The sequence below is a fragment of the Spermophilus citellus genome (genome assembly GCF_964194105.1).
Source record: "Spermophilus citellus genome assembly, chromosome: 11".
Taxonomy (NCBI): Eukaryota; Metazoa; Chordata; class Mammalia; order Rodentia; family Sciuridae; genus Spermophilus; species Spermophilus citellus.
The window spans coordinates 128572094-128859857 of record NC_138192.1 but is presented as its reverse complement, the minus strand read 5'-3'; the positions used below and the strand labels follow the sequence as shown (position 1 = coordinate 128859857).

At 47.4% G+C, this 287764-nt stretch overlaps 4 protein-coding genes and 1 pseudogene across 11 annotated transcripts; 3 read left to right on the top strand and 2 right to left on the bottom strand.

Annotated features, from left to right (window-relative positions):
* Positions 1–6392: 6392 nt before the first annotated feature.
* NMUR1 (neuromedin U receptor 1) lies at positions 6393–10646 on the top strand (the record flags this gene model as incomplete). Its single annotated transcript, XM_081260637.1, has 3 exons — positions 6393–6403; positions 7308–8181; positions 10285–10646. Exons 1-3 carry the CDS (start codon positions 6401–6403, stop codon positions 10644–10646), a joined length of 1239 nt encoding a protein of 412 aa, XP_081116763.1. The 5' UTR covers positions 6393–6400.
* Positions 10647–56019: 45373 nt separating this feature from the next.
* Positions 56020–66005, top strand: NCL (nucleolin). The gene is made up of 14 exons (XM_081260765.1): positions 56020–56261; positions 57434–57547; positions 58835–59333; positions 59498–59695; positions 59782–59868; positions 60067–60208; positions 61024–61148; positions 61869–61992; positions 62914–63071; positions 63488–63611; positions 64053–64186; positions 64694–64820; positions 65188–65411; positions 65526–66005. The coding sequence occupies exons 1-14, from the start codon at positions 56244–56246 to the stop codon at positions 65600–65602; spliced, it is 2151 nt and encodes a 716-aa protein (XP_081116891.1). The 5' UTR covers positions 56020–56243; the 3' UTR covers positions 65603–66005.
* A 19568-nt stretch (positions 66006–85573) lies between these two features.
* LOC308630499 (large ribosomal subunit protein uL23-like) lies at positions 85574–86053 on the top strand (annotated as a pseudogene). The gene has a single exon. The product of its transcript is annotated as a large ribosomal subunit protein uL23-like (transcript).
* Positions 86054–126343: 40290 nt separating this feature from the next.
* On the bottom strand, positions 126344–130770 carry B3GNT7 (UDP-GlcNAc:betaGal beta-1,3-N-acetylglucosaminyltransferase 7). Its single transcript, XM_081261064.1, has 2 exons — positions 130427–130770; positions 126344–128626 (listed from the first exon to the last, which is right to left on the bottom strand). The coding sequence occupies exons 1-2, from the start codon at positions 130435–130437 to the stop codon at positions 127432–127434; spliced, it is 1206 nt and encodes a 401-aa protein (XP_081117190.1). The 5' UTR covers positions 130438–130770; the 3' UTR covers positions 126344–127431.
* Positions 130771–141229: 10459 nt separating this feature from the next.
* ARMC9 (armadillo repeat containing 9) lies at positions 141230–280537 on the bottom strand. 7 transcript variants are annotated; one of them, XM_081260759.1, is made up of 25 exons: positions 280041–280061; positions 276092–276177; positions 274545–274670; positions 269437–269607; positions 267833–267988; positions 260886–260978; positions 259326–259350; positions 253387–253544; positions 248472–248570; positions 236280–236314; positions 234401–234512; positions 231994–232086; positions 227121–227211; positions 225772–225895; positions 221693–221856; positions 220479–220555; positions 217822–217896; positions 208719–208809; positions 204810–204865; positions 179637–179741; positions 168927–169042; positions 164432–164568; positions 159127–159256; positions 151251–151423; positions 141234–142762 (listed from the first exon to the last, which is right to left on the bottom strand). In XM_081260759.1, exons 2-25 carry the CDS (start codon positions 276140–276142, stop codon positions 142455–142457), a joined length of 2766 nt encoding a protein of 921 aa, XP_081116885.1. In that variant the 5' UTR covers positions 276143–276177; positions 280041–280061; the 3' UTR covers positions 141234–142454. The 7 variants fall into 7 exon arrangements, with proteins under 7 accessions (XP_081116888.1, XP_081116885.1, XP_081116884.1 ...); XM_081260758.1 differs by lacking the exon at positions 280041–280061 and adding an exon at positions 280418–280537 and having other exon boundaries at positions 141235–142762; XM_081260760.1 differs by lacking the exon at positions 280041–280061 and adding an exon at positions 280418–280535 and having other exon boundaries at positions 141236–142762; positions 159127–159253.
* Positions 280538–287764: the final 7227 nt, after the last annotated feature.

Below are 287764 nucleotides of genomic sequence, written 5' to 3'. Positions count from 1 at the left end.
TGATCTCTTGACCAGTGACGGACTCTGGAGAGGTCTTAGCCAGCGGCAGGTCAGCAGCCTCTACCCGTATAACCGCCACAGGAAGGAGGAACACTGACGACTGACCTCTCCTTTGAAACGAAAACAAAAAGAATGGCCTCTCCTCTCCCCAGCCTGGTCTCCCTCCCAGAGATGCCCACTGTCCACTCCAGACTCTGGCTCCCAAAGAGGTGGCAGCAGCCCTGTCCATGCACACCAAGCAGAAGCCCATGCCAGGCCTGGTGGCTACAGGACCAGCCTCCACCCGTCCTCCTCTCACCATCCCTGTGGGGGACACATATGTCCCCTCGTACAGACGAGGGAGCTGAGCCCAAGAAGGGAAGGGTCGCAGCCTGTCCACCCCAGTCCTTGCTCTGGCTCCGCCTCGCGGCTTGCTGCAGAGGGCTGGCCTGCTCAGGGCCTGGAGTGGGTGGAGAGGCTGGGTCCTGCTGGGGTCCTGCTGGGGTCCCGCAGGCCCTGCGAGGTTGGATCCTTCCTTGATGCTGGGCTCTCCGTGGGCCTGAGAGCCTTTGCCTTATCAAGACCTGGTAGGAGCAGCCCGTGGTTTCTTCCTTGTTTACGGCATCTCCACATAAACACACTTGAGAGCCTTCTGAGAATGTGCATGGCCAGAAGGCAGGATCCCAGGGGACCCCCGCTGCCCCCCCTCCGTGGAGGGACGATGAGGGTGGCCACCACCACCATTCTGTAGGAGCCTGGGCTGCTCTGTCCCTTCCTGCCCCTGCTGTTTCCCTCCACACCCCTTCCTCCCAGGGCCAAAGAGGGAGACCTCCGGATTATTTTTTTCCTGGTGGCTTGGAATAAAAGACTCAAAATCTCTTTGCTCAGTGAACATGCCAAGCTCCTGAGACATGCACCTATTCTCACTTACCATGATGTAACTGAAGCCAGATTTAAAGTTAGGTAGTCAGTGTAGTTAGGTAAATCGGGTCTAATACCGAGTGAAATCTAAAATGGAGGCCAAGCTGAGAATGACTCAGGGAAAACACAGGACAATGGAATGTTAATGAAGTCCCGAAAAGGCCCTAGGCCAAAGTCCATCCCAAAGAAATGATAATGAAGTCCTTCCTGCCCAGATTACTTCTTTGGCCCACCTGTGTCCCAACCCCTCTCACCTACATTCCATCACCAAAACTATAAGAAGGGGAAACAACCGCACTAACGCGGATTCCACCTCTTGGGTCCCCTTCTTCCTCCGGGAGAAGTCTTTTCTGCTGTCCTTTAATAAACTTCTAATTTCTACTCTGACCTTGCCTCGGCGTGCTTCTTTGGTGTTATTCTTCAACATTGGGGAAGCAAGGACTCGTCACCGGTCAACAGCGGTATCATAACTGCATGCTAAGTGCCACTTGGACGCACTCATTCAATACTCAGCAAAATGTCACCTACATTTCTCAGATGAGGAAACCGTAGGACTCTAGGCAGCACACCTCCTATGAAGGGAATTAACACTTCTGTCAGGGGTTGTGGCTCAGTGGTAGAACGCTGGCCTAGCACTGTGAGGCCCTGGGTTCTTTCCTCAGCACCACATTAAAAACTAATAATAATAGATGAATGAAATGAAGGTGTTGTGACCAACTACCAAATAACAACAACAAAAACACCACTTCTGTCTCAATCCCAGCGATGCTGGAGGTTGAGGAAGGAGGATGGCAAGTTTGAGGCCAGCCTGGGCAACTTAGCAAACGCATCTTAAAATAAAAAATCAAAGGGATGGGATGGCTGGGCCTGGTGGTGCACGCCTGTAATCCCAGTGGCTTGGAAGGCTCAGGAGATCCTGTCTCTAACTAAAATACAAAAGAGGGCTGGGGTGTGGCTCAGTGGGAGTTCTTGCCTAGCATGTGCCAGGCCCTGTGTTCCATCCCCGGCACTGGGACAACAGCAAACCTGTCCTGGAAACTCGTCTTAGAGCCTCTTAAAACTACAAGTTGATGCCCTGGGAAGACACCAAGCTCTAGTTAGGTCACTCTTGGAATTTTACCAAAAGCTCCTAAGCATTGACTACCAACACCGACATCCTGAGGAAAGGCACCCAGAAGGCCTGACTTGTCGCCCAGCGTAGCTGCCCTTGGTCCAGAGGATAAAAGGCTTGCTCATGGAAGATAGTAGACTGGCCCAGGGAAGGTGCCAGGCCAGCCCATGAAGGTTAGGCAGCTCTGGGGGAGTTAGGAGCAGTTCTTGGAGAAAACTCAGGCAGACGTAATGAGGGAAAGGCAACACGGGTTTCAGCAGGAAAACTAGGCCAGCACGTCCTCAATGCCCTGCTCCTGGAGCCACTGGGGTCACAAGCGTGTGCACGGCACCCAGCGGCACTTTTTGTTTTTAAGGTAGTTTTTTGGAATTGGACCTTTAGGAAGTGGGGACCATGGTCAGAGCCAAGCAGCAGAAGGCAGCGGCCTCTTCGCTCAGATGACTACGTAAGTTTGAAACTAGAACGTGTTTAGATTCCAGTTCCCAGTGTGGTTCCCACACAGGCGTGTGAAATTGGCCCTGCCGAGTCTTGAAATCTGGACTCCCTCACCTTCTTCACAGATGCATATTCTCCTGGACATCGCCAGAGCATTGGTGTGACATGGTTTTGTCCACTTTGTGAGCCTGCTGATTCAAGCTTCCTGCCTACACTGAGTCCTGTGTGCCCAGGGCACACGTTAGCCATCCCTGCTCCCTCTGAGGCCTGTGCCTTGATCAGCTCTTGAGTCCCTGAGGAGCAGGGACATCTATGGTTGTTTGGCTGCTTGTCTCCCAGGGGCTACGGATGACCCATAGGGCAGGGCATCTAGCCTCTTCCACTCGAGAAGGCCAGATGGCCCCAGGCTCACCCCACCCCATGCAGCAAGGGCACAGAGACAGGACCGACTCTCTTTATGTTATGCCAGGACAAAAGTTAAAAGAGAAAAAAAAAAAAAACAGTAAGCAAACTGCTGTGGACAACAAGATCCTGATCCCTGGCCCCGATCAGGTGGACTAAGCTGTTGTGAACCTCCATTCTTAACTATGAGACTCCAGGATTCCTGGGGAGAGGCCAAGAGAGACTCTCATAATGCAAGGGATGTGGCTTGTTGGTTGGGAAGGCTGGGTGGACACAGGGCGGCCTCCATTGCCCTGGATGAGCAGGTGCCAAGAGCACCCATGGGTACCCAGTAAGCGCTGGTCCTAGTCACGGGATGGCATGAGGCCACACAGGCTCAGGACTGGAGAGACCCAGGCCTTTTCTGGCCAGCACACTCTGAGCCCTGAACACACCAAGTGAGGTGAGAGCCCAGTGTCCAGGAAGAGGAGGTACAGGATCCCCGCACCCCAGGGCCCTGCCTTGGGCCTGAAGGTCCTCTGGGGTAGCTGGGGGACAGGCCTCATGGCCCTTGGTGGCTTAGTCCTAGTGCCCTTCTCCCCTGGAAGAAGGGGAAAGGCAGAGGGGACAGCCTCTGGAGATGTCCTAGCTGTTGGCTGTGAGGTCCCAGCCCGGCTGCAGGGCGGCCAGGCTCCCCACAGGTCTGGGTTTCCTTCTTTCCAGGTGGCTCAGCTTTCTAGCCCTGGCTGCTGGGGACTTTGCCCTTTCAGACTCTGCAGAGCACAGCTCCCATGCAGCCTCGACTCTGGCAGCTTCCTGGGGTCTTCTGGAGATTTCTGAGCCGCCCCCCATTTCCCGAGATGTCTGCTCTGAACATGCCTAAACCCACATCATCTCACTTACGGGCGTCCCTGAGAGACCTGTGCTGGTTTTGCTGCTTTATCGACTAGGAAGGTGGGCCTGGAGCATGGGGAAGGGACTTGTCTAAGGTCACATAGCCAGCTTGGTGGCAGAACAAAGCTTCTCCCGGAGGCCTGTGGACCCAAAGCTTATAATTGTCACTTTGCCACCTTCCTTTGCCCCTTCTCTTCCTTGGAGTGAGTGGGGGCTCAGGGATCATGGATGTCCACGTGCTAGCCATGTGGCTCATGGGAGTGCAACCTGCCCCCGAGTTGGGGACCCCACCATCTGAGGGCTTAGACCTTCCCATTCCCTCTTGGCCATGGCCTGCCCCAGGGCCAGAGGGAACAGTCTGACCAGGGAGGTGGCCAGATGAGCCCTGTGAGTCTGCCCTGCTCCTGAGAGTTTGCCACAGGAAGCCCTATGATGAGGGGCTGGACTGTCCCCGCTACCCAGACTGCAGGTCAGCCCCTACCTCCTCTCCAGTCCTCAGTGTCCCCAAGCTCATCTCATTTTCCTTCCCTCATCTCCACAGTCAGGAAAATAGGTGGGGGAACAGTGGGTGTGCCAGGCCAGCCCGAGCTGAGGGGGTAGGTTATGTTTGGCAGCTGCTCCTGGGGGGCCCAGGAAGTCAGCAGACACGGGAGCCCTGTGTTTGCCCAGCCCTGCGCTCTCCCCAGGGCTTCTCAGCAGCACCCAGAGGTTCCAGCTGTGCATTCTTGGCTTATTTGCTGTTGTATGCAGCGGAGTCCTTGGCACCCTGGTCTAGACTGATGCCACCAGCCAAGCTCAGGAGATGAAGGTATACCCAGAAAACCAGGGGGAGCCACCTCAGGCAGGGCAGGGAGGCAGCCGGATGTCACTAGTTCTAAAGGGTCACTCTGCATGACCATCTTGAACTCAGGCCCAGGCCAGGTCACCCAGGAATTGGGCTATTACCCTGATGGTCACTGACCCTCACCGTTTAGGGGCTTTAGCCTGAGGTGGCCTTTGACCGCTGTCAATGCGGTGTGAATGCTGCCAGCCCTGGGCACTGGCAGAGCCCTCGGCCCCTGCGACGCAGGCATGGGTCCTGCCCATTCCTTTCCAGGGCTCTGATCACTTCCTGAGGGCCCACAGGGATTTCAGCTGTTCAGAATGTGCGTGTGTTCTGGTGATGGGGCGGGATGGAGAGTGCTCCGCCCCTGTGTCCTTGTCACAGGGGGCTGCGTTTGGGTGTCCTGCCCCAGGTGGCCTCTCTGTCTTGGTGGCAGCCTCTCTCTTAAAGGTCTGATCCTGTTCATCTGGCGTGGAGCAGTCAACTCCCGGGGGACCCCAGAGCCCTGTCTCCCAGGATCCTGGGGACCATGTGCTCCTGTGCTTCCCACAACCTCCCCGTGCCAGGGCTGTTTATGTGTGGAGTTCCTGGGAAGGCAGTCCTGGTGGGGGCTCCTCGGGCTCAAACTCCCAGTCCCCAAGCCCAGACAGTGACTCATGGGACTGAAGGGGACTGAAGGGCTGGAAGGAAGAAGGAGGAGCCTCCAGTCGCTGTTAAACAGTGACAGTCCTACTCCACAGTTCTCGACTGGGGGCCACGGGCCGGACCCAGTTCTCCATCTTTACAGTCAGCCTCTCAGACCCCCTGACGGTAGTGATAGCCATGGTCAGCCACTGCGCAGGCCAACAGAGGCACACAGCCCAAAGCAGCCTCTCTGTGTCCTTGGGCTTTGTCCTTGATCCCTCCCAGAGCTGCTCAAGGTGTGATTTGGGGGCACTGACTGTAGAGGCTGTTGGTCACAATGAGGGTTTCTGGGCCTCACTTGGACAGAGGAAAGGTATCAGGTCTGGGAGGAGGTGGGAGCCAGCACTTGGGTTTGTGCCATCCATCCTTCCTGGGGTCCCTCTTGCCCCCAGGGGCAGTTTCTGATGAAATCACTTCCAGCTAGGGGGCTGATGGCACAGTGAGGTGGGCTGGTGGGCAGCCCTGGCGGGGGTTTACCTGTGCTCAGGGGAGCAGAAGGGGGCTGGGGTGCAGCATTATTGTCTCTTCCCTAGATTCCCCCATCCCAGTGATATGGCCCCCACAATAGGGCCATGGGGCAAAGGTCATGAGAGGGTAAGGAGCAAGGGTTTGGGGTTGAGGAGAGAAGTACCAGGAGGCAGGTGGGGAGTGACTCTCTGTGTGCCTTTTGGGGAGTGGCTCTGGGTCTGAGGGAGACTGGGGGCTTCTGTGCAGTCTTGGGAAGGTCCAGCACGCCAGCCGGTGGACTGCAATGTGGGGCTGGGGGTGGCCGGGAGACGTGGAGCCCAGGGGTGAGCCTCTTTGGAGCACCTTGACTTGGAGGCTGGTGGAGGCATCCTGGGGGTGTGTCTGAAAGGTGGGGCAGGAGATGGGACACGGTGACAAGGGGCTGGAGGTTGGCTTCCTCTCTCTGAGGCTGTCTTCTCATCTGTAAAACCGGCTGCCGCGAGGGGTCCGGGAGGAAAAGCTGCTCCTGGAAGCCGGGTCTCCCCACCGCTGTGGTCTGGTTGGGCGCGGGGTCCGAGGTGAGCGCGGTCTGGGTGCAGCGTCCCCGCGGGCTCCGGGGCGGTCCTGCTCCCTGGCGCCATTCCAGCCGCGACGGGCGGGGCGGCGGGGCGGCCGCTGTCGGTCTGTCTGTCCGCAGGCTCCCAGGGGTGCCAGCAGCCAGCGGAATGGTAAGTGACCGCGGCGGGAGGGATCGGCCCCGAGGGCGCCGCCTGGGTCATTTCTGCCCTTTTTGAGCCACCGACGCCCCCGGGCTGCGGGCTGCGCTGGTCGACCCTTCCTGGTGGCAGGGGACGTCTCTTGCCCAGCACCCGCCCCGTCGGGCTGGGACGAGGGCGCACCGGAGCAGGGGTAGCGGGGACCCTGGGAGTGGCAGTGCCAAAGGTGTCAGAGACTTAGGCTTTGAAGGGTTCAGGTGATAGAGAATAACCAACCAAATTTCGGATCAGGCATTGTCGTTTTTTAGCGTTTTCACTCTCTCCCTTGATCCCCACACTGATTGGGTCCCCACAGCCAGATGGGTGGTCACCATGCCCCTCAGTAGCCAGCCAGGGCCTGTGTCAGAACTTTCCATGGATTAAACTCCTGGATCCTCCTAAAAAAGAGGACCTCGGTTCAATTTCAGGCTTATGACTTCTCTCCCAGAAGTCACAAGCCTGGAATTGGGTTTGAATAGGGGCAGACCTCGTGATACTGAGCACTGAGCCTTGTGCCACTTTACAGAGGCACAAACTGAGTGCCTCTCCTAAAGTCCCCAGCTTCAGAGGGAGACACCCACTACCCACTGGAGGCTACCCATGGCAAAGCCTGGGCTCGGGAGGACCTGTCATTTATTCAGAGGTTTCAAGGAGATCAAGATATTTAAAATCAAATGGCCCTGCTTTATTGTTTTAAGGATGCACGTTTTTATGTCTCTGAAATTGTAATGCACTTTAAAGGGATGGGAGAGGTCCCCCCCTTCCCTCCCTACATAAAAAATGGTCATCTTAGCGGGCACCTTTGGTTTGATGAGTTGGGACAGAGCCAGGATTCCCTAACTGACTTTTCTGGATATCTCTTCCCTCTATTCTACAGACTCCTCTCTGCCTCAATTGCTCCATTTTCCCTGGAGACCTGTCCCTAGGGGAAGCAAGGAGCCCCTCACCCTGCAATGGCAGTGAGGCCACGGGGCACTTTGACCCTGAGGACTTGAACCTGACAGACGAGGCACTGAGACTCAAGTACCTGGGGCCGCAGCAGTCAGAGCTGTTTGCGCCTATCTGTGCCACATACCTGCTGATCTTTGTGGTGGGCACCGTGGGCAACGGGCTGACCTGCCTGGTCATCCTGCGCCACAAGGCCATGCGCACGCCCACTAATTTCTACCTCTTTAGCCTAGCAGTATCAGACCTGCTGACGCTGCTGGTGGGGCTGCCCCTGGAGCTCTATGAGATGTGGCACAATTACCCCTTCCTGCTGGGCGTTGGTGGCTGCTACTTCCGCACGCTGCTGTTCGAGACAGTCTGCCTGGCCTCCGTGCTCAACGTCACCACTCTGAGCGTGGAGCGCTACATAGCCGTAGTGCATCCATTCCAGGCCAGGACTGTGGTGACACGGGCCAATGTGCGCCGCAGGCTCGGGGCCATCTGGGGCCTCGCCTTGCTCTGCTCTCTGCCCAACACCAGCTTGCATGGCCTCCAGCAGCTGCATGTGCCCTGCCGGGGCCCAGTGCCAGACTCAGCTGTGTGTATGGTGGTCCGCCCCCGGGCCCTGTACAACCTGGTGGTGCAGGCCACTGCATTGCTCTTCTTCTGCCTACCCATGGCCACCATCAGCGTGCTCTACCTGCTCGTGGGGCTGCGGCTGCAACAGGAGGCCAAGGGCGGGGGCATCAGAGTGGCCAGGGATGGTGACACCCCCAGAGTCCCACTGCAGAATAGAGGCCGGAGACAAGTGACGAAGATGCTGTGTAAGTGTTGCTGCTGGGATGGGGGACTGAGCCAGGCTCTGGGTATGACATGGGGATCAGGGGCCTGGTGAAGGAGCGGAATGCCCCGCTCTCTGGAGCCAAGTGGGTGGTTTGGAGGACGTCGCCTACCCTGTTAGTGTGTGTGTCCACCTTAACAGATACAGGGACTCTTTTAGACTGTTAGAAATTTATACCAGAGATAAATGTTAATGGCTTACAGTTAGGATTGACTACATAATCCGTGAGGCTCAATACAAAACAAATACTCAGAATCTCCAAAAATTATTAAGAATGTCAGGTCAGCAGCAATAGAGCATTAAGCCAAGACCAGGGCCCTTCTAAGCTTGGGACCCTAGCCTTGTGCAAATGTAAAGGTGACACACACACCAATCTAGCCCTGGTGCCAGAAAATTGTGTGGCTGGGCTTCAGGAGGACAGAAACAGGTCTCTGAACCCTCCAGGACTCTCATCTTTGCTCTTGAATATTCTTGGCCCTGTTCTGTCCTGTAGCAGCTGTCAGCATAGCCACTGCCCAGTCCCCTCTTCTGGGGAGCTGCCCTCTTCCCTTCATAGCTATTGAAAATTCTGATTGGTAAGCTTAGGTCATGGTTTACCTCCTGGGCCAGAGGGGAGGATGCTGGAATTTACAGTCCCCTGAGGAACCACACAGAGGGATCTGGGGGAACAAGTTCCCCAAAAGAGGGGCAGGAGGGCTGGAGATGCAAGATGGGGATTTCCTGCAAGCTGTCTGTGTTTCTTGGGAGCCATGGGAAAGGCCATTTGTATTCAAGAGGCTCTTCAGGAGATGTGTTTATGTGCAGACCAGAGGAATCAGGGCAGAAGTGACCATTGTGGCAGACCAGGGCACTCCACTCTGGACTTTACTGTGACCAAGACCTGGCTGCACCCAGCTCAGCACCCTCAGCAGGGCCTGAGTCAAGTGGGGAGGGGGTGTCAAGGGCAGAACAAACCTGCTAAGACCTTAGTCAGGGCCAGCTGACTGGGGTGAGCCCTATCCCCAGAACAAGACCCACCCACTCCCCTTGCCGTTCAGGAACAGTGTCCCAGAGTCTGGGGTCACTTGTGTGGCCCTGCGATGGGACTGGCCAAGCATTGTGCTGGCCTCCCACCTCTGCATCACGAAGCCTGCACTACCAACCACTTCCCCTGCCTGTGTGCCCCCTACTATTGTCACCCCTCTCTCCCTAAACATGTGTGGAGCCTGCAGTGGGCTCAGCCAGGGCCCTCTCACCCCTGGGAAGGTGGTCTATTTGCTTGCAGGCCTGGGACCCACTGACCTTCTCCCCTTCCTCACTCCATCCACCTCCCAAGGAACTGCTGTGTACCTGGCTGTGTGCTGTGACATGCTCTGTTTGACATTTGGGATTAGAGGAACACCTTGCTAGGGTGTGATGGGGAGGCACAGCAGCAGAGGACAGTGAGCTGGAGAAGAGAGCGCACAAACCAAGGCCACCCAGTGGCCCAGACCTCAGGAAGGACACAGAGGGTTAATCCCTGGGGCAAGGAGGAGTCAGAAGGGGTGGGGTCCTGGCTAGTCCATCCTGCCACTGCTGGGGAGGGACCCCGAAGCAGGGGGCCTCTCCAGGAGGGGGGTTAGCGTAGCAGGTCTTCAGCTGAGCCAAGGGGGCTGGGGGCAGAAGCTGGGAAGGCTGGGTCAGGGCAGGTGGGGGTCTCTGTGGTCTCATGACCTTGTTGCCTGATCCATTCTCCTGCCTTTCTGTCCTTTAATGTCAGCAAGCATGGCCTCAGAGAAGGCCTGGCTCACAGTCTGTCACACTAGGGGTTCAGCAGTCCTTGCTGGGAGTCCCCCAGTTCCAAATTCCATGGGACAGGGTCTGTTGGGCCAGTTGGGCTCAGGTGTCCACAGCTAGTTCAGTGGACATGGCCAGAAGAAAAGACCATGACCCACTCAGTCAGAGGGGAAAGGGTCTCTCCAAGGGACATGGTCAGGATAGGGCATTTCCAGAAGCTCCTGGGAGGGTGCAGTGCTGGGTGGCCTGTGGGGTAGGAGGAGGCGAGATGGAAGGCAGGGGAAGGCAGTCAGAGCCCCCAGCACCCAGCCTGCCCTCTCTGTCTCCACAGATGTGCTGGTCCTGGTATTTGGCATCTGCTGGGCCCCGTTCCATGCTGACCGCCTCATGTGGAGCTTGGTGTCCCACTGGACAGAGGGTCTGCTCCTGGCCTTCCAGTGCGTCCACCTCCTCTCTGGCGTCTTCTTCTACCTTGGTTCAGCTGTGAACCCTGTGCTCTACAGCCTCATGTCCACCCGTTTCCAGGAGACTTTCCGGGAAGCCCTGGGCCTCGGCACCCACTGCTGCCGCCCGCTCCCCCACCACAGCTCGCACAGCCTCAGCAGGCTGACCGTGGGCAGCTCCCTGTATACTGTAGGCGCCCATGGAAGCAGGGCCCAGGCCCTGGCTGACAACGATGGCCAAGAGGGATAGCAGGAAACTAAATGGAGAAGCAGCCTCATCCTGAGGGCCACATGCCATCAGGGGGAGCCTCACCTGCGATCCTCTGCCAGGACCTCCTCATGACCAGTCCCTGACTTACCCTAGACCCTCTGACCAGCACCTTAGCAACTCCTGTCCCTGACCACGTATTTGAGATTTGAGGGAAACAAACACTGGTCCCTGAGTATTGAGGACACACACTGTGCCAGGGGACAGGCATGCGCTTCGTCTCTCCAGACCCTCAGCCCCAGCTAAAAGCCCTGCAGAACCGACTCAGGTAGCTGGGGGAGGGAGGCCAGTGGGTCCTCCCTTTGAGGTCCTTCCCCTGCAGCCGGTTGTCCTTCCATTTCTTTCTGCAGGTTCGGGCCTGCACCTGGGATGCTCCTCCCACCTAGACTTTCCCTGGCCTCCATTCCGCTCCGGGATGGGTGCCTGGTGGAGATGATGGCGGCAGAGGTTTCCAGGGACCCAGGGTCCTGGTTCTAATCTTAGCCCTGCTGCCACCACTTTGCCTCTTGCATTAGGCAACCCCACCCCCACCCCCCGCATTCTAAGCTTTGGTTCCTTGTTTGAAAAACCAAAGGTACCCTGACATTCCCCAGTGTCACACTTTGGCACTAGCTGCGGTTTTCTGTGTGTGTGCGTCACTGCTTTTAAATTTATTTTTTGAATATACTTTTCGTTGTAGATGAACACACAGTATGTTCATTTCTTTTTCTGTGGTGCAGAGGGTCAAACCCAGTGCTTCACACACATGCAAAGGCAAATGCTTTACCATTGAGCTACAGCCCCAGCCCGTATCAGATGCCCTCAGATTAGCAGGGGAGAAATTACTCTCTACATCCTTATCACCTTCGAACCCTGCTTCCTCCCTGACCTGCCCAGGGCAGGTTCTTCACTTGTCCTAGAGCAGGTGCTGCAAGCGTGTGAGCACTGTTCCCTCTGCCTGCCGCCCTCCCCACCTCCAGGTAGGCTGGCCTGGGTACCGCGAGGGAGCAGAGCACTGGACCTGCAGGCTTAAGGATCTCAGTGGCAAGAGGCATGGGCCAGTTAGGGGCTGGGAGTCACTCTTCATGGACAGCCCTTCTGGACTAAATGACAGAGGAACAGGGATGAGTAGCCATGAAATTCTATCACATCCCGAATCCCTGGGACCTACCCAGTGCTTAGTCAAGACTCAATTAATGAATGAAACTTGTCCTGATGCAAATCCATCAGTCTTTTCCTCCTGAGAAGAGGCCTGGCATCCATGAACGGGAGGTGCAGGGAGACCTGGGGTCTGTCCATCTAGGTTGACTTGCAGACAACCTGCTGGCTGGAGCCCTGGTGGAGGAGATGGTACAGGGTTGCAGGTAACATTGTTTTCTCAATCATATAAACTATAAATGCCTGTTGTAGATATTTAGGAAGTACAAATAAGCAAACATGAAAACTAATTTAAAAAAATTAGAAACCTCAGCAGGGGCTGCAGGGAGAGAGGAAGCAGGAGCCGCTTAACGGTGCAGTTTCTGTTTCACAGATGAAAAGTTTCTGCACAACAACACAAATATACTGAATAATGCTTAACCGTCCTCTTTGGTTAAGATGCAAACTCTACATGTATTTTATAATTAAAAAAAAAAAAAAAGGATTGTCTAAAGGAAGAGGGAAAATTTAAAAGCCACCATCACGGAGGTCTGTTGAGGCGACCCTGTCTACATTTTGGTGTTTCTCAGAAGCATGTTTTATGGGCGGCACCCACCATCCACACACACACACACACACACACACACACACACACACACACACCTGCCTGCCTCCTCCCCAGCGGGCGTTCTAACCAAACTCAAGGGCCTTGGCCAGCCCTGGGTGAGTCTCCTGTGTCCTGCACAAGCCATAGGGGGCCCTTGGGTGGGGAGGAGGAGGAAGGGGAGCCGGCAACTGAAGGCCCGTGAGGGACTCTGCAGAGACAGGAGCACCCAAGGTCCCTTTGACACAGTTGCCAGGAGACCTTGTCGTGCACCCTGAAGTTATTCCCGAAGATCAACTCTGGACTCCAGGGGGCCTTTCTTTAGGAGCACAGGTCACCATGGCCACTGAGAGAGGCCTCTGGCAGCTGGTCTCCGTGGTAACCAGTGGCCTATGACATATGGAACTTGTCCACCAACATGCTTTGGAGACACGGGTTCACACCTAAGGGCGCCCTTCTCATTTGCCTCCGCCTCCCTCAGTCTGCCCAGCGCTTCTCGGGTTTCATGGAGAGTGGGAAGAGCAGCTCCAAGCTCAGCCCTTGAAGAGGATAGAAATGGAGGTCAGCAAGGCCTGGCTGAGGTGCCCCCTCCTGCCTGACACGTGCCTGGTGACAGCCTGGAAGAGCAGCCCCTGCAGGAGTTGCTGCTGACTCTTCTGCACTGGTCAAGGGGGGGCTGGGTCCCAGAGTCACACTGAGGCCAGAGTCCCCCACTCTCTTGAAAGTATCTGGATGCTCTGGGGCTCAGTTGCTGCCCCTCCTAACAGGTCACACATCCCTCTTCCTCCAGAGTTTGGGCCCATCTGTCCCATCCTGCCATTACCCTGGGACTTTGATGTCCTTGTCCATGTCCCCTGCTGCTCTGGGAACCACAGCCTGAGTGTTGCTGCTGTCTTAGCCTGCTGCCCCCAAGACAGAATTGTGTGTGTGTGTGTGTTTTCCCTTTGTTGGTACTGGGGATTGAGCCCAGAGTCTCATGCATGTGAGGCAAGTGCTGTACCACTGATGTACACCCCCACCTTCCTCCCTTTTTAAAAAAATATTTTTAGTTGGACACAATAGCTTTATTTAATTAATTTATTTATTTTTATGTGATATTGAGGATCGAACTCAGGGCCTCACATGGGCTAGGCCAGTGCTTTACTGCTGAGCCACAATTGCAGCCCTATCCCAGCTCCCCCTTTTAAAAAATATTTGAGACAGGGTCTCAGCTGAGTTGCAGAGGCTGGCCTTGAACTTGCCACCCTGCCTCAGTCTCCCAAGTTGCAGGGTTTAACAGGTGTGCACCACTGTACCTGCTAATGGATTAATCAGATTTTCTTTGCCCTAAATTTCCCTTGTAGGGAGGACCTGCCTTGTTTTTTACTGTGTGTGTGTGTGTGTGTGTGTGTGTGTGTGTGTGTCTCTCCTAGCATTTGATCTCCCTTCCTATCATATCAGGGGTCCCTCATTGAATAACTGGGATACCAGACCCAGCTTCCTCCTACGGAAGCTGAAAGACCACTTGACACTCTGTCACCCCTGAGGGTGCATGAAGAACTCAGCTGGCTGGGATGACTTGATGTGGGACTTGTATCTTAAGCCAATGACACCAAGACACACAACAGCAGGAAGAGGCTTGACTAGGAGCAGCAGTGCTGACAGCCCCATCCTGCCTGGCCTCTCTTGGGTTCTGACTTTTATCTCAGCCAGGTTCTCTAGCCTTCTTCTTGCTACCAAGAGGTTTTTTTTTTTTTTTTTTTTTTTTAATAACACATTTTCATCTTTTTGGGTTGGCCACAGTCATTTTGCAATCAAGAATCTTAACAGACTCATCTGTTCACTGGTATGAAAGTTACAGTTTGTTCTACCAGTGATTATCTTTGCACATTTCTGAGATGAGCAGATATTATCACTGCTTTTTTTTTTTTTTTTTTTTGTGTGTGTGTGTGTGTGTGTGCCGGGGTTGAACCCAGGGGTGCGTAACCATTGAGCAACACCCCAGATCTTTCTTATTTTTTTATTTTGAGACAGTGTCTCACAAGTAGCTGAGGCTAGCCTCAAACTTTGTGATCCTTGTACCTCAGCCTCCTGAGACTGGATTACAAGTGTGCAACACCAGCCCCAGCTATTTTTTTTAAACCCCAACTACATTCTGTGATGCTTATTGTTTTTTGTTTGTTTTCTTTCAGTGCTGGGGATAAACCCAGGGCATTCTGCATACTAGGTAAACATGCTAAAACTGAGCTACACTCCCAGCCCTCCCTGTTTTTAAATATAGGAAAAATATTTTAAAAATTAAAAATGACGACAGATTTTAGGAATTTGATCTTAGATACATACTTATATCTTTTCTGACAGTCTAAACCTTTTAGCACAAGAAAAGAACCTCATATGCTTCTACAGACAAAGCAGTAGAGTTAGAGCTGGTGAGTCAGAGTGGCCTTAGGCCAAAGTCAGACTGGACAGAAAGGTATCTACATTTCTAAAAAAAAATGCACACAAATAAAACAGGACTGCTGCGGCTGGGGTTGTGGCTCAGTGGCAGAGTGCTTGCCTAGCACATGTGAGGCACTGGGTTCAATCCTCAGCACCACATAAAAATGAATATATAAAATGAAGGTGAAAAGACCCCCAGACCCTCAAATCCCCCGTCCAAAAGAACTAGCGTCACACTGGCTGCAAAAGCAAGAGGCAAGTTTATTAATACACAGGCGCCTGCGGGTGCACAGCAAAACCTCAGCCGAAGCTTTGGTGAACTGGCACACCGGGCTTTGGGGTACAGATCTTTTATAGGGAAAAAGGAGTTGTTTTCCACCTAGCACAATAACAGGTGTTTTTGAATCCAGCATACACGTCACTTAAAGGGTAAACTTGTTTTTCACTATGATAAACTTGTTTTTCACTATAGGTTCCCGAAAAACTCATTAATCTCATAGGTTTACATTTTGTTTCCTCCCTGTTCCCGCTTATGATCCCAGTTTGCTCAAGCATGTCCTGTGATGTGGGCAGGGTGCCCTTTCTAACAGGTCATGTGGTGAGCTCACCTGTTTACTGCATACTTTCTACTTTTCATAATCAAGCCTTAGGTTATGGGGCTGGGGTCTTTCAAAGGTATTGTGTGCATCTACAACTAAATATATTTTTTTAAAAGGGGGGGGGGGGCTGCTGGGTGTGCTGGTGCATGCTTGCAATCCCAGCAACTCTGGAGACTGAGGAAGGAGGATAGCAAGTTCAAAGCCAGCCTCAGCAACTTAGTGAGGCCCTGGGCAACTTGGCAAGACTCTATCTCAAAATAAAACATATCTAAAAAAGGGGGGTAGGGTGTATGCTAGGGATGTGGCTCAGTGGTTAAGGACCCTTGGGTTCAATCCCTGGTACCAAAAAGAAAAAAAAGAAAAGAAAAAAAACCCAAGGCTAACATTGATAGTCATCCATTCCCTTGAGTGTCCAAGTTATAAAGTTACAAGGTTTAATCTGAGGATGGTAGTGGCTCTTTAAGGTAAGTGTCCCTTTCGTGTGGCTTCATTTAAGGCAATAACCCAACCTCATGCTGATTCTTGCTTCTGCAGACAAAGGCTAGGGAAAGTTGGGGGCTGGGCAGGAGGGGAGGCTGAGGCCCAGTGGTGACCGTAGGGATCAAGGTAATACCTGGTAGGTTAAGAGTACTGGCTCAGAAAAGGTGGTATGGCTGGGGTTACAATGGAGGGCCTGAAGCTGCAGTATATTTCCTGCAACATATGCAAGAGTGCCTCGGATCTTTGAATCTAACATGTAAGCCCCTTGTTGACTCAGTATGTGGGCGTCACTCAGATAACACCTGTTGAGCGGCAGGCCAGGCAGCATACAGGGATGGGAGATCTGACAGCTGGAACTTGGTAAAGAAGAGGGGCACGTGCCCCAGGAGAGGGAGGGCTTCCAGGAGGCGATGATGCTCAAGACTCAGCAGGTCTTGGGACAAGGGTCCTACTGTGGCTTTGGCCAGAGTAGTGTGGGGTATGTTTAATGTCAGTTCCACCCAATCTGAATCTGGGGGAAGAAAAGGAGAGACTCTGAGGGGAAGGACACTCTCAGGAGGCAGACTAGACACTGGACAGACAAGCAAAGCCAGGTGCATCCAGATTCATTACCGGCATCCTCTGGACTACTTTGGCTACCATTTCTGGAGCTTGGATTTGGAACCTTCTCTCAGGTTTCCCTGTATCTCACCTCCATTCAATGTGCACAGGCAGATTTCATGTTCAATTTCAGAAATTTGAAAAAAAAGAAAAATACAAAAAAAAAAGTAATTTCCCAACACCCAAATGAACAACTGTTAACATTTTGGCAATCTGATTCTTATAATTTTCTACATATTATCCCTCACCTCCCCATTTAATAGATGGTTTTGGATCATTTGCATTAAAAAACAACACTGCCTAAAACCATCAGATAGAAGGCTGAAAGTTATAACAGATGGATCAGGCTGACAACAACCAAGTTGTCTGATTAATTTAACCACTACCAAAAGTAGGACAAGCAGATGTGAAGAGAAAATTGTACAGCACCAACCATGTCTTCCTGGGGGAAAAAAAATGAACTTGTATGGGGTGACGACCCACATCTCGTTGGGGGGGGGGTTCTTCTTCCTGCTGAGGAAGGCATAAGCCACCTGAGAAATTAAAGTCTAGAATAATTAGTGAAGAAAAAAGACAAAGAGTCAGAAATGTATTTTCAAAAGCAGAGCCCTGATAGGTTTAGTCCACAGGGAGCTGGAGCTAGACAAAAGAAGATGCCTCCGTGGTTTATTAAAGGCAGGGAAAGGTTTCAAGTGTGGGGTCTTGCTTCCAGATGTCTAGCACTCAGCAGGTTGATTGGCATCTTGGCAGGTCACACTCATCTCAGAGGGGCTGTGTGGCTACAGCAGGGCACCGGTCTCTGGTGCTATGTGGGACCTTTGGCAGACCTTGAATAGGGCTCACGGGAGTCAGGGCAGTCAGCCAGAGGAAATGTCCTTTGATTATTTCCAGACACCAGATTCTCCTATTCAATAGGCTACGGTGCATGGCGGCCCCCATGCAGCCCAGGCATGGCTCACGACAAACCTGTATCTAATGAAGCCTCCAGATCTAACTACCAGTTTACAAGAACTCTAAGGATAAAGGAAAATGTTAAAGACACTTCAAGGTATCGGCCACATCCAGAATAAGGACAAAATTCTATGTGATAAATCACCCCATTTCAACAATAACTGGCATTTTAAAAGGGGGTTCTCTATTATACATTTTTGAACGTTTAAGAGAAATATCAATCAAATCCAATGAGTGGACACTTACAAATCTGAATTTAAACAAACCAACAATAAAAAGACGTTTTGAGTGGGAGTGGGGCACTGTGGCATATGCTTGTAATCCCAGCTATCTGGGAGGCTGAGATAGGAGGATCACAATTTCAAAGCCAGTCTCAGCAAAAACTGAGGAACTAAGCAACTCAGTGAAACCCTGTCTCTAAATAAAATACAAAATAGTACTGGGGATGTGGCTCAGTGGTTGAGTTTCCCTGAGTTCAATTTCAGGTATGAAGAAAAAAAAAAGTTTTGAAGTCAGGTACAGTGCACACACAAGCCCAGCTACTTGGGAAGCTGAGGCAGGAGGATTGCAAGTTCAAGGCCAGCCTGGGCAACCTGGCAGATGAGTCTAAAAAAAAAAGGCCTGGGATGTAGCTCAGTGTTCCCACACCACAGAAAAACAAAAACACTTAAGCCAAGGGGAAAAAAAAGAAGAGAAAAAGAAAAAATGGAGGAAGCGAAGGAAAGGGAAAAAGCAGATAGGGGATAGATGAAAAAAGAAAAGGGGTTCATTATACATTTTTACTATGGATTTTGGAAATATCTATAATAATATTTTTTTAAAGTATGTGATAGATTCATGTGTCCCTCCATGTTAGGATGGCCTTAGGCCTGAGCCTAAGCAACTCCATTTTAAAAACTCCACTTTGAAACCTGCAGTCTCACCAGGCCACCCACAGAGCCCACCAGTGTGGCCACAAACAAGTTATTTCCCCTCGCCCTGATCAACAGAGGGAAGCCCCTGGCAGGTTGTCCTCACCCGACAAGAGGGAAAGGTGAGAAGATCAGGGTGGAGACCACCAGACCAGATGTTTCTGACCCCAGAGTAAATGATGTCACTGAGAAATGCAGTGGTAGCTGATAAGGATCGAAAGAGGGGTAAAACAAAACAAAACAAAACAAAAACAACCTCAAAATTTAGTGTAAATGATAGAGCAAATGAACAGGGACTCAGCCAGCCGAAACAGGGATGCACTCCAGCTGGAGAGCCTGATGAGGACCTGACATCCCATCACTTGTTTCCTGAGCCTCTGCATGATCCTCATGGCTCTCAAACTCTACCGCCTCGTCTGGACCTTGGTGACAGCTGCAACTCCTCCCTATGACCCTCTCTTCAATGGTCGTCCACTCCACACCAGGAAAAGCCTGCCTTGGTTCCGGATCTGGTCACCACAGTCAGAGTGAGTGTGCATCTGCTGGACATAAAGCCTAAGGCTTAAGACCTTTGAACTTAGCATGCAGAGGGAATGTTGTTATTAGCCTGTCATGATTCAGTGTGTTTTGCAGTGCTCAGAATTAACCTAGAATTGTTTGCTGTGAATTAATTAATCTAGAATTGTTTGCTGTGAATTGATTATGTCTATTGCAGTGCCTAGCATTAAGGATTGTCGTTTTCTTAATTAGGAAACTATAGAGTGAAACTGTATTGAGCAATTTGAGTGAATAAAGCATTGAAAGGGGCAGAAGCACGTGGACACTCTTTTTTTTGCCCCTTGACTGTGTACGTCGCAATTTTTGCTCCCTCCAACACTCCATCAGCCAGAAAACTTCTCTAGTTTAGATACCTATAAGTGGAATTCCTATGGTAAGAAATGAGAGTTTTTTAATCTTCACAGGAAATTGCCAAGTTTCTCTCCAGATGATGTAACTACTTTCCCTACTGTCACTCCTTTCTCTACTGTCCCAAAACACTTTGTTGTTTGATGTTTTGTCAATCTGATGTTTTCAAAAAATGTTTTAAGTTGTATTTCACTGATGGCTCTTCCTCTATTAGCTACTTAAATTTCTTCTGAAAATTGCTTTTCACATCTTTTGCTCATTTTGATGTCATCAATTTTTGTTATGTTGAAAAACCAGCCTCTACCTCAGAGCAAAGCCTGTCCAAGGAAGGGACATGACCTTTGTCCTTGGAGAGACCCACAGAGCACCCCTAGGCACATTCCCACCCTGCTGAGTTGTATATCTACAAATAACAGGAGAGATCTGCTGCGCCAGGTGTCCCTGACTCAGTCAGGCTAGGTGGGGACCTAGAGGAATCCCCTAGCACCCACCAATCAGCATGAGACAGGGAAATACCTGGGATGCCAGATGACCCTCCCAGTAGTTTATGGTGGTTGTTGGGAAACCATGTAGTTCAGCACGAACACCCCTCTTGGCTTAAACCAATCAGTTCAAATGAATCCCCCTCTTGTAGTAACCAATCACCCCTACCCAACTTGTTCCCGCCAGTGAATGTGCTAATCATGTTTTAGAGTTGTTATTTGATTTTCCCGCGGTGTGTGATGATTTGCTAAGAGATGCTATGATGTATGGGGGGGGGGGTCCCTGCCTTCTCCAAAGAATGTATAAAACTGCTGCAAACCCTGGGCTCAGGTCTCTGAGCGTCATCAGTTGCTGTGTGCACACGAGGACGAGCTAGCTCGGGGGCTGCTTACATAGATCTTGGTCTCTGGTGGTCTTTTGGGGGTCCAAATTTCGAGCATAACAATGTTACAAATATTTCTTTCCAATTTGTTCCTATTTTAAATGTTTAGAGACTCTTGCAGCATCTGGAAGTTTTAAATTGTAGTCAAATCTGCCATCATTTTTGGATTTTGGCCCATGAGAGTTCTTGTTAATCCTTTTTTTTAGAGAGAGAGAGAAAGAATTTTTAATATTTATTTTTTAGTTCTCGGCGGACACAACATCTTTGTTTGTATGTGGTGCTGAGGATCGAACCCGGGCCGCACGCATACCAGGCGAGCGCACTACCGCTTGAGCCACATCCCCAGCCCCCTTGTTACTCCTTGATACATACCTCTTGGAGACACAGGCGTGGGAACTGGCGAACTTAATTTTTTGCTCAAGGATGCTGGGTATGAAACACAGCTACAAGTATGATATGCAAGTGCTCTCCCAGTGAAGTATATCCCCAGCCCAGAACACTAATTAAATTTTGTCCTCAAATGTTTATTTTACATTTTCCCAGATAAGCTTTATCAAATTAAAGAATTTCCCTATTAAAATAGTAGTTTTTCTTCCTTTAGTCTGTTAGTTCTATTGACATAGTTCCTCACCTTGAAATATCCTTGCATCCCAGGGACAAATCCTATGTGGTTGTTTTATTTTTCCTGTACTGCTGCTTGATTCAACTTGCTCAGTTTGCTAATATTTTATTTGAACCTTACATCTTTGTTTATAAGTAAAATGGGCTTTTCTTTTTCTTTTTTTTTTTTTTTTTTTTTGACTTGTCCTTGTTTTAAAACATTTGGGCTAGTCTTGAAGGGTAGGTAGAAGTGGTGAGTACCAAATTTTAATTAGGTAGGCAAATTCTTATTCTCCTTAACAATTTGGGTCTTCCTGAAACTTGGATCAGGACAGGCCCCCTTATTATTCTTTTCCACCCCCCCCCACCAAAAAAAAAATCCCTTCCCCAAATGCCTTCTTCGAGGTTCCAATGTGGGATAACTCCTGGGATTTTTTTTTCTTTTGGTATCAGGGATTGAACTCAGGGCCACTCAACCACTGAACCACATCCCCAGCTCTATTTTGTATTTTATTTAGAGACAGGGTCTCACTCAGTTGCTAAAGCAGCTCGCTGTTGCTGAGGCTGACTTTGAACTCTGGATCCTCTTGTCTAAGCCCCCAGAGTCGCTGGGATTACAGGCGGGCAATTCCTGGTGTTATGCTGGAATTCGCGACCCCCAAAAGACCACCAGAGACCAAGATCCATGTAAACAGCAAAGAGGTGTTTATTGCGAGCTAACACGATCCTCCGCGCACACAGGGACACCTGGAGCAGCACATCTCTCCTGTTATTTGTAGATAAACCACTTAGCAGGGTGGGAATGTGCCTAGGAGTGCTCTGTGGGTCTTTCCAAGGACAAAGGTCACGTCCCTTCCTTGGACAGGCTTTGCTCTGAGATAGAGGCTGGTTTTTCACTGGGATTTTGACACAGTGCCCAGCGTTGTTGTGAAAGCACGTTAAGGATGCTCTAAAAGAAACTAAGAGAGGGCATAAAGCGGTTGGGGATGTAAACCAAAGGCCTTGCACCAGGAGTCTGTTTCCTTACAAGTCAACTGACTTTACTAACATCAAGGCTGCTTTGAGAAAACAAAATGCATGAGAAAGGCACCAGTACAAGGCCTGGCACAAAGCTACAGCCGATACCACCGACTGCTGCCATGGCAACCTGGGACGCGCGGAGGCGGGGAGCGCGGCTCCGGGACAGAGGCGGTCACCCCATTCCTCCCGCAGCCTGGGTGACGCCCGGCCAGAAATGGCGGCGCGGACACGTGGCCCGGTGGGCGGGAGGGCGGCCCATCGGATTAACGGACCTACGCAGCTCCCCCGCCTCCCGGGAGCCCGCAGCGAGCTGCTCTGACAGTCACTGTTTCCTTTCCTGTGGCCCGTGGGCAAGGGAGCGTGAGGCCGCCAGACAGCTCGCTAGTGCCCAGACTTGGCCAAGGCTGCGTCCCCACTTCCGCCAACCTGGCGCGACACCTGTGCCCCACAGAGACCCAGCAAACGGAAGCTCCAGGCGTCCAAAGCCGAGCAGGACCCGCTCGCAGTGCGGCCCAGCTCGAGGCCCCGCCCCCGGGCTCACGCACTGCCGCGGCTGTGGATGGGTCCGGTGGGCGCGGGCTCTGGTTGGCTGAGGCGTAGTCACGAGGGTGCTGCCACCTCCCGGCTTCTCTTTCTCCGGGGCCCGCGCCGTTGCCTGTCCGCAGGTGCGCGCTCTGACCGTGTGCTCCAGCTGCAGGCTCCAAGGCCTGTCAGTGTCGTGCTGCCTGCCTAGGTCGCGCGGCTGGGCCGCAGGGGCGCACCCCCGGGCCTTGCCTTCATTAGTGGTGGCCGTCAACGAGGCGAATCAGCTAGGGACTGGACCGTGCGGGGCGAGGCTGAAGACTCCTTAACTGTGTTCCGAATTCGGTTGACCCTAGTGGGTTTTGCCCCAGTGTACTCCGAGTTCAGGTTGGGGAAGTGGAGGTACTTGAATTGTAGGTGCTTTTTTGTTCCTGTATATAGTTTGGCTCTGTGTGCCTCCATTTGGGTAGCTGGCAGTGGAATTAAGTTTTTAAAATGTCAGTTTTGTGAAAACACACGTTGAGAGGGAAAAAGAAGTATTTCTACAGGGTTTCCTTTCTTACCTCAAGATTCATCATTTCTAGATTGTGGTCAGTAGAGAAGATGTCTTGGGATACCTGGCCTAAAACATACCTAAAGTTGTCTTGTTTTCCTATATATTTTGGTGTTTGCAATATGATACCGCGGTTTATTGGTGCGGAGTCCTGCTTCACCACATGTTGAAGCACACCGAGGCAAGCATATGAAGCAGGATTTATTTAAAATGGGGTAACAGACTTCTGCGAGGGAGAAGGGGGCCATAGCTGGTATCATGACCTTAAGAAGCAAGGTGTTCTGCCCTTTTTATGTGTCCTAGGCTTCCTTTGTTCTCCTGCTTTCCCCCCTAATCTTTCTCCTTCCTGCATGTGTGACTAGGCCCAGGAATGCTCATAGGCCAGAAGGTGGGAAATAGGTAGGCTGAAGGGGAAAGGGCAGGATGGAGTAGACAAGGACACAGTAACCCTGTAGGGAGGGGAAATTCCTGGGACAGGTTACCTTGGCAACAGGTTGGAGCAAGGGTAGGTTCTTGATAAGATCCCTCAGGGGACAGTCTCCAACTTCCCAGACTCACTCAAAACTCACCTCTTAGATCCAACCTGACTCGATTTACCTATCTACACTGACTGCCTTTCTAATTCTGGCTTCACAGATGTGAGTAAAACATTCCAAAATGAAAATGGAAAGTTAGAATGAGGCCTTAAATGAGTTTATTACAAAGGCAAACTTACGATTGCGTAATGCATTCCACTGTCATATATAAAACAAAAACAAAAACTTACTATTGCAAATACTGTTGCTGAAAACTTGGTCCTTGTCCCCAATCCAATAAAAAGGACACAGTTTTGAGAAAAAAGAAAAAGAATGTTTATTGCTTGGCTAGCAAAGGAGAAACACAGGGGACTCCTGTCCTAAAGTCTGATTCTGCCCATCCCCAGGAACAGGGGGCTTTTATAGAGGTGATTCAGGAAAAATGAGATTAGGGCGATCAAGAAGGAGAAGGTTAGGGAAAAGAAGATTGGGAAAAAGAGAAAAAACATGTAAGTTTCAAAGCCAAAAGGGATATATAGTCAAAGTATCACGTGAACTCCTGTTAAACAGTACTAAAGGCAAAGCATGCAAGGCATGGCAGTTTGAAGGCTCTGTAATATACCTTTAAGCTGGAGAAAAGTCAAGGTGAACTGAAAACTAATGGGTCTTTCCCCAAAAGGAGACTGAAAATGGGAAGATAAGAACTGTGGGAGTAGAGATAAGATAATTACTTGTGCAGCCTTGAGCATGGTAACAATGACAGCAATCAAAATCCAGGCTAAAGCAGTTCAGTCGTATTGTTTAATCTCAAAAATGGTGTTCTGGACATTTTCCAACTAGCTTTACAAATCATACTAAATACCAGAGTCTGAGATCATCCTGATAACTCACCACTCTCAGAAAAGATGTAAAAATTCCTGACAAACATTAGCAAGTTAAATATCCATGTTATATAAAGAGTAATAATAAATTATGACTGATATGGTTTGTTGTGGAATTACAAATGATATTGTTACCGCTGTTGACCGGTGAGTCCTTGCTTCCCCAATGTTGAAGAATAACACCAGAGAAGCACGCCAAGGCAAGGTCAGAGTGGAAATTAGAAGTTTATTAAAGAACAGCAGGAAAGACTTCTCCCAGAGGAAGAAGGGGACCCAAGAGGTGGGATCCGTTGAAGTGCGGTTGTTTCCCCTTTTATAGTTCTTTCAGTGACGGAATGTGGGTGGGAAGGGCCCGAGGGGTGGGACACAGGTGGGCCAAAGAAGTAATCTGGGTAGGAAGGACTTCTGAGTCAGCACCTTCAAGTTTGCTGGGGGCTGTTCATTAACACTTCTTTGGGATGGGCTTTGGCCTTGGGCTTTTCTGGGACTTCATTAACATTCCAAGAGTTGTTCAACTTTTCCCGGAATTCATTCTCAGCATGGCCTCCATTTTAGATCTCACTTGATATTAGACCCGATTTACCTAACTACACTGACTACCTAACTTTAAATCTGGCTTCAATACCGCTTTCTTCATTCACATGTTGAAGCATAACATTAGAGAAGCATGCCAAGGCAAGCATATAAAGCAGAGTTTATTTAAAAAGGGGTAACATAGACTTTCTCCTGGCGGGGGGTGGGGGGGGAGAAGGGGGCCATAGCTGGTATCCTGGTATCCCAAGAAGCAAGCCATTCAGCCCTTTTTAATTTGTCCCAGGCTTCCTTTGTTCTCCTGCTCTCTTCCCCTTATCTTCCGCCTTCCAGTGTACTTGACTAGGCCCTGGAGATGCTTGGTGAGATGGCCAAAAGGTGGGAATCAGGTGGGCAGAAGGGGAAGGGGGAAGGGCCAGAGCTTTTGATAGGGTGGGGGAAGGACTCCGAGGCTTTGCAGTCTATTAGCGGCAATCTCGAGCTTCCCAGACTCACCAAAATTGGCCTCCTGGATCTGACCTGACTTGATTTAGCTATCTATACCAACTGCCTGTTTAATTCTGGCTTCTCAAAGATGTTTTATGTTCGAAAAGTGATATTGGTTGTCTGGAAATACTGGTTAAAAGAAAGTCTTGATTCTTAAAATTGCTTCATTAAAATTGGTTTTTGTGCCTCCCAAACACTTTTTTCCATATTTATTCTTTTGGCAAATAGTTTAAGTTCTAGTATGTTACACTTCTGATTAGAGCCTCTGCCGTGGTATTTGAATGTAAATAGCTTTAAATTGAATCCCAAAGGAATTGAGGTGGATGAGTGGGCACATAGCTAATGAATATTGAAAGCTTCTTATGTGGGGTCCTGTGGTAGGGCTTTATGTATTACCTCACTTCATCCTCACGGTGGCGATATTAGGTAGGCATCATTAGCTCCATTTTATAGACAGAAAAGTAGATTTAGGCATTAGCTAACTTACTCAGTTTCCCAACTAATAAATGATGGAGCCAGGAACATATATGGATCTGCTGAATCCAAAGCCCCTACTCCTTCCTGTTCATTTCTCAGGTTTTCCTCCAAGCAATTATTTCTGAGCCGCAGGTAGCATTTATTGTCTACTTTGAGCAGCTAGTTGAACAATAGACACTTTCTTCAACCCTCTTCTGTCTGGTAGTGTTTTTTTTTTTTATTGGTTGTTCACAACATTACAAAGCTCTTGACATATCATATTTCATACATTAGATTCAAGTGGGTTATGAACTCCCAATTTTTACCCCAAATGCAGATTGCAGAATCACGTCGGTTACACACCCACAATTTTACATAATGCCCTATTAGTAACTGTTGTATTCTGATACCTTTCCTATCCTCTACTATCCCCCCTCCCCTTCCCTCACATCTTCTCTCTCTACCCCATCTACTGTAATTCATTTCCCTCCTTGTTTATTTTCCCATTCCCCTCACAACCTCTTATATGTAATTTTGTATAGCAATGAGGGTCTCCCTTCATTTCCATGCAATTTCCCTTTTCTCTCCCTTTCCCTCCCATCTCATGTCTCTGTTTAATGTTAATCTTTTCTTCCTGCTCTTCCTCCCTGCTCTGTTCATAGTTGCTCTCATTATATCAAAGAAGACATTTGGTATTTGTTTTTTAGGGATTGGCTAGCTTCACTAAGCATAATCTGCTCTAGTGCCATCCATTTCACTGCAAATTCCATGATTTTGTCATTTTTTAGTGCTGCGTAATACTCCATGGTGTATAAATGCCACATTTTTTTTATCCATTCATCTATTGAAGGGCATCTGGGTTGGTTCCACTGGTAGTGGTTTTAATTCATCAGAAGTGAAAGTAGGGCTGGGCATGGTTGCTCTTATGCTCTGGAGGCTGAGGCTGGATGATCACAAATTCAAAGCTAGCCTCAACAACTGAGCAAGATCCTATCTCAAAAAGGGCTCAGTGGTTGAATGCTCCTGGGTTCAAAAAAATCATACATATCTTTTGATTTTAATTTAAAACATATATGTTAATTTGCTAATTGTTTCATGTGGTACCAAGGGTTTATATTTGACTGGGTTCATTGTTGGAGTAGCTTAACTTCCCTGCATGGAGTACACCCATAGAGCATCTTTTGCAATTTCAAATTTGTTTCTTTAAAGGAAAGCAGACTGGGCTGGGAATGGAGCTCAGTGATAGCTTGCCTAGCATGTTCAAGGCCCTGGGTTCAATCCTGTATTACACAAAGGAAAAAAAAAGTAAAAATCATAGTTTTAACACTCTAGTAAAGCAGGTTGAAGATAGAGTCCTACATTTTTACTATATTCCCATTCTTTTATGATTTCTCACCCATACCTAATTTGACTACTTTTTAAACTTCAACTTTATTTCATAGACTTGATAATTTATTACACTCATTTTATTCGTTTATATGTGAAAGGAAAGTGAGAAAGCAGGAGACAGGAGATGGGCGTGCAAGACTCTTATGTGGATCTCTGCCTGGTCTGTCTTTCATTTCTCGCTTACCCGTCTCACGGTCCTTGTTTTCCCTTCAATAGTCATACACAGGTTTTTGAATAATGCAACTAATTCTTACAAGAACATGGTTCAGCACATGGGAACAAAAGCTCAGGCATACTTGGGAGTACCAGAGTGGCCCACTAGCTGCTCAGAGTTGGCATTTTTAAGACCTGTTTGGAATTGAGACTGCTGTTTAATCAAGCTGTTTGGTTAAGTTGACCATATTTAAGAGGGCATTACTAAACTATGATGTCCTTAATAATGCGTTGCATTCATTTCCTACCTACTGGAACCCAAACAAACTCTTGGTGAATGTACCTCTTGTTTTGGAACCCCAGACTGTTAGCTTGGAGAAAAGCAGAAGCAGTGAGAGCCTAGTTTCCTAAAGCTGATCTGCATGTGATATCATTTTAAATGGTTAACACTCATAATTCTGGATCATTCCTCTTTAAAATGTGGTGCCTAAAATGGTTTACTTTGGTACAGCAGATAGTAGAAATATCACAGTTATATTGGCTTTTAGGGTAACTATATCCTAATGTTGGTTCACTGAAATTATTTAACTCAAATGCTAGTCTCTTACAGTGCCTTCCCTGGGCCCACATTCCCATGCCAAGTGACTGGTCCCTGTTTGCTTACAAATTTTCATAATCAGTAATAATGAATCTCACAGTATTGTAAGTTATTTGCTTCCTCCTGTGATGCGGGAGAGTGCTGTATGTATTCCAGGTGTCAGTCTGCTTGTACTGCATAACAAAATGCCATAGATTGGGTGGCTGAATGAACGAATTTCTTTTCTCACAATCCTGGAAGCTGGAAGTTTGGTATTGGCAGGTGTGGCTTTTACTCAGGCCTCTTGTATTTTTATATGGTTATCTCTCAGTCATCTTGTATTTTTATATGGTTATCTCTCGGTCATATTGGCCTTATCATTTTTTTCCCTCTCTCTTTCTTACTGTCTTATGAGGCATGGTGGCATGTACCTATAATCCCAGCAGCTTGGGAGGCTGAAGCAGGAGTATGGCATGTTCAAGGCCAGCCTCAGCAACTAAGTAAGGCCCTAAGCAACTTAGTAAAAGCCTGTCTCAAAATTTAAAAAAGAGCTGGGGATGTGACTCAGTATGTTAAGTGTGCCTGGGTTCAATCTCTAGTAACAACAATAACAACAGAAAAAATGTGTTTCCAAATGTAGTCACCTTCTGAAGAATGGTGGTTAGGACTTCAACATAGAAATTGGGAGGGGGGACAAAATTGAGCCTGTAATACCAGTGGTGACTTCCCTCCCGGTTGACTTTGATCCTCATCAACACTGGCAATAGATAACACAGCTTCTCTGTCAGCCCCTACTTCTTCATTTTCTTCTTTTGTATATGATGAGACTTCATTCCACATTCTGCTAAAATTTTCATCTTTGATCATTAGTTTTGTCACACCATCCCCAGTTATTACCTGTGGGATGAACCGTGAGATCCCCTGCATGGGGCCTCTCCTTAGGCATAATGCCAGTATGAAAAGAGTTGGAGCCATCTAAACAGCAAATGACTTTTCTTTACTTGTTCCTTTCTACAGGCATACCAGGTCACTCTGGTGCTGGGAGCCCTTATACTACCTGTTGAATAATTCATCCTAAAGAGGTGAACGTGCATGTGGGCATGTGTCCCGCCCAGATCTGGCATGTACTGACTGTGTGATTTGCTTGTCACTTCCTGGGCACAGGGGAGATGTGCTTTCACTGTTGCTGTTTCTCCTCCAAGTTGTCATCCCTCAGAAGAGCAACAGGAAGGATACTACTGCTGCAAGAAAGAAAGTGGTGGGGGAAAGTGTCTGGTTCCCACTTTTGCGGAGGAATAAATATCACCAAGCAGGAAGTACCAAGTGGACAAAGGACAGGAGGAGCGTCAAGCTTAAGGACCCTGAGAACCATAAGCACAGTGAAGGTAAGAACTGTGGGTTGGGTTGGGGTTGTGGCTCAGCGATAGAGCACTTGCCTCACATCAACAAGGCCCTGGATTTGATCCTCAGCAACACATAAAAATAAATAAATAAAAACAAAGGTATTGTGTCCAACTACAACTAAAAAAAAAAAAAAAAAAAAAAAAAAAAAAAAAGAACTGTGAGTTGGACCAGCACAGGGAAGGTATGTCCTCTTCCATGTGGCTAGTGACTCCATGTCATTCCATTGTTTGTGGGGGAATCTGTGAAAATATGGTCCTTCTGAATGTTGCCTGCCAAGCCTGGCTGATTATTTCAGCTGTGTTTTCTTTTTTTTTTTTAATGTTTATTTTTCAGTTGGCGGACACAACACCGAGGTGAGCGCGCTACCGCTTGAGCCACATCCCCAGCCCCCTCAGCTGTGTTTTCTTGATGGGGAATTTCAGTGGACATTGGACCTCTGCTAACCACAACCCAAATCATACATGATTCTTTGTTCATAGAAGTCAGGAAAGTAAATCATCCCACCAAACTAATTCTCATCTTTTTTTTTTTCCTAATGGGATCTATGTAACTGTGTGTGTGTGTGTGTGTGTGTATAGTGGTGCTGGTGATTGAACCCAGGACCTTGTGCATGTTAGGCAAGCACTCTACCAGCTGAGCTATATCCCCAGCCCTACATCTATGTAACATTTTAAATGGTATTGCTTCCAAAGCAGTAGTTCTAGCTTGCTGTGGTGCACACCTGTAGTGTCAGCTACTTAGGAGGCTGAGGCAGGAGGATCACACATTTGAGGCCAGCCTGGGCAACTTTGTGAGACCCTGTCTTATAATGAAATAATGGGATCAGTGGTAGAGGGCTTGCCTAGCATGCAACAGGCACGGGGTTCAATCCCCAGTATATATAAAAAAATACAATAATTCTTACCATTGTTATTTATTAAAATGTGACAGCAGCTGGGTGTGGTGGCTCATGCCTATGATCCCAGCAGGAGGCTGAGGAGGGAGGTCATGAGTTCAAAGCCAGCATCAGCAATCACATGCACTAAGCAACTCAGTGAGACCCAATCTCTAAAAAAAATACAAAATAGGGCTGGGGCTGTGGCTCAGTGGTCAAGTGCCCTCAAGTTCAATCCCTGATATCTGCCCTCCCCAAAAAGCAGCAGCAATACATTTAAAATTATTTCAAAGTAAAAAGTTATAATGGAAGTGAATTTTTTTGTTGTTGTTGTTAGTTTTGTTATAGAGACAGATTTATGAGGTAATTTCTCTAAAAGAAGTTTGTTATTCTCTTTCTTTCTTTTCTTTCCTTTTTTTTCCCTCCCATTTCTGGGGTTTGAACCCTGGAGTTCTTTACCACTGAGCTACATCTCCAGCCCTTTTCGCTTTTTATTTTGAGACAAGGTCTCAAGAGCTACCGGGATTACAGGCCTGAGCCACTGCATCTGGCTACTATTTTTGTTGTTGTTTTTTGTTTTGCGGTACCAGGGATTGACCCCTGGGCCTCATGCATGCCAGACAAATGCTCCACTGCTGAGCCACAGCCCTAGCTCCTCTTTGCTGTATTTTAAAGCACTGAAGACACAGAGAGAACATTGTGTTGACTAAACCTGCCTCCCTTAGCCCAGTCAAGGAACAATGGGATTGCTATTGAAGCCTGGCATTATGGTATGCTACAAAGCCTTTAATGGACGTTCTTTTAGTGTCATTCTTTGAACTATTTGAATTCTATTTTTTACAAACCTTTTTATGTGATGGCTGAACCACCTGTAACTTTCAAACTGTTGGAAACTTGAATTTCAACAAAACTGCTACTGAACTAAAAACAGGTCTCAGTGAACTTTTTGCTAAAAATGATCTTGCAATTGTTGATGTCAGAGTTGGCTCCCCCAGGTAAGTGCCAGTAGATTAAGAATGTTCTTAAGAGTTTATCAGGGCTGGGGACATAGCTCAGTAGGTAGAGTGCTTGCCTTGCAGGCACAAGGCCCTGGGTTCAATCCTCAGCATCACAAAAAAAAAAAAAAAAAAAAAAAAGAGAGAGAGATGCTGAGCATGGTGGCACATGCCTGTAATCCCAGTAGTTTGGGAGGCTGAGACAGGAGGATCGTGAGTTCAAAGCCAGCCTCAGCAAGAAGCAAGGTGTTAAACAAATCAGTGAGACTCTGTCTCTAAATAAAATATAAACAATAAGACTGGGAATGTGTCTCAGTGGTCACATGCCCCTGAGTTCAATCCCTGGTACTCCTCCACCAACAAAAAAGGTTTATTAGCCCCAAACATACATTGGAGAAAAGATTCAAAAAATGGTGCTAGGAAAACTGGAAATCCATACGTACTAAAATTAAATTAAATTAGACCCTGTCTCTCACCCTGCACAAAACTCAAAGGGGATCAAGGACCTAGGCATTAGACCAGAGAACCTGCACCTACTCACCTACTAGAAGAAAAATTAGTCCAAAATCTCCATCCTGTTGGCTTAGGAACCAAATTCCTCAACAAGACTCCTAAAGCACAAGAAGTAAATTAAGAATCAGACTGAAAAGCTACTTTAGACAGCAAAGAAAACAAGAACATGAAGATAAAACCTACAGAATGGGAGAAAATCTTTGCCACCTGCACCTCAGAGCATTAATCTCCAGGAAATATAAAGAACTCAAAAAAATGTAACACACACACACACAAAAAAAAACCCAAATAACCTAATCAATAAATGGGCAAAGGAACTGAACAGACACTTCACAGAAGAAGAAATATACCTGATAGGGGCTGGGGATGTGGCTCAAGCGGTAGCGCGCTCGCCTTGCATGCGTGCGGCCCGGGTTCGATCCTCAGCACCACATACCAACAAAGATGTTGTGTCTGCCGAGTACTAAAAAATAAATATTAAAAAAATTCTCTCTCTCTCTCTCTCTCTTACTCTCTCTCCTCTCTCACTCTCTCTTTAAAAAAAAAAAGAAATATAGCTGATAAAATATATGAAAAAATATTCAACATCACTAGCAATTAGAGAAATGCAAATTAAAATTACAGAGATTTTATCTTACTCTAGTCAGAATGGCAGTTATCAAGAGTACAGATAACAATAAATGTTGATGAGAATGTGGGAAAAAATGTACACTCACACATTGCTGGTGGGATTGCAAATTGGTACAACCACTCTGGAAAGCAGTATGGAGATTTCTCAGAAAACTTGGAATGGAACCACCATTTGATCTAGTTATCCTACTCCTTGGCATATACCCAAAGGACTTAAAATCAGCACACTACAGTGATGCAGCCCCATCAATGTTTATAGCAGCTCAATTCATAATAATTAAGCTATGGAACCAATCGAGGTGCCCTCAATAGATAAATGGATAAAGAAAATGTGGATTATTGGCTATAAAGAAGAATGAAATTATGGCATTTGCCAATAAATGGATGGACCTAGAGACTATCATGCTAAGTGAAATGAGCCAAACCCCCAAAACCAAAGGCTGAATGTTCTCTCTGTTATGCAGATGCTGATTCACAATAGGGGGGAGTGAAGGTTCACCAGATTGGACAGGGTGTGTCAGGGGGAGGGAGGGAGGATGGGAATGGGAAAGACAGGCAAATGAATTGAAAGAACTTTCCTGTGTTCCTATATGAATAGGCAACCAGTATAACTCCATATCACGTACAACCATAAGAATGGGAAGTTATACTCCGTGTATGTGTGATATGTCCAAATACATTCTACTGTCATGTATAACTAAAAAGAACAAAATTTTTAAAAAGTGTGATATTTCACTGGGGTTAGTAGACTCCTTTCATGTCAGATCCTTTTTATCTGGTCTTGACTCTTGGGTGAGGTTTTATCTCAGTCTCTCGCAGAATACCCTTCATTGTTCAATAAATCCATTATATTGAACTTTGTGTCCTCATTTTCCCAACCAAACTATTAAAATATCTTCAAGAACTTCCAAGTCTCTGCAAACATATTTTCTTTCTTTTTTTTGGGGGGGGGAATTGACAAAGTCTCTCAGCATGAATTGAAAGAGGCATTTGGGATGCTTTTTGAATCAGATTAGCCAGCAGGGATGGCATGCATGTAAGGTCGCTTGCACCTTATACTGATTTTGTGTGTGTGTGTGTGGTGTTGGGGATGGAACCCAGGGGTTTGGGCATACAAGGCAAGCACTCTACCAACTGAGCTATACCCCCAGCCCTGCACCTTATACCGAATAAGAATTTAGACCTGTTATAATGGAATTTCATTATGTTCTCACAAATCACTTATGCCTGATTTTAGAGAAGGAAAGAATAATTACCCAGCATTCTACCAGTAGGCATTAAAAAAAAAAAAAAGGAGGCAGGTTAAGGGAACAGCCGGAAACTTCTAGGAAAGTGTAGAGTTTCCTAGAGAAAAACATACTTACTCTTCATACAGGATTGAAGACTGGAAGAATTCCTTCACAGATGACTTCAGTTCTCATTCTCTGGGGCTGACTTCAATACAATCACTGAGGTGGTGGCTGTTTGGACAGGAGTCAAAGCAGAACACAGGGTTGAATGTAGGGTGATGTAACCACTAATGAAGTAAACCACTGTTGGATATTTAGGTTCTGCTAGAGTAAAAGGGTAAATATGGTGAAACCAGAAAGGATAGAGTAGGAGCCCTGTGATGGGATTATCCAGTGGAGAATGAGTATCAGGATGGTAAGTTTATTCAGGCTACATATATTGGAATATTTGTATTTTTCAAATAATCTATATCTGGTATATTCTGATAAGTACCATTTCTAGAAAATAATCCTTTAAAAAGCATAGATGGAACTATGTGTTAACCTAGAAAACTATGATAACTGTAGGAAAATAAATCTGAAAGGATACATTCCGAATTTTTATCAGTGTTCACCCCGAGGAGATTAGAGGGTACTTGACCATGATTGCAATCTCTGAAAAACAATGAAACAGAAATCCCTGCCAAAAGCATACAATTTCTCTTAACTTTATTTAATTAAATTCTAATTAAATATTTAGAATCATTCCTTTACATGAAGAATTATTGCAAAGGGGAGATTGGAGAAGCCAGGGAACCCATGGCCATGTGAAATAAGCACGGTTACCTGTTGTCAGGCTGGAGTGGGGCATGTCATCTTCAGGAACCTTACTTGACAGATTCTTACTTCAGACTTTGCACCAAAATAAATTATAGGACCAGATGTGGTGTGTGGTGCACACCTATAACCCCAGCTACTCTGGAGGCTGAGGCAGGAGAATCAAAAGTTCAAGGCCAGCTTCAGCAACTTAGTGAGACTCTATCTGAAAATAAAATAAAAATAAAAATGTCTGGGGATATAACTCAGTGGTAGAGTGCCTCTGGGATCAATCCCCAGTACAAAAAAAAAAAAAAAAACAAAAACAAACAAACCCAAACAACAGTTAAAAATTGCAGGTCATTTAAAATGTAAATCCATAAAGAACTAGAGGAAGACTTGGAAGATGTTTTAGTTTTGTTTTTAATGGCCTGCAGGAGAGGGAAGCCTCTCTAAGTGTGACACCAACCCTGGAAGTCCAAAAAGAAAAGGGAGACAAGATTGACTGCAGAAATATAAGATACATGTGGAAATGAAAAATGTTCATAAGCAAAATCAAAAGAGAAGTGACAAACCAGGAAAAATATATGTAATTCATAACAAGACTGAGGCCTACTTTCACTAACATATGAAATGCACCTCATAAGTCAATAAGGAAAAGATGAGTGATCCAGTAGAAATGTACGCAAAATGTGAATAGAAGGTTCACAGAGCCGGGCATGGGGGCACAAGCCTATAATCCCAGTGGCTCAGGAGGCTGAGGCAGTTCAAAGCCAGCTTCAGCAACAGCAAGGCACTGAGCAACTCAGTGAGACCCTGTTTCCAAATAATATACAAAATAGGGCTGGGGATGTGGCTCAGTGGTCCAGTGCTCCCGAGTTCAATTCCCCAGAACCAAAGAAGAAAAAAAAAAAAAAAAAGAAGATTCACAGAGAAAGATTTTTTTTTAAAGCATAGAAAGATTTATCCTCATACATTAAAAAAGAATTGTAAAACAAAACTGCAACTGCACTGTTACAGTTTTTTACCTATTAAGTTGTCAGAGATTCAAGAGTTTGTAGTAGAGAAGAGGGTATGGAGAAACACATGCACATGCTTTGGGTGGTTGTGAAACTGGTGAAATCTGCAGAGTTTAGCTATTTAGCTGGGTCTATGATGGATTGATTAATCATTGCAAATACTATTTATCCTGTTCCACTTCCAAGAATAGGTAGCCTCAGACAAGTGTGAAATAATGTATTACAAAGCTATTGGATGCAAAATTAGAATTAACCTGAATGTCTATCAGTGGGAGACTGGCAGAGATTTTCTGGAATATACATAAGATACTGTACTGTGTTGCTGTAGAAAGAAAGGAACCAGGATTCTGTGCACTGATGGGAAACAATTTCCAGTACACATTATTAAGTGAAAAAAAAAAGGCAAAGTATAGAACTATATAGAGCATACTGCCTTTTATGTACAAAAAAAAAAAACAACAACAACAACAACAACAAACAATGGAAGGCTGGGCACAGTGGCACATGCCTGTAAACCCCATAGCTTAGGAGGCTAAGGCAGGAGGATCACAAGTTCAAGACCAGCCTGGGCAACTTAGTGAGACCCCGTTTCAAAAAGTAAAAAGGGGGTTTAAAAAATAAGAAAAAAGAAATAAAGAAAAACAAACTAATGGAAAAATAAAATAAAAAGGAATGAGGTTGTAGCTCAGGGGTAGAGTGCTTTCCTAGCATGAATAAGGCCCTGCATTCAATCCCCAGCACCAAACATACACACAAAAGTGTAAACAACCCAAAATGTTTATCAGTTGATAGATTGATAAATAAAATGAGATGTCCATGCATGTCTAACAGGTCTGGAGTGAGTCAGTCTACAGAGATAGTAAGCATGGTAGTGGTTGCCTATGGCTTGCAGCTGGATTGAGTTGGAGGAGGAGTTGATTGCTGAGGGTACTTGGGGAATGGCAGTTGTTCAAAATTAGATTGTAGTGATGGTTTAACAATTTTGTGGACACACTAGATACCATTGTAACCAAGAAAAAAGAGTATATGTAGTTGGGCATAGTAGTTTATGCCTGTAGTCCCAGCAACTCAGAGGCTGAGTAGGAGGATCCCAAGTTCAAGGGCAGCCTCAGCAATTTAGCAAGGTCTCAAAATAAAAAAATAAAAAAGGCTAGGAATGTGGCTCAGTGGATAAGTGCCCTGGATTCAATCCCTGGTACCAAAATATAAAATAAAACAACAGCAGCAGCAACAACAACAACAATAAAAAGAGATTTTTAAAGAGAAAGATAACGCAAATGTGGCAGAAACTTAATAATTGATGAATCTGGGTGAAGGGTACAACAAAGTTCTCATACTCTTCTGGCAACTCATTTAAGTTTGAAATGATGTCAAAATGTAAAGAAAAAGAAATAATCCCTTTAGTGTGGGTAGAATATAATCAAAAACAGTTATAGCTATACAATTTCAGTCAAATATAAAAGAAAAAAATACTTTTTTGCTCTTATATGTATAGAATGTTACCTTTGAGGCTAGAAATCTGGGTGGCTTATGGTAGAAATAGAAGGGAGAGCGCACTATATCCTTGTTACCTTTTAAATTTTGAATCTTGTTCAAAAAACAAATAAGTGGGGTGGACATGGTGATGCCTGCCTGTATTTCCAGCTTTTGGGGAGGCTAAGTCAGGAAGATGGCTTGAGCTCAGGCCTCTGAGGCCAGCCCAAGTAACTTAGGGAGACCCTGCCTTGATAATAAATAAATAAATAATATAATATAATATAATATAAATGACAAATGAATGAAAGTTCTTGGCCGTAAATATTGACTTTTTTGTCTTCTTTACCCACCCCCACCAAAAGTGCAGAGTTGCTTTTGTTGAATTCAAGTCACAATCTGATGCAGAGACAGCCTTGTATGAGAAGCGGTTGCACACATTGATGGGCTTGCCATTGTCCTGGACCATATTAGAAGGAAAACTGAAGCCCAAGAAAATAGGGCTGGAAAGGACAGTGCCTGAAGAGGTAAGGGGTGCTCGTGCTCTGCAGATGGAGTTACCAGAGCTGTTGGCTGGGGGTCCCAGCTGGTGCAAGGTTAGGGGCGCTTGGCTGCAATTTTGCCTGTGTTGAGCATATAAATCATCCTTGCTATTGAGCAAAGCTGGTGTTTTCCTGGCTACTGCAACATCTGCAGAGGAGATGACACTTGGAGGTGCATCTGGTTGCTTTCCCTTTGTGAGTAACTTCTTGGATTCTGTTTGAACAAGCTCCTATCCCTGTGATTTTATAATGAGATTTAATTCTCTTTAGAGAGTTATTCTCTGCAAGTGGTGTTTTTGTCAAGTTTAAACTAATGATCTCCAAGCCAATGTCCCCAATCTGCCTAAGTCAGTTTGATAAGTAGATATGTTTGTTGGTTTACGTAGTTAAAAAAAAAAAAAAAAGATTTGGGGCTGGGGATGTGGTTCAAGTGATAGTGTGCTCGCCTAGATGCGTGAGGCACTGGGTTCAATTCTCAGCACCACATAAAAATTAAATAAAGATATTGTGTCCACCTACAACTAAAAAATAAATTTTCTTTTAAAAAAAGATTTAATTTGTTATGAACATTAAAAATTTTTTTTTCACATAAAAGCCTGGTTTTTCCAGTTTTGCCAGGGTGGTGGCAGATATTTGTTACACCAGCTACTTAGGAGACTGAGGCAGGATATTGCAAGTTTGAGGTCAACTTCAGCAATTTTCTGGACTCTGTCTTAAGAAAACAAGAAGGGCTGGGGTGTAGCTCAGTGGTAGCGCGCCCCTGGGTTCAGTCCTCAGCACCACAAAGCAACAGTCCAGCCAGCCTGGATCTCCAGCTTCATTGCCTTCACAGAAAGTCTGGCAGCAGCCGGCTGTGCTCCTCTGGTTGGTCAGCAGGAACGGGGACAGCCACTTCCTTTCAGGGAAGCTTGCTGATAACCACCACTGCTAGCCTCCTCAACTACACTAAAGGCCCGAATAGCACATTTGGACTTTAAAAAACAGTTAATGCTGTTTTTGTACAAGTCGTACTCTTTCCCCTGTAGTAAAGATGACATTTAAATATTATGCTTCGTCTCTTTCAAAAGCAAAAAAAACAGAAGATAGGAAAAGAAAGCCACACTTTTCAAGAAAAATGGGAGAGAGAGCTTATTTCTCTGTAGAGGTGAAGAATGTGCCTATGTGTTTAATATGCAAAGTCTGTGTCTAAAGGCTATATATAACCTGTGATCCCTTTAGGAGACAAACCTTAGTGAGAACCATGGTGGATATACTAAAAAGATGCCTAATAAAAAGCTTAATAAACTGAAAAAATAACACTGAAATTTCAACAAGATTTTCTTTTGAATGTAAATAAAATAAGTGATGCAGCTATGAAATATAGTTATATATTAAGTTAAAAAATTGTCCAGGTATCAAAACCCTGTATGGCCAGGCATGGTGGCACATGCCTATAATCCCAGCAGCTCAGGAGGTTGAGGCAGGAGTATCATGAGTTCAAAGCCAGCCTCAGCAATTTAGCAAGGCCTTAAGCAACTCAATGAGAACCCTGTCTTTACATAAAATATCGAAAAAAAAAAAAAGGGTTGGGGATGTGGCTCAGTGGTTAAGCCACCCTGGGTTCAGTCCCTGGTACCAACAACAAACAAACAAAAAATAACACTGTGTGGATGGGGAGTTTATAAAGGAATGTCTTTTGAGTACGGCAGAAATTAGATGTCCATGAACAGACATAAGCATTTGCAAATACAAGACTAACTGGTAAAGTATTGCTCAGCCTGTCAGTGACACGGCTGAGAACTTTCCAGAATAAGGGAAATCATTTGTGCCTTTCTCTGTCACCACTCACAATAGGTAGGTAATGCCCCTCAGTTTGGTGTGTTCATTCATGGTATTGATGAAACTTTTGATGTGACTGAAGAGCTTCTGGATATGGTACGTGCAGCCCACCTTTACTCAATATTAATCATGTGAATGAAGAGCTGCGGCCGGAAGCTATTGAATTACAGTGTAATATGACACTGAAAACCAAATATGACCATGTTGGAATCCCAGAATTCTATAAATACTCTGGGATAGCTTACCCTGAACATGAAAACCATGTGCACGATTCTGTCCATGTTTGGAAGTACTTATGTTTGTGAGCAACTATTTTCTGCTATGAAACTAAATATTGCTCCCCGTTAAAGGATCCAAAGGTGAATTCTGTGCTGAGTGTTTCTACGCAAGTTTCACAGCCTGACATCGACAACTTTGGGCATAAGAAAGTCAGTTTCACATTTGAAATCTGAGGTGTAATAAATTATGAAATTTGGAATAGTTATTTGTTTTTGGATTACATTTTTTCAGAATCCTATTGAGAGTACCATCTCTGGCATCATGTGTTTGTTACACCTGATCCATGTAAAATAAAGTTTGGTTGTACTTCTGGCAGGTTTTCACCCATTGCATTTCTGGCCCTTAGTGTCATTCAGGTTTAAATCCTCTGCCCTGAGAGAAGCCACATTTTTCTGAAAGGCACCTGTGAGCTTGGGATGTGAACCCAGGAGTCAGCTGGAGGACAGTGTTTAGTTGCTTAGCACAACCATGGCCCCAAGAACAATAGACCAGCCGTGGACAGGCCAGCTAACCCCCTGCTGGCCAGGGCTGCGGTGCATCGCCAGTACTGGTCTCTCAGAGGCAGAGAGAGAGAGTACCATTCGGGTACTTCATTGTGTATTTGCACATTTCTTTGACATTGTCAACATTGTTGGCCAGCTTAGTCATTTGGGGCTGGCCCAGGAGCGTCTGCCTCTGACAGGCAATCTTGGCGTCCAGGGACAGCCCCAGGGAATGCAGAACGGTGTCATGTGTGTAAGAGCATAAGAGCATGCTTCCATGGAGAAGCCCGTGGCTGCTAGGATGGTCTTGAAGAGGTCTGCGGCCCAAAGGTGTTGGTCCACTGTGACATTGTGCCATGACTCCTGATATTGCAGAAACTGATTCTTAAAAAATTAGTCTGATTTCAAAAGTCATAAATATTTATTGTACAATATTCTAAAATTAAATACTTATTTTAGAATATTCGGAAATTAGGAGGGAAACCTGTATGGTTTTTTTAAACCCGTAATCTTAATAAGCAGAGATGACTCCTCTGAGTGTTTAGGGACGTCTTCTTTCTCTCAGTTCCTCCGCATCATTTTTACATGGGTGGATGGGCTGCCTGCCTCCTTGCTCCCCACTAAGCAGTGAGCCCAACCCCTGTCAGTCCTTGGGTTCTAGTCACATTCACTTGATTCTGTCACATGGGCACTGATGAGCTTACTTAGCAGGGAGAGCTCCCTGGCACCACATAAGCCATGGCTGGGGTTGATTTCCAGGGGTGGGCTTCCTCTTCCTTTCTGCCAGGCTCTGAGAAGGCTGGAGCAATACCTGGCTGGCTGGGGAGGGCGAGGCAGATCACGTCTCTGCTGGTCCTTGGAGACCTCCCAGCAGGGTCCTGGGCCCACTAATGAGGGTCAAGAAGCAGAGCTTGAGCAGCCCAGTAGAGCAAGGAGGAGGGTGGAGGGGCCTCAAGACAAGAAGGTTGCTGGGCACTGGTGGCCTTGCAGAATACGACACCCACAGACCTGAGGCAGGTCCCTTCTTTAATGTGAGAGCCTTGATGCCACACACAGGTAGCAAGGTGCAGGGGAGCCCAGGCCTGCTTGTCACAGGCCTGTGGAGAGGGTGCTCAGGACTGGGGAAGGTGCAGGTACCAGGCTGTCCTCTTCCAGGGAAAAGGCTCCAGAACTACCATGAAGATGGCAGGGTTGTCTGGGGTGTGACAGGCAGGGATTGAGGGAGGAGAGACTGGCCAAATAAGGGGGCCTGCAAAAGGTGGGGTCACTGGGGTTGAGCCTTTCAGCTTGGGTGGGCAAGGGCCAGGCCTGAGCTCTGCTTTCAGCCCTGTTCACACCTGAGTCCAGAGAGGGCCTCACTGAGCTTGTGCCAGCTGGCTGTAATCCTTCCCTGCCCAGCTGCGTCCTTTATGATCTCTCTCTGGTGTTTGTTAAAGGCTGGGGCCCCTGACTCAGGGTCTTCCTTCTACCCTTACTCCTGGGACCTCAGCCTCCCAGGTGGACACTGGACCTTGTTTTTCCCTTCTGCACATGGCCATCTCTTGTCCTGGTGTGGATGCAGGCAGTGTGTAGATGTTCCTGCCACTGGAAGGCAGCTGGGGCAGGGTCTACCAGGGGAGGTGGGGGTTAGACGGGACAGGAGGAGAATGCCAGTTGAGGGAGTGGGGGGCTCTGAAGTGAACAGAAAGCCCCCACCATGGAGGCACCTGTGCACCTGGCTGAGGGTGGGGTGTGCTCCTCCTTGGCCCCTGCAGTTCCTGCCACTGTTACCACTGAACCAGGAACCAATTTTACACAAGATCTGAGGCCCTGAGAAATGGTGAGCATCTGAGCCCAGGCCAATGGCAGGGAGGCCAGGTTCCCCCAGAGCCCATGTTCCCCAGTGTGCAAGAGGAGGGCCGCTGGCTGGAAACTTGTCAGAAACACTCTCCCTACCTGTTGCTTTAATCAGTGCTCAAAGCCAAGGACAGAAGGGACTATGTCATAGTTTATGATTTCTGAGGGCAGCAGAACTCTTGGTAGGAGACATCTAGACTATCAATTAAATGAAAAGACAAAACCTAGAAATCTAGGCAGAAAAACATCCCCTGTCTTATGGAAGATCTGTTATATGTTCATACATCATTAATCCCCACAGAAAATTCTACAAGGTAGATCTTAGTCTCCACATCTTACAGACCAGAAAAGCCTGAGCCTCAGAGAGGCTAAGCAACCTCCTGAGGTCACAAAGCTAGGAAGCCACAGTACCAGACAGCTCTTTCCCTATGCTTGTGTCGTAGACATAATCCAGCAGCCTCTGCCCACCACCTTCTGCCACCCACAATGCCACCACTCTAAGGTCTCAAGCTCCATGTCCAGGCCGCAAGCACACAAAACAGCATCACAGAAAGACTGGGACATGCTCACTGTCTTTGGTTCCTACTCTGTCATAAACAGGCCTGGAGTGGGTACAGCCTGGGACACTGTACTTTGGAGGTAGTCTCCCCACGCACATCAGGGTCAGAGGGTCTCCAAGTAGCTGGATCCACAGTGGATACCTGTGAAGCTGAAGTCTACTAAGGACACAGCACTGACCTCTGAGGGGCCTTGGAGGAGGGCTGCACTGGAGGAGACCCAGCATCTTCCCACAGCAGCCCTGAGTCCACCTGCTCCTGCTGGACCACACTCCACAGGGCTAGCTGCAGGGACTCTGCCTCTAGGTTGGGCTTCCCAAGAGCACAGGCTGTCTCTCCTTTTCTCCTTTGGACCCAAGCCCTCTGCTCCCCTGACTCCTCCCAGCTCAGGTCCCCACAGCTGGGTGAAGCTGCTGGGCCCAGTCTTGACAATGCTTTGTGTGCCCCTCAGAGTAACCTCCCACGCTTCTAGACTTCTAGCTCTTCCTCTGAACAACAGAAGTAGTTCCCAGCGGTCCCGTGGATATTGCCATAGTGGGAAGCATAGAAAGTACAGCCAGTGCGGCCAGGCCTCAGACCTCGGTGTCCTGCCCTGTCCTAGCTGCCCTACCTGCCCGCTCTCCGTGGGGAACTGCTGCCCAAAGTCCAGAAGTCTGTCTGCTGACCAAGAGAGGGGTCCCTGCCCACCCCTCCACTGCAGCCCATGCCAACAGCCTACCGGCCCTGCCCCAGGCCTCATGTTGAGTCTCCCTTTCCCCATGGAAGGTCTTGTCCTCCCATGTGGGGGCACCATCTGGCCATGTAGGGCCTTCCTCCTTCCCACGTGGAGTCTCCCTCCTCTGCATGTGGGGTCCCCTTCTTTCCAGGCTTCCCTGCAGCAGGAGAACTGCTGCAGTATGATCAGGAAGGCTCAGGAAGGCTGAGCCCAGGCAGCCAAAGGAAGGGCCCAGTGTGTTTCTCAAAAGTAACAGTGATGCCATCACCCAAGGCAGGATGAGTCCTGCTCCCAGGACTGGGACCTAATGCAAAATAAAGACGCAGCGCTTCTGTTCAGTCTTGGAAAGACTGAGATTTCAAAGTGGCAACAGCTGAGCATTCAACTAAGCCCAGGGCCGTGTTATGTGCAGGTGTCAAGCCCTCTGGGACTCCTCGGTGCTGTCACCTGCTGGCCACCACTGGCCACTGCACCTTCAGAGAAGACCATGACTAGACTGGAAAACAGCTTGGTGGTGGCTAGCCTTTTCTTTCACAGAAGGAAAGCATACCCTGGGGGACGTTCTGCCAGAGATCACAGTGACCACAGAAACCCCGTGTCAGTGGCAGCACTCAACTGTCACACTTAACTGCTCCGTGCTGTACAGCCCAAAAGAGAGGTAGACGGCGACACCCACTGCAGATAAGGAAATTAATTCATGATTTGAGTTTTTTTGTGCAGTGGCTGTGGGGTGGCCTCTTGCGGTTCTCTAGGTCCTCCCTGGATCATCTCTGGGTGCCTGCCTCTCTTTCCACCCCAACGCTGACCCCTGAGGAGTCAGACAGGTGGCCCAGGGACATACTGACCTCATAGTGACTGTACCTTACTTGGCCACAAGGGTCCAAGGACTGTGGTCCAGGGACTGTGGAGGGAACTCATTTTTGGCTTGAGGCTTCTGGGATGGATGTCTTCCAGCTCTCCCTGAACTCTAAGATGTGTGACATGTCTGAGCCCCAGCAAGAGACATTTGCCATTGTGATGGAAGCTGGCCTGAGATGAAGCTGACATGAAGAAGTGGGGAAAGAAAACAGCTAACGATGACGGCTGTGAACTGCTGGCCTGAGCCAGGCCTGACAGGTTGGACTTTGCAATGCTGTGAGCTTGACTTCCTTGGCCATTTGAGTCACTGTGAGCAGTGTGCTAACAGAAACTCCCCAGCTGAGACCAGGACTGAGATTGCAAATTGACATTCTTTCTTGCACATCACCTGTTGCTTGTAAGATTAAATACTGTCTGGGAAGCCTTGTGCAGTGGCGCATGCCTGTAATCCCATCAACTCAGGAGGCTGCGGCAGGAGGATCACAAGTTCGAGGCCAGCCTGGGCAACTTAGTGAGATCCTGTCACAAAATAGAAAATAAAAGGACTAGAGTGTGGATCAGTGGTAGAGCACCCTGGGTTCTCAATCCCCAGTTCCAAAAAAAAAAAAGAAAAGAAAGTAAGTCTGGGAAGACAAATGGAGAAACTGAGGCAGAAAATAAAGCGTGGACTTGACTTGGATTGGGAGAAGCTCCAGGCAAAATGGCGAAGTGGGCAAGGTTTGTCTTCACTCCTGTCCCCACAGGGGGGTCCTTTCCCCACTGGTTAGGCCTGCCTGCCCTGGTTCAGATCTCTCTCCTGCCACCACCTTGCACATTCAGTGCAGCTTCTGTGTGGACCAGCAGTCTAAACCAAGATGGTAAAGGTGTTGACCAGACACTGGGCTTGGAACACCATGCCTGCGGAGGCCCCAGCCCCTGCACACGGCATGCCCTGTGTGCTTCAGCTTTTTTCTGTGTTCCATGGGTCACTTGGCTGCCTGGGCTTCTCAGCTCCACTGTGGGACCCCAGCCCAGCCCTGGGGAGGAGCCTAAAGGAAGCTCTGGGGCCTGACTGGGAGCGGCTGACCACTGATGCACTAGAGAAGCCTTAACAGGGTTGTCAGATGGTTTCAACCAAAATTCCAACCACAATTGATAGACTTATTCACCAAATTGTCCTCTTCCCCCTCCCCCAAAACAAAAAACACCAACAATAATAATTCCAATAAGTTTAAAATGTTTAAATTACGTAAGTAATAAATGAATACACTCGAATCCTACATTTGAGTAGAAAAAGAATCTCCCCTTTCCCACCCTACCCCCCCCCCCTTTTTTTTTTTCAGTACTGGGAGTTAAACCCAGGGCCTCAAGGTTGCTAGACAAACACTCTTATGTTGATCTACATTCCCATCTATTTTATTTTTTATTTTGAGACAGGGTCTTGCTAAATTGTCCAGGCTGGCTTTGAACTTGTGATCTTCCTACCTCAGCCTCCTGAGTAGCTGGGATTACAGGTATGTGCCACCACACCCTACTCTGAACTTCTTATTTGTTCCAATTGTGTGTGCGTGTGTACCTTGTTGGACTTTCCTTATGCAGGGTTATATATCAGTCTACAGATATAGATTTACCTCCTTCTTTTCTCAGTCTGAATGTCTTTTATTTCTTTTTTTTTTTTTTTTTTGTCTAATTGCCCTCGATATACCACTGATAAAATTTGAGCAGAAATGGTGAGAGTAGACATCTTTGTCTTATTCCTGATCTTAAGGAGAAGGCTTTCCATCTTTCACCAGTGAGTAGAAGGTTGATTGTAACTATTTTGTAGATACCCTTTTATCATATTGAGGAAGTACCCTTATTTCCTTTTGTCCAGCATTTTTTAATCATGAAAGGATGTCAAGTTTTGTGAAATGCTTTTTCTGCATTTATTGTGATGATGATGTGGCTTTGTTTTAGAAGTAGTTACCTGTGCTGGGAAAGGGAATAGGAAGCAGGAAAATGGGAGGGAGGGTTATAAGAGAGACATTTTATTGTCTTTCATTTTATATTTTTCGGTTTCTTGAGTATTTCTTTTTTTAATAATTTCCTTTTTTAATGTTTATTTTTAAAAATTTTTATGTGGTGTTGAGGATTGAACCCAACGCCCTGTGCCAGGCGAGCGCGCTATTGCTTGAGCCACATATCCCCAGCCCTTCTTGAGTATTTCTTATTAAAAAAATTAAACTACCTTTTACAATTGCAATAAAATACACATAACATAAAATGCATCATCGTAATCATTCTAAGCATACAGTTCAGTAATTTAAAGTATATTTATATCATTGTACAACTAATCACCAGAACTTTTTCATCCTGCAAAACTGAAATGCTTTGCCCATTGAACAACTCCCACCTCCTGCCCCCAGCCTTGGGCCACACAGATCCACTCTGTTTCTAGGAGGTTGGCTATGCTAGATATCTATAAGTGAAATCAAACACTATTTTCTTTTCTTTTTAGGTTCTTGGGATCAAACCCAGGGGTACTTACCACCTAGCCACATCCCCACCCGTTTTTAATTTTTGAGACAGGGTCTTGCTATATTGCTTAGGGCCTAAGTTGCTGAGGCTGGCTTTGAACTTGCAATCCTCCTGCCTCAGCCTCCTGGGAGGTTGGGATTGCAAGAGTGCACCACCTCGCCCAGCTACAGTATTTTCTTTTTGTGGCTGGCTTGTTTCACTTAGCATAATGTCCTCAAGGTTCATCCATTTGTAGCATGTGTCAGCTTTCCTTTCTTCTTAAAACTGAATACTTGGCCAGGCGAAGTGGCACAACACCTGTAATCCCAGTGGCTCAGGAGGCTGAGGCAGGAGGATTGCAAGATCAAGGTAGCTTCAGCAATTTAGCAAAGCCCTAAGTAACTCAGCAAGCCTCTGTCTCTAAAAACATATACAAAAACAACAACAACAAAGGGCTGGGGATGTGGCTCAGTGGTCAAGCACCCCTGGGTTCAATCCCTGTTGCAAAAACCAAACCAAACAAAAACAAAAACTGAATACTTTCCACTGCATGTAGATACCACATTTTGTTTATCCCTTCATTAATTGATGAATGTCTGGGTTGCCTCCACCTTCTGGCTAATGTGAATAATGCTGTGATGAACGTGAGTGTGCAAATAACTATTTGAGATCCTACTTTCAATTCTTCTGATAGATACCTAGAAATGGAGTTGCTGGATCACATGATGACTCTCTTTGAATTCCTTTGGGGAACTGCCACACTGTTTTCTACAGCAAATGCAGCATTTGACTGTGTGTGTGTGTGTGTGTGTGTGTGTGTGAGAGAGAGAGAGAGAGAGAGAGAGAGAGAGAGAGAGAGAGAGACTGGGAATTGACTCCAGGGCCTTGTTGCATGCTAGCCAAGCACTCTACCTCTGTGCTATACCCCCAGTCCTTTTCATTTGAGATGGTCTTACTAAGTTGCCCAGGTTGGCCTTGACATTATGACCCTGCTGCTTCAGCCTCCCAAATTGCTGGGATTACCAGTGTGAGCCACCATACTCAGTGTCAATGTAATAATTTTTTAATATTTATTTTTTAGTTTTAGGGGCCACAAGTCTTTATTTTATTTTTATGTGGTGCTGAGGATCAAACCCAGTGCCTCATGCATGCTAGGTGAGCACTCTACCACTGAGCCACAACCCCAGCCCCTCAATGTAATAATTTAATATTTAAAAAAAATCAAAATGAATTCAAGAAAGTCTATGATGAACAAAACATCAAATTTTAAATAAGTACAAGACCAATGACACTATTGTACTGAACCAAGTATAGCCTAAGGCAAGTGAAATATTAGGAATACTGATGCTGTGTTCATTTAAAATTCTGTTTTTTTTTGTTCATCATGGATTTTTTTTTTCACATTATAAAAAAATATTGCACTGGCCTGGCAAGGCAGCATGCCTATTATCCCAATGACTCAGGAGGCTGAGCTAAGAGGATGGAAAGTTCAAGGGCAGCCTTAGCAACTTAGCAAGACCCTCAGCAATTTAGTAAGACTCTGTCTCTAAACAAAAAGTGAAAAAGACTGGGATGTAGTTCAGTGGCTAAGCACCCCAGGGTCATTCCTCAGTACAAAAAAAAAATTGCACTGGCTGGGTGCAGTGGCACCTAGGAGAGGTCAGCCTAGGCAATGTAGGGAGAGTTTGTCTCTAAATCAGTAAATAAAAATATTGCACTGAATTATTATTATTTATTTATTTATTTTGAGATTAAATTCTTGTTAAGTTGCAAGGCTGAACTCGAACTTGGGGTCTTCCTGCCTTAGCCTCCCAAGAACCTGGGGTTATAGGCATTTGCCACCACACTCAGTTGCACTGAAATATCTGATGATTGAGTTTTTGGGGGATGATTGAGTTTAAGAGTTTCACCTTGCCCAGATCCCCTCTCCACAGTGGGGAACGTTTATCACTGATGAGCAAAGGCACCTGAACTTTATCCTGCTCACTATGAAATGTCATCAAAATCTATGGACTAGAGTAATATGTTTGCATCTGTCAGAAAACCTGATGTTGCTACAGTGTGGTAGAGCATGGTAAGTGGGTGCTCTACCACACTGTAATCTTACCATGGGGTATGACTGGTGTCAGGGAGACCAGTTCAAGGCATTAACCTTGGCAGGAAATTGTGATGGCCTGAAGTAAGAGAGGAGCAGTGGACACAGAAGGGGACCAACTCCAAAGATACCCATAGCCCTTGCCCTCTCCTGGCTGAGAGAGAAACAGAGACCAGACATGCTATAGCCTGAATGTTAGTGTCCTCCTGCGATACAGTGTTGAAACCTAATCTCCAAGGCAATAGTGCTCAGTTTTGGGGCCATCAGGTGATTAGACAGGGAGGGCTTTTCCCTTGTGAGTGGGATCAGCACCCTTTATGAGAGGCTTGAGGGAGCCTGTTCACTTCTTCTGTCACATGAGGATGCATGTAACAAGAGGCACCATCTAGGAGAAGGAGCCCTCAAGGACACCAAATCTGCCAATGATTGATCTTGGCCTTCCTAGGCTCGAGAACTGTGAGCAATAAATTCCTGTTATTTCTAAATTACCTGGTCTAGGGTACTTTTTAAAATTTATATATTTTTAGTTGTAGATGGACAGATACCTTTATTTTATTTATTTGTATGTGGTGCTGAGGATCAACCCAGTGCCTTACATGTGCTAGGCGAACGCTCTACCACTGAGCCACAGCCCCAGGCCTAGGGTACTGGAGAGATGTATGTAACTATATATAGTTATAGCAGCCCAGGTGCAATAAGACATCCCAGCTCTCCACCATGCGGCCTGCGCAATGGTTTCATTAATGAGGTTCTAGGCATAAAGTTAGCTAGATGAGATCGAAATAAAACACACAGACTCAGTTACCTTATTTCTATTGCCAGGTCCGAGAAGGCTCACCTCTCTGGTTCCCACCTCTAGCCGCCCAGCAGGGCAGCAAGGATTACTCAGGGCTAGCAGGAGAGAGAGAGAGTGAACACGCTTGGGAATAGCCTTTTATTGGGGAACAAGAGATTCAGGGGAGAATTCCATCCAATGAAGGTTGAGGGGGGACTGCATTCCAAGGTCAGGGTCAGTGATTGGGCCCCCGGGGTCAGTGGTCAGGCACACCCCCACACGGATGGGCTCTCTCATCAGGAAAGGGCCAGGAAAGTTCCGACACAGCCAGAGCGCCTCAGACCCTTAACGGGAGCCACCCAATCACGTGTCAGAATGGCTTCCCACACAGCTCGCAGCCAGGAAAGCTAGTAACTGTCTCACTGGGGCCCATAAAGGGCAGTTTGGGGTGGAAGAAGATTTGGCAAGCTGCTGAGTGAGCTAGAAGCCCAGGCAGAAAGGAGCTACTAGAGAGAGCACGACTTGGGTGCCCTCAGATGGAGGTGGAGTCACCAAGGAGGATCTGCAGCAGGCAGGAATATATAAAAATATTGCTGAGACCAGAGAGAATGGGGATATCCAGGAGAAAATGCCCAAGGAGGAGAGAGGAAGAAGGCAGTCAAAGAGGAAGGAGGCCAGAAAAGAGAAGTCCCAAAGATGATGTAGTTAGAAGAAACCACTGAGGGTCAAGAAAGATAAGGTCTACGAAGCATTATTCTGACTATCGAGGAAGAGAGTGTTTGGGGTTCCTCCAGCTACCACTTGGAATGAATGCTGGGGAGATGGAAACAGGAGCCAATCAGGAGTTCCTGGAAGACCATCTGGGCTAGTAGAAAGGATGCTACCAGGGCAAGTGGTGGCTGGAGAGCTGCCCCACTAGCTAGTAGATGAAGGCTTTCAGGTTGCCTCAGGAGACAAAGGCTGTCTTCTTTTGACTCTGGCCTCTGAGCCCTGGAGAGCAGGTGTTTTTTTTTTTTTTTCTTTTAATTTTTAATAGTTGTAGATGGACAGAATGTCTTTATTTTTTCATGTGGTGCTAAGGATCCAACTCAATGCCTCACACATGCTAGGCAAGCTCTTTGCCACTGAGCCTCAGCCCTGGAGCGCAGGTTTTCTCCTGCAAGGGAAGGAGAAAAAGTGCCTGGTAGGGGAGGAGAGACTTAGCATGCCCCATGGGTACCTGGCTGAAAGAGCTGGACAACATTTGAAGGGATCAGGGAACCTAAAAATCAGAAGCAGCCTGGGCTGGTTAATGGGAACTCAACTCTACTGTTCTTCACCACAGACACCGGGCTGTGTGCTCAGGGGGAACTGGAGCTCTGGGGCTGTGAACTCATCACAAGGCCAGCTGGAGTGCCCACTGCTGCCCCTTTGTCTGCCTATACTTGAGGGGGCTCACACTGTAGGCTTTGTTAGCTGGATGCTGGCTGGGTTTGGGCAGTTGGAAACTTGGCGCTTGGGAGACACAGGGTACAGCCCTGACCTCCTGACCCTGTGTTAGGTAGCTACTTGGCCCCTCATTATGGCTCTACCTTGAGGGATAGCGTGGGGAGAGCAGGCGCCAGCAGCTTCCTACTCTGCAATTTTATCACTTATATGAATTTTCTTTGCCAGTTGGAGCCTGAGGCATCTTGTTCCTCCAGCCCTGGATCTGGGCATTGTGGTTCATCCTTTGAAGCCCTCCAGACTTCCTCTGGTTGGCCACCAGGCCCCAACACACTGGGAAGTCCAGAGTGGGCAACTGGGTCTCAGGGTCTAGAAGGGCCTGTGGATGCCCCAAGTGGGCACTTCACTGTACGGATAGGTACAGTGGGTAGTGGGGATGGCCAGCAAGGCCTGGTATCAGGGCCACGCAGGCAATGGGCAGAGTCAGGGCAGGTTCATACAGGTCTGAAAAGGTTACTATTGGTTACTCAGAGCTGTGCCCAGGGGCTTCAGGGTTGGTGTCAGAGACTGGTCTAACTCCCAAGAATTAAGAGTCATGCCCCTAGAGGATGTGGAAAGTTATACCTTTCCCCCTACCAGGTTCCTCCTCTGCAAAAACTAAGGTGTTGTCTCCCAGCCTTGGAGCTGGGGGGGGGGGGGCAGCAGATAATCCCAGATGGCAGGGGCAGGTGGGATCACTCTAGATTGGAACTGCCACCAAAAACTCCAACCAAAAGTTGTGCTTGGGAGAACACTGATCAAAACGTAAAAGGTCATGGTTTTTTTTTTTAATATTTATTTTTTATTTGTACACAATACATTTATTTTGTTTATTTTTATGTGGTGTTGAGGATCGAACCCAGGGCCTCACACACGCTATGCGAGTGCTCTACCACTGAGCCACAACCCCAGCCCCCAAACATCATGCTTTTTGACCCAGCACCATTTAAGCATTCTACAAATGTGATTTGTATACATGTAAAACAAAGTATGTAAAAGGGTTAGAGTAGTCTGTACTAATAGCCAAATGTAGGAAACAATTCAACACATCCAGCGAGGCAGCTGGTTAAATAAAGTGATCCTTCCACATAAGGAGGATGCTGTAGCTTTTAAAAAGAAGGAGCAGCTCTACTTATACTAATGTGGGATGGGTTACAAAATGTAACTAATTTAAAAAGAAGGGAGAGTTCAGAACAGTACATCAAGTACAACATTTATATTAAAATAATAAATATAGTTATTGGTAAATGCATAGTCTGAAGGTGGAAGACACACAAGAGACTGCTTCTGGCACTGTCTGACTAGGAGCTATGGACAGGAGGGAGACTTATTTACTGTCCATCTTTTTTAATCTTTTCAAAATTAAGAGCAACACTTGGAAACAAACCAACCACCTTAGTTCCCCCCACACCCCCATGCTATCTTATCAGTTACAGCTTGGGATGGGGACAGTGCTCAGACCCTGGCAGCAAGGGAGTCAAGCTGAAGTGGCTTTCCTTAAGTTTCTGGGCATTTGAGCAGCCCAAAGATGGTTTCCTTTCCAGGATCTCAGCTCTTGGAGTCAGAGTCTTAAAGGATGTGGGTGTGATCGTCTTTGCCTTACTTAGGCATAGAGAAACAGGAGTTACTACCTTTACTTAAAAGATGAGAGTCTGAGAACTGGGGATATAGCTCAGTTGGTAGAGTGTGTGCCTTGCATGTGGAAGGCCCTGGGTTCAATCCTCAGCACCACCAAAAACAAACAACAAAAGGAAAATCTGAGGCCCAAGATCATGTGGAAGAAGGTAGTATTTCACATATGCTCACTCATTTTAGGCCAGGCAGGTTTCCATTTACAATTTTCACTCCTCCAAGGACCCAGGCATTAACAGGTTCAAAGCAGTCAGCTGTGCTGAGGTAGTTCTTTCTTCTGCTGCTCACTTACCAATTCAATCCTTTGGAGTTTAAGACTGTGTCCATTCCTTCTCTCATGCCTCTGCCCACTAAACTCCTATCCAGCCTTCCTTCCCTTTCCCTGGGAAGAAAGACAAGAGACCAGCAGAGCAGACCAGAATTTCCTTAATTATCATATGTGCACCCCATTCACTGGCCAAGCCGAGCACCTATGCACAGGCAGAGCCAGACAAGAATCCTGCTCTCCAGAACCTCTGTGCAATGTCCACCTTTACCCTTATTTTACAATTGATCTGGGACAGGGGGACCCCTCATTCAAGAAAACTTCCTCACTTAAGCTTATCTCAATTCTTCTCTTTCCAACCCTCCTTCTTTCCCATAGGCTATAATAGTCATCTTCCCTCCTGAGCTTATTATATGCTCTTAAAAAATGGATTAAAATAAATAAATTGTTCTAATTAGTATAAGATATACTCCATGTTTGTGTAAATATGTCAAAATATACCCTACTGTCATATGTATCTAAAAAGAATAAAAATTTAAAAATTGTGGAATATAAAAAAGGCACCAACTTAAAAAGAAAAAAGAAATCGTGTTATGAAAGAAACAAAACAGAGTAAGATGGTATATGCCTGTAATCCGAGCAACTCAGGAGGCTGATGCAGAATCTCAAGTTCAAAGCCAGCCTGGGCACCACACAAGACCCTGTCTTAAAATAAAAATGTAAAAAGGGCTTGGAGTATGGATTAGTGATAGAGAGCTCTAGTTCAAACCCCAGTACCAGCAAAAGCAAAAAACAAAAAACGTGCAATATTTCACTTAACACTCATCACACCCTGAGAGCCAGGTACTACTATCACCCCCATATTATAGATAAGAAAACTAGTCCAACAGAGCAGTTTCTCAGTTGGTTTTTTATGTTTATTTCTTTTTAAATCTTATGTGGTATATTTGTAACCGACTTTTCTTTTTTTTCTTGGTACCAGGGATTGAACTCAGGGGCATTCAACCACTGAGACACATTCCCAGCCCTATTTGGTATTTTATTTAGAGACAGGGTCTCACTGAGTTGCTTAGTGCCTTGCTGTTGCTGAGGCTGGATTTGAACTCGTATGCTCCTATCTCAGCCTCCCAAGCTGCTGGGGTTACAGGCATGTACCACTGTGTCTGGCTGACTTTTCAATTCATGTTTGCTGAGATCTGTTGTGTGTCCAGTACTGTATCAGTTGCTGTGATAACAGAGGTAAACAAAAGAATGTCATAAGGGCAGGACTCTTCATGAAAGGAAACTGATCTAGAAATTTTATTATTCTTTTGTTTCTATCAGGGTTGTTATCTATGTCCTATCTCTTCCACTTGTTAGCTGTGTGACTCTGGACAAGTTAATTTACCTTTTGATGCCCTGGTTTCTGTAAAACTGTGAAAACATTTTCAGGTTATTTAGAATCATAATTAATTTGTAAATTCATGATTTCCTTAAAAATTTTCTTGTAGTTGTAGATGGATAGCATGCCTTTATTTTATTTATTTTTATGTGATGCTAAGGATTGAACCCAGTGCCTCACTTGTGCTAGGCAAGCACTCTGCCATTGAGCTACAGCCCCAGCCCCAAAGAGCTGGGATAAAGCCTGGCACTTGGAGCATTATGTAAGTATTAGGCATTGCTATCTTGATGCCCCAGACTCCAAAGCAACATGACTTGACTCCAGGATGTACCAGCTCTCCCTGCTGCTTCTGCCTACTTCACTCATGCATTTAGCAAGCAATTTTCAGCATTACTGTGTGCAAGGCAATGCTTGAGCCATCAGGAATATAGCAAAGAACAGTGTTTTCATGATGGGGGAGGGGTAAACAGCAAAGAAAGTATATGAGTAAGTGGTAAGTACCTAAGGGGATTCAATTTCAATGTGATAGTCTCCAGGCAGCACATTTCATTGAGGGCTGGGGAAGGCCCCTTAGGAGGTGATGTACCCTGAGATCTGAATGACAAGCAGTACTGTACTGTAGAATTAATCCCTGACACTTCACCATGCCCACTGCTCACCATTCCTGCTCTTTCCAACAGTGCCTAAGCCTGACGGTTTTATTCCACATTTTGACTTATGCCATTCTCTGTCCCCGGCCACCTCCCCACCCCTGAAATAGCCCCCTGGCCCCTATTCCACAGAGCTCAAAGTGTGAACTTCCTCAGGAGGCTCTCTACAGACCACAGGATAGGGTGTGGAATCACGGAACGGATCCCAGTGTCCTGCCCTGATCAGAGAGCCAGTGGGTAGCTGTGGGTTTCCTATAGTCTCGGGAGTGTGCTGGTAAAAACTGCAAAATAATTTGATTGCTCTTCACAATTCCCTTGGGCCCTTGTTAAAATACAAAATCAAGGAACCCAACACAGTCCTCTTGAATGAAGATCTCCAGAGATTTTTGTTTTCGATGTTGGGGATTGAACCCGAAGTCTCCTGCATGCTAGGTAAGCGCTTATCAGGGGCCTACCCCCAGTACTCCAGCGGGGATTTTTAACCAACACCTCCGGAGCTGCAGGTATCCTGGCTCGGTGGGGGCAGATAGGAATCAGATGCCCCGGAAATAACCTAGCTATGGAAGGACGTGCTCTGGATTGCTGTTTCCCACAAGGCAACTTATCTGTGTACCTGGCAAAAGCATAACTCAAAAGACTGTTCCCTTTGGCTCTACTGACTTAATGACTTGGCAGCCACCGCATTTTAACGGGTGCATTACTACCAAGTAACTAAGAAGGAACTTGTGAGTGGCCAAAGGCCCAACTTTGTGGTCAGCCTGCCCCGTCCCTCTTCTCGGCCCACCTGCTCTGTCACCTCCATGAAGTCCCGTTGGAGCTTGCCCCCCATACAGTGGTATGAAACGGGCTGCTTGTGCACTGCTCATGAACAGACACTACTGCCTTTATTACCAGCTATCAGGACGCAGCTTCGGGCGCGTGGCCCGGGAGGGAATCACCTGCAGCTAGGGGATGTTTCAGGCCCCCAGCTCATCCGCGCTCATCCCGAAAGGCCAGAGAACTCCGCGGGTCCTGAACTTCTGGCGCTTTGGGGCTCATCAGCAGGAACACAGAGCGAACCCTTTTCTCCAGGGCCGCCTGGAGGCCCGGCGTGAAGCGCAGGCTGGGGCCGTGCGCGGCGCCTCCGCGAACTCCAAGGCCGACCGAGTCTATAGGACCTAGCAGGGTCCAGGAATAGGAGACCGCGCGATTACGTCGCCCCCGCGCTCTGGGCCCAGCCGGCGCCAAAAAACTCCAGTTAGAGGGCGCAGGCGCCGCGAGAGCAGGCAGCGCAGAAACGTTCGGGAACCCGCGCGTCCGCCGGCCAATCAGCGCCGGCCTTGCACAAAGCGAGTTCCGCCCACAGAGCACTACCTCCAAGCTTCTCCCCCTCCCTGACAGCCTCGGCCCGCCCCCTCCGCCCGCGCCCCGCCCCGCGCTGTCCTGGGTTAGAGGCTCGCGATTGGGTCACAGGACGGGAGCGAACAGTGGTTGGTCGAGGCGGAGTCACGGGGGCGCCGTCGTCGCCTTTCCAGAGGCGATTACTGGGCAGGCTCAGTCTTTCGCCTCAGTCTCTAGCTGTAGCTGGCAGCTAGGGGTACGCGCTCCGGCATCTTCTGTACCCGAGGGCCGCCATCGACGTTGCTTCAGTTCCTCTAGGTTTATCTGCGCCACTCGCCCGCCACACACTCCGCCGTCATAACCCGCCATCATGGTGAAGCTCGCAAAGGTAAGAGGCCTGGTGCCCGAGCAGCTACATCTAGCGGCCTGCTTTCCGAAGGACGCGCGCGCGCGGCGCCGCGGGGAGGAGGGCCTGCGCGCAGTCCCGGGCGCGTTCGAGGGCGCCATGCTGCGGGAAGTCTCGCGCGACTGGTCGGAGGTCTCGCGGCTTTTGGCTAGCGGTTGGCGAAGTGAAGACCTTAGGCAGGTGCCAGAGGCCGCTGACGGGCGGCGGAACGCCTCGGCGGGGTGTGGGGAGGGGGCGCTGCGTCTCGGCGCGTGGGGATGAGGCCGAACTCCTGCGACCCGAGCGAGCTGGGCCCCGCCTCCTGGCGCACGTGTCCCGGCTCGCGGCCCGCCACGTGGGCCACTACGCGTGGGGCTCCGAGTCTTCCGAGGGGCCGGGGCCCTGGGGCGGGCAACAGCAGGATTGGCCTCGGTGGGAGGCTCGGCGGCCTGCGGACCTCTCTGCCTGGGCCCGGCGGGCCGGCACGTGGTGGGCACCAGGAGGCGCTGGGCTGCGCACATGGTGGCGTGGCGGATGCACCCACGTGGTCCCGATAGGTCTGGGATCGGAAGTTTATGAGAAGAACCAAGTTCGGTTAAAGGGAGATTTGTAATATCCCAAGGTGCCTTTAAGATCTTCACACTGAATTCAGGCCAGAGCTGCCGACAGGCTGTGCATAACTAGTTGGCTTTTTAAAACAACAGGGCCTAACTGAGATAAAGGGAGGAAATACTAATTAAGGTTGCCTTTTTACCTATTTATGATGGTTTTATTTAGTTTGGTTTTCTGTTTGCAAACCTGATAGAAAAAGTGCACTGCGAGCAGTGCTGCTAGTATTAATGTTCACTGTGAACTTATGCTGCATAGAAAACGGAATCTAAGAAAGGAGATGGTTGAATTACTGTGGAGAAACATGATAAAATAGGAATGGCTCGAAGCACAGCGGGTGGCGCAGGCCTGTAATGCCAGCGACTGGGGAGGCCCAGGGCAGGATGATTGCAAGTTTGAGGCTAACCTCAGCAACCTAGCAAGCCCCTGTCTTAAAAAAACACAGAAGGGCGGGGGTTATAGCTTCGAAAGTAGAGCTCCTCTGGATTCAATCCCCAATACCAGAAAAAAAAGTATAGCTTGAAATGTGGATGGAAATCTAATATTTTAATTGTGGCCATTTCTAGGCCGGTAAAAATCAAGGTGACCCTAAGAAAATGGCTCCTCCCCCAAAGGAGGTAGAAGAAGATAGTGAAGATGAAGAATCTTCAGATGAAGAAGATGACAGCAGTGGAGAAGAGGTAATTTTATCAACTCAGTACAGAACTGCATAAAGTTAAAGTCCAATGCAGTGGCACACACTTGTAATCCCACCTACCCAGGAGACTGAGAGCAGGAGGATCCTGAGCTAGAGGCCAACCTGGGCAACTTAGGTCCTGTCCCAAAAAATACTGTGTAAAATTGGAGAGTTAAAGCAGGTGGTGGTGGATATCTGAAGGTATTGGCAAAAAGAAGATTCTGTGGAGCTAAAAGCTCTTCATTGGCATATTGTCATTTGGATATGTATTTGAATGTGAATTTGAGACAGTGTCTGGGAGGGGCTTCTTTTTCTTAAGTCCACTCTTCAGCGTTTTGTGTGGTGTGGTATGTTAAATCATTACATCTTTCCAGTTTTAATGTATTGTCTTGGCATCACATGCTAAAATGAAGGAAAAGCTCTTGTTCTGTAAGTGGCCAACCTGAATGTTATATTCATGTATATATTCATGAACTTTTCCAGATTCCTAAACTTCAAGCAAGAATAATTGGTCTTTATCCCATTATGTATAAACTTTGAAGCAATCACTAAGTATCTGGATTGAGGGCAACGATCTTCCTTAAGATATAGCTTAATAGTTGGCTCTCTTCAGCTCTTCTGCCAGTTTGCTCACTGTAAAGACAACTGACCTACACAGTTGAGCTTCCATTTTTTAAAATATTTTTCACTGTAGATGGACACAATACTTTATTGTATTATTTTTATGTGGTGCTGAGGATTGAACCCAGGGCCTCACACATGTTTTTTTTGGGAGTATGGTAAAATTATCTGCTAAAACTAACAAAAAGCATCTTGTAAGACTTGTGCTATAATTTACAAGGGTTGTAAAGTTTGTTATTTTTTATTTCGGGCCTTAAGAATTAAACTTTTTATTAATTAAGCTCTATATTACTATCACCCACTCTGGGAGCCCCAAATGATTAAATTAATGGGTGTAATGTTTTGAATGATTAAGTGTATTTAGCCATAATCCTTAAACACTCACTGTGGTTTAGATTAACCTTTATAAGTGATAAGTTTTGAGATTTCAGAAGCATAAGATGCAGGAATTAGACATTTGGTTCAAAAATATTCTAAGTGTTATTCTTTATTCTTGAGTATTTTACTTGGCATTGAAAACTCTGGCATCACAGACATAAGACACATAATCTGACTAAAGATTAACATGGGTATAGTCTTGAACCACAGGCAATGCCAAGATCTAACAATTTTTAAGACCGTGGCTGTTTTGAATGTGTGGAAATATTTAGTGTTTTTATTTATTCTTAAGGTTGTCGTCCCTCAGAAAAAAGGCAAGAAGGCGGCTACCACAGCACCAGTAAAGAAGGTGGTGGTTTCCCTGACAAAAAAGGCAGTTGCCTCACCTGCCAAGAAAGCAGCTGTCACCTCAGGCAAAAAGGCAGCAGCCATTCCAGCCAAGAAGACAGTTAAACCAGCCAAAGCAGTTGCAGCATCTGGCAAGAAGGGAGCCACTCCTTGCAAAGCATTGGCAGCAGCCCCTGGTAAGAAGGGAGCTGTTGCCCCAGCCAAGGGGGCAAAAAATGGCAAGAATGCCAAGAAGGAAGACAGTGATGATGAGGAGGAGGGTGACAGTGAGGAGGATGAAGACGATGAGGAGGATGAAGATGACGAGGAAGAGGATGAATTTGAACCAGAAGTCATGAAAGCAGCAGCAGCTGCTGCCTCAGAGGACGAGGATGATGAGGATGACGAGGAGGAGGAGGATGATGATGAAGAGGATGAGGAGGAGGATGATGAGGAGGAAGATGGTGAGCTGTTTTTGTAATTTCTGGGGCTCTGTTGCAAGATACCTTGATGGATCTTAATTAAGCATGGTGGCAAGGTTGCATTTCCTTTTCTTAGCTTTTCCAGACTCATGTTGGTTTGGGGAGGTTTCCAGAGTTTCAGACGTGGTGGCTGGCTTCTCTTTCAGACTCTGAAGAAGAAGAACCTATGGAGATCACACCAGCCAAAGGAAAGAAAGCTGCTCCAAAAGCCGAACCAGTGAAACACAAGGGCATGGCTGAGGAGGACGAGGATGAGGATGAGGAGGATGAAGATGATGAGGATGAGGACGAGGAGGATGAAGATGATGATGAAGAGGATGAGGAGGAGGAGGAGGAGGAAGAAGGTAATCAAATTAGGTTCTGAAGTATATTGACCTGAGCTGTGTTTAAAGAAAGTACTTAAGTAAGTATATGTGGCATGTTGTTCCAGAGCCTGTCAAAGAAGCACCCGGAAAACGAAAGAAGGAAATGGCCAAACAGAAGGCAGCCCCTGAAGCAAAGAAACAGAAAGTAGAAGGTAATCGACCAAATGAGGAGGGAGGCGGGTGAGATAAAGTAGTAATAGCACAAATGATGAACTATAAAGGGACTTAATTCTGAAACACCTGATGTTAGCTTGCAGTATACTGATGTGCTATATGTAGAAGTTTTTGTGCTGGAACTTGATTTGTACCGGGCTTTGTAGTCTAATAATAAGAGTTCACTTTCTGTATAGGCACAGAACCAACTACATCTTTTAATCTCTTCGTTGGAAACCTGAATTCTAACAAATCTGCCCTTGAACTAAAAATTGGTATCAGTGAACTTTTTGCGAAAAATGATCTGGCTGCTGTGGATGTCAGAATTGGAACAACTAGGTAAATGCCACACTGTTAACATGCGAATCTGCAAGTGCTTTTTCCCAGTTACCCTAGCCTGGCATCCAAAAATATCTTACAGATTATACATTAATGAACTGAACCATTAGATTATCAAATTACAGAACCCCCAATTTTGAAACCTACATAATTGACATAATAATAAGTAATCTACATAATAATAAGTCAAATTCTTTTTAAAATTTTTGAAATTAATTTATTTATTGTAGTTCTAGGGATTGAGCTTAGGATAATGTACCACTGCACTATATCTCCAATTCTTTATTTTTAAAATTTTTTTGGTACTGAGTATTGAACCCAGGGGTGTTCAACCACTGAACCACATCCACATCCCTTTTTTATGTTTTGTTTAGAGACAGGGTCTCACTGAGTTGCTGAGGCTGGCTTTGAACTTGTGATGCTCCTTTCTCAGCCTCCCAAGCCACTGGGATTACAGGCATGCACCACCACGCCCAGCTATAAAATAATTTTTAAGAATAGATTTGGAAATATGTTTATAATCTTGGAAATGCCTAAACTGTTAGACCTCCAAACTAAGTGTTTTAACAGGTGCTTTGTCAGCTATTACTATGTTATAACAAATAAGTGTGACCCACAGGAAGACATGAAAGGTGAATTGCATATTAAATATTGGTATTTAGATCTTGTTCTTCAGCTGAAATTTGCAGAGCCATAACTTTGTTAACACTGTAGGTGCTTTATCTATAATGTTGCTGGTATTCATATGTGTACAGTTTGTCTTTTTTTTAATTTTTTGCTCTCATCACTTGTAATTTTATTGTTTGCTTTAAAAGGAAGTTTGGCTATGTGGATTTTGAATCTGCTGAAGATCTGGAAAAAGCCTTGGAACTCACTGGTTTAAAACTTTTTGGCAATGAAATTAAACTAGAGAAACCCAAAGGAAAAGACAGTAAGAAAGGTATGTAAAGCGTTGGAGATTATATTATCCAAATGTGTCTAGGAAGTCAAATGTAGATTGAGGAGATAAGACTTTCAGGTTTTTGTGTGTTTTTTTTTTTTTCAAACCTTTTCTTGTAAATTCTTCCTAATATGAGAATTAAATGTGTTGATTGTTGACAGCAGTGTATGTGGAACTACCTTTGTTGTTAAGCATTCTTGACTTAGGCAAACATGAACAGTGTTACTCAGAAAAGAATTATATGCAGAGTGAACTTGTGATGTCTGAAATACTTGGGACCCAGAAGTATTTTGGAATGGGGAAGGGGTTGTGTTCTGGGTGGGTGGAATCTGAGTCTTAAACACAAGATTAACTTTATAAAGGGCCTTTCTTAAATTATAATAGGTTCCTATTAATTTTCTTTATATCCTTTGCTTTTTCCTTATAGATTGGACATGTTATAGATTGTGTGTTCATAAATCTTAGTTTAAGGAGTGAGCATCTACCCTAGATTTAGTATTCTAAATATTTTAGTATAGATAGTTGTCAGCTGTGACAGCATGGAGGTATTTGTACTTTGCCACAGATGTACATCCATACTTAGAACAGTACATTTTACAATGTCATCTAAGTTTGTTGTATGCAGTTGTGCTGTTAGTGTTATTTTTGTTTTGTTTTTTTTCTCCTCTGGTCTGTCAGGTCATACCATGGTTCATTTTTATGGTTTCTTTTTAAATGTAGATCGAGATGCAAGAACACTTTTGGCCAAAAACCTCCCCTACAAAGTCACTCAGGATGAATTAAAAGAAGTGTTTGAAGATGCCATGGAGATCAGATTAGTCAGCAAGGATGGGAAGAGTAAAGGGTATGTTTTGTGTCTCTTAGAATGTTAAAAGTTTTGTGTTTTTATTAAGACATTTCAGCTGGGTGCAGTGGTGCACACCTGCAATAATAGCAACTCAGGAGGCTGAGGCAGGAGGATCATGAGTTCAAAGCCAACCTCAGCAATTTAGCGAGGTCCTGAGCAACTCAGCAAGACCCTATCTCTAAATAAAATATAAAAAAGGGCTGGGGATGTGGCTTAGTGGCTAAGCTTCCCTGTGTTCAATCTCCAGTACCAAAAAGAAGACACTTCCTTGCTTAATGACACAAATCATAGTCCAGTTTTGTAGGTGTGTGATCTTGAGCAAGCTTAACCTATAAATGTGGCTCAGTTTCCTGCTTGTAAAATAGGAATAACATACTTAATTTGTAACAGTTTTCAAAGATGAGATAATGTACATATGAAGGAGTAAGAAGTGCTCCTACCTTATAATTCTGTATTAAGAGCAGTCTTGCCACATAATGATAGTCCAGATTAAGACATGCATCACTTCCATCAACATTGGTATGGTCCTGAGCATTGAGGTCCTCAAGAGCATGTGGGCTGCATGTGACAGTGGTCCTATGTACATCAGCATCAGCTGAAATTTTGTGTATGCTTTCATATTTGCACAATAATCACCTTAATGTGTTTTTTTTTAGTTGTAGATGGACACAATACCTTTGTTTTTAATATTTGTTTTTTAGCTTTAGGTGGACACAATATCTTTATTTTTTTATGTGGTGGTGAGAATCAAACCCAGTGCCTCACGCATGCTAGGCAGGTGCTTTACCACAGAGCCATAACCCTAACCTTTAATGTATTTCCTAGTGTGTAACTTGATATTACTGCTCAGAACTGAAGGAAAGTCTGTTGTTGAGGGCAAAACATGTTAATGTTCTCCCCATTCAATAATCCTTGCAGGATTGCTTATATTGAATTTAAGACAGAAGCTGATGCAGAGAAAACCTTTGAAGAAAAGCAGGGAACAGAAATTGATGGTCGATCTGTATCCCTCTACTACACTGGAGAGAAAGGTCAAAATCAAGACTACAGAGGTGGAAAGAATAACACTTGGAGTGGTAAGAATTTATGGGTTTATTATAGAATTGAGGGTGGAAAATCATTTGTATCTTCTAATAAATTTATAATTATTGTATAATCAAGGAGGGTGAAGATCCAGCAAATTACATTAAACTACTGAGCTCTCTGAAATATTTTTCTATTGAGAAATGGTAGGCCAGTCTAGCTTCTTTTGTTAGATATTTTTTGTGTTTTAAATAACTTCAGCCTGTATATTATGAAAATATCACTGTTTTATGAAGATGTGAAATATTGAAGAATGTACTAGAGGACTGGGGTTGTAGCTCAGTGAAAGAGCGCTTGCCTAGCATGTGTGACATTGTTAAGTGTTGGTCCTCAGGAACTGGATGCTATTTTACCTGTAATTGTAGCTGGGAACCACTTTCATTTTTAAGAATGACATCTCTATTTGCAGGTGAATCAAAAACTCTGGTTTTAAGCAACCTTTCTTACAATGCGACAGAAGAAACTCTTCAGGAAGTATTTGAGAAGGCAACTTTTATCAAAGTGCCCCAGAACCAAAATGGCAAATCTAAAGGGTAAAATAATGTCTTTATGTTAGGCTTGAGGCTTGGGGCCTGGGGGTGTAGCTCGGGTTATAGCATTTGTCTAGAACACATGAGTCCCTGAATTTGGTCCCCAGCACTACAAAGGAAGTAAGTATGTTGGTTGTCAGGAGTGAGCTGTAAGTTTGTCTTCAGATCTAAAATAAAGGTGGTTGGGGCTATAGCTCAGTGGTAAATGGTAGAGCGCTTGCCTAGCAAGCATGAGGCTCTGGGTTCGATCCTCAGCACCACATAAAAATAAACAAGATAAAATAAAGGTAAGCCATCTTGTCAGCAGAGGAGTGTAATGGTTTTAGCTGCACAAATGAGTGTTAAATGAAGTGCCTGCTTGAGGTAAAAGGCCTGGGGCATTGTCTGATAGTAAAAAAAACCATGTGTTTTCTAACTTGCTAAGTATTGGCTGTCCATCCTCAGGTATGCATTTATAGAGTTTGCTTCGTTTGAAGATGCAAAAGAAGCTTTAAATTCCTGTAATAAAAGGGAAATTGAGGGGAGAGCAATCAGGCTGGAGTTGCAAGGACCCAGGGGATCACCTAATGCAAGAAGCCGTAAGTCCCATTGGCATGGTGGTATGGCTAGGGAATGGTATCTTCCTTGGTGCTCTGCATGAACTTAATGCCATTTTTTACTTTTTCTATGAATCTTCATATGATCCTATTTTTCTTTTATCACTGAGTGATAGCTGGATATGATGACTGATTACCTGAGAAATAATTGATGAAAATATCAAGAAAATTCCTCTAGATAGTCAAGTTCTGATCCAGCTATGTCAACTCAGAACAACAAATTTGCCTTTGGTTGACTGATTCCTCTACCTGGTGGGCAGTACACACTTGTTCAGTTTGCTTTTGTTTTCTTTGAGACCTGAGGCAGAAACTTGACTGTAGGTTATACAAAATAAACTTTATGGCTGTTGATAGGAGCCTTAAATTAAGCATTAGTTGGCCAAGTTGCTTTTAACTGCTTTTGTACTAAAGCATACTGGACGTTGCACAAAGTTACTGTCATATGAATGTGACTTAAAATAGAATACACAATTTATTTTTCTTTCACAGAGCCATCAAAAACTCTGTTTGTCAAAGGCCTGTCAGAAGATACCACCGAAGAAACCTTAAAAGAATCATTTGACGGTTCTGTTCGTGCAAGGATAGTCACTGACCGGGAAACTGGATCCTCCAAAGGGTAAGGCATGAGAAATGGGCAGCATTGCTTCTGTTCATATTGATGTCCTGGGTGGAGAATTTGGTTCTGATGTATCTTCTCATTGAGCTCCTTTCTGTCAACTGGTGGCAGTTTATGGATTCGCACGAGAAGAAGAGACATTTCACAGAACAGCATTACTTTACCTTCTGTTTCTACTGAGGTGTGTATTTGGTTGTTCTGTGAGACAGACATTTTAGGATTTAAACTGGCAAATTAGGATTTTCTGCAGGGATGATCTGTCAGATCTTTTCTCACAAAACAAGGCTACTTTCTGTGGGGTGACATGTGGAAATAACTTATTAGTATGTATTTCCTTTATAATGGGTGATTTCATTTGGTGTTTTAGGTTTGGTTTTGTAGACTTCAACAGTGAAGAAGATGCCAAAGCTGCCAAAGAGGCCATGGAAGATGGTGAAATTGATGGAAACAAAGTTACCTTGGACTGGGCCAAGCCTAAAGGGGAAGGTGGCTTTGGGGGTCGTGGTGGAGGCAGAGGAGGCTTTGGAGGCCGAGGTGGTGGCCGAGGAGGCAGAGGTGGATTCGGCGGCAGAGGCCGGGGAGGCTTTGGAGGTAAAAATTGGTCCTCCACATAGCACACAGACTGCTGAGCCTGTGCTATGTTCAGTTTCTGGTCACTTTGGGCATTTTTGCACCATCCTTTCATGATGTTTTGCATTCCTGCAGGGCGAGGAGGCTTCCGAGGAGGCAGAGGGGGAGGAGGAGACCACAAGCCACAAGGAAAGAAGACAAAGTTTGAATAGTTTCTTCTGTCCCTGTTTTTCCCTCTTCCATTTGAAAGAAAGGACTCTGGGGTTTTTAACTCTGTTACCTGTTCAATGACAGAGCCTTCTGAGGACATTCCAAGACGGTATACAGTCCCGTGGTCTACTCGGAAATCCGTATAGATGACATTTCAAAGGAGATACCCTGTTGGTTTTGACTGGATGTTCATATAAACTTTTTAAAGAGATGAGTGATAGAGCTAACCCTTATCTGTAAGTTTTGAATTTATATTGTTTCATCCCATGTACAAAACTGTTTTTTTCCTACAAATAGTTTTTGTTTTGTTTTGTTTTGTTTGCGTTGGGGGGTGTAAAGGAAAGCAGAATGTTTTATGATTTTTGCTTCAGTGACTTTAGGACAAATTAAAAGTCCTAAACTCTGGTGCCAGACTTATACTTACTAAAATCATATTTCTTGTGAAATGTCACTGAAGAGCCTAGCAACAAAGGCTCTGTATTGCTCAGAACCACCATACCTGATATTGAATGATCAGTATATTACTTTCAAGTATCACAGCTGCAGACATGGGTGAGGTAGCCAGTTTCTGCAGCCCTGTGTGCTGACGTGAAGTTTATTCCAAGACTGGTGGCTTCTTCAATTGTAGCAGACTGGAGTATCATGTCCTGAGTAAGTTCTTTGGAAAGAGGCATAAGAGTACATTCATTGGTCAGATCTCCTAGGATGAGCAGTTGAGAGCATCAGTTCTGGATTTGGCAGTAACTGATGAGTGAGCCAGTAGAAACTGAGGGTGGAACAAACACTGCCAACATCATACACTAAAAAAACTCTCATTCTGGCATTATGCACATTGCTCAGGCACTGTTTTAAGTAAGCACTTACTGCCTCCTCCTGTTTGCTTCTCTCCCCAGCTGAAAGACAGGGTCTTGCTATGTTGCCTAGGTTGGCCACAGACTTAACGATTTTCCTGCCTCGGCCTTCTGACTACCTGGGGTTACATGTGTTCACCACTACACCCCAAACCATTTCTGCTTTTAGTTGAAGTCAAAAGCCATGCCAGGTCAAGGGATGGTGAGCATTGTGACAGATTTAATACAAACCAAGGCAGCCACGTCCAAAAACCTGATCAGCCCATTAAAATACCAACTCAATGAAATGGGACATTGTGGGGAATGTTACAATTCAGAAGGCAACCTGAATAATACAAATGACTGGTTGGGGTTTTGCCTTGAAATTGATTTTTTTTTCCCCACTGTTGGGATAAGGAAATGTTTATCACCCACCACTTGTTAGTCTTGTTCCAGTTCTTGCAAGGTGACTATATCAAGGAAGGTGGTGTGCAGCTGTGTGAACTTAACTAACTCCAGTGGCAATGCATAAGTCTGACCAAAGTGCCTTTTTAGAAAATACCCCATAAGTTAGGCATGCAAGGCAGACATTCTGCCAACTAAGTCATATCCCCAGCTCCAGAGAAATATTTGTAAAACTGGCTTGTGAGTGGGGTTTTGGTGGATTCCTTTGCTATGGAGAAGGGAAGGCTTGAATTTAATCTTGGTAGTAGCCCAGTTGTCCAGAGAACCATAGCTTCCATTGTGATGGCTTGCCTTTTAAGGATTTTACATGTCTGAACTACTGTGGTTGCTACTAACAACTCAGTTGCTGGCTGCAGTTTATGTTGGGTTTATATCAGACCCTAAGACAGAGACATAGGCAGGAATCTTCTATGTACTATTTATCCCATTCCATAAGTAAGAGACAGAAATTGTCCCATCAGTTGTGCTACTTCACTGTGGGATGAGGATAGAGGATGATTATCCTGCAAGGCCAAAAAAAAGGGGTTTGCAGTTAGGGATCAGAGTCCTGTAATCTGGCCCCTTGGGTATCTGTCTGGTTTTCAATTTGGTGGGGTTTGCTGCCATTTTAGAAAAGCTGTCAGTTCCCTTCAGCAAATGGTTGTCACCACTTTTGTCAGCTTCCAGCAGGTGGCAGTGCAAGTCCAAGGAAGCTCCTGGGAAGTGTTCAGAGGTAATATGGGAGACCATCTATTTGACTTTAGCCTAGAGGATATCTTAACTCCAAAATAGTACTCTGATCCTCCTGCTCTCCCTAGTTGGACCTTGCTCTATCCTCCATCAGTGTGGCTTTTGTTATTCCCTCTTCATTTTGTGCTAAAGGTGCCAGTGACTAGAGACTGCCAAATCCAACAGTACATCTTGTCCCCTAAGCATCTGACCTACATCATCCTTCCTAAAATGCCTCAGACCTTAAAAGTAATGCAAACACTAGTCGGGTAGCTCTGTAACAGGGCCAAGTGAGGAGGATGGCAAAGAACAAATCCCCAAGAATTAGAACCTTTTTCCTTTCTCATCTTTCCTTCAAACCCAAGAAGCTTTTCCAGTTAGTTAAATCCCAGCCTATTTGAAATCAGGGGGTCACTAAGTTTCTGACTGCCTGGGACTTCTGATTTGCCTGCCTTGGTCTCCCAAGTAGCTGAGATTACAGGTGTATTCCACTGCATCCAGTTGAATTAGCCTTTTAATAGGTGAGCCAATGGCTATTCCCCACAGTCTAGCAATGCAGTACAGAGGAATGAAATGCCACAAGGGCCGCTCATTGCTGATCCCTCAATGTGGACCTACTATACTCTGCTGTCCAGTTGGAGGGATTTGATGGACACCAAGCTTCTCACTTAAGGGAACTGACTATACCTTAGAAGAAAGAACCACAACCCAGGTTTAAAGATTAAGGGCAAAGTGGGCTTGCCCTAGCAATCGTAAAACAACCCTCCACCTCCAACCCTGTGATAAAATTGCCTGTTGACGACAGGAAGACAAGTCGAGTTAAATAAAAATGTGTGTCTAGTGTTTTTTTTTTTTTTTTTTTTAAAGAGAGAGTGACAGAGGAGAGAGAGAATTTTTAATATTTTTTTTTTAGTTCTCGGCGGACACAACATCTTTGTTGGTATGTGGTGCTGAGGATCGAACCCGGGCTGCGCGCATGACAGGCGAGTGCACTACTGCTTGAGCCACAGCCCCTTGTGTGTCTAGTTTTTAGTCATAACTAAGTAGGAAAATGAAACAAGGTCAAGCGTTGAAATTTGCACACAAGGACTGACAAGTGGCTCATGCCTGTAATCCCAGTTTACTAGGGAGGTTAGAGCAAGAGAATCGCAAGTTTGTGGGCATCTTGGCAAGACCTTGTTCCAAAAAGAGGGACCCCTGGAGATGCAGTTCAGTGGTAGAGCATCTCTGCATTCAATCCCTGGCACTACAAGAAGAAAATTAATAGTTATAAATAATATAAAGGAATTTTCAGGAAAAAGTCTGACAAGGGATTTCTAGAGATGCGGGAATTAAAAACCAAATAAATTCTAAAGCTGTGAAGTAAAATAATTTAAAAATTTACTAGAAGGGTATAGAATCAGTGAACTAGAAGATGGATCAACAGCTTGTCAAAACTGAAATTCAAAGAGATTGGGGGAAAAAAGTGAACTGAGTCTCAATGACAAGTTGTGTAGTTGAGTCTAATGAAGGTGAAAGCAGGAAACTTTTTGCACAGCAATGGCTAAGGAATTTATCAATTTGACAAACTACCTGCAGATACAAGAAAAAAACCCACACCTCAGCACAACTGAATTGTTCAAAACCAAAATTAAGCCAGGCACAGTGTCACAGACCTGTAATCCAAGAGGCTCTGGAGGCTGACTGAGGCAGGAGAATAGGGTTCAAAGCCAGCCTTAGCAAAAGTGAGGCACTAAGCAACTCAGCAAGACCTTATCTATCTCTAAATAAAATACCATATAGGACTGGAGATGATCTTTCCAGTCTCCAAAGTCACAATGTGATTGCATGCATGCATGTAGACAAATAGCAGTAACGATATAGATGAATTTTAAGAATGCTGGTCAATTAGACCTCAGCTGAAGAAGACACATTCTTTTCAATTGCACATGGAACAGTCACCAAGTACGGGCCACAGAAAACCTCAAGGAAATTCAGCTCTGAAAAGATGCCCTGTAGTGCTGCAGGGCTTGGTTCCTTACACTCCTATTCCTCACCCTGTTTGCTCTCATTAAGGAACAAGTCAGGAAGCCAGGCCTTTTAAAGATACTGGAAAGGCCCCTGTGGGACCAGAGGTGGTGATTCCTTCATGTTGAAGGTGTGTACTGGCTTAATTAGGCACAAAGAAAAATCTCAGGTGAAAGTACTCTCTTGGATGCAGGAAAGAAAAATTCATGGTGAAGGCGTTACAGAATTGTTTCAAGATGAGGCCACTAAGAAACTTTGTTAGTCGGTTCCTTGCTACTGAGCCAGGATTCGAAGTTGAGTCACCATGCATATAACTAAGTCAGTTCTTAATAAATTACCAGTTATGTTTTGTTGCCTTTTACTCAGAATACCAACACCAACAAATTCTGAGGAATAGAAGTAAGGATGGGCTATGAAATTAAAAAACAAAACAACAACAACAAAAAAAACCCAGCCAGATCTGGTAGGTGGTGCATGTCTGAGGCCTTAGAGGCTGAGGCAGGAAGATTGGAAAAGTTCAAAGCCAGCCTCAGCAACATAGCAAGGCCCTAAGCAATTCATTGAGACTCTGACTCTAAATAAAATACAAAATAAAGCTGGGGATGTGGCTCAGTGCCCCTGAGCTCAAACCCTGATTTTCCCCTCTCCCCAACCAAAAAAGAGTGTGTTGGGGACATGGCTCAGTGGTTGAGCACCTCTGGGTTCAATCCCCAGTACCTTCTCTCTTCTGGAGGACCTCCTTGGATCCTTACCGGTGACATTTTGATGCATTTAGAAGCAGTTTTCAGATGTATATTTAATGTATAAATATTTAGGGATTTTTTTTATGTATCATTGTTACTGGGGATTGAATAACAATCTGGGTGCTTTACCACCAAGTCACAATCCTAGCCCTTTGTATTTTTTGAGATAGGGTCTGGATAAGTTGCTGAGTATGGCCTCTAGGATTACAGGTGTGTGCCACCCTGCCCAGCTAACTCTTAGACTTTTTTTTTTTAAATCTTTATCCAAAGACTTTTTTTTTTTTTTTTTTAAAGAGAGAGTGAGAGAGGAGAGAGAGAGAATTTTTTTAATATTTATTTTTTAGTTCTCTGCGGACACAACATCTTTGTTGGTATGTGGTGCTGAGGATAGACCCCGGGCCGCGCGCATGCCAGGCGAGCGCGCTACCGCTTGAGCCACATCCCCAGCCCTTAGATTCTTGATGTACATCACAGAAAAGAATTTCAGGGACTCCCAGAGATTTATTTAGGAAAGCAAGGAATACTCACTTCAAGGGACAGAGTGTGGGCTATCTCAAGAGTGAGATGCACTTTCGGGATCTTGGACTTTTTTTTTTTTTTTTTTTTAGAGGAATTTTTTTTTTTAGTTTTCGGCAGACACAACATCTTTGTTTGTATGTGGTGCTGAGGATTGAACCCGGGTTGCACGCATGCCAGGCGAACGCACTACCGCTTGAGCCACATCCCCAGCCCCAGAACTTGGACTTCTTTATTTTTGTGATACTTGGGATTGAACCCAAGGTTGCTTTACCATTGAGTTACATTGCTATCACTTTTCATTTTTGTTTTGAGACAGAATCTTGATAAGTTGCCCAAGCTGGCCTCAAACTTGTGATCCTCCTCTCTCCACCTTCCAAGTTGCTGGGAATTCGGCACCACCATGTCAGGCTTTGGCTCTCATTTTACTTTGTTTTTAACATTGAAAGGTCTTTACTACCTACTAGCCTCATGCAGGGCCCTCTTAGGGTTTCTCCAGCTCATTTTAGGAACTAGCCTAGCTCTCTCCTTCCCAGGCATCAATGTGCTCCTGAGGTGGCAGAGGGACCTTGGGGACAGAAGAGGCAGGAGAGGGGCTGCACAAGCAGCGGTAGCTGGTGCCAGAACTGAAGAGGATGAAGATGAGCAACCACACATGTTCACATTCTGCCACAAGAACTTGCAGCCACCTTCTGAGATGTGGACTTAAAGTGCTCCAACATGGCTTCCAGGTCCTCTGTCTTGGTGGAGATGGTTCGAGTCTTCCCCACAAACCAGGATCTCTGCTCCACATTCTGGGTCGTAAATTTCTTGACTTCTTTCACCTCACTCTGTAGTTCCACACTTAGTCGTTCCCCATCTTCTGCCTCCACTGGCCACCTCCGTGTCTCAGCAGCCAAGGCCTGTGGGTAACAGAACTTTCCTGGTCAGCTTCCTCCTGGGGAGCCCTCCCTTCACTTCCTGCTTCTAGTCTTTACTTTTAAAGGAAACTTTATGAACACAAAGTTCACTAGCATAATGTATATGGAGAGATGTCGAATTTTAGAGCATAGGATGGGTCATAGTGATTTGGTTCTTTTCAGGATTGTTAGAATGATGCTATGTAGATTATAGTATTTGGTTTGTTTCTGTATTACTGGGAATTGAATTTTGCAACTCACATGCTATGGAAGTGCTCTGCCACTGAGCTGTATCCCCAGCCCAATGGATAGCATTTGAAATGTACACACATCATGGGTCTCTTTTTTTATTCTTTGTTCTTTTTTTTTTTTTATTATTGGTTGTTCAAAACATTACAAAGCTCTTGACATATCATATTTCATACATTTGATTCAAGTGGGTTATGAACTCCCATTTTTACCCCGTATATAGATTGCAGAATCACATCGGTTACACATCCACGTTTTTACATATTGCCATACTAGTGACTGTTGTATTCTGCTACCTTTCCTATCCTCTACTATCCCCCCCTCCCCTCCCTTTCCATCTTCTCTCTCTACCCCATCTACTATAATTCATTTCTCTCCCTTGTTTTTTTTTTCCCTTTCCCCTCACATCCTCTTATATGTAATTTTGTATAACAATGAGGGTCTTCTTCCATTTCCATGCAATTTCCCTCCTCTCTCCCTTTCCCTCCCACCTCTCCTCCCTGTTTAATGTTAAAAAAAACAGGTTTTTTTTAAATAATTATTTTTTAGTTTTATTTTATTTTTATATGGGGATGAGAATCGAACCCATTGCCTCACGCATGCTAGGTGAGCGAGCTACCACTTGAGCCACATCTCCAGCCCTCATAGGTCTCTAATGATATTTTCCCCTTGGCTTTATTTAATCCAAAAATATATTGTGAGCCAGGTGTGGTAGCACATGCCTGTAATCCCAGCGACTCAGAGGGCTGAGTCAGGAGGATCACAAGTTCGAGGCCAGCCTGGATAACTTGGTGAGACCCTATCTCAAAATGAAAAATAAGAAAGGACTGGGGGGTGTTAGTGGTAGAGTACCCCTGGGTTCAATCCCTAGTGCCAAATTTTAAAAAATATATATCTTGTGAAGGCTGGCAATGTATTTAGGAATTAATTATATTCACAGTACTCTCTAAGATTTGTGGGTCTTTTAAAAATTCAGTCCTGGAGGCATGAGGAGTAAAAATAGGATGTTCATTGTACTTCTTAGCTTTAAAGTTGGAGGTTTCTTTTTCTTTCCCTAACAGTCTCATTTCTACCAATTCTTATTCCTTCTGTCCAAACCCAAAAATAAAAATCATGAGAAATTAGATAATATTTCAAAATGAAAATGGAAAGCATTTTGAGGCACAGGTGAAGTTATCCTTAGAAATGTATAACTTAAAATGTTTGAGGAAAAAAAAATAATGATTTAAGTTACCAGTTTAAGGAGGTAAAAGAAAGAAATTTGCTCAAAATAAGTAGAATAAGGGAATAATAAAGGGATGAAAATTGATATTAAGCAAGGCAAGGGACTGGGGTTGTGTTGTGGCTCAGTGGTAAAGCACACGACTAGTGTGTTTGAGGCACTGGGTTCAATCCTCAATACCACATATGAATAAGTAAAAAATAAAGGTATGGTGTCCACCTACAATTAAAAATATTTATATTTTTAAAAAGTCAAGGCAAAAGTTGGTTCATTGAAAGAACTACAAGGAGGGCTGGGGGTGTAGCTCTATGGTAGAGCACCTGCCTAGCATGCATGAGGCCCTGGGTTTAATTCCCAGTATTAAACAAATAAAAAAGGACTACAAAGATTAATATAATAGATCATTCCTTAGCAAGATTGAAGTAGAAGTAACTATTTTAGAAATAAAAGATGCCACAGATGTTAAATATGAGATATCATGAACAACTTTATGTATGGTACGGGGGATTGAACTCAGTGGTGCTCTACCACTGAAGTACACCTCCAATTCTATTTTGAGACACAGTCTCACTATGTTGCCCAGGCTGGCTTGAACTTGTGATTCTCCTGCTTCAACCTGCTAAGGTGCTGGGATTGCAGGTATGTGCTATCATGCCTGGCCATTAACAAACTTAATAACTTACCTGAAATGAGCAACTTAAAACTGACACAAGAAGAAATGAGTGGGGTGTGGTAGCACACTCCTGTAATCCCAGCAGTTCACAAGGCTGAGGCAGGAGGATCATGAGACTAAAGCCAACCTCAGCTGTGAAATCGTGTCTCTAAATAAAATACAAAAAAGGGTTGGGATGTGGATCAGTATTTAAGTGCCCCTGGGTTCAATCCCTAGTACAAAACAAACAAAACCCCCAAATCATCAAAATAGAAGAAATGGAAAATCTGAGTAACACTGCATATACTGATGAAATTCCCAACTGAATGGCATTCATGGTTTAATTCATACTTTAAAACCTGGGGATAGATAGCTCAGTGGTCCAGCACTTGCTAGCATGTATAAGGCCCTGGGTTAGATCCCTGGTACCCCCCTCAAAAAAAAAAAAAAAAAAAAAAAAAAAAAACAAAAAAAAAAACACAAAGACAACTCTGGAGCCAGAGGCTTTATGAGTGAATTCTATCGAATGTTTAAGTAAGAAATAATAACAATCTTACAAAAACTATTTCAGAAAATAGAGGAGAGAACACATTCCAATTGGTTTTATGAGCGTTGATTCCAAAATATGATAAGGACAAGAAAAAAGGACCAATGTTCCTCACGAATATAAACAAAAATACCTTTAAAATATTAGTAAACTAAGTGGGCATGGTGAAGCACACCTGTAGTCCCAACCGTTTGGGAAGCCAAGGTAGGAGGATTGCAAGTTCAAAGTCAGCCTCAGCAACTTTTGAGGCCTTGTCTCAAAAAATAAAAAGGGCTGGAGATGTGACTCTCAGTTAAGTGCTCCTGGGTTCAATCCTCCATACAAAAAAGAAAGAAATTGGGAGACAGTTTCAGCAATTTATTTATTAGCAAGACCTGAGATAGGTGGGCTCTTGGGAAGAGTGAAAAGGAGCCTCTTGGTAAATGGAGACCTGGATCTACAAGCAAGTCATGTTTGTTCCATTAGATGAATGAAACCTCCTTGTATGCTTGTAACAGATCAACTAGAACAAAAACAATTCAAATGTCACCAGATTCAAAGACTTAACACAACGTACCCACTAATGATTTATGGCTATACTGTTTTTTTAAAATATTTATTCTTAAGTTTTAGGTGGACACAATATCTTTATTTTACATTTATGTGGTGCTGAGGATCGAACCCAGTGCCTCGTGCATACTAGGCGAGCACTCTACCACTGAGCCATAACCCCAGCCCCAAGACTGTTTGACCAAAGAGAAACATTCTGAACCTCAAATATAGAATGATTGTCATGGGACTTGGTTTTCAAAGAAGTTTGCCTAAGGACCTGCACATTTCTTCTCAGGACTATCACAGATATTGACAGTTGAACTCTGTGGTTCTTTTCATTTCTCCCAGAGGCAAGGACTTTGGCTGTGTGAACCTTTGCCATCCTTAAGCAAATCTATGCTTGTGTCTTGCTTTTCACATATCCTAGGGTTATTTTCAATGGCAAAAGTCAAGAACCTACCTGGCTAAGTTGAGGTCTCATTCTCATTCTCTGGCAGGACCCCCTTGGATCCCTGTCTGCTGTCAAGACCCTATCTCAAGGGAAAAAAAAAAGTCTAAAATATTAGCAAACTAGGTTGGGGATGTAGTTCAGTGGAAGAGCCCTTGTCTAGCGTGTAGGAGGCCATGGGTTCCATCCCTGACCTTGGGGGGAAAAACAACTGAATCTAGAAGTATATAAGAATGATAACTCATCATGACTAAGTGAAGTGTATCTGAATTCAAGGTTGGTTAACATTCGATAGAATTCACTCATAAATCAATGTATTTCTATGCACTGTAGAATCAAGGAGAAAAATAATAGTTATTCAAAGTAGAAAAATTCATCAATGTCCAACAATCAACATCATAAGAGCATATGCCTGTAATCTCTTTTCAAATGTCTACATCCTTTGTGGTATGCAAGGGCTACTCCCAAAGCAAGAATTCCTCTATGGCGTTGACACATGCAAAGTGAAGAGCAAGGATGTGTCCATCTGAGGGTAGCTGCACACTCCAGGGCACCGCCAGGCAGCAGCTTTCTCTCCTTTTCACAAGCTGCTTTGCAATGTTAATGTCCCTGTCCTAGAACATTCCACATTACTAGGCAAGAAACTGCTTCCCATGTTTTCTTCTGATCCAGTCTAAAAAGTAGCTCAATAATTTCCATGCATGTGCCCTTGTCCTCTCTTCTGACTCCCTCACAAGGGAGGAAGTTTTTGTCTGGCACTCTGATCAGCACTTCAGAGGATGCTTCAACAAAAGCTCATTATGAACTAGCAAACAAAGTGTTCCAGGTTTTTTAAATTGAGTGTTCCTTACACAAAACAATGCATCTTTAAATGTATTTTTATGAGGAATCCTCTCAGTTTTTCTGGTTTCATCTTTTTATTGAGAGAATTCTTAAGCACAAAAACACTGGCTTTTGTGTCCTGTCATGTCATTACTAAAAGCCAGAACTGTATAGGGCAAGGTCTTCATCACACTTCTCTTTCTTCAGTTTGTACTCTTGTATCTAAGATTTCTTTCTGTGACTGTGATGGCCTTTCCACCCAGTCCCCAGCTCTTCAATCAAATGTGAATCTAGTGGTGAAATGATGAGATGAAAGTCCATAGTCAATTACTTGAATAGAGGACATTATCCTAGATAACTGGAAGTCCTGAGTCAATCCGTAGAAAGATCTCATGAGCAGAGTGAACATTCCCTGAGGAAGAAATATCGCCCATGAACTTCAGCTCCTGCAGAGTTCCAGCCTGCCTGCATGGATTCTGGACATACCAATCATCATCATCATGTAAGCCCATATCTTGCAAAAAATGTCAGATACAGTTGAGGCACCAGGGCTCAATGGTAGAGCATTTGCCTGGCAAGCACAAGGTCCTAGATTCAATCCCCAGAGCTTCCAAAAAATTAAAAATTATCTACACACACACACACACACACACACACACACACACACACAGATGTTATCCTCAGTATTCATGGATTTCATATTTGCAAATTCACCTACTTGCAAAATTTATTTTGTAATCCAAAATTAATATTCATGGCACTTTCATGGTCATTCGTGGGCATGCAGAGTAGCAAAAAAAATTCAGTCTGATAAAGGTGACTATCATCTTTTTCCAGCTCTTATCCTAGAAGTTAGTGTCCTTTTTAGCTCTAATTCCTCATTGTTTGCATTATTATTTTTGTTGTTGATTCCGCTGCTTAATATAGCCCCACATGTCATGCTGGAGAGCATTTGGTTTCCTGTAACATGTACTTTGGAGAAGATTGTGTATTAGAGAAGCTTTGCTCAGGCATGAGATTTTTTGCTGTTGGCCACAAGTTCAAGGTTACTGAATCAATCATATATACTAAGTAAGGTGAGTTTAAACAGAATCACACATAAAACAATGTTAGGTATCAATCAGTTGATGAAAATCTTTTGTCTGAAGGCTCATGGGAACCCAACCCTGTGCTTGCTTAGGAACATTGCTTCTGTATTGGCCAATTCAGTGTTTCCAATGATTTTATAGATCATGACCAGCTCCATAGGTAAGGGGCATTGACTGTATCTGCCACTGGTTGTGTTTCTCTGCTTGAACCCAGATTGATTCCGTGACAAAATCACAGACTGCTTGTATACTGGGGTTTGTTATCTATGTTTATATTTGAATGAAAGTTAAGGATTAGTGAAAAATAGTGTAGCTAAGTTTATGGATCCCCTGAATTCTCTCTATGGACCCCTTGGGCCCTTGTGGACCCTGTCTGATGAGCAGGTAGCGTAGGGTAGAGGCAGCAGTGATCCCACAAGCTCTCACGATGCTTGAGGGCTCTGCAGGCTGGAGAACAAGGAGGCCCAAGTGCCCTGAGCATTCTGCTGCCAGCCCCATCAGTAGGATGGCATGTGGCTATTCCTCAAGCTGAAGTTGTCCCCCAGCCTGATCCATGCAAAAAACAACAGTTCCCAACAGGCATCGTGGAGGGGTTGTCTGCAAGGGCTGAAGTGAGGATGCCCAGCAGCTCCGAGGTCCCTCCCTCTCCCTGTACTAAACTTAGAAGATACAACTCAGGTAACCAGGTGAGGGGTTAATTTTGAGTGTCACCTGACTGGATTGGGGTGCCTAGAGAAGTGGTAAATCATTACTTCTAGGTGTGCCTGTGAGGGAATTTCCAGAGAGGATTGACCTAAGCGTCCAGAAATTGTGTGGGGAAGATCTGCCCTCCACATGGGCAGCACCAGCCAGTTGGCTGGCAACCTGGATGAGACAGTAAATGGAAGAGGCAGAAACATTCTCTGGCTCTTCCTTCTGGAAAGGTGAGTTCTGCTGCCCTTGGACATCAGACTCCCGGTTCTTCAGCCTTTGACTCTGGGGCTTGCACCAGCAGGCCCCTCTTGGGCCTTCAGCCTTGGACCGGGGACTTCATCATCAGCCTCTCTCATCCTCAGTCTTCCAGGTGGCCATGGTGGAACTTTTCAGTCTCTGCGTTGGTGTGAGCCAATCCAACAAATCCCCTCATATATTTTATACATTCTCTTGGTTACATTTCTCTGAAGAACCGTGACAAATATACCGGGGGCTAGGTAATTCTATAATCATTTATTATTCTACCTATGATTTTAACCCCTCTTCCTGTCTGCAAAAACTCACTTTTTTGTTTTTTTTCAGCACTGGGGAATGAACCCAGGGCTTTGCACATGCTCAGTAAGCATCTTACCACTAAGCTACATCTCTAGCTTCCTACTCTTTTTAATGTTTTTGCCAAACTTAAAATTGAACCCAGGGGTGCTCTACCATTGAGCTACGTTCTCAGCCATTCTTATTCTTTATTTCATAACAGGTCTCTCTCAGTTGCCTGAGCTGGCTCAAACCTGCAGTCCTCTGGACTCAGCCTCCTGAGTAACTGGGATTATAGGCATGCACCACAGCACCTGGCTACATTTTTTTAATGAAACAAAGAAACACCCTAATTTATTAGATCTGGGATGACCCTCTGGCAGTACACTCAGCCCACCAAACCATCCCAGAGAATGAAATTGGTTTGCTTGGCCAAGTCCATCTCAAAGGTGAGCTGACAATCCCGACGTACTTTCTTGGCCTTTCCACCACACCGGCAGCCTTCACCTCAAGGTCCTGGGGCAGGAGGACTTCCTGGGCTGGGCCTTGACATTTCCTGTCTGGGGTCACATTTTACTTCAACTGCTGTTCCCTTCCATTGGCCCTACAATCCCCTCCTCTTAACATAGGTCTTTTTGTCCTGTTTTGTGGATGAGAACCGAGCTTCACAGGGCAGCTAACTGGCACAATGTTGGTTCCTGGCTGAGATGACCTCAGTTCCTCGCAGATTTCAACTTAACCAGACCCTCTGGCCTCAGTATCTTCCCTGCTTTTCATTTGGCCCTACATTAGGCCTGGGCTTGTATGGTTCTGTCCCCAGGTGATCTTCCCCCCATCTCTGTCAAAGAGGCTAGGGATTTGCATGTCTCTTAGAATCCATGGTTCCCACTTCAGGCTCCCCCTGGGGAAATGCTGCTACCTTACTGGGACCCCGTTCTTCCCTCTGCGGAGGATCCCATTCACACACTCCCGACCAACCACATCAGACAGACAGAAACCTTTAGATGGAATTTCTCCCACAAGGTGGACATGTCTTCAGACAGCTCCTCTATGATTTGATCTTCTTCTCGGAGCCTCTTGGGTACCTTGCTAGGATCTTGGCTCCTGCCCAGGAGCCCGTGGAAATCTCAGGTGGCTCTGGGTGTACTCCCCATCCTTCATCCTGGCACCTGCAGTGTTAAAAGCTTTGAGAGTCTGCAAGCTCTGGACCTTCCACAGACTCAGACACATAGGATCTTGCAAGCAATGTCAAGGGCTTGTGGGAGCCCTGAGTCTTCCATCTCATCCCTGGTATCAAGCATCAGGCAAGGTAAGAGGCAAAAGGTGAAGAATCCAGTTGTACTGTTATAAATGCCCTCAGACCACAGGAACTGCAAGTCTAGGGGCAGGGCCTGGCCTTGGCAATCATACAGCATGTTGAAGAATTTGTTAGCCCACAGGGAGGAGAACTAGGGGTGGGTCCTGCTCCCACCTTGGAGTTAGTCGGACTGTGAAGCAAGGAGCACAACACCGCAGGCTACCAAGGCTGTCTACTCAGACAGCGCCCACAAAAGTGCCCTCATGTTAGACACCATCTACATGTTCAGGGTCCCACCTGAATGCACACTTGGGATTCCCCACAGCCCCCCTTAAGTTTGATAATTTGCTAAAATGAGTTGTGTTTCTCACTACTATACTCATGGTCACATTTATTACCAGGAAAGAATACAAATCAGAACCAAAGAAAGAGACACACAGGGGAGGGTCAGGGCGAGTCCCCTTGGAATCATGGATGGCCACAATATGTGACAACACAGAGCATTGCCAAACTGAAGCTTACCTGAGCGGTGACTTCTTCTTGGAGTGTCATTGTGTGGGCATGATTGATGCACTGTCCAACCCCGCCCTGCCTCTGGCTGATCTGTCATTTCATGGCCCACAGGGCCAACCCATGAGTCATCTTGTTAGGGTAACTGTCAGGAAGGGTCCTAAAGGCTCTTGTCACTTGGGGGATTCAAGGACTTCCTCTAGGTTAGCTCCCAGGAGCCAGGACAAAGGGACTGTTTTAGTCAGCTTTTTTTTTTTTTTTCACTGCTTTGACTAAAAGATCTGACCAAAACAATTTTAGAGGAAGAAAAGTTTATCTGGGGGCTACAGTTTCAGAGGTCTGTCCACAGAAGGCCAGCTCCATTCCTCAGGGCTCCAGGTGAGGCAGAACATCATGGCAGAAGAGTGTGGTAGAGGGAAGCAGCACATGATGATCAGAAAGCAGAGACTTCACTCACCAGATACGAGTATATACACCCCGGAGCCGCCACCTCCAGCCATCCCACCTGCCTTCAGTTCCCACTCAGTTAATCCCTATTAGGGGATCGATTCCATTCACTGATTGGGTTAAGGCGCTCTAACCTAATCATTTCTTCTCTGAACCTTCTTGCATTGTCTCATATGTGAGCTTTTGGGGGACACCTCACATCCAAACCATATTAGGGACAAAAGCCAGATCTCTCTGGGGAGGCAGAATCCCTGAATACACAGCCCCTGACCTCAGGCAATTTTGACCCCATATTCTGCTCTGGTAAGTACCCCCATGAGTATCCCCCAGCCTGAGAACTGACAATGAGCAAAAAGGCTGGGCTGGGGGCTGAATGAGGGTCCTGACTCAGGGTGGGCAGGAAGTCACTTATACTGTCTTCTCATGCACCCCCAGGCACAACCCAGCAGCCCCCACTGATTTGTCAGGCAGTAGCAGCGTGGATAAATCCAGACTTCTGACTGGTCACTTGCAAAAAAATCCAGATGAACTGGCCTGTAAGCCCAGTCACTTGGGAGGAGGCTAAGGCGGAGGCTCACAAGTTCCAGGCCAGCCTGGGCAACTGAACCAAACCCTGTCTCAACAAAATAAAGTAAAATGAAGGGCTGGAGGTGTGGCTCAGGAGGAGACCACTTGCGTAGTGTGTGTGGAGGCCCTGGGTTCCATCCCCTGAACTGAAAAAGGAAGGAAGGAAGGAAGGATCTTAGACTCCCTTGCCCGCTCTGCCATCTCCTGCCCTTGGGCGCCCCCTTCTGGGAATAACATGGAAGTGGCTCACCTGAACTGCTTGATGTGGGGCAACAGATGTGGACCACAGAAGACAGTGGTCCCTAGGGTCTGGGGAAGGGTGGCTCTGAGACTCAGGAGGATGGAAGGTGGGCCTTCTATTTTAAATGGGCTATGCTCTTCCACAAGGCCTTCCAGGTCCTCTGTGAATCAAAGCATGAGGTTGTCTAATGAGAAGAAGGGAAATGTCAGATTAAAGGTTTGAGAAGATGAGAAAAGGTCTCAAAAGTGTGGAAATAGACCCAAGTGCACATATACACTCAGTATGTAATAAACTTGGCACTTTAAATTTCTTTTAATTTTTATTAATTTATTTATTAGTTATATTTGGCACTTTAACTTGACAAATAAGCCAATAAAAAATGGAACTGAAAGAACTGAAGCAGGATCATTATGCCACAGTGTCTTTGTCCATTTTGTATTGCTATAACCAAATGTCCGTAGCTGGGCACTTTATAGAGAACAGAGGTTTGTTTTTTTTCTTACAACTCTGGTGGGTTCAAAGTCCAAACAGCATGCCACTGGCATCCAGTAAAGGTCCCCAAACTGTGTCACAATAAGAAGCAGCAGAAAGAGGAATGGCTGAATTCAAGAAAAGGCCACACACACAGGGAACCTTACCTTATTTAAATATCAACCTGCTCTTGCAAAAACTGTCCTGTGAGAATGACGTCTCTTCTGAGGGTGATGCCCTAGGACCTAATCACGTCTCACTAGGCCCCATGGCTTAAGGATCTACCTCCTTGCATTTACAGTGCCATTACAGTGGGTACCAAGCTCTGGTTCCAAACTTTGGAGGACACAAACTGTATTCAAACTGCAGCACCTGGTTACCAACTTGTCTGAGTTCCCGAAGTGGGTTTACTACTTTCAGATGGGCAGCAGATTCAACAGGAGCCTCGCCTCATAGCCAGCCAACCCCAAAGGCCTACAACACTCCTGGGGTGGATGCAGTCTCAACTGCACACGTCCTACCACCATGGAAAAACAGCTGGCTGAGTTTTACACTCGGGGGCTGAGATGCTGGGCTACAGGGTTAGGGACATCCTGTCTCTAAGTGGGGACAGAGTCTCAGCTGTTCCAGCCAGCTCCCCCTGGTCTCAAAATGTCACATCCCCAGCACATTCCACAGCTGGTGAGTCCAAGGCCACCAGAGGACTGTCCTGTGCTAAGCTTTCTCAGAACAGGAAATATGAATGACACGGACATATGAAAAGCTGTTCCTTCCTGAGAGAAATGTGAACTAAAATACCTCCGAGTGCCTGCTAGCTTGGTGAAGATCGCTGAGATTGCCCACGCCCTGTGGGCGAGTGGTTGGGGACTGGAGCCCCCCATGTGTTGCTGTAGGACATGGAGCCTGGGGCAAGTGTCCATGGACTGCAGGGTCACAATAACTATCCTGGGCTAAGTTATGTCCCCACAAAATTCATACATTGGGAGCTGGGGTTGTGACACAGTCGTAGAGCGCTTGCCTAGCATGCATGAGGCGCTGGGTTCGATCCTCAGCACCACATTAAAAAAATTAAAATGTATCGAGTCCACTTATAACTAAAAACAAATATTAAAAAATTCATATATTGAAGTGCTAAGCCCCAGTGGCTTGGAATGTTAGAATGTGGATAAATCTGGAGATAGGTCTTTTGTGTGTGTGTGGTGCTGAGGATTAGTGCCGGGGGACCTGGAGCTGAGGAAGTGCTCTGCCATGGAGCTAACCCCCAGCTGGTTAAAGGGTCTTGAAAGAGATGATGAGATTAAAAAAGTGTCTTTATAAGAAGGGGAAATTGGACCCAGACATGTACAGAGAGATCCTGTGAAGACCCTGGGAGAAGACAGCCCTGGGTAAGCCAAAGAGAGAGCCCTCAGAGAAACAAACCTGTGGGCACCTTGACCTTGGACTTCCAGCTTTCAGACTATGAGGAAACAAAATTTGTTGCTTAAGCAGCAATCTGTATGGTGCTTTGTTGTGGCAACCTGATCACACTAATACACTGTCAGAAGTCAAATTGAAGCCGCCGGGCAAGGTGGTGCATGCCTGTAATCCCAGGAACTCAGGAGCCTGAGACAGGAGAATTGATGTTCAAAGCCAGCCTCAGCAACTTAGCAAGACCTTGTTTCCTAAATAAAAAATAAGAAGGGCTGGGATGTAGCTCAATGGTGAAGCACCCCTGGGTTGGGGCTGGGGTTGGGGCTCAGTGGTAGAGCACTTGTCTAGCATGTGCAAGGCCCTGGGTTTGATCCTCAGCACCCCATAAAAATAAATAAAATAAAGGTATTGTGTCCAACTACGACTAAAAAATAAGTTTAAAAAAAAAGAACCCCTGGGTTAACTTTCCAGTCCAAAAACAAAAATAAATAAATAAATTTAAGTTGATCTGGATATTTTATTTACCTCTAGGAATTTATTCTTCAGAGAGAGTGGTGTGTAATCAGGAGGGTGCACAGGGATAAGCAGCATTGTTTGAAACAGCCAGGGTTCAACAAGGAAACCAGAAGCCACTCGAGGTATTTTGAGTAGAAACAGATTTAATACAGGGAATTAGGAACCTGATGAAGTGGGAAGGGCTGGGAGAGGAGAGATCAGGAGGGCCTGAGGAGGAAGAAGATTGCCAGTGATCACAGTTACTAGCTGGACCAAAGCAGATGACCTCCAGGAGGACACCGGGAGCTACTTGGAGCTGTCACCAAGGATCTCAGCTACAGGCTTGTGTAGTGGGACAACAAAAGCCAAGGACAGATGCCAGAAATGCTGTTCTTTTTCAGCGCTAGGGACCGAATCAGGCTCTCTCACTGAGCACATCCCTAGCCAGTGTTCTCAGCCTCCGAGTCGCTGGGATTATAGGAGTGCACCTCCACACCTGGCTGTTTCTTTTCCCTCCCTCCCTGCCTTGTTTCCCTCTCTCTTCATAACGGGTTGAACCCAGGGGTACTTTACCACTGAGTAACATCCCCAGCCCTTTTTTATTTTGAGAGTGGGTCTCCCTAAATTGCTTAGGGCCTTGCTAAACTGCTGAGGCAGGCTTTGAACTTGCAATCCTCCTACCTCAGCCTCCCGAGCTGCTGGGATTACAGGCATGGGCCATGGTGCCTGGCTCTTTCTTTCTTTTAAATTTATTTTTACATATATACAGAATTTATTTATTTCTGGGCATATTTCATCCTGCTTGAGGGCCAGCAATGATTTCTGCTGCTCCACCCACAGCTGCTGCTGGAGAGCTCTGGCTTTTATTTCTTTCAGCTTCTAAAACTGGCGGAAGCGCCCTCGTGGGCAGAAGTCAGCCTGTATCATACTGGAAAGGGATTCTGGAAATACAGGAGAGAAAGAAAAGGGGCTGGGAATAATGTTATGTGAACAAGGATTGACCCCCTACTGTCCGTCAACAGGGCTGGTTAAATGCCTCATGGGTCATTTACAGGTAGATGGCCAGACAGCCACAAATGGAATGTGGCAGCTGCACAGGTACCGTGGCCGCATGACCCTTCAGATTCAGTTTTAAGTGAACAGGCAAAGTGCGGTGAGCCTAGTATGCTTCACTTTGTGTCAAATGTAAAACAATGGTTTGAGAATGTGATTCAGTGATAGAGTGCTGGCCGAGGATGCTCAAGGCCCTGGGTGAAACTCCTGGAGTGCATGTGCACACACACACACACACACACACACACACACACATGTATATGGAGGAATTATAGTCTACACGCTTGCACACGTGCACGTTATCCTTTCCTTTGTGCAGTCCTGGGGACTGCCAGGAAGCTCTCTAGCTACATCCCCAGCCCTGGATCAGCCTTTAGAGCATTCACAAAGACAGGCAGCAGCTGATGGGCATGAAGTGGCTGGCCAGGGAGGAGAGGAAGGGGAACTTCCCTTCGTGTATTCTCTTTGGTAAGGTTGAAGGATGGACGTGTGCACATTAAAAAATAAGTAAAATTGGGCCTTTTCACCAAGATGGCGCCAAGAGCTAAGAAGGAAGCTCCTGCCCCTCCCAAAGCTGAAGCCAAAGCAAAAGCTTTAAGGCCAAGAAGCCAGTGTTGAAGTGTCCAGAGTCCTAAAAAGAAGAAGATCCGCACGTCACCTACCTTCTGGTGACCCAAGCGGGGTGGCTCGGGAGACAGCCCCAATGTCCTCGGAAGAGCGCCCCCAGGAGAACAGGCCTGACCACTATGCCATCATCAGAGTCCCTCTGCCCACTGAGTCGGCCGTAAGAGGGTTGAAGACGACGACACACTTGTGTTCACTGTGGATGTCCAGGTCAACAACCCCAGATCAGACAAGCTGTCCAGAAGCTCTGTGACACTGATGTGGCCAAGGTTAGCAACCTGGTCAGTCTGATGGAGAGAGGAAGGCATATGTTCGACTGTCTCTTGATTACGATGCTTTGACGTTGCCAACAGAATTGGGATCATCTCAACAGAGTCCAGTGTGTAATTCTAAATAGACTTTCTTTTTTCAACATCTTAAAAAAAAAAAGTAAAATTGGGGCTGGGATTGTGGCTCAGCCTAGCACGTGTGAGGCCCTGGGGTCGATCCTCAGCACCACATACAAATAAATAAATAAAATAAAGGTATATAAAGAAAGTAAAATTGTTAAAAAGTTAATGACCTAAAAGAGGCAGAGAGGGAGTCAGAGGCAGGCAGAGGGTCTCGGCCTCTGGGGGCCCTGCCTTGGCCAGACCCCAGGAATTCACGATGGCTTTGTTGTTGTTGTTCAGTGACCTTTCACAGTGCTGGTGGCCAAAGGGGTGGCCCATGGAATCTGAGGAAAGGTCACAAGGACAGAGCCCCAGTGGAGGGGACAAAGCGGTTCCTGTAACATCGGATGCCAGTGTTTGCCCCACACCATGGAGCACTGTGGAAGCCGAGAGCCAGGCTGGGCTGCGGTCTCCGGAGGCCTTGGGTTTTCCTGCGCCCTCTGGAATGCCGTGAAGGACAAGTCCCCCTTTCACATCTCTGGAAAGGCCGTGAGGGGTTGGGGGGACCCGGGGCAGCCGCTCCAGGCCAGGCTGCAGGGTGCTGAGGCCCAGGGTCCCCTGTCCACCCCTACCCGGCTGCAGCCCAGACAGTCCTTAGGAGTTGGCCCTCTGTGCCGGTTGCTTCTTGGTTTTCTTATTTATTTATTTTTGTGGCGCTGGGGATGGAACCCAGGGCCTCACACCTGCTACGCTACCACTGAGCTAAGCCCAGCCCTTGCTTTTCCACTTCACAGCATACCTGGAACTTGTTTTGCCCTCCTGGAACACAACAGCTGTCTGGCAGCCCCTGCCCTCTGGGAAACCGGGCTCCTCCCAGTTTGGGTTTAGGACTGGCTGCTCTTACTGTCCAGTCCTTCAGCGCACATCCTTTAGTACCTCGCACCCTGGGGTGTTGATTCAGCTTTCACACTTGGAATTTCTGAGTGACGGTCTGCTCTGTGTTGAGCTGTCATCTGGTCAAGGATCAGGACTCAGGGGAGCAGGAGCCTCGCTGGGCTCAGCTCGAGGACGCAGGGGCTCATCAGAAGAAGGCCCTGACCCCACAGGCTCAAGGGGCCCTCCCTTACCTCCCTCACTCCAGTTGCTCTTCTTCTCTCTCCTCCCCAGGGACCCCCGGCCCCACGTCACCTCTTTGGCCCATGGACTTTTGCAGCCCAAAAGGTTGAAGGGTGAGCATAGTTCTACCTCGTGTCCTTCACAGCTCCCTCTATTGCTTTATGTAGAGAACACTGACACATTCGTCTGCAGTTCCTATGTCTTTGTGGCTTTATTGTTATTTTTATTTATGTTTTGCCCTTAAATTTGTCTGGATTTTATTTGGTTACATGCTATTTTATTATTTTCCAAATAATCATGATAATCTTGGGACCATTTATTGAATGAGCTTATCCACTAGTTGCAATTTTGCTTTCTGATTTATAACAATCGTGGTGATCCCAGGGTTGATTTCTGAGCTATTAAGCACCATTAATCTGAGCATGCGTAGAGGTTTCACTTGACGGTAACGAACCTTCTGTAGTAGATCATTTGCAATGGATTTTTAATCTGGTAAGGCTAGCTTTCCCCTTTTCAAATATTCTGCCTTGAATATTATTTTATTTTTTATTTTTTTTTTTTAAGAGAGAGTGAGAGAGGAGAGAGAGTGAGAGAGAGAATTTTTTTTAATATTTATCTTTTACTTCTCACCGGACACAACATCTTTGTTGGTATGTGGTGCTGAGGATCGAACCCGGGCTGCACGCATGCCAGGCGAGCGCGCTACCGCTTGAGCCACATCCCCAGCCCTTGAATATTATTTTAGATGGCTTTTAAAAGGGCTTTGTCAGACTAGGCACAGAACTACCATATGACCACTCCTAAAGAATTATCCTAAAGAATTAAAGTCATCATACTAGAGAGATCCGGGCACACCCATGCTTACAGCAGCACCATTCACCACAGTCAAACTATGGAACTAGCCTAGGTGTTCATCAACCAATAAACGGGGGAAGAAAATGAGGTGTACATACACAACTGAGTATTATTCAGTCATAAAGAAGAATGAAAATATGCTATCTGCAGGGAGATGGATGGAACTTGAGGGCATTATGTTTAGTGAAATAAGCCAAACTCAGAAAGTCAAGGGTCATATGTTTTCTCTTGTATGTGAAAGCTAGAGAGGAAAAGGGGGGGGGGTTGGAGGTGGGAATCTCTTGAAAATCAAAGGGAAAACAGCAGAGTAGAGGAAGGGGGCAAAGGAAGAAGGACAGGGTCGGTGCTGAGGAGTGAAACACAAAATTATGTTCTGAGCATGTATACGAAGTAACAATGAAGCCCTATTTTTTTTAATTTTAAAAATTTGTTCTTTTTTTTAAAACTGAAGTGTTGGAGAGGCACACTGTCTCTCTCCTTCTTTTTTTTTTTTTAGTATTTATTTTTTAGTTTTAGGTGGACACAATATCTTCATTTTTACATTTACATGGTGCTGAGGATTGAACCCAGTGCCCCGTGCATACTAGGCAAGCACTCTACCACTGAGCCACAACCCTAGCCCCCAAATTTGCTCTTTTTAATTACACATGACTGTAGAATGTGGAGTTACATGGTCATGTATTTGTACATGAACACGGGAAAGTCACGTCAGTTCATTCTAATGTCCTTCCCATTCCCAACTTCCCTTCATTTTTCTTTGTCTAGTCTCCCTACCTGCCCCACTGTTGCAGAGTCAGCATCCACATATCAGAGAGAACATTCGGCCTTTGGTGTTTGGAGATTGGCTTATTTCACTTAGCATGACAGTCTCCAATTCCATCCATTTACTGGCAAGTGCCATAATTTCATTCTTCTTCATGTATGAATAATATTCCATGGGAAGTCTCCTATATAACTATAATGCACAAAGGAATGATCTTTAAAAAACAGGGCTTTGTCAAATTATTGAAAAAGGAAGTAAAACTTTATTGAACTTAATTCTTATTTAAATATTGTGTTTTCTTCAATGGGTATATTTATATTGTCAAACCTGGTAGACTAAAGGAAATAAATTAGTCGTCTTGAGGCAAAAAAAAAAGGGGAAGTAAAAAATAATTTTGAATGGACTTGTGGTAAAAGCTAAACATTATTATTTGAACCTCCATCCTGAAACATGTTCAAATGTTTTATTTTAAGCCAGTAATCCCAGTGGCTCAGGAGGCTAAAACATGAGGACCATGAGTTCAAAGCCAGCCTCAGCAGAAGCAAAGCACTAAGCACCTCAGTGAGACCCTGTCTCCAAATAAAATACAAAATAGGGCTGGGGATGTGGCTCAGTGGTGGAGTGCCCCGAGTTCAATCCCCATTAGTCTCCCCCAAAATGTTTTATTTCACTAAGAAAACATTTCATGTTTCTTTATGAACCTCTTATTGTATTATTAAAATTATTTCTAATAAATTTTTTGGGGGTACCAGGGACTAAACTGAGGGGAGCTCAACCATTGGGCCACATCCCGAGTCCTTTTTAAAAAAAATATTTTATTTAGAGACAGGGTCTCATTGAGTTGCTTAGGGCCTCACTAAATTGCCAAGGCTGGCTTTGAACTCATGATCCTCCTGCCTCAGCCTCTTGAGCCACTGGGATTACAGGTGTGTGCCACTGTACCTGGGCTCTAATATTTTTTTTTGTTTGTTTTTACTTTAAAAATTTTTTTTCAGTTGGTACTTGTGATTGAACTCAGGGACACCCTTCTACTGAACCACATCCCCATTTGAGACAGGGCCTCGCTAAGTTGCTGAGGCTGGCTTTGAACTTGAGGCCTGCCCGGCTTATTTCTAATTTTTATACTTGTATTTCCTCATGCCAGCAAAAAAAAAATCAGAAGTCAAAAATTTAAAAACCATACTGAAAAATAAAAACCCATATCATTTATAATAGCATAAAAATTATTTAATCCTTAGGGGATAAATTTGATAAAAGAGGGACTAGGATTGTAGCTCAGTGTTAGAGTACTTAGTTAGCATGCATGTGGCCCAGAGTTCAATCCCCAGCACCAAAAAATAAATAATTTACAACAGATTTGCAAAACCTGTACACCAAAAAAAATTTAAATTGCTGAAAGATATTAAATGGATATACATACATACATTTATACATACACACACAAACACACACACACGTTTATATGCTGTACATAGATAGATCAGATGAATCGCTATTAAGATGTTAATTCTTAGAGCCAGGCAAAGTGGTACACACCTGTAATCCCAGCGACTCAGGAGGCTGAGACAGGAGGATTGCAAGTTCAAGGCCAGCCTCAGCAACTCAGCAAAACCCTGTCTCAAAATAGGAAGGAAGGAAGGGAGGGAGGGAGGGAGGGAGGAAGGAAGGAAGGAAGGAAGGAAGGAAGGAAGGAAGGAAGGAAGGAAGGAAGGAAGAAAGACTGGGAATGTAGCTCAGTGGTAAAGTGCCCTGGGTTCAATTCCCAATACCAAAAAAAAAAAAAAAAAAGCCAATTCTCCCCAAAACTGGTCTGTGACATATTGTTTGGTTCTATCCAGGCTTCCTGGCTCTTTGTTATGACCTTAGTGGCTGGAACCAGGTTGGTGCCCCGGGTCCCAGCAGCAGGCCTCAGAAGGTGATACCTTCCCTGGATCTGCCCTCCTACCACCTGCTGCTTTCCCTCCCCAAAGCAGGTTGTGGAAACTGCAATTTCTCTTGGCAGGCAGGTCACAGAAACTCTGGTCTTAAGTTGTCTGCCCATTCTGTCTAGCAGATGTAAGACCCCCATTTCAGAAGGGGTCCGCCAATGCGCTCTGTCTAGGAAGGAGTGTGATGGATCTCACCAGGCCGGCCATGTGGGTTCCCCACCCGTCTGTTGGCCTCCGTCAGACCCTTTTTGTCCAGTCACATCTTGATGTGGTTATATCATGCTGATGCAATGAAGTCTCATAAATACCCCAAAGGGCAGGGCTTGGAAGCTTCTGGATGGCGAAACACATGCAGGTTCCTGGGGAATGGTGCACCTGGAGAAGGCATGGACACCCTGCAGCCGGGACCCCGACCCTCGCCCTCTGCAATTTCTTCATCTCTCTTTCTAATATCCTTTCTGTTTATTTATTTATTTATTTTTTTGGTTCTGGAGATTGAACCCAAGGTGCTTTACCACTGAGCCACATTCCCACTCCTTTTTATTTTTTATTTTGAGATAGGGTTTTGCCAATAGCTTAGGGCTCACTAAATTGTTGAGGCTGGCCTTGAACTTGCCATCCTCCTGCCTTAGCCTTCCGAGTCTCTGGGATTACAGGTGTGCACCACACCTGTCTTCTAATATCCTCGGTTTTATAAGCCAACAAATGTAATGGGTACCCTGATGATAGCCAGTTAGTTAGAAGCAAGGTTAAGATAGCCTGGGGCCTGTGACAGGCATCTGAACTATGGGAGTGGGGGACAGTTTTGGGGACCAAGCCCCCAACCTGTGGGACCTAACACTGCAGGTCGAGTGTCAGAACTAAGTCACATTGTCTGAGGACACAGGGGTGTTCCCTGCTTGCTTGCCCTTGGAGAGAAACCCGTGTCTCACGGGGACACAGAGATCTATGGCGCTGGCTGTTCCAATCCAAATGAAAATCCTAGCAGGACTGTTTTTGTCTTTGTTTTTTTAAACTGGCAAGATGACCCTAACATTTATTTGGAAATGCAGTTCTTCACAGCTTGGTTGGAGTATAATTGACATACAACAAATTCCACACGATCAGAGTATACAGTTGCAGAAGTTTCCCACCCACCCCGGAAGCTGTCACCACAGTGGAGAGTCCATCACCCTCAGTGTCCTGAGCCCCTCCACAATCTGAACTATGGGAGTGGGGGACAGTCTGGGGGGCCTTCTTTGGTCCCTTCCCTTCTTCCTCCCTGGTTCCCACTGATGGCCTTCTATCACTATGAAGCAGTGTTTTTCTAGAATTTTACATAAATGGAACATATATTCACTCCTAGTGTTTTTTGTTGTTTGATGGGGTCTTCCCACCTGCATGAGCTACTTTCTTAATAACATAAAACAAAACATTTCTCTCTTCCTGCATGGGGTCCTGTGTTCGGCTTCTTTGCTAGGCTGTCCTAAATTTGAAACACTTTAATTGATTTAGTTTTTGGTTCATAACCGACCGTGCCATCTGTACCTCTATCCCTTCCTTTCACCAATTATACTTCTTGTGTCTGCTGTGTCAGTTCAGGTCACCTTGTATCTTGACCTCCCCAACTTCCAGACCTGGACTGGGCCTGATCGTGGGGTGTGATTCCAGACTGTGTTTGAACCCAGGGGCACTCTTCTGAGCTACATCCCCAGCCCATTTAAAGAAAAAGCATAATGCCCTTGTCAGACCTAAAGATTTAAATTAATTTTTTTGGTATGATGGAGTGAACCCAGGGGCACTTAACCACTGAACCACATCGCCAGCCCTTTTAAAAAATACCTTATATTTTTTTGTGGGGGGGGGGTTCTCACTGAGTTGCTTAGAGCCTCACTACGTTGCTGAGGCTGGCTTTGAACTCAAGATCCTCCTGCCTCAGCCTCCTGAGCCGCTGGGATTGCAGGGGTATACTACTGCACCCAGATAAACTAAATTTTTAATAAGTTTAATCAAATATTCAGTATTTAGATTTCCCTGATTATCTAATTTCTTTCCTTTCCCCCCACATCTGCATTCAAATCTCTCTCTCTCTCTCTCTCTCTCTCTCTCTCCCCTCCTCCCTCCCTCTCTCTCTCTCTTTCTCTCCCTCTCTCTCTAACGTTCCCCTGTGTGTGTGTGTGTGTGTGTGCGCGCGCGCTGGGGATGTCAGATCTCTTTTACTTTGTGAGTTCTTCCTTCCCTCTCCGTTCTTGTGGCTGGTGGTTGAAGAAGCGGGAGCTCTTTCTGCAGAACCCTGGCATTCTCCTCAGCCGTCTCCATCCCTGTGATGTTTACCCCCCTCCTCTGTCCCTGTGCTGAACACATTGAGTCCCTTTGTTTGTGGCAAGTACGCCCCAGAGGGGAGGCCTTGACTCAGGGTGCTGGGGCCCAGGCTCTGCAGGAAAGGCCCTGGAGGGTGAGGGAGCGGGTGGGGCAGAGGGAGACAGGCAGCTTCCCACCTGGGCTCTTGGCTGAGAAGGCTCTTCAGAATGCTCTTGGGGACAGGAAGGGACAAGGCTTCATAATGGGCTCTATGACCTGTCCTTGGATTTGGGTGACCCAGGGGTGGGAGCCTGTGTCAGCAACAATGGACACAGGTCCAGGCCGCAGGAACCTCAGCAGTGACATCCCACCACACCCCGCCACCCCAGGCACCACGCGGAGCAGCCCTGGTCCGTGGCCTCTCTCGCGCACTGAGGTCGGCGGTGGGTTGGCTGTTGCTGCCCAGGCTTAGAAGTATCAGATTCCCTGTCAGCTTTTCTGTAATCGCTTCAGCAGCCCTTGAAGGTGACAGTTTAGAGCCACTGTTTCAGGAGGAGTCAGGGACACTAACGATGTTCTAACTCCACTGTTCTTTCTGAACTCTTTTTTTTTTTTTTTGTATTGGGGATTGAAGCTAAGGGCAGTTTACTATCGAGTCCTTTTTATTTTATTTTTCAATCAAAAATCCACCATGCGGGGGCTGGGGATGTGGCTCAAGCGGTAGCGCGCTCGCCTGGCATGCGTGCGGCCCGGGTTCGATCCTCAGCACCACATACCAACAAAGATGTTGTGTCCGCCGAGAACTAAAAAAAAATAAATATTAAAAAAATTCTCTCTTTCTCTCTCTTTCTCTCTCTCTCTCTCTCTTTTAAAAAAAAAAAAAATCCACCATGCGGCCAGCGAGATGGTTTCATTAATGAGGTTCTAGGCATAAAGTTAGCTAGATGAGATCGAAATAAAACACACAGACAGTACCTTATTTCTATTGCTAGGTCCCAGACGGCTCACCTCTCTGGTTCCCACCTCTAGCCGCCCAGCAGGGCAGCGAGGATTACTCAGGGCTAGCAGGAGAGAGAGAGAGAGAACACGCCTGGGAGTAGCCTTTTATTGGGGAACAAGAGATTCAGGGGAGAATTCCATCCAACGAAGGTTGAGGGGGGACTGCATTCCAAGGTCAGGGTCAGTGATTGGGCCCCTGGGGTCAGTGGTCAGGCACACCCCCACACGGATGGGCTCTCTCATCAGGAAAGGGTCGGGAAAGCTTGGACAGAGCCAAAGCGCCTCAGGCCCTAACCGGGAGTGGCCCGGTCACGTGTCAGGATGGCTCCCCACACAAAAAACTTTCTTTTTTTGGTACCAGGGATTAAATCCAGGGGCACTTAACCATCGAGCCACATCCCTAGCTCTTTTTATTTCTCCTAAATTGCTTAGGGCCTTACTAAATTGCTGAGGCTGGCTTTGAATTTGCAATCCTCCTGCCTCAGTCTCCTGAGCCACTGAGATTACAGGCATATGCCACCACACCTGGCTCCTTTTTATTTTTTTTAGTGTGAGATAGGATCTTATTGTTTCTGAGGGTCTTGCTAAGTGGTTGAGGCTGGCCTCAAACTTGAGATCCTCCTGCCTCAGCCTCTTAAATTGCTGAGATTATAGGCAATGTGCCAGTCACCTCACCTGATCTGTTCTTATTAGCTAGAAGAAAAGAACTTTCTCTCCTACTCTCTTTGGTCATGCTGAGGCACAGTTTATACAGAAAAGTGAGAATAAATCTTGGTTCTTTGACTTATTTTCCAATTAAAATAAGACTTTTTTGAGACAATGTTTTGTTAAGTTGTGAGACTGGCCTCAAACTTATGATCCTCTTGCCACAGCCTCCCAAGTAGCTGGGATTACAGGAGAATACCACTATGTCTGGCCTGAAATGCTATTTATTTAATTTCTTTTTTGTTGTGCTAGCTTCTATCTTGCTTCTCAATGTTTGGTTCAGCATCACTGGAGATTTTGTTAAAAAATTCAGACCCGGGCTGGGGATGTGGCTCAAGCGGTAGCGCGCTCGCCTGGCATGCGTGCGGCCCGGGTTCGATCCTCAGCACCACATACCAACAAGGATGTTGTGTCCGCTGAGAACTAAAAAATAAATATTAAAAAAAATTCTCTCTCTCTCTCTCTCTCTCTCTCTCTCTCTCTCTCTCTCACTCACTCTCTCTTTAAAAAAAAAATTCAGACCCTCAAATCTATCTCAGGCTTGCTGAATCAGGGTCTGTGTTGATCATAATTCCCAGGTGATGTACGTATACCCATTAATGTTTGAAAGGACTATAGAATACTGTGTCTTACATAAATCATTCCCCAAGTAACTTGAATCAGTACTGAGTTACTGAGTGCTGGATTCAATCAATGACGTGTCACGTGTTGCTGGAGGTGGGTCGACTGCTACCCCTGCCAGTCTACTTTATTGTTTATATGCTTCAGCTCTCCATATTCTGAGCAGCATTTCATGACATAAATATTTTCCAGTTTGCCTTTTTTTTTCCTTTTCACTTTTTCTTCTTCTTGTGGTACTGGGGCATGAATCCAGGGCACTTACCACTGAACTACGTCCCGATCCATTTTATTTTTTATTTTGAGATAGGGTCTCATTAAGTGTGCCATTGCACCTATAGAATTTTCTTTTTTAAGGCTGAATAATATTCCATTGTATGTATATGCCACATTTTGTTTATTTATTCATTGGTTGATGGACACTTGGGTTGCTTCCACCTTTTGGATATTATGCATAATGCTGCTGTGAACACTGTTATCTGTCTGGGTCCCTGCTTTCCAGTCTTTTGGGTGGCTAGGTGCAGTGGCACATGACCGTAATCCCAGCTACTCAGGTGGCTAGGCAGGAGGATCACAAGTTTGAGACTAGCCTGGGCAACTGTTAGTTAGCTTTTCCTCACTATACAGAACAGCTTAGAGGGGGAAGAGTTTACTTGGGGCTCACAGTTGAGAAGTCTTGGTCCATGATTGGCCGTCTCCCTTGCTTTGAGCCCGAGTGAGGCGGAACGTCATGGTGGAAGGGCATGGAGGAGGGGAGCTGCTCAGCTCATGACAGAAAATGAAGAGCCAGGGACAAGATACATAATCCCCAGTGGCATGTCCCTAGTGACCTACCTTCTCTCTCCATGTTCTGCCTTGCCCACAGTTGCCACCCTCAGATCTATTCAAATTATCAATCCACAAAATTGATTAACGCACTGATCAGGTTTCAGCTCTCACAACCTAATCAGCTCACCTCTGAGCGTTCCTGCATTATCCCACACAGAGATTCAGGAGACACCTCCAACCATGACAGCGACTGAGTGAGCACCTGTCCCCAGCTTTGTGTGGCTTAGTGGTGGAGCACTGGCCCGGCACACTGGAGGCCCTGGGTTCAGCCCTTCACCTTGCAGACATAAGAGCACATCAAATCCTGTTGGACAGGAGTTCTCTGGAGGTTGGCACTGATTTCCGTAGCAGCTGCACATTTTACATCCCTACCAGCAACGCACAGGCTTCCCATTTCTTACCAACACTTGTCATTTTCCTTTTTCTGGTAATGGTTTCCCGATGAGTGAAAAGTGGTATCTCCTTGTGGTTTTGATTTGCATTTCCCTCGTGACTAGCGATGTTGAAGTCTGCATGTGCCTATTGGCCACGTGTTTATCCTTTTTGGAGAAATGTCCACTGAAGTCCTTTTGCATATAGAACTATATTTTAAATGTGCTACTAAATCAGATTCTCTAATATTTCCTTAGGATTTTTGCATTTAGTGGGCTCAGCTATCTGCTACTGAATCCCTGACCCACACAAACTGTGAGATAGATAACTATTATTTTATTTTTATTTATTTATTTGATTATTTATTTAGGTACCAGGGATTGAACCCTGGAGCACTTAATCACAAAGCTACATCCCCAGCCCTTCTAATTTTTGTTTTTTTTAATTCTGAGATAGGATTTCACAAACAGAGGATTTCATTCTCCTTACTGTGGACATTGGTTCAAGCCAACCTGATTAAGAGTCCCCCTACCTTGATTTTCTCCAGAAATATCAGAAAAGACACTTTCCCCCCACTTTGAGGTTGTGAGCTATAAAGTCATAAATCTGAAGCTTCCCGGAACCACCTTCCCCCACCTGGAAACAGCTTGCTGGAGAATCCAGTCACCTCGAGAAGAGCAGAGCCCACAGATGAAGAAAATCATGACCCAGTCATGCCTGAAGCCTTAGACATTTCAGTGACACTCATTTAAAGTTCTTTTTGGCTGGAGCTAGTTTGGAGTTGGGTTTCTGTTAGGAACCAGTGACTGCAACCTGAGTGGAAGAAAGTTTTGTGGTGAAATTGAAAGAACCATATTTCTCCAGGGACCCAAGCAACCCAATGTGGAATCCACTCCCCAGATAACATGATTCGAGATGGGGAGAGGCATCGCAGGGGCCAACAAACAGAGGCTGGGGAGAGGTGGGCAGCAGGCCGGAGTGGGGGTGTCCACGATCTCTGTAAGAGGTGGGGTAGACTCTCCCTCGTGCATTCTCTGCCCCCAGGCCAGCAGTGCCGGTACAGGGTGAGCCCAGCATATAGCAGGTATCCCAGGGAGCCTCTGGACCACAGCTGGTCAGCAATGCCCGTGGGAACACAAGTGCCTTAGGTGGGCCAGAGGCCCTCAGCAGCTTTGTGGACACAGGCAGAGGGGAGCAGAGGTCATTTGTGTGCAAAGTCAACGACAGTAATGAGAGGACACTGATAGAAGCCCAGCCGAGAAAGGAACCACCCAGACAGGTTCTGGGAGCGTCCCAGGGAAGCCTGGATCTGCCCCACAGGGGACTGTTGATCAGTTGGATTTAGAGACAAATGGGAAATCAGGTACCTGGGAGCCACAGGGCCAGAGCTCTGGGAGGTTGTGGCAGTAGCAGTGAGTGGGAGTCAGGGACAGTTTAGCTGTGCCCACTTTGGGGTCAGGCTTATACTGGGTGCAGAGCTCTGGGTTCCGTCCCCAGCACCCTTCTGCCAATTCGAGGGCCATCATCCTTTCCACAGAAGCTGGATTCAGTTGTTTCTTGGGCGTTTGAAAGAATTTACTCTCCAAATGGTCCCCAGAGTCTGCAAAGGTGATTTTTTGATGATTCTTTTCAATTCTTCCTCACTTAGGGGAGGATATAGGTTTTTGTGGGAAGCCATTCTGACACGTGATTGGGTGACTCCTGTTAAGGGCCTGAGGCGCTTTGGCTCTATCGAAGCTTTCCCGACCCTTTCCTGATGAGAGAGCCCATCCGTGTGGGGGTGTGCCTGACCACTGACCCCGGAGACCCAATCACTGACCCTGACCTTGGAGTGAAGCCCCCCCTCAACCTTCATTGGATGGAATTCTCCCCTGAATCTCTTGTTCCCCAATAAAAGGCTACTCCCCGGCGTGTTCACTCTCTCTCTCCTGCTAGCCCTGAGTAATCCTTGCTGCCCTGCTGGGCGGCTAGAGGTGGGAACCAGAGAGGTGAGCCGTCTCGGACCTAGCAATATAAATAAGGTACTGTCTGTGTGTTTTATTTTGATCTCTTCTAACTAACTTTATGCCTAGAACCTCATTAATGAAACCACTGCGCAGGCCACGTGGTAGAATTGGTGCCCACGAGGGGGGCATTCTAGATTAGTTAGACTGAGTGGGAGCGCGCTATAAAGATAAGGAAAAAAATAAAGATAAAGGAAGATAAGGAATAAAAATAAAGATAAAGGAAGAGGTGACAATTGGGTCACAAAAGTACCTGGAGATATTGAAGGAAAGAGACATTAAATTACTTAAAATGGGAAATTCAACTTCTACGGATAAGGAAATGTATCTGACTATTTTAGACAGTATAATTAATCAGAAAGGAAAACAAATAAAGAAAACTCAGTTATTACAATTCTTAAAGATTGTAGGTGAATATTGTCCTTGGTTTTGCGACCAAGAGTCTCCAAATTTACTTACTTGGGAGAAATTAGGAAGGAAGTTACAGAGAGTCTGTCTTTCTAATGAACTACCTGGAGGCATAGAAAATATACAGAAAACTTGGACAGCTCTAGAAATTTGTCTTTTTGAATATATGGGCCGGAGTTCGAGGCCCCCTGAAGAACTTTTAAGAGGCATTCAAAGAGCTGTTAAGTCTATTCAAATGGAAAATCAGCCTGAGGCTAAGTTAATTCCCTTTCCCTTAAGCCATTTAAAAACAAAGGCACTAGGGGCCAAGCCAAAGGTTAGAAATGTGAACTTAAACTTGCAGCCCCATGAGGAGGATTCAGATGGCTCAGATCAGCCCGCCTTCTCGCCGCCATCATCTCCTCCTAGCGGGAGCCGAGCAACAATATGGGGAATTCCAAGGGAGGTCGCACAGTGTGACGTCACTGGCGCCGACCAGGACAGTCCGCGATTTTTACCGGGACAGGGACAGAGATCACAGACAATTTTCTTAGGACCTTCAAAGACAGTTGAATTAAATCCTGAAACGGGGCCGGAACAAATCCCTACTGGGATTTTCGGGCCACTTCCTGATAATACTGTAGGTTTGATTTTGGGACGTAATGAATTAAAGGGAGCCATTGGGGTAATACCTGGTGTGATAGATTCAGAATTTAAAGGACAATTATATGTTACTGTAAAATCCAATTATGCCCTAAGGCTCACCCCAAAGGATATTTTTGCTCAATTAATATTATTGCCTTGTGTCTCAGAAAGGCACCTGCCGGTAGATTCAGTTTCTAAACCACCGGACAGAGTATACTGGTCACAGTTAGTATGGCAAGAACGCCCTTTATTGAAACTTAGAATTAATAATAAAAATTTCCTAGGTATAATAGACACAAGGGCTAATATCTCGGTATTGTCCAGTAGGTTTTGGCCTAGGAACTGGCCTTTACATGTAGCACCAGCTAACCTAGAGGGAATAAGACAAATTTCACAGCCTGCTCAAAGTGCCAACTATCTCTGTTGGGAAGATTCCAATGGGAACAGTGGAGTATTTAAGCCTTATGTGTTAGAGTCTTTACCAGCTAACCTATGGGGAAAAGATATTTTAGCCAAAATGGGATTGTTATTAGTTACCCCAAACTCTATAAGGTCAGTTGAGGAAGTTAATCAGAGGTATTTTCCTGGAGATGATAAGGAGACCCTTCAGGAAGAGTATCTGTTTACAAGCCAGTCTCCACGACAAAGATTAGTAAATGCTCCAAACCAAAATTTTTACTAGGGGCCCTGAGTACTTCCCTGATCCCTAAGACAGCTGAAAAAATCACGTGGCTCACAGAGGAGCCTATATGGATTTCTCAGTGGCCCAACTCAGGGGAAAAGCTTAAAATAATTCATAGATTAGTTGAGGAACAACTTCAGGCTGGTCATATTGAACCAACGCTTAGTCCTTGGAACACACCTATTTTTGTTATTAAGAAAAAGTCAGGAAATTGGAGATTACTACAGGATTTAAGGGCGATAAATCATGCAATTCAGCCTATGAGATCATTACAGCCAGGACTTCCCTCCCCCACAGCCATTCCTTTAGATTATAGCTTGATGGTAATAGATTTAAAAGACTGTTTTTTCTCTATAAGGTTACATCCTGAAGATTGTGAAAGATTTGCTTTCACTGTCCCAGCAATTAATTTTAAGGAATCTGTTAAAAGATATTGCTGGAAGGTACTTCCTCAGGGAATGCGTAATAGTCCTACACTGTGCCAAAAATATGTTTACCAGGCGATAAATCCCATTAGAAATAGTTTTCCTGATGCATATATTATTCATTTTATGGATGATATATTATTGGCTCATGCTAATCCAGAAGTACTTTCAGAAATTTTTACTCAGTTAGAGACTTCGCTTACAGCAATGGGTTTATGTATAGCTCCTCAAAAAATTCAAAAAGTGTCTCCTTTTCAATATCTAGGTCAGATAATTCAAGGACATACAGTCCATCCTCAAAATCTTCAGATAAGAGTTAAAGAGTTACGTACCCTTAATGATTTTCAAAAACTATTAGGAGATATTAATTGGCTAAGGCCATCCTTAAAACTAACTACTTCTGAGTTAAGTCCTTTATTTCAGATATTACAAGGAAATCCTTCTCCAACCTCTCCACGTCAGCTAACCTTGGAAGCTAAGACAGCCTTAAGAAAAGTTGAAATTGCAATTAAAAATGCACAGCTTACTAGAATAGATCCTAAAGAAATAGTGTATTTATTAATATTTCCAACTGAGCATACCCCAACAGGAGCCATATGGCAAAGATTAGGAGTTATTGAGTGGATTTATCTATCCCACTCCCCTCAAAAAACATTAATTCCTTTTCATGATTCTATAGCTCAATTAGTAATTAAAGGTAGAATTAGGATATTACAGTTAATTGGATCTGAGCCTGATATTATAATTATTCCATTTTCTGTTCAACAGACCAATTGGCTTTTCCAAACTTCTAGCTCATGGCAGATAGCTTTTGCAGATTTTCCTGGGCGGATAGATAGCCATTATCCTCGTGATAAGACTGTACAATTTGCATCATTAACGTCACTTATTTTTCCAAAAATTGTACGTTCTTATCCAATAGAGGAAGCTTTATCGGTGTTCACGGATGCTTCCAACTCCGGTAAGGCAGGTTTCTTCAGCCGTGTTCACACAGAGGTAATACAAACTTCTTATACTTCTGCCCAAAGAGCAGAGCTTCAAGCTCTGATTTGTGCCTTAGATTACTTTTCAAATGAGCCTATTAATATCTATTCTGACAGCTTATATGCAGTCGGAGTTACCAAAAATACTGAAACTTCAATTATTGGGTTTACTTCATCACAGAAGTTATTTGAATTATTTCATAATTTACAAAAGACAGTACTAATGCGAAAGTACCCATGTTTCATAGGACACATCCGTGCCCATACTAATCTTCCTGGACCTCTAATTTCAGGTAATGACAAAATTGATAAGTTTAGTAGCTTTTTGTCAACAGATGTCTTTGTATGACTGTGCCCTAGCTTCCCATTCCTTACATCATCAAAATGCTTCTAGCTTACGTAAAAAATTTAGTATTACCAGAGAACAAGCTCGTCAGATTGTAAGCCAATGCCCTAAGTGTGTTATCCACACTCCATCTCTGCCATCAGGGGTAAATCCCCGTGGATTAAAACCAAATCAGATATGGCAAATGGATGTAACTCATATTCCTCAATTTGGTAAGCAATGTTATGTGCATGTCATAGTGGACACTTATTCTAGATTTATTTTTGCCACAGCACGTACTAAGGAAAATACTCAGCATGTAATTTCTCATTGCTTAGCAGCTTTTTCCGTTTTAGGGTGCCCTGTGCAGATTAAAACAGATAATGCTCCAGCTTATGTAAGCTCTTCTTTTCAACAATTTTGCCAAGAGTTTAAAATTAATCATAAAACAGGAATTCCTTATAACCCCCAAGGTCAAGCCATTGTGGAACGAGCTAATTTATCTATTAAGCTTCAATTACAAAAATTAAAAGGGGGGAATAGGATTGTGACTCCCCAAAATAGCCTTAATCATGCCTTGTTTGTTTTAAATTTTTTAAACTGTGACACAGAAGGTCACACTGCTGCTGAGAGGCAAATGTCTCCCTCAGTCACAGGCCCCTTAGGCAGAGTTCTGTGGAAAGATTTACAGACTGGTCAGTGGAAGGGTCCGGACCCGGTAATAATGTGGGGAAAAGGCCATGCTTGTATCTTCCCAGAAGGTGCTTTCCGTCCTATTTGGGTGCCTGAACGTGTTATCAGACATGGAGGAGATAGAACCCAGATTCAAGCAACTGAGGATTGACCCGGAGGAGCCACTACCCAGAAGGAGGAGATATCAGAAAAAGATGAAGAAAGACCAAATTGAACCAGCCGAAAAGCTGATTTCGTGGAAAGATGTGAAGAAGCTAACAACCCAGGCTTCCCAAATACTTCGACGCCTAGGAAAGAACAGGATCCCAGTCTTTTTTTTTTTTTTTTTAAAGAGAGAGTGAGAGAGAGAGAAAGAGAGAGAGAGAAAGAGAGAGGGAGAATTTTTTAATATTTATTTTTTAGTTATCGGCGGGCACAACATCTTTGTTTGTATGTGGTGCTGAGGATCGAACCCGGGTCGCACGCATGCCAGGCGAGCGCGCTACCGCTTGAGCCACATCCCCAGCCCCAGGATCCCAGTCTTGATGGTAGCAACAGTAATTGCCCTACTGGGCTGTCAGGTAAAGGGGAATCAAGTAGACACTTACTGGACATATTTCCCAGATCCACCCCTGGTACACCCAGCTGTGTGGACTGGAGAATCTATTCCAGTATTTACTAATGACTCATTCATGATGGGAGGATTTACAGATACTCATATTACTCCCAATCATGTGACTAGATTTAATTATTCTGGCTACAGTGCCCAATTACCTTTGTGTTGGTCACATGATAAACATGCTGGCTGTCTGAAAGTATCATTCGAAGAAAAGACAGCGATCGGTAAACCTAGACTGACAAATAATTCTATTTATGGGGACTTAAAACCTAATACTAGATCAGTAATTAAGATGGGACTTTCCCATAACAGGCCAGTCATTTCTGCAAAACCTCCACCGATACCCCACTGTCCAAATAGTTCTACAATTGAGATTGGCACCTTTCCTAGATGGATGGATTGTGTAAATACCTTTCCTGTACAACATAAGGTGTCTAAAGATAGTGGGTATATTTTAGACTGGTCTCCAAAAATTGATAAGAGACAATTACGAAGAAATTCTGCTATGACACCTGCAGGATTTGTTAGTAATATTTTGACTTATAGTGAAGGAGGTGTTCAAAAAGATATTTGGCATTTAATTGCTGCCTCAGAATTTTTACATTTTACAGATAAACCTTTACCAAAATTTGTTGGCAAGAACTGTAAAGAAGGATCTTGCTATGGCTTAAGAGCTTGTGTCCAATCTCCTTATGTTTTAATTATTGGAAATATAAAAGTTAAATGGATAGATGACAGATATTGATAAAAGGATTGAAACTAAATTAAATGCCTTAGAGGCGACTGTTATAGACATAGGTAATGAACTTTCAGCCTTAAAATTTAAGGAAAGGCTTAAATGCCATGCTAATTATAAGTATGTATGTGTTACAGCTGCCAAGTACAATGCTTCTCTCTGGGATTGGGAGAAGGTTAAAAACCATTTATTAGGTATTTGGCAAAATAGTAATAATAGCTTGGATATTCTGGAACTTCATCACCATATCCAAGACATTCAAAATAATAGAGCTGATTTTTCAGATCCTTCTTCTTTGGCTAACCAAATATTGAAGGAGTTAAATGGATTCAACCCTGGAAATATTCTTAAACACTCCGCTTGGTACATTATTGGATTATTCTCTTTGCTGTTAATTCTCTTTTGTATTGTAACTATAGGATGGCGATTCTTCCAATCAAGAGTCCAGGAACTCCAGAGAGTGAACCGCCGCCTCATTGCTAAGAAAAGAAAGGGGGGATATGTGGGAAGCCATTCTGACACGTGATTGGGTGACTCCCGTTAAGGGCCTGAGGCGCTCTGGCTGTGTCGGAGCTTTCCTGACCCTTTCCTGATGAGAGAGCCCATCCGTGTGGGGGTGTGCCTGACCACTGACCCCGGGGACCCAATCACTGACCCTGACCTTGGAGTGCAGCCCCCCCTCAACCTTCATTGGACGGAATTCTCCCCTGAATCTCTTGTTCCCCAAATAAAAGGCTACTCCCCAGCGTGTTCACTCTCTCTCCTGCTAGCCCTAAGTAATCCTTGCTGCCCTGCTGGGCGGCTAGAGGTGGGAACCAGAGAGGTGAGCCATCTCGGACCTAGCAATAGAAATAAGGTAACTGGTTTGTGTGTTTTATTTCGATCTCTTCTAACTAACTTTATGCCTAGAACCTCATTAATGAAACCACTGCGCAGGCTGCATGGTAGAGGTTTTCTTTTCTTTTTTGAGACCATTCCTCTTGTTTATTAATTTGAATCAAGACTATCAATAAGATTGATAAGATTTATTCACATATTCATGTTAGAGTTGTGATTTCATCGATGTTAACATCAACTTGCTAATTATATGGTCTTTCCTCTTACTAAATTTGGTATAGGTCTAGCTATTGCAATGATTTTTTGTTGTTGTTGTTTTTTTTAAAGAATCAACTTTTGGCTCAGGTCAGTGGTGCACTCCTGCAATCCCAGCTCCTTGGGAGGCTAAGACAGGAGGATGGCAAGTTCAAAGCCAGCCTGGGCAACGTAGCCAGAAGACCCTCTCCAAAAATAAAATGGAAAGGGCTGTGGGTATAACTCAGTGGAAGAGCACCTGCCTGTCATGCACAAGGTCCTGGGTTTGATCCCCAGCATTGCACAAACATAAATAAACTTTATTAGAGAATAATCAAGTTTTAGGTTTATTAATCAATTCTGCTTTAAATTTTATTAAATTTGACTTTCACTATATTTCCTTCTTCCAGCTTTGCTTTAGTCTGTTTTAAAGTTCTTTTCCTGAAATATTGCATTGGAGCTTTAGTTACTTATTTGTATTATTTTCTTACAATATGACTGCATTTAAAGTTGTGAAATATCACAACATTAGCTTCAGGGCTGAGGTCTAAGTTGGGACACCTCTTGAAGTCATAGTGACGCAAATTGGCATTCTCCCCCTAAATATAATTATGTGGTATTCCTGATTTCAAAACAATCAGCCTTTATAGTTTTTATTTTATCTTTCACTCACAGTAATTTAAGAAAGAGGCTCAGGTTGACATTGTTCTTGATTTTCTTCTGTGGGTGATTTTTTGGTTCACTGTTTCATGAATATAGAATTTGAACTTTCCATTTTCTATCTTGGGGGACTTGGCGTTTTCTTTGTTTCCACAAACCTTGTGGATTTCATGTGCAAAAAGAAGGTACAACACCTGGTGGCCCAGAGCGCCACACAAGTCTTTGATTCAGTCTTGCTCATGGTGATATTTGGTCCTCTTTCAATTTTTTAAAAATTATTTATTTTTTTTATTGTGGTGCTGGGGATTGAACCCATGGCCTTGTGCATGTGAGGTAAGCACTCTACCAACTGAGTTATATCCCCATTTATTTATTTTTTTTAAATATTGGAGATCAGACCCAGGCACATTCTGCCTCTATCTGTCTGTCTATCTACCTACCTACCTACCTACCTATCTATCTCTATTATTTTTGCAGTACTGGAGATCAAACCCGGGGTGTTCTACCACTGAGTGATATCCCCAGCCTTTTTATTTTGAGACAGAGTCTTGCTACTAACTTGCTGAGCCTGGCCTGGAACTTGCAATCCTCCTGCCTCGGTCTCCTGGGTCACTGGGATTGCAGGCATGTACCATCTTAATGGTTTAATTTTTGGGGATTGGGGGGGGCTTAATCTATTTTTTAATGACACATAAAAATTGTGCATATTTACGGGGCACAGTGTGATAACTGGGTGTGTAAATATGTCACCAAACTCAGATTCTTGGACCCAGGGTTGTAGAAAGGGATAATGGGCCTGGAAAGAATGGAGGAGCAGGCAAGGCTTTATTATGGCTTTATCATCTGCTCGGCCAGAGAGAGCCAGCACTTGGGAACACAGATCCCAGGCTGGTTCAGGTGAAGGACAAGGGAATAGCTCTTTTGGCACCTGCAGGTAGGTAGGAGGTCGATCTCTTGACATGGTCACATGTGGAGCAGACTCCAGTCATACCTGCGTGCTTCATCCTGCTTCTACATTGACACATGTGCCATCACCATCCTGGGTCTCCAGCCTTGAAGCCTAATGCACTCTAACTCCTGATTTCCTAGTACAGCTATGGACCCCACAAGACTGAGAGCAACCTGGCAGCCCTTAGCCCTAAGGGGACCTGTCTTTCTTGGGAGTCTCTGACCATGTTATTTCCCTTCTGAGTTTCCACTCCCTAATCTTAATCTTCACCACCAACCAGTGGTGAAGATCCATCTTCATAGAGGCTTCAAGCTGGGTAGGGGCATAGGCCCTCCATATTGAAAGAGGTAGAAACCCTGGGGGCTGGATCTGGGGGTCCTGAGTTCCACATCAGTTGATGGGATAGGGTGAAATTTCCATGCCAGCACAGATTGAGATGTGCCTTCTGTAATTTGGAAGAGACAAACTTAACAAGGAGGTTGGATCAGCATGGACCAAATACCATAAGTCAGAAGCTGTGTTGAGAGCCAAAGCAGAAGGTCTACCACGCGGCCTGCGCAGTGGTTTCATTAATGAGGTTCTGGCATTCAGTTAGTTAGAAGAGATCAAAATAAAACACACAGACAGTACCTTATTTTAATGCTAGGTCCGAGACGGCTCGGTCTCCCTGTTTCCCTGCCTCCAGCCGCTCAGCAGGGCAGCGAGGATTACTCTGGGCTAGCAGGAGAGAGAGAGAGCGAACACGCCGGGGATCAGCCTTTTATTTGGGGGAAACAAGAGATTCAGGGGAGAATTCCATCCAATGAAGGTTGAGGGGGGGCTGTACTCCAAGGTCAGGGTCAGTGATTGGGTCTCCAGGGTCAGTGGTTACGCACACCCCCACACGGATGGGCTCTCTCATCAGGAAAGGGTCGGGATAACTCCGACACAGCCAGAGTGCCTCAGGCCCTTAACGGGAGTCACCCAATCACGTGTCAGAATGGCTCCCCACATATTCCCCCTTTTTATTCTTAACAATGAGGCGGCGGTTCACTCTCTGGAGTCCCCGGATTCTTGATTGGAGGACTCGCCATCCTATAGTTACAATACAAAAGAGAATTAACAGCAAAGAGAATAATCCAATAATGTACCAAGCGGAGTGTTTAAGAATATTTCCAGGGTTGAATCCATTTAACTCCTTTAATATTTGATTAGCCAAAGAAGAAGGATCTGAAAAATCAGCTTTATTATTTTGAATGTCTTGGATATGGTGATGAAGTTCCAGAATATCCAAGCTATTATTACTATTTTGCCAAATACCTAATAAATGGGTTTTAACCTTCTCCCAATCCCAGAGAGAAGCATTGTACTTGGCAGCTGTAACACATACATACTTATAATTAGCATGGCATTTAAGCCTTTCCTTAAATTTTAAGGCTGAAAGTTCATTACCAATGCTAATAACAGTCGCCTCTAAGGCGTTTAATTTAGTCTCAATCCTTTCATCAATATTTACTTGATTACGCAGAGCCTTGGAAGTATTTTGAGCTAAATTATTAAGAAATTTTGCATGCTGAATATTCTGAGACAATGTCAGAGATGCAGAGACGGTTGAGGCAATAAATGAGACCAGTGCTAAGACACCAACAATTATGACTCCAATAGCACGTTTAGGTCTTGTTAGCTGGGCATGAATTTGCTGTAAAACTTGTAAACCAGCATCAGCATACCATGGCTCTGAAATATTAGCAGGTAATAAAACAAAAGAGGGCTGATGAAGTATCAGCACTCCTTTTCCTCCATTATACCTAGAAATACAATTGGTTAGGTTGCACTTATTACAAGTAACAAAATATCTATCATCTATCCATCTAACTTTTACATTTCCAATAATTAAAACATAAGGAGATTGGACACAGGCTCTTAGGCCATAGCAAGATCCCTCTTTACAGTTCTTGCCAACAAATTTTGGTAAAGGTTTATCTGTAAAATGTAAATATTCTGAGGCAGCAATTAAACGCCAAATATCTCTTTGAATGCCTCCTTCACTATAAGTCAAAATATTACTAACAAATCCTGTAGGTGTCATAGCAGAATTTCTTCGTAATAGTCTCTTATCAATTTTTGGAGACCAATCTAAAATATACCCACTAGCTTTAGACACCTTATGTTGTACAGGAAAGGTATTTACACAATCCATCCATTTTGGAAAGGTGCCAATTTTAATTGTAGAACTATTTGGACAGTGGGGTACCGGTGGAGGTTTTGCAGAAATGACTGGCTTGTTATGGGAAAGTCCCATCTTAATTATTGATCTAGTATTAGGTTTTAAGTCTCCATAAATAGAATTATTTGTCAGTCTAGGTTTACCAATCGCTGTCTTTTCTTCGAATGATACTTTCAGACAGCCAGCATGTTTATCATGTGACCAACATAAAGGTAATTGGGCACTGTAGCCAGAATAATTAAATCTAGTCACATGATTGGGAGTAATATGAGTATCTGTAAATCCTCCCATCATGAATGAGTCATTAGTAAATACTGGAATAGATTCTCCAGTCCACACAGCTGGGTGTACCAGGGGTGGATCTGGGAAATAAGTCCAATAAGTGTCTATTTGATTCCCTTTTACCTGACAGCCCAGTAGGGCAATTACTGTCGCTACCATCAAGACTGGTGTCCTGTTCTTTCCTAGGCGTCGAAGTATTTGGGAAGCCTGGGTTGTCAATTTCTTCACATCTTTCCATGAAATCAGCTTCTCAGCTGGTTCAATCTGGTCTTTCTTCATCTTTTTCCGGTATCTCCTCCTTCTGGGTTGTGGCTCCTCCGTGTCTATCCTCAGTCGCTTGAGTCTGGGTTCTATTTCCTCCATGTCTGATGGCACGTTCAGGCACCCAGATGGGACGGAAAGCACCTTCTGGAAAAACACAAGCATGCCCTCGGCCCCATGATATTACCGGATCTGGGCCCTTCCACTGACCAGTCTGTAAATCTTTCCACAGAACTCTGCCTAAAGGGCCTGTCACCGAGGGAGACATTTGCCTCTCAGCAGCAGTGTGACCTTCTGTGTCACAGTTTAAAAAATTTAAAACAAATAAGGCATGATTAAGGCTATTTTGGGGAGTCATTATCTTATTCCCCCTTTTTAATTTTTGTAATTGAAGTTTAATAGATAAATGAGCTCGTTCTACAATGGCTTGACCTTGGGGGTTATAAGGAATTTCTGTTTTATGATTAATTTGAAACTCTTGGCAAAATTGTTGAAAAGCAGAGCTTACATAAGCTGGAGCATTATCTGTTTTAATCTGCATAGGACACCCTAAAACGGAAAAAGCTGCTAAGCAATGAGAAATTACATGTTGAGTATTTTCCTTAGTACGTGCTGTGGCAAAAATAAATCTAGAATAAGTGTCCACTATGACATGCACATAACATTGCTTACCAAATTGAGGAATATGAGTTACATCCATTTGCCATATTTGATTTGGTTTTAAACCATGGGGATTTACCCCTGATGGCAGAGATGGAGTGTAAATAACACATTTAGGGCATTGGCTTACAATCTGACGAGCCTGTTCTCTGGTAATACTAAATTTTTTACGTAAGCTAGAAGCATTTTGATGATGCAAGGAATGGGAAGCTAGGGCACAGTCATATGAAGACATCTGTTGACAAAAAGCTACTAATTTATCAATATTATCATTACCTGCAACCAAAGGTCCAGGGAGGCTAGAATGTGCTCGGATATGTCCAATAAAATATGGGTACTTTCTCATTAGCACTGTCTTTTGTAAATTATGAAATAATTCAAATAACTCCTGTGATGAAGTAAACCCAATAACTGAGGTTTCAATATTTTTGGTAACTCTGACTGCATATAAGCTGTCAGAATAGATATTAATAGGCTCATTTGAAAAATAATCTAAGGCCAAAATCAGGGCTTGAAGTTCTGCCCTTTGAGCTGAAGTATAAGAAGTTTGTATTACCTCTGTATGAACACGGCTGAAGAAACTTGCCTTACCAGAGCTGGAACCATCTGTGAACACCGATAAAGCTCCCTCTATTGGATGGGAAAGTACAATCTTTGGAAAAATAAGTGATGTTAATGATGCAAATTGTACAATCTTATCACGAGGATAATGGCTATCTATCTGGCCAGGGAAATCTGCAAAAGCTATCTGCCATGAAGTAGAAGTTTGAAAAAGCCAATTAGTCTGTTGAACAGAAAATGGAATAATTATGATATCAGGCTCAGATCCAATTAATTGTAAAATCCTAGTTCTACCCTTAATCACTAATTGAGCTGTAGAATCATGAAAAAGTGTTAATGTCTTTTGAGGGGAATGAGATAAGTAAATCCATTCAATAACTCCTAATTTTTGCCATATGGCTCCTGTTGGGGTATGTTCAGTTGGAAATATTAATAAATATATTATTTCTTTAGGATCTATTCTAGTAAGCTGTGCATTTTTAATTGCAATTTCCACTTTCCTTAAGGCTGCTTTGGCCTCCAAAGTTAGTTGACGTGGAGAGGTTGGAGAAGGATTTCCTTGTAATATCTGAAATAAAGGACTTAACTCAGAAGTAGTTAACTTTAAGGATGGTCTTAGCCAGTTAATATCTCCTAATAGTTTTTGAAAATCATTAAGGGTACGTAACTCCTTAACTCTTATCTGAAGATTTTGAGGACGGATTGTACTCCCTTGAATTATCTGACCTAGATATTGAAAAGGAGATACCTTTTGAATTTTTTGAGGAGCTACACTTAAACCCATAATTGTAAGTGAGGTCTCTAACTGAGTAAAAATTTCTGAAAGTACTTCTGAATTAGCATGGGCCAATAATATATCATCCATAAAATGAATAATGTATGCATCAGGGAAGCTATTTCTAATGGGATCTATTGCCTGATCAACATATTTTTGACACAGGGTAGGGCTATTACGCATTCCCTGAGGAAGGACTTTCCAGCAGTATCTTTTAACAGGTTCCTTAAAATTAACTGCTGGGACAGTGAAAGCAAATTTTTCACAATCTTCAGGATGTAACCTTATAGAGAAAAAACAGTCTTTTAAATCTATTACCATCAAGCTATAATCTAAAGGAATGGCTGTGGGGGAGGGAAGTCCTGGCTGTAATGATCCCATAGGCTGAATTATCTGGTTTATTGCTCTTAAATCTTGCAGTAATCTCCAATTTCCTGACTTTTTCTTAATAACAAAAATAGGTGTATTCCAAGGGCTAAGTGTTGGTTCAATATGACCAGCTTGAAGTTGTTCCTCAACTAATCTATGAATTATTTTAAGCTTTTCCCCTGAGATGGGCCACTGAGAAATCCAAATAGGCTCTTCTGTGAGCCACGTAATTTTTTCAGCTGTTTTAAGGATCGGGGAAGTACTCAGTGCCCCTAATAAAAATTTTGTCCTGAAGTATTTACTAATCCTTGCCGTGGAGACTGGCTTGTAAACAGATATTCTTCCTGAAAGGTATCCCTATCATCTCCAGGAAAATACCTCTGATTAATTTCTTCAACTGACCTTATAGAATTTGGGGTGACTAGTAGTAGTCCCATTTTGGCTAGTATATCTCTTCCCCATAGATTAGCTGGTAAAGACTCTAACACATAAGGCTTAAATATTCCACTGTTCCCATCAGAATCTTCCCAACGGAGATAGTTGGCACTTTGAGCAGGCTGTGAAATTTTTCCTATTCCTTCTAGATTAGCTGAGGCTGTATGTAGAGGCCATTGTTTGGGCCAAAACCGGCTGGACAACACGGAGCTATCAGCCCCTGTGTCAATTATTCCTAGGAAATTTTTATTATTAATTCTAAGTTTTAATAAAGGGCGTTCTTGTCGCACTAACTGGGACCAATATACTCTGTCCGGCGGTTTAGAAACTGAATCTGCCGGCAGGTGCCTTTCTGAGACACAAGGCAATAATATTAATTGAGCAAAAATATCCTTTGGGGTGAGTCTTAGGGCATAATTGGATCTTACAGTAACATATAATTGCCCTCTAAATTCTGAATCTACCACACCAGGTATTACTTCAATAGCTCCCTTTAAATTATTACGCCCCAAAATTAAACCTACAGTATTTTCAGGAAGCGGCCCGAAAATCCCAGTAGGGATTTGTGTTGGTCCCGTTTCAGGATCTAATTCAACTGTCTCTGAAGGTCCTAAGAAAACTGTCTGTGATTTATGTCTCTGCTCTGGTAAAAATCGCGGACTGTCCTGGTTGGCGCCGTTAGTGACGTCACACTGTGTGATGTCTTCCCATATTGTTTCTGGGCCCGGGGAGGGGCCGAACGGAAGTTTTTTGTCCCCTCGCTAGGAGGAAATACTTGTGGCGAGAAGGCGGGCTCATCCGCGCCACCCGAATCAACCATGTGGCGCCGAGTCCTGCAATATCTATTATCGCCAGTAGATGGAGCCCTAAACCTAAATTTGCGTTGGCGACATTCGTAGGCGAAATGACCGGGTTTTCCGCAAACGTAACACTTGCTGCGGGACTTCTGAACTGAATTTTGTGGCCCCAAAGTTTCCTTTAATACTGTTGCTAAGGTTATCGTTTGCAACTGAGTGGAATCTAAGTCAGAACACAAGCGAATATACTCAGAAATTGTTCCTTTCTTACGATGGGGGCGGAGAACATCTTGGCAAATTTTGTTTGCGTTCTCAAAAGCCAATTGTCTAACAATAAATTCGCTAGCTCCTGGGTCTCCGATGGACCTGTTTGCAGCCTGATATAGTCGGGCTACGAAATCTGAATAAGTCTCATTGGCACCTTGTCTGATTTTGGTAAGAACTAAATTGGACTGGTCCTTGGGGACAATTTGCCTCCAGGCACGTTTTGCACAATCAGTTATTTGATTGTACACTACAAAATCATAATTTAACTGTCTTTCTAAATCAGCAAAATCTTCAGTCCCTAAAAACATCGCTACTGGCGTTTCTATGCCCTGTCTTCTGTTTCTTTCTGCCTGTTCATTACAAAAATCAGTCCAGTAAGTTTTCCAAAGTAAGTAATTTCCCCCGCTCAAACAAGATCTGGCTAAAAAAACCCAGTCACTAGGAGGAAGGGGTTGTGAGCAGATATTTTCTATCAGACTTTGAACAAAAGGCGAATTTGGGCCGTACGTTTCACATGTATTTTTTAATTCCTTGATAGTTTTAAATGGAATTACAGCATGAATTTTAACTCTCTGATTTTGCTCATCAGTTTGCTCAAAAACTGGAAAGAGGTGAAAACCAGTAGTATCCTCCCCCATTTCTTGAGCCTTCTTAATACCTTGCTGAACTGGGGTAAGAAAAGTCATCTTTAATTTAGCACACCTGTTAAATTTGGTTCTTCTAGCAGGTATCGGCTGAATTTTTAGGGCTTGGGCAGGTGGTGCTAAATGCAATCTATTAAAATTTCTCTCTAAGTCCTGAGTTTCTATGTCTAATTCTTCTTCCTCAGACTGCGAGCTGCTATCAGACTCTGTACTATCGCCATTTGGAATTTGGGTTTCTAACTCACGTGGCTGAGAAGAAACCTGAGCCCCGCTAGGAGTTTCCTTTGTATTTTCCTCTCCAGGAAGATTGGTTACCACTTCTGGAGGGCTCTCCAAGATTAGAGATGCTTCTTCTTTATCATGCTGTTCTGTATAATCTGTCTGCGGGCTAGCTTGCACATTTCTAACCTTTGTTTTAGCTCCTAGCGCTTTTGTTTTAAAACGGCTCAAAGGAAAGGAAATTAATTTAGCCTCAGGCTGATTTTCCATTTGAATAGACCTAATGGCTCTTTGAATACCTCTCAGAAGCTCTTCTGGTGGCCACGGACTCTGGTCTATGTATTCAAAGAGACAAATTTCTAGGGCCGTCCAAGTTTTCTGTATATTCTCTATGCCTCCAGGTATTTCAGTAGAAAGACAAACTCTCTGTAACTTTCTTCCTAATTTCTCCCAAGTAAGTAAATTTGGAGACTCTTGGTCACAAAACCAAGGACAATATTCACTTACAATCTTTAAGAATTGCAATAACTGAGTTTTCTTTATCTGTTTTCCTTTCTGATTAATTATACTGTCTAAAATAGTTAGATACATTTCCTTATCCGAAGAAGTAGAATTTCCCATTTTAAGTAAATTAACGTCTCTTTCCTTCAATATTTCCTGGTACTTTTGTGACTCAAATGTCATTTTTTCCTTTCTCTTATTTCTTATTTTCTTTATTCTCTTTATTACTTTTGTGACCCAAATGTCACTTCTTCCTTTCTCTTATTTCTTTATCTTCCTTATTTCCTCTTTATTTCTTTATTTCTATTTCCTTATCTTCCTTTCTCTTTATTTCTTTCCCTTAATCTTTTTAGCGCGCGCTCCCACTCAATCTAACTAATTCAGAATGCCCCACGTTGGGCGCCAATTCTACCACGCGGCCTGCGCAGTGGTTTCATTAATGAGGTTCTGGCATTCAGTTAGTTAGAAGAGATCAAAATAAAACACACAGACAGTACCTTATTTTAATGCTAGGTCCGAGACGGCTCGGTCTCCCTGTTTCCCTGCCTCCAGCCGCTCAGCAGGGCAGCGAGGATTACTCTGGGCTAGCAGGAGAGAGAGAGAGCGAACACGCCGGGGATCAGCCTTTTATTTGGGGGAAACAAGAGATTCAGGGGAGAATTCCATCCAATGAAGGTTGAGGGGGGGCTGTACTCCAAGGTCAGGGTCAGTGATTGGGTCTCCAGGGTCAGTGGTTACGCACACCCCCACACGGATGGGCTCTCTCATCAGGAAAGGGTCGGGATAACTCCGACACAGCCAGAGTGCCTCAGGCCCTTAACGGGAGTCACCCAATCACGTGTCAGAATGGCTCCCCACAAGAAGGGGCCCCAGCACACTTCCAGCTGATTGGCTCACTGTGGCCCCAGCAAACTTCCAGCTGCCAGCTGATTGGCTCCTCTGAGGTGATGCTCATTGGGCAGTTTCCCCCGCCCTTTCAGACCATGGAGCTGCTCATTGGGGGACTCTTTTGGCTCCGCCCACACGACCCAGCCAATCGGCCTCAAGAGTGGGAGGAGTGGGGGTTGAGAGGCTCCGCAGAAGCTGGTGGTCCACCGTGTGTTCTAGAAATAAAGTTGGTTTCTGCTTGACAAGTGGCTCCTGAATTGTGCCCAGCCAGGCTGTGGCAAGCTGCCCTCCAAGGAAGACACGGTTCTGCTTGTACTGGGGCTGTGGGGGCATCAGCAGCTTAGGATATGAGAGCAGGGAGGCCGTAGGGAGTAAGGGGGCCACAGAGACATCACAAATCTTACTTCCTTAATCCTGAGTCTGAACACACAAGGGCAAGTTCCTTTGTTTCAGTAGAAGTCATCGCTCTTAAAGAGATACCTGGGGTCTCCTATGGGCTATTAGGTCTATTCAGCTGGACATTTTTGTTCTTCCTGGATGGGCTCCTAAGAAACAGGCTTAATTCTAAGGAAAGGTAACTAACTGGAAATGCCTAATAATCTGATTGTGGGAAATGGGGGGACGGGGTGGGTGTTACTTGGCAACATGTGGCAGGGCCCCACCAGTGGGTTGTACCTACTTGCGATGGGCATAATTTCCCATCTTCTGGCTAGAAAGCAGTCTGGCTCTGGTGCTACTCATGGAACTCGTGTTTTCTGGACTTCTTTGGCAGGGGGTCACTCTGGTAAGGGACTGGTAAGTTCTGTGTCTCTAAACTGAACAAAGGAGATAAGGTTCAGAGGCCTCCCTCCACTAGGAGTCTGGATATCGATACAGACCTGGAGGGGCTATGGGTCTCCTTCTGGGTGGTACTGCTAGGAGGGGATCATCTTAGATGTCAGTCTTAGTCTCTGAGTGATGTGGGCAGAGCACACTTGGCCAATGGCCTTTTAGCTCTGTCTCTTCATAGATAGTCATGAGAGCTAGGACACATGGGATCTTTCCCACATTGGATCAATAAATATTAATCGAATGTAGTTTTTTCGTGGTTATGACTTCCTGCTGGTGTTCCAGGCTGGGTACGTAGCTCCCAGTTCAACCTCCTTCCTACTGTTGAGGTCAGTCACGTTTCCTCAGAGGTCAAGTTCAAGGCCTGGTGAGGAGCATCATGGATGCTTTAGTTTTCTCCACTAGCTGTGAGGACAGAGTAGATGGTTTCCATGCTGAGAAAGAACTCAGTTTCCTATCGGCCACGTCAAGGGTCTCCGAGGCATCTCCAGAATCATCTGAAAGCCTGCTGTCCACAGGGAGTTTCCTGGTGCCTCTTCAGTGTTGCTGGTTTGATTGGGGACTCTGGGCCTGGGTTTGGGGGCAGGGGGCTGCCTGCCTATTGATCCTCTGTGGAGATTTGGGGCATGCCATTTACACGTCCTTCCTTCCATCAGTGAGCATGCTGGTCGGGCCCCCGGGTGGTCTCTGAGGTGGGGACTTAGCTAGGGCAGCCCAGAGCTGAATCTCCTTGGCCCCATCTGGGTTATTACGTACCTGCCATCATTTTCTGACTTGATTGCTCTGAGGGTTTTCCACTGTACCTGTCATGCCCTCGGGAGGGGCAGAGGGCTGGCCCTCTGGCATTTATTAGCCCCAATGCCTTTCAAGACCCCAGAGAGAGGGGAAATGACTTCTGAAAGGAGGGAAAGTAGAACTGAGCCAGGCGGGATGGTCACAGATTCTTCACAGAAAACAGAATAGATTCCCAGCAGAGAGACAGAAGAGGCCCAAAGAGGGCCAGGGTTAAAATAAGCTGCTGCTGCTGCTGCTGGTAGTTGGGTGGGGCACAGGTGAGGAGGTGGCTGCAATAAGGAAGCCCGACTCCAGGGGGAGCCCCAGGGCCGTGATACCCCGGCCTCCCTGGACAGGGAGAGTCACTGGGAGGAAGAGTAGGGCCTCTGATGAGAAGAAAACAAAGTAAAAAGGGCAGCTGACCAGCCAGAAAGAGGAAGGAGTGGGGACCTGCCCTCAGCCTGCAGTCTGGGGATTACAGCTTCTAGCTGCACTGACAGCCTGGAACACCCAGGTCGGCTGTTAGGGTTTTTAATCCAGTGACTAATTCCCCTGGGGACTCTAGCCCCTGGGCATTTGGTTCTGTCACCTGGGGACTCTTACTGGCATGGGAACAGGGAGGTTGGAATTTTCCCCATGAGATTCTAATGCCAGGGACCTTCATGAACTGGGATTTGGAGTGTTTCTCTGGGAACTTTAACTTCAGGGCACTTTGGGGATTCTAACCCTGAGAAATTAGTGGGAAAGAGGACGTTGTCCAGGCAAGAGACTCCAACTTGCCCAGCCTGCTTCCCAGCCATCCAGGGTATCCAGGTGACAGGAGGGGCTCAGTCAGAGGTTCCATTTTTACCTCCTGGATTGAAAAGAAAGGAAAAAAGAGAAAAGGGAGAGACTGAGGGCAAAAATGAGGGGAAAGAAGAGACAGGGGGCTCCTGTGGGGTGTTGGAAACCTGGGTCTCCGCCAGTCCCCAGAGTGATGTCAGTCAGTGCCCACCAGTCTTGGGTCGGCACAGCCAGGATCTTCTTGTAGCTGCCAGTGGATGAATTGAGATTATGTCCTGTTGGTCAGAAAGGAGAAAAGGACAGAGGCCCAGGACTGGAGGGACAAGTCAGGCAGGATGCATGGCCAATGGGACAGACAGTCTCAGAGAGACACAGGGGTCAGGGTGGGGCTGGCGCTCACAGCTGATGTGGTCTTCGGCAAAGGGCCTCTGGCAGCTGCTTAGCCATCAGCAGAGGGTGTTGGTTCAGCATCCCAGGTCCCACCCCTATGTGTCCCGTCTTTGTGACTCCCTGTATGGCACCACAAACGCGTTACCGAACTTGTTACCAAACTTGCAGAAAGGGAGAGTGGGCCTGGAAAGAATAGGGGCACAGGCGAGTCTTCATGAAGCACTTCTGCTTGGCCGGAGGGAGCCAGCACTTGGGGACAAAGGCCCCAGGCTGGCTCAGGTGAAGGACAAGGGGAATAGCTCTTCTGGCACCTGCGGGTAAGCAGGAGCTCAGTGGCTTTCCATGGTCCCACGTGGAGTGGACTCCAGTCATGCCACGTGCTTCAGCCTGTGAGGTGTGCCTCATCGCCGTCTCGGGTCTCCATTTAGGCCTGGGCCCCTCCCTAATCTTTACTAACTGCTACTCTAGTCTCAAGTTCTATAAAATCAACTTTTCAATCTTCTACATGAGTGAGGTTGAAGTAGCACCTCCTTTCTCCACAGAAAAGCCCTCTTCACCATGGCTGATTTTAGGACTGTCAGCAAAAGAATCTCTATAAAAGAGTCCAAATGTAGATAAACTTCCTATTTTCGTGTTGCCCTGTTTATTTGGCTACTGGCGGAGAAGATACCAGCACTCCAGGTGCTGAACACCTCTTACTAGTTTTTCACAAACATGTATCCAGTATAGTAGTTTGTAGAAATGTGCAAACAAGGCCTCTGGCCTTGAGCTGGGCTTCACAGAGATGTCTACATTTTTAAGATAAGTTACAAATGGGCTCCATGGTAACAGCTGGCAGGGGGAGGAAAGAGAGGGGAGAAGCAGCTCTCCCCTTCTCAGGTGTTGTCCTTGAAGGGTTAACTTGCCCAGAACTGTGAAGGAAAAAGCTGCTTTTATGTGAACTTCTGCAGACTGTGGACTTCTGAGCCCCTCCCCTTACACGCTGGGTATAAAACTCTGAAACTCCCTGAACTCAGGGTTCAGGGGATTAATTGATTACAGCAAAAGCTGTGCCCTCTGAACCTGGCTGCAGCCAAATAAAACTGTCTCCTGCTGTCTTCGGTGGCGCCCTGCCTCGTTTGTCCCTACAACAAAGTCACACAGTGTCTATTGACTCTGTGCCTGGCTTATTTCACCCAACACAATCTCCTTTAGGATTTCACTCCTTTTATGGTTGAATAATACTTTGTATATATATGCTTCATCTTTTAAAATCATGTTTGGGTCCTTGATCTTTGTTTAATAAGTTAAATGTACTCTAGGTTGATTAAATGGTATTAAAGAGAGAGTGAGAGAGGAGAGAGAGAGAAAGAGAGAGAGAGGGAGAGAGAGAGAATTTTTAATATTTATTTATTTTTTTTTAGTTCTTGGCGGACACAACATCTTTGTTGGTATGTGGTGCTGAGGATGGAACCCGGGCCGCACGCATGCCAGGCGAGCGCGCTACCGCTTGAGCCACATCCCCAGCCCCAAAATGGTATTATTAAGACTCATTGCATTTGTGCTTCTGGCTACATCTTGGGTCTTTTTTTTTTTTTTTTTTTGGTACCAGGGATTGGATCCAGGGGTGCTCTACCCATGGAGTCACATCCCCAGCCCTTTTTATTTTTTATTTTGAGACAGAGTCTCACTAAGCGTGATCCTCCTGCCCTAGCCCCCTGAGTTACTGTGATTGCAGGTGCAGGCCCAGCTGTCTCAGCTGCTGGTCTTTCACCAGCAGCTGACTCCGGTTAACTGCAGGCAGCAGTAGAGGTCAGATGTTCCCAGACTTGCCTCAAAGTCACCAGGCCACATGCAAGGTGTTCCATGTGGTGGCAATGTGCACCTTACAGCCAGGTGAACCGAGTCCAGTCTCAACCCATCCTCGACCAGCCACGCAGCTCTGTGAATAGAGTGGCTGGTTTATGATTCTGTGCTGGATCAGCTGCTGGACCAGGCCAGCCCTGAAGACAGTGCTCCTTGGGATTTCACTCATGTGAGCCAACAAATCCCCCGAAGGTTTCAACCTGTTTGAGTTGAACTTCATGCCACTTGAACAACAGATATCTGAGACAAACTAAGAAAAAATTGATGATTGTATCATTTGTCTGTGAGATTGGACGCCAGACATCGACACAGCACATGAATCCCTTGTGAGGCCTCAGCTGGGCCTAGCAAGGCCTGTGAGGATGGTCCTGCTGTGTGGTTTCTGACACCTCAAGAGCCGTGCTCAAGTCCTTGGCCTGTCAAACCTGCAGTCCTTCTCCCTGAAAGAGGAGGCCCCAAAGGGGGCCTGAGGACCTCAAAACTTCCTCACTCCCTCCAAGGCAACCAGGCCTGTGCGCATCTCAGCACACTCCACCTCTTAGACGCCCATGGTGGATGAAGTCTTCCTTACCCAGGCATTACAAGTCCAGAGGCTCTTCCTGCTCAGTCGTGGTGTGGAGCTCTGGTACTGAGGCATTTAACCAACCTTCCTTCCTTCCTCCCTCCCTCCCTCCCTTCCTTCCTTCCTTCGATTGAACCCAGGGGCACTCGATCACTGAACCTCATCCCCAACCCTTTTTAATATTTTATTTAGAGACAGGGCCTCACTGAGTTGCTTAGGGCCTCACTAAGTTGCTGAAGCTGGCTTTGAACTCATGATCCTCCTGCCTCAGCCTCCTGAGCTGCTGGGCTCACAGGCGTGCAACTCGCACCCGGCTACAATGTTCTTATAACACGAATGACTTGGGGTACAGTAATGACAGTTCTAATACCAGTTTCAGATTTCACCCAACCAGCTCAAAATGGACCCCCAGCACTAAAGTCCCGATGTTCCCCAGGTGGTCAGTTGGGGGCGCTCCCTGACCTCTTCTGGGATTGCATCTGCAAAACCCTGAGGTGACCGGGTGGGGGGCACTCCTGCCCTCGGCCTGGGGCCCCGAGCACTGAGGGGTTGGCGGGCTGCCGGGTCCCTGCCCCCTGTCCCAGAGGCGCAGGCCAGCCGGTAGGTCCCAGGGAGACGTCTGCTCGGGGGCGCACGGTGCAAACCGCGACCCCACCTCCTCCGCAGACCCTGGGATCCAGCGGATGGCCACCTCATACACTCGCGGGCCCCCCGCAAGTCCTCGACCGCCAAGCGCCATTGTCCCCAGCACTGCCCTAGGGGGCCGCGGGCGCCCAGAACCCGGGCCAGGAAGGAATTCCGGGCATTCCTGTTGGGTTGGGCGGCACCGGGGAAGCGGGTGCTCGGTGATAGACCACCTGCCGCTGGGGTGGGGGGCTCGCAGATCCCCACCCGCTGCCCGCGCCAGGCCCCTGGGGAGCGCCCCTCTGAGTTGCTGCCTGCGCCCTGTGGAGACTTCATGGTTTGGCTCACCTTGAGGGCCTATAGTGAGTGCCTCTCACTATAGATCGGAGATTCTCCATTTCTGGTGTGTCTGTGTTCATTTTAATATAAAGGCAAGCTTGGAAGATAATTTTTAGCTACTCTGGAGGCTGAGGCAGAAGGCTCACCAGTTGGAGACCAGCCGTAGCAATTTAGCAAGCCCTTAGCAACTCAGCGAGACCCCATCTCAAAATGAAAAATAGGGCTGGGGATGTGGTTCTGCGGTAAAGCACCGCTGGGTTCTATTCCCAGCAACGCCCAAATAAATAAAGATCATTTTCAGGGTACATTCATGTCCTGTGCAGACACAGAAATGAGAATGTGTCAGGAGATTTATGTCACTCCTAGCAGGGGCTGAAGAAGATGTCAAAGAGCACACGTTTCTACTGGAAGAAAAGAACTGAATGGCCAACGGAGGCAACCGGTTTTCCACAGGAGGGAGAGAAGTGACTGAAGCTCTCCCAGAGGAGAGGCGCTGGCAGGCCATCAGCACCTGCTACTTAAAAGCAACAGCGACCACGGGGCTGCTTCAGACCATGCCCAGTGCCTCACTGAAATAAAAGGTTTGCTTCAGAAAATTTCAAATAATTATCTGGAAAAACAGTGCCACCCCATACAGTGCTAATACTGCTGAGTTTCCCCAAACCCCCATTTTTTTTAAACGTCTTTATTTTATTTTTATTTGGTGCTGAGGATCAAACCCAGCGCACCACGCATGCCAGGCGAGTACACAACTGCTTGAGTCACATCCCCAGCCCCCTCAAACCCCAAATTTTCAATCATACATCAAACATAACATTTCACTACATCTTGGACATTTGGGCAAAACCAGCAAATCCATGTTTACTATTAAGTTACTGGTAAGGGAAAAAAGGAGGAAAACGGAAGCCCTGCGGAGACGTTAGAGAAGGGGTCAGGAGTGAGGGGCACAGGGTTCCAGGCATGACCTGTCACACAGTAACTGTGGGATCCTTCTCTGGAGGGCCTCCGTTTCTTCCTTTGAAGGCAGATTCCAGAAGCTTCCCCCTGCTCCCCAGCTTAGGTGGGGAGGAACAGGCTTTCTTTGTTAAGGGGAGGATTCTTTGAGTGGTCTCCTTTAGTTATGCAAATGTGGCCAAGTAGGCACCCCAGCCCTGGGGGAAGAGCGGAATTGGACTTTTTGGGGCCTGACAAAGGCTGGCCCTCTTCGAGGCCCCTTGGAATGCAGAGCTGGTGGAGGGGAAAAGGGGGGCCTTTCGCCGGATGAAGCCCTGGGCCTTTGGTGAGAAATAGCCTTACCCCTCCCAGTTCCACCAGGCCCTGCTCTCCCCAATCAGGTTGGGGGCTGATGTACTGTCACCAAAGACCTCAGAAGTTGCTTCAGTAGGACAGAGGGAACCTGAGTGTTTGTGGGCTTTACCTACAAGGCTGCAGCTGACCAGGAGCCACAGGACCCAGTACCCCAAACATAGTGCTGCTTTTTGGAGAAGGATGACTGAGCTGGTAGGGGTGACAGAGAAGGACACTTTGCGTCTGAAACATGGGCTGCCCTGCAGCCTAGGCAGCCCAGGCCCAGCCTGAGAAGCCACAGGACTGTGCAGGCCCTGTGTCCGACAGCGCCACAGTGTGGAGTGAGGGGGGACAGCTGGAAGGGCCTGCCCAGACTCTCCGAGGAAGCCCTTTGGACTAAGCAAGTCCCTGAAGTTCTCACACAATTCGGGATGAGTGGGCTCCAAGAGGGTGACTGGATGTTCTGCCAACAAGGACATGTGAGGGAGTGAAATCATCAAAGAGGAAAAATCTTAATATGAACACATTTGTACCCTGAAGTCACGTAAGTCTTCTCGATTATTCATGTAAATGCTGCCCACAGGGTAAGGCGAATCAAATGTGCTCCCTAAGGTGGCCATTGTTTTCCTTATTGTCAGTGTTGGGGCCCAGAAAATGACACCCCAAAGGCTGCCTTGGTGGCATGCTGAGTGCTTTGAACTAAAGCAGACTGAAGGCCTGGGGGAGCAGTCTGTCCCCTCTGCTCCCCTGAACGTCTTCAGACACCAGAATTACTCTCCATGAAGGCCAGTCAGGGGAAGCAGAGCCCCCTCTTCCAAAGCAAGCCATAAAAATTCTCTCCATTGTCCCAGGAAGACCCTCATTCCAGAGGGTCTTGCCTGTTCCTGAGGTCCTCTGCCCTTCTGCTATGCTAATGCCGGCTCCCCGGCTCCCCACTTGCCTGAGGGAAGGAACGCCACACAGAGAGGCCAGGAATCTGGGCAGACAGGCCTTGCTGGGTTTCTCCCTGTATTTTACAATTAGGGGGGATCATTACATCACAACAGCCGGCCTGCCTGGTCTTGGGGTCCTAATTTCTGAAGGTTACTGTGTCACACAGGACTTTGATTTGTTACACTTTTCTCTTGTCAACCTGTCTTTGTTATAGGGGTGTCAGATTCAGCATCTAGGACCCCACAACAGAAGCAAGACAGTAAATGCCTGAATCTTCCAGAATGACCTGTGTTTGTTTCCCAAAATGATCAGCAGTGGACCTCACAAAGGTCAGCGTTGTCTTCAGAGACAGTCAGGACCGAGGAGGCTGGGACTCAGGTCACTCTCCCAGGGTCAGCTGGGCAGAGTGGCCAGATCAGGAGCAGGCGGAGGGCCGGACCAGCTGGGATGGCATCTGGGCTGGGTGTCCTCCAAGACTGGCTCCAGGTGGCTGTGCCTGGCCATTCTCCTTCCAGGTCCCAGCCCCTGCTTTGTGGAGCTCCTCCCTGCTAGGGGGGAGAGGAGCCAGGGGACAGTGGGGGAGGTTTGGGGCCATGTGCCCATCCTGACCTGTATGTCCTGCCAAGCCAAACAGGCCTGAGGCTGGCTCCCTCACCACGCCCTGGGTGGGGGACTGGGGGTGAGGATGCATTTCTACGGCTCCTTTGCTTTGCTTGGGAAACTGTGATGGCGCCCAGTACCTGCAGAGAGTCCCCTAACTTTCACCAACCCCTCCCCCACACCGTTCCCAGTAGCGGTTCCTGCTCATGTCCTAAGGTTTTGCACTTCTGGGCTCTGGTCCAGAAGCCTGGACTGGACTGTCCCTCCATGACAGACAGAAATCCACACCTCCTTCAAGACAGGTGCACTGCCAGCCCAGGGCGGTGCCCGCTCTCACCCCCCAGCCCACCCCAGGCAGGTCCTCTGCCCTTCTGCTATGCTGATGCAGGACTCCCCATGGCCTGCCAGGAAGAGTATGGTGAGGCCCCACATCTGGCCAGGCAGAGGCTGAGGACAGCCAGAGCACTGAGTGGCCATGAGGTGGCCTCAGCATCATTAGGATCCACGGGAAAAAGGCTGCCCCACCTAGAGCTTCCAATCAATGGGGCTCAGTCAGGGTCATGCAGAATGAGCCCAGGAGACAGCTGCAGAGGCCCCAAGCCTGTTGGTCTCTTCGGTTCCTGAAGATAGCCCTACCCCCAGGTACCTCGGCCCTCTGCTCTCAAGGTCAAGTCTAGACACCTTCCTGCATCTGAGAGGCCAGAGAATGTGCCCTGCCTGCCTCCCCAGCACCAGAGCTATCCGCCTGCCTCCCTTTGCCCTTTGATTAAGTGGGCCCCTCAGCTGCCCACAGGCCTGCACACTGCCCCCTGGGCCTCTGGGTAGTATGGCCCTTCCACCCTCTCTGCTGCCCTCCCCCTGACTGAACTATTAACTCAGGGCTTCCTGCTCCTGTGGAGCAGGGCTGGGCTTCTCAAAAGGGCCCTGCACTTGGTTTAATGATCTGCTGTCGCAATAATTCTTGATAACTTTTTTGCTGTGAAATAATGTAGCTGAAGCTGGGCGTGGTGGCGCACACCTGTAATCACAGTGAGTCTGGAGACTGAGACAAGAGGGAACAAGAGCAAGTCAGAGGCCAGCCTCAGCAATTTAGCAAGGCCAGAAGCAATTTAGTGAGCCCCGGTCTCAAAATTTAAAAACGGAGTGGGTGTGGAGCTCAGTGGTAAAGTGCCACAGGTTCAATCACGAACAAAAAGTAGGTGGTTGATGGGAAAACAGTCGAAGGGATATGGGAAGACCTGTGTAGTAGAGGGAGGAATAGCAGCACCCTGTGCTCTCTTCCTTCCCAGGGGCTTGGATATGGATGACTGGGCCCACAGTGGGCATCCCTCTGGCCCCTATGGGGTGCTCCCGAGCTGGCCCAGGCAGGGAGCCGCCAGCTTGCTCTCTGCTGGGGTCCTGGTGGGCCTCTCCTGGGTAGCTGCCCTCCCTCCCTGAAGGCAGCAGTTCAGGCCAAAGAACGTGCACAGGGCAGTCACCCCAACTCTAGCCCTGAACCACACTGAACCGGGTTCAGTGCTTCCAGGTGACAGGAAGAGAGGCTACTGGTTTTGGTAGACACCCGCCCAATCTCAGCCACTGAAATTCTGGTCTCAGGCTCACCCCTGGGCCAGCGCTTCAGCTGTTCACCCTGATGCCTGAAACAGCTGGGGGCCACAGCTCACAGGGGTCTCGCCTGCTGACCGCCACACCCCCACTTTAATCCCAGTGGGCACCTTCCTCCAGGGCTCTTCTGGGCGTCCTTGTGCACCCACCAGCCAAGGCCAATAAGGAACTAGCTATCTCAGAAACCTCTGGCAACCTTGGTCCCAGAAAGGCTCTCAGACGGAGCTGGCAACAGATTTCACACCAGAAAAAAAAAACAGTCCCGTTTTATTGAGAAAATAGACAATCCCCCATCTTAACCAGGTGACCCCACCCTGAGGCAGGGGTGCAACCTTTCGCTATCCACCCCCACGGCCTGGTCCATCCTTTCACAGGGCACATGCTGGTCTGCTCAGGCCCTGAAAGAGCAGGGTGTGGTGGGGAGGTATCTGGAGAGGGCTGTGAGGGGGGGGGGGTGCTCAGCTGGGGGTAAAAGTGGCTGAGGGAGCAGACAGGAGAGGGAGAAGGGTCCATCACCTCCTGAGGCCGGAGCCTTCTTCCTCCAAATTCTTCATAAATAAAACTTCACAGTAATCAAGGACTGTCCATTTCCAGGGCCAAATCAGCTAGTTTCTGGCCAGGGAACCAGCCTCAATGGGGCTGCCAGAGGGACCAGAGCTCGGGCTAGGGTCAGACAGCACCGGGACTTGGGGGCCAGGAGCGCTGTGCTTCTGCCCTGCGTCAGGGTTGGGTGGGCTGCAACCCACGCCGAGGTCTGGAGGAGCGCTGAGGTAGACAGAGTGGCTGGTCACACTCCTGGCCGTGAGAGGACGCAGCCAGGAGCAAAGGCCCCTGGAGCAGAGGCACAGGCTCCAGGCAGCCCTGGGCCGTGCTAGAGCCTTCTGGGGCTCTTGTCCTAGAAGACACCAAGTTGTGGACTGTGGGACACCTGTGAGCCTGCACAGGGCTGAGCTTCTCCTGCAAGGCCATCTGGCCCTGGGGAGACCAAGGCAATTCACAGAGAGATTCTCTGTGAAGGCAAGGGGCAGCCGCAGACCAACCGGGGCTAGGCCCAGCCCAGACACCCGAGCACAGGATTCCCTCAGAGGCCACCAGGGCCTCTCACAGGCCAGACTAGGAGGGTCCCAGCTCCTTGGATCACTTCCAGACTGGGAAGCTCCAGCGTTCCTGGGCCTTGCTTTCTGGGAACTTCTGGGATCCCTCTCTGGTACCTGCACCTAGGGGCACAGAATGCCCAAACCCTTCACCTCCAGCAGGGAATCAAAGGCCATGCCCGGGCACTGCAGTTCCAGCCCCAGCACTCTGGGGACTGAGCACATGCCCTAGTGGCCTGCAGCGTTAGAGCACCTGGAGCTTCCGGGAGCAGGTGAGGTTGCCATGCACCAGCCCCCACATGGCCAGCAGCTCTGCAGGCAGCAGCTTGTGTACCACCAGCATGGAGCGGAAAAAGCAGGGTTCCTTGTTCATGCGGCTGCTGCGGTTCTGGGAGATGCCGAAGGTCTTGAAGCCCTTGTGGGCTGTGGGCTGCACGCCCAGCACCTCCAGGCACATGCCCAGGAAGACGTCATCAATGGGGTAGAGTTCCAGGGTGTCACAGGCGTGGTGCAGGCGGCGGGCCAGCCTGCCGGCCATGAGGAAGCCCCCACCACCAGCATAGGGCGGGTAGCTGGCCTTGCTGTACAGGATGGGGGGGATGTAGTACTTGTTGTCCTTCCTGCGGATGGGCCGCGCGCGCTGCAGGACGTCACCCACAAACAGGTTTTCCTGTGGCTGCCGGTCAGCCAGAAACTCAAGCAGGTTGGTGGGGTTCACGAAGACGTCATCGTCACCCTTGAAGATGAAGGGGATGTTGGGGCAGTAGATGTCCAGCCACTTGAGGAAGTGGATCTCCTTGAGGGTGAGGTTGAAGAAGCTGTCAAGGAAGTCCCACTGCAGGATGTCTCGGTAGAGACGGTCCTCGTAGGCCAGCAGCTGCTGGTAGTGGGTCCGCTCCTCCTGTTTGGAGGCCGTGCCCAGCAGGAAGAGGGTGCGCACAGCGCCTCGGCCCCTGCCAGCAGACTCCCACTCGCGGCCCCAGGTCTGGCGGATGGCCTCGCGGCGGTCATGCTGGGTAATGACGGACTTGACGACCACCAGCAGGTAGACGTCACCGCCACACTTCTCGGGGTGGTTCATCAGCATCGGGAAGTACCGGCAGTGACGATAGAACAGGAACTGCCGGAAGTGTGGCTCCAGGCCCTGGAACCAGGGCTGATGGGTCAGGTTGACGTTGGCCGAGCAGTTAGTGGTGGTCACGTCCCAGGTTTGGGGCCCCTGGGAGGCCGTAGGGGTGGGGTCCACCACATCCTTGGGGCTCTTCCAAAAGCTCTTAGGGTTCACCAGGTTTCCACTCAGCTTCTGGGCCTTTGGTGACCCCAGCGTGGGGGGAGGAGGCTCCTGCAGAAACTGACCAGGAGTCAGACTGCGCTGGAATACCGTGACAGCCACGAGGAGAGCCAGGGCCAGGCACGCGCTCCTGTAGAGGGTTCTCTTCCTGGGGGGAGGGAAGGAGGAGAGCTGAGCTTCTATTCTCCTGGCAGCCCCAGTGGGTTCCAGGCCAAAAGTCAGGGAATAGTCCTGCTTCCTCTCCCAAGCTTACCACCCTACCCAAGGAGCACTGGGGGTTCCCACCTTGACCTCCAAGGTACATGTGGGTTCACTTAACCTCTCCAAGCCACACTTCTACTTCCCTCAAGTGGGACAGAACACAGGAAAGGAGGGCTTGGCACGGGGTGAGTGAAGTGCTGCCATCTTCCTGGAGGACCACCTGGTGAGATGACAGGTAAGAGGCCCTGTCCCCCTGCCCAGGAGCTTTCATTTCCTGGTGTAGCCCCAGGAGCAACAGAAGCATGGTTTTCTGACTCTGAGCCAGGGTCACTGGGAGGGGCAGAGATGGCACCCTCTCTGCAGCCTGGGAGCCCAATCACACTGTGGGGCGCACTGGAGAGTTGCTATTGCTACTGAACCAACAGAAAAGGACAGCTCTTAGCCAGGCACAGAAGCACACGCCTGACACCCCAGCAGCTCAGGAGGCTGAGGCAGAAGGATCTTGAGCTCAAAGCCAGCCTCAGCAACATAGGGAGCCCCTAAGCAACTCAATGAATCCCAGTCTCTAAATAAAATGTTAAAAAGGGCTGGGGATATGGCTTGGTGGTTAAGCACCCCGGGTTCAATTCATGGTACCAAAGAAAAAAAGAACAACCCTATGGTTGACAAGAGGCCTGAAAGCAGCATGACCCATACCCCTTACCCCTACCTTTACATCATGGGGAGCGATGAGGTCCCCAGCTCTTCTCCTGGGAGGGGAAAACATTCAGAGCCAGGAACCTCACCACACCCATTTCTGGAGCCAAAATCACAGCTCTTCACCAGCAGCCACCCACTCTTTAGGGCTTGGGCCCTGCTCCCCAGTACCCACAGTGCAGCACACAGATGCCAGGAGGTCTGCCCACTCTTCCCTGTGGCACATGGAAGCTAAGGGCTTGGGGATAGGTAGGTTGGCAGGGTGGCCTTCCAGGGCTGGCCCAGCAGGGAGATGGCGCTGACCTTCTCAGCAGGAAGTGCAGGGAGAGACAAGGAGCCAGTGGAGGTGCCCAGGGTGTCCTCAGGGCCAGGGGGTTAAGGCTGAACCCCATAGGGCGAGTTTTCCCCATGGAGCCCCACGGTTTCCTGGACACCAGGTTGGTGGAAAACAGGGTCACCTCAAAGTTCGGGGGCAGGGTGATGAGACCCGAGGCCTGCCCCTCCCCGCGAGGGGCGCCGAGCACCCGGGATCCAGGGGTCTTCCAGCCCTGTGGGCTCCGGAGAAGCCCCGTACTCGGGACCGGAGTCCGGAGCGGGAGGTCAGCACCTGGGCCGCCTTGCAGGCGCGCTCCACCTGCGCCAGCCGCTGCGCTGATGAGAGAAGCTCGGGAGGGGCAGGAGCAGGGGTCGCGGCGGGCGGCCGGGGCTGTGGCCGGGAGGAGGCCGCAGCACGGGGCGGGGGGCGCGGGCGCGGGCGGCCCGCGGCGGTCTGCGAGCCGGCAGGCGTGGGGACGGGGCTTGGGGGCGGCTGCCGGGCGGCGGGACTGGGGATGTGGCTCGGTGGGATATGGTTGGGGATATGGCTCGCCCCGCGCCCCCCGCCCCCCACCTGCCGTTCGGGCGCCGCGCACAGCCGGGCATCTCCTGCCACCGCCGCGCGCCCGTCGGGGAAACTGAGTCCCGCCCGGGCAGCCGGCGGGCATCGCCAGCCGTCGGCGCCGCGGGGGGACGGCGAGCCCTGGCCCCCGCGCCCTGCCAGGGCCCCACTCACCACAGAGACATGGCGGCCCGGGCCGGGGCGGCGGAGCGGGGCGCGCGGGTCGCAGCTCCGGGCGCAGCGGCTGGGGACTGCGGACGGGCGGGCGAGGACGGGCCGCGCCCCCACCGCCGCTTTCGTCTTCCGGGCGGCGGGAGGAGGGGCCGGGGCGGCGGCCCAGGTGCGTTAACCCCTTCGGGCCTCGGGCGCAGGGAGGGCGACCCGCTCCCCGAGGCGCGCCGGGCGGAGAGCGGACCTCGGAGCCCGCGAGGGTCACCTCCGCCGCGGTGCACGACTCCTCCGCGGGGCTCCCGGGGTCGCCTCTCCAGGACACGTGGGAAACCGGGACACCCGCCCACCTCCACGCCCACGGGCCGCCCCTGGCCGCGGCGCCTCCCTGCGGCCCCATTCAGACTCGCCCTGGGGGCGGGGGCGGGGGCCCGCCGGGGTGACCGTCCTCTCCCGGCTCCCCTCGGGGCCCAGCAGTCCAGCCCCGGGCCTGGGCCTGCGAGGAAAGAGGGCCCGGGGCTGGGAGCAGAGCCCCCTGGCTAACCTGGAGAGGAGGCCGCCCCCGCCCAGGCCCAGCTCCTTCTCCACTCCCACCCCCCACCACCAAGAGAAGGCCTGTTTGCCTGGGCCCAGTTTCTTTTCTTTCCATCCTAACAAATATTTCACGTAAAATCCTTTTTGTCCCCAAGTCTTTATTAATTTGCTTGTGTGCCAGGACCACCTCCTCTTGGGGAGTGGGCATCTTGGCTCAGGCCCAGGCTCTGGGGTGATGTCCCATCCAGTTGACTTGGAGAATCCTTTTCAGGAAAGCCTGGCCTGCCGTTGGCCAGATGTGCGTTCGGTCTTGTTCCTTGATGGGTTCCTAGAGCTGAGCATGTAGTAAAATTTCAAAGTGCTCATAGAATTGAAATGGAGGAATTCAGGTGTCCCCTCAATGCCGATGACATTCATTCAGTGGTCACAATATGGCATGAATAGCTCACTTCCTTTAGGGGCTACCTGTACCTTATAGAAAATAAATGGAGGTGCAAAGAGGACAAAGTCAGGTAAGTGAGGTCCCATGGTTAGTAGCCAGGAGGCCTCCTGGTTGCGAGGCTGTCCCTTCTCCCAGAGATAGCAATGACAGGAAGCTACCTTCCTGCCCAGAGGCACACAGGGAGGGCAGAGTGCCCTAACTGGGTGAAGAGTCTCTTCAACCCTTTCCTTAAGGCTCAAGAGCTTCTTGGAAGGGGAATAAAAATTTAAGGTACAAAGGAATTTCCAGGGTGTGGTAAGCTCTCATCAGGGAATGAGAAAGCCTTCCAGGCAGAATCCAGAGGAGGACACTGGATGACAGGTTCTGAAGCCCCAGACGAGGAGGAAAACCTGGCCTGCAGCTGCGGGTCCCCTGGCCTGGCTGCCTGCCACTGAGAGCTACCCACGGCTCCCGGTCCCTGCAGCCCCTGTCCCCTTCACCACGGCTTTGCCCTGGCTACCCATCCCCACTTTGTTTCGCTGTCTAGGCTTTGGGAGTCTCCCTGTTTGCCTTGCAGTGTGTGGCCTTGCAGAAGGGGGAGGCCCTGCTGAGAATGGCCTACCTGGCCGCTCACCCCAGTGCTATGGGATCTTCTCAGGTGCCAGGGGAAGGGTGGACACAGCTGTTCCTGGGAAGGGGTTGTGAGCTCAGGTTTGGGGACTAGAGCAGGGTTGGGGTCAGGGACCTATACTTCCTGTCTGTCTGTAGGGACAGGTGACTTATCCCCTTGAGACCTCAATTTCCTGCCAGTGCAGTTGTGTGAGATGACGCATGGGAAGCGTGCAGGCCAGTGTCCCCTACATGATGAACATCACAACACACAGCTGCTGGTAACAATTTTATCATTGATGCTTGGCTCACCCCACAATGCCCCAGAACCACAAGGGCTCAAGGAGGTGGTAACCAGGGGAGCTGCCCGAAGTCCGCAGGGTGTTCACCAGTGCAGTCTGGTCAGTTGAGACAGTTTGTTACATGGGATTATGTGTTCTGTGCATAGGTCAAACACAGATTGGGGAAATGAATGGCAATTAGGTACATGGGTTGCTGAGGGTGGGGTGGGTGGGATGTGTGGGAGCCTGGCTCCTTGGGTTTTCGTGGACCCATCCCTATCCAGAAGCACAGCAAGTCCCCCACCCCTCCACTCCTGGGCTCACCCAGTCTGGCTCATACCACCTATCCGGCCCTGAGGGCCGTCAGATTTCTGTGGACTGTCTCAAGATAGCAGGTGGTCAAGCAAGGTCAGTCTGCAGATAGAATCTCCCCTGCCCCATATGCCCTGGGTGAAGGAAGAGGCTGGGGAGATAAAGCTGATCCCAGGAGGCAGTGGGTCGGGGGTCAGCAGAGGGAATCAGGTAGGAAATAGCAGGAATTCAAGCCCCAGGGTCACTCTGTGCCCTTTAGCTTGCTGCCCTGAGGTTAATTCAGTGAACTGGGGTGTGGAAGGACCCTGAGAAGTATCCCTTCCCTTCCTCCCCTCCCCCATTACCTCTCTGTCTCTAAAATTAAAAAAAAAATTAGTTGTAGATGGACAGCTTGCCTTTATTTTATTTGTTTATTTTATGTGGTGCTGAGGATCAGACACAGTGCCTCACACATGCAGGGCGAGCGAGAGCTCTGCCACAGAGCTACAGCCCAGCCCTCTCTCTTTTCTCCCTGCCTTTATTGTGGGACTGGTGATTGAACCCAGGAATGTTCTGCCTCTGAGCTACCTTCCCCTGGCCTTTACTACATTTAATTTTGAGACAAAGTCTTGCTTAGTTGCCCAGGCTGGCCTCAAATTCAGGATTTTCAGACATCGACCTCCAGAGCAGCTTTACCTCCCAGAGGGGGCCGTGCGCCCTGCTGCCCATTCCCCCTCTCCACGCCCTCCCCGCACTTGCTGGGAATCTAGACCCTAAGAGACCACAGCAGAAACAGTGCCCTGCAGGAGTGGGGAGACATCGCCTGCCAGGGCTCAATGAGTAGTGGGACCAAGTGGGGATCTTGGGCCACAGGGAACCCAAAAGCAGAATCTGAGGAGCCCTAGGCCCCTTGGAGAGAGGTCAACAGCTGGTGCTAGGAGCTCGGGTGGCCACTGGGTAGAGAGCTCTGCCTGCTGTGTTGGCTTCACTGCGACAGCGTGAAGTTCTTCCACGTGTGGATTTACTTCAGTATTCGAAAGACCCTGAGCAGAAATGGACCCTCCAGGCAGCCACCGCCATCTACACTCACAGTGGAGGGTCTGCGGACAAGCACCAGTGACAAGAAATTGCTGTTCTTAGGTGGGTGCAGTGGCACACACCTGTAATCCCAGTGTCGCGAGCGAGCTGTGTCATTAACGTAGACCAAACACATTTGTGTCTTTCCAAAATGTCAGAATTTATTGAATAGCACTAAATTCACAGGCTACTCATGGGTGACCCAGCTGTCACCGGCAGGACAATCACAGGTTCTTTTATTCCATCTTAAATTCTAAGGTCTCTAACACCCAGGTCACGCGTCATGCTGCACACTATACATAGCGCACAGAAAGGTTAGGAGAGGGCAAGGCAGCACCGGGGCGCAGGAGGCTGGGCGGAGAGCCCCGGCAGGGAGCCGGTGTGGACGCAGAGTCACTGTAGGTGGGCAGTGCTTCCAGCTTCCAGCCAGAAGAACTTGTTCAGGGCACAGAGGGGTCAAAGTACGGGAATTATTCTAGGCAAAGATCCTGATTGATGGTAATTTAATGGTTCAGTTTGGAGTGAGCTTGAGAGGTCAGCTTGGAGTGGGACTTCCATGATTGTCAGGTGCAGGAGAAACTGAGGATAGAGATTCAGAGGTCCATTGCTGTGGCTATTTTCCTAGGGAAGGCTAATGATGAGTGACCAGGTGACTGGGTCAGGGTGCTGCTGTGTTCAGTCTTGGGGTGCCCCTAATTTTATGGGCCTCAAGTAACAGGGTTGTTTCATTCAGTGGTCAGGTGTGTTCCATAGACTCGTGGGCCTGGTTTTCCTAATATGAGTTTGATGTGCCCGTGCCGCTGTGTGCTTCTGATTAAGCTGATAAGGTCATGGGTTTTCATTCTTTATGTTTTAATTTTGAGGCAGGGTCTTACTAAGTTGTCCAGGCTGACCTTGAACTTCTAATACGCCTACCTCAGCCTCCTGAGTTCCTCAGATTGCAGGTGTGTGCCACTGTGCCTGGCTGTCCCGGGTGGTCATTCTTATTAGCATGATTGATTGATTTATCAGCTTGTACCTTCTGGTTTTGACAGGCAGATGGTTTTGACAAAGTACCGCCTCAGTACTTCAACTCAGCATGAATCAGCTCACAGCAAACTATGGAGCGACAAAGATTTAGGACAGTTTGAAAACGGCTGTTCCATACATGGAAGAGTAACTCAGAGCTGGGCACAGCCTGCTTTCCACATCTAGCAACTTGGGAGACTGAGGCGGGAGGAACACAAGTTTGAGGCTGGCCTCAGTTACTTAGCAAGACCCTGTCTCAAAATAAAAAATAAAAAGCATTGGGGGTATGGCTCAGAGGTAAAATAACCCTGCGTTCAATTCCCAGTACACACACACACACACACACACACGCACACACACACACTGCTGTTCTTCAGCGGAAAGAGTGTCGCTAGAGATGTGTGCCTGGAAAGAAGTACTGCAAGTCCCTCTGCCGTGCTGGGCGAGCTCAGCAGCCTTCTGGAGCAGTGCCCTTGGCCTAGAACTTTCTCAGGTTGGGCTTGGCACCCCCCCCATCATGACCTGGCCATGTCATGCGGCTTAGCTGGTCATTGTCGGTGGGTCCTGGAATCTGCCCTGAGATGCTTTTCCAAAAAGGACCAAGAAGGAGGTTCCCCGGGCTGGGGCAGTGGTAGGACGTCTGCTTGATGCTCCCTGCTAGGAAATGGGGGCTGAGCCTTGATTTCCTTCCTGATGAGGAAGGGCAGCCCGGGGGGGCCTGGGGGACCCTAAGGTTTCTCAGTCAAAGGGGCACCACCCAAACGGCACTGGAGGAGCACACACAGGCAGACGGAGTCCACCCCCACCCCCCACTCCCCCACCATTGGTGTCCCCAGACACTAGCTGTCCTTGCAGGGGTCGGGATCTGATGGATTCAGGGCTGAGGGAAACAGGGGTAGAGGTGGAAAGAGGGGTACGTTTTTCTGGGAGTGGGTCCTCCCTTTAAGGAGGTGAGGGTGCTCCCAGTGGGATCCAGGGCTTGCCGCTGACGCTGGCTGGGGAGACGGTAGCTTCCTAGTTGCCCTGGGGCCATGCACCGTGTCCAGGCAGGTTCAGGCTTGCTGGCTTGGAGTCCTCTTGGTCGCTTGGAGCAAGGCCAGCAGAAAGTCTGGGGGAGAGGGAGACAGAGAGGGAAGGGCCTGGAGGAAACGAGGCCAGAGAGAGTGAGGAGCCAGCCTGTGGCGGGGTGGTGGGCAGGCGAGGAGGAGGCAGAGGTGGGTTAGGAGCCTGAGAAGAGCGGTGGAGGGCAGCGCGGGCTCTGTGCAGGATCTCAGAGAGCCAAGGGGTAGACCCAGGCTTGTGGCTCAGCAGGGGTGGCCTGGACTCCTCTGGCTGCCAGTGACAACAACTCAGCTCAAAGTAGCTTCAGCAAGGGGCTGGGGATGTGGCTCAAGCGGTAGCGCGCTCGCCTGGCATGCGTGCGGCCCGGGTTCGATCCTCAGCACCACATACCAACAAAGATGTTGTGTCCGCCGAGAACTAAAAAAAAAATAAATAAATATTTAAAAAAAAAAAGTAGCTTCAGCAAAAGAAATGTGAGCTCGGGTGACAGAAAGCACCCCCAAGGGCGGCCCTCCTGTGGGACCCTCCCGACTTTCCATGAGGAGGGACAAGGCAGGTTTTGAGGTGCCTCCAACTTGGGGGCCCCAGGGAAAGAGGTTTTTGCTCTTCCCCCCTCTGTAGGCAAGATCTTAGGGAAGGACTCTCCATGTCTCCCTTCTGCCATGTGCCCCTTCCTGGGCCAAGGCGGCTGTGCTGGGGAGACAGTAGCTTCCCAGTTGCCCCGGGGGCCATGCCCCGCGTGCAGGCAGGTTTGGGCTTGCTGTCCTGAGTCCTCTTGGAGGGCATCAAGTAAGGGGGAGGCTGGGCAGAGAGGCCAGAGTTCAGGGAGGCCCAGGACCGGGGCGGGAGGCCTCTGGGGCAGGAGGGCCAAGGAGCACACGGGGAGGATCGGCACTGGCCCCCGCGTCTGGGTGAACCCCAGCCTCCTGTTGGGAGGGGTGTTAGTGGGAACACATCTACACACACTCAGGGACACGCACACACAGGCATCGGCACTTGCAGAGACACAACTACTCCTATACACACAGGTCCAGACACCCACACGGAGTCTGCACATGCAGAGAGACACACACAGCACTCACGAGCATGCACACGTACACCCCTGAGATGCACACTCACCCAGTAAGACACACACACACACACACACACACACACACGCCTCTCCCAGGCAGGAGGGCCCTCCCTCACCACCTCATCTGCTGACACTGAAACCCTGCCTGGCCAGCCCCTGCTGACCCCTGAGCAGCCTCTTTTGACCCCCAGGGCCCCGGGTCTTCAGGACTCTGGGCCTTGCCCACAGCCTTCGCGGCCTGCGTCTGCCCGCCGCGGCTCCGGCACCTGGTCTTCTCCCCTTCACCAGTACCTGGCTTCCCGCTGCCCAGATGCTCTCCTTTCAAGCCCCACCTCCAATGTCCCCTCCCTTGGGCTGGGTGCCCCCTGCCTGGCCCGTATCCCCCTGCACCCCTCCTCCACCTGGCGGTCCACAGTGGGACAGGAGATCAGGCTCCTGTTGTCCCGGTGGGCCGCACCACCAGGGGGCGGGTGGGTGAAGAGCCAGGGTGCCCTGCCTGCGGGGTCTCCTGCAGTCCCCGTGGCCACAGTCAGCAGATGACGGGGTGTGCCCAGCCCAGGGAGCCCTGGGCGGCCCAGACAGCTCTGCAGGGCCTGCCCCACCCGTCCAGGCTCACACTGACACATATTCACTTGAGGGGGCAGTGGGCCCCTCGTCCTGGGCAGCTGCGCCCAGGCTGCACCCTCCCCTCCCGGACACCAGTGACTCACATCTCCACCCGCCAGGCAGCCAGCGTGGACACACAGCCGCCTTTCAGCCCCTCGGCCTCAAACACTAGTGCAGTCTTCCCTCCGGGGCGCCTCCTCTCCCAGCAAGCTGCCCCCTCCCGGGCTGTGCTCGGCCCACACTGAGGCCCCGCCAGGCCCCTTCCTCCTGGAGCACAGGCCTCCCTGTCTCTCGTCACCCGGCTCCGGTCCAAGCCAGCCCTGAATGGCTGTCTTTTCACGACCAGAGCTGGCCAGGTGCATTCTGGGCAGCCCCGTTCCCACTGCTCCCGGATGGACATCTTCGGCCCCCGGCTGCCCAGAGCGGGAGTCCACTGAGGGCTGGGTGGAGACATGGCGGGACTCGGAGGTGCCCAGAAGTCCTTCCCAGCCTCCAGAGGCTCGGCACGCTGAGCCGCCCTCCACACACACGCTCCATCTGCTTCCCCAGCCTCGAGGATTGTTCCCACTGTAGAGAGGAGAACACTGAGGCCAGGGGAGGTGGGCCAGCTGGTGAGTGGGGGAGCCTGGACCTGGTCCTGGGCGAGCTGGTCGACGACCCCACCCTGCACCATGACGGGGGGTGGCTGAGACAGCACCAGGCCACCGAGAAGGGGCCACTGCGGGCACCTGGCGGTGGGAACCCTGACCCGGACCTCCTCCTTCTTGCGTAACCAATCTGTCCGAGGGCCTCTGGGTGGCTCCTTGCCAGTCTTAGTGTCTCCACCCCCTGCCCCCGTGGTGTGCTTGGTCCACAGTACAGGCCAGCTGGGGCTCTTCCCTGGGGACTCTGAAGTGGATTTGGTCTCTGGCCATCGCACTTCTGGGGACTAGGCCACAGGTAATCCACTCCGACTGTGTATGCGGGTTCTGAAGAGCCCATCAGAGGACAGAGGTGGGCACAGCGCTGGGATCCCGTGACAGGCTCTGCTGTGGCCAACTAATGCCCCTTCCTCAAAGATGTCCACGCCATCCTTGGGTCTGGTAAATGCGTTAGGTAGCAGAGTAGAGGGCCTTTCAGATGAAATTAAGGTCATAGACCTTGAAGCGGATTATTTGGGGGCCTGTGTTAGTCAACTTTTCTACACTATGACAAAATGCCTGAGGAAAACCACATTTTTTTTGATGGCACTGGGGATCGAACCCCGAGGTGCTGTACAGCACATTCCTAACCCTCTTACATTTTTTAATTTTAAAAAACAGGTTCTTGCTAAATTACCCAGGTTGGCCTCCAACTTGTGATCCTCCTGCCTCAGCCTCCTGAGGAGCTGGGATTACAGGTGTGTGCCACTGTGCCTGGCTTGAGAAAAACAACTTGAAGGAGGAAAAATTATTTTGGCTCCCAGTTTCAGAGGTTTCAGTTCATAGACGGCTGACTGTTGCTTGGGGCCTGAGATGAGGCAGAGCATCATGGTGGAAGAACGCACAGAGCCGACTAGGAGGGAGGGGGAGAGAGACAGAGGGGGGAGGGGAGAGCAGGGACGAGATGCAGTTCCCGAGGGCACGTCCCCAAGGACCCACTTCCTCCAGCTAGGCCCCACCTCCCAATGGTCCCTTCAGCTGTGAATCTGTCACGGGATTCATCCTCATGATCCAGTCACTTCCCCAAAGCCCCACCTCTGAGCACCGCCACCTTGGGGACGAGGCCTTCACGTGGGCCTGTGAGGGACACTCCAGTTCCGAGCTGTAATGGCCCGTCTAGCCCAGTGGGCATGTAACCATACGTCCTCTAACTGGGAGCAGGAGAGCTTCAGGAGCAGCAAGATCAGGGGACTTGGTGGCAGACGGCTTCCCTGCCTCTCCAGGTGCTGAAATGTAGGGGTCCAGGTGCCACCACCGAGGCCGGAGGGGTCTCCAGGAGCCACCTCCAAGGGCATAGGAACCTCAGTCCTACAGCCTCAAGGAACTGGGTTCTGCCCACGCCCTGAGGGGTGTGAGGTGGGTTGTCTCACTGGCCCACACCTCAGCTTCCACCCTGTAAAATCCTGAGCAGCCTGGACTTCTGACCAGCTTGAGCTGATACATCTGTGTGGCTTTAAGCCCCTAAGTTGGTGGCAGTCAGTTACGGCAGCTCTAAGAAATTGGTATTAACCGTGAACACGGGTGCCACTGTCCTCTGGTTGGGTTCAGGAGCCAAGAGCTTCTCATTTGTGGTTTTTGTCACCTGAGAGTAAGATTCCTGGCTGATGGCGTGATTGTTTTCTGTCTCCTCCCTCTCCCCACAGTCTGCCCGCCTCGCCGTGGAGGGCACAGGGGCACCCAGAGCTCCCTCCCAGTCACCCTCGGGCCTTGGAGCCTGTGAAGGTTTGAGGCTGCTCCTCCGGAGGCCCAGACCTGTCTCCTTCACCAAGACCACGGGTAGATCCCGTCCTCCCTAGAAGACCTAATGTCCCTGGGGAGGAGCCGGTGGGGAGCAGGGAGAGGCACTGGGTCCCCTCAGCTTCTTCTCCCTGGGGGCTGCTTAGGCAGCACCCACTGAGGGCCAGTGTCCCTCAGCCTGCTGGCCACCCTCTTCCTGCTCCTCCGCTTTGCCCCTGGAGTAAGGAGGGCAGAAGGCCTGGCGCCAGGCGCCGGAGCAGAGGAACGTTACTGAGATGACATCGCCTGAAGCCAGGTGCGCAGAAGTGTTAAGACGGATGATCTGGACTTCTCAAAACCAAGATCTTCAGGTCTTTGAAGAACATTTGAGAAAGACTGAAAAAGGCCACAATCTGGGAAAAACTACTCACAAAGCGCCTGTGTGAGCGCCCGGAAGAGCACTGAGACCACAGAACTCTCCTTCGAGGTCAGAGAGCAACCTGGCCGAGAGAACACGGGCCAGAGATCTGGAAGGGACACCTCACCAAAGAGGACAGATGTGGGTGGACACCGAGAGGTGGCGCTAGGTAGAGACGTGTCAAATAACCCCTGAGAAGACGTCAACAGCCATGACCATTAAAACCCGAGAAACCACTGCACACCTTTCAGATCATCGGAACTCAATCCTGGTGAGGATGAGGAACAACTGCATTCCCAAGTTCTGCTGATGGGAACGTAAATTGGATCAAGAGTTTTGGAAAACAGTGACACATCTTCTTAATAAGTTAAATATGTACTCACCTCATGAACCAGCTGTTCCACTCCCGAGTATTTATCAAGACAGAGTGCGTCCCTATAAAGACTTGTACGTCAGAGGCCACAGTAGCTTTATTTGTAGTAGACAAAATCTTTCAGGTACTCATGACGCTCAGTCAACAAGGGAGGATCTTTGGGACACTGGTCCTGTAAGATGTGTATGGCCTAGTGACATTCCAGCCTTTTCCTTTGTGTAAGCACATTCTATGCTGTTTGCACACTGACCTAGTTGCCGACGACATATTTCTCAGAACACGTTCCTGTCCGGGAGCAATGCACGACCATCCACGACTGTCTGCACCGCAGAATACTGACCACACAGAGGAATCAACTATGGATACACGCTGCAGCAGGGACGGACCTCAAATCATTGCCCTGGATGAAAGCCAGACGAAACAAAGTACATACCCTGTGATTGTATGTACCAAATTCTAGAAAACGCAAACAAAATCGTAATAACAGAAGGACGGCTTGCCTGTGGATGGGCTGAGGCGGAAGGAAGAGGTTACAAAAGGGATTGAGGAAACTGTGGGGGTGACGTTTGGGTTCCCCACATTTATTGTTTCACGAGTGTTGACATATTAAAATTTATTACACTGTATACTTTAAACACACAGTTGACTGTTGTCAATCATACCTCAATAAAGCTGTTAAGAAGAACAACGTGGAACAGGAAGGATGGGGAGAGGGACATTCACGTGGCGGGGATGGCCGACAGGAGGAACACAGCCCACATTGTACAGCTGGCCCGGTCACTCCAGTTGACGACTATTAACTGAAATTCAAAACAGCTAATAGAGAGGATCTCGAATGTTCCCAACACAAAGAAATGATGTGTCTGACGTGACAGGCCAGTCACCCTGATCTGATCCTTATATATGGTATACACAGTGCCCCATAAATAGGTGCGATTTCTATGGGTCAATTAAAATACATTAATAATAATAATAGGGGGACTATGGCACAGGTGTTGCGCAGAGGAGGTTCGTGGTTTTCTGAGAGGGCAGAATGGAGGCCCAGTGGTGGCCAGTAGTGACCCCAGAGTGTGGGTGGGCACATCAGCCCCACCTGGGCCCCTGGGAAAAGCAGATGCCAGGTGAGCTCTCCCGGGAGACTGTGCACATTGAAACTGCAGCTTGGGCCAGGCCCGACCAGGACACCTGGACCCAGGCCCTCCAACCCTCTCAGAGACTATGGCAAGGACTCCCTAGTGTGTCTGTAGAGTGACTGGGGACATGGTCAGTTCGGGAGAGCTGGAGGCAGGAAAGACTCTCTGATTTGTGTCCCCAGCCACTTGGGCCCCATCATGGACCAAGATCCTGAATTGCATTTGGTCTTGCTCTGATCTGAGCGTTTGGGCTGGATTTCATGATGCCACCTGGCCTCCAAGAATTTATGGAGTTAGAGGTCCTGGGACAGAGTGCAGAGTCCTCTCTGCTTAGATTCCTCGGGATTGGACCGAGTCCCTGGGGCCTCTTCTCATCCTCCATCCCATAAGCAGAGACTGAAAGGGTGACCGGAGCCCGAGGAATAGGGCAAGAGGACTGCTCGGAAGAGGGCCACCACGGGGTTGCGATGAGGGGCAGGAGTGGCTAATGGGCATTTTTAGAGGCAGCAGACTTTAAGATTCTGTAGAGGGGACCCAGGATCTGTCCTGACATTACAGGTGTCAGAGGAAAGAAAGCCAGCGCTGGGTTTGCTGCCATGAGACAGGAACCCCACTCCACGGGACGTGCCTTTGGGGGACAGGCCTCGGTGGGCACTGGAGCCTGGGTCAGGGTCAGAGCCCCAGGGACTGCTGTGTCCACTGCTCTACAAGGTGGCCAGCTGTGATGCTGAGTCCACCTGGCCTGGGCCTGCTTCAGCGCCTGAGCCTCAGATGGCGTGGGGGGCGGGGGGGTGGCCAGCTGCAGGTCCTGGCCATGCCAGGAGGCAGAGGCCCTTCACTGCCGGCCTGGCCACACCCTGGGCCCGTGGTCATGGAGTCCTCACTCTGGCAGTAAACGTCTTCTTCAGCCAAACCGCCGGACAGGAGAGAACCAGTTTTGTGTTTCATCTTGGGGCAGATTGAGTTACTGAGAAGTTCTGTCTGACTCCAACTGCAGCCTTGAACTTCTTGGTCCAGTTTGTTTGGCCTGCTGCCCTGGTGTCTCCTGGTGACCTTAAAATCTGCAGCAGCATGAAGAAAAAAGAAATCATGCCATGTTCAGGAAAATGAATGGACCAGAGACCATCACATTAACAAAATAAGTCAGACTTAGAAGGTCAAGGGTGGTGTGTGTTCTCTCCTCTGAGGAAGCTAGAGGGAAGGGGGAAAGAGAGGTGCCGGTGGATCTCCTAAAAATCAAAGGGAGATCAGCAGAGGGAAGGGACCAAGGGGTGGGAGGCCGGGAGGGCGCGGAAGTGCAGGGGGGTGATACTGGCCAAATGCTGTCGTCGTGTTTTGTGGGTGTGTGAGTGTGTAACAACAACCCCCATCAATGTGCACAACTGTTAGACATCAATCAAAAAACGTGGAAAAAAATCTGTGCCAGAACCTGGAGAACCTTCCCTCACGGGAAGGTGTCACCCACCAGCAGAGCAAGGAGCGTCGGCTGGCCCGGAGCCAGTGCCACCACAGCCCGTTGGCACCTCTCTGGGCCCTTCAGTCTTCCAGAGGGACCCTGACCATGTCTTAAACAGAAATGAAGGCAGAAGGCCTCTCTCCGAGGGAGGACGGGAAAACCTAGTGGGGTGATTCTTGCTGCTGAAGACTCACCCCTAGGTGCGGGTTTCCCATCAAGGACCTGAGACAATGGCCTGCCTCCTGGTCCCTCTTCCCGGCAGTGGGAGGGGAAGGGTCAATGGACAGGGTCAGGACCAGCCTGGAACTCCCCAGACACTGTGACTGAGTGGACTGTGACCACAGACGGGGAACAGTGTGGCCTGCCAGGTCTAAGAGACCAGCTAATTGCTTGACAAACCTTGTGTGCTGACTAGTTACACCCCATCTGAAGAATCGGTTAAAAAACAAAAAGGCAGAGATTCTGTTGGCTCAGAGGAGCAGAAGGGGACAGGTCAGGCTGTTCTGGAAACTGGCCACCAGAGACTCCACTGGACACCACCTGGTTCTGCCTCTTCTTCAGTAGCAGCTCATGGTGGCTTCTCAGGGCCACCACCAGCTGCCATCGCAGGTTCCCATCAAGCCCTCAGCCCGGGGCAACTCCCCAGGGCAGGCTCTGAAGCAGGGTGCAGGGAGGAAGGGCCTTCCGCTGGAGTCCCAAGGTGGGGGGGGAGGGGAAGGAAGGAGCAGCCCCACAACTTGGATGAGGTGAACACAGACCCAGCAGCACTCCAACTTCTGAATGGAGCCCAGGGATACAACAGGCCACCCCACCGTTGGGTCAGCAGGCCACCACGAGGCCTTGTGGTCTACCTGCTCCGTCCTTGTGTCCACCTGGCTCCCTGCTCTGCCTGGTCAGGCCTGCCCCACCCTTTCTGGTTATAGTTCCAGGTATTACTTAGAATTCGCTTCCCCTTGAAGCCCTGTGTGGAAGGCCACTCCCTCTTCCTGCTCTTCAGGCCACCCTGAACACCCCTTGCCTGAGCTCCAGTCTGGCCTAGCCGCTCAAAGGTCTGCCCTGCCCAGCTGAGCCTCCTTCCCTGCCACTGGAGCTGCCCGTCAGTTCCCGGCCTGTCCCGCCTCCCTGCCCGGGAGAGCTAATGTGCTCTAGTCCCTACTCCAGGACCCTCCTGGGGTCCCACAGAAGCTCCTGGGCTGCTTGCTGCTAGGGCTTCCCAGTGGCGCCGATGCTCCTCCAGGGCCTGTCCCACATCAGCCTGAGCTCCGGCATCAGGCAGATCACAGAGCCCATGAGCGACGCTCCTTGGCCTTGGCCGGCTCTGCCCAGGGCCAATCCGTGCCTGGCCCTTGGTGCTCCAGGCCTGCAGCTGGCTCCCCTGAGTGTGCATGCTGTTGGCTATCCAGCCCCGGATGGGCAGGGATCCCAGCGTAGGTTCCAGAGGGTGTCCAATGACAGACCTTGAGTCTAGCCTCATGTCCCGCGGTCAACGGGCCTCCCAGTGGGCCCTGGGACTATGCTGCTCCTGTTCAGTCAGGGAATGGTGCTGGTGGTTCCTGACCTCACTCTGGTGGCTTGGCCTCCCCTCCTCTTGCCTCTGGATCCAGCACTTTATCCCAGCATCTCTCTTCACCAGTAAGCCCCGGGCCCAGCCCTGCTCCTCTGGGCCCCTCTGCCTCTGCCTCTCCCATGAAGATGCCACTGTCCGAGCTCAGGCCCGGCCTGGGTGCTGCTCAGAGACCTGCTAGTCTGAATGTGCACCCCCACTTATCTCCCTTTTCAGCCCTGGTCAGTGCCCCTTGCCCCAGGTTGGGGACCAGAGTCGAGTTCCAGGGGTCCATTCCGATACCCAGTGAAGCCTCCTCACTTGCAGGAAGTGGTGACTCATCACTGAGCCTGGCAGCCAGGGCGGCTCCACTTCCCTGGGGCCTCAAGTGGGTGTGCTTCTGTGAGGCACACAGGGACAGTGGAGGCATGAGCGTGGCAGTGTGCCAGCAGGACAGTGTCCAAGGAACACCTAAGTCATTGGGAGGAAACCCTCAGCTATCGCACAGCTGGGAGAACGGTTGCAGGCTGGCTCCTGAATGTGAGGCCTGAGTGAGCTGGCGTGGGAGCCTGGGCCACCTGTGGCCACGTGAGAGATGTGGGTGGAGCCCCCTGGAGCAGCCGCCACCAGGCCACACACCCTTGGTTTTGCCATCCTAAGGGTCACACGTTGCCCTGCTCTTCCAATCTCCCCGACAGGACCCCTGGTCCACCCACACTGTGCCTCGGGCCGCACCATCTAGCACCACTTCTGCCTGGGGGTGCTCTCTGCGGGGGAAGGCTCTGCTCTGTGGTGCCTGCCCATTCCTATGGTGTAAATGTGCCACCATGGCCAGTTTCAAGCGACCAGGATGATGTCACTGAACACGGAGTATTTCCACCATAATGACGCAATACGTGCAGCTACCTCCAGGATAGGCAGTAGTGAATGTCGCAAAGTAAGTGTAAAGGGACAGGCCTGGGATATTGATTCTTTGTTTTTAATAGAACTCACTGAATCATAGGCCTCACAATTTAGGTTCTGGTCATGGCTGTATTTACAACCAGCTCACAGGACTCCTCTGAGAAGTGGCCTGACAGCAGTTCTTGTGCTGGCCCCAGACACCACTGCTCCCACCCAGGAGCCGGCGGAGGCCTGGTGGGCTGCGGCCTTGCTGCCGCCCCCTGCCAGAGCTCGTGCGGTCAGGCCGCCTCTGCTCCCTTCCCTAGGACGGCTTGTCTCAGAGCCTCTGCCTCCAGCTCACGTCCTTGGCCTGCTCCGTGCCAGGCTGACCTGTGGCCTCGGGCAGCCTCCTCCTCCATCTCCTCCACAGCGTGAGCCCGGGACGGCCCTCCATGTGCTCCTTTCCCTGCACCTGCCCCCTCTTCCTTGCCCCTGGTTCTGTCCCAGTCTCTCCCGACACCCGTGGAGTGGCTCTGGATCTGTTGGTCTCTCTGCCTGACTTTTTCCCAGTGGTGCTGCTTCCTCCTGGAAGTCTGCCTGTCGCTTCCAGCAGGGTTTGTCCTCCCTAGAAGAGGACAGCAGCCGAGGGCCAGTGTGACTGTGTCTCTACCTCGAAACACAGAGTGCCCCAGCGGATGGAGCTGCTCAGCTGACTTAGAATGGGGAGGCCGCGGCAGCGAGTGAGGTGAGTTCTGAACCTCTCTGTGCCGCAGGTGTCCCAGCGACGCCCTTGGTCCCTCCAGCTGTCCCATGTCCATGTCTTTCCACACAGGCCCTGGCTGTGTGATGAGAGGGCCCCCGGGAAGACAGCATGCGTGATGTCAGAGAGACTTGAGAAGAACTACCATGTAGGGGGTGAAACCCCACGGGAGGAGACTCAAATCAATGGCCACTACCAGACACGGGTACGACCCTGACTGTCCCCCGACCACAGAGGCAAACTGAGTCCAGACAGATCCAGCAGAAGAAACGAGCCCAACCATGGTAAGTTTCAGAGGTGGTTTGTTAGGTGCAAAGACCCACAGCATCGCTCCAACCACATCTCACTAGGAGCCCCTGAGCCCCTCGAGGGGAAAGGAGGACAGTCAGGCAAACAGGCCCAGCCACAGCCACAGGCTGCGCTGCAGGGGACTGGGAGGGTCCAGGAGGATCCCCGATCCTGCACTAGGGTGAGGGTAAGGGTGAGGGGCGAGGCATTCTCTGAGCATGATTTAAGGGGAGCAGAGCAAACTCATTAATCAAGGTAAATAATACTTTAATACAATATTTCAAAAATCAAATCAACACAATGGTCCATGTACAACTGCATATTTTTGTAAAAAATATTTGTTTTTGTAAAAAAATATCGGTTTGAGGTCCAGGATTAGGGTTAGGTAAGCCAAATAGGGTTATACAAGTACAGGGTGAGCCTTGTTTTTTATTTTAAAAAAACTTTGATATTTTATAATTTTTTGCATTTGGTTTTGATTTAAAAAAAAATTGCATTAATGGGGGTTGAACCCAGGGCCTGTGTAGGCCAGGCAAGTGCATGACTACTGAGTTACACTTCCAGCCCTTTTCTAAAAATTTTTGGAGACAGCACCTTGCTAAGTTTCCCACAATGACCTGGAACTTGCAATTCTACCCCTGCCTTCCTGGTAGCTGGGGTTGCAGGTGTGCACCACCATGCCTGGATGTAGCTCCAGTTGTCAGGCAGTTATACCACACTCTGAATGAAGCAAATGAGATCAAGTGCTTCTCAGAAAAAAAATCGGAGGGAAAAAAGGAAAGAAAAAATTGGGCTGGGTACAGTGGCACATGCCTATGAGCCCAGCGACTCAGGAGGTTGATGCAGGAGGATCACAAGCTCGAGGGCAGCCTGGGCAACTTAGCAAGACCTTTAAAATAAAATCAAAAAGGGTCGGAGAGGAAATGAGATGGTAGAACTCTTGCCTAGCACGTGCCAGGCAGGACCTGGGTTCAATCCCCAGTGTTGCAAAAAGGAGGGAGGAGGGGGAGGAGTACGGGGTAACCAGAGAGTTGGGCTTAGCTTCCAGGGCCAGAGGGGCCCACAGTTATTAGAGGTTCTAAGATTCTTCCCTTGGTAGGTCTCATGGGCAAATCTTAGGAGTCATGTGATTGCTCTCCAGATGCTCTTTAAAGAACTCTCGGCTTATTGTGTATTTGGTATTTTCCCCTGTAGATTGGGTTCATGTCCAAGCTCAGCTAACTCTGTGGAGCCAGCAGATAGCTGAACTATTTATGAACAGGTCCTTGGTATTTTAAAAAGCACGTTTCCAGCCCGCAGCCTTGGAAGGCAGAGTGTGCCTGGGCGTGGCCCCCAGGCCGCGGTGAGAGGCCCAGTGGCTCTACTCCTTTCTCTTTAAAAGACTAGCTTTTCTTCTTCCCCCATGACCAGACATTTGCCACTGAGATTTCTGCTCATCTGAAGGCGAGGGAGAGACAGTACTGGCTCAGACCTCAGACCAGGGAGACACGGCTGAAAGACACGCCCCTGGGTGTGTGCTCTCCCACACCAGGCAGGGAAAGGCCGTGCCAGGTGGCGCCCGAGGAATCCCAGGGGAGTGGACTGGTGGGCACGGGGAGCACCCTTTGCTGCTGTTTATCTGTGACCATGGAGTGATTCCCTTCCGGGGCCTCTGCTCCCCCTGCCCGCTTCTCAACCCTGGAGACCAGCACCTGATTGTAGTCCAGGCATCTGCAGGCCGAGCCAGGGGTTCAGAGGGCACCTGAGGCCCTGGGCTCCACAGCCTCCCTCCCCCAGCCTCCCTCCTCCTTGGCCTGCAGGAGGACGCACGCACTTCCAGAGAACTGAGATGCGGTGCTGGGCTGTGCGCACCAGAGTTCTAAGGTGCCTGCCCGAGCTGCAGCCAAGAATGCTGAGTCCCAGGGTCCTGGCCCTAGATAGGCTTACGGGACTGTCATGCGGAACCTGGTTCTTTCTTGCTCAAGGGACTTCTGCTGGCTTCTGCCTGCTTCTAAGGAGTCACAGGCCACTGAAAAACACAGGGATTGTCCTTTATTTCCAACCTGTGGGTCCCCTGAGATGTCTCCACTGAAGGCAGGAGACACCTGGGACATGGCCTGGACACTAACTTGCTTTCCCTCCCCATCGCCTTCTAAAACCTGATCAGTTTCATGATTTTACAGTGTGGGTAACACCCAGGGTACTGTGCTGTGCTGGCTCTGAGGGTGAATGTCCCTCCTCTGTCCTAAGACTTGGGCCTGATTTACCCTCAACAAGAACAGTGGTCACTGGTCATTTTGCTGGTGGAGGTGGTATGTTGTGGTCTTTTTTAAATCTTTTTTTTTTTTTTTTTTTTTGGTGCTGGGAATTGAACCCAGGGGTGCTTTACTACTGAGCTGTGTCCCCAGTCCTTTCATTTATTTATTTCTCATGTGATCCTCCTGCCTCAGCCTCCTAAGCTGCTGGGATTACAGGTGTGTGCCACATGCCTGGCCTTATTCATGATCTTAATACAGGGAGGGAAACACAGGGCATTAAACCGGCCGGTTTTCTAAAGCTTTTAAAAATTGTGTGCAGCCAGGTGCAGTGTCACACGCCTGTAATCTGTGACTCAGGAGGAGAAGGCAGGCGGACTGCAAGGCGGAGGCCAGCCCAGGCAACTTAGCAAGACCCTTCCTCAAAGAAATGAAATGAAATGAAAATAAATAGATAAAAAGGGCTGGGCTGGGGATATAGCTCAGTGGTGGCGCGTCCCTGAGTTCAATCCCTAGTACCACAAAAAATAAAATAAAAACCAAAAAACTAAGAACCCGGGTAGGAGCAGAGGGCTGCTCTGAAGCTGCTGGAGCATTCCATATTCTCTATCTCAAGTGAAGACCCAAACAGAGTCCCCAGGCTGCTGCTGGGGCTGACACTGGCTTGAGAATGAGGTGCCTTAAGATGAGGACCTCCGCAGCTGGTCCCAGTGAGGACAGGGGCTTCCACAGGGCAGCCCTGGTCAGCAGTCTGCAGAGTCCCTCTGGCTGGCTGAGCTTTCATGGGCTCAGCCTCTCCTCGGGAGCCAGGGAGATGGCAGGGCTCCCAGGTTTGGTCTCGAATTCTGCCCAGCTGGTGCTGGGGAGCTGGGGATGCTGGCTGGACCTGGGCCGAAGGTCTCCCGAGGGCAAAGGCCACGGCTCTCCTCCTGTGAAGGTGACCAGGAAATGTCCCCTTGCCGGGAGGGCAGTAGTAGGCTCCCCAGCCCTCCCCATGTGGCTCTCCTAGATGAGAAGGGCCCAGATGGTGGGCAGTCACGACCTTACTCCTGGCTGGCCTGGCGGGCGGGTCCCTCCCCAGTTCCCTAGTCGTTCAGTGTCTCGTTGACAACTGTCTCTTCACATCTGTCACGTGCAGCTGCTGGCTGGCAGAGAACGGGAAGCTGGCTGGTCCTCAGGCAACGGGACAGTGACACCCAGGGAGAGAAGCATGCTCACTTCCTGTAGGACTGGCTGCCTGGGGAAGAAGGGCCAGAGCAAGATGCCAGCTCCAAGTGATGCCTGCACAGAACCCCTCTGTGCCACACAATCCCTCTTTCAACCCGCTCATGTCAAACAGAATGAGAACTTTCCCTCCCGGGTCCCGACTCCTGGCCCCGGCACGGCCTCCCCCCACAGGAAGCAGGCCGCCTGGTGGGGCCGCCCGGTTGGGTTGCCGTGAGCTCTGCTGGGTCCACTTCCCGAGAGCTGTGCACACGGCTCAGGCTGCGAGAGGCATCTGGGTGTGCGGTCAGGGCAGCCATCAGCTGCTGGGGTGCTACTGATGTGATGTTATTACCCGCGCTCTTCTGACCTGGTGTGGCCTGGAAACTGGCAGGGTCAGAGGCCTGACCACTGTCCTCTAGCCGAGCTTTCCCTGGGTCTCCTGCAGCTGCCCTTGGGGCTGGGGGAGGTAGCCTGGCCTGAACTGAGGCTTCGCTGAGTCTCCCCCAGGAACAGGGGCCCGTGGCCTTGCAGCCTGCAGGTCCTCAGGTGACCACAATGCCCAGGTCTGGCCATGGAGGGCTGGGGACAGTCACAGAAGCGCCTGTCTCTGAGTGTGGCTTATTTCAGGCTGTTTGGGCTTCTTTGCTTTGTTCATTTTCCTCTGAAAAGGTCCAGCTTAGTTGGGGTGCAGAGGTGGTAGGGTGGGGAGCCAACTGGTTGAGGCTGGGAGGGTTGTCCTGACAGGGAGCAAAAGGGCAGCAAGGGAGGCCCCAGGACACAGTGGGGACCCTTGGACCCACCCACAACTGGCCCTCCTGGTGGCCCTGCTACCTGGCTTGTGAGGAGTCACCTGCTTCTATTTAAAAAAAATTTTTTTAGTTCTACATGGACACAACATCTTTCTTTCTTTCTTTTTATGTAGTGCTGAGGATCAAACCCAGTGACTTACATGTGGGAGGCAAGTGCTCTGCCACTGAGTCACAACCTCAGCCCCTCACCTGCTTCTATTTGACTGTGTCCCCCACTGGGACACAGCTGTTGGGCTGAGGCCTGGGTGGGAGTCTCCCAGCACAACATAAGCCTCGTTCCAGGGCCAGCCTCCTTCGCCAGGACAGGCCAGGTTGACCCCGCATGGGGGTTGGTCACTCTGAGCTACTGGCTAGGGCCCAGGCTGACTTACTGTGCAGGCCCCTTGAGGAGGAAGCTGTGGAGCCAGGGCGGCTGGCCTTCTGGGGGCCACACGAGGAGAACTGGGGGGTCAGGGCTGATGCCTTTGCCTTGGGCGAGTTCAGTTTGAGGGTCTCTGGAGTGTCGGGGGTCCTTGGCTTGCAGGTGAAAGTCGATGCAAACTCCCTAGGGAAAAAAGTGCAGTTAGAGTCCCCGCTACTGAACCGCGGTTAGGAAGAGGGGAGGAGGGAGGCAGCTATACTGCTGAGCCCCAACAGATGCCAGGAAGGCCCTGACATAGGCATGGGGTGGGGAGGGTGGCACAGGCACCCACAGGCAAGAATCCCCGCCCTGTGGAGCTCACAGTCTAGGTGACAGGGAGATCATGAAAAGCAAACCCTAAGGGGGGTGAAGGTGGGAAGGGGACAGAGCCTCCGAGAGATGGATGGTGGGAAGGCATGTCAGCAGAACAGGGTCCCCAAAGATGTCTGGGTCCCAAATCATGTTCAATTGCATGACAAAGAGGAATTAAAGTTGAGGAGTGACCTTAGGACTCCTAAATTTGCAGGCTTGCTGGGGCTGCTAATTAGCCAGGCGTACCGTACAGGAGGGAGATTGTCCCGGCTTATCTAGGCAGGCCCAGGTGATCACAGGCTCCTCCCAGGAGAGAGAGGCAGGCGGCCCAATGATCAGGGAAAGAGATGGGCTGTGGAAGAAAGGCCCAGGGATGCACGGCCTTCAGAAAAACCTGGTCCTGGCCTATAGGCACTGACTGCCCAAGGTGGAAGGGGAGCTGAGAGACCAGAGGCAGAGAAATCCAGGAGTGCCACAAATGCAGTGTGCTAGGGACCGGTGGCCAGAGCGTGTCTCCGTGGGCAGCAAGACAGAAGGATCCCACATCCCGAGGCAGGAGAAAGTGATCTGTATGCTGAATCACACAACGGTGGGCCTTGACTCACCGGAATGTCCCTGTAAAACTATTAGCATGCCCAGTGTGAGGTCAGAAACAGTCGGGCATCTGTGGCTGCACAACATGCTTGGCTGACTATCTTAATGACTGTTTGTCAGAGAGGGCTTGGGATGTGTGTCAGGGTCACCTGGCAGGCCAGCGGCGGTTTTGACCAACATGGCTCCAGGTCAAGCTGGAGCCCTTCAGCACAGCTGCTGACTTTGAGGACAGAACAAGGGTCACAAGGAGGGCCAAGGAGTACAGGTGGCCTTTAGAAACAGGGGACAGCAATGAACAGGCTGTCCCCCAGAAAGGAATGGATCTATTAACACCCCTTGAATCTGGCCCAGTGACTTCCGCCCTGCGGAGCTCGAAGTTAATACACTGGTGTTGTTGAGGTTTCTAAGTGTTGAAATCTGCTTCAGCAGCAGAAGGAAGCTGATTTTAGATGGGGTGGCCAGGAAAGGTCTTGCTGAAAACAAATGACAGTGAACCCTCAATCCTGTGAGGCGGGCATCACACTTCATTTATAAGATGTACAAATTAAGAGTCCATAGCAGGTAGCTGAGACCAGGGGGACCTTGAAGCCAGCACTTTTCAGGTGCCCACAGGACCTAGCCTGCTGCAGCAGCCTCGCCGGACATGGTGGCCCTGTGTGGGCACTGGCTCCCTCCTCCCGCCAGCAGTGAGGTCTTGTGCTGCCTCCCAGCAGGGGTTGGACGTATGGTCTCTCGGCCCGTCTTGGGCTCTCACCTTGACTTCCTGACTACCTGATGTGCTGATTTACTGACCATGTCTGTGAAGACTTGGAGCCCCCAGAAGTCCTTCAGGTGTGGTCACCACTCCATGAGCTTATGTGGGTGCCTCAGCGTGTGGGCGAGTCTATGCACAGAGGGCTGCTGAGCTGCTGAGGAGAGCCTTCCAGGCAGGAAACAGAGGTGCGGGCAGGTTGCAGGGCTCCCACCCTGGGGGCAGGGGCAGGTGTGCAGTGCAGGCCGGGAGAGCGAGACCCAGGACTCCAGTGTAGCATGCGCAGGAGCCAAGCTCCCTGGAGTGGCCAGTGACCCTCAGGGCTGCCCTTCCACCCTCCAGCTGTGACTAGATGTGAGCAAGTTCCCTGACACTTGGGCAGCCTCAGTTTCTCTCCTGTAAGATGTCTATGTGATGATTCAGTGATGCACATTTGTCCCCAAGGCAAGTACTACATAAAATAAGTGTTACTGTTCTGGAAGCTTCTTTTTTTATATATATATTTATTCCTGGGGCTGGGGATGTGGCTCAAGCAGTAGCACGCTCGCCTGGCATGCATGCGGCCCGGGTTCGATCCTCAGCACCACATACAAATAAAGATGTTGTATCCGCTGAAAACTAAAAAATAAATATTAAAATTCTCTCTCTCTCTGTCTCTCTCTCTCTTAAAAAAAAAAAGAAAAATGTTTATTAAAAAATATTTATTCCTAAGTTTTAGGTGGACACAATATCTTTATTTTACATTTATGTGGTGCTGAGGATTGAACCCAGTGCCTCTAGCATGCTAGGCAAGCGCTCTACCACTGAGCCACAATCCCAGCCCTCTGGGAGCTTCTTTAGAGAAAACTGGAATTTCTATGGCATTTCTATATTTCTATATGCTTTTCTCTTTGTATTGAGTATATATCACTTTAATAAGTAGAAAAACAATACTGACAATATCTAAAAAGTCTCTAAATTCAAATTAGGAAAAAGACTGGCATAAAAATGGTCCCTACTTTAGGCCAGAAGTCTTCAGGCCAGATTCAGGAGGACGTGGAGGACATAACTCTACTGCATTTTTTAAAAATTGCAAAATTAAGTCGAGTGCGGTGGCACACACCCATCACCCCAGCTGTTCGAGTCAGGGGCTGCGGCAGGAGGATTTGGGGTTTGAAGCCAGTCTAGACAACTTAGTGAGACTTTGTCTCAAGCTAAATGAAAAGGAGATGTGGCCCAGTGGCAGGGCACCCCTGGGTTCAACATTTAGTACAAAACCCCCAACAAAACAGGAACAACTGAGACGCAAGTAAAAAATGGCCTCTTCAGAACAGTGGCAACTATCACGGCAGTGGCCAGGGTGGGGCCTGACACTGGGCTACCTGCACACGTCCTCAGCTGTGGTCTTGGGAAAGGGAGGCCAGCCCCGGCCATCCTGGGAGCCATCCAGCACTGGGGGTTCAGGCCCAGGAGGGCTGACTGGATTCACATATGGCACCTTAAAGCCCATGAGCAGTGACATCAGGCAGTGGAGTCAGGGGTCAGCTGAGGGGAGGCAGAGAAGGGCTCAGAACCTATAACCCCCCAGCCCCAGAGTGAGCAGGAAAGGGCACTGTCCTTTTGGAGAGCAACTTAGCAAGGTGTCTAAAGCCTTGAGGGGTTGGCTACTCTTACATTTCAACTTGGCTGGACCACAGTATCCAGATATTGGGTCAAACCTCATTCTGGATGTGTCCGTGAAATTGGTTTTTGGATAAGATTAAGATTTAAGCTGGGTGTGCGGTGGTGCACGCCTGTGGTCCCGGCTACTTGGGAGAATTAGGCAGAAGGATTGCAAATTCAAGGCCTGTCTGGACAACTTACTGAGATTCTGCCTCAAAATAAATTTTTTTAACAAGGGCTGGGGATGTAGCTCAGTGACAGAGTGTTTGCCTAGATGTGAGAGGCCCTGGGTTCAATCCCCAGCACCACACACAACTAAAGCAAAATTAAACATTTTTTTTTTAGTTGTCAATGGACCTTTATTTTATTTATTTTTATGGGGTACTGAGGATCAAACCCAGAGCCTCACACATGCTAGGCAGGTGCTCTACCACTGAGCCATAACCCCAGCCCCCAAATCAACATTTCAGTGGTAGACTTCAAATAAAGCAAATCACCCTCCAGAATATGACTGGGCTTCATCTGTTGAAGGGCTGATTAGAAAAAGATGCACCTTCCCAGAGTGGGAAGGAACTCAGCCAGCACCTCTTCCCCTAATCTCTGGCCTGCTGGTCTACCCCCTCATATTTTTGGACTTACCCAGCCCCTCAGTAACATGAACCAATTGCTTCAAATTCATCTCTCCTCTGCACAGACTGTTCACACCTCAACAGCCACACTCCACTGCCCTGTGCCCTAGGACACAACCCTGGCCAGCTCAGGGAAAGAGTATCCTCGGACAGGGGCTCCCTCTGGCTGGCTCCTCCCAGTGGCATATGCTGTAGCCCTCCTGCTGCAGGAGGTGGCCATGTTGACAAGGAGCTGGCCAACTGTCACTGACCTCTGCAGAGACGAGGGGAAGGACACTGTTGGCAGGATGGACTCCACGGCCCCACCCCAGCATGCTGAGGTAGCCAGAGCCAGGAAATAGTACTGGCCTGGCAGAGAAGGCCAGCAGGGCAGAGCGGGGAAAGTAGTTGGAAAGGAAGTCCGGGACGGTGACCACCTACGACAGAGAAGGCGATTGCTGCAGGAACACACAGCACCCGGTGCCGGAAGTCAGTTTTGCTCTCTGTGTCAACCGGAAGGTGCCCTAGAGATAGCCGTCAGAGCCGTGGCGGCCTGCACGGGCAGCTGGTCAACAGGCACCTTGTCAGGAGGAGCAGTAATGGCCGGCAGACTTCATCTGTGCTTGGTCTGGAACGCTGCTGAGTCACACCAGGCCACTGAGTGTCCCCGCAGAGTGTGGGGGCACCGTCACCCGTGGGTGCCACACACAGACTGGGGCACTCAGGGCCCCATGTGGTCTCTGCTCCTGCCCTCCCTCCATCCGGTTACAACAAAGCCAGAGCGTGGCTGAGCTGGGGGCCAACAGGAGTGGAAGAGAACACACCGGACGAAGGCAGAGGCCCCAAGCTCAGCAGCCGTGCCCAGGGTGCGCGGGAACAGGGCTGTCCTCCACCTGCCCGGCTGCCTGCTTCCTAAGGGTGGTTCTTCCAGCTGGATGGACTCTACCTGTCCCGAGCTGCCATACTTCCTTAGGGGTCACAGGAGAGGGGAACAACCTATACAAAAGTAAAGCTCTTTCTCCTTAAAAGTTTTGGATTTCAGCCTGGCACAGTGGCACCAGCCTCAGCAACTTAAGAGGCCCTGAGCAACTCAGTGAGACCCCCTATCTCAATAAATACAAAAATAGGGCTGGGGAGTGGCTCAGTGGTCAAGCGCCCCTGAGTTCAATCCCCGGTACCAAAAATAAATAAATAAATAAATGAAGTTTTGGACTTCATTACGGACACTGATGAAGTTCAAGTGGTTGTCGAATGATCAAAAAGGAAGCAAGAATCACTTTAAGAGCCTTACGGATTTGCTGACAGGAATAAAGTGCTACATGGAGACTGAATCAAAAACTGAAAAATGAGCAAAATTTCTTCAGAAAATATTTAGTGGGCCTTTGGAGAGTCCACAGCAATCAGCCTCTCTCTGGTGTGGATATTTCAATGGGCTTGGATGTAGCCTTCCTAATTTGTTTTTGCAGTAAACCTTCTTATCTCCAAAGAAGGTTGAACTCTACACCCCACCCCGTCAATACCTGTGTTTTCCTTCCCTCTACTCTTTTTAATAAAAGCCTCAGTCCTTCCTCAAAAAAAAAAAAAAAAGTTTGGATTTCAGACAGTTTTGGATTTAGGAATATTTGCATATGTATATGAAGTTATCTTGGGGAGGACCTAAGTATAAACACTGACTTTATTCATGTTTATATATACACCTTATACACACAGCCTGAAGGCAATTTTATGTAGTTTTTAAAAAATATTTATGTGCAGGAAATAGTTTCCTGGTGTGGAATTTCCCACTTTTGGCATTAGTGCTCAAAACATTTCCGATTTTGGAGCTTTTCAGATTTTGGACTTTCTGATTACGGATTTCAACTTTCACGTCCTGTCTGAGGCAGGACAGAACCCTGGCGGTGTTTGCTTCAATCCCCACCTGGGCTTGGAGAGGAGAGCTCTGGCTGAGGAGTCCGCTCCCTCGCCTGTCCCCAGGTCATGTGGCAAATGCCTTCTGTCCAGCTGGGGCTGCTCTCTGGGAGTCACAGGGCTCCCTCGGGACCACACCAAGCTGTGGTGGGGGGACAACAGGGAGTGGGAGAGCAAGTCTTTCTCCCTTTTTCTCTGACCTGTGTTCTGACAGCCGGGTGTGGGAACACAGAGGTAGTCAACCTGTGTGTGACGACTGTCTTACAGGACAACGGAGCTGGCTGGGGGCAACGTGTCAAAGCAGTGAGCTCTGTGCCCGCGGCAGGGGACTGCACTGCTGGGAGCCTGTGGCCTGGGGTGTGACCTACTTGGGATCACGCAGGAGCGAGGGTGTCTGAGACCCGAGGGGGCTGAAGTCACCCAGCCAAGAGGGGGTCGGGTAGGCAGAGAGTGTCCCAGACAGTGTGGGGAGAGGGGATGGGACGCGCTCTCCTTTTCACTCTCTCCCTCCTCGTGAAGAGCCCCCTGGAGTCAGAGGCCTGAACACCATGGTTTGACCACGAGGGGACCTGTGCCCAGCGAAGCCTGGCCGGCCAGCCGGGAACCCTGCTGAGCGTAGTGAGGGGTTGCTTCCAGGAAGTGGGCCTCAGGCGCCTGCCCATCATGGAAACAGTTATCTGGGGCGAGAGGGCTGTCCCCAGCGTGAGCTTCATAAAGGAGGAAGGAAGGAGAAAGGACCCCAGGTCTGGAGCGCTGCTTTCTCTGAGTCTCACAGGAGGATCTGCCTGGCCCTGGGCCTGGCCTTGGAATCTCTCATTCTGAACCTCCTCCCCATTTCAAGAGGGGACCAAGGGCCAAGAGCCCCTGACCTGGCAGACAAGCTCTCCTTCAGTCACTCAGACAGGGAAGGGGCCAGGTAGGGGGCCTGCAGCCATTGGCCCGGAGGTGGCCAGATGCTGGGACCCAGCCCCCCCCGCCCCCCACCTCTGGCCTCTGGCTCATCCTGCCACCTTTTACAGCTGTACTCCTTAGGGGCTGACCCCTGTGGTACCTCCACCATCTCCGGGAAAGTGGATGAAGCAGGTGCTGCTGATGGGGGCTTCAGCATTGTGGCCCCTTTTCCTGCCCGCCTCCTCCCCCTCCCCCTCTTTCTCTGACTTTCTCCACAGTGGGTGCAGACTTTGGTCCTCCCACCGGCTCTGGATGGCGGTGTGCCGGGGGGCCTCTAGAGCTGGGGGGCTGCTGTTTCTGCAGACAGGGGATGGAGGGCTGGCTGGCTTCCTGGAGGGAGGCACAGCGACAGGGACCAGGTCCTGCTCCCTGCAGACACAGGATGGAAGCCTTCATGGAAGGCCTGGGCCGGCTGCCCCACACGTCCCTTGAGGCAGAGACTCTGAGGGTATGTAGGCCACCATATGCGCTAGCCCCGTATTTTGGTGCCCAAGGATGAATTCTCCATCTTGAAGTCACTCTGCTTGCAGGGTGCCCGTGGCCAGGAGGACATGGAATGGGCAGCAGGCGACTGTGGGCTTGGGACAGGCTGGTCTGAGACTGGGCTGCGCCCTCTCCCTGAGCAGGTTTCCTCAGATCAGCAAAGGGACGGGCGGGACCACCGGACTGCGCGCCTCTGAACCAGAGGAAGAGAAAACCATTTCCCCATTGGGCCTGTTCTGTCCTCGCCCCCCCCCCCCCCACCGTGCCAGCGTCTTCAAAAGTGAAAAGCAAAGATAGGATGCCGCCCCCACGTCGCTCCGAATCACACCCCGGAACGGGTTCGCCCAGTGGTTCCTGAAACTGGTCTCTGGGGCATGTCCATGAGGGTTGCCCCTTGGCACTGACGTGGCCTAGGGTCACCAGGCATGGTGGCGGCATCCCATGGGTGCCCCGTCTCTGTTTTAGGACCTGGAGAAAGCTCCCTGGCTCCCGTTGTCTGAGGCCAGGTCCCCAGGCCTGGTGGGCGCTGTCTGTCCTGGGTCCTCCTCCAGGAGCCAGGTGACTGATGAGACCAGGCCCATGACACCCCATGCCCCTACCTGACGCGCTCTCTGCTGCCAGGGTCCTGGGACACATCCTTCAGCCAGCTGTGGGCTGCTGTGGGGAACAGGGGAGGCTCCTCCTGAGGTCCAGCGGGCAGCCGCCCTCCTGCACTGTCGTCCGTGGCTGCTGGGGAGGAGACGAGAGCTCAGTCACACCTGCCCTGGCCTCTCTGCGGTGCTCTTTCCTGGCTGGGCTGCAAAGCCATGGCGAGCGCACCCCCAGGCCAGGCCCTCAGCTCCCAGAGCCAGAGATGGGACACCTGGGAGTTTGGGTCAGAGGGGCGCAGCACAGGAGGCTCCCTGGTTCTTCTCCACCCCCCCCCAGGGGAAAGCTGTCGAACACAGAGTTGTCTCCCCGCATCCCCACCGCATGGCTCCCTGAGGAGCTCGGAAGCACGTTTGCTTCTCTGAAACTCAAGTGTAACTGGCCTCCTGTGTTTTGATGTTCTAAACCTGGCAATCCCAGAGGTGGACACTCCTTACCACCCTCCCCGAGGTGCCTGAAGCCCTCAGTGCCCCCCATGGGTGCCAGCAAGGGCCCAGGTCCAGGGTCCTGGCCACCAGGCCACTTAGGAGACCTGCATGGGGAGCAGATGGAGAAGTCCGGTGCTGCAGGGCCTGACCTGGACCCTCGTGGAGGACGCTGTCTTGCTCTTTGTGCAGCAGGGAAGGAAGTCCTAACACAGAACACTGTGTTTGGGACAAGTGCTGTCAGAACAGTGGCAGGCACATTTCCTTGCCCCTTTGACAAGAAGTTACTCCCCGGTTGGTGCAGGGTCGAGCTACGTGGCAGTTTCTGGATTCTTGGTGTCTTGACTTCCAGAAGATGGTATGTTTGTGCCCCCTCTGGCCCATGCTGACCGTCGTATGCAAACTGGCACACGCCCACTATGAGAGCTATTTTTGCTGCTCAATAAAGCAGACGCTGTTCTCTGAAACCATCTTGGGGGGTTTTCTCGGCACCCTCCAGCTCCCCACAGTCGATACTGGAGGGATAAGCCCCCCAGTAACCCTGGGGTTGGGCCTGTTTCTATATTTCACCCACCATGCACCCCTTCTTCCCCAGCCCCACCCCTCTTCTCTTTAAAGGGTCCTGTCACTTTGGAATGACCCTGTGACAGGGTCTGAATCCGTAGTTAGTTGTGTCTCCTTTTTTTTCCTTCTTCAGTACTGAAGATCGAACACAGGGCTTTTTACCACCAAGATACATTCCCAGCTCTTTGTATTTCTTATTTTAAAATAGGATCTCACTAAGTTGCTAAGGCTGACCTCTAAACGTGTGATCCTCCTGCTTCAGCCTCCCAAGTCGCCAAGATGACAGGCATGTGCCACTGCACCAGGCATCCCTGCCCCTTAATCCAAGTTCCTCTTGGCTCTTCCATTTAGAAAACACCTCAGCTCTATCCTGAGCATAAAGGAATCTTCCCTGCAGGTTTCCTTGGACCCAGAGCAAGGTCTTTGGCTTCCAGATAATTTTATTTTGGCTTAAACAAAAAACTCACTTCTGCCAGGCGTGGTGGCACACTCCTGCCATCTTAGCCACTCGGGAGGTTAAGGCAGGAGGATCAAGTTGGAGGCCAGTCTCAGCAATTTAGCCAGACATTCAGCAACTTAGAGAGACCTTGTCTCAAAATAAAATTTAAAAATAAATAAAAGGGCTGGAGGTGTAGCTAAGTGTTAGAGCTTCTGTGAGTTTGCTCCCCAGTACCTCAGGGGAAAATCATTCCTGATATGGAGCCTGACGGGTGGCTTTATTTCAGTCCACTCTGAAGTTTCTACCTGGAACTAGAGTCTCCGTCTGGAAATAGCCTTTCCAGCTTCTCGGATCCCATCTCTGTGGGCCCACTCCCTGGCGTGGGCGCTCTGCTCAGGGCATTCAGGATAAGGCCCAGGAGACAAAGCCCGAGCAGGACAGGTGCTTCTTGAGCAGGACTGCACTTGAGGGCTTCCCAAGCACTCCGCCAGCTGCGGAGGCCGGTGGCGCCCAGTCCCCTGGGCCAGCTGGGCCAGCAGCTCCCCTGGGTGAGGAGCAGCCCTGCACTCCTCTGAGCCCCCGGAGGTCTCCTTGGTTCAATCCCCATCCTGCACTCACCCTGCCACGTGCCACCCTGTGGACACTGGGGTTCCACCAAAGAGAAATGGACCCATGGATAGAGCAGGAGCCAGGAGGAGGGCACACGGGGAACGGGGCACACGGGGAGGGGGCACCAAGGCTTCCCAGGACAGAATCCAGATATTCACGGTAAGTCTCGGGAGATGGGAAAGAACATTCCTCAGGCCACTGGCTTGTACGATTCCAAGCCGATTCCCTGGTTTTTCCCTTGGGAAGGATTTCCTTTGGGCCCTCTATGAGGCTGAGCCCTTTGCTTAAAAGGAAAGGTCCATCTTGGCCCGTGTGGAACCGATCAAGCCCCCTGCGGGGCCCACCTGCTGCGCTCAAGGGCTGCTCCTCCACCTGCAGACCCTGGAGGGATCCCGGAGGCTCTGTAGGTGGGGCCTGCTTCCCAGCGCAGCAGGGACACCGGGGGAGTAGCCACGTGGGCTAGCTGTGTCTGGGGACAAGGTGAGAGGACAGATGTAGGAGGAAGGGCTGGAGAACAGGCCTCTGTGGCTAAGCGTTCAGAGGACGTCAGCTCAGGAGGACAGACCCTGCCACCCTGCCCTGCTCATCAGCCATGGCACCTTGTCCAGGAGCCCAGACGTGGCCTCCCTCCTGGCTCAGCACAGCCTCACAGGCACAGACACCGAGGCCGGTTGCCATCCCTCCCTCAGGCCCAGGCTGGTGACAGTAGCAAGAGATGAGGAAGGAGACCAACAGAACAACTCAGTTCTCCCAGGGGTGAGGGTTGGGCAGTAGATGGGTTGGTCTGAACACCCGTAGAGGAAGGGCGAGTGTACCCCAGGGACAGAGCCACCGCCTGGAGGGACAGCCTGGAGGTGGGCTGCTCCAGGGGAGGACTTCCACCGAGTGGAGGGTTTGTAAGGAGAACCCGGGTGCAGGCCTGAGGTGGGGAGCAGGCTCGGCAGGCCCAGGCGAGAGCAGGGAACATTCCCGGTCCCAGGCAGGGGACAGACAGGGCTGAGGCTGAGTGTCACGGGGCCCATGGAAGTGGAAGAGCTGGTGGGCTGGGGGCAGGCTGGGCACTGGCTGGGTGCCCACCAGACTGGGCAAATAGGGGCAGGCGCAAGGAGGGGCACGGGGAAGACGGACTCATCATCCTGCTGGCTGCTCCTGCCAGAAGGATTTGGGGAGATCAGCTGCTCCCTCCTCAGGCCCAGACTCTGGGAACTGCATGTAACCTCAGGGCTGCGTCCCCTGGTGGGTGCCCACCATGTTCATGGGAGGAATTAGGATCTGTCAGGGCCCCGTCTTTGTCAGGGCTGAACGCCGTGGCACCAGCAAAAGCCACACTCAGACATTTCTGTGCATGACGTGCTCACAGGCCTCCACCCTCAGGTGGCAGCACAGTAAATCTCTCCAAAAGAACCAACCAGGGGCTGCGGTGAGGCCCTGGGCAGAGCACCTGCCTGGCACACATGAGGCCCTGAATTTGATCCCCTGCACTGCAAAGCAAAAATGACACCATCGTATTTATAATTAAGACTCACAGGGAGCCGGGTGGTCCTGAGAAGCTCTCACCCTGAATGAAGCACACAGGCTTCCCGAGGTCCAGGCCTGCGGAGCCGGAAAGCACTCTCAACTCCACGGCATTCGATCAAACTGGCCAACATCCTAAGATGACCTAAGACCTCCACCCTGGCAGCAGAGGCCTCTGGGTGAATCACTGAGCTGATTCCTTGATGAAGGCGTGTTAACAGTCACAACTGAAAACACAACGTAACTGACACTCTAGGTCGGAGGACTTTAGAAACTGCTCATAATCAAGAGCCTCTGCCGGGCACGGTGTGCACACCTGTGACCCCAGCTACTGGGGAGGCTGAGGCAGGAGGATCGAAAGGCCAGCCTGGGCAACTTATCAAGACCTTGTCTCAAACTGTAAGAAGGGCTGGAGTGTAGCTCAGTGGTACAGCCCTTGTCTAGCATGCGAGAGGCCCTGGGTTCCTGGGGGAAAAAAAAAAAAGAGAGAGAGAGAGAAACCAAGAAATCAATCCCTCAAAGTCCCTCCAAATGGCCCTGCTATCTTCGGCCTCACAAACCAGCCCGTCACTATGACCCTGGTCAGAGCCTCTGGGTCCAGCTCTGAGCAGATCCTCCAAGTCCTCAGATGTTCCTCATCCCGGGCTCTGACCTGCTCCTCTGTTGTTTTCCTATTTGAATGGAAATTAGAGTCTTATCTGGACTGCCCACAATCTTTTTAATTTCCTCTCGAAAATTAAAAAAAAATACTTTGTACATTTCTCATTCAAAATACTTATTTTTTTGGCATCCAAAAAATACTCTTGTTCCCCATCAGTCTCTGGTTAACCCAACTGGAGGCTTCGAAGCCCATTTGGATCCCAGGGTGGTTTGGCTGCCGGCTGCCCTGACTCGGCGCAGCTTCCCGAACACGGCGGCCCATCTGGGCACCAGATCTGAGGCACCGAGACCTTGGCCATGGATCTACATTGCTACGGTTTGATGTGGGTTGAGTGGGTCCCCCAAGGGTTCACAGGCTGGAAGCTCAGCCCCCCATGTGGTAATGTGGAGGTGGTGGGCCCACGAGAGGTGGGGTCTAGGGCCAGGTCAGGGGGCACTACCCTGACCTGAGGGTTTAAAGTAGTTCTCCTGGGATCCACTTAATTCCACCTGGTGTGGGTTTTAAAAAGAGCAAGACTGGCCCTTCCCAGCCTCTGCTTCCTGTCTTGCCATATGATCTCTCCCTCTCGAGTGCCCTACCATGATGTCACCTACCATGTTGACCCAGCCACCGGGGCCCCACCCGAGGCTGAACCAGCGGGGCCACCTGATCTTGGACTTTCAGCCTCCCAAACTTAGTTAAGTAGACCTCTCCTCACATGTGCAGCCTCAGGTGTCCTGTTATAGCAGCGGGAGTTGGTTCAGGCAGACAAGTGTTCTGAGATCCTGACTCCAAAGTCTCAACATGAAACCTCAGTTCTCCCAGTCAGAGACCTTCCTCCAGGGGCCTCCCGATGTGGGTGACAGACACCATACTCCAGGAAGGGGAGCTGGAGGGTCAGCCGCCTCAGGGCTGGCTGTGTGATCCCAGGTCCCCAGCCTGCAGGCCCTGGGGCTGTGGCTCAGGTCAGAGGGCTTTCCAGGAGCAGGCCTGCACCTGCGACTCCCACTGTTGCTTCATTGGGATTCTAGATGTCACCAGGCCCAGAACAGCGGTGTTCTTACATGAAGAAGTTGTGTGGCACTCAGGGACATCAGGCTTGGCCTCCTTGCAGATGGCCAGGTGAGCGGTGAACAGGGCCTGCAGGCTGCCATTTCTGGCCTGTTGGCCACTCTGCGGAGAAACCAGATGCTCTTCCATCCTGCAGAAAAACATGAATAAAAGCAATAAATACAGATAGCTGGGGGGCACTGGCTGCTGGCCACCCGTAGCATCATAAACAAATCCAGGTGGTGGCTGGGCCTGAAATTCTTTTGTTACATTGATATTTTAAAAACCCTTCTGAGGGTGTTGGCGGAAACCAGGAAGTCCTATGCAGAGTGACCTTACCTCGCTCCTGTTGGCCCTGCTGGGAGTTGCTAGTGCTACAAGGTGTGGTACGTTTCTAACACGTAAATATGTCTTATGGCTTTGGGTGACACAGGCCCGTGACAGTTCAACCAAAGAGCTTAAGGCACAAATCTGTTTCTTCTCCAAGGACGCAGCAGATGCAGGAAAGAATGAACCCAATTAGAGAAGCAATGACCGCCCTCACGTCAGCCGAGAGCAGCGGCAGGCAAGAGCAGAACCGGGGACAGCCTGTTTCCTTCCACCACCACCTGAACGACGACGCAGGGTGGCCCCTGAGCTGACGTCTGCACCCAGAGCGGGGGAGATGGCTGTCTGCTCCGCCAGACATGTGTGACGGGCACCTCACTGTGCCACGCCCAGTCAGTAAGAGGCGCAGGCTGGAGTGAGCTCTCAGAGGGCAGGCTCCTGGTGGTCCTCCACGGGACCCCGGAGGGCTCTCCATGTGCCTCAGTAACAGAGCACGTGCTCCACCAAGGAGGAGACCAAAGCCACCACTCAACAAGGGCCTGGTGGGGACACTTGGTGACAAGCCTGTGCCTGCCCAGGGCTGGACTCTGGAGTGGCTTTCTTAGATGTCCAGTCTTTAAGGCTAGACCCGAGAGCGACACAAGGAGACATAGCAGCAGCCCAAGGGGTGGGGAGGGCTGCTCTGCTGTGTCCAACTCAGAACTGGGGATTCCTGGGGTCCATAAGGGGAACGTCGTCTAGCAGGGGGAGCACTGAGCAAGGTGACCTGCTGCCTTGTCACAGAAAGATTTAAGGCACCACAAGAAAAATGTAGGCTGCCTCTCCCCCCAAAAGGCCTTATAAGATGGCAGTGGGGTGAGGGGTCCCCTGGGGAGCTTCGAGGCTGGGGTGGTGGTGGAGAAGACCCTGCAGCCCCGGCCAGGACAGGCGGACTTGGTCCTCAGCACCTATAAGGCCACCCCTGGTCACGGTCCTGGGAGAAGTGCCTGGAGCCCCTGGGGCTGGGGGGAGAACTATGGCTCAGGGGGAGGCCAGTGTGGGGCAGAGAGCGGGGCTGGAGCGAAGGGCCAGGCCTCAGCTGCACTGTCCCCGGGTCCACGCCATTCCCTGAGGCAGGGGGCGCAGAGATGGCCATGTTGCTCTAGGAAATGCTGAATGGGCGTGTTGGGGACACAAATACCAAGTCCAGGCTGGATCTGGGCGCCATCGGTGTGTGGTGGGTATCGGGGAACAGGCAGGAGGGAATGAAGGCCTCGGGAGGAGGGGGTGAGAGGCAGAGGGCCAGCCCGCAGGGCAGGGGGCAGTGGCCACTGTGAGAGCACATGGGGCCCGGAGGATCCTCAGGTGGGGGACTGTTGGGTCACCTGGCAGCAATTCCTTGCAGACATCACTGTCCCACCTCCCAGGGCTGTGAACAGGGAAGGGTCAGGATGAACCAGAGAAGGCCTGAGGGTGAGGGAAGTGGCCACTGAAGCACGTTGACAGGTCTAAGCAACAAGTAGGAGGGAGCAGGAGGCAGGGCCAAAGAGGCGTTGGGGGGTCAGGCCTGCTGGGGGTGCTCCAGCACCAGGAGGCCAGGCTGAGGCCGGGCTGAGGGAGGCAGAGAGCCAGCACAGCGTGGGCCAAAGTGCCGTGTTTACTTACAACCTCTGCTCTTGATAAGAAGTGCTCATCAGGAACCATCAGATCAGCAGGTGTAACGTGCAGAATGCCCTGGTGTCCCCATGCCTAAACACACCGCTTAACATTTGGTATACAGTCAATCTTCTTAAAAAAATACAACTAAGTTGGGAACCATGGTGCATGACTGTAATCCCAGGCACTCAGGAGGCTGAGGCAGGAGGATCCCAAGTTCCAGGCCAGCTTGGGGAACTTAGTGAGACGCTGACTCAAAATAAAATTTAGAAAGGGCAGGGGATGTGGCTCAGTGGTAGAGTGCTTGCCTAGCATGTGTGAGGCCCTGGGCTCCATTCTCAGTACTGAAACAAAACAAAACAAAACAAAACAAAAAAAAAAAAAAAAAAGCAAATACATACAGAATACTAAGCTGGGATCACTATAAATGGCCCGAATGACTATTTCCCACCTTTTCCATTCAGCAACATATTGTCTCTTCATTTCTAATACTGTCTTGTCTGGAAATAATTTGCATAATCAGCCTCCTATTTTGGCGTGATTTTCTAAGTCATACTTCAATAAATACCATTGTTTTTACTTATGAACATCTGATTACTTCTCAGCCTCTAATTAGAGAAGTGGAATTAGTGATTTCTAAAGCACTAGTGTCTTGATATTATCAGAACGAAGATTCCAGATCTACCCCCACTCCTGGCAACATTGAGTTACCTGGGGGTGCTGGTTGGACCCTCACACAGACTTCCTGGAGGTGAGTTCGAGACACGGAGAAGCTAAGAATCCTGCCCCCAGCACTCTGAGGCCCTCCTGGGTCTCCCACAGACTAGACTCTCCATCTCCTTCCTTACCAGGCGGTGTGCCGTGTATGCCTCTGAGGGCAGAAATCCCATCTCATTTGTCTTTGGGTCTCCAGTACTGAGCACCCCGTTCACCAGAGGTGACAAAGATGTTTGTGGATTCAACCAGATGGAGGGAGCTGGGGATCACCACGACTTAGTTACAGGCAGGGCCATTGATTAGAAGGTGCTCTCATGACTGGGCAGGTGCACCCCAGCCAAACACCTCCATGGGCAATGCTCCGTGGGGAAGCACATTGCTCATAGGCTAAAATTGACACTTAGTAATTCCACATATTTACAGGGCACAAGCTACATTTCAATACATGCAGACAGTGAAATAAGTCCAACAGGGAAGTTGGCAGATCACCTCATTCTAAGGATAAAGAAGCACATTGAAAGTCTGCAACCTTCTTCCAAATAGTTTGGCAAAAAAAAAAAAAAAATTCAAAACAGTATAGGTGTGTAAATTATGTATCACACACAGAGAAAACAAGCGAGGGAGCCAGCAATTATGAACTGAAAGTTCTTCACCGTAATATTCTTTCAAACTTGTCTATAGGTTAAAAAATACTGGTTATATGTTGGAGAGAGAAAAGGGCACAATACTAGTCTGCATATCAGTTATCAAAAATAAAAACCTAGAAATAGAAGCACATGGTGACTAATTTTGAAATCTAATTAGACAGATCTCAGAGCACAGGTTTGGCATAGGCTTTGACATATTTACAGGGCAAACCCCAGATGGGCAACAGAACTTGGCAAGAGCTGGTGCTGGGGACACCAGTGTCCCCAGTAGCTGTGGCAAAGAGCTCACCAGGGCAGGCATTTCCACATTTTATTTGTTGCTACATCCCCAGTGGCTGACTGCTTCTTATACAATTACCATGGACTACCACTGGAAAGAGCGGAACTTCCCAGCCCCATGTGGGGCAGCTGGGTGAAATGTGGCAGTGACGATGGCCACCGTAAGGCGATGGACACAGGGGGTTTGCTGGCTCTCTGAACCCTCAGCCCCCTCCATGTGTTCCTCTGCAGTATTCTCTAGACAGGGAAAGAGGCCGCCCCCCACAGAAGGGGACTGTGTCCTGCCCACTGAACTGCCCATCTCGGGGCTCCCCGAAAGCCACAGGGGAGGGGCCTCAGGCCTTCCAGGGAGGCCGCTGGCTCTGAGGAGGAGCCCGACATTTTATTTCTGTCCAGGGAGGGACTCCGGCAGTTCCTGCTCCACTGTTTTTTTTGCTGGGCTGGGGATGGAGCTCGGGCCTCACGCGTGCCTGGCACCTCTGCCACTGAGCTCTGCCCAGTCCATACTGCTGCTTGTACAAGGTCATCTTAGATAGACCTGGAGTCCTCAACTGTGACAGAGGCCACAAAAACAACAACATAAGCCTGTCCACGTGGCCCCACATTCCTTCTGGCTCTGTCCTCTGAAATGACCCTGGCCAACACTCATCTTCGGAAGTGGCCCTGGAGATACTATAACCAGCCCCCCCCACTTCTCTTTCTGGAGGGAGAAACCTGGGTGTAGGGAGGAGGGGGTCTCAACCTCTTTCTTTCTAAAACCCCTCACAAGATAAATGATAAAGAGATAAAGGATTTCCAGTATGAATGCTTTATTTTGCATTTTTAAATATACACATCTTATACGTCAGTTAATCAAAGTGAAGCTTAAGACAATAAACTCCCGCCTCCTTTAGCCTGGACTTACACTGGGCACCCAGTCCTGTGGCCACTGGGGGTGACAGGCCGGCGCAGGGGCTCATCCCCACTCCACTGCACGCTGGCCAGCCCCCTCCGCCGTGCCTTTCCGGTGTTGGTCATGATCTGGTGGAAGAAGAGGAAACAGGGCTGGAGACAGCATTCCTTGAGCGCTGACCTGAAGCAGAACTCACCACATGGAATCAGTCAATCGCCAGTAATCAGGTCACAGGTTACTCAGGTAAGCGGAAAATTTTTGGGAAAAGTCCTTTTAGGTTTGCATACGATAGCACTCAGCAGAATGATGTTTTTAAAAAATCCAAACATAGGAAGAGGAAGGAAACAGTTGACTACAGCAATTTATCACATCTCTGCAAAGTAATGGTCTTCGGAAAGTGAGAAGAAAGGCCAGATTTGACTTCACAAAAAATTAACTCATCCATGTGTGTAGTATATTAAAAATGAGCCAGTCAATAGGCGAACGAGCAACCCAGAGAAATATTTGCAGCAAATTCACTAACAAAAAGGTTAACATCTTCATTATGTAAGGAACTCCTACAAATTAGTAAACACTAAACAATTGGGCAAAGAATTCACACAGCTGAGTCACAAAATAGGAAAATCACCAGTAAAATCAAATAATGACCAACTTTAGGAATAATTAGAAACTACAGCTTGACCAAAAAGATATCACCCTTCAACTCTGTGTGTGAATGACAGATAACCCAGCCAGCGCCTGGAAATGTAATTTGCAACACCAGACCACTGCAATTTTGAGACAGCTCTTTTGGAAAGCAATTGGCATTTGATATCAAGAGTCATAAAAATGTTCCTATCTTTGGGTGTAGATTCTAGTGAAAGAGTTCAAAATATGGAAAATATTAAATAAACATAATTTTTCATTTTAAAATTATTGGAGTACAACTAGAATGATCTAATAAAAGGGCAATAATTAAGTAAAATATGGTATATTCATTTGACATATGGCCATTTACACTGATAAAGAACAGGTTATAAAGAAAAATGTTCACTTAAATATTAAATAAGAATCAGGTGATAACTATGTATATAAATAATACTATCAATTATGCTTAAAGTACACAAAAAGGTAGGAAGGAAACAAGTTGTAAAGTGACCAGAGCAGCTTTACAGGAGAGTGGGACAGGAACAGTTTTTCTTTTTTATGTTCTGAGTTTTGTGTAATAATGTTACAATTATGTTAATAATTAAGAAAAAATGTTTAAAGAAGAAATTACAGTAAAACTGATGAAGTCCAGATAAACTGTGGATTGAACCCATGTCAACTTCCTGGGTTGATCTTGCGCTATAAATGACATGAGACGCAACCACAGGGGGATACGGGGTGAGGGGTGGGCAGGACCTGTCTGGCTGCTTTCCTAATATCCAGTGATTCTAGTCCTATTTCTTTTTTAAATTTTTTTTTTTTTGAACCAGGGATTGAACCCAGGTATGCTTAACCTCTGAGCCTCATCCTCAGCCGTTTTTTTATATTTTATTTAGAGACAAGGTGTTGCTGAGTTGCTTGGGGATCACCCAGTTGCTGAAGCTGACTTTGAACTTGTGATCCTCCTGCCTCAGCCTCCTGAGCTGCTGGGATTACAGGTAGGTGCCACCACACCAGGCACATTTATTACTGTTTTTAAAAAAAACACAAATAAACAAAAAAAGCCAGAAGGCCAAAAAATGTTTTTAAAATTGGATTTATACCTTTGATGTCTTGATTTTTCCTGAAAAGTTCCTTGGGCTTATCTAGCACTTAAGGAAGGTTGTTATGGTTTGGATGTGAGGTGTCCCCCAAAAGCTCAAGTGTGAGATAATGCAAGAAGGTTTGGGGAGAAATAATTAGATTAAGAGAGCCTTAACCCAACCAGTGAATTAGTCCCCGATGGGATTAACTAGGTGGGGGCTGGGGGTGGACAGGGTGTGGCTGGAGGAGGTGGGTCACTGGGCTGCCTTGGGGGTATATATGTGGTGAGCTGAGCTTAGTCTCCCTCTGCTTCCTGGTCACCCTGTGAGCCGCTTCCCTCTGCCACACTCTCCCTCTGCCACACTCTCCGCCATGAGGTCCTGCCTCACCTCGGGCCCTGAGGAATGGAGCCTGCTGTCTATGGACTGAGACCTCTGAAACCCTGAGCCCCCAAACAAACTTTTCCTCTGCGATTGTTCTGGGGGGTCTTTTCCTCACAGCAGTGAAAAGGCTGACCAGACAGAAAAGAGAAGAAGAAAAGAGGGCGGGGCCTGGGGACCCTGGGTCTCCCCTGAGCTGGACAGGCAGGGTGGAGCTGCCCTGACTTGGGGTGGAGGGCGAGGGAGTGGGAGAGGCAGAAGACAAGCCGAGAAGGCGGAGGCTGCCACTCTGGGGGACAACCAAGCTCCGCAGAAGGACCTCAAGTGCAGCTCCCTCCCATTGTGCCTGGAAGTCTCCAGAAGCAGGGGTGTCCACCCAAACACCTGACTGACCATTGGCTCCCTGCGGGCTCCCTCTTCCCGGCACCCAGGCATCTCTGTGCCTGCCCTCAGCTCGGCTCCTTAGGCCCAACTTCAAGGCCACCTTAGGCCACTTGCACCTCTTCTCTTTCCCTCTCCCTGCACCAGTCAGTCCCCGCTTCCTGGGCCTGAGTGCAGGGAGGAGGGGAAACAGTGACAGGAGGGCTGGGGTCACTCAGATTTTCGAGTATTCAGCTGTCTGTAGACTGCCACCTCACCTCCTTAAACCTGCGGCGGCGAAAGCCTGGAATAGTACCTTCCTCTGACCCGGCTACCCCACTCCTCGGTTTATACCCAAAGGACTTCCAATCAGCACACTATGTGACATGTCCACCTCAGTGTTTACAGCAGCTCAATTCACAACAGCCAAACTATGGAGCCAACTAGGTGCTCTTCAACAGATGAGTGGATAAAGAAAACGGGGTACCCCACATAATGGAATATTACTCAGCACAAAGAAGAGTGAAATCATGGCATTTGCAGGTAAATGGACGGAACTAGAGACTATCATGCTAAAGGAAATAAGCCAATCCCCCCAAAAAACCAAGGCCGAATGTTCTAATATGCAGACGCTGACTCCTAATAGGCTGGGGGAGGGGTTCAAGGGATTGGACAAGGGGGAGTTGGGGGAAGGGAGGGGAAATGGGAATGGGAAAGAGAGTGGACTGAGTCAGAGGTAACTTTCCTGTGTTCATATATGCACACAGGGCCAGTGTAACTCCACATCATGCACAACCACAAACATGGGAAGTTACACCCCCCGTATACATATACATGTCATGTCAAAATACATTCTGCTGTCATGAATAACTAAAAAGAACAAACAGAGAAGACTGCAGAGGCCTGGGCCTGACCTTCCTCCCCAGTGAACGGGATGCCTGAGGACAGGCCCAGGCCTCTGGCAGTCATCCTAGCACCTTATGCATGGGGCAATGCAGGCCAAGCCCCCTGTCCACCCTCGCTCCCTCAGTTGCAAAGGAGACTTTCTGAGCAGGAAGCAGCTCCTGTCGCAACTGTCTGAGGAAAAGCTCTCCAGACTGAATTCCACAGAAACACATCTGGGTCTTGGAAGAGGGGCCAGAGTCATGTCATCCACACCCACCCATCTGGAGGAAGAGGCTCCCACCTGGGCTACTGTGGAGAGATCATTTGAAAAAAAGGTTCTGCTACAGCAAAATGCAAATTATTTAACCATAATAGTGCAGTATGTGACTGAGATGAATGTAATTTGTTCAGTAGTAAAAGTTGGTGAACACATATCCACTTAGATTAATCGTATTTCCCATTTGTTAGTTTTGAATATTTGTGAATCACCTGAATTATGTATGTCACAAAGCATGCATCTTTGTAATGCAGGTACTCTATTTCATCTATCTTTACACTCACAGAAAATAACCTGGAATAGGAGCGGATGCTGTTTGCTCTCAAACATGCATTCTCTCCTTCCTGACCAAAGAACTCTAATTTTATCGGCACAGCAAGTGTCTACTTAAAAATCTTCATTTTTGCCAGGTGCAGTGGTGCATGCTCATAATCCCAGCTATTCAGGAGGCCAAGGCAGGAGGATTCCAAGTTACTGAGTCCAGCCTCAGTAACATGGTAAGGCCCTGTCTCAAAATAAAAAGTAAAAGGGCTGGGAACGTGGCTCAGTGTGGCCTATCCCCTGGGTTCAATCCTCAGAACCAGAAAAAAGAAAAAAGTTCACTTTCCCAGATGCCCTGCACCAGAGGCCACATGACGGTTTGAGCAGAAAGAACGAAGGGACAGGCACCCAGGAGGGCAGACTGGCTGCCTGGACATCTGGACTTCTTCCATCACAGGCTCCTGCCAGGGGCTTCCTCCGTCTTCTTATGACCCCAGGCGATGGGCATATGAGCAGAGGCCTCCTTTAAAATAAAGGAGCACAGAGCAGGAACACCATGGAGCTAACCCCAGCTCTGAGCCCAGCACGTGCCCTAGCAATGTCTTCACGCCGGCATGTGCTTTTTAAGATTTCCAAGAGGGGAGTATTTTTTTTTAAGTGCAATCCTTAATTCTGTTGTGACCTCCCCACCTCCCCAGTACTGTGGATCGAACCCAGGGATGCTCTACCACTGAGCTACATCCCCAGACCTTTTCATGTTTTTATTTTGAGACAGGGTCTTGCTAAGTTGCCCTGGGTAGCCTCGAACTTGCGATCCTCCTGCTTGGACTTCCCTTGTAACTTCCCCTCATGTCACTTGGTGCTGGATGGTCCAAAGGCAATTCCCCAGTTTGCTAAGCAGAACTTCAACTGAGGTTACATTCGATTTGGGTTCAGTGGGAAACACTTAGGATTCAGTCACTTCTGTGCCTAGACAAGCGAGCGCCTTCTGTCCTGGTGTAGGAACGGCACGGACGGTTCTCTATGTTGTCAGCACTTGCATGAATAGTCAATATGTAAAAAAACTTGAAAGGCCCCAACTCCACACTTAGAGGGTGGCAGAATATGCTACTCCAAAATATGCCACTTTGGTATGAGGACGATTGTGAGCAAAAGACACTTAAAAAACAGCAGATCCAAGGGCACTCTGACCTTCCTTTTTTCCCTGAACCAATAGATAAAAAACTCCCCTGTGAAGGACAACCTCCCTGGTCTGGGCCAAGAGAGACTCTTCCATGGGAAGTAACAGCGAAGAGACTTCTGCACAAACACACCCTGTTAAAATATTTATCTTTTCTCTCAGTAGAAGACAGTACAAACCTGTCATATATAGAGATGATCAAAGGGCATAAAACAAAATACAGGAAGACCAACTTATGAGGTGTGCCAAGCAGTCAGTTATTGGATTTTGTGACATTTGTGATGGGCCTCCCAAGCCCTTGTAGGCTGGAGGCTCACCGAGCCTAGGTCTGCCTCCTTACTGGCAGGCAGCGCGAAGGAAAGATAAAGAGCCTGGGGTCTGACAGCATCCCTTTTCCTTAATTTCTGTCCTTTTAAATTTTGAGACAGGGTCTCACTAAGTTGCTTAGGCCTTGCTATTATTGAGGAGACTGGCCTTGAACTTGAGATCCTCCTGTGTCAGCCTCCCAAGCTGCTGGATTACAGGTGTGCACCACTATATCAGCCCCTTCCCTGAAATTCTTAGCTGGACTGATAAGGCAAGAATCCTCTATTTGCACAGAGCCCTGCCCTAACTGATAAGGGAAGGGTAGCAGAGGTGGAAGTGACTGTCTCCATGAGGAAGAAACAAGGCCATTCTTAAGTTCAGCCTGCTTCTGACTTTTCAGCAGTAAGCGTACATTTCTTTTAGAGTTAGGAAAGAATAAAACAAGCAACAAAAAGGAAACTGTAACCGGTGTTCACTTGATGTTTTGACTATACCCTTGTGGCTTTGATACTTACACGTTTTTTTCTTTTTCCGAGTCCTCTTTTCCTAAACTTCTCCTCCCTGATCTCTCCTCCCTGATCTCATCTTCTCTGAATCATTTCTATAGAAGCCGCTCTTCCTGCGGATGGGCAGAATCACAGCCTTTTAAACAGGAGTCCCCTGTATTTCTCCTTTGCTAGTAAAGCAATAAACCTCCTTTTTCCTTTTTCTAAAAACCATGTTGGGACAAGGACCAAGCTTTCAGCAACAAAAGGATTCAGAACATTTTGGGATTCAAGATTTTTTTCTGCTTGTTGGGCTGTGTTTTCACATACAAGACTATGGGCATTTAGTGGATCCCAACTAATCCCGTAGCGGGCAGAGGGCCTATCTCAGCCCGCAGGGGGTTAGGCGGGCAGGCGGGAACACTGGATGGGCTCAGAGTGGGGACAAAACTGAAGAACAACTACGGAGGGGAGGGGCGTGGGAAGGAGCTGGGAGCCCTCTCTGCAGGCACCCCAAATCCTCCCAGTGCGGAAGAGACCCCGCCTCACTCCCAGGGAGCACCCAGACCTCCAAAGACAGAGTCCTTGGAGCCTGGACTCAAATGCCTGGAGGCCCCACAGCCTAGTGCACGCGGCTCAAAGACCAAGGAAGGCTCAGCAACCCTCCAGCCTTGGTTTCCTTCCTATAGCAGGTTCCAGTAGATGTGCCTGGTCCATTTGCTGGGAGGAGGAGATGAAATGGAAGCGGGCGTGTGAAGCCCTGGGTCCAGGGCCCCTGCCAAGTTCACGTAAGATGTTCCTGACTGCTTCAGGGCTGGGGTGTGGCTCAGCGGGAGAGCACCCAAGTGGAGAGGAAACAAAGAGAGAGGAAACAAAGGTAACTTTAAAACAAAGGCAAGGACTGGGATTCTATGACTGTGTCATAATATTTATGTCCCTGTAGGCCAAGTGGTGAGGCTTTTTAAATCAGGGTATTCTTTGCAGGAAGAATTTAGTGACTATCTGGTACAGTATAGTATATAAAAATACACGGACACTCTGGCAAGAGAAGCAGGAGTGAACTTTCTGTCTCGAACAACTCGTGTTCACAAGTCTGCTTGTCACTTCTCCAGAGTTCTGGGTAGACAGCACAGTGGCTGTGGCCACTGCCCCCGCCACAAGAACAGTGACTTGTTCTCCTGTGTCAAGTGTTGCTTGTGTGTGTGGAGGTGGGTGTCAGCAGTAACCCCTGAACTCAGGGGTGTGCCTGTGGGTCCCAGAATCCTGGGACACCTCTTCTCATCCCGAGCCCCTGGGGGCCATGTTGACTGCACCATACCCTTATCTCCAGAGACTGGTTGGTTTTAAAATCACGGATGTGCAAATAATTCCTGGAATTGTGATGAGGAGCTCGGGTGGCGCCTAGACTATTTTAAACCCATACTCTAGTCTGGGACCAGCTGTGGCTCTGCAGGGCACAGGACAACACCTGCCATCTACCCCTCAGCAAGAGCAGTTTATCTGTTTTGTGTCTTTCCTGAATGTAACACTGTGTCTCTAGCATCCTGCCACGTTGGGCAAAAGGTTCACGTTGGAGAAAACCTTTTGAAAATAATATTCTGAGAGGATGTTTCAAAAAGCCGGCATCTTCAGGCTCACTCTGAAAACTCTGCAAAGTACCTGGCACCTGAGACCGAGGGGCCCGAGCCATGAATTTCAGGCACACACTCCTCAGGAAATGTCATCTGTCTTAGCTTCCTTCATGTGACACATGCAGCTATAAGATGAGACTCTAAGTCCTTTTGTGCACCTCCAGAGCAAAGGGCAAGGTGAGACCCCCCCCCTCTTTTGAAAGACCTAAGCCAGCACATATAGGTTGCAGCTGGCAACTTCAGATCCCAGGACTGCCCCGGGGACCCACCCGGGCAGCCTAGGATGAGTGACAGGCAGGGGAGCGGGGAAGCATGCCTGACCTTAGCCGTCACTGCTCTACACCAGTTTTCTAACAAACTGTAAAAATATTCTCTTGATGAGATCCTAGGGTGGCCTGGTGTGGTGGGCTGGACAGTGGCCTCCAAAGGCCATACCCACGTCCTAGCCCCTGGAACCTGTGGACATGACCTTGTTTGGAATAAGTCTTGGCAGAGGAATCGAGCTAAAGATCCTTGAGCTGGGAGGTCATCCTGGATTAGCCAGGTGGGCCCGGAGTCCAGAGAGAAGTACCTCCACAAGAAACGGAAGAGAAGGCCGGTGAAGACGGGGGCAGCCATCAGGATTGCCGGGAGCCCCCAGGAGCTGAGGAGGCAGGAAGGAGCTCCATAGAGCCTCAGGGGAGCCGAGCCTGCCAGGCCTTGGCTTTGGACTGCGCCCGCTAACACTGTGAGGGAACAGATTCCCGCTGTTTGAGGCCACCCAGCTCCTGGTGTTTTGTCACTGAGCATGGAACACGAAGGTGCCTACATAGTGAGTTCTTTCTGTGCTTCGTCCTTACTGCTCACATCTCCAGCCAGGGCGGTAAGCAAGCCTGTGTTGAACCTCCTTTGTGTGATTCAAAACATTCCCTTCTGGTAAAAGGAAAGCACACTGACCCGGAGGAGATTTCAACTGTGTGTGGTGCACGCCCGTCATCCCAGGGACTCAGCAAGCTGGTGTAGGAGGATCACATGTTTGCGGCCAGCACTGGCAACTTAACGAGACACTGTCTCAATAAATAAATAAATAAACAAAGGAATGAATAAATAGGCTGGGGTTGTAGCTCAGGAGTAGAGTTTGCCTAGCACATGTAAGATCCTGGGTTCGATCCCCAGCACTACAGGGGAAAAAAAAAAGCCTCAGAACTACATGTGATGGTGAATGACACCATCTCTACATGCCAGTCATTTGGGGTTACTGATTAATTAAAGCTCTAGTCGTGTCTCACCAGTTGGCCTGGCAAAATTGGTAGTCGCGGCTTATCCTGCCTCATTTATATGTTGAGGTTGTTGAAATCGCCACCATATCCACATGAGGTCCTGTCCATGGCGTTTCATTGAGTGGAGGTGCTAAAATTGTTAACCAAGGGCTGTATTCAGGCTTATGTCTGACAAGGCCACAGTGAACATCCTTGCCGGCACTGACATGCTTCTGTCACTGTGTGGTGACTTTGGGGTAACGGGTGTAGGTACATGGTCTCCCCAACAATCACCACCCATTCTCCCAAGGAGACACACCAATTTGCCTCCTGTTTTCCTCATAACAGGAGGTCCTCCAGATGCTTAAAAGAATATGTGTCCTCTCAAATAGCCCAGACTCTCTGAAAAAACTGCTTTTTTGGTAAACACAGGTACTCACGGCTCAGACTCCCATCAGGAGCCTGGAGCCCTAGGCTGCCCCCTTTTGACTCTTCCTGAGCACCTCCCCACCTGAGCACCTCGTGCAAACGGCTTCGTGGGCTCCTGTGGCCCCTGAGACATTCTAAGGACAATGGCAGCCACCATACAACTGTGACTGGGGTAGTGGTGGCTGGCCTGTCCCTCTCCCTCCCTTCACTCTTGCCCCCACAGTCTACTCTCCAGAAGGCGGCCAGAGTGCAAGTTCCAGTGGACATTCCAAACAGTCCAGTGGGTTCCCAGCTCATGCAGAGTAAGATCCACAACCCCCCTCATGGCCCCCACAGCCCTGCAACCTGTCCGTCAGCTGTCCCTCCCACCTCAGGTTCCACAGCACATGCTGCACTCTAGCTGGAGCCCTGGACATTCCTAGGTGATGAAGGGGGGACGAGGGCAGGTGACGAGGGACACCAGTGCCTGGGGTGAGGGGATGAGGGGACTGGGCTGGTGGATGGCAGCAGGAATGGACAGGTATATTCTGCTTCCATGTTCCTGCAAAGGCTCAGGCCTCCTGCACAGGCCATCTCCCCTCTTCCCGAATCTGGCTTTGCCAGTCCACTGTGGAGGGACCGGCACCAGCCTTCTTCTCCAGAACCAACCGCCCAACTGGAGAGGTTTTAATTTTAAGGTCCACGTAACTGACCCTATCAACCACCAGCTTCCAAGTACCAGGAAGACCCCCTTAACGATAATGGCCCTTATCCTTAGGTGTCAGCTGGCCCGCACAGGGCTTTGGTCTGGATTGGTCTGAATCTCTGGCAACTGCACATCCTGTCTGCTCTCTGATCAAGGCTTCCTGAGACCCCTTGGGCCCAAGACTCCACCAGCTCCTGGGTGAAGGCAGCTCCCTCCTGACTCAGGTCCACCCTCCTGTTCTTACTTCCTCATTTACTTATTTATTTATATTTGGTCCTGGGGATGACACCCAGGGCCTCATGCACACCAGTGGGTGACGCCCAGCCTGCACCCTGCCTATCTGGGTGGCAGGCTGTAGGCCAGGGTCTCCTGGCGCTGGTTAGCATCAGAGTTGGAGCTCTCAGAGGCCAGCTTCCGGCCCTGGGACAGACAGTGAGACCAGCGGCTTCTCAGAGGGTGGGCTGCACCTGAAGCTGCTCTTTTGGGTTTCTGTAGCACTGCATTCTGTGGGTTCTCTGCAGGCCCCTCTATTTGATTTCTGTCCTTCGTGGGGGGTCCTTCTTCTTTCCTGCCTGTTTGACAAGCTGGGGAGCCCTGTCCTCGGCCCCACTCCCTCCCTCCCTCCCTCCTTCCACAAACTTCCGTGGGTGTCAGTCACCACTGCTGTGCCCATGTCCTCCGAACTGATTAGTACTCGGTGACAAAAAAGCTGGCTGGTGGTGACTGCCCTACAGCTGGACCCACCTTCAGATGCCCCCCAGGGCTCCCGGCTCACACCTGGCAGTTACATCCCCTCTAGCCCCCTCGGCACGGTTTGAAACGCCAACCCAATCCTGTAACCACACGTGCATCCGCCCTTCCTGTTCCAGGTTCATGCCCGGCAGGTGGCACTTACTCCCAGGTACTCCGTCGTCAGAAGCTTCTCTCCTGAGAGTTCTCCCAGCTGGGGTTGGATCAGTTCGTCTTTGTCCAGATCAGCTTCCATGGTGTCGTGGTCCTCCTGCGTCAAACAGAGGGGTGAGTGCTGTGGACACCCTGCCTCCGGCCCCAGAGGGTGGCTCCCCAGAGCATTAGCCCAACACGGCAACTCGTGGGTCCCGTTCACAGGCCTCAGGCCCATCTGCCCTCTATGTGGAGATGGGTGGGGAGGCCAGAGAGCCCAGGGATCCGGCGGGGCGAGCACTTCCTAGGGGTAGTGTGAAGAGGCCCAACATGGCACTGCAGCCTCTCTCAGCCACAGTCCCCGGGTTCCTCTCCGCGGCCAAGGTCCCAGGGCAGTGGCCAAACCAGTCAATCTACAACCAGTGTCAAGCACTTTCACATGCACAGGCCTCGTGGGGGCTACAGATGTATGGGACAGCTTTGTTCTCCTCAAGTCGGTCACGGTCACCAAGAAGACAATACGCGGGGCTCAGGCAAAGAATGTCATCCTGTAGAAAACGTCTCCATAAGATGAACACATTGTGTCAGCACTGTGGCTCCAGGCCTGCCACCTTCAGATCTTGCCCTGCGGCAGATGCAGAGGACTGCCCAGCACAAAGAGGCCAAGGCTGGAAGGTGAAAGGCCACTGGTAGAGTGAGACGTCTAAAAATCGCACAGCCCAGATTCAGACATGGCCTCTGAGGAAGGACGCTGCCTCCACCCAGGATGGCAGCTGTGAGGCACCAGCAGCTGAGGATGGCCGTCAGCCATGCAGTACGTGTTCTCACGGACGAGGAGAGAAGAAGCGAGGAGGAGAGGGAAGGAGAAGAGCCGTTTAGCTTCAAGGAAGATGCAGTGGACCTGTCTTCCTCCTCCTCCCGCCAAGTCAACTACAACACTGGCCACTACACATAAACAGAAGACCTTGAAACACGGAGAAGGAGGCAGACCAGCGAGGGATTTTGGGACCCCAGGAGTGACAGAGATGAGGGCTTTGGTTTTCTTCTTGCCTCATCCACGTCAGACTTGGAGCTAAAGAAGCCAGCAATCAGGAATGCCAAGGAAGACAAAAACGTCCCTCTAGCCCAGGGACCAGGAAAACGGGAATCGGACATGAAAAAAACACCGTAGAAAGTAACCAACACTGTAGTCCCACCCCCAACCAAGCCTGCAAGGGCCTGGGGATCCTCATCTTCCGCCCTCACTGTGGTAAGGCACCCCACACCTCCGGGGGGGGGGGGCACCAGAGAAGCCGAGCAGGAAAGATTCCGACCCTGCTGGGCAGTAATGAAGCCCTCATGCCCAGTGTGGGCCCCTTCCTGTACCTGACAGTAAGTGGTTTCTCTCCATCTTCCTGCTGGGAGAAAAGGCCATGTTGGGGACCAAGTGGGGACCCAGAACTCCTGCCCCCATTCTAAAGTAATGAGGGAACCCCACCTTCCAATATGGAACCTGGAATTCTACCCACACCCTTCATTAAGGAAGGAGTCTGTGCGTTAGTGACAAGGTAGCGTCAGAAGAAACCAGCTAAAACAGAAGTTTAAATAAGATCCAACACCTTACAATACCCCAAATGTCCAGGTTGAAACTTAAGACAAATCCCTCATCACATCAAGAACCAGGGAGATCGCTAATCAAACGGAGAGAGAATCCCTAGATGCCAATGTTAGGTGACAGAGATATCAGAACTATCTGACATAAATGTTCACGCAGCTATCATAAAAAAACGCTTCCATGAATAATCACAAATGCTCTTGAAACAAAAGGCTCAAGAATACAGAAAAAGAAGAGAAAAATAAAACCAAAGCAAGCAAATGGAAGAACATAATAAAGGGCAGAAGGAAGAGAAGAAAAACAGAAAAGCAACAGAGAACATGGATGAAGAAAAGAGCTGGTACTTTTATTTAGGATTAATGAAATTGACAAGACTGCCAAAGAAGTCAAGACACAAATTACCAGTGTCAGGAAAGAAACAGGGGCTGTCAATACAGACCTGCAGATATCAAAGGGATCATCAGGAATTCCCACAAACAACTCTACACACAAAGTTTGAGGACTTAGAGCAAAAACACAAACTCTTCCACAAGTTTCTCAACATGGAGTCAATAATGTGCACAGTGCTAGGAACATTATGGAAATTGGACTCATAACTTGAAAATGCTTGTAAAAGAAATCTCCAGGCCTGTGTGGATTCACTTGAGAATTTTATCAAACTTTTAAAGTAATACCAAGTCAAATAACCAAAGGAAGAGACGTTTCTTACTTCATTTTATGAAGCTAGTATTACCCCGGTACCAAAATCAGAGAGAGGTAATACCAAAAAAGAAAAGCACAAACACCCATCATGAATATAGCATAGAAGTCCTTAACAAATAAGGCAATATATTCATAGAATTCTATCCCATGACCAGGTACAGTTTGCTCCCATGATGCAAGAGTGGTCCATATGTAAAACTTCATCCCTGTAACCCACAATATTAACAGACTTATACAGGAAAAACAAATCACATGATCAGCTGGACACAGTGGCGCATGCCTGTAATCCCAACAACTCTGGAGGCTGAGGCAGGAGGATTGCAAGTTTGAGGCCAGCCTGGGTTACGTAGCAAGACCCTATCTCAAAACAGACAATCAAAAGGGTTGGGGGTGGTTCAGTGGTAGAAAGCCCTTGGGTTCAATCCTCAGTGAAGGAGGAGGAGAAGAAGGAAGGGGTGGAGGGAGAGGAGGAGGAGAAGCAGCACATGATCATATTAATGGGTGATCAGAGTATTTGACAAAACTCAACGCCCACCAGACAGAAACCCAGAAAATCAGAGAAGTGGGAGACTTGATTAAGAACATTTACAGGGCTGGGGATGTGGCTCAAGCGGTAGCGCGCTCGCCTGGCGTGCGTGCGGCCCGGGTTCGATCCTCAGCACCACATACCAACAAAGATGTGTGTCCGCCGAGAACTAAAAAAAAAATAAATATTAAAAATTCTCTCTCTCACTCTCTCTCCTCTCTCACACACACACACACACACACACACAAAATCACATTTACTATAACATTCAAATTAAAAAAAAAAAAAAGAACATTTACAAAAGCCCTACAGCAAAATGGTACTTAGCAAAGAGAGACTAGACGCTTTCCATCTAAGACCGGGAACAAGGCAGGATCTCTACTCTCACAGCTCTTAGTCAACATGGTGCTTGGAGTTCCAGCCAGACCAATGAGGTTGAAAAGGAACAAAAGGCACAGATCAGAAAGCAAAAACAGAACTGACCCTATCTGCAGATGACATAATTGTCTATGCAGAAAATCCTACAGAATCTTTAAAATATGTCTGTTGTGCATATGTGTATATATAAAATATTATTTTCTCCTAGAACTTATGATTGAGTTCAGCAAGGTCATAGAATATAAGGTAGACATATAGAACCCAATTTCCTTCTTACTTTTTCTTTTCTTACAGTGCTGAAGATCTAACTTAACATCTCAGCATGCTAGGCCAGTGTTCTACCACTGAGCTACATCCACAGCTCCAATTTCTATATGTAACTAATTAAACAGGTAGACACTGAAATTAAAAACACCACTTACAACTTCACAAAAATAAAGGACTATCTAGGTATAAATCTGACAAATCGCTACAGGAGGTATATGCTAAGAATTACAAAACTAATGAAATCACTGAATATCTAAGCAAACGGAGACACACACTTTGTTCATGAGTCATGAGACTTGACATGGTTAAGATGCTAATTCTCCCCAGACTGATATACAGGTTCAGCTCAATTTCTATCAAAATCATATGAAGACTTTTTTGTAGCCATATAAAAGATTATTCTAAATTTATACGGAAAGGGCAAAGGAGTTCGAATCGGCTAAGACAATTTTGAAAAACAAGAACAATATATAAGAAATCATACTATCTAATTCCAAGATTTACTATATAGCCACAGTAATTCAGATTGTGTGCTATCGGCAGAGAGATAGAAAAATAGATCAACGGGAGAAAGAACTCTGAAACAGACCTACACAAATATTCCCAGTAGATTTTTTTTTTTTTGAGTTGGAATCTCGCTGTGTTGCTCACACTGGTCTTGAACTTCTGGATTTACATGATTCTCCTGCCTTAGCCTCCTGAGCAGCTGGGACCACTCTGCCCAGCTTCTTCCCCACTGTTTTTTGACAAAGGTACAAAGTAATTATGACGCAAATAGTTGTTATACTGGCCAACAGAACAGGACACATGGCAATGGGGGAAGTGTGTGGTACTCTTCCTGACTCTCTGCCAAGTCTTGCTTCAACACCAAGTTGTCCTCTGTGGGTTAAGTTATGAAAAGCAGCACACAGCAGCCCAGACTGGGGTCTGCGCTGAGGCTGAAGGGAGCCACTGGCCCTGGGAGTGAGCAAGGGGAGAGGGCTCCTGGGGGAATATGGCAGCCAACTGCTGCCCCAGGGTGGAGCCCAGGCTGCCCATCACCTTCTTGTGACACTGTTCCCTGAGAAATGCTAACCAACCTTTCTCTGATTCCTGGCACACTCAACAAGTAGAATTTGGTTCCTTTAAACATTCTAATTTTCAAGAAAGCACAATTCTGCAAACATGAGCACCTGTGCTCATTTAATACTAATTTCTGATCATTGTGGATGCGATGGTCTTTGGTGAATGTGATTTACCCGGTTCAGTTCCCAAGGGTATGAAGTTCACACACCTGGGCCTAGGACTGGGCTGGAAGCTGGGCCCTGGAATGCCAGGCTGTGTGGTTAGGGCTGCTGTAGGGGGGCAGCCCCAGTCTTCAGGCTGTGGGTACCATACCTGCCATCACAGACATGGCCACCTCAGGACATGCTACCTTAAGAAAAGGAGACATGACTTATTCTAGGTGGCCCCCAAGGCAGGCCAGAAGCAGCAGACGGAGACAGGTTCTAGATCCACCGAGACCCTGTCATGGCCATGGCACTGGCACTGCCTCAGTCATGAAACAGCCTGCAGAGGGGTATCACAGTCACCAAAGACCAGGGCACCCCGCCTGGCAGCCGGCACACTCACCTATTAAACCATTAAGGAAGGCGCCCCCTATCCTTACCCTTCCCGGTGACTCGCTGTGGATTCCTCTGATCAATGCTGCTTTCCTTAGGAGGAACCCACAGCCTGGAGAACAACAAGCCCACTGCAATGGTCCAGCCTCAAGGCTGAGCCTGGCCTTCAAGCTTGGCAGCCCCTTTTTGCCCAGGTCTTTCTGACCTGGCCCCTTGGGGCCCTGCAGGAGAAGCCTGTTTCTGAGGAGACACAGGTAGGCCTGCCCAGGTCTTCTGAGGACCCAGGGTCCGCGGTGTCTGGTTGCAACTGAGCTCAACAGGGCACATGGAGTGGGAGGGAGATTGTGGCCATGGTCTAGAGTCCACAGCTCATCCTCTCTTCCCTGCTCTTGTCTAATCATAAATGGAGAATCCACTCTTAATTCTACCCAGAACACAGGTTCCCGGTCACTGCTGTGATCTAAGCTCTAGTCTGAACTCATTCTTCCTAGCAAGAACAGTTGCCAAGTGCTAGTGGACTCGGCATCCTAAGATTTCACTGAGTTCCTTAAAGGTAACGCTATCTAGGAGACCCTACCCCGAGGTCAACTCTGGGACGTTTGTGTAAGAATTATGTTGCTTCTTGGCTTGGAGTTGAGTTTACCAAAATAGCAACATCTTAGAGATTAAATAGTATGTATACATTCTATGATTATTCTAGGAAAATGACTGCTCCTTGGGAACCAAGCAGCGGGCTCTGAGGTCTGAGTGGCAGGGATCTGGGCACAGGATAGAGTTTCATTTCTCCTCCGGGGAGCTAAGCCTTGGAGGCCCTGACTGGAAATGGGCATGTGAATCACAGTTTCACGGAGGTATTAGTGACACACCACTTCCCTGCCAGGAGAGAATGGGAAACATTAAGAAACCAAACAAATGTCCACAGTCCATTTCAAAGAGAAAGAAACAGTAAATGGCTAACAAAGGCTGACCTCGGCCAATACCAGCAGCAGAATTTCTTGACCTTGGACGATGAGTACGTATGTGAGACCCGTCCACTTGCAAATCAATCTATGCATTTGTGCCGCCGCATCTTCCCACAGGTTGAGGCTTGACCTGTTAACTTCTTCTAATGTAAGTTACTCCGAGACTCACTGAAATATTTATTCAATTTTATTTTTTAAATTAAAAAGACTGAAGCTGCTTTTCATTTAAAGTGCTTTGTAATTAAATTCATGGATCATTGATAAGCTCTCACTAACCTCCCAAAACACAGGGCCGCTTCTGCTTTGTTTCTAACATATGTAACACATTCATAAAGGCTCCCTGGAATTTCAGCTTAATGATGATGGGAGGGGCAGAGAAAGAACCAGGGTCTCCAGCTGACCCACTGGCAACGTGGAGAAGTGGCTTCCCCTGACTCAAGTTTCTCTCCTACAACACGCAAGGCAATTACTATTGGTGTTTTCAAGAGTAGAATGTTACTATGGGATGCATAAATGTAAGAAAACTGATATGGAAATCATTACTGAATGGATAGTTCTTAATTAAAGAACTTTTGTTCTGAGGTTTAATTCAGGAAAACGTGATTCCTGACAGTGCCCTGGTTTCTCTAATAAGGAGGCCGCCTGCTGCCTCCTTTAAAACCGCCACGAGCGACTTGAGGAGACTGAGGAAATCTCTCCTGTTGCTTGATTTTGAAAAGCCACGATGCTGTGGATGCACACCAGGCACTGCTGTGGCTTCTGAGAAACACTAGTGTCTGTGAACAAGAAACAGGCATCCTCGGGGCTCAGGCAGAAGATAAAGGGGTGGGCGAGGTGAGTGGGAGACACACGCCAGAGCCCACTGGTGGGTTCCCAGCAGCACTCGGAGACTCTGCAGGCAGGGACTGGGGGAGGCAGAGGAGTCTGGAATGGGCACAGAGAATCTGTCACAAAAGACGCTTGCTCAGAGCGGGCACTGGCTCCACTGAGTGGTACCAAGTAGGCTGAAACAGTGGAGGCCGCACAAGAACATTAGACAAGAACTTCCAAAACTGGCAAAACCAGTGGCGACAGCCAGGAGGTACTCAGAGCTACTGAGGGCTCGGTCGTCCTGGCAGGGAGGGGGCAGCTGCTTTCCGACAGTTCTCCCCCAGCCTCAGCGGGCAGAATCTGCCAGCCCCGCTCAAGTGCAAGGGAGGCCCCGGTGCCCCATGCACCATGCCGATTGGCCACCATGTGCACTATCCGACCTCCCGGCTCAGGAATGCCAAAGAGAAGGACGTAGATTTTAAACACCCACTTTGTGAAGCAAGGGCGTGATGAATAAGGAAATACTTCAGAAAGAAATGCCTAATTAGGGTGGGTCTCAAATACCATTGTTGGAGGAATTTTACTAAAATTACTGGCCTTTATACTCAAGCAGAATGCATCAGATTACTAGGTAGAGCTCAGGGATAACTGATTACTTCAAGAATCAAGACTGCCTCAAAAAAAAGGCCCTTGAACTGAGATGAATTTAGATGTTCTCATACGAAGCTTCCCCATAGTGGCTCAGTGACCTCATGACACTACAAGATTCTTAACTGGAGGCTTTAGATACACAATACTCTAGAAAAACCAGATTCTAAGCAACTGGCCTGAAAACAAAAGTAAGGTTGACCACTAAATGCATTTGAAAACTCAGATTCTCGCAGATAAATGCAGAGAGCAGAATGTATTCAAGTGGTTTCACATATGACAAGTGAAAGTGCCCAGTGTGCTTGCCACTCTGCGAGCAGTTAAACCCGAGACAGCGTCTCAGGACACGGAATTGTAAATCTCTCTTTGTAAAAATACAGGAAAACCCTCCACCTGGGAGAGCAAGGGTGGACTGAGGTGACCAGGCCCGGCAGTGGGACGGCAGACTTCCCGGGTGGACGGACCCCGTCCACAGGGGCAGCATTTCTCCTGCACCCACTCTCAGGACTAAGCACGCCAGCTCCACATCCCCCAGGACACCTCCTGGTGCCCAGCAGCTCTGACGTCAACTTCCTTACTCACAAAAATGTATCCCCAGCTCCTGAGAGCTGGCCAACAACCAGAACAGTTTAATAAATGACCAGAGTCAACCCAGAGACCCTAACGCCCTGACCTCCGGCTTCTTCAGGTCTGTTGATTTGGCTTCTTGATTTGCTTGCTTAAAACTTTTTTTGAAGTCCAGGCAGAAACAGCAAGAAATAGAAAATGGCAAAGATGGGGCTGGGGATGTGGCTCAAGCGGTAGCGGGCTCGCCTGGCGTGCGTGCGGCCCAGGTTCGATCCTCAGCACCACATACAAACAAAGATGTTGTGTCCGCCGAGAACTAAAAAGTAAATATAAAAAATTCTCTCTCTCTCTCTTTAAAAAAAAAAAAAAAAAGAGAGAGAAAGAAAATGGCAAAGATGCCCTGGGAAAAGCAGTGTTTATCGACATATTTAACCCCAGAATCAGAGAAACCTGGAGGACCGAAGCGAAGGTGGGAGAAAGCATCGGTGAGGTCACAGAGAGGGGCCACGTTCCAGCAGCTCTGTGGACACCATGCTCAGCACAGCCAAGAGCCTGAGGGGCACCTTCCAACAGAGTCCAGAGCTGCTCAGGGAACAAAAGCCCTCGAGACCAAGTCCGGGCAGTCCCCTCCCTGACATGACGTGAGTGAGGGTGAGGCCAAATCCCAGAACTGGAAACACCCCTCACACAGAGAAGGGATGGCCTCAATGTCAGCAAGAATGACATAAAGAAAAACCTTCAGTGAATTGTGTAACTTCTGAAATACGTTTAGATGGACCTCAAAGTTCCAGCCCCACCCTCCACTCCACTTTAACCCGTGTAGGGGTTCAACCTCTCCTCCAGCTGCTTCCCACTCTCTGCTCCAAACCTGCCTCCCAGCAGACAGGAATCTAGATCTGATCATGAGGACAATGTGACAAACAGCCCCCTGCACCCCGACTGTGCTGGAGTGTTCCATGGGGTCCTCATGATCACCCAGTGAGAAGGGGCTCAATATGCTCACTTCGTGAAGGCCTTGAGAGTTAGCCCACATTCCCAGAGCCACACAGGTGATAAGTGGGGGCAGCATTAAAGCCCGTATCTGACTCGAGCCCACTGACCCAACATTTAGCCAGCGTTAACCAGGCCTCTGACCTTTTCTAGGGTCTCAGGGCACAGAGAGCTTTCCACACTTCGCCCATCTGTTCCTGGACTTGGAACGAGGACACACTGTGTGGATCAAATGTGCACAGGACAACAATTAGACCCAAGATCCCAGTAACCTGCCACAATAAGTTGACTTGCCAAGATGTCCCTCAGGGATCAAAATAGCATCCTGGCCTTGGTTCAACCCTGCCCCACCACCTACTTTTCTGGATTAGACGTCTCATAGCTTCAGAAGGACCAAGGAGTGGACATCACATACAAAGAAAGGAGGGAAAGGAAATGATCACTTGTTTTGTCTGCTGTGGGTCACAGGTTAATCTGCTGATCTTGCGACATTTCAGTCATATTTACCTCTATTTTCACAGATGAAGAAACAAAGCTGTACTGTTCATGAAAATACAAAAGTAGACACGGGTCTTACCGTGTGGGACTTTGAGTACTACCAGGAGCAACTTGAGATTTTACTGGGTGATGAGGAGCGTGGAACTGTTTAAAAAGGGATCAAGTCAAAGTGTAAAGGGGTCTAGCTCCTTTGAAGAGCAATTTGGCAGGATCTAGTGAAAACGAGACCCTCATATTCATGAAACTAGCAACCCGAGGTCCAGGTGTGAGCCTTGTATTTGTGCAAGGAACACGGACAAAGATGCTCTCCGCTGCACTATGAAAAGCACAGAACAGGAAGGAGAAAGACACGCTGCTTATGCTTACAGTGGAACACCCCACGGCAGTTAAAAGGATGAGCTTGGGCGGTGTGGACTGGAACGAATAAACTTCTACCACATAAGGTGATCTTGGGGATGAAAAAGCAAGCTGGTAAATGATTCTTACACTACTAAGCCATTTATGTAAAGTTGAAAAGGGCTCCATGGAAGAGCACTCGATTAGCACACGCCAGGCCCCGGGTTCCATCCCCTGCACCGCAAAACAGACCAACACAAGAGACCATAAAACAAGAGTGCATGTTGTTTATGGAAATACGAAGATATTATGAAAGCACAGAATCATCCATGGAATTTATATATCAACTTCAGGATAGTGGCTAATTCATCAGGAGGAGGATGAAGAAGGATACAACCATAGCTGTCTGTTATTTATTTTCTGTACTTTCTGGAAAGTCTAAAATGTTTCCTAAGTTAAAAATTAATTGGTTGCATCCCTGAGTGGACTACTCCCTGCTTTAGAAAATGGTCTGCGGGCCAGGTGCACCTCAATCTGGGAAGGGAAGACCAGAGGCCAGGAAATCGGAGATGGGAGGGACGATGAGGCTTAGGCCAGGATGTAGAGCAGAAAAGGAAATGAAAGGGAAGAGGCAAGTGATTTTCAGACGGATGAGTCACACGATTCGGTAACCGTCTAGAAGGTGATGACAGAATGAGGAGAGGGAAGAACCACAGACCTCCAGCAGTTCAAGGAACACGGGCCCCGGGAACAGCCGGGCTGTCCAGGAACTTCAGTTAAAGCCCCTGGTTCACAACCACCTCCTGGACACCCATCTCAGGGTGAGACGCTGGGATGAGCGGGGCTCTAGTTCATGACAGTCAGTGCTCCGGCTGCTGAGAGAACACGAGCCTTGCGCCCAGTGGTCAGGACTGAACAAGGGCCCTGGGTCCATACTGGGTGATGTCTGCCTGAGACCAAAGGCCTCCTCAGCCTAAAAGTTCCTGAGGACCCCAAGGCTACCTGGTCCCAGTGCCTGGAGAGTAGGTTCAAGTCCCAGAAATAGCCAAGCCCGGTCAGTGATGTGCTGGACTCATGTGGCAGTTTCCACCACCGTAAATGGGTGTGGTGTGCTCTGATCACTTACAAATGCCCGTGGAGTGATCACGTCACGCCTGACACCTTCCAACAGCTTCCTCCTCTCTGAATAAAAGCTGAAGTCCTTCTCAAACCCAGTGATCTGATGCCATCTCCTGCTCCTTCCCCACGTCTTGAGCCTGGAATGCCCCAAAGTGCTCCCTTCTCAGGGCTTTAACGGCTGCTCTTCCCTGTCCACCAGGGGCTTTCTCCGCCCTTCCTGCTCCCCTGTCCTTCAGGGTGCCCTCTCCACCTCACACGCTGCATTCCCACTTGTTCATCTGCCCGAGGTCTGCTTCCTCCCACAGCATGTCTGGTTTGCTTATGACTTCCATCTCCCCAGGACCTGACCAAACTTCTAGTATGAACCTGAGTCAGTCAGGGAATTCCCCCTATAGGAATCATGTGTAAAATGTGACACACGAATTAAAATCAATCATTTCAGGTATTTCACCGGGAAATGACCAGTGGATGCCACAAATTGCGAAGGGTTAGCTCACTGGCGCAGGCTACTCACACTGGGTAGGCATGGCGTGTTTCTGGCCATCTTGTCTGGGGAGCTCCTGTCCGAGAACACCCCCCTCCCCCGCTTTTCCTGGCTGCTACTGTAGACTTGGTAGAGGGTGGGGCCGAGGAGGGGGAAATGAAGGGGGACACCTGGAAGCAGAAGCGCTGCAGAAGGACTGAGATCTCAGCAATCTCCACACATCTCTGAGTGACTGCCAAACTGCAGGTACATGCAGACATGGGAGGGAGCCCAGGGAAAATGGAAAGTCTGGGAAACTTGTAAATTTCTTGTGTTTGTAAATGGAAACTCCAACCCACACACAGCTCAAGTGGCAGAAGGTGGAAACCTTACTGGCTTGACGTATCAGAATACAGTCTTTGGCCCAATCTAATCGGCAGTGAAACTATGCAGGGGGACTGCAAAGATTGGGCGAAAGAAGCAGCAGAGATGCTAGCAGCTAGCTGTAAACCACAGAACAGACGGACGCTTCAGATTAAGAACATGCAAGTCAACTGCTAGCTAAAACCAACAAAACCAATGAGCCCTGGGAGAGTAAGATGATTCAGAACCACCACCACAAATTATCTGTGTTTATATTTATGGTCAATTTGTTTTTTACAATAGTACAATTTCACAGAAATCTAATGGGTCAAAACATAGTCTTTTCAACAAATGGTGTTGGGTAGCTACCTGTGTATCCACATGCAAAAAGACGCGTGTGTGTGTGTGTGCGCGCGCGCGCGCGCACCTGCCGCGTGTGTGACCACAAAAAGCTTCTCTGTTTTGTACCCACAGGCTATCTGGAAATGGTTTGTTCCCAGATGAACTTCTCTCAGACTAACAGCCACAAACTCCTCCCATGTCGTGAGCACACCCTTTTGCAAGGTGGCTTTGCTACTCTTCCAGAGCATTAGTGATGTCTGGGCTTGCCTTGTAACTTTGACCAGTAGGATGGGGCAGAAGTGAGCCCTTGAGAGCCTTGTCCTCCAGTCTGAGGTTCTGCCTTCACCCTCTTGAACCAAGAGAGACCCAGCAAGGAGGACAGAGAAAGAGAGAGGCCACATGGAAGAGGACAGAGAAGGCAGCTGGCACTACTGCCAAGCCACTGGTGAGGCCACCTTGAACCTTCCAGCCAGCTGATGTCCATCCAACTGTGGTCACGTGAGTGAGTACAGGTGAAATCAGCAGAGGACCTGTCCAGGCAACACACAGACTTGGAAGGAAAAATTGTTGTGCTTGAGGCCACTAAGATTTGGGATGTTTGGCATGATTTGTCATCAGTTGACAAAGGCTAACCAACACACACACCCCAAATGAGGTAGGCTCCTGAGCACCTGCTCTGCATGATCCCATTCACATGATCCCATTCATGATCCCTCTCAAAAACAGGGCCAGAATGGGAGGTGGGTGGCAGGCACCTGAGCCACACAGGCACGTGCCTTGTGAGTGCTCTCCTGGGCTTGGAGTATGTGGCCAGCCTTGTTCCATTCCTCTGGGGGGACTCTGCCGAGAGGACCCATCAGAACTCCTGCCAACATCCCATCTGGAGCATCTATCCCCACAGAGTTATCTAGGGAACACCTGGCACGTGCCAGTTGCTGATCTAGGTAATGGGCTCGTCTGGTGAACAAAACTGATACCAGCCCTGTCCTCGTGGCACTTACAGGTCCTACAGGACAACTGACAGCAGCCTGAACAGCCTAAAAGCAATGACTTGGTCATGAAAGATAATATCAAGATAAACACCAGAAAGTACTAGATGCCAGCTGCTAAGTGAGTCGCATAACTAGTTCCCTGCAGCTCCTCTGCCCACACAGCCACACACCTTCCATTTTGTTCCTGTTTTTCTCTATTTCAGGTGAACTCTGTTTTTCTCTTCATGATCTCACTCATCCACCTGACTCTGCTGGGCAGCAGATCCCATCTTCACCGTCACACGCTGCGCCTGATGGCTGCTGTTCCTCGGGATCACAGATGCTGCTCACTACTCACAGAAGGCCGTTTAGATTCCCATGTTTCATATAATGGACTAGGTACGTGGCACTTGGAATTAGGGACATTTGAGCAAACCAGATCCTGCACCTTTGCAACCAGCCCCAGCGATGTGAGCGAAGACCTGGGGAATAAGCTCAGGCACAGGTGTCTTGAATGCTGGAGGAGGGACGAGCAGGTCACACACTGTTTTCCCCTCTGTCATGTTCTCAGACTTAGGTACTAAGTGTTTCATCTTGGAATGCCAAGTGACAGCGATTTGATTAGACCAAACCATTTATTAAATAAAGTCGTAAAATAGAACTGTGCATGATGTGCCCAAGTGTTTCTTAAAGAGTTAAAAATGAGAAATATACCTTTCTGCCCAGAATATACCATCACCCAAAAAAACCTATGATAACAGGAAAAGGTCTCAAAATGCCTCACTATAGTTTTTTAAAAATTAGATAAGAGAGGGAAAAAAGTTTATTGTAGAGCATTGTTTGACCTTTTCTGCACCTGTTTCCATGGAAACAGATGTTGGACAAATAGGGTTTATAAATGCCTAGGAATCATGAGGTGTCTATAAGCCCTCACCTTGTTTTGAGCCATCTGATGTCTATTTCCATAGAAACCAGAGTGGAAATGAGGGCAGCAGCCATGAGTCAGTCTGTTGGGCAGCTAGTTCATCCCAGGCATGGTCTGGGAACCCAGGAGCTGCATTACAGAAATAAACGAATTTTAGAAGCTGAAAAGGTACCAGAAAAAAGCAAAAGCCTTAATTGGGAAACACTGGTTTCTTTACTGACTTGGTTGAATAATGGAAAAGCCTTGCAAGTACTATAGACATAAAACAGACGTTTCTCTGCTAATTAGGTAACAAGTGTGGTCTGCCCCATGCCAAGCAAGCTGGCACCACAGTGACCATCAGCAGAGCGATGGTCTATACTATAGAGTCACTATGGCTCTTTGGACAGATGCCCTGAAGCAGCTTCAGGTGGCCACCAGTCTCACAGATTATGAATGAAAGTGCCAGAAGGGAAAGGAGTGTGCACCCTCAGCAAATGTACCTGCCTGTGAAATGCAGGGTCAGTGGGGGAGGCTGGTCAGGAATGTCTGATTCCGTGTTCTTCCTCCTCTGGTGCCTCCTGTATAAAATCCATTCCACCCTGCACCTGAGCTATACCCTATACCCTCCAAGCCAGGGTTCCCCATTTGGCATCCCATTTTCCCAGCTACTGCGGTTCCAAAGTTACCAGCCTTTGGGTCCTAGTTACATGCTCTGCCCTGTTAAGTTCCCGACTCCCACTGGTTCCCCTCCAGGGGACTCCCTGCCTGGCCAAGCTCAGCCCCACTCCCTCCTGAAGCCTGCAGTGGGAGGGAGGCTGGGCTCGAGGGCTTGTCCAGTCTAGGTTTACAGTTCATTCCCACCAAGGACTGCCCTGGGGCCTCAGGCAAGTTTCTGAGGTTCTCTAAAATTTGCTTTTCTCATCCCCAAAATGGGGCTCATAATAGCCTTACTTGGCGGAGAGGAGTGAGGAGTAAGTGGAAGGAGGGGGCGGAGGTCCAGGCCAGCGCCTGCACACAAGCGCAGTTTGTAAATCGCTGGCTGTGCGGTCACACTGAGCTTTCTGGGTCTCCACTTAACTGGACCTCTCATGCCAGATTAGTCTTCCAAAGGCATGGCTGTTTGCTCCCTCCCTCCTGGGCAGGCAGATCCTGGGGTCTCCCTTCCCTGCAGTCTTTCTGCTCCTACCCTTGCCCGTCACACTCTCTGAGCTGGCGCCCTGTGCCTCACCCTTGGCTGGCGGCAGGCAGGGCTCTCGGCCGGTGCGTTCTCAGCCTGGCATGCTCTAGCCCCACCACTTATTCGCTAAGTTCCTGTCTTTAGTTTTTGATAAAAGTTCCTTTTGGAAGATGTGGACCTTTATTGGCTAAAGTGACTACAAAGGAATCCAATGTGAATGTCATGACCAGATGCCCTGGTGGCAATAATTGTCCCAGTTCTGGAACCCAGGTGGAAGGTAATGGCAGGCAGGATGAAGTGAGAAAACTTAGGGGGCGAGCTTGGAGACCACACAAGGTCCCTGGAACTCCTTCAGCTCTGGAGAGTCTATATCTGGAGAAGAGGGAGATGAGGCTAGAATGTCCAGAGGCGGGGGCCAGGCTGCTGAAGTCTCGCATGTTAACTGTCTTTTCCCCCCTTTTATGATGCTGTATCTGGGGCCTTGCTGACCCTGGAGTGACGGCCCCTCTCAGGCTAGCCAGTTCCTAGGGACAGAAAACAGTCTGCCCTTGAGCACACTTTTCAAACAGAAACCAGCCAATCCAGAGTTTGCACCCCAGTCTTTATTAGGCTCTCACATTCCTGGCAACTAACCACCTGACTCAGTCACCCCAAGGCCAGGTGCCAGACAACTAGGGTTAGCCCCTACAGAACAGAACGCGCTAAAACAATGCAAACTGGACAACTCAAGGCCTGCTTACCCTGCCTTGCCTACACTGTGCTGCAGAAACCATAATTTAGGCTCTCGTCCACCTCTTCCTCCTCTCCTGCTACCCCTGCACTGTTCCCAAGCTTCCCTGTGTATCCCCCCCCCCCCCCCCCGGGACACGGTGTGCACCAGCGCCTGGGCACAGCAACTGTCTGCTGGCCTGTTGGTCTTCCTGAACCACACGTTGCCCATTGACACACTAGATTCTAAAACCCCTTGGAGACCACAGCGTTATCTAGGGCTTCTGTCTGGTGCCCAGACCCCCACCACATCAGGCGTGGCAGGCCGGAAGCTGATGACAGCAGTGACACTGCTGCTGCTGCTATTGATGATGACAAAAAGGGCTTACATTGTCCTAGGCACTGCGCCAAGTGCTTTGATAGTGATTATCCATTAGTGATGCCCGAACAGACAGGGAGATTATGAAAGCCACGGGTTCAGTTCTATCGCTTCAGCCTGACCTTTCTTTGGATACTAATATTTACACCTAGGGGCTGTGTGTTGGTAAAATGTATCTAAAGAGTATCACATGAAGTATCATATTAAGTTCTACCTTGAAAGTTAATGGTATGGATTGTTTTTGCTCTACCTGAGCCCCAGCCTCAGCCCTTTCCAATTTTTTATTTTCAGACAGGGTCTCATTAAGTTGCCCAGGCTGGCCTCAAACTTGTGTTCTTCCTGCCTCAGGCTGCTCAGTTGCTGAGATTACAGGTGTGTGCCACTGTGCCCAGCTTGACAAATTTTTAAATGAACAAGACCCAGGTTTCTGCTTTCTACCTTGATGCTTTGGAAAATAGTTTAGGGAAAAAAAAAAAAAAAAAAGCTCTAGGCTTCCTATGTCAGTCAATCATGTGAGATGGTCACTGGTTCTGGGCTTCCAACGCTACCTCAGCCCCACCCACCAGTCATGCCTCTTTCCTGTACCTGGCCAGCTTCCTTTCCTCAGAAGAATGTGTGCGTGTGCCAGGGGGCCAAGAGGAATGACTGGGGGCAGGACTGGTAAGAAGGGATTCGAACTTGCTGGCTGCCCTAAGAGGCAAAGCCGTGGTGCCTGGCTCTCCTGGAGAGATGAGACAAATGCTGTGATAGAGAAGTCTCCAGAGAGCTGCTTTGTTGACAAGAGGGCATGATTTTCATTCCAAGCCTGTCCCTACTGCTGCCATGTCTCCTGACAAGCTAAGCTGGGGTGGAGGTGTTCTGAATACTGATGGGGTATCAGAAACGCCCTAAAGGAAGAAAGAGCCAGACATCATTTCAACGTGGCTGTCACCATGCCTTGGAGAATGCCCTCAAAGCAGGATGAATGGAGTGAAGCTGGTCCCAGGCCAAGTTAAGGCAGAGTGAAAGGATCACAAGGGCAAGGGAGAGGAAGACCACGGGCACCCGGGTTTGCACAGTTCCTCTAGAGAGGAACCATTAGAGGACTCTGATGCCCCAGCTCCTGACCTCCCTTCCTCCCTCCTGGGGCCTGGTGCTCAGTGTCCCTAGGGCTCCATATCTGCCTTCAAGCCACCTATGGCTCTGAGGGAGAAGAGAAGGAGGGACTCCCAAATTGTAAAATCCTGCTCTGTCTTAAACTTCATTGTTACTACTCCAGTTGTTCAAGACTCATTGACCAGATTGTCTGTCTGGGTACCTATTCCTTGTCATTTGTTATTATCTCCTTGCTTGAGGTGTTTTTTTTTTTTTAATATATATTTTTTAGTCATTGATGGACCTTTATTTTATTCATTTATCTATATGCGGTGCTGAGAATTGAACCCAGTGCCTCACACGTGCAAGGAGAGCGCTCCACCACTGAGCCACAACCCCATCCCTTAACTGAGTTCTTCAACTTCTCTGGGAAGCTCTTCTTAGTCTCACTTGCTCATTCCTATCTTGTTTAACATTCTTGGACTTAATGTCTTGCCCTCAAGACTTATAAAACTTTCCAGCACCTGCCTACAAGATTCTGATTTCACTCTGTGGGATCTGTTGTGCCATGTTTTATTCTAATCCCTTCATAACACTAACACAACCAATGGCTGCACTTTTCTATTTCTTGACTTCTTAAAAAAATACTAAGAGTTCCAATTCTCTACCAATTAATTTCTTACAATTCACACTTAAATTAATAATTCTCCAAATGACTATATGTGTGAAAGAAGGTAAATGGCAATGACTCATGTCATATGCAATGAGTATTTAAATTAGATTTAGAGAACAGTATAAAAGACCTTAAAACAATGAAGACATACAATGTTCATGGAATGGAGCACTCCACCATTAAGGTTCCAATTCTCTTCAAATTGATTGATAGCTTTAGTACAGTCCCAATCAAAATTCCAGCTAGTTGTATGGTGGGGGAGGGAAGTGAGAAAGTTCTTTGATTCATGAAAGGGAGAAATCTATTCAAAAGAAGCTAGTTTTAACTGCCAATCAAAAATGAAAATATGGCAAGTTATCTTTCTTTGATTTTTACAGATGTCAATAATTTACCTTATTATAATTTATGCAACAGAACACATTTGAATACTATAATATCAATTAAGTTGGAGTGTAATTTTGTGAAAAATTAGTCAGAGTTTAACAAAAAAGGATTTGAATATTTAAACCAGATTTGATGAGTTCTTTAAAAGTCAAAAATTGAAAACTTGTTATAATCTTTCAAACTAGAAGTTTAAAAGCCCCTGAACTGCATGATAGATGTACAGGAATTCTGTGTTACTACTTTCCCTTTTCTTTTTTTATACTAAGGATTTAACCCAGGGGTGCTTTACCACTGAGCCACATCTCCAGCCCATTTTTATTTTTTATTTTGAGACAAGGTCTTGCTAAGTTGCTTAGGGCCTCACTAAGTTGCTGAGGCTGGCTTTGAACTTGTGATCCTCCTGCCTCAACCTTCTGAGTCATTAGGATTACAGGTGTGCACCACTACAACCAGCTATACTACTTTTTCTGTAAATCTAAATTATTCATCCCCACAGAGATTTAAATTTAAGGACCTTGCAGGTAAGATATCATAGATTTGGTTAGAGAAACTACTTGGTTGCCTTGTATGGCTGACCTTGATGAAGCCTGCTGGATGGAAAGTTAGCAAAGGATATCACAGCAGTGACACTCTTCAGTGAAACAATAGCCAAATGGCAAACATAGATGCTGAATCAACACCTCATCTGCAGAATTATGCCTAGACTTGCTATTGCTTTTGATTTAGGCTCAACAGTGACTAATTACCAAAGATCTTTTATGTAAATACTTGACAACAAAACCCAAGCAAAATCTTTAAAATGTTGGGTACCTTTATTGACTTTCATGGTTTATCCTAGAACAATTATACTGCTGACATTTGCACAGAAAATACAAAAGCAGTGATGGGTGAAGCCCTTGGTAGCACGAACAGAGGCAGTAGATACACACAGGATAGGACAGAGATTCATTTAAGAATGTTCTTGATGAAACAGGTGAATTAATTTTATTAAATCTCTAACCTTATGGCCCATCTTTTTAATATTCTGTGTAACAAAATAGAAGTACAGATAAAGCACTTCTGCTTTACTACAGCAAGATGGTTATCTTGAGGAAAACCATTTGTGACATTACTTGAGTCACAAGTTGAATATGCCTTTTTTTTTTTTTTTAAGGGAACACCATTTTTACTTAAAAGAACAACTGATAGACTCTGATTATTCAGACTTGGGTATGTGTCTGCCAGTTTCTCAAAAAAGAATGCAGTAAGCCTGTCCTGTCAAGGAAACAACTAATAGTATTTGTTAGCAATAGTAAAATTTGAACTTTCAAGAGAAAATGAGAATTTTGAATAACTTGTATCTGTCATTGAGAGCTTAATAGCTTCCCAAACCATAAAGACTTTTTTGATGGGAACAGCAATGATATTAATTAATGCATTTTTTTTCATGCAAGCTAATGAAATGTGTCAACATTTGGAAGTTCGAACTACTAAATTTGATAAAACAATATTTTCCAAATGTCCAATAAAAAGTAATACAAACTTGGGCTGGGGATGTGCGGCCCGGGTTCGATCCTCAGCACCACATACCAACAAAGATGTTGTGTCCGCCGAGAACTAAAAAATAAATATTAAAAATTCTCTCTCTCTCACTCTCTCTCCTCTCTCACTCTCTCTTAAAAAAAAAAAGTAATACAAACTCATGCATAGGTAGAAGTGCTATTGAGCCAGGTGTGGTGGAGCAGGCCTATAATCCTAGCAGCTCAAGAGGCTGAGGCAGGAGGATTGCAGATTTAAGGCCAGCCTCAGCAACTTAGCAAGGCCCTAAGCAACTTAGTGAGACCCTGTCTCAAAAAATAAAAAAATGGCTATTGATGTAGCTCAGTGGTAGTGCCCTTGGGTTTAATCCCAGGTACAAAAAAAAAAAAAAAAAAAAAAAAAAAAGGCTATTGAAAGCACAGACTAATATGATTCTGCAACCTGTACACCCAGAAAAATGAGAAATTATATTCCATCTGATTCAAATGTATGGTATATCAAAGTCATTGTACTGTCATGTATAACTAATTAAAACAAATTAAAAAAAAAGAAAAGAAAAAGAAAGTGCAGACAGGAAGGCTGCAGGAAGAATTCTGAACTTCCAAGAATCTGCTCTTCCATAAAAGCAGTGAGAACACCAGTGAAACTGTCAAAATCAACGTTTTTTTTTTAGTTAATTTTGAGATTTCAGTTTCAAGTTTCTCTGGAAACCCATGAAGGCTTGTAAAGACCTGAGGAGTGTTTATGTAAGAAAAAGGGCTTCCTCTCACTAAGATAGCGAGCATCATGGCATTTAAACTTGCCTCTAGCTCCACAGAAAACCGACAGCCACTTGTGCCTACGTGTCTAGCAAGAGGCCAGCGAGGGTGGAGGCCAGGGGCCTGTCTACTCCCTTAGACACCCGGGTGGACCCAGCTCCACCACTTACTTATCAGCTTCCCAAACTCAGCCAATGACCTGCTTTCTGCCTCTCCTCGTCTGTGAGTGTAAATGATGACAGGACCTAGCCCAGGGCTGCTGGAGGAGTAGAGGAGGGTCAGGTGCAAGAACGTGCCTACCACGCGGTGAGGCCACACTGGTGGAGCTGCTCACTTGGATCATTATGGGCTCATCTACGGAGACCAGAAACTCTCGGATGTATTATAAACCCCAGCTTCTACATCCTGTAGATTTTTAATGCATCTCTCCCTTGTCTTTTCCTAGAACACTCTTATTTCAAGGCCCTTAAATATTTGTTCAACAGATAATGACTTCTGGATTTGACAAGTTTTTACATAGGAAATTTCTGATCATATGATTATCACTTATATGGATCCAGCAAGTAAATGTCCATGGCTGACCTTACCTGGCACTGAAAGCTGTTCTTTTAAGAGGGGAGAATATTTATCTTAAAATAGGTCTTCTCAAATAGCACAGAAAGTCCTTCCACCTCCACTTAGAGCCACTGGTGGGCCAGACACGAGGAATCTCACCTTAACATGCCATCAGAAAACCAGAGTCATTTGGGGTGAGAACCCTGGAACCAGGCTCCTGAGCCTGTGAATCTCCCGCCTGCCCCCTGGTAACAATGCACATGTTCACTGTAAAAATAAAGTACCTTACCTAACACATTCCTTCACAGTGCTACACAAGGTGCTTTTGACCCCTTCAACAGTTGTCACTGTCCATTCTCTTGTGTATCTAATGATACACAAGGTCATCTAATGATGATTTTATTTCTCTGGGGGTTTATATAGGTCTGGGGCCTTGTGGATCAAGAGAGTTTATGAAGCATCTTAGAAAATAATGAAAACAGCTGTCCTTGAAAGGCCACCTTTTCTCTTCCTGTCTGGAGCCTCCTGGCAGCGTCTGACCTGCTTAGGTCTCTCCCACCTCAAGTCAAACCAAACCAAACCAAAATGCTCCTTTAGCTACCTGTTCTCCCGTCCAGCAGGTAGCCATGCTGTGGAAGAGCAGTACATACTTATTAGCACCGTATTTTCACTTCCCACCTGCTCCGCAGTTCACTCCAGTGTGGCCGATGCCCATCAATCCACAGAAACGCACAGCCCTTGACCTCCACATCACCACATCCAGCATCCTGTTTTCACTTCTCTCTCTCGACAAATCTGCAGCCCAGGGCCCTGTTGGCCTCTTTCCAAGCCTCTCGCACACTTCCTCATTCCCTGTACCCCCCGCAGTTCCTATGCTAACAAAGAGGGTGTAACTTTCCACACCTTTCTGCTACACAGATGCATAGCACATCTATAACTCACAGGTTTGTGGGTTTATATGTTTGCTTTTTCTTACTGTTCACATTGTTTTAGGATTTCTTTTTTCATTTCATATTATATCCCAGATGATCTATAAAAACAGGAGATATGTTTCTAGCTCAATGATTTTTAAACTTTTGTATACAAATGAGTCTATACTCAGACATCAATGAGTTTTAACACATTAAAGTCATTACAGATTTGGAAATTAGAAAGAAAACCTAGATTGTGCACTGGGGTCCTCTTGAGAGTTTCCAGTGGAGCAGGACCAGTCATGGTGGATGTGCACATGTACAGATTTCAGCTCAACGTGAGGCAAAGGGAGCATAACTGACCCTGGCCTCTGGCTCCCCTGGAGAGCCACATCACTAAGCAGCTAACTGAAAACATTTTTTTATCTCTGTTTCAGGTCTAGATATTACATTAAAAAACATATTTTGCATTGGTAAGCAAAATGAAGTGTGACTCTATAATGTCCTGACACTAATTCTGATGTCTCCTTCATCGTTGTCACCTTGAGAGGTGACAACAGTACTACTGCTTAAATGGTTCTTGAAAATTTTCCTTTAGCCTAAACATCTGTTTAAGCATTTATTTTTTCCCTCCATTTCCAACAGACGGTTATAAAAGTATTGCCTGCCCTGGTAAAAGCTGAATAAAACCCAGCCCCTACTGATCGGCTACTTTGCTGACCCTCTATAGTGCACTGTGAGGATCCTTTGTGAGACACAGCCCACCATCTGCTGAACCTGAGTTGCGGTTGCAAACAACAGATCCTTTCTTGAGTCTTCCCAACTATACCTCTTCTAGGAATCTTCCGAAAATTCTACTTATCACAACAAATGTTTTCAAACATTAATCTTTTTTTTTAAAAAAATATTTTTTTAGTTGTAGATGGACATAATATCTTTATTTATTTATTTTTATGTGGTGCTGAGGAATCAAACCCAGTGCCTGACACAAGTGAGGCAGGTGCTCTACCACTGAGCTATAGCCCCAGCCCAAACATTAACCTCTTAAAATGAAAATACCTGTAGAGTAGCGGCAAGTCCAGAGAACTGAAGGAAGACCTTGATATCTGATTGTGTAGAGCAGATTATAGTTGCTTTCACAGGGAAATTTCCACAAAACGGAATTCCCATCACTAACCAGAAAAGTTGTACCAACGAAATTTCCCGTACAATACAAAACCAAAGGATCAATATGACAATAAAACCCAGAGCAAACAGAAAAGCCAAAAAGGATGACACGGAAAAGAGGGAAAAGCAGACCTGGGGGGCGACCTCCGGACACAATGACAAAGAGCTACTGAATCCAGTCATTAAACATTAACTGAAGAGTGCTGACAGCCAGGCACAAGGCAGTGTCTTGCTGCGGTTAGCAGTGGCCTGGGCGAGATGGCCAGCCAGGTCTACCTTAAGGGGTGGCCACAGTGGTCCTCAGGTACAGAAGCCTATATTTTTTATAGTCTGCAGCTAAGAATGATCTTTATATTTTCAATATTTGGAAAAAAAAAGTAATGACATGAAAATTATGACATTCTAGTTTTAGTATCCATAAACAGTTCTGTGGGAACACAGCCATGTTCCCCTGACAGCTACTGTGTTACAGAGGCGGTACCAGAGACTGAAACCTGCACGGGTGGCCTGCCAAGCCTGAGAGACTTCCTATCCTCCCCTTTACAAAGAAAGTCTGCGACCCCTGTTCTAAATCAGATTCAAACGCCATTTGCATTCTGTGTGACCTCAGGCTGGTCTCTCCTTAGGAAGGGATGATGGCCAGGTCCCCTCTGCAGCTCGGGTTCAGAGCTGTGCCACGGGGCAGGAGGAGTGAGCAGGAGTGCCCACTGGTGCCACCTGCAGTCCAGGATGGAGATGGCATGCAGGAGGCGGCCTGTGAGTCGCTGGGTGGATCTCAGCAGGTCTCCTTGTGGGGGCTCCTATATAACTATCGCACACAACTGATGCCATCATGAACAAAACCTTGGCTGTCACCCACTTTTTAAACTGACAGACCTCAACTTCCAACAAATACATTTTCCCACATCCACATTTATAGTGAATACTCCCCCACAACAGAAGAACCTTCCAGTGTTCACTTCAGGATTCACTGAAGGAAACCAAGCCACATACCCACACCACAACAAGGAGGACAATGAGTCAGCTCTTTCTGGGTCTCCGAAGGGAAAACAAGGCCTAGCCTGTCATCTGAGGATCCAGACAGCTCTGGGGAGTGGTCCTTCCAACACCCCACGGGCTGTGGATCAAGAGAGTTTATGACATTAGCTTCTGTGCATTAGGCAGGAGGGTTTTCCACAGTGAGAAAATCCACTCCCAAAGAATGAAATAACTGAGCGGGGTTGTTGATTCTGCTGGCTCTGAACCCCACCCAGGACAGCTCAGCCCAGAGCTTCTCACCATGAGCCTCTGTGCCCAGCTTCCCATCCAGGGAGATGGGTGGAGGCTTGTGGTGAAGAGCTTTTATGAGATCCAAAGGACGTGCAGTCTGCATCTCTGCTCTCTGCAGGTGTGGTAGGGCCTGCAAACACAGCCACCTGTGCTGCCACCCCGGGGCCCTCCTGCTGCCCCCTCCATTGCAACGTAGAGTCTGCTTCCTTTCCAGCTGGGGCCGGGCTTGCTGTGTGCTTCCGCGGAATGCACAAGCGCGATTCTGAGACCACTGAGCCCAGAGAGGACCAGAAGGGCTCACTTCTTCCCTGGTGGAACCCAGCCTGACTGGACCACTGAGTGACAGCTGGCACTGGAGAGACACCTCAGAGGAGAGGGCCAGCCTGAACATCGGAGGCAGCCATGTAGGACCCTACGTGAGCCACCCAGCTGGACCTCAGCCACCCCACAGGACTGAGGACAACAGGGTAGAAGTGGAAACTTCAGTTCTGAGCAACTGTTCAAGGCAAGGAAGACCCAGGATAGTTTGGTATGAGTTTTCTACATGGTGAAAAGAGTCTCCAACTTACTTCATCATCATCATCTTCATCATCATCAGACTCAAGAACGCCATCAAGCAGCTCTTCTATAGGGGGAAAAAAAAAAAAAATATATATATATATATATATATATTATATGAAAAAATATCAATGAATAGCCACAAACAGTGGGCGACTTGGCCAACACAATCCTTCAGGCGCCACAGAGACCAGTGAGCACCATCAAGAGAATGAGTGCTGGGCTCAACCATTTCTCATCATAATCATTTCAGACACCGCTTGACATTGTCCTCAGAGATTTTAAATAAATCTCTCCATTTTTACCAGAACATATTTAGAGTAGCATGAGGAAAATCCCAAGCCAGCATATAATTTGAGGGACCTTCAGGGAAGGGAAGTAAACTAATATTTACCACCAGGCATGGCAGCGGGCACCCCGACACTGAATCCTCACAACCCCCTTACAGCAAGAGGTGGAGGCACAGAGGGGAAGTAGAAACCTCATCTACTTCTGTGTACAGGTGGGGTGGTGGCTGTGGCAGGGAGGGTTCCCAGAGGCGCACTGCTACATCTTTAGTGTTCACAAGCAAGCCTGGATTCATAGCGTAACTGAGCCAGAGAAAGAATGGACCATTTTACCATATGTAAAATGGGGATCCTACCACCTCCTTCTTAGGTGAAGCATCTGGCCCAGGTACACAGCAGGCATTACATAGATGCCTTCCCTGGTGCCCTCACTGAGCCCATCATCTCTCCCTCCCTGAACATGATCTGCGTTTCACCTGGAACTCCTGCCAGCACTCACCCTGTGGATGATCCTGCCTCCTAATGAATGGAGGGCTACTGACTGCAGGTGTCCTTTGCCCCTACTCTACTGGGTCGTGAGTATCTGGGGATGGAGCACCTGACTTCCTCCTCCCTGCGCTCCTGCTGCACCTTGTTAGCACTGGTTTGGTGAAAGTAAAGAAAGCCTGAGAAAAGAAAGGAAGTCAAAAAGAAGGAAGGAGAAAGAAGGCGTCAAAGGCCATACTTAGAGTGCCTGACAGAGGCACCTACATTAATCAAGCACCAAGCCATGGCCTAGGAGGGCGTCCCCAACGTCCTGACAGCCTCACTTACTCAAAGTGAGGTCTCTGCTGACCTCACTGGTCTGTGGCCAGCAGGACACCAAATCTGTCCCCATCTTGATGAGGTTTGCATGTCTCTACACCCATCCCAAGCCACACCACTGTCACAGAATGTCAGTGAGTTCAGAAAGCTACTTTGCGGACATAAATCTGTTAAGTCATTCTGCATTTTGGCTGGATTTAATTATCTAACTTCTCTTCCCTTCTCAGACACAGCATATTCCATTCCATCTGCAGGAAATGCCTTTCAAAATGGCGGTGCTTCTATGGTCACCAATTACAAACCCCTCAGGTTCTCTATGGAAAAGTCAAGTAGTCCAACACACGCCCTGCTCTCCTTCTTGGCCCAGCCTCTCTTCCCTAACCCACAATCTCTTCATCTATTGGCTCAGACTCTTCCCACCACCCAGAACAGGGCTGGTCCCATGTACTAGAAGACCTGGGTCTGGGCTCCTCCACCACTCACTCCTGAGTCGGTGCATAGCCACGCTGCCCTCCCCAGTACCGCTCTACTTTTTCCTGCCCGTGGACCAGGCTAGCACCGCTATTTCTCTGCCCTGACTGGCTATAGTCTGCCAGCTCCCTTGCAGAGGGCTGGAACTGTGGTCTGGGTCCAAGCCAGGGATAAACCTCCATACTGCTGTTGGCTATAGCTCTGCTTGTCACTGTCACCAAGCTGGAATTTTCCTTTAGGCTTCACCAGACTGGTCTCTTCCCACCTATGGGGTTAGGCTCTTAGATACTCTAAAATATACCCACAACTTTGTACTTGAAGATTTTAAAACTTCACTGGAAAAATAGCACTGGTGGGCTGATAGCTACGAGCTCAAATGTATGAAAACCCACTCCTGTGCTTTTAAGTTTACTAAAATAAAACAAGGAAGTCTCTAAATAAAGATAATGGTAATGTCATTTCATGATGGTTGTTGTTTTTCCTTGCAGTGCTGGGGATTGAACTCAGGGCCTCTGCATGCCAGGCAAGCACTCTACCGCTGGGACACACCGCCAGTCCTTCACATAACTTAAACTAGGAAGGTGGCCCCAATCCACACTCTGTTAGTTTCCATGTGAGTAGAAACACTGAGCAGAAGTTCTCTAGTTCCATTATTTTCTTGACTGGCTGCTGGTGGCACATGTCATAAGGTGTGAGTGTGTGCTTTTGAATCTAGTTTCAAACTAGCAGACTCCTGGGTAGTCATCTCTGGGTTCTGCCTCCATAAAGAACAACTTGGATACTTTAGATGAAGAAAGAAATATTTTAGGTCCCTTATTTGAACAAGAACTTGCTGAACTTTTGGGTAGGTATTTCCCAAGCCTTCCAGAATCCCCAGGGCTATCCAGCTGTAGTTCTGTCCACGACAACTTCTTGCCAGAGTGGTTCCTTACAAAGATGTGAACTGTCTCCTCCCTCATGGCAGCCTGGCATGTTGAGCCAGGGCAGTTTTACATAAGGGAAAGTTGACTCTTATGCCAGGGAGCAAATGGAGTCTGCATCCTGCTTCTTGGCTTCCAGGAAGACTGGCAAGAAGATGGATGTGCGTTTGTCTCAACGACTCAAATACAGGCAGCCTTAAGAAGATTCCAACCCAAATGTGACCTTGAAGTTGCAGAGAACCCCTGGCCTGAGAGGGAGGACCTGGCGTCACTAATGACCAAGAAGCAGACGGGCAACAACTACCCACTTCAGTGGCAGCCCACCCAGAGAAGGCAGGAAGCAACCTTAGCCGAGACTCGGGCAGGCTCGTTCACATTGTATCTGTTTCATCACACCAGCCTGGGCTCGGAGTCAGAACTGAAGTCCCTGGAGAAAATGAAGCTCTTTTCTCTGCCCACCTGAATTTGGGATGAGTTATACTTGCTCCATAAGAACCAAAGAGGAGGACATTCAAACAGGACGGGCAGGTAACCCACAGCTCCCTGGCCACTCACTCCTGTGGCCTCTTCTCTGCCTGGCAGCAGGCTCCTCTTGGCTGCCCTGGTACCACCTGTCCCTCGAGGCCCTCTCTCTCCTGTGGGGATTCTAATTTAAATGGTGTGGGTGCAGCAAATCTGCCCAGGTGCTGTGAGGCTTGAACTGGGAGCAGAGACACAGCACCTGTGGGCTTCTGGCGTTTCCCTGGAGCTTGGCTCTGGTCAAGCAGTGACTTGTGAGGAGAAGGGAGACCCTGGCTTACCTTTTGCTCATGTTTACTTGCACTGCTAGGTGTCAGGGAAGGGCACATGGAGAGTCAGAGAGGACAAACTGCCCCCAATGCTGGCAGCACCAAGGGCCTCTGTTGAAGAGTCCACACCAAGAGCCAAGAGCTCCTCCCCCACCCCATCCAAGGCTCCCCTGGCCTTCCTCTCCTGCTTATTATGGGACATGTGGCTGTGGTAATAGAAGCAGCTCAACAGAAAGAGGACCTTGCTTCTAGGTGAAAATCATACATCACCTGGAGTGAATGGATCACCAAGGGAGGTGTGTACTGTACTATCTGACCCCAGGACCTGGGGAAGTCACCCATTGGCGCAGAACTTAGGAGAGGAAAGGGAGAGGCCCATAAAGAGAACTTACAAGGTTAGGGAAGGGTTTCTGAAATTGCTTTTAACTTCTTTTTGTTGACTACAGGCCCTAACGTATGATAAGAGACTGTTAATCTTTGGACACTCTGGCCTTGACTACTGGCTACACTGTGAGTTCACCTGGGCCTCCCCACTTCCCTAAAGGCCAATGACTTCCAAGGAACCCCAAGCCCCACTGAGAGAGCCCCACATCCTTCTGACACATGCAAACAGTTCAAAAGCGAGGCGTAGGTTCTTGCATTCAACTGACCGGAATTGAGCTGCTTGATGATGAACTCTATCTGGCGGATCATCTCAGCATTGCCTTCTTTGATGAAGCAGCGCAGGATGTCTTCCATCCCCTAGAAGCACAATGCACACAATGCTTTAGTGTTTTCAGTAGGGCAGTTTCATCTCATCCAAAAAAGAATTTCTCTTTTTTTGGGGGGAAGAAGATACATACAATAAAAATCCTCTGCTTGCTACTAAATATTCTTTTTGTTCCTTTTATAAGTCACAGTGAGATTTTCTTCTTGGTTGACTGTCTGACTTCAAAATAACTTTATAATGTATTTAGCTTAAAAATAATTGTAAAATTTCCCTGCATAGTACTGCCTTGAGTTTTGGCAATTTGTTGAGAGATGATTTCTTTCCTGTGTTTTCCTCTATTTATTCAATGCCTTCTGGATTTTAGGGCCAAATATGGCCTTCAAAAAGTGGAACATTTGTTTAGAGAAGTAAATGAACAAACAGAAACTCTTTAAACAGCCTTCATTCTTTTTCTATCATAAGAATTATAGTTACTACGCTACGTCATTATGGTTATTGTAATTAAAAAAATATATTTTTAGCTGTAGATGGACATGATATCTTTATTTTATTCTATGTGGTGCTGAGAATTGAACCCAGGGCCTCACAAGTGCTAGGCAAGCGCTCTACCACTGAGCTATGACCCTAGCCCCTATTGTAATATGTTTGACACTGGAATTTTCACATTGGCTAGCACAATCACAGGGAGTAGGTGAGTTGACTTGAACATGGTGTCTAATTCCTCTCCTTCCTCTTTCCCTGAAGGACAGGAGTTAAGCACATAGCTGGAGCTGTTGAGGCTTTCTTGCCACCAAGACGGGGAAGCATATCTAATGATGAACCCAAAACAGAAGAAGCAGAGTGCAGAGGTGGTAGAGAGATGGATCTGAAGCCATGCAAACCCTGATCAAACCATGCTTGAAGCTTATCCTGGACTTCTTGGTTACATGAGCTGATATGTTCCCTTTTTAGGTAGGCCAGTTTGGAATCAGAGAAGTGTCAAGAGCAGAAGAGGTTAAACTCTCATGACCCAATGACGAGAACTGCTTCACAGAAAGGTTAAATCAGGATTACCATTTGGATGGTAATCCTAGCTCCTACGTGGATTAGCTGTGTGACCTTACTCAAATTACTCAACTTCACTCAGCCTGTTTCTTCAATTATAAAACAAGGCTGCCCCTCAAGATGACAGGAGACTTAAAAGACCACGTATGTAACTGGGTATTAGTTATGTAGATAGTATACATGTGTCAGGATGCACTGAGCCGAACGAGGAAGGCCTGAGCATCCACTGTTTGCCAGTCACACCTAACTGATGGCCTCTCGTGCCGTGGCTGGCACCTGTGTCTACTAGACAGGAGAGGCTGCCTGGCTGTGTCTGGAGGGCTAGTGGCTGGGGTGAAAGACCCGGCAGCTAAGTCAAGGGGATAACAGCAGAGTGAGAAGAGCAGAGGATTGGGACAGAGTGAGAGAACCATGACATTTCATTGGAAGATAGACGGGTAAGCTCACAGAGACCCTGAGAAAACAGTCTACAACGGGAGAAGGCCTGGAAGGAGTCTCTGGAATCAAGGACAGGGTGTTTCAAAGAGGACTGGGCAGCACTGTCCAGCTCCTGTGTGGCCAGCCAAAATACCTGTGTTTGTCTTACAAAGGGACAACCACCAACATCTGGCATGGACCTTGGCTGAGAGGGGAGCTGACTTTGCTGTCTCTGTCTTATCAACTGGTCTCACTCTTACCGTCCATCCCCACTTCCCAGGGAAGGGCCAGGGAAGGGACACTGTAGGAGTGACAGCTCCATCAGCCCGACATGCCCAAGAGCAGAATCAAGTGCAAGTAGCTTGGGAATGGAAAGTCCTCAACCTGTGCCCCAGGAATGGGACAAAGAATCCATTCAGGCTCGCTTCTACCTTTTCTTCCCAGATGTTACTTTTACGAGGGAGTATCTGCTCTTATCTTTATAGATCTTTTTATTTTCACTCACTCTCTTTCATATGGCTCTAACTCAGTTGTTACTTGGAAAACAAACAATAAATTCCTGTGTAATGAGGAGGATCACCTGGGGATGCTTTTTTAATAGGAAAGAGTCCAGTCAGAAATTGTACTTATTTTTTAAAACCACATATATTAGGTAATGTTTAATCTGAATTATAGAAATGAGAAGTCATAAAAATAACAGTATTTGACCCTGAAAGTAATAACTCATTTTGAAGATAATCCTGGCCTAATACAAACACTCAGGTTAGATGGAAAGGAGAATATCAGCCACGTGTGAAAAGGAATTGCAGGCTGAATGGAAGCAAAGAGGGAACTCCCCCCAGGAGGTCAAGGTTAGGATCATTGCAGGAAACAGGTGGAGTGGCCCTTATCTGAAATGCCTGGAGCTTCAGGGTTTTTGGCTTTGGGAACATCTGCATGCAAATAATGAACTATCTTAGGCCCCCCCAGACCCGAGTCTCAACACAAAATTCATTTATGCTTTGTCAATATCTCATACACATACCATCAAGATGACTTCATACAATATTTTAAATAATTCTTTTTTTTATAATATTTTTATTTTTCAGTTTTCGGCGGACACAACATCTTTGTATGTGGCGCTGAGGATTGAACCTGGGCCGCACACATGCCAGGCGGGCACGATACCGCTTGAGCCACATCCCTAGCCCTATTTTAAATAATTCTGTGTGTGAAACAAAGTTTTATGATGTAGAATGTTCTACCTATATTTCATGTCTATGCTCCAAAAGTTTTAGAGTTTGGAATATTTAAGATTCTAGATTTTTGGATTAGAGATGCTCAATATGAAATAACACAGAAGACAGTGTTTGTATTATAGAATTTAAGGAAGGAAAACATTTATCATATCTAGATTTTTCATTAAAGATGAGATTAGGGATAGGAGTCTAGAAAGAAACTGGTATAGAAAGAGCGCTTGCCTATTATGTGTGAGAACCTGGGCTTGATCCCTAGCACTGGGTGGGGGGGGGGGGAGAAAAAGATTAAATTAGTTCTCATTTCTAAAGAAGCACTGCAGCCTGAGGAGTGGAAAGTTCTCAAAACAAACATGCAGTTGGCCCCTACACTAGCTGTGTGGCTCCAGGCCCAGAAATCTACCTCTTACATCAATGGGGACACAGCCACAGCCATTCCTTTAGGGGCTTTGAGGACTGAGTGGGCTAAAGCACCTTGCACAGAGGTAGACAGCGTGTACTGAACACCCACACAGCCCTCCAAACGATCCCACCTCTCCCTTATGCTCAGCAGTTCAGCTCTATACCACATTCTATTTTGTTCCAGCCCAAACAGTCTAATCTACCACTAAAGGTCTTCAAGAGAAACTTCCCTCTTGGAAACTCAAATGTCTATTTTAGGTGAATAAAAACATTTTCCTCTAATTCTGAAAATCATTCAGGTTTTCCACTAAAACTTATAAGCTACATAAAATAAATAGCCAGTGTACATGATGGAATTCAAGTGACTCGGGAGGCTGAGACAGGAGGATCATTAAATTCAAGGCCAACTTCAGCAACTTAGCAAGAGCATGTCTCAAAATAAAAAATAAAAAAGGGCTGGGACCCAGATGCCTATCAATAGATGAATGGGTTAAGAAAAAATGGACTTTTACTCAGCCACAATGACTTTATGGATGTGAGGGCAATCTGGCTGCAACATCTGTCACTCCATTGATTGCCAGGGTTGATTCGGCTGATCCCACTGGCTAGGCGGTGTCCCCTTCCTCCCCCACAAGCTGTGCACTCAGACAACCTTCCCTGATAAAGTAGAACTGCTCTTCAGTCAAGAGTAGCTGCACTCCCCTGCTAGAACCTCCAGACGAGCTCTGGTGAATAATGACTGTATGACATTAGCTGGTAAATGGATGGAAATGGAGAACATCACGCTAAGTGAAATAAGCCAACTTCAGAAAATTAAAGGTCACATGTTACCGGGCACACACCTGTAATCCCAGCAGCTAGGAAGACTGAGATAGGAGGATTGTGAGTTCAAAGCCAGCCTTAGCAAAAGCAAGACCCTAAGCAACTCAGTGAGACCCTGTCTCTAAATAAAATACAAAATAGGGTTGGGGATGTGGCTCAGTGGTGGAGTGCCCCTGAGTTCAATCCCCAGTATCCCACCCCCCAAAGAAGTCAAATGTTTTTTCTCATATGTGGAAGTTAGAGTAAAATAAAGGAAAGAAAGGAGAGGGTCAGATATCATAAAGACACAGGCAAGATCAGTGGAAAAGAAGGAGCTTGAGAGGGAGAAAGGAAGGATGGGAAAGGAGGTGATGTGCTATTTATATACATATGCCACAGGAAATTTCACCTTTACGTATAAGTGGAAAGAACCAACCCAAAATAAATAAATCAGAAGAGCAAACGGAAGATCAATAGAATAGAGGAGGGAGAAGCAGGAGGGAGGAAGGAGGGAAGAGTGGGGAGCGTGAGCTGAAATCAAAGGCCATTCATGCACCATTTCTTGGAGTAAACGCAACCCCTATGTTACTAGGTATAACCAAAATGTTATAAATAAATGAATACAGTAAAGAAAAAAAAGGGGTGTAACTTAGCAGTAAAGTGTCCCTGGGGTCTAGCCCCATTTAAAAAAAAAAAAAGAATAAAATATTTCTCTGCATAGAGATAAAACTGAACATTCTGAAGTATTTCTTCTTTTATGGCTATTGTTTTACACAATTGAGATCATACTGTTATAATGCTGTTTTTTATTTTTAAATTTAACTTACTATTTTCTTGTGTCAATATAAAGCTCATAAACAAAGTTTTAGTAGCTATAATAATAATAGCAGCTAAGATCACCTCTCAATGCTCACTCAGTGGCAGGCATAGTATGTGAGCATCAGCTCTTTTGATTCTCACAATTCCATGTGTTTGGTGCTACAGTAATTCCCACGGTGCCCAAAGACAACCAGGAAATGGCAGAGCAAGACTGGAACACAGTTCAGAGCTGCCATCTGAGCTGGAGCCAGAGTCAGGACGCAGATTTCATAAAGACCCTTTCAGGGAAGACTATCCCACTCAAGGTTGATGGACACCATAGAAAATGTAAAGGCCAAGATCCAGGATGAGGGAGGCATTCCTCCTGTTCAGCAAAACCTGACCTTAGCTGGTCAGCACAGGGAGAAGGACATACTTGGTCTGACTACAACATTCAAAAGGAGTCCACCTTTCATCTAATGCTGAGGCTGATGGTGCTAAGAGGTCTTACCCCACTCCCAGGAAGAACAAACACAAGAGAAAGAACAATAAGTTAGCTTTCCTGAAATACTATAAGGGGGACGAAAATGGCCGACAGTTATTCACCTTTGCCGGGAGAGCCCTTCAGATGAATGTGGCACTGGAGATTTTATGGCGAGCCACTTTGACAGACATTATTGTGGCAACTGTTGTCTGACTGATTAATTCAACTAACTAGAAGACCAATAATGTGTGACAACAACAGCAACAAAAAGACAGAACACAGCTCCAGCTGGGCGTGCCCAGGGGACACCTCACCTCCCTGCCTGTTCTTACTCCTTCCCCAACTCGTTCCCCCAAGTGTTGCCATTTAGGTTGTTCCCTGGTTTCTACTACAATCAATAACGCTGCAGTGAATATTTCAGTATATACTATCTGGTCATGGTGTACGTGAGCTCCAAAAGAATTACTGGGCAAAGAATATGAATGTTTTTTTTGTTTGTTTGTTTTAAATTTTTTTAAAGAGAGAGAAACTTTTTAATATTTATTTTTTAGTTTTCTGCGGACACAACATCTTTGTTTGTATGTGGTGCTGAGGATCGAACCCGGGCCGCACGCATGCCAGGCGAGCGCTCTACCGCTTGAGCCACATCCCCAAGAATATGAATGTTTTTGAGGATTTTATGTGTGTGTGTGTGTGTGTGTGTGTGTGTGTGTAGCCAAATTGCAAAGATGTTCTATCAACTAATCATCTCAGTCAAATTTCCACACTAATTTTGAAAGGCTTTTCCCTAAGGGCACCATGGAATCTAGGTAGGAGGCTTGGCGGCCCCCTGCGGCGTACAACTGCTAAGCTCCTAGCTGGAGAGTACTGTAGGACTAACGACACCCCAGCCCTTGTTATTTTTTATGTTGAGACAGGGTCTTGCTAAGTTGCCCAGACTGACCTGGAATTTGTGATCCCCCTATCTTAGTCTTCCAAGTAGCTGGGATTATTGATGTGCGCCTGGTTGAGAAGCAACTTTTAAACAGCTTAAACTTATGCTTATTATATTAGTACCAAATACAATTTTACTGGTCTTACCATATCACCAAAAGGAGAATAAAAAGAGGGGGAGAAAAGGCAAATGAGTCCCCTGAGGCCCCTGTAAGCTGGCTGAGTTGTGGAGCGGGAGAAGAGCTCAGATAAATAGGGCTACCTGACACTCGGGCTCAGGCCTCGGGCAGCAAGGGCTCGATTACTTGTGCAGGGTATCAGCCAATGACTGGCATCCCAGCTTGCTTTGCAGTGAGGGTACTGGCACCCAGCCTAGATGCTGCCAAAAATGTACCCAGGTGAAGCTTCTGAATTGGAAGCAGGCAGTGTGAGAAAGTGGGCAGGAGGGAACACACATCTTTTGGAAGAGTGGATAGCAGTGGCATCCAGACCTCTGGGGAGAGTGGAGGAGAGTTGCTGGCATAGTAGGCATGAGCTGTGGGCAGCCCATGGAGCACAAGGGCATTCCTTCAGGCTGGGTGCCCCCACGCCCAGTTCCCTGGTCTCCCAGAGGTTCTACAGCCTTCCTACCTAGCACCACATCTGGTCTGCCCCAGCTCTGCAGAATGCTCACAGGGGCTCTGATCCCAGAGAAGGGCACATGGTGACAAGTACTCCAGCTTGGTACTAATTGTACTTGGTACTAATATAATTTTATGCATGTGCTGTCATTTTCCATAAGCACACAAAGGTTTTACCCAGTTGCTAAAACAGAATTCTTATAATGACATGCTCTGCTTTAATTCCTCATGATGTAATAAAATTTTCATTCTGCCTCATCCTGCTTTTCCTAATTATCATCTTCTAAAGTTATTAACATCGTGAACCAAAGAACCACAATTTCATCAGCAATTATGGTAAAAATTATGTTACTTCCAGGTTTTCAACATTGTAAAAATGTTAAAATGAGCATCACCCAGCAATGAGTTCCTCTCTGCACCAACAACTGCAGGGAAATGAACGAGCCCGAGATGGGCACTGCAGTGGGTCTCACCTGTGGTGCGCAGCTGCTTTGCAGAAGGACTGTGTGACCCTCAGCTCAAACACCAGCAGGGCCCAAGGACATCAGTTCTGTCTCCCCTTCCCTGCACTGCATGAGCAGAGGGTACAGTGGGGAGGTTGTGGATAGCGTTTTTCTTGTCTTGTTCCTCTAGTGCTTAGCATTCCCAGCATCCCTCGCAGCTAAGGCGAAGGCAGGTGCACAGCTGAGACGCTGACCAGCAAATGCACCATGCAGCCTCATACTCAATAAGAATGTACTGGCTTTATTTACCTAAAAACTCCCTCAAGAATAAAAGTGTAAAGAGGGAACCCGAGGATTTAAGAGAGAAACCTTACTGTGGCCATAATCACCCTTTTGAGGCCACTTTACAAATCGCTCAATAGGCAACCGCCTGGGTGTTGTGTCTAAAAAGTTCCTCAGCTCAGGCTAACAGGGGTGGGGGAGGCTGTCGGGAGCTCATTACTCTGACCTCCATTCAAATACCAGAGGAAGCCTACACTCAGACCTTTATCTGAGCAATTCAAGTTCTCTCTTAAAAGTCAAAAACTAAAGTGTTTGTTTTTCACCAAGTTGCTTCATTATCATTCAATCTTTTTTCTGTGTCATTATCTCCCACTCTCCTCCTTCTGGGACTCCTGTTAGACAGATGTTAGAGCTGCTCATAGTGCCACTCAGGACCCTGGGGCTCTGCTGCCGCATTTTTTCTCCCTGGCCTGATGATCTGCGGGATGCCCTGTTCTGCTGAGCTACACCTTGATGATCTCAGGGGATGTGGTCCCTGTCCCCTGACTGCACTCCCTCCCGTCATCCCCACCTTTGCTGGATGTTCTCAGGGCCTTGTGCATTCTAGGTATGCGTTGTAATATTGAGCTACACCCCAGCCCTTGCCTTTTTTGATGCCACGACACCCCATCCTTTCCTCCTACATGCCATTTTCCTGTTCCTTCCTTGATTAACAATCTTTCTCTTTCACCTAAATGACCACAGTGAGGATTTAATCAAGCTTTTATTTCCTATTTCCTATTGAAAATGCAGAGTTTTTAATTTAAAAGTAGCAGGCGACTCAGTTCCACTGTTTGGTAAGCTGGTATAACTGTTAATGTGATTTAGAAAACCAAAACCAAGTAGGAGATTAAGCCATTCTAAGGAAGCAAAACCAACTGGGGGAATGTTCTGGTTTCAATCTGACATCATCCTGTGTTTTGAGTGGGGAAATACATGTAATCCCTTCACCGCAGCATATAATATACGCATGGTCACCCTGGTTTCACAAGGTACAAAGAAAAAGAACAAAACTTGAGTGGCTTTGCTTATTAGATCTTGAAACATTCACCTCTCCAAATAAGACACTAATCACCTGGTGCTGATTTCACTTGAGCATAAGCACTAATGCAAATACACTAAACTGGGAACTCGCTGTTTACCAACCAACTTGAGTACTGCACTTTTGCAATCTTTGTAGCTTGTCTGTTCCATTTGCAAAAATAAACTTGCTGGAAATTTCTTAACACTGCGGTTCTTAACCATTTAGAATCTAGGGATCCCCTTGAGATTCTGATAAAAGATATAGACTTTTCCCAGAAAACTTTCTTTTGTGTGTGGTGCTGGGGATTGAACCCAAGGCCTTGTGCATTTGAGTCAAGCACTCTACCAACTGAGCTATATCCCCAGCCCCTGCCCAGAAAACTGCAAATATATATTTTGCATGCCATTTCAGGGAGCGTGGGACCTGTGTGAAGCCTCCCCGGCCCTGTGGAGGCAGTGCTTGCCCCAGCAGCTGGGCACGTGGCACTGACAGGCGCCCACAGCACTCGGCGCTCTCTCTTACCATTGCTCTTGCCTCCTCACGAATGGATGGAATAGAAAGGATACTGTACAGAGCTCCGTTCACATATGGCTGTATCTTTAAGGGGAGAAAAAGACAATCAATTGCAAGTTTTCAAATACTTCACAACTCAATTATCAAACACCACAGCTGGCTGAGGAGGAGAGGGCATCCATCTCTCCAGAGTTCAGGATGCATGTTTTCAAATAACAAACATCTCTATTTGTATGTTCTAGGGATCTCTACAACCAGGAGTCCAAAACCAAGGCCATCTCTCCGCCCAAGGCCTCCTCCTGCTATACTCCACTGCTTAAGTCATTTCTATCCTCCTGGTCATGGAGCCTGGGAACTTTAGAGTCGTCACAGATTGCTCGGAACTCCCTAGGTTCGGTCCTTGAAAGGACCCTTCTATTCCACATCTGTTCCACATCCTGTTCACACATCGCTGTCCGTGGCCCAGCCTCCGTCAGACCTCCAGCCTCCACCCGACACCCACCCTTTCACCCAACCATCCTATCATCGCTGAAATTCTACAGCATGGGCTGATTGTTCCTGCCCCCACCTCGGGAGCCTTCCAAGCGCCCATGGCGAAGTCCTAGCTTCTTCCACACACTGTGTGTACACACACAGGCTCCTCCAGGGGCTGGTGCCCACACCACCTGCTCTGCTCTTCCCTCTGCGCTGCCCAGGGTGCCCACACTATTTGAAAGACCCCCGCCACATGTTCCTGGTGCACGCACCTCAGCCCTGGCTGCTGCAGTTCCCCTTATGGTAAAGCTCTTCCCACATGTCCATCTGGACAGCTGATTCTGCCTTTCAAACCAAGCTCCGACAGAGATTCTAGGAAGCTCTTCTTGAAAGCTCCGCACATGGTGCTCACCTCTGCTCCCTGTTCAACCCTCTACTGCTCTCCTGAATTCTGTGACTTTTTTTTTTTTTTCTTGTATAGGAGATTGAACCCAGAAGCATTTTTAAAAATTTTTAATTCTGAGATAGGGGCTTGCTAAGTTGCCAAGGCTGGCCTCGAATTTGTGATCCTCCTGCCTCAGCCTCCCAAGTAGTTGGGATTAGAGGTGTGTACCACTGTGCCTGGAGACTCTGTGGGTTTTTTTTTGTTTTGTTTTGTTTTTTTTTTAATATACAGGAACTCTCTTCCTTTAGGACCTCTGAGGAGAGGACCATTCTTAAATCATACAGATAACACCAACATTGAATGAACACAGGACAGGTCACAGCTGGCTTGATGAGTGAGAGTCACCTGTTCTGTGGACTGTGTGCTGCTCTCTCCACAGCCAGAGAGAGGGCACACTGGCCACCACCCTTCCTAGCACTGGGCTCGCGCTCTCTCTTCTCTCCTCTCCTCTCTCTCTCTCTCTCTCTCTCTCTCTCTCTCTCTCTCTCTCGGTTCTGGGGATTGAACCTAGGGTGACTTTACAACTGAGCTACATCTCCAGTGCTTTTGAATCTCGCTAAGTCGCTGCGGCTGGTCCTGAACTTGCAGTCCTCCTGCTTCAGCCTCCCAAGTCCCTAGGATTTCAGGCGTGCGCCACCGTGCTCAGCTAAGAGCTCAATGGTTTTAAACATAAAATGCATGGCACAGACTTTAACAGCCCCTGAACTCCACCTGCTGAAGAAACCAGGTCCTCAGCAATGATGCTGTGAGCCTAGGAGCTGTGGGTGAAAGGAGTGGCTGGAGCCATCTGCCTGGAATGGGACGGACCAGTGGGAACCCAGGGCTCCCTCGTGACCCTGTGGTCTTGTTACTGTGTCCTGCTAACATACGCCCCTGCACCTGGTCCATGGAAAGAGGTCTGACTTTGACTGCAGGTGAAAGGCAATGTTGTAGCTTGTACAAAGGCGGTTGCAAAAAAACAAGAGAAGCATCACCTTTGCTGGCTTTTGTTGATTTGTCTTCCTACAGCTCTATTTCACTTAAAAAAGGGTTTATGGTCCATAAGCTACGAAACTTGGAGGATACCACCAGGTGGGAGGGGATGCTGGTGAGAACAGCTAGTCCAGCTGTTCTAGAGGACAATCTGGGGGGACTCAGCCACAGCCTGGTGTATGCTGCGAGTCGGTGGTGAAAAGGGTCCACACCCTGGGGAAGCTCTGCGCAGGCTCAGGTGGGCAGGTGCCTCACTGAGGACAGCTGTGGCAGCAGAGCCGGAGACAACCCAGTGTCTACCCTTGGGGTGCAGGTAACATGGGGGGGCGTGGCAGTGGCGAGACTGAGTGAGCCAGGGGCATGTACAGGAACCCAGGAAGGTCCCAGCAGCACAGGAAAACTCACACCACACAAGCTCCACACATGCAGGGTATGGCACAGATGCGGTATCATGTACTTTAAGGCCACATTTGTACCTACTACGGACAACATCAATGCGAGCGCTGATACTGGGGGGGAGATGAAGCCGAGAAAGACGATAAGGAGAAAAAGTGAGGTACAGCAAGGACCATCCCAAAACACGAGGACTTGGGGACATACTCCCTGCTCTGAGCTCCAAACTTTTAGATCATAAAAGATTTGAAGTCGTTCATAAAAATACCTGCAGGAGGGAGCATGTGTACACTTGTCAAATGCAACCACTGCTGCAGGCCAGCCCCTTGCCTGCAGGCCCAGTGTTCCCCCACACCCGGGGCCAGCAATGCTGACTGAGTACCTCGTGATTTTCGTGGCCAAGGAGATCCGAAAGGACTTTCAGCACCAGGCCTGCCACCTTGGCACACAAGTTCTTCCCTGTGGGACCAAAACAAAACATGACGCATCTGAACTCGGAAGCACAGTTTCACGTAGGCAGACCTGAGCACAAGCCTGGCTGGTCTGTTTATGCTATGTTGTGATGGAAGGCAACACAGGCCTGAGTGTAAAAGGAAATCAGAACACTGTTGTGGAAAACTACAGTGCCTGGGAAAAGGACAGTCCCCTCCCGTTATGACCCCTACTTTTTGGATGGTAGTTATTTACAATCTACTCCCGTTTGAAGTGCTGTGGCTTAGCCCAAGGCTAGAGATTTATTGGAGGCCTGTGAGAGAGTCAGTTCCTTCCCGTTTCCCACTCTGTTTCTGTAAACCTACTCCTGCTAGAAACTAGAAATTTTATGGCACCAGATAGTCTATTAACGTTGTGAGAAACTGCAGATAGGGGCTCAGAATTTGGAGTGTGACCTCCTCTGGGACCACTGGCATAAAAATAAAGTTTGAGTTGTCCCACTCTCCAAGTGCCCTTTGCCGCTTCTTAAAGGGTCTGATTCCAGCAACAATGTGACCGTGGGCCTCAGTGTCCTCCTCTTTAAAACAGCAATTATCTACCTGAAAGGCTGATGGAGAATTCAGTGAGGTGGTGGACATGAAGGACTTAAGGTGGCACGGAGCCCCCAGTGCCCAGTAATGGGCTGTGGCTATTACTGAAGTTGGCACAGACTGATCCCGAACAGGTGGTGGTGCCACCGTCTCCCTGAACAAGCAGGGAAACGGCTTATGATGCTCAGAGAACCTCGACCACCAGGAAGGGGTGAGAAAAGGATTAGGAGCAGGAAGCACAGTTAATGTCACCGCTCCTGCCAGCAGCTTAATCCTGGAGAACGCTGGGCGCACAGTCCTCAGGCTTCAGAATAACGTAATGAAAATGAAGGGAAACACGAATGAATTCAGTCTCCTCTTCCTGTGCGAAGTGCATACATATAAACACTCTTTCGAAGGCCAGACCGTATTTTGGCCTTGGCGACTCAGCAGCTCTATACCTAGCTGGAAATACTTTAGGCTTGTCTTTTCTTTTTCTCCGAGGGAGACAAAAAGCAAGCGCCCCCCCCCCCCCCCCCCCCCGGGTCACCGGGAACCTGGACTCTGGTCAGGATCTCTTCTCACACCCCCATACCAGAAAATACAGGATGGGGGAGACCTGCGCTGCGGAGGCAGAGGTTCATGAGCAAAGCCACGGCGTACTCCAGTGTGTAGTCAGACAGGCAATCTGGGTCCTTCAGAACGTCAATCAGCCAGAAGATGAGGCCGTCTCGAATCATCACTGTCTGCAGTGGGCGCCTGGGACGAAAAGGCCTGAGGTGAATTAAAACTGGCCGGTGGGGCTTGTCACACAGGAGATACAGCTCTGCGTCATAAAAGAAAGCCTACGGAAGATATAGACTCCGAGGCTTTTTTTTTTATTATTATTAAGCTGGTACAAATGAAATAACAAAATCCTTTACTTTCAGGGATACAATGAAGCGTTTAAAGGAAGAAGTAATAAGGAGGCTTCCTCCTTTGAAAGTTTCCTTTTCCATATTTAAAATTAGCAGAGTATTACCTCAATTTGTGTGTGTGTGTGTGTGTGTGTGTGTGAGACTACTGGGGATTGAACACAGGGGTGCTTTACAACTGAGCTCTCTCTCCAGCCCCCAACTTTTTAAAAATATTTGAGGGGCTGGGGATGTGGCTCAAGCGGTAGCGCGCTCGCCTGGCATGCGTGCGGCCCGGGTTCGATCCTCAGCACCACATACAAAAACAAAGATGTTGTGCCCGCCGAAAACTAAAAAATAAATATTAAAAATTCTCTCTCTCTCTCTCTCTCCTCTCTCACTAAAAAAAAAAAAAAAATTTGAGATAGGGTTTCACTAAGTTACTGAGGGTCTCACTGAATTGCTGAGGCTGTGATCCTCCTGCCTCAGCCTCCCAGGTAGCTGGGATTATAGGTATGCACCGATGTACCCAGCTTATTTCAAATATTTAATGAATATTCATCGACAGCTTTTGGTCTACTTAAATCAGAAAACAGGGCCACGGTAACACTTCTTTGAAAAATAAGATTTTTGTCTCAACCCTATATAATGCAGCACAGGCACTTTGAGATGAATGAAAATAAAAACAAAAAAGAGCAAGACCCAGCTCAACAGCATTCTGACTCGGATCTCTACAGACGAAGAGTGTGGCTTAATGACCCGGGAAACAGAAATTTCACCCAGCATCCAGGTGTAAGATTTTACAGAATCCAATACCTCTTCACAACATACAATGGTGGATGTCATCACGTTAGCCTTAAGAACAGATGTCACCAAGCACAGTGCCACCATGAGAAGCCAACAAACAGAATGATGTGAACACCAGAGAGCAGCCAGCACTTCCCTCTCCTAATCAACGAGTTATGGTAAAATGACCGAGGAAGAAGGAGCAAGTAACTGTTCAGACCATTACTGTAGCCACACAGACCTGACCGGTGTGGCCTCTTGGAACACATGGAGACTGCTCTCTGGGCAAGCCCACTGCTTTCTACTTTTATTGCAGAGACCCTGGAAAGCTGCAAAAAACATTAGGCCCATTTCTGCATTACCAGAAAGAACTACTTCTTCACCCAATCTTTTATCTGTACTTAAGTTTCCTAAACATAGTCACCATGAAGCTAAGCTGCTGTGTAGATAAACAGGAGCAAAGTGTTCGGACAAACTGAGCAGGAATAACTGGACAAATCACTTGCAGCTCTTTTCAGTTCATGAGTTAGTACAAGAAATTGCCACCGGCAGGGACCTGGATGACAGCAGACCTGAGCCTGTCCCTTTCCCCCGTGAAGCATGGACCGCTTAGATTACTTCACTCTGCAGGCTTCTGGTAATTAGGGAAAGTCAGTCCAATGTGAGCATGTGACAGGGAAAAGCATGTTCAGAAGAGGGTGGGCGAAAAGCTGGAGGTTCTAGAATTCTTCATAAAGTCAAAGATAAAATGAGGCAGTGCTGAGGGAAGCTGAACTCTGAAGATTTGCCATCTCCCTGGCAATTCCACTCCCAGAAGCCTCTCAAGGAAATGCAAATGCACCCTTGTGCTGAGACTCACAGGCAAATGTCCACAGTAGCACTTTGCAAAACAGATAAAACAATGAAAACAATTCACACATCCATTGACTGAGACACAAAATGGGGCCTCTCTATCAGATGGAAGGCTATTCTCCGGCAATAACAAGGAACAAAGCACTGACAAGGGCTAGGACAAGAAGGAACCGTGAAAACATTACACTAAGTGAAAGACACTGTCACAAAAGGACACACATTATCTGATTCCATTTGTGAAACATCCAGGACAAGTCAGTCTACTGAAAGGAGTTTGGTGGTCACAAGGGCTGGGGCAGGAACAAGGACAAATGGTACAAGGTTTCTTTTGGTGGTCATAGAAATATTCTAAAATTAGGTTGTAGTGATGGCTGCACACCTCAGCAAATCTGCTAAAAACCATTGACTTCCACACTTAATATGTGAATTTTATGGTAAAGAAAGTATACTTCAATAAGCTCTCAATTTATAAAAACCTCTAGCAGGTGCCAGATTGGTTCAATAGTACCTGATTTTTCAATTTCTGACGGGGAGCTTCCAAGTCACGGCAGGAGGGTTCTGGGACGGACACCCAGGGGCTAGAACCCCATGGTAAGATACACAAGGAGAAAAGGCAGGGCCTGTGCTGTGAGCCACTGCCTCCACAACTGGGGCAGCCGAAGAATGCTTTTGGCCACACTCCCTGTGTCCTCCCAGGGACTGCCAATCACACAGAGGACTAGAGACAACTTGAAAGTGTTCATGTTTGTCTCTAAACCTCGAATGTGGCCTGAGACACAATCCAACAATTCAGCACTACTGGACACCACCAATGTCCCCTGGAAAACACAGTGATACTTTCATTGTCACATGTGCCTCCATTCCCAGCAGACTTATGTAGCAGCTTAGTGGAGGAGAGAGAAGCTTTCTATATGTCTCAAAAAATCACCCAAACTCTCCTAAGTGTTCACAGAAAAAGTATTCCATTGATTCATGTGTCCATCCTCTAATATAACACTGTTTTTATATTGAAGCTACATATGTATTAAGCTAGGCCTTAATATTAAGAAGAGTGATTTTTCCCATTTTGTTTTTCTTTCCTAAGATTGTTCTAATTAGAGGTCTGTGCCTTTCCATATAAATTTTGGAATAAGCTTATCTATGTTTTCAAAAGTAACCTTGCTGGGACTTTGACAAGAATTGCATTAAACCAATAGGTCAATTAAGGGGAAAACTGATCCTACGTTGAGTTTATAAGATTTTTTTGATTTGTTCCTTCTTCATTCCTAACTATCACCCTGAAGGAAATATTTGTTAATGCCTAAATTTCCTGACCAATCTTATAACTCACCTTTTGGAGTGTGGTCTTCTATTGTCCCCATTCAGCCTCCCTAGGGTTGCCAAAAAAAGGAAGCTCAAGCCCTCCTAAACCACATTACCCTCGTTAGGCAGTCTCAAATTGCTTTCTCCTCCAGACCCATGCCCAGATTTACCTTCTTGTTAAAATTCTCCAAACTTACATTTCTCATTCAGTCTTAATGTATCTAGATAATTCGTGATTCTGGACCTTTCTTTCCCTAAACTTATAACCTAGCCAGGAATACCTCCCAAACTGTCCAACTATTTTGATCTTCTCCAAATTCAAGCTTACTCAATGCAAGAAATAATCCCCAAATAACCTAGCCATCTTGTACATGTTTATACACAGTAGCAGGCCTAGCATATCTGACATCCAGAGCAGGTCTTTTTTTTTTTTTTTTTTTTTTTTAGTTGTAGATGGACACAATACCTTTATTTTATTTGTTTCTATTTTTATGTGGTGCTGGGGATAGAACCTAGTGCCTCATGCATGCTAGGCAAGCACTCTACCAGTGAGCCACAACCCCAATCCCCTGAAGCAGGTCATTTTTAATGCTACCCTCCTCTACCGGACAGGACAGCATTTAGCCCAGTAATAAGTGCATAATATGTATAGTAAAAATTGCCCTTGTTTTAAATTTTGTTTTTTAGTTTTAAAACAATTCATTTACAAAGAATGAAGTTATATTTAAAAGATACACCATCTGCCTCCCAGGTTATGGGAATTAAATAAGCACTAAATGGCAGCTTAAAAAACTCAATCAGGCTCCACAGGACCCCCCATGACCTATGGCATGATCATCACCTGAGACTGAACTTCTGCAGGGCCCCAAGAATATTTTCCCGGGTGATGACGTCCTTGTCCTCCTCCTTCAGCCTTCCCTCCAGCATCCGCAGCACCTTAGTGTTCTGGGCCAGGTAGAGGCGGCCTAACGATACCCCAGACGAACAGGGGAGAGAGGAAGAATTAATCTGGTGGGCTCCAAATCACTTGCTATGAAAACTTTACATGTAACACAACAACTTTGCATATTAGATAATTTTTTGTTCTAAAAGAAATCATTAAAATGCATTTCTTCTAAGAGTTGTTTTATTCAATCAACTATGTAATGAGGAGAAATTACTCTTCACGATCGCCATGTTCCTGTGGGGAGCACTGTCTTCCATCTGCCTACAGTTCTGAATCCCACGGTGAGATGTGCACGGAGAAAAGGCAGGGCCTGTGCTGTGAGCCACTGGTCTTTGCAACAGGGGCAGCCAAGGTACGCTTTTGGCCACACTCCATGTTCCTCGACTCAGGCCCAGGCCTGGAGAAGAAGGTGGAAGCCATACGGAGGATCCTAGAACACGCCTTGAATGGGCACTACCTGTTGTGGACTTCTATGCTGACAGACAGGTATGATGTTTGGACACAAGTGTCCACAGTGCTATGGCACATCCCCAGACTATAATAAATGTCTGCTGAATGAATTCGATAATGAACAGATGAATGGATAATAAAATTTTGGAGTATCGTGTATCGATAATTTGAAAACTCTTTTTATTTCCATTAAAAACAGCTCAAACAAGTAAGAATTAATGGAAAATAACGGCCCTTTGCAAGATCATTTTTAATTCAGTTATGGTGGCATGTTATCTTTTAAATTCTCAAATCCTTTAATTTAAGAGATTGTAGTCTATTGATGGAAGTGGTACACTGCTTATTGGAATCAGCTTTCATTGCTTCACAAAACTTATTTTGGTTTAAGTAGAAAACTATAGAAAAAGCATACCTGTTACATACTTGAAAGTAATCTAAATAGTATTGTTCTAGCCCAAAGTGATAAAACAAGAAGGGTTACAAAATCAGCTCTTTTAAAAGCAACAAAATTTGCTGACAGAGATTACAGCATGGGGCTGGGGCTGGGGCTGGGGCCCAGTGGTAGAGCACTTGCCTGGCATGTGTGAGGCACTGCGTTCAATTCTCAGCACCGCATATAAACAAATAAATAAATAAAGGTCCATCAATAACTAATAAAAATAAATTAAAGCACTATGACAAGAATGTTTAATTCTTACAAGAGACTTCCAATGAATTAAACAGTAATAAAATGAGAAAACATATTTCATCTTAAGAAATGTGGGGGAACACCTGCACAGAGCCGCTCTGCTTACCTTCTGCTAGTGACGCCAAAGCGTTGACGAGCCTGGCCATGTACTGCCGCACCACCTCGCTCTTGGAGTGCAGCAACTGCAGCACGCTCCTCTGTGGGGGCAAAAGTGGAGAGCACGGGGGCTCCGTGAGGAGGAGGGCAAGGTGACAGCCGCCTCAGCAGCTCTGGTTGCTCCCTTCCTCTGCCTGGACTGACTGGAGGGGACAGACCAAAGCCAAACTTCTCCTCTGGAAGTCTTGGTTTCAAATAACACCTGATGAGACTTGGCAAAAAGAATTTATCCAGACTTCTAAATTAGATGAATTAACCACGCAAAACACGCAGCACAGCCGCTGGCACACAGGAAGCAAGGCTGTTGGCTGTCACTATTGCTGAGCGTCACCAGGTCAGGGCAGCTGAGCTGGCTTCCTCCAATCCACAGCAGGCTACAGGAAAAGAGTTTTCTAAATTAAGCTAGGTGTAGGAGTGGGCCCAGAGAAGCAGAATGCTGAGGCAGGAGGATTGCAACTTAGTGAGACCCTGCTCAAAATAATCAATAAAAGGACTGGGGATGTAATTCAGTGAGTGGTAAAGTGCCCCTGATTCAATCTCAACTACAAAAATAAATAAATAAATAAATAAATAAATAAATAAGATCTAAATTAAGGACTGAACCAACAGAACGAAAAATGTCAACACTACTCTGAAAGTGGCAATGCAGGCTTGGAACACCAGACCCAAGGCCACAGTGGACAAGGAGGAAGCACCCAAGTTCCACTGCGTACTCCCCAAAAGGCCAACGGACTCGGGGAACCAGACAAATGAGTGAAAGGTGTTAAAGAAGCAGCTGGACTCCATGCTGCTCCTGTCACCTCCAAGGGTGGTGCAGGGGCACAGGGGTGTTCTTATGTGAGGGTGGAATAGAGGGTCTCTGGACTAGGGACAGTAGGCTCAGGTGGGCTAGGTTCTGCAGCAAATGGAGGGGGGTGTCTAAATAAAGAATGAAAAAGCTGCCCCCCCACTTGGCTCCCAGACCCTGACCCTGGCAACCAGACCCTTACCTCTCTGCAGGACACGAGAAGACTCTTCTCGGAGGAAAGTGACCGCCCCAGGGGAAAGGACTCGAGACTCTGAAATCAGCGGCTCCCAGTCAATGGCCCACCCAGCTCTCAGTGGAGCTGAGCCAGAGGAAAGGCTCTGACATGGAAAATAGAGCCAAAGAGGGGGCCTCCCTAGAGACCAGACTGTGCAGCAAGAGGAGAACCAAAACTAAATAAAAACTTTGTCACCAATACCTCAAGACATAAGAAACTGTATTGTATCCAGGAAAGAAGCAAATGCTCTGAGTTAACAAAAAACTCAACAGGAACTATGGAAAATATAAACAAAGAAATCTCCTGGAAAGTGCAACAAAAAGAAAAAGATAGAAAATATGAGAGAAAAATTAACAAAACAACAGTTCAGAAGGGTTGACATTTAGGAAAAGAGAAAACAGAGGAAAAAAATCATCAACAAAATAAAGAAAATTCCCAGAAATAAAACTATCAGATTCAAAGGGCCCACAACAAGGGACCAAAATGCACTTCATGAAGCACATCCAGGGGACTCTGAACTGTGGTGATAAAGACTCACATGCTCCCATGTGCTTCTAGAGAGGAAAACAGGCCACATACAAAAGATCAGGAATCAGAATGGCTTTGGATTCTCAACAACAAAACTGGAACCCTGGGCCGGGGTGGTGGCTCAGTGGTAGAGCACTTGCCTCACATGCACGAGGCACTGGGTTCAATCCTCAGCACCACACAAAAAATAATTAAATAAAATAAAGATTTAAAAAAAAAATTGGACCCCTAAGGTTCTAGGACGGTGGTCCACATGCCTGTAGTCCCATTAATAGGGAGGCTGAGGCAGGAGGATTGCAGTTCAAGGCCAGCCTCAGCAACTTAGCAAGACCCTATCTCAAAAAAATAAATAAATAAATAAAAAGGATCGAGAGTGTAGCTCAGTGGTAGGGCACCCTGGGTTCAATACCCAGTATACAAATAAAACAAAACAAAACGGGGACCCAAAGACAACAAAGTAATGTCTTCAAAATTCTTTTTTTTTTTTTTTTGGGGGGGGGAGTGAATCCAAGGGAAGTTTACCACTGAGCTACATTCCCAGCCCTTTATATTTTGAGACAGGTTCTAAGTTGCCCAGGCTGGCCTTAGACTTGGGATCCACCTGTCTCAGATGCCCAGGTTGCTACGATCATAAGCATGTGCCACCACAACCAGCAAATGTCCCCAAATTCTACAGAAAATTTATTTACAACCCAGAATTCAACACAAAAAACAAAGACATTTTCATTGAGACACAATCTCAAAAGCCAAACTGCCAGGTGGTCTCCGTGTAGGAGCTGTGACTGAAGGATGTGCTCCACCAACTGAGAGAGCAAGTCAAGGAAGAGGGCGATACAGGAGAGAGGGGACAATGGCTGGAGTTGGGTGCAGAGATGACTGGATGACAGCTCTGAGGCACATGCAAAGGGCCACCAGCCCACAGCGAACAGAGGTGACTCGAGGACACTGCATTGAGGGCTTCATCTCCTGCTTCTTATACACATTCTATATTTAATTTTTATTGTAGTTTAACAATTATATAGAAAATGGCACAGGTCATAAGTACAGAAGTCTGTGAGTTTCCACAGTGAACATGTGGGTAACAAGTAGCCAGGTCAAGAGGCAGAACATTATTATAGCCTCAGGACCCCCTTCCAAACTGAGGGAGACATTTCTTTCCTGGCTTCTTCTGCCACAGATTTATTTTGCATGTTTTCGAATTTTTTACATGAAATCATATTTTGTATATTCTTTCATGCCTGACTTTTTCACCCAACTTTTTTTTTAGGTTTGTGAGATTCACCCATGTTCTCTCTGTGCTCCTTCTCATTGCTCTCTGAACCCCATCTCGCAAATCTATCACAGACATTCATTCCTATTGTTGATGGACATTTGGGTTGCATCAAGCGTTTTGGATCTTATAAAGCATTACCACTCTTGGACTTATTTTTGCGGGGGGCACCTAGAATTGAACTCACAGGCACTTGACCACTGAGCCACATCCCCAGCCCTATTTTGTATTTTATTTAGAGACAGGGTCTCACTGAGTTGCTTAGGGCCTTGCTTTTGCTGAGGCTGGCTTTGAACATGAGATCCTCCTGTCTCAGCCTCCTGAGCAGCTGGGATTACAGGCCTGAACCACCGTGACTGATCTTGGACGTTTCTGAGTGAACACATGGACTCGTTTCTGTTGGAGTACACCTAGAAGTGGTTTGCTAGACATAAGCTGTGCAGTCTCAGTAAACGCCACAGGTATTCCAAAGCAGTGCACCAGGGTGACTTTTAAACAGGGAGCTAAATGCTTCAGAGAAAGAGCTCAGAACCAAGACCCGGAGAGGCGCTCCTCCTCCTCCCACACCTGCAGTGTGGACAGCTGTGGACAGTCTTTCCACCCCACAGAAGGGTTCTCACAAAATCAAACCCTGAGAACCAGAAGCAGACCAGCGAGCTTAAAGGCTGAAATACAAAGTGGCATGTTCTGTAGTCCATCCCAGCTACTAAGGAGGCAGAGGCAGGAGGATCACTTGAGCCCAGGAGTTCAAGACCAGCCTGGACAACAGGGTGAGACTCTGCCTCAAAAAAAAGAAAAAAAAAAAAAAAGCCAAAGTACCGAGAGCTCAGCACTGGCTTTCTCTGCCATATACCCATGTATACTATTGCTGGACAACTAGTACCTGGCTGACCTTTCCATCCTGCCACATGCCCTGCTTCCCAGGACTCTCTCCTGACCCTGCCTACTAATGTCCCCAGAGGGGATCAGTAAGTGCCCGGGAAAGCTGTGCCCCACTATTATCCAACCATCCATTCATGCCACCTTCTCCCAGTGCCCCCATCTAACCTGAGCACAACTCCACCTCCCTGCAGAGCAGGTCTGCGCCTGCTGCTCAGCCAGAGTCAGATGGCACATGCAGGACTCAGGGACGGATGGAAAACTATAAAGACAAGCAGGAAATGATTCACACCAAAGTCAGGATGTGAACATCCATTTTGTAACAGCACTGTTCTCAGTAGCCAAAAGGAGAAAGAAACCCATGTGTCCATTGATGGATGAATGGATAAGCAAAATGAGCATTGTAAGGCTAATACATGGAATATGATAATCTAGCCTTTAAAAGGAAAGAAATTCTGATATACACCTGAATAATAACATGAATAAACCTCAAGGACATTATGGTAAGTGAAACAAGCCAAAAAACCCAAATACTATATGAAGTCCAAATCATGGGGACAGAGCACAGGATGGTGGTTTCAGGGCCGGGGGAGAGGGGAAGAGGAGCTGTTGCTTAATGGGCACAGGGTCAGTATTATAAAGTGAAAAGAGCTGCTCATGGAGACAGACAGGGGTGGCGACTTACCATCACGACTGTATCTAACACCACTCGACGTTTAAAGTGGTCAGGAAGGTAAATTTTATGTGACGTGTGTTTACCACAAGACTTCAAGGTAGGACAGTGTTTCCTTCTAGAGGAAAGGCCAGGGCACAACAGGAAGCACCAGGAGGTTAGAAGGCCTGAATCTGCTTCCCTGTCTGTGCACCCTGAGTCGTGCTCCATTTTCAGGACTCACGGTAAGCAGCGGGAGGAGGGAAAGAATTGAGAATTGGAGAAGAAGAAAACGACAGAAGGAGCCGCGGAGGTCTAACTCGTTCAGGACTCCTCGCTAGAAGCAAACTCAGATTCATTCCCCAGCTAACAGGGTCAAGGCTGACGCCCAAGGAGACAGAAGCTCCCCACCTGCTAAGGTCAGTCCCGAGGACCGCAGGCCCTGGCTGACCTCTGCCCACCTCTTACCCACCTGGTTGTGGCTATGACAGTCCAGGAGGTCGTTGCTGATGTACGCCTGCAGAACCGTCTCCCTCTGCTCCCCAGGATGGGATGTGGTCAAGCGCTGGAGGGAAGAAAAACAAAAGTAACGAGACCTAAGTGTTAACAGGAGAAAAACTCCCATATAGCAGCTATGGTTGAAATGGCAGTTAAAACTCCACCAGTGACTATACACTGAACCAAGCAAAATAAATACTAGCCAAGTGGGGAGGCTGGTTAGCCATCCAGCCAATCAATAAGGTGATGTAGGGGACAATGGAGTCAGCTTCATATGTGAAGTCTCCTGAGAGGGAAAGGGGCATGATACCCAGGACATCAGTGTGCAGATGAGAGAGCACCTGTCACCCCAGAGAGGCAAGAGTTGGCTCCGCAGGGTGAGTGGACCGTTAGCCAGCAGGGGAAGGCGAGTGGAGGGGTGGGGAAGCCTGGCCCAACTCAAGGAGGTACAAACACAGGGCACAACCGAGTGGCTCATGGGTGGGGCGCGGGGCTGATGGGAGGTCTTGGAACACACCCTAAGGGGCCCATAGAGCCATACTCAGCGAGGTGTGAGCGTGCCTGGTGGGGAGCTGGCGGGACTTCTGTAGACTGCAAAGTCCACAGGTCTGTTGTGTCGCTCTAAGTAAGGGCTTACGTAATGTCTGCAGGGAAGAAGGAGGTTTCACTTGGAGCACATGGAATGTGCTCGTGCACATGGGCGTGTGCGGTATGAGTGGGGAAGCGACAAAGCCGTGGAACTGGAGGGGGCAAATGTGCTTATTTTTCCAGGAAAACCTCACTAGATAAACATCCTGAGGCTGGAGAGAACACCCTGGGCCAGGCCAGAAGGAACAGTGGCTGAGGGGAGAGCTGACAGGACGAGGAGAACCGGGGAGGCAGATGCCCACCATCATGGCGGGAAGGCCCTGCGGGAAGAGGGGCCTCTCCTGGAGGAGGAAGGTGCCGAGAAGGCCACACGGGGAGCTGCTGCCCCCTCTCAAGCTCACTGAGATTGAGGCAGGGGCCAGGGGTGGGGCGGGGCCCTGGAGGGGGACAGAGACAAAATCATTAAAAAGCCTGCTTATTTTTCCTGTGACAGTGTTCTTCTCTCAGGAGAGGAATGTCCTATCTCAGCCAGAGGCTGGGGATAAGCGTGGGCTGAGAGGAAGTGCTAGGTGGCAAACCAAGAGCCAAATAGGAAGTGAGTCTGCTAAGCCGAGCAGAGGGCACGGCGGGGACAGCCGGGGAGACCCTCAAGTGGCCCACCCATGGGGCCAACTGACCTCAGTGGAACCAGAGCAGACACCATGGCCTGGCCACAGGACTCTCCCTGTGTCCTCAAGTCACCTTCCAGATGCACCACCAGACCAGCAGGGAGCAGGACTGATTCGTCCCCAGGTGGGAGAAATTAGTCAAGATATTCTAAAATTAGGGGATCCATGAAAGGGCCTGCTGCAAATACAGGGCGAGGCAGAATGGTCATCCAGGTAGAGGGCCCGCCATCAAGGGGGGATGCCGGCAGTCCTCAAGTGAGTCCAGGGAACCCAGTGTACCCAAGCCCTTGGGACACGATTATTTTCACAATTCTACTACAATATGACCCCTATATTCATGATCAGTCTCTCAGGGCCTATATGAAGCGTGGCACTTGGCAAATAGAATGCCAGAGCAGATTCAAGAATCCAGCTGTCCTCCATGTTGCTGACATGAAGAAACCTGCAAACATGTGAAACAATGCACCCTTCTCTCTGACTTTGTGGATTAGAAAGTTGTTGTTTTAATAAAAATGTCATTTATGTTTAACATGTTCATTTGTTTATTGTTCACTTTACGTATTTTAAGTTTTCTCAGTTGTAATTTCCAATCAGTGGATAAAATTCACGTAATCAGCAGCTCTCCGCAGTCCTTAGTAACTTTTGAGTGTGTGGAGGGTGTGAGACTGAACCTGAGAACCCATGGCTGGTTCATGCTGCTGCTGTCAGGCTGGGGACTGTGAGGATCCGAGGCCTCAGAGGAGGCTTTATTTCCCCTAAAGACTGGTCTGTGCCCTGGAGGCCGGCCCCGTGACATCTGAATACCGGAGTCTTGGGCCTCCCAGCAGGCCCGGCTGCGCTGGGAGCTGTGCCGGCAGCTCTCGCCCAGGAGAGGCCTTGACTGCAGCTCGTCATCACGTCACAGCGTGAAGGCAACGGCAACTGTGATGCCAAAGTAGGGGTCTTAGAAAGGCCAGAGCTGCCCTCAGGAGCTGCTCTGAACTCTGGTTCTTGGTGGCATCGGGCAGCGGGAAGGAAGATTTCCAGTAGAAGGTTACAAGATACAAGCATGGTAGCCAGCCAAGAAGAGCAGCACTGGGCTTGCCTTTGTTTTTTGTTTTCTGACATCAAGGGAAAGGTACCTACCCAGCGCAGAGCCTGCAACAGGAAGGCTTTCAAGCGGTCGCTCCCCCAGATCAAATCCTTCTTCAGTTTCTCATAATCCAGGGAGGGCAGCAACGGGACATCCTTCAGTTTCCTACTCAGCATCACAAGTTCAAAGACAAAAACAAGCAGGAAAGGTCAGGTTCATGACACCTCCTGGCCATCCACACACCTGCTCCGGACCTGATCAGCCAGAGGGACTAGCAGTGGCCCCGCTGCCCCCTCCAGACTCAGCCAGTGTTATGGTTTCTCTAACCTTCCTGAATAGGCTTAGAAGCCACTGCCTTTGCCTTAGGCCTGTGGTGGGGAGAAGTCACCCTGGAGGCTCCTAAATTTTCCATCCAAGTTCTATTCAAAATTCCTGGCAAAGCCCTCAGACTATTAGCACCAGCAGTCCCTGAGGGGTCTATCTGCACACCCAAAGCCACTGTCCCTCTCAAGCCTGGCGAATGAGTACCATAGAACAGGGGCCAGGAAGCAACTTGTAAGGGAGCAGGGGCCAGATGGACCACTGTGGAGGTGGAGGACTGGGAGCGAGGGGCTGGGACACACAGTGAGAGGGACAATTTGCTAAGCCTGCCCAGAGGACCCCAAGTTTAAAGACCCCAGGGAAGCCAGGGGTCTGATTAGATCTCTGATTAAAGATCTGCCCAGCTTGGACGAACCCAAGACCTGCCCCCACTTAGCCAAAAACAGAAGGAACCAGTCCCTTCAGACTCCTTGTCCCGAAAACAAGTATCTCCACATTTTGGTTTATTGAATAAAAGGTTAGAGAGTGGGGAAAATAAAGAGAACCGAATGAGGCCTGTGGTCTAGGTGACAGCACAGTGCCAAAACAACTTCCTCCTGTTGACCAGACACAGTCACCACTGGGGAAGTGGGGGGCCTCAGTTTCTGTGAATCTGTAATTAATTCAAAATAAAAACCTAAGCCAGGGTTGGTGGTACAAGCCTGTAATCCCAGCAGCTTGGGAGGCTGAGGCAGGAGGATCACAAGTTCAAAGCCAGCCTCAGCAACACAGCAAGGCCCTAAGCAACTTAGCAAGACCCTGTCTCAAAATAAAAAATAAAAAGGGCTGGGATGTGACTCAGTGGTTCAATCCCTGGTACCAAATAAATAAATAAATACCAAAAGAAAAAAAGAAAAATATCTCCAGTATCAAGGGGGAAAAGGAGACACACAGTATTAAGTGGAGACACACAGAGTTTGGTGAGCACAGGGAAGATGCAGGGCTTCCCTTGTTCTGAGGGCGGAGGGGATCAGTTCCAGGAGGAGGGAGCCTGGGCATGCTGGCTTCCTGTAATGAACTCGTGTGACTCACACAATGAAAAACGACATGCCAGCTTTTTCAGGATTAGCTTTTACTGGACAAAATGAGATTCTTGTAGAGGTTCCATGGAAAGGGCCAGAAGAGAAGGCAACAGCTGAGCTCTCAGTGAGCAGCTACGGGCGGAGCACCCCTCTTGGGCACCCACCAGGAAGCCCACAGAGCGTGCTGTGGCTGCTCCAATGCTGCTTTTGGAGGCATATACTATTTTGAATTTAAAAATCAACAGAGCTACTTTGAAAATTCCAATTGTAAATCACTAGGTCAGGATTTTTCAAAATTGTCAAGGCCATGAAAGACAGAGGAACGCCCCAAATTCAAGAAAACTAAGAAGACACTCTGGTAGCATGAGGTTCTGGCTCCAACCCTGGCTCAGGGAAGACACGGGGGAGCAACGGTACCTGCGAATGAGCCTGCAGACCTGGTGGGAGCTGCCTCAGTGCCCACTGCTGGGTGTCTATTAAAGCTACTGTGAATTCCAGTTTGACATCTAGCTGTCCTCATTAATAAGATTTCCCAAGAGCGATTACTTACACGGGTGCCAAGGAGGCTCGCAACATGGTTGAGGCCTGAGGGGAAGGGGACGGGAGAAGAGAGACCATGTTAAGCACCGACAGCAACAGCTCTGACTCAGACCCTGTCAACAGTACACAGTCAACACGCCTGCAGCGTTCTCCAGCCACAGTCACACATGACTTAAAAAATCAGCCCACACCACTGCTGAGAGCTGCCCGCCCCAAGCCCCTGGCTAAGGTAAATGCTGCAGTGGGTCCACCCAGACCCCAGAGGCCATAAAGCTGCCCAAAGACATCGTGAAGAATAAAAGCAAAGTGGGTCATTGGATGTTCTTAGTTTTTTCTCTCTCACGATTTTCTCTTTAAGCACAAAAAGAACACATGTACTGTGTGTCATTTCCCAGTCCTGAAAGAATCTGGCTTGAGACCCATGGAATAAGTCGCCCCTTCCCCGCCTCCATGGTCTGCCAGATGCAGGTCCGCCCTGAGATCCGCTCCGGCCCTTGAGCAGCGTGCTGCTCACCAGGATCCACTGAGGGACGCGGGATCTCAGGAGCACAGTGTGTCACAAAGCCTTCCAGGAAACCCAGGCACCACAAGTTTTAAACCCTGATTCTTGCGATCAAATCAGAAAGGTTTCAGACATGTTGTTCAGAGTGACAGGGATGAGTATATTAGAAGGGCTAGGAAAAGGGAGAGTGGGTCCTCTCAGAGAAGAGAGGTGGGTGTGCCTCTCCCGCTCTCCAGCTTCTTGTTTTGTTTTTGGCACTGAGGATCAAACTCTGGGGTCCTTGACCACGGAGCCACACCCTCAGCCCTTTTGTATTTTGTATTTTATTTAGAGACAGGGTCTCACTGAGTTGCTTAGTGCCTCGACGTTGCTGAGGCTGGCTTTGAACTCACGATCCTCCTGTCTCAGCCTCCCAAGCCCCTGGGATTACAGGCACCTGCCTCTGCACCCGGCCTGCCCTCCAGATTTATTGGGGGTCCCAGGGAAGTTTCCAGAGAGCCCTGCCCAGGTCCACCTCTTGATTTTTGACTCACAACAGGATGATATCAAAGTTCCAAGTGCCCACTGCCATGACTTTGGCCTGGGCCACCAGTTCTAACCGGAACCTGTTCTTCAGATGTTCCGGGTAGGAGAAATTAATTCTTATCTCCCCGAGTTCGGGATCTGGTCTGTGTAAAGGTCACAGAAGTTCCCGCTTCAGGGTAACTGTGTTCTTATCAGCATTTCAAGGCCCGCGTTTCTCCTGCAGACGTCAGGTAGTGCTGAGGAATGTGACATATCCTGTGGATCATATCTTGTGGACTTAGGTCAGGCAGGGCTTCAGGTAAACAGTTTCTCAAAAGTGAAATGGGGTCAGCACAGCGGGCCCAGTCTCTGGAACCATACTCCAACCTCAAGTTCCTACCACTTGCACCTGACCGTCCCCTATCATGCAGACCTCTGGAACAAGCACCTGCATCTCAGCCGGGCCTCTGGGGACTTGTCTGCACTTGGGTTTGAGCATCTGACTCTGGTCCATAAGTCATGCATTGCTAAGCCAGCAACGCCCTGCTCTGGTGACAGCCCCATTATGGGAGTGCATATCAGGGAGGGCAAGTCCTCTTCCCGTCCTTCATTTTCCACACTTTTGGCTCATCTCGGATATTCATCTACGGAATTAGCTTTGGAGAGGAACCAAAGTGTTTTCCTGTTCATGGGTTTGCTTGAAAGAAAATGGAATTTCCATCCGCCGTGGAGCCTTTCCCAAGGGGCAGGCCGTGGTCCTTATTCTCTCTGTGTCCCCACGGCTCTTGAACAGGACACCAGTCATTTTTAACCACACTGAACTGTGATTATTTCACAAATATTTGTGTCTTTCTCCTTCAGCAGACAATAAATTCTGTAAGGACTGGAAACATGTCACCCTCCTGTCCTCAGCATCTGCTACAGTGCCTAGGCGGACGGAGTCACTGATTCAACATCTGTTGAAATGAAGGAAGACGGACCCCCAAGAGGCCTACTCCAGGGTCCTCCAGTGCCTAGGAAAGGCCCTGGTGATGACGACTGTGTCGCTGATTGCTGCCCTCTGGCAGGTTTACAGATGTGCAGTTTCCCACCTTGTGGACATCTGACCCTACTTTTCAATGGTTCATGACTATGTATGTTCCCATATTTTTTTAGTCCTTGGGTTGTATTAATTAGTAAATGGCTTATTCCTGTTACTGGCTTAGTGAAGAGTTCAGAAAATAAGTTGGAAATGGTATCTAAATTACTCATGTAATACATTAAAGAGACCAAGAAGCTGACAGTGGGTCAACTGGGTCAAATAAGGACATGGCCACACTAAAATATCAGCATAATACAGATAAAAATTAAGAATTAGAGGGGCTGGGGTTGTAGCTCAGCGGTAGAGCACTCGCCTGGCATGTGTGAGGCACTGGGTTCAATCCTCAGCACCACATAAAAATAAAATACAGATATTGTGTCCACCTATAACTAAAAAATCAATATTAAAAAAAGAATTAGAAATGCTGGCTAATTCCTATTTTCCCAATAAAATTCAGCACTACCTTTTTTTCATAGCTATAGGAAGTTTTCCGTTATTTAAAAACCAACCCGTTTGCTAAACTCTATCGACCATTTTGCCTCATGAAGAAAGTAGTTGACAAGTAGGAGTAACGGCCCCTGAGGAGTGGAAACAACAGGTAAGTGAAACCCCACTGGGACTTCAGCATCGAATCGAGGAAAGAAGAAAGCCAGGGATGAGCTGCGGGAAAAGGGCTCAGCACTCTGCCCAGGAGAGAGTGGGAGGCCACGGTGTTTCATGCATTCAGCAAGCACCTACTGAAGACACCATCTGCCAGGTCACTGCTAGGCCCCTGGTCACACAGGGGTGAGCCAGTCAAGTGCCTTTCTCAGGAACTCCTGGTCCACTGGGGGACACAGGGCCAGACAACTGCCTTTGCCTCAGTGTCCCCACCTGCAAGATGGCGGCACTCACAGTGAGCTGATTCCCGCCTGCTCAGTCCCCACCCCCAGCCCCACAGATCAGGTTCCTGTGGTTCTGTGGTGAATCTCCCTCACACCCAGGACTTTCTCTCCAGCCCCCACACCGGGACTGCCTTTGGCACCGCCTCTCTTCTGAGCACAGACGGCCATGGTAAGAGTTCCTTGGTAACCAGTGGGCATCTCATGGGCATTAGCTCATCTCCTGCACCTGCCCTAGGCCAAGAGTCCAACGGGAGTCGGGTCCCAGAGCCCACGCTGGCTCGGCCCACTCCCCCGCCAGGCTCTTCCTCCAGCCCTCCGTCCTGCTTGGCCAAGGGGAGCTTTATCAAAGCCACCTCACCCCCATCTCCTCAGTCTCGCCTCTGGCACAGCTCTGTGCCATCCTCCAGTCTCCTGCTTCATCCTTCAAACTCAGTTCCAGCCCTTGTGCTCAGTGAGACGGTTCCCAGCACTGCCCTCTACCCTCACTTCCTGGAGCTCTGACAAACACGGATTTTTTTTTTTAATATTTATTTTTCAGTTTTCGGTGGACATAACATCTTTACTTTATGTGGTGCTGAGGATGGAACCCAGCCCTGCGCATGTCAGGCAAGCGTGTTACCGCTTGAGCCACATCCCAGCCCAAATACCAATTTTTTTGCCTGGTACTGCTGTGTTCTCTACAGAGCGTAAGGAACGTTTTCCATGTTTCCAGGAGAAGTGTGCTCCATGTTTCTACTTTCCCTCCAGTGGTCCTCAATAGGGAGTCACCTTGTCCCAGGGGACATTCGGCAACACGGGGAAACATCTTTTGGTTGCCCAAACTAGGTGCTATTGGCATCCCCTGGGTAAAGGCAGGAGGTGCTATTACCCTCCCATCCACACACAGAACAATCCAGTGCTGGAGTCCAAAAGCCCTGCTCTAGACAAGGGCTTTTTGTTTTGTTAACAAAGCAGATACTCAGATCTCTTCTGAAATGAATTGAGTTTCTCAAGGATTTGCAAACATATTTATGATACGTAGGAGGTGTCCACCTAGAAAGGCCAGATAGGACCACATGTGGGTAGGGGCCACAGGGACGGCAGAGCAAATCAGCACAGCCACCCTCCCCAGCCCGATGATACTGAACTCCTCCCTCTGACACAGTTGCTCCAGTTGGTAAGTAAGTACTGAATTCTAATTTAAATGACAAACTTGAATTGACCTAGACATTGACCCCTGGGCATAAACTTGCTTAATGATGGGGTACACAGCAGGCCATAGCTTCTGCGTCCTCCTCCTGGGTAGAAGTCTTAATAATAACACAAAAGCACTGAGGAGGCTGCTCTGAGGTTCTGTGGACCACTTTTCACTGTGTGCTGGATTTCTAGAAGTCTACATGTGCAGGTTCTTGAGCAGGATGTGACAAGAGCCTCTGCTGGCTGCACTCAGGAGTCACTGCCACCAACTGTGAGCACTGCAGTATTTGCACAGTGTGGGGACAGTTCCAACAGGTAGGCAGCAGCCCCAGCAGGAGAAAGATGACAAATCCAAACATCAGCAACCACAGAATAATTCCCCTAACGGAGCTCACAATAGGTTCTTAACACAGGAGGAACAAGTTTCAGAGAGAACTCCCTTGCTGAGAAGTAGGTTCTGGGGCCCGACTCCAGGCCAGGTGGCTCTTTATGATCTCTAGGTTTTTATGCTGAGAGCGCAGAGAATGGCCACTGTAGCCAGTGACCCCTCTAGGAAGCCTGGCAGGAATGCTGGGGCAACCTTTTCAGGGCCCAGGTGTCGAACAGGGGGTAAGTAATGTGTTAATGCATCAGCTATTCCCTGAGCACCTTCACTGAACCACTTCAGGGCGAGGCTCTTGGAACCGTGGGCCTGGGAGACAAACGTCCCTAAGCCAAGGTAAAATGGTAGTGTAACAGGGGTCCAAGTTATGCTTACACAGCCCTTGCTGCTTTGCCACTGCAACTTATTTTTAAAATGGACACATTTCTTTCTCTTCCTCTCTCTCTCCTCTCCTCCCTAATCTCAGGGGAATCAGGATTACTTTCGTCCCCATTTTAGGCAGAGTATCTGTCCTTCAGTGTGCACCCACCATAGAAACCAGGTAATCCAGACTTTGGGGATGGCACCTCAAGATCTCAGAAATGATTCTCTCCCAAATTAACAAATGATTTACAGCTCCAACAGAGGACATGTGGGGTGTAGCCTTTGAATCCCCTCTTTAAAAACCCCGGTTCCCCTTGAGGGGCACAGTCACAGCCTCTGGGACAGGAGTTCCCAGTGCTTCTCCTTTGCTAATAAAGTTTTTTTCAAAACTGTGTCCTCACTGGACTGGCATCAGGGACAAGGACTAATCTTTCAGTAACAGTAGCATTTAAACCTTATTATGGTTTAGATCTAGAAATGTTCCCAAAAACCTCATGCTTTGGAAGCACAGTTCTCAACGCAGATCAACTCAAAGGTGGGGCTTTTAGGCACTGATGAGAGTTGTAACCTCGTCGGTGGTCCATTTGATAGATTCCAACGGGCAACTGGGTGAGAACTATGGGCAGGTGGGGTGCGGCTGGAGGAAGTGGGTCACGGGGGGCAAGCCTCTGGACTGCTCTGTTCTGAGCTTTCTCTCCCTGCTTCCCGGGTGCCACACACAGAGCAGACACCCGGCCACCGTGATGTTCTGCCTCACCTCAGGCCACGGCAACTGAGTCAGGTTCCTGGACGTTCATGGATTGGTCTGTGGGCTGAACCTCTGAAAGCTCCTCTAAGCTGCTTGTCAGGTCTTCTGGTCACAGTGATGCAAAGCTGCCTATCACACACTCCTTGGCCACAGGAAGACCCTGGAGCCCGGGCCTGCAGCAGCTGCTGCCCTCTGGTGCAGGGGTCCTGGCATGGGGGAAGATGGGTGCTGGGACCACCTCAAGGACAGGACAGCTATCGGTGACAACAGTGGGGAAGGACTTTGCTAATGACGTGTGAGGTCAGTCTGCAGAAGTGTTTTCAGAGAACTCAGTATCTGAGGTAACACCAAGGAAGGTGACTGCCAGTCACCCAACTGGAGACTGATGAGCAGTCCTCTCCTGAGGGACTTCTCCAGAGGCCTCGTATGCCACTGTGTGTTTGGAATCACACTAGAGAGCCTGTCGCAAACTCACTAAACCATAGCTTGTCTGGCTCTGGGGCAGGGAATCCTGTGGGATTAGGGTTAACACAATTTGCACGGAGCACAGGGGAGACTGAGACTGAGCCAACACACTTGGGAAATGCGTCTCTGCTGGTACAAAAGTGGCAGGAAGAGCAGGTGCTCATCCGGAGGGGGAGAAAGAAGGGGCGGGGCTCAACACCGGCAGGCTAGGACAGCAAGCAGCTGCTAACCCCTGAAGACCAGCCGGTGCCCACCAACTCCCCCTGCTCATGCTGCCGACCAGGGACGGCAGGACCCTTGGCCAGACCTCCAGAGAGGTTCAGATGACCACAGTGGGACATATGAGGCAATGTGCTCAGCCCAGGGACTGTATAGGTAATGGAGGGCAGAGACCACCAGAAGCAGTACAGGTGCTGTGGCCAACTCCCTAGCAGGAAGGGGGAGGAGCACAGCATGAGGATCGCTCTACCCTGCAGCAAGGACAGGTACTGGGAAAGGGGACAGCACAATCAGCTGCCTGTGCAACACCCTCATCCTTCTGGAAACTTGAAGGTAGAAACAAATAGGACAACCAGAAAGGTAACTCCGGCTGGGTAAGTATGTAGTTGGTACAGCAGGAGCTTTGAGATGTTAGGAAGGTGCCTTTAAGCCAGGAAAGCACCTTGTAGAACCTGAGCAAACGCAACAGCACCAAGACTGGGGAAGGAGGGAGGATGCTCTTTCCGGTCCTGGTGAACAAATGAACACAGGGCGAAGAGGGGAAAGGCCCTGGGCAATTCCCAAATGTTCCCTAGAGTTGCTCACTGAGACAGATAACACAGGAGCCCAGTTTGGAGACAGACTATGGCAATCCTGTCAGACTGGAGGAGCCCAGAATTTGCAGATGGCCAATCACAACTCTACCAAGTGTCACCAGGTTAGTTCAGGGGTGTGACAGGCACTGGAGTGTGAGGTACAGAGGGAGGAGAGCTCAGTGGGCAACTCCAAACCCACAGGGCCCTGGACTAGAGAGTCTGCCTATGGTGATGGGCCAAGGGCAGGTGTCTGCACCAACCTAGAAGGTCACAGAAGGGGAGGGCAGGGCTGCTGATGCTGAGCTTCAAGGCAGAGCGATGACCACATGCTGGCAGACTCCAGGAACAGTCTTCCTTGGCTGAGCAAAGACAGCAATGCTCCTGGACACAAGGCCATATGAAAAAGGGTGACCACCACCACTGCCCCAGGCCCAATGGGGTTTCCCTGTAACAGGGTAGGTGTGGAAGTAGATGGTTTCTGACGGCCACACCTCTGGGGCCTGTCAGAGATACACTTCCTGCCATCACCTGGAAGTATTTACTTCCAATGGGGCCTCACCTGGAATTGTTGAAGAAGGGAGGGTTAATTCCCAGAAGGCCATTTCTCCAAATGAGGATGCATTTAATTGGAAATTTCCCATCTCATGAATGCACAAACCCAGGGCTGCCACTAGGTGGGCCTTGGGACTCACCCAAGGGCTGTGACTCAGATTTCCACCCTGAGGGTCAGCCCAAACTCTCTCATGACCAGCTGCCCTCTGCCTATTTCTGCCATTGGCCTTTTTGGACATAGACTGTGGCAATCCTGTCAGGTGGGAAAGGACCTCCCTCCCCCCAGCACACTTGTCCTTGAGTCTCTGAATTCATGTATGCCTGGGAGGACAGAAGACAGAGAAGGGAAAGAAAGACAGGTCAAGGGCTTTCAGTGCTGCAGCAGTACAAAGACACAGCTGCATCGCTAGCAGCAGCCAGGGGCTGAAAAGCCACCACCAGAGAAAAGAATGGCTGACTGCACCGTGTTCTCAAGCTGAAGCTCTAAAAGGAAAACGTGCATACACTCTAGGGACAAGAAGACTCTTGAAAGTGTGTTAAGTTAAAGAAAATTTGTATAACAATAAATATACTGAAACCTTAATATATAACCCTAATTATACATCTAATACATTTACCGAAAAGGTTTACGGAGTACGTAGGCAGCAGGGTCAGCTGAGGGAGGGGCTGAGGTGCAGGGTGAGTGGAGGAGGAAGGGTTTGTGTGCTGCTCCTTTTACTGGTGAGCTGATGTTTTCCAGTGAACATACTTGCAGAGCCCTAACCCTACACCTTGGTCTAGGGTTGACTTTCAACAGATCATAGCAAAGGAGCTGCTCAGCTGTGTATGAAACATGAAGCCTGACCCAGGAGTGGGTCAGCCAGGGATGTCTAGCGCCAGGCTCCCCTCAAACGCATGCTGCGTGACTTGTGTAATCTTACAATTACAGTTAAGTGCTGCTTAATGATGGGGATACATTCTTTTTCCCCCCATTATTGGGAGTTGTACCTAGGGGCACTTAACCACTGAGCCACGTCCCAGCCCTTTTTATTTTTTATTTTGAGACAGGGTCTCACTCAGTTCCTTAGGGCCTAAGTTGCCCAGGCTGGCCTCACACTGGCCATCCTCTGCCTCAGCCTCCTGAGTCACTGGAATTACAGGTGTTGCTACTACACTGCCTAACAGGGATATCTTCTGAAAGGTGTCATTACATGATTTGTCATCACAGTGTCCTTACACAATCTAAGATGGCTAAGATGTCACCAGGTGACATGCAGTCTGTGGTTGGCAGATGTCCTTCCTGAGTGATCTTTGGAGCTTCCCGTTTTCCTTATCTCTGGTGCCCTAAGGAAGAATGCTTACTTCTTCTCACTAGATTGCTGAGGACATGAACTCTGGCTCCTTGCAGCCCAGTTTTTAAGCCTGATAAGTGAAGGACAGACACACCTGAGGTGGGGCAATGGCCTGCAGGGCTGAACTATTAGAGACTCCAGGGAGAATTCTCAGCCTCCAGAAAATGAATCCCGGCAATAGTCATCATTCTGGGAGTACCCGGATTCACCTGCCAGCTCTGGTCATGCAGGCAGCGTCTTGGACACAGTTACCTGGGCATGAACTGGAGAAGGGCAGGAGCAACACTGCCCCCTGCTGTTTCCATCACGGGGTGGTCATGGGGCACTCTGCCTGTGAGAGCTTTCCTCTCTCTCAGGAGAGGGCAGACTCCCTGTGTTTGTGGAACTGGGTGGCTCTGGACACACACCATCTGCTCATCCTCTCCCATCTCCCTCAACAAGCCAGCCAGAGGGCACAGTCAGTGTGGCTCCTCCATGCTGACCCCACGTGGGAGCATGGTGGTGACAGTGGTAGCCCTAGCTTGGCAGAGCTGCCCAGGACGGGGTGAGCCTGATTCTATAAATCTAGTTCAGAGAAGGAAACCCACCTCCCTACCAATCAACTCCATGATGCCAACCCACAACAACAGAGGTGGGGAGGGAAGAACAGAAGTCCTGGATTAGACAAAGCGGAAGGCTGGGAAGGGCGGGGGAAGGGAATAGGGAAGACGGAAGGAATCAGACACAAGTTTCCTGTCCTTATATATGAACCCACGACCAGGCAACTCCATATCATGTACAACCACAAGAATGGGATCCTAATTAGAATAAGTTACACTCCATGTATGTAAAATACGTCAAAATACACTCTACTCACTTCTCAGAGGAGGACATACAAACAATCAACAAGTACATGAAAAAACGCTCACCATCTCTAGCAGTCAGAGAAATGCAAATCAAAACCACCCTAAGATACCATCTCACTCCAGTAAGACTGGCAGCCATTATGAAGTCAAACAACAACAAGTGCTGGCGAGGATGTGGGGAAAAGGGTACACTTGTACATTGCTGGTGGGACTGCGAATTGGTGCAGCCAATTTGGGAAGCAGTATGGAGATTCCCTGGAAAGCTGGGAATGGAACCACCATTTGACCCAGCTATTCCTCTTCTCGTACTATTCCCTAAAGACCTTAAAAGAGCGTACTATAAGGATACTGCTACATCAATGTTCATAGCAGCACAATTCACAATAGCTAGACTGTGGAACCAACCTAAATGCCCTTCAATAGATGAATGGATAAAAAAAAAAATTGGCATTTATACACAATGGAGTATTACTCAGCACTAAAAAATGACAAAATCATGGAATTTGCAGGGAAATGGATGACACTAGAGCAGATTATGCTAAGTGAAGCTAGCCAATCCCTAAAAAGCAAATGCCAAATGTCTTCTTTGATATAAGGAGAGCAACTAAGAACCGAGCAGGGAGGAAGAGCATGAGAAGAAGATTACCATTAAACAGGGACGAGAGGTGGGAGGGAAAGGGAGAGAGAAGGGAAATTGCATGGAAATGGAAGGAGACCCTCATCGTTATACAAAATTACATATAAGAGGAAGTGAGGGGAAAGGGAAAAAAAACAAGGGAGAGAAATGAAGTACAGTAGATGGGGTAGAGAGAGAAGATGGGAGGGGAGGGGAGGGGAGGGGAGGGGGGATAGTAGAGGATAGGAAAGGCAGGATACAACACACACTAGTATGGTAATATGTAAAAAAGTGGATGTGTAACCGATGTGATTCTGCAACCTGTATACAGGGTAAAAATGGGAGTTCATAACTCACTTGAATCAAATGTATGAAATGATATGTCAAGAGCTTTGTAATGTTTTGAACAATAAAAAATTGTAAAAAAAAATATACTCTACTGTCATGTATATCTAAAAAGAACAACAACAAAAATATCAACTCCGCGTTCTCCCACAGAACCCTGTCCGTAGTGAGGGCGACACTTTGATCTCACTCTTCCGTCTTGTTTCTCAGTGGTTCAGAACTCAGCAGGGGATACAGGGGGCTTTTTCCTGGGCCCTTCTGAACTTTCAAAATTAAAGTAAGTTGGAGAAGCCTAGGCTCATGTTAACAGCCAGATCTGAAGACCAGGCAAACGCGGTAAGCTAACAGGCACCTGCGGGTTTCCCACAGGCTTGGCATTGCCTTTACAGAATGACATCTGCTGGAACACACCAGTGTGACAGAGCATCTGAGGAAGAGCAGACCTGGGGCCACTCTACAAAGGAGGCCAATACGTGCCCACTTATTTTTGCTGAAATTGATGGCAGCCTGCTTGACCCAAAAATGTTTATCGCCTTAAAAAATAAAAAAGTAACGTTCCTCTCCTTCCAAATCCTAAATCCTACCAGTTCAGTCACTGCACACCCCATCTAAACTGCTAAGGAGCCCTGAGAACTCAATGTCACCTGACCCTGGGCTACCGGGCAGGGGCAACACCATAAAGGGTGTGACTGGCTCCACTGGCAAAATGGAAAATGGACAGACTGGACAGGAGGCCACGGGGACGTCAACCTACTGAAGTTCGTAATCATGTGGCTGTTTTCTTTCTATGAGGGACTGGGGATTGGACCCAGGGTCTCATGTGTGCTAGGCAAATGCTCTACCTCTGAGCTACACCTCCCATCCCCTAAGAGAATATTCTTAATCTTAAGAGATAACGCTAACCTTATAAACATACACAACTCTTAAGTAGCTGCTAAAAAATAAATTTAAAAAACTCTTTAAGTATTTTGCAGTAAAGGGTCATAATATATGCAATCGATCCTTCAATGGTTCAGAAAACAGATTTTATGTGTGTGTATGGAAAAAGAGAAAGCAAATAAACAGGTAATGCTAACAGTTGATGACGGATAAAGGGTATACCAATCTCCTTTGTGCTACTTTTATAACTGTCCTGTAAATCTGCAATTATTCCAAGTAAAAGTTAAAGGAAAAGAAAGAATCCCTGACTTAGACCATATAAACCCCAAAGGGCAATTCTTTTAAAAAAGAGAACAAGGCTTCCTTCTTTTCCGACTGACACCCAGGCCTTGGAGGCCTGGAGCAGCTTCCCCAGCAGCTCACAACATGCCTCTCCACTCCAGCCCCAGAGACTGCATTCACTTTCCTCTTGTGGGGCTGGGGCTGGGGCTCAGTGGGAGGGCACTTGCCTGGCATGTGTGAAGCCCTGGGTTCAATCACAAGAACAGCCAAAAAAAAGAAGAAAAAAATCAGAGACAGTTTTCCTTTTGAGAGTTTCTAGGCCTCCAGATCCAGCTGCGATTCAGCCTCTTGAAGGAGATTTTCTCATGCACATTCATTTTCTTTAGCTACATTCATTTTAAATTTGAGGAACAGAGTAGGGGTGCTCTGCCACAGGCAGAGAGCCTCACCCACCGTTCCAGGCCTCGTGAAGTCCACGCTGTGCGCCAGGCTCTGCCGCATCTGGTTACTGAAGAGGCGGATGCAGACACTCTGCAGGTACTCCGGGGTGATCTGCAAAGAAGACACGGGGACATGTGGTGAAAGGCACACAACCCACCCAAGGGACAGTAGGAGGCTGCTGTCCCCCAACAGCCTCTGTAAGGCACAGTGATGAAATGCATGAGCTAGAAAAAGAATCATTTGGCTTTAACTTTGGAGCTCTTGAGAAGAATTAATGCACTAACTTGACAGAAAAAGCTACTAATATATCCTGAGGTGTGATCAGAGGACATCACGCTTCAAACAGTGTAGTCTTACCTGCTATAGTCCCACTGCCTTGGAAAATAGATTTTAAGCCATTTTTGTAAATTCAAGAAATAAAGTCACTGGGTGGCCATCATGTGGTGGAAAGAGGACCAGGCTGCAAACCTGAAGGCCTGGGCCCTAGAGAGAAGCAGCAGCCTGCCCCGTGCACTCCTGACCTGAGATGAATCAGGGTTACCTGTAGGGCCACAGCGAGGGGTAAATACGGTCACATAATGATGGCTGGGTACATGCTGAGTGATGACAGAGACGTGATTAACAGTCAAGGGCCTGGCAACATGAGGCTGAACTGCGTCACCATTAGGGCTGCTGTTCCACAGTGTTCTTCAGTATGCCTTCACCTCGCTCATAGTCCTTGTAAGTCAGGATGGGTATGTGACATCTAAGGCAGTGATCTCTGCGTTTTTTCCTTCATCTTTTCATAAAAATAATACATGCTTATTTAAAATGTGTGAGTCCCCCACTTTCTTCCAAATCACAGCCTTCCCCCACAAACCAATCCTTAGGGGCAATTAAAAATTCTGCAGCCTTACAAACTTGTCTCTGCATCCATCAGAGGGGAACCTCCTTTTGCACAGCTTCATAATTCTTTTGTGCTAAAACTTCCACATGGTAATGGAACTGGCTTCTATTCCTGCCCCTCGCTCACTCATCTCCACAGAGGAGGGCAGCCTAACTGGAGAGCTGGGAAGACCTGGGAACACCGGCCCAGACCTTTTCTCGCCTGCTGGGGCTCCTGCCTATACCACTGGAAACTTCTGGGCTGCTCTGTCCATTCCATGGCAAATGTCTGATCATTCCTGGACACACAACAACATAAGAAATCACAGATCACTCAGAGAAAGAAGAGCCCCACTGAAGGCTAACCTCCTACATCATCCCAAGTGCACTGCCAATGGATTCCTACAGTCTTAAAACATAAACATTCCCTTTTTCACATATGTGCATACAAGTGAACTGAAATAATACAAGAGAAGTTCAAAAAGGAAATGAGTTGAAAGAGCTGTGGTGGAGGAGGCTTCCTACACGATCCTCTGAATCCCGTCTTTTGCCATGAACACAATCTCTTTCACATTACAGACCAGCCAGTCCAGCCTCAACACTTGAGGCCCAGGCCCCTTTACACCCCCGCCTGTGGTCTGCAAGCTTCTGCTCACCAACTCCAGCGATAGGAGCTCACAAGCTCATTTTGGTCACATGCCTCATCAGGTATCACACGAACCTGGCTGTAGGCGGTACACCCAGAATGAGGCAAGTTAATTTTCAATATGTCAGAAAGCGAAAGGAAGGTTCATACATTATGAAAAACTAATTTGAAAAGCAAACAATGAACTGAGAAAAATACTTGCACTAGATAAACTGTGAGTGGCTCTACTCCAACAGCCCTGTCCAAAGCTGAACTCCTGATACCCTCACGCCTGCTCCCCACCCAAGGCCTCCCTGTCTCAGCTGGTGGCAACACCATCCTTCCAGTTGTAAACGGTCGCCCTTGACTGCACTACCTCCCTCCCAGGTCCAGTTCAGCACCATCTTCATCCCACATCTGGACAAGCACTTCTTCCACCTCAACCACATCCTCCTTCCAATGACTGCAACTGCCTCTGTGCTGCTCCTCTCAGTCTCCCTGCAGCACCTGTGGACGGTTTTGAGTGGCCAGGTGACTGCCACATCTGTCAGACCTCTCCACTTCAGCATTCTTCTACTCGGCTTCCTCAGGGTGAAGGTTGAGCCTTCTGATGGCCCCCAAGCTGCCCACCCTGCCTTGCAACTTCTCCTCCTGCTTGTCCCTACCCCAGCCTGCCCTGGGCCCTGCTGGCCCCTCTGGGCCCAGCTCCGCTCCTTACACACTGAGGCGCAGGCCACGCTGTGCACTGGCTGAGGCTTTGGCCTGGAACTGTCTTCTCCCCACACTGTATGCTATTCCCTTGCCTCCTCCCAGCAACCCCAGCAATGAAGCTCGGTCCACCTGCACCCTGTCCAAACTCACAGAGCCCCAAACTCTGATCCCTTCATCTGGCTTCCCTTTGCCCCCTAGAGCTGTCCTCCTCTAGCCCAGGTTCTTATTTATTCTCCTTAGGTTTGCTGTTCGCCATCTGCACTCTTTACTGCAGTGCCTGCTCCCTGAGGGTGGGGTCTCTGCTTTGCAGAGTGATGCATTCCAAATTCCTAAAATAGAGACTGGCGTACAGTATGTATTTAACAAATCTTTTTCAAACAAATAAAACATATTTAAAAAGTTCAATTCCATATGTAAAGACTATAACATATATTTAAATCATGAGATAATATTTCTAACTATCAAATTTGCAAAACATAAAAATTTTAATAATAATACCCAGGGTTAGCAAGTGTTTTTTTTTTTTTTTTTTTTTAATAAAGAAATGGAATCAAGTGGAATCGCTGGAATCAAGTCAGCTTAACCTTCTTGAAGGATCTTTTTTGAGGGGGTACTGGGGGTTGAACTCAGGGACACTCAACCACTGAGTCATATCTCCAGCCCTATTTTGTATTTTATTTAGCGTCAGGGTCTCACTGAGTTGCTTAGTGTCTCACTGTTCCTGAGGCTGGCTTTGAACTCGCTATCCTCCTGACTCAGCCTCCTGAGCCACTGGGATTATAGGTGTGTGCCACCACACCTGGCTCTGAAGGACCTTAAGCATAAAATTCAACCTGGCAAATCAACATTAAAAAAAACATAACAAAGGATCTGGGGTTGTAGCTCGGTGGTGGAATACTGGGTTTGATCCTTAGCACCAACCACATAAAAATAAAGAAAATTGGGGCTAAGGATATAGCTCAGTTGTAGAGTGCTTGCCTAGCATGCACAAGGCCCTGGGTTCACTCCCCAGCACCACCAAAAAATAAAATATGAATGAATAAATAAATTTAAAAATAAATAAATAAAGGTATTGTATCCATGTACAACTAAAAATATATTTTTTAAAAAATATATAACAGAGGTTCATCTCCAAAGATATTTTCAACTTTATCAATGCCATGAAAACAAAAACCTGGGGACAACCTAAATACCTAATAGCAGGTACCTGATACTACATGAAGTGTGCCACTGCCATATGACCAAAAACCCTGCAGCCACTGAAGGTGAGACACTGCAGAACAACACTCAATGGCTTCAAGCATGTAATTCTGTAGTATTACACAGCAGGCCAGAAAATAATGTGTGGCCTAGAATGCACTTTGGGAAAACATGTGTATTTAAGTTCTGAAAAAGTCTGAAATATCGACCACTATTAGGACTCACAATTATATGTAATGTTTCTTTTTCTTTTTGGATCATTCTATATTTTTGAAATTTTCTATAATGCATACTATCTTATAATCACATTTTAAAAGTTAGTAGAAAGAATTTTAATATACAAACTTACACTGGTAATAAAACTATATACAGTACTTAATACACACAGAAAAATGAATACAAATAAAATTATGAAAATACAAAAAACATCAGCAGATTGTAGCAAGGTCTTACACTCATTGTGACACACTACAGTTTTACAAAATGTTTTCCACTGAAGGCAAAGTGACAAGGGATCTCTGCATTGTTTCTTATAACTTCACCATGAACCTATAATTACTTCAATTTTTAAAAAAACTTATTCTCCACAAGGAGATTTTATTGTACTTCCTAATTTTTTAAAAGTGAAACACTAAAGTCTTTCCCATTATAGTCAGGGAGAAAATGAAGATGCCCGTGACATCATTCAACAATGTCCTACAGGCCTTAGCCAACACTACTAAAGAAAAGAAAGATACTGAAACAAAGTGAAATAAAATTAAAATATCATTATTTGAAGATAGAGAATCAACTGAAAAACCTAAGCAAGTAATAGGGTTCAGAAAGGTAGGTAAATGTATACAAATCAACATGTGAAAATCAACTGCTTTTCACTATACCAGCAGGGCAAGAGCATTTTTCCCACACATTTTTTTCTGTTGCCAATTTATCCTTATAACATTAAGAATTAGGAACAGAGGTTGGTGGCACATGCCTGCAATGCCAGTAACTCAGGAGGCTGAGGCAGGAGGATCCCAAGTTCAAGGCCAGCCTGGACATCTTATTAAGACCCTGTCTCAAAATAAAAAATAAAAAGAAATGGGATGTTACCTCAGTGGTGGAGCACCCCTGAATTCAACCCCCAGTGCTGCAAAAGCAAAAATAAACAAACCAAAAAATAAATAAATAAATAAGCTAGGGGGCTGGGGTGGTGGCTCAGTGGTACAGCGCTTGCCTAACATGTGAGGGCACTGAGTTCAATCTTCAGCAACACATTAAAAAAATAATTAATTAATTAAAGGCATTGTGTCCATCTACAACTAAAAAAAATTTAAAAAAAGAATAAGCTAGATAAAGATACGATAAATAATGTGTTAAGAAAATGGGTAAAATACTGCAAACAGCATGATGAACCCATGTGAAGCATCAGCTCAGCTCCTGTCCATGTGAGCCTTTTAAATAGAGAGGCAGGCTCTGCTGGTGGAGGAGTGGCCCATTCTCCAGACACCACTTCTCTCCAACAGAAATATACACAGGGATCTTCCTTACCATCTTGCCACTGACTGTGGCCTCCAGGGAATCCACCAGCTCGGCTGTGACTCCAATGAGATTGTGGTAGTCGGCCTGGATCTTATTGTACCGCTTCAGGTACGTCATTGACCGACGCTCGGCTTCGACCAACTGCTGGTGGAGCTGCTGCAGCATTTCTAGGAAGAGGGTGTACATGAAAGCCAGACACAAGAACAACAACAAAACCCCACAGATCAAACTGCTTTCTTCTCCAAGGACTATCATACCTACTTTCAGAATATTTTGCCGTAATAACAGACTTGACACTATTGTGTTTAGCACTTTACCTCTAGTTCATGCCACCTATAATTACAAAGGATTTTATTTATTATTTTAAGAGAGAGAGAGAGAGGGGAGAGAGAGAGAGAGAGAGAGAGAGAGAGAGAGAGAATTTTTAATATTTATTTTTTAGTTCTTGGCGGACACAACATCTTTGTTGGTATGTGGTGCTGAGGATCGAACCCGGGCCGCACACATGCCAGGCGAGCGCGCTACCGCTTGAGCCACATCCCCAGCCCCACAAAGGATTTTATAATCATTAATTTAAATTCTCTTGGTGCTGTAAGTTCAACTAAATCATCAGTGGGCTCCCAAACAAAATCTCTTCCCTTGACTGACCCCCACAAAATTTCTAGTAGTTCTTCTATTTCTAAGGATTAGAATCAACATTTCTTTCTATATTCAGCTCACAAAACAGTGGAACCAAACCTCTGTCCTTTTCTCTGTTTTTGTACTATGAGGCTATCTGGGGGATATTCCTATCCACAGGATGGTCCTCCATTTTAAACAAAAATTGGAGTTGCTTGACTGATGCTTTAAGAATAAAAACCCAGGGTTGGGGTTGTGGATCAGCGGTAGAGCGCTTGTCTAGCATGTGCAAGGCCCTAGGTTCGATCCTCAGCACCACATGAAAATAATTAAATAAAATAAAAGGTATTGTGTCCAACTACAACTAAAAAATTGATATTAAAAAAAAAAAAGAATAAGAATCCAGGGCTAGGGCTGTAGCTCAGTGGTAGAGTGCTCGCCTAGCATGTGTGAAGCCCTGGGTTCCAACCTCAGCACCACATAAAAATAAATAAATAAAATAAAGGTATTGTGTCCATCTACAACTACAAAAAAAAAAAGAATAAGAATCCAGAAGAAGATAAGACTGCAGTGCTCATGCTGCTATTTGAGAAAGCAGAAAGCCACTCCACTAGAGAGATCGAGGCCACACCACTCTGGTCACACCTAGAAAGGGCAGATTCTCATCAGGGCCAGACTTATCACTTTTTTTTTTGGGGGGGGGTTATCAGATATTAAACTCAGGGGCACCTAACTATTGAGCCACATTCCCAGCCCTTTTTGGGATTTTTTTTTTTTTTAGAGACAAGATCTCATTAAATTGCTTAGGGCCTTGATAAGTTGCTAAGGCAGGCTATGAACTCGTGATCCTCCTGCCTCAGCCTCCCAAGATTCTCACTTCTTAATCTACAACATGAGGATAATAATTTTACCTTGAAGGGTTACTATAAGGATTAAGTAAAAAACACACTCCAAGTGTCCAGTGCAATGGCTGGGATAGAGCAGGTACTCAATAAGTGGTGGTTATTATTATTTCATTTCACAGAAAGGGGTCAAAGACTTTCTGAATGTATTTCTATGCAAATAGATAACTGGCAAAAGTACAGAAAGTCTGCATCCTAAGCAGTGGTACGCAAGCTTTGAAATATATCAGAAACATCCCAAAATAAAGATGATCAGAGCCAGGCACAGTGGCACACGCCTGTAATCCCAGCAGCTCGGGAGGCTGAGGCAGGAGATCCTGAGTTCAAAGCCAGCCTCAGAAACAGCCAGGCGCTAAGCAACTCAGTGAGATCCTGTCTCTAAATAAAATACAAAATAGGGCTGGGGATGTGGCTCAGTGGCTGAGTGCCCCTGAGCTCAACCCCCAGTACCCTGAAAAATTATAATAATAAAATAAAAATAAAGATGATCAGGCCTCACACTGAGACTTTGATTCTGTAGATACTCGGCGGGAGAGGGGGGTGTCCTATGCATCTGTTTTCAACTAGCTCCCCAATGACTCGATGCATAACGTAAGTTTGAGAACCAGTGTCCTAAGTTACCCATTCTTCCATGTTTGTTATGCATGCTCACACACATTCAGACTGTATTTCAAAAACTTCCATGTTTCACAATTATTTGAGTACAGAAATAACTATTATAACTATCAAAACCCAAAATATCATTAACTATTTATTATTCTTATTCAGCAACCATCAAATATCAGTGTTGAAAAATAATTTTAAGAAGTCAGCTGATAGAAATTTACATCCAGTACTTGAGCTCCCAGAAAATATCTCTGGAAATGATTTCTTAAGCTTCTCCTTAAACATTACAAGGGAGAGGGACTCACTACATTCTTTCTCTTTTTTAAATGTGTGCTATCATTAAAGCTCTTCATATGTATCAAAATCAAAAATACATAAATTATAATTTCCAAAGATGAAAATTCTCCTATTCACAATCCCACCTCATGGTAACAAATATGAGAATATTTTTGTGCAATCTGTCCATCTACCCCAAGGGGTAGATGAGGGACCAAGTTGCAAAACCCATCATCTGGGCCATAATACCTCCCAAATCTCAACATGAGTGTCCCCAAAGCAGTCTCTCTCCAGAGGCAAATGCACAAAGGAACTCTTCCCCTTAGAAGCTCATTTTGTAATTAACTAAACAAAAGGAACCTTTGCCTTGGGAACCCAGAATTATAATTTATGACAGTTTCAAACGTGGCACCTTTAAGGAAAAGGAGAACTAACTTCCTGCGATGAGAGAAGCTAACTTCAGGATGAGAGAAGCAGACCACTGGACTGAAAGTTTCATGACCAATTTCAAATACATCATTTGGCAGAATAACCTGCTATCCAGAGACATCAGCTTGCAGACATCCCAGCTAGCTTCGAACAAAGAGTAAATAAGATCTTAATTTTAGAGACTTCTTGGCTGCTCAGGGAAAAACAATCAATTTTAAATATGGGGTTCTGGGGGCGTGGCCTAGTGGCTGAGTACTTGCCCAACACGTGCAAGGCCCTAGTTTGAACCCCTGACCATGACTGTAGGATTTCAGTGATACCTCGAGGTAACCAACTTTATTCCAGAGCATTAAGCAGCACTTTGACTCTTTTCCCTATCAAAATTTTTATGAGATAAGAACAACTCTGATGATTTAGATAGGAGGTGTCCCTGAAATGTTCCTGTGTTAATGCAGGAAACGTTTGGGGGTGAGATGATTAGATTATGAGACCATGACCTAATCAGTAGGTTAATTCATTTGATGGATTAATAATCTGAATAGAAAAGTAGGTGGTAATTATAGACAGGTGGGGCATGGCTGGAAGAGGTGGGTCGCTGGGGATTACACATTTTGTCTCTGGCTTCTTGCATCCTCTCTGCTTTTCGGCTGCCATGTTCTGGGAAGCTTTCCTCCAATACACCCTTCTGCCATGATGTTCTGACTCATCTGGAGCCCAGAGCCAGGGAGCTGGCAGACCATGGGCTGAACCTTGAGCCAAAATAAACTTTTCCTCCTCTGTTGTTCTTGTCAGGTATTTTGGTCACAGCTACAAAAAAAGCTGCCTAACACAACTAAGCCAAGATGCCTTGCCATGCACAAACTCAACTTTTAATAGGGAAGTATCTTTTAGACTTTTCATATTCTAAAACTACTGATATGATGTGCACAAAAGTCCAAAGAATGCGTCTCAAGTTTACAAAAATTTGAGATGCAAGAGACATACGCAACTAAAAGAACGTCACAGGACATTTTCTGATAATTCTAGCATTCAAGGAACCAATAATGAAAGTGACAGAAATCTCACCGGCGATCACTCAAGCTTTCTCTGTTGACATTTCTATTTCATTTAGAGGTATTGCTTCCCACTCCAACAAAGAGTTAATGAGATTTTAATTTTAGAGACTCCTTGGCTGCTTAAGCAAACCAGGGAGACTATGTCTCTAATAAAATATAAAAAAGTTCCAGGGATGTGGTTCAGTGCTTAAGCACCCTGGATTCAATTTCTGATACAGGGGAGAAAAAAAAAAGCAAAACAAAACAGAACAAAAATGACTATATGGATTAAAGTTCCTTTCTAGCTTTTCATCATTACCTTTTCTGCTTGTTTTTTGGGGTGAGCAGCCAGACCTGGTTTGCTGGAACCCCTGGAATTCAGCCTGTGGCAACACTGGGAGGTGGTGAAACTCTTAGGAGGGCCTGGGCTCATCTTTTTTTTCTTTTTTTTTTTTGGGGGGGGGCAGGGGAGAGTACCAGGAATTGAACTCAGGAGTGCTAACCACTGGGCACAGCCCTTTTTGTAGTTTATTTTGAGACAGGGTCTATTGAGTTGCTTAGGGCCTCGATAAATTGCTAAGGCTAGCTCTGAACTCGTGATCCTCCTGCCTCAGCCTACCAAGCCACGGGGATTACATGTGTGCACCACTGTGGCTGGCCCAGCCCCATCTTTTCATTCTGCTTTCTGGTTCCTCATGAAAGCTCCACCCCTTGCTCCCTGTCTTTACCATCAGGGTCTCTCACCACAGACCCAAAGAAATAAGACAGCCCAATCTTAGGATGGAAACTCCAGAACTGTGAGTTAAATAAACATTTTCTCTTTATAAGTTAATTGCCTCAAGAACTTCATTACAGTGATGAAAAGATGACTCACACACAAGGTTACTAAGGACAAAACGAACACTAAAGCCTTTCTTTTTTTTTTTTTTGAGAGAGAATCTTAATATTTATTTTTTAGTTATCGGCAGACACAACATCTTTGTTGGTATGTGGTGCTGAGGATCAAACCCGGGCCGCACGCATACCAGGCAAGCGCGCTACCACTTGAGCCACATCCCCAGCCCCACTAAAGCCTTTCACATCTGACCCTACTGAAACTTTCCACAGGTGGCAGACCTAAAGTATTACTCATTTGTCAAGTTGGTAAGCAGAGTTAAATAATTTACTAATATTTTCTTCCTTTAAAAAAGTTTAACTCTCTAAAAAAAGCATAGAAAAACAATGGCAGGACGTTCTGCAATATTCTCTGACATTGCTCTACTCTGAAAGGGGCAAACGGGATATTTCACAGACCAAAACTTTCATGTAGCAAAACTCCACCTACTGGGAGTTGAGGAACACGCCATCGATACTTACTAAAGGCATGAAGCACCACACACACCCTTCCCAACATGTTAATTCAGACACTTTTCAAAATGTAATATCAAAGACAAAACTGGCCCCAACTGAAGCCACCAATTTCATATTAACTAGTTTTTCTCACCTCGCTGGAAAATGTTCTGGTAAAAATTACTGACCATGGAAAAACATCATTTTACATATAAACTTAAGATTGAAATTTCTACTTTGAATATAAGAAATGGAAAAGATTTATAAGAATGGGTGCTGAATAAAAAACCCTATTTGACTAGTTCAAGATAAAAGTTAAAATATTACAATAATTCCATAAGGGGCTAGGGATTTAGCTCAGCTGGTAGAATGTTTGCCTCCCATGCACAGGGTCCTGGGTTCAATCCCTAGCACCACCACCAAATAATAATAATAATAATAATAATTCCTTAAAATAATCCCATAGTGTCCTGCCTTCAGAGCTGCTGCAGTCATTTATTTCCCTTGGGGACCCTATCTGGACCCTCCATTTCCCCAGGCCTTGCTATCTAGTACGAAGACTAGCTGGCAACACCAGACACCCTGAGAGCAGGCCTCAACACTGCAGATAAAGATGATTACAGAGCACTTTGTAAATATTTAAAGCACTCATTTTCCAAGTCTACAAACTCTTTCCATCGCTGTTCCTACTTCGCAGCTTAAAACCCGAATTGGCAGAGCTGTTCTTATAAAAATTTTAATCTAGATGATTTACCTTTGTTGTTTTGTCCATTCTCCTTCTGGGATGAGAAATAAGTTCAGGAAAACGAGCCTGTGGTAGACAGTACCAAAGAGGAAGAGGATTCTCAGGCCAACGAAGCCCAGGTCTAAGTGTTTCTGTGAGGAGCTAAGATAGTTAGCGATGTCTCAATACTTTGTTGATTTCACTCCCAAAACAATCAGTCCTATTCTCTCCATCGCAATGATCACTGTGTTGGTGGAGCCTTGCCTATTCCCACAGCCTCCTAAAGGCCTTCTACCCGCTTCCAAAGACCTTCCCCCTGCCGCTGAAATGTCCTAAAAATGCAAATATGCAACTTCAACTCCAAAGCTTTATCCTAAGGAAATTGAGATTGGGGTGAGTATAGTCTTTTTTAAATTTTTTTAATATTTATTTTTTAGTTTTCAGCGGACACAACATCTTTGTTTGTATGTGGTGCTGAGGATCGAACCCGGGCCACATGCATGCCAGGCGAGCACGCTACCGCTTGAGCCACATCCCCAGCCCCTGGGGTGAGTATAGTGGAGCCAGACTGCCTGGGTTCAAACCTCAACTCCCACGTGTCTGGATGGGATACCAAAGCAAGGTATTCATGTGGGGTTTCTCTTTTGATCTCATTAAATTTTTCTTAATTTTTTCATAATAGCACTATTCACATACCATATAATTCACCTATTTATAAGGTGTACATTTCAATAGTTACAGTATATTCACAGAGTTATGCAACCATCACCACAGTCAATTTTGTTTTGGGGTTTTTTTGTTTGTTTGTTTTCCCTTCTCTTTTGCAGTGTGGGAGTCAAACCCAGGGTCCATACATGATAGGCAAGTGTTGTACCAATTTTATAACATCTTCACCATCCCCCAAAAGAAACCCCTTATTGACTAGCAGTCATGCTCACTTGCCCTGTTCTCCCCAGCCCCTGCCACCATTAATGTACTTCCTGCTTTCATAGATTCATCTCTTCTAGACCTTTCATATAAACAGAATCATACAACATATGGCCTTTTGTGCCTGGCTTCGTTCACTTAGCATGTTTTCATTATGTTGTAGCCTGAATTAGTACTTTATTTCCTCTTCTATTTCATCATATGGATACATTACATTTTGTTTATCCTTTTATCAGTTGATAGACATTTGGGTCATCTGCCCATTGGGCTTTTAGGAATGTTGCAAGTTGCTGTGTGGACATATGTTTTCACTTCTTTTGGGCATAATCTTGGTGTGGAATTGCCAGGTCATATGGTAAGTCACCTTCTGAGATAACTGAACCTGTTTTTTTGAAGACTATTAATGATATGAGGAAATGTTCTCTTCATTTGATAAAAAGATGCAAAAATAAACACACATACATGTATCTGGTTTTTATAAATACTGCAAACTTCTGGGTGTATGTACGGGTCTTGGCACAGCCTCCCATTAATGCTTTGTTCACCTTACAAATGTTCACAATTTATATTCACAGATTCACAATCATTACCCTTATCTACCAGGCACCTGCAACCACTGGCTGCTCTCATTCTGCAGGGGCTCCCACTGCTTCAAAAGGATACGTAGATTGTCAAAAGCTTTGGCGTGTTATTCGCTTTAAAAATTAAAGCCAGAAACTTTTCCAGCTTCAACTTTAACTCTGGAGTCCAAGAGTCCTGGAGACAAGAAGAAAAAGAAAAATAGTACTCCACTAAATGCCAGCAGTACCATCAAGTTGGGGCCATTTGGTTAAGAGCCCTGCTAGTTACGGAAACCAAAAGCAAGGGATCTTGCCAGAGATGTGAGAATGTAGAAACAGGTTCTAGGACATATGACCAATTCAGTTACAGAAGACTCAAGAATTCACAGCACGGAAAAAACAATTCAGTACATGATCTGAATATTTCATGTGATTTAAACACAAGCATGACAAGTGACCTTATTAGGTTGAATACCAAAAATAATTATGGTTTAGGCATGCATGGCGCTGGTAGGCATAACACAAACAATTATCGCTAAGTTACTGATGGTTCCAAAGAAAGAAACTCATTTTCATAGAACTTGCCCTCATATGAAGAAAGAATAGAGGTCATTATCTGAAACAAATACGTCCTATCATGTCAAGCAGTTATGATATGTCCCTTGAAAATAATGTATTGCAAATAACACTCATTAAAGAAGGAAAAAATAATAAAAGAAAAAGTGTGACAAGTACCAATCTTTCAGGACAATTTTCTTCACATACTTTATACAAAAATAACTTCCACTCAAACCAAGAATTTCATAAAAAAGTCGCTATCCCAGTAAAACACTCACATCCACCTGCCTGGTGGATCCTGCCGTCGCCCGCCGACTGTCCCATCCTTCCCACCCTCTCCTCTCCAGCTCTGGATCCAATCACTCTATCCTGTGCCATTTAGTAACAATACAATTTAAATGAACAAAATTCCTAAATTTTGAAAAGATTTGTTAATTTTTTGACACTATGTGATCATTTTGTTTATAATGCATCCCCCCAGAAGAGGTGTGGAAGCCCTAACCCCTGGTATCTGATGAGGTCTTTGGGGAAGGGGCCACTGCAGATGTAATTACAGTTAGGAGAGGTCACACTGGCACAGGGTGGACAATCAATCCAATGTGACTGGTGCCCTTACTGGAACAAGGAAATCCAGACAAAGGAAACATGAAGAGAGAAGTAGGCCATGCAAGATGGAGACGGAGGCTGCAGCAAAGCAGACTCAAGCCAAGGGCCACCCAGAACCACCAAAACTGGAGGAAAAAAGGCAGGATGCTCCCCCAGAACCTCCAAAGGCAGGCAGCCTGTGCACACCTTGACCCCAACCATGCCCAGTCTCCAGAAGTGAAAGACCATAGATTTCTGTGGTTTCAGCCACAGGGTCCTTGGTTCTCTGTTGGGGCGTCCTTAGGAGGGCAAACATGGCATCCAGAGCTCAGGGCTCTCTGCACTTGACCATCTGGAAAAGAACCTCAGAGAGGACTGTTGTGTCTCAACATGAATTGAGACTTCTTAAAAACAAAACAAAGTATTTGTAGAGCTCCAGTTAGGCTGCTCTGTTTTGGTTACCATTTTGTAAAACCAACAAATAATGTATTTCCAACTGGTTACCTCCCCAATGATGCTCTGCAAATAACAGGCTTAAGACTGGAGTAAAATCTCTCTGGGCATGAACCCCTCATTTTTTTTTCTCAACTGTTATTTTTCCTGTGCTTTCAGCTCTGAGAACATTTCCCAAGTCTGATGGGCAACTTGATCACCATAATTCCAAAAATAAGCATAAAGAGCCAGGAGAAGCCCTGGGTCAGCTCTGCTGAATGATCTAGAAAAAGCCATCACCCTTTTTCTCTCATGGTTTCTTCCCTTAGAGAATGCAGGCTTTTAAGTAGATTCGCCTGGCTGTAAAACAGACTCTTCACATGACAGGGAACCTTAACTTAGGACCCTGATACAATGAGTCACGGCAGCATTACTATGGGAGTGAGGAAGGCCCAGGGCTCACCCCCTGGTTTACCTGTGGCTTCCTTTCTGTCCCTTACAGAGCCTACAAGGCTCCTCCCCACTTCTTCAGATCTTCACTAATCAAGCATATAGTGGTCCCTAGCACAGAACAGGTGTCCAGAAGTTTTTCCTAAAGTTATCAATTACAGGAATTCATAAGTATTTCTGCAGAAGGATGATCCTAAACTGAGTTTGCAAATAGAACTCATTATAATACCTATGAAGGAATTTCCTGTCTGTCAACACTGCAGAAGGGATAATATAAAAAAGCAATTAAAAGAACTCTTTTGAAAACAAGGCTATTGTTTTTAAATGCACCCAAGTGTCAAGGAAGGAATGCAGAGGACAAAATGAAGTGAAAGCAGGAACCCCAAGAGTTAAGGAACATCGAAGACAGTGTTTTTGCTGTAAGGATAACTGCAGAATGTTGAAGACCTTGAACTTCAGTTCTGAGAGTTGTCATGAGTACATAAGATGGAAAACATAAGATCTGCTCATATTACATAATCTAAAGGCGACCCCAGAACAAACCCGGGACTCCAAAGGACTGTAGCATAAGTAAAATGTTATGGATAATAAACTCATTGTACAGAAAGAACCAGTATTGACCTTGACACTGGGTGGAAGGAGGGAAAAGCCTAATTTGAGATTTCACAACCACACTCAGTACCATGAGCTGAGACTGACATACCTGGGTTGTCCCCAGATTTCCTGCAAATAATCTGATTTCAAATGGTCCTAGGTTGGTATGCCCCCCGAGACTGGAAGATGCCAATAAAAATCTTCTTTGGAAGAACCAAATTGCATCCAGGCCTCAAATAAATTCTTTCCAGTTCCAAGTAAAATAAACTCATCAACATTTTTTTTTTTTAAAAAAAGGGAAATAAGTCACTGTCAGAGCAGCAGAAATAGACACAGTAGAACCAAATTTACACAGACATTTGGTATTGAAATTCACAGAGAATATGAGATAAATGTTTAATATGTCAAAGAAAGAAAGAAATGAGAGTATAAAAATGACCCAGCAAATCTGAATAAAAACAACAACAAGGGCTGGGGATGTGGCTCAAGCGGTAGCGCACTCGCCTGGCATGCGTGCGGCCCAGGTTCGATCCTCAGCACCACATACAAACAAAGATGTTGTGTCCGCCGAAAACTAAAAAATAAATATTAAAATTCTCTCTCTCTCTCACTCTCTCTCTTTAAAACAACAACAACAAAAACCCTTCTATCTTAACAAGTTAATAAAGTAGCCAGGCACAGTCATGCATGCCTGTACTCCCAGCAACTCAGGAGGCTGAGGCAGCAGGAGGATCACAAATTTGAGGCCAGTCTCAGCAACTTAGGGAGATCCTGTCTCAAAATAAAACATAAAAAGGCTGGGGGTGTAGCTTCATGATAAAGTGCCCCTGCATTCAATCCCCAGTGCCACACATGCACAAAAAGTTAATAAGTGAAATCACAAATTCAATGAGAAGAACAGATTAATCACAGCTGAAGAATAAATTTGTGAACTGAAATATAAATGTGAATAAATTGCCCAGAACATAGCCAGAGAGATCAAGAAATGGAAAATATATGCTGTTAAAAGACAAGGAAGGGGCTGGGGTTGTGGCTCAGTGGTCGAGTGCTTGCCTAGCATATGTGAGGCCCTGGGTTCGATCCCCAGTACCACATAAAAACAAATAAACAAAATAAAGGTATTGTGTACAACTAAGAAATAAATATTAAAAACAAATAAAAGAAAGGCATTCTATCCATCTACGACTACAAAAAAAAAAATTAAAAGAAAAAAAAAAAGACAAGGAAGATGCCAGGCATGGTGGCACACACCTGTAATCCCAGGGGCTTGGGAGGCTGAGACAGGAGAATCCTGAGTTCAAAGCCAGCCTCAGAATCAGCAAGGCACTAAGCAACTCAGTGAGACCCTGGCTCTAAATAAAACACAAAATAGGGCTGGGGATGTGGCTCAGTGGTCAAGTGCCCCTGAGTTCAATCCCCAGTACCCAAAATAAAACACAAGTAAGGCCCAAAAATGTAAATGTAGATCACACTACTTCACACTACTAAAATACACACTTTAAAATGGTTAAAATGGCCGGGCACAGTGGTGCACACCTGTAATCCCAACAGCTCGGGAGGCTGAGACAGGAGGATCATGAGTTCAGCTAGCCTCAGCAAAAAAAGTGAGGTGCTAAGCAACTCAGTGAGACCCTGTCTCTAAATAAAATACAAAATAGGGCTGGGATGTGGCTCAGTGTCAAGTGCCGCTGAGTTCAATTCCTGGTACCCCGCCACACAAAAAAATTGGTCAAAACAGTAAATTTTATATATATTTGACCACAATTTTTAAAAATGAAAAAGAAAAAAGAAGACACAATAAATAGTCTGATGTTGTACAAGAGATGTAGCTCCATAATCGAGCACCTACCTGTCTCATGTGGACAAGACCCTAGGTTCAATCCCCAGCACTAAAAAAAAGAAGCGCATTCAACCTGATCAGATATTCAGAGGAGAGACGAAGACAATGGGGAAGAGGTAATACATGAAGAGATAAGAACTGAAAATTTTCCAGAGTTGTTGAAAGACGCAAAAACAGTACATCCAGGAAGTCCAATAAATCTCAAGTGAAAATAGAAATCTATCCCTGAACACAAGAAGTGAAACTATACCATCCCAAAGGTCAGAGAAAAAATATAGATCGTCTCTACAGGAATAGCACTTAGGGTGACAGCCAACTTCAAAGCAGCAACAATGAGAGCCAGGAGATTGTGCAGTGCAGTGAAGTTTTAAATATAATCGAAGTCTCCCTTCAATACTTACATACAACATGATTTAAGAGGCTATAATATTTTAAAGTATTTCTGATTGGGTGTCAACATACTTTATATACAAATAAAATATGAAAAATTGTGGTATATATGTGTATTGAAAATTGTAATGTAAAAAAAAACAAAAGTATATGTATAAAGGCATAAATTGTGTGAACATACTTTATATACAGAGATATGAAAAACTGTGCTCTAGGGCTGGGGATGTGGCTCAAGTGGTAGCGTGCTCGCCTGGCATGCGTGTGGCCCGGGTTCGATCCTCAGCACCACATACCAACAAAGATGTTGTGTCCGCCGAGAACTAAAAAATAAATATTAAAAATTCTCTCTCCTCTCTCTCTCTCTCACTCTCTCTTTAAAAAAAAGAAAAACTGTGCTCTATATGTGTAATAAGTATTGAAATGGGGGCTGAGGATGTGGCTCAAGTGGTAGCATGCTCGCCTGGCATGCATGGGGCACTGGATTCGATTCTCAGCACCACATAAAAACAAAATCAAGAAATTGTGTCTACCTAAAACTAAAAAAAAAAAAAAAAAAAATATTAAAAAAAAAAGAATTATAATGCATTCCACTGTTGTTGTGTATTTAAAAAAAATAAAATCAATTAAAGATTAAAAAAAAAATTCTGTCAGCCCAAGTTAACAGGCCTTAATGTAACCAAAAATAAATCTTATTTTATGGCACCAAAGAGTTCATTAAGCCCGTTACCTCAATGCTCTTTTATAGTGTAATTTAAGAGTGGTTGCCAGGGGTTAGGGGTGAGGACAAGGGGCAACACAAGGAAGTACTTTGGGATAATTAATGCAGAAGTTCTGTGTGCTAGCTGGGTGCAGTGGTGCCTGTAATTCCAGATAGTTAAGCAAGAGGATCACAAGTTCAAAGCCAGACATAGCAACTTAGCAAGGCCCTAAGTAGCTTAGTGAGACCCTGTCTCAAAATAAAAAAAATGAAAAGGGCTGAGGATGTGGCTCAGTGGTTAAATGGCCCTGGGATCAATCCCTGGTACAAAAAAAAAAAAAAAAAAAAACTGTGTGTCCCGATTGTGGTGGTAGCATTATAGAATCAATGCATATGTTGAAATTCATAAAACACACATGACCAAAAGTTAACTTTAGGGCTGAGGTTGTGGCTCAGTGGTAGAACGTTTGCCCAGCACATGCAAGGGTCCGGATTCGGTCCTCAATACCACATAAAAATAAATGAATAGGGCTGGGGATGTAGCTCAGTGGCAGAGTGCTTACTTCGCCTGTGGAAGACACTGGGTTCGATCCTCAGAACCACATAAAAAATAAAATAAAGATATTATGTCCATCTACAACTAAAAAAATTGTAAATTTTTTTTAAATAAATGAATAAAATAAAGGCATTGTGTCCAACTACAACTAAATAAAACCTTTTTTAAAAAATAGGTTAATTTTACTATATAACATCTAAAAAAATAAAACTTTAAAAAAATTTGTCAAGCAAGCAGGTAAGAATTCTTGCTTTCTGTTAAAACTGAACACTGGTATATGCTGGCCTAAAAACTACCTTTGTTTGCTTTGATCTATCTACAAAGAGAAACTATAACATGTCCTCTCTGTTTATGGCATACTCAAGGCTATATCATTGTGCGGTTAGTTTATTCTTTCTCCTAAATGTACAGTATTCCATTGTGTGACCATTACACAATTTATTTATGCATGTTCCTTCTGATGTACTATGGGGCACTGCTAGTTCTTGCTATTACGAGCTTTATAAGTATGTACAAGAACACGAGCCACAGCTAGTACAGGAGAGTGAAAATTAAATCAAATACTCACCAAATATAACTAACCACCCAAAAGAGGATGAATAAATTAGGGTTACAAAAAATAATAATGAGAGCAGCCAGGTGCAGTGCTATACACCTGTAATCTCAGAAGCTTAGAAGGCTGAAGCAGGAGAATCACAAGTTCAGAGCCAGCCTCAGCAACTTAGCGAGGCCCTGAGCAACTCAGTGAGACCCTATCTCTGAATAAAATACAAAAAAGGGCTGGGGATATGGCTCAGTGGTTAAGTGCCCCTGAGTTCAATCCCCAGTACCAATAATAATAATAATAATAAATAATAATAATAATACAGACTTTAGTTTTCTAAAGTATAATTCAGAAACCAGAAGCTTACACAAAGTGAAGCCACAGATGTAAAGGCTGCCACTTACCTGGAAGAGCTCTTTGAATGAAGGGTGTACCATGGGGTTGGGCACAAAAGGGAGGGCATAGAAAGGAAGGAACTCGGTGGTCTGGCTCAACGCTGCCCCTTTCGTCTCCAGGTAGTTTTTGAAATAAGAAATCCGTTCATCCAGTTCCTGCTTGTCCTAGAGCAGGGAGATACTTGTTTGAGGTTTCTAGCTCCACAATGGTCCCCCGTTCACCCATCTGCTCTTGAGGCTCCTTGTCACTGGCCTTGTCCCCATCTGGCCTGGTGGGCACACTGTCTCCAGTCATTCTAACATCACCTCAACTTTACCCCTAGTGAAACTTTAACAGAAATGTCAGAAAATTGTATGAACAGTTCAGTATACTACTTTTTAACTTCATTTTTACCAATTTAATATGACCTCCAAATTCTTCATGAACATCATTTTTAGTGAAAAGACAAAATCTCATCAAATCTCTCCTACTTTGAGTAGTTCTCCCATTATTAGACATACCCACCATTTCCACTTTACAGACATTCATGAACATCTGTCTGCATTCCCATGATTCTAAGGGGAGTAGGTATCTCCATAGGTTCTTGAAGGCTAAGTACCCCTGTCACTACTCCTCTCCTTTATCCATCTAGGGGCTGATCCTGCCCCACTTCCCTGCTCCACATGCAACCCAGTGCTCCTCAGTTCCCGTCTCAGGGTTCTTCTCTTCTCTTGGACCTTGATGAGCACACAGAGAGCTGGATTTGGTGTCTTCCTCCATGACCTCAGGGGCCCCACAAGTTACAGCCCTCAGCCTATGGCCTTGTGCACACACTAGCTGCTGTTCTCATGGGCACACCTCACTGAACCTGTACGTGGCCCTCTTCCAACCCATCTTAAAAAATGGATGACGTTGATTTTTTTTTCTTACATCAAAACAGAAAAATTTAAAAATAGAAATAAAAGCAAATAATAAAAGTCTCCCATGACCTTCCCCACATGAGTAATATCTTAAAAGAACAGACTCCAAGAAAGGGTACTGCAAGGTACCGTAATGCCCCTCCCTCCATCACTGCCCCTTCCTTTGGGGCCCCTGATGTTCTGAGTTAACACAGGTCCCCAGGGCAGTGTTAACGTGCATGACCACAGATCAATTGGCCTGCTCCCTCTCCAGCACTTCCTCTGAACTACAAGGCTCATCCACCCCAGGGCTTGACACTTCAGCCCTCCACCCTACCAGGAAAAGGTCACGGAAGCTAAATTCAACCTGTCATTCCCATGCACTCTATAAATAGGCAAACTATTCCCCTACAACTTGTGTTTACATTTATTTCCTAATATGTGGCCCAAAGATGTGTTCTTTTAGAAGTCTGCATATATACACTAAGCTATTTTGATGAGTTTTTCAAAAACTTGAAGTATTTAGATAAAAATTTGATTACAGAAATTATTAAATCTCCATATAAATTAGAAAATAAAGTGCTGGGAATGAGGTGGAAAATAACTTCTCAAGACACAAGATGCTGCACCTTTTGAGCAGAATCAAGAGGACAGAACTAAGAACATGGAAGAGCTGACAACCCCCCCCCAACCTCCGCCCACCCCCGCCCACTCACCAACCACAGACAACCCACCGGCCTCCCTACAGAGTACTTCAGAAGATAAATGGCAAAATGAATGTGAAGATAGAATTCCAGCTTCTGAGCAAGGGAGTCACCATCTCGGACGGAACTGGGAACATGCTCCTCCCACAAATCGAAGAACACCTTCTGGTCTCCACCATCAAAGGCAGCCACGAGATCCTTCTGCAGAGAGGACATCAGACTGATCAAGAATTATGAAGGACACTTGTTCTTCCAACACTCAAACCCCTCATAGCCCAGCCAATACTACAGACACCCCACACACCCCTCTTCGGAAGCAGGAAGTAGAAATACAAAACCCCAAGAGACTGCCCATTATTTGGCCATTATTCTTTTTATACTTTCAAAAATGGTTTTAGATATGATTTTCCTATATAATTATCATTTTTAGATTACTTGTTTTATTTATGATCAAGTTTATTAACATTATAAAATGGAAATGTACAGAGAACAAGGTCACAGTGTCTGGTTATACTTACTTAGGTCAAGGACATTCACTAATAAGGATTCTTCAAATGTGACTTTTACAAAAACTATCACCATATCATGTGATGGAGAACTACTGTTTCGGAAACCTGCATTACTGCAGGAAGTATCTGCATACATTGAACATAAACTCAGAACTTTCCCAAATGAGACTCCAATGAACTTCTACCTCCTCCAAGCCAGCCTCTTTCTGTTGCTCAGCCTTGAAACAGGTCAAGGGCAGCTTAAAACAACTCTGGGTGGGGGCTTCCAGGACAAAGCACACAGCCGAGCACAGCCCCTCTTGGGAGACACTGGGGGACCCAGGGCAGAAGCTCCACACTCTTGTGAATGAATGATATAATGGCAAAGTGGATCTTCCCAGAGGCAGTGCTGCTGGGCCTGGCTCAGCACCAAGTTCATCTCTGATGTGCTCCCAAGCAAACCCTGCGAGCCATTCCAGGGGAGGCCTTTACCCTGAGCATCGCAGACCAAGAGCTCTCTATGTGAATGAGGAGAACACAGACTCCCATGGAATTTGAAGGCCCAGAATCATGGTATTTTCTTTTCTTTCCTCCCTTTTTCTGGGGGGAGAGGTACTAGGGACTGAACTCAGGGGCACCTGACCACTGAGCCACATACCCACCCCTATTTTGTATTTTATTTAGAAATAGTGTCTCAGTGAGTTGCTTCTGGCTCACCGCTGACGCTGGCTTTACACTCGTGATCCTCCTGCCTCAACCTCCCAAACTGCTGGGATTATAGGCAAGTGCCACTGTGCCTGGCCATGACATTTTCTTAACATGGCTTACCAGAGCCCACAATGTCAAATGGCTCATCTACACTTTGTTCTAAACTCCATTTTTAGTCCTAAAACCACAAGGCTTAGATATCCACTCCAATTTGTTATTTTCTGTTATGTTCATTGGTAATTATCCTAGTGTGTTTGAAGTGTAATACTCCAAACACACTAGGATAATTACCATCCACTCCAATTTATGATTCAGATTTTATACCTAGAAATAGTCCTTGCAATTAAATTTTCCTTATGTGTAAAGCAATCCACTGTAAGTATGAGATCACAAACTATTAATGATCTTCTGTAAACCACAATCAGAGCCAGAATCAACAAGATGAGAAAACGTGCATACCACCGGGCACCGCTAATAACTCATCAACACATACTTCTTAAAACACTGTGCCCAGGGAAACGCCATTTGTTGAAGGTCCCTGACAACATATTTTGTTTAACTGCTCTGTGTATTTTTATTTGTGGATCTACTCCAGTGGGGCACAATTACTAACTGGAGGAGCAGAAAAGATACTCTGTGGCAATCAAAAATTTCAAGGTCATAGCCAGGTATGGTGGCACATGCCTGTAATCCCAGTGGCTCACCAGGCTGAGACAGAAGAATTGCAAGTTCAAAGCCAGCCTCAGCAACAGCGAGTGAGACTCTGTCTCTAAATACAAAATAGGCTGGAGATGTGGCTCAGTGGCCAGGTGCCCTGAATTCAATCCCCCATATGCCAAAAAAAGAAAAGAAAAATTCAAGGTCTTTCAAGTTACATAAAAATGGACCTGAAGACTGATCAGAGAAATGTAAATCAGAATCTCAAGATATTACACTTCAGCCAAGTGCAGCAGCGCATGCCTGAAGTCCCAGTGAGTTGGGAGGCCGAGACAGGAGGATCAAGAGTTCAAAGCCAGCCTCAGCAAAAGCAAGGTGCTTAGCAACTCAGGGAGACCCTGTCTCTAAATAAAATATAAAAAAAAGGGCTAGGGATGTGGCTCAGTGGATGAGTGCTCCCGAATTCAATTCCTGGTGCCAAAAAAAAAAAAAAGTATTACACTTCAAACACACTAGGATAATTACCAATTAACATAACAGAAAATAACAAATGTTGGTGAGTATGTTTATAAAACAGGAAGAGCCAGGTGCAATGTCACATGTCTGTAGTCCCAGCTACTTGGAAAGCTGTTTAAAAAAAAAAAAAAAAAGGCAAAAAGGGATGGGGACGTAGCTCAGTGGTATACCACCCCTGGGTTCAATCCCCAGTAAAAAAAAAAATGGGCAGAGGTTAGGGGACTTGCATACACTACTGGTAGGAATGTAAAGTGGAGCAGCCACTGAGTAAAACAGTCCAGCAATTCTTCAAATAATTAAAAATTGAACTCTCATACAATCCAGCAATTTCACTTACATGGGTATATATCCAAGAAAATGGAAAGCAAGGTTTTGAAGAAAGATTTGTAATCACATGTTCAAAGCCAAGAAGTAAAAGCACCCAAGTGACCATCACGGGAGGAATGGATAGACAAATGTGGTATATACATACATTGGAAATTATCCAGCCTTAAAAAAGAAAAAAAAATCTTGTTACCCACTACAACATGAATGAATGTTCTCATAACTAAGAACATTATGCTGGGTGAAATAAACCAGACATAAAAAGATAAATACTGTATGACTGTACTTATATAAGGTATCTAAAGTAGTCAAATTCATAGACAGAAAATAGAATGGTGGCCAGCAAGGATGGGGTAGAGGGAATTATTTAATGGATGCAGAGTTTCAGGTGTGCAAGGTGAATAAGTTCTGGAAATCTGATTCACAACAATATAAAATTCTTAGCATAACTAAACTATACACTTAAAAATAGTTAAGATGACAAACTTATTATTTTTTTAAATTTTTTTTTAGTTGTAGATGGACACAATACCTTTATTTTATTTATTTATTTTATTTATTTGTTTTTATGTGGTGCTGAGGATCAAATCCAGTGCCTCACACATGCAAGGCAAGTCCTCTGCCACTGAGCCATAATCCCAGCCCAAACTTGTTATTTTTTAATTCAAATTTTTTTTTTAAAAAAAAGACCCAAAGAGACATTTAGGATCTCAGAGGCAGTTGGAGCTGGAGCAATGACAAAGCAGCCATCCAGAGGCACTAGATGTGCCAAGAAGCTCCACAAGCCTTAGCTTGCTGGCGTCATCCTGTATCATCTCAGGACCTGGTTAGGCATGAGCATCACAGAAGATTCTTACTGTTCTGCTAGGAGCTACAGTATTCCTCCCAGAGGTCAGCCTCAAGCCCGCGAGGCTCATATATGCTTCCAACGTGCAGGGCCAAGCACATGGTCCTTCTCCAGGCAGAAGGCATCCAGGTGCTACGAGTGAGGCTGAGCCAGTTTCTACTCCCCTCCCCCCCCCTCTTTTTTTTTTTGGTGGTGCTGAGGATTGAACCCAGGGCCTTGTGCGTGCGAGGCAAGCTTTCTACCAACTGAGCTATATCCCCAGGCCCCTGTTTCTATTTCTAATAATGACAATATTCTCCTTTTACGTTTTGACCTCTCACTCTGGCTGCTGCTACACCCTACAGAAGTCCATGTCTGAAACAGCAGCAGCAGTCACCACCCAGGCACCCAAGGCCAAAGGGCACTAGGCAGAGGTAGAGGCCTCCTGGAGTTCTAGGGGACACTGCAACAGTGACCTCCTCAACAATGGCACACGCTTGACCACTAGGAAGTCAGGGACTAAGAGAGAAGATGGCTAATAGGCAGCCTGAACTCCAGATCCTTAGGAGCTTGCAAACCAAGCCTCAATTACTTCTGGGAGTAGGTATACTGAAATAAATACATTTATTAAAATAATAAAATTGGGCTGAGGTTATAGCTCAGTAGAGCACTTGCCTTGCAGGTGTTGTTATCCTCAGCACCACATAAAAATAAATAATAAAGATACTGTGTCCATGTTAAAAAAAGAATCTTAAAAAAAGCATAATAAGCCAGATGTGGTGACACACGCCTATAATCCCAGCGGCTCAGGTGGCTGAGGCAGGAGGATCATAAGTTCAAAGCTAGCCTCAGCAAAAAGCAAAGTGCTAAGCAACCCAGTGAGACCCTGTCTCTAAATAAAATACAAAAAAAGGCCTGGGGATGTGGCTCAGTGGTCAAATGCACCTGAGTTCAATCCCTGGTACAAAAATAATAATAATAATAATAATAACAACAACAACAACAACAATATCACCTGAAGGTGATACAGGCTTCCTTGTCAGTATCACTTGTTCTCTTGTCACTGGCAACATTCAAGGTGAAATGATCACACCCGAAATGGTACAAGTGGAACTGAGGCATCTAATGATGAAATGAGGAGTTTAAGGTCCTTTCCATCCTTGGAAAATTCCAAATCTCTGTGCTCATTGCAGCCTGCTGGTATTCAGAGCTGCCTCAGGCTTTCTTTGTGGTAGGACACTGCCTTATCATTATCACTCTTGCTCCTGGTCCCCTTCAATCTCCCAAAGCACTATGAGGCAGAGGACTGGTTCTGCTTTGGTTGTCAATGCTCCACCCCCAGTACCTAGATTAATAGTCTCAGGATAGAAATAACACTATTCTGGTTCCTATAGTTTCTTCTTCTTCTTCCCCCAAATATGAAAGTTCTTATTTGGCCACACCTTTCCTATGTAGGGAACAGAGATTTAAAGATGATGCAATTAATTCACCTATAAACATTCACATGGTCTAAAGTAACCCTGGGCAAGTCCCCAGAAATGATTCCATCATTATTCAATATGCTGCAAGTTGGGAGAACCTTAATTCTCTACAGAGATGAAAAATAAGCAAAATGTTACCTGAATAATCAATGATTTGGAATCCCTTAAAGATCCACCTGCTGTTTTACATAACGGTTTTCCTTTTACTTTGCATTCTTTTGAAAATGTTTTCAAGGTGTCTTCAAATTCAGCAAAATCTAAATACTATAAAAGAGATCATAAAACTCAGCAGGAAAAAAACACACACACACAAATAATCAATTTAAAAACAGGCAAAGGACCTGAACAGATATTTCTCCAAAGACACACAAAGGCCAACAAGTATATGAAAAGGTGCTCAACATCACTACTTATAGGGAACCAGTGTATACCTGAAATTTGCCAAGAAAATAGATTTTAAGTGTTCTCACCACCAAACAAAACAAATGAAAAACCCAGTTAACTATTTATTAATTAGTTTGATTGTGGTGATCATTTCACAATGTATACCAAAACACCAAGTTCTAGGGCTGGGGATATGGTTCAGTGGTACAGTGGTTGCCTACCAAGTACAAGGCACTGGGTTTGGTCTCGAGTACTCCAAAAAAAAAAAGAGTACTCCAAAAAAAAAAAAAGAAAAAAAAATCAAGTTCTATACCTTAAATATACACATTTTTGGCAGCTATGCCTTAATAATTTTAAAAAAAGAACATCATTGTACATGTATTGTACATATATTTCTGTTTTCATATCAACATGTAACTGTCTGATATTATTGTACCAGCTCAATATTATAATGAATTTATAAAGAACTTAGTAAACTGCTATCTTTAGGAGAATATGGGATTCTGCTTAAAATTTACTTATAAGTATGCACTATAAAAGCCTAGAAAAAAAGTATCACAGAAAATGTTCTTTCAGAAAATAAAGCTGCTTTCAGGAAGAAAGTGTGAGCTACATGATTTGCTATTAATTATTATTTTTAATATTTTTTAATATATTTATTTTTTAGTTGTAGTTGGACACAATACCTTTATTTTATTTATTTATTTTTATGTGGTACTGAGGGCCACGCACATGCTAGGCGAGCACTCTACCACTGAGCCACAGCCACAGCCCGCTATTAATTATTAATAGAAAAAAATGACTTGTGCAACATTTTCAAAGAGGTGAAAGGGATCAGCAGAAGACCTGATGGATTTGGATACAGTAGGTCCCTGGGAATTTGTTACTTGAAACAGATGGAATCAGAAATCATGTATGTTCCTAAGAACAGGAGAATATAAATCATTAAAATATAGGTAATTTGCTAGAGATACAGCTCCATGGCACACATATACACACACACACACATACACACACACACACAGGGGATGTAGCTCAAAAATAAAATGCCTTTGGGTTCAATACCCAGGACCAAAAATATTTTTTAACTTTAAAAAATTAGATAAAATAGAGGCTGGGGCTGTAGCTCAGAGGCAGAGTGCTTGCCTAGGATGTGTGAGGCACTGGGTTTGATCCTCAGGACCACATAAATATAAACAAATAAAATAAAGGCATTCTATCCATCTACGACAAAAAAAATTTTTTTTAATTAGATAAAATACAAATTTTTCTGTGACCCGTGTTTTAAATAACATACCTACCTCTTTTACTAGTCCAAGTAATTCAGATTCGTGAGCCAAAATATCCCCCATAGTGAACTGTTACTAGGAATTCTCTCAGCAAAAGTCTACAAGGCAAAAACATAAGACAAGGTTTCACTTCAATCACCTGAGAAGTCCAAAAGGGTGGTATGATAGGCAGAATAATGGCCCCCAGGATGTCCATGTCCCAATCCCTAGAGCCTGTAAATATGGGTGGTGACATGGCAAGGAGGAATTAAGATGGGTAATCAATGGACCTTCAATGACAGGGACTGACCTGGATCATCAGGCAGCCCCAAGAGGATCACTGAGGGCGTCAAGAGCAAGAGGGAGGCAGGGGGGCGAGTGTCAGAGTGATGAGATGGAGAAAGACACAACTGGCCACTGTGGGCTTTGGAGATGGAGGAAGCGCAAGGAACAAGGAAGCAGGACAGCCTCCGGAAGCCGGAAAAGGCAGGAATGGATTCTCCCCCATAGCTCCACAAAGGAACAGCCCCACCAACACCTTGATTAGCCAGTGAGGACCATTTCAGACTTCTGATCTCCAGAACTGTAAGAAAATAAACTGGCTCTGCTTCAAGCCACTGAGTTCATGAGAATTCATCACAGCAGCAGAAGGAAGCACAATAGTGAGGTGGAGAGCACTGTCTGCCCTCCCTCTCCAAGCCACGCAAGCAGCCTGCCTGCGGCCCACCACCCTAAGGAATTAAAGAAGGTGGGGTCCCAATACTAACTGTGCCATGCACTGGCAAATCACTGAAACTTAGAGCCTTTTTTCATTTACAAAACAGAAATTATGAGATCTCTTCCAGTTCTAAGATGTATGAGCCTGAACTTGACCCTTTTCTGCCAGTACATTTGGTCAGAATTATCTGAACACAGGGAGGTTAAATTCAGTAGCTGTCCCCCACTTGCTCTATCTCACTATCACTGTCTTCGGGACTTCATCTCTCCACCTCCTCTCTTCACTTTACTCCAATCTCTGCACCAGGAACAGGGACTTCCCCTCCTGCTCAGGACCCTACAGATGAAGCCAGACTCCCTAGGCTCAGTTCTCTAAGCATTTAACAGCCTGGCCTCTTATATTCTCCCTTTTGTTGTACAGACTTGAGCCACACTGGCCACCCTGCAGTTCCAGTGGACACAGACAGCCACTGGACACCCAAAGCACATGCTTTGCATGAGCTATTTCCTCTACCTCACTACCCTGGCTGCAGATATCCACAGTTCATTCAAGTCTCTGCTTAAACATCTCCCCTGAGACACCTGTTGACCACCCTCTAAGTGGTCATCTCCTGGCCTCTGCTCTGACTTCCACATCTTCTCAGTGATGCACCTGCTCACTGTCTGCTCTTCCCCTGCACCAGGCCATGGATCCTGAGAACACAGGCTTCCCTGGTATCCCCAGTGCCCAGTCCAGTGCCTGGCACATTGTAGGTGCTCAAGAACACTCACGAAGGAGCAGAAATAACTTTAGGTCTGAAGAAAACAAGATAAGCAGAGCCTAGAGGAGACAGAAATGAGATTATTTTAGACAGGGTAGTCAGAGAGGCCTCACTGGGCCCGTAACATTTGAATAAAGACTAAGCCCTGCCAGGGGCAGTGGTGCCTGTAAATCCCAGCAACTCAGGAAACTGAGGCAAGAGGATCACAAGTTTAAGGCCAACCTCAGCAACTTAGTGAGGCCTCAGTAACTTGGCGAGATTTGTCTTTTTTAAAAAAAAAAAAAAAAAAAAAGGGCTAGGGACCTAACTTAGTGATAAAACACCTCTGGGTTCAATCCCTGGTACCCACCCCCCAAAAAATAAAGACTAAGTACTGAAAAGAAGGACTCTACAACTCTACACAGACCTTGGGCAGAAGGGCTCTGGAGTGCTTCGGTGCTGGGGTATAGCAAGAGGAGATGAGCGAGATAGACAATAGAAGGCAGTAAGGAGCCAGGGGCCAGGGAAGGTGGGCCTAATGGGGTCAGTAAGCAGCTTGACCATTAGTCTGAGGCAATCAAATGCCCAGAGGGAGCGATGAGGAAGACTGATGCAACTGCATTTCCATTTTGTGACCAACCTGATGTCTGATGTTCAGGGAAGAGACTGCAGGGACCAAAAATGGAGGGCTGGAGGATGCTATCCCAAGATGCATAACCAGAGACTAGTGTAGGCTTCCTGAGTAATAGAAGCCAGGAGCCATGTTCTGACTCCAGATGTTAAAGGCAGAAGTGCTCACCTGCTAGGGACTGGGTGCATGATGATAGGGGAAGTGAAGACTGGCAGCTTGGTCTGAGCAGCTGATGAATGGTATGAAATTTGCTGAGACAGAAAAATTTGGAGAGGGACAGAGCCCCCTGATCAGAGATGAAATCAAGCAATGTGTGTGGCTATATGTCTAAGAGGACTATTTACAAATCAAGTGGGGGCTGGGGATATAATTCAATTGGTAGAATGCTTCCCTTGCATACACAAGGCCCTGGGTTCAATCCCCAGCACCACAAAAAAAAAAAAAAAAAAAAAAAAAAAATCAAGTGGAAGCCGGGCACGGTGGCACACACCTATAATCCCAGAGGCTCAGGGGGCTAAGGCAAAAATTTGGTGGATATCTGTGACTGGAGCTGAAGATAAGCATGGGGAGAATATGGGTGTGAGCAAAGAAAGGAACACAGTGAAGAGAAGTAGAACAAGAAATAAGATAACTGGCTGAGAGGAAGTATGCTGGCAGTCTGGAGAGAAGGGAGGTGACTATGGCAGTAAGGCAGGCTTTCTATCATGGAGTCCACTGAAGACTGGCTCCCGGCACTTTCTTTTTTTTTTTAAAGAGAGAGAGAGAGAATTTTTTAATATTTATTTTTTAGTTATTGGCGGACACAACATCTTTGTTGGTATGTGGTGCTGAGGATCGAACCCGGGCCGCAGGCATGCCAGGCGAGCGCGCTACCGCTTGAGCCACATCCCCAGCCCTCCCGGCACTTTCAAAGGTCTGAGTTAGCTTCAGGTGAAGCTAACTTTCTAACAGAAAGAAGGAAAACAAGATTAACAGCGAGTGGGCACCAAAACTAAGCTGGGTTATGAATGGAGGCAAGGGAGGCCAGTAATGGAGCTTAGACAGTGAAAAGGTGATGGGTGAATGCTCTGCAAAGGGGGCACAGTAAGGCAAATGGAAGCTTGGAAGACACAAGGTGTGGTCAGAGAGAGGGAGGCACGATGGCAGTCAAGATTTTGGAGGTGACATAGTAATAAAAAGCTCACAACCACAGGAGCAAGTGGATGAGGATGGAGGGAAAAGATGCCCATAGCTGAGGAGGATGAGGAAAGTGGAGAAGCCAGGAAGCTGAAATCTCCAAAAAGGAAGTAGAAAAAGTGGAGAAGGAAACTTGGCAACTTGCCCTGTAAATGACTGCCTTAAGGAGGGGTGGCAAGTGTCACAGAGCACAGCATGAACTTCAGAGGGAAAGGGGGATGTGAACAAAAAAGCTGGAGATCCAAAAGCAGCAACAGGACCCGTCCTCCAGTCCTGACAGGCACATAAGGTGAGAAAAGAAAGTTAGTTCATGTCTAAAGCCCATCCATCTCTCCAGCCTTCACCCCATCCCTCTCCCTGCTCCCTCCAGCTCGCCCTGCTGATACTGAACTCAGGTTATTCCCCACACAACATGCTCTTTAGGGATTCTAAGCCTGGGGTACTTTTGCAAATGAAAATTCCTGCCCGAGCCTGCTCTTACTGAGCACCAAGGCAGGAAGGCCAGAATCTGCCTTTTAAACGAGCTCCTTGGATGCCTCCCACACACACTCAAGTTTGAGAACCAGGGCTCTACTTTATGCAAAAGTAGGAGAAATTCCAGTCACGGGTGGGGTTTGCAATAGCGGCTTCTGAATTTCTATGAGAGAAACGTAGGGCCTACAAACTGGCCGGATCCGGGGGAGGCTATGGCATTTGTACGTAAAACTAATCTGCACACAAGCATCGCGTCCGCTTGGATTAGATGAAGTCTGGGCTTAACCTGGGCGCCTGAGGAGGGGAGCCAGCTGATGAACATTACTACGGAGATGGCAGGGACCTAAAGCCCAGGCCACCCGCACGGGCCGCCCTCCAAGTTGCGGGACCCGCTCCAAGTTTGGCCGCGGTAGCAAAGATCAGGGACTACTTGCGGCAAGCAGGGGCCCGGTCCTTGGAATTCCCGGCGGCCGCCTCGGGCCGAGGGCTCAGGCGAGAGGCGGGGGCATCGGGGTTTTCCTGGGGGCGAGGGGTCAGCAGCTCTCCGGCCGCACCACGGCTCCTCCCCGCCCGGGGACCGCGGGCTCCGGGTGACCCCGCGGCGTCGGAGGACATGCTTACCAGCTGCTCCGCGGACACCTTTCCCGCTGTCACCCGGGCAACCGCCGCCGCCGGCTTAGAGTCACGTGGGGCGGCGCAGCCAATCACGCAGGACGCTGCCTGCGCTGAGCAGCCTGGGAGGAAAGGCGGGCGGCCGAGCGCCCCCGGCGGTGGGAGTGAGGCTGCGCTGCGTGATGGTCGGCTGGTCATCGCGCGCTGTCTCCAGGCCTTGAGAACTGTCTGTCCATCCGTCCATCCGACCGTTCGTTCGTTCATTCACTCACTCACTCATTCATTCATTCATTCATCCCACGGACGGTGCCAGGAGCTGTGCGGGGCTCGGGTTGAGCCGGAGCAGGCTGAACCGCCGAGCGCACTCGCTGTGTCCTAGAACAAAACACGCCCAAAGGTGACAGTAGACTCTGCTCCCAGGAGAGAGAAGTAGGCCTGGTTATTCCCCTTTACAGGATGCCTGGGGCCGCCACAGAACCCGAGGTCTGCCTTAAAGCCCCGGGCACCAGGGTTCCATGCCACTGCAGCAGTTTCCAGGAATATTGAGACACTTTTTTGTTTTGTTGTCCATGTTAAATTTGGGTTTTGAAAAACAAAAAGGGAACGCAGATATTTGCACCTGGTGCTTTTGAACTAAAATTAAGCAGAACTCAGTGACCATCTGCTGGTGGCCAACTCTGGGCCAAAGGCTGAGGAGGTGGCCCTAGGAGGAGAAAATCCTCCCACCCTTCCAGGTATCGAGGCTCTGCGGTTTGCGGCTCCTTGTTTCCACCTTCGTGCCTCCAAGTTGGAGACTTCCAAGGACTCCCAGTTAAATTTTGGATAACTTTTTCATATAAGTATATCCCAAGTATTGCCTTATTTTATGATGCACATAGCACATTTTATTATTGTGTATTTTCATTTGCTAAATATGCAACCCTATACCCAGTATCATGCTAAGCAAATCAGATTCTTTATTTCACACCTTACTTATAGGATGGATCCTAGTTTCAGCATTTTACAGATTGTCTGTGTTGTACTTTACCTAAACCCTGTGCTCCTGGAAAACAGCTACAATTAGAAATTCTCCCTTTTGTGTTCTGGGAAAAAGCTTACCAAAAGAACTACTTGTTGCTGGGGTTGTAGCTCAGCGATAGAGTGCTCACCTAGCATGTACCAGCCCTGGGTTCCCTCCTCAGCACCAAATAAAATAAAGGTATTGTGTCCAACTACAACTAAAAATAAAAAATAAAAATAAACTATCTTCTATTACCTGTGACTTGAATAAGACACTGTCTTTTCCAAGAGACAATCCTTATGGAATCCTCATGAATCCCATGAGACTCACAGGTAACTCCCTTATTTACCTGCAATAAGAACAAAAACAGACCTTTCAACTTATTCTTTGTCATGTGGTCAATTAGCTGAGATCAGAACTGTTTGAACCTCTGCCCGAAAAACTTTTCAGACACAGATATAAACATTTCTAGATCAGCTAATTGCCCGAGTCTTTCACTGATGGCTAAACCATCTCAACCACAAATCAGCCCACCTGTAACCTCTTCACCCCTCCCTATACAAATCTAATGTAAAACCATCCTGTGCAGACAGATATTCAGATTTGGGCTCTTCTCCTTATTTTTTTAAATATAGTTTTAGTTGTCAATGGACCTTTATTTTTATTTATTTATATGTTATGCAGTGCTGAGAATTGAACCCAGTGCCTCTCACATGCCAGGCAAGTGCTCTACCACTGAGCCACAACCCCACCCCCGTGTTCTCCCTATTTCAATAGCCAGAATGAAATCATTCTTACCCAGGTTTCATCTTTGACAAGGTGAACAATGTGAGGCACAGAGTGGTTAAGAAACTCCTCATAGTTCACACAGCTAGGGAAAGCAGGATAAAATCCAGACTTTTGTGCCTCTGAGCCTGGGCACTGAGCAACAATGATACCCCCTCCCACCCCTGCTTCCCTTTTTGCTTTCCCTTCTAAGTGCATTTGCCTGACTGCCAGGATTACGGTCACTGTGTGGTGGCTATTTGTGTGGCCAGCATGCCTCTCCCTTTTGATAACTATATGTATTCAGTTTGACCTGACTGCAGCCATCTTGAGTCATAACAGCCGTGATTGCCCCTGAGTAACCCTGGTTGGTGTTCCATGAATAGTTTTCCAGCAGGCTATAAATACACACGACCATTACAGTGGTATGTGTAGCTTTAGAACTGAATCCTGGCATTAAGAATGTGCCTGGCTCTTTGATATTAGCCTGATATAAAACAGGTACATTCCGTCTTGAATAAAGTAGGCTTGTTCTTGACCACTTTATAAGTCCCCATCTTCTGACCCAAATCGCAGGGATCTTACCTGATCTTGCTGTTGCCCAGGGACCATACTTCAGTCAGCAAGTCCCCAATAAATTGTACTCTGTGTAATCCTGCGTCTCTCTGCCTCTTTCTTTTGTCTCATGGTAGCTTGGGGCCAGTTCTCATACACTGGAATCAGGTGATTTCACAACAGTAGTATACCCACTTATTCCATCCCTGACCACAGGGTTGAGCAGATGGTTCAGACTTACCCCATCCCTCTGGCCACAGTGACTGATCCAGGATGAGCATAGGATCCAAACTGAGCCAATGACAGTCCCTCCCTGGAACTTTTATGTTGAAGTGTGGTCAGGTCATTGTAAAATGAGACAACATCCCCACAGGCAACAGCCATGTTCTTCGCTACATGAAAAGCCAAGAAAATGAAGCCATCACTCAGAAAGATGCAAACATCCTTGGTCCCCAGCTCCAAGTTCTTGGAGATGCCCTCGTTCTTGCCACTATCCTTTCTCTGAGCCATCCTTCAGCATCCTTTGGATTTACCGTATTTTCCTACTTTAACTGATTCACTATGGGTTTCTATTACTTATGACCAAAGAGGTCTAATTCAGAAATAATTTTACATACATCTGTTTATGTTAAAAAAAAAAAAAACCAAACCTCTTTTTTGGTAATACTAGAGGTTGAACCCAGGGGTGCTTTATCACCGAGCTACATCCCCAGCCCTTTTTATTTTATTTATTTTATTTTTTAGAGGGAGTACCAAGGATTGAACTCAGGGCACTCCACCACTGAGCCACATTCCCAGCCCTATTTTGTATTTTACTTGGAGACTGGGAGTCACTGAGTTGCTTAGGGCCTCACGTTTGCTGAGGCTGACTTTAAATTTGTGATCTTCCTGTCTCAGCCTCCCCAACCCTTTTTATTTTATTTTGAAATAGGGTCTTACTAAATTGTAAGCTCGAGGCTGGCCTTGAACTTGAGACCCTCCTGCCTCAGCCTCAAGTAGCTGGGATTGCAGGATTACGGACTGTAACTACAGCCAGCTAACAGACTATTTTTGCTACTCTCACACACCCAACTCAGTGTATCGCTTCTGACACAGATTTATGGAGGTTTTTCTCTACACCAAGCAACCCTCTTGCAGATGCCAAATAGGTGACCAATAATTCATTTCAATTCTTACACTAGCTACCTGGAGTTAAAGTCAGATTGCACAGGGTAAGGACTCAGTTTCACAACACTGACCCCCACCTCAAATGTCAATTGCAAGTAGTAGGTTGTCACCTGTACTTCTGGCCAAACAGCCATAAAACAAGGTTGCCTGGACCCTCAGGGAAACATTTGTATTTTCTGATTTATTATAAAGGATACACACGGGCGGGCAGATGAAGAGGTACATACGACAAGGTGTGGGAGACGGATCACAGAGCTTCCGTGACAGCTCTAGGCTCCCACACAATACAGCAGGTGAGAGGCTCTCCAAACCCTGGAATGCAGGAATATTTATAGAGGCTTCTTTGTGTAGGCGTGATCAATTACTAACCCAATCTCCAGCCCCTCTCCCTTCCAGGAAGCTAGGAATGGGGCTGAAAGTTCCAAGCTTTTAATCACGGCCTGATCTTTCTAGTGACCAGCCTCCAACCAGGAGTCACCTCATGAGAACAGAAGACCCTCCTACCACCCTGGAAATGCAAAGGGATTAGAAGTTTTATGGCAGAAACAGGGCAGAGGCCAGATGTAAATTTTTTTCATTATTCACAATGTCATATTAACTAAAAGTGGCTTTAATAACAGGAGATTTATTTTCTTATAACAAACACAGAGTTAGATTCTTACCAGCAGGTCAGTATGTCAGGATCTGGGTTGGTCTCTATCATCTTTGTGACCGTGGATGATACTAGAACAGATAGATATGGCTTGATGCAGTTGAATAAACTACCATACCTCTTTAGTTATCTTTTAAGACTTCATTCAAATCCTAGAACACTTATGTGATGTCTTAATATCAGTATGAAATTGGGACTATTTGAGTAAAATTCAGTGTGTTTAATTCATATGGTATGTTGGGGTGTGAGTACAAAGAATACTTCTGTCAAAACAGGCAAAATTGCCAGGCATGGTGGCTCACTCTTATAATCCCAGCGACTTGGGAGGCTGAAGCAAGAGGATCACGAGTTCAAAGCCAGCCTCAGCAACTCAGTGAGGCCCTAAGCAACTCGGCAAGACCCTGCCTCAAAATAAAAAATAAAAAGGGCTAAGGATGGGGGGCAAAATTACTTAGGTCTGAAGCTTCCTCTGAGCCAATATCACGTTGACTCTGCCCTGTTGCTCCCTGAGTTTAGAGCAGTGCTCCAAACCAAATGCCTGAATTTCCCCATTCATAGGACTTACCAAGCTCCCGTCGCTCCTTCATGTGCTTCTTTGACCACTCCAGTCTTTTCAAAGTGGGACACACTCTGCAGGGAGCCAAACATGACTTCTGAAATATTTAATTGTGAAAATTTCAAATATATGCAAAAGTAGAGAATAGTTTAATGAATCCTCATAAACCCATCACTCAGATTCTAGGATTGTCGAGATATTGCTTCCGGGAAAAACTTGACCTCAAATTAAATCCTTGGAATATGCGGAACACTTCAGTCAACATCTTCAGTTATGCACTGGACATCAAAGGGAATGGCTGAGCTCTGATCAGAGAGAACACATCTGAGTCTTCAAGCCCTGAGCACTGTAGGAGGGGGAGGCTGCACATCTCTGTGGCATGATACGCAGCTCATGGATAGATTCATCTTCTTAAAAAAAATAATGTGTATTTTTAACCTGTTTATTTATTTTTATGTGGTGCTGAGGATCGAACCAGTGCCTTATACGTGCAAGACAAGTAGCCCGCCCACTGAGCCCTAGCCCCAGCCCGGAGGGGTTCATCTTTGCAGAGGTAGCAGACAGCTGCCTGTCTTCTCTCTCCATTGGAGGGCAAAGAGCTGAGACCATTTGCAAAGAGAGAGAGTTGGTAATTTCCACTGACAAGGTGGGACAACAGCATGAACACACCTTGATTCAGCCAAAAATCCTGACAGCCCAGACACACCAGGCAGCTAGTTTGGGTTGTCTGCCTGGGAGCTCCTGCAGGGGGAGTTCAGTCCAAGAACAGGTCTCTGAGCCAGCTCAGGGTCTGGATCTAATCAGCTGGATGGAGGAGGAACTCACTGAAACCCCAGGCGTAAATCTAGAGATGAATTATGGTAAGATGCTGCTTAGGCTAAAAATAGTTCCTTCCAGGAAAGTTGGGTTTAGGTCACTGCTCAAAACTCATGATACACTGCCTCCCCAGGGCTGCTTCGCCTGCCCTGCTTCCCAGAGCTGCTGGATCAGGAAGCTGAGGATGTCTTAGAAGGAGAGAATGTGTCCCTCCCAAGAGCACTTGTCAGCAGGCAGTGAAGCAGGGGCTCCTGACCATGGGGACACCAGAGGGTACACCTGGGCCTTGAGTGAGTGGGGTTTGGCTTTCGTTTTTTTGCTGTGTGCCAGAGATGTGAGCCACATTGCAGCTCCAATAGTTGTGTGACCTGAGTGAGGTGGCAAAAAGACCCAGGCCTCAAAAGGGACTCCTGGAAGGGCAAACTTGGCTTCCAGGATGGTGTCAGAGCAAACACGCATCAGGAGGTTGGTGAGGCTCTCACCAGGGTGTTCATAGTCACAAACACCTAGGACTTCAGTGAGAACTGTTACTCATGTGTAAGCAAGTTTAAAAATACAGAATTTAAAAATAAACATTTAAGGGCATGTCATATGAGCCCAAAGGTGGTATGTGGGTTGGACCTGGAAGAGTGGATGTTAAAGAGACCACATTTGGGTGATTTCCTGAAAGGTCAACACACCTTGAGGACCAGAGACATGGTACACAGGGACCATCTTGTGTCTCTTTTTGGAAGGGATGATGCAGAAAGGAGTTCTGCAAGCCACAAAGCATTTCCTGGCTTTCTTGTTGTTTTAGCTTAAACCACTAGTCCTATTTGCCCCAAATCAATGTTACCATATGATGCTTTCACAGTGAGACCTGCAGATGGTCCCAAAAGCCATGAATAAATAGTTGATTTTTTTTTTCATTACTGGATGTTGAACCAAGGGCCTCACACATGCTAGGCATGCTTTACTCTAAGCTACATCTCCAGTCCTTTTTATTTTGAAAAGGTCTTGTTAAATTGCCCAGGCTGGCCTTGAACTTGTGATCTCCTATCTCAGCTTCCCCAGTAGTTAGGATTACAGGCATGTGCCACCATGTCTGGGCAGTTGATTAATCTTTTTTTTAAATATTTATGCAAATTTAATAGTTCCTAAAAATTCTCTCAATTAATCATTAAATGCATGTCAATTCGAAGAAAAGGAAAAATGGAAGAAGCCGAGCCCAGTGGTGCATGCTTGTAATCCCAGGAACTCAGGAATTTAAGGCATGGAATTGTGAATTTGAATCATCCTAGTCAGCAACACAGTGAGAGACTCCATCTCAAAAAAAAAAAAAAAAAGGGGGGGGGGCTGGGGATGTGGTTCAAGCGGTAGTGCGCTTGCCTGCCATGCGTGCGGCCCGGGTTCGATCCTCAGCACCACATACAAACAAAGATGTGTCCGCCGAAAAACTAAAAAATAAATATTAAAAAAAAAAGGATTCGGATGAGTTCAATTTCAGCAGAGCTACTTTTTAGAGAACGTTTACTATGTACCAAATATTATAATCAATATTTTAATACATGATTAATTTAATTATTATAAAGGTGCATGAAGTAGGTATCACCCCATTTTATAAATAAAGGAGCAGAACCCTAGAGATGTTAAGAAATTTTCTTGAGGAAACTGAACAATCAGGATTAAACACCACCTTGACTACTAGACCCCGGGTTCTTAAAAATAATGCAACATGTGTTTCCTTTAATAAGACCTTTACTCAGATTTAGATGGGAAATCTGTGATCCCCATAATAATACAAGTTCATGAATAATGGATTACCTGTGGTCCAGCCAAAATACTACTGAGAACCCAGGCCAGGCT

Bases quoted from the DNA above. Each gene is read 5' to 3' on its own strand.
- NCL (XM_081260765.1), top strand. The intron at 59,869-60,066 runs GTAATCGACCAA...CTTTCTGTATAG, and splicing joins AAAGAAACAGAAAGTAGAAG to GCACAGAACCAACTACATCT. The intron at 64,187-64,693 runs GTAAGTCCCATT...TTTCTTTCACAG, and splicing joins ATCACCTAATGCAAGAAGCC to AGCCATCAAAAACTCTGTTT.
- ARMC9 (XM_081260758.1), bottom strand. From the start codon at position 276,142: ATGGGGGATATTTTGGCTCACGAATCTGAATTACTTGGACTAGTAAAA. The intron at 248,571-253,386 runs GTAAGGAAGATC...TCTTCTTTGCAG, and splicing joins CCACAGTCAGTGGCAAGATG to ATCACCCCGGAGTACCTGCA. The intron at 204,866-208,718 runs GTCAGTTGAATG...TTCCCCCTATAG, and splicing joins CATCAAGCAGCTCAATTCCG to AAGAGCTGCTTGATGGCGTT.